The sequence below is a fragment of the Aquila chrysaetos genome, chromosome 1 (genome assembly GCF_900496995.4).
Source record: "Aquila chrysaetos chrysaetos chromosome 1, bAquChr1.4, whole genome shotgun sequence".
NCBI lineage: Eukaryota > Metazoa > Chordata > Aves > Accipitriformes > Accipitridae > Aquila > Aquila chrysaetos.
This window is the reverse complement of record NC_044004.1, coordinates 71357900-71646257: the sequence shown is the minus strand read 5'-3', so window position 1 is coordinate 71646257 and position 288358 is coordinate 71357900. Positions and strand designations below refer to the sequence as shown.

General features: G+C 42.2%; 5 protein-coding genes and 1 long non-coding RNA gene across 14 annotated transcripts; 2 read left to right on the top strand and 4 right to left on the bottom strand.

Annotated features, from left to right (window-relative positions):
• Positions 1-128789: 128789 nt before the first annotated feature.
• LOC115347004 lies at positions 128790-133032 on the bottom strand. 2 transcript variants are annotated; one of them, XR_003925343.2, is made up of 3 exons: positions 132990-133032; positions 131490-132381; positions 128790-130482 (listed from the first exon to the last, which is right to left on the bottom strand). It is a non-coding gene; the product is annotated as an uncharacterized LOC115347004 (long non-coding RNA). The 2 variants fall into 2 exon arrangements; XR_003925345.2 differs by lacking the exon at positions 132990-133032 and having other exon boundaries at positions 131490-131808; positions 131920-132969.
• A 263-nt stretch (positions 133033-133295) lies between these two features.
• NOCT (nocturnin) lies at positions 133296-142165 on the top strand. Its single transcript, XM_030007428.2, has 3 exons — positions 133296-133618; positions 139082-139351; positions 140448-142165. The coding sequence occupies exons 1-3, from the start codon at positions 133426-133428 to the stop codon at positions 141281-141283; spliced, it is 1299 nt and encodes a 432-aa protein (XP_029863288.1). The 5' UTR covers positions 133296-133425; the 3' UTR covers positions 141284-142165.
• A 7199-nt stretch (positions 142166-149364) lies between these two features.
• ELF2 (E74 like ETS transcription factor 2) lies at positions 149365-196447 on the bottom strand. Of its 5 annotated transcripts, none has more exons than XM_030007381.1 (9): positions 196259-196447; positions 188120-188315; positions 186962-187127; positions 160000-160113; positions 158815-158988; positions 156668-156754; positions 152264-152456; positions 151516-151869; positions 149365-151083 (listed from the first exon to the last, which is right to left on the bottom strand). In XM_030007381.1, the coding sequence occupies exons 2-9, from the start codon at positions 188189-188191 to the stop codon at positions 150456-150458; spliced, it is 1788 nt and encodes a 595-aa protein (XP_029863241.1). In that variant the 5' UTR covers positions 188192-188315; positions 196259-196447; the 3' UTR covers positions 149365-150455. The 5 variants fall into 5 exon arrangements, with proteins under 5 accessions (XP_029863241.1, XP_029863253.1, XP_029863261.1 ...); XM_030007393.1 differs by having other exon boundaries at positions 158815-158952; XM_030007401.1 differs by lacking the exons at positions 186962-187127; positions 188120-188315; positions 196259-196447 and adding an exon at positions 167286-167432.
• Positions 196448-206398: 9951 nt separating this feature from the next.
• LOC115351772 (mitochondria localized glutamic acid rich protein) lies at positions 206399-233912 on the bottom strand. Of its 3 annotated transcripts, none has more exons than XM_030038982.2 (7): positions 233698-233912; positions 231797-231900; positions 230635-230737; positions 225872-226105; positions 211329-211505; positions 210584-210632; positions 206399-207958 (listed from the first exon to the last, which is right to left on the bottom strand). In XM_030038982.2, exons 1-6 carry the CDS (start codon positions 233780-233782, stop codon positions 210586-210588), a joined length of 750 nt encoding a protein of 249 aa, XP_029894842.1. In that variant the 5' UTR covers positions 233783-233912; the 3' UTR covers positions 206399-207958; positions 210584-210585. The 3 variants fall into 3 exon arrangements, with proteins under 3 accessions (XP_029894842.1, XP_029895027.1, XP_029895114.1); XM_030039167.2 differs by having other exon boundaries at positions 211347-211505; positions 233698-233911; XM_030039254.2 differs by lacking the exon at positions 211329-211505 and having other exon boundaries at positions 233698-233910.
• A 2527-nt stretch (positions 233913-236439) lies between these two features.
• NDUFC1 (NADH:ubiquinone oxidoreductase subunit C1) lies at positions 236440-238354 on the bottom strand. The gene is made up of 3 exons (XM_030008339.1): positions 238220-238354; positions 237383-237486; positions 236440-236523 (listed from the first exon to the last, which is right to left on the bottom strand). Exons 1-3 carry the CDS (start codon positions 238278-238280, stop codon positions 236440-236442), a joined length of 249 nt encoding a protein of 82 aa, XP_029864199.1. The 5' UTR covers positions 238281-238354.
• Positions 238355-238753: 399 nt separating this feature from the next.
• On the top strand, positions 238754-280407 carry NAA15 (N-alpha-acetyltransferase 15, NatA auxiliary subunit). Of its 2 annotated transcripts, XM_030008305.2 has the most exons (21): positions 238754-239300; positions 252840-252924; positions 253835-253939; positions 254666-254823; positions 257406-257540; positions 257711-257864; positions 260238-260357; positions 261024-261119; positions 261256-261362; positions 261790-261862; positions 263683-263852; positions 264539-264691; positions 266905-267033; positions 269453-269666; positions 270839-271032; positions 271338-271373; positions 273207-273315; positions 273896-273994; positions 274719-274862; positions 275959-276056; positions 278958-280407. In XM_030008305.2, the coding sequence occupies exons 1-21, from the start codon at positions 239247-239249 to the stop codon at positions 279156-279158; spliced, it is 2634 nt and encodes an 877-aa protein (XP_029864165.1). In that variant the 5' UTR covers positions 238754-239246; the 3' UTR covers positions 279159-280407. The 2 variants fall into 2 exon arrangements, with proteins under 2 accessions (XP_029864165.1, XP_029864175.1); XM_030008315.2 differs by lacking the exon at positions 271338-271373 and having other exon boundaries at positions 238760-239300.
• Positions 280408-288358: the final 7951 nt, after the last annotated feature.

The window sequence follows — 288358 nt, the reverse complement described above, 5'->3', positions numbered from 1 at the left end:
ATGAAAGCCTAAACAACAGGAGAACCCTAAGTGATGTTAACGACAACATGTTCACTCTCTCTTGCAAAAGAGGTGATATTCATTACTGCTTTTGATCTGTGGGGTAGACTTGGAGAAGACTCTGCATTAGCAAGCATGAGAACAGATGGGCGAGAAAAAGAAATTGTTGCTGCCTAAATTTTATACTGGCTCTGTCCTCAACACAGTTTATAACAACCCCTGAAGTTGCCCTACAGTGAAGAATCTGCCCAATTTTCCAAGTGCAGAAAAAAATTAGAAACAGGGCTCCACTTCATGCAAACAAGAGAATTTGCTCTTTTCCTTCTGCCCACTTATTTTATGCAGCAATCTGCTCTATTACCATTTTAATAGTAATCAAACACCACCATTTTTTTTTCCCCTGAGAAACAGAACAAACGAAGTCTGGCTCCTGATTCATCTGTATTCTCGGACCCTTGCCCCTCTTTTTTACCATTTCCATACTCTCTTCAGCTCTCTTCTGACATTTCCACCAGAGTGAGACAACTATGAAGCTGCCCATGGACTGGCCAGGCTATGAATTCTCTCTACCTCAGCAGTAGTGCTAACGTACATCCCTTTACTCCCCCCGTTGCAAATTTTGACATTAAACTAAAAAAATTAAGATACTTACTCTTTTCTAATTAGGTTGCAATTGGCCACCATTCAAAATTTATGAGGGGAACGGAGGAAACTTACAAACTTCACCATCATATAAAGTCTCACTTCCCAGGGAAACCTGCCTAAAAATACTTACATATAATACCTTAGATTCATGTACCAGTGTGGACATCGGTTGCTGTTTCTCAACCAAAATGAGGCTAGACAACAGAAAGAGACTCTGATCAAAATGTAAAGGGTATACACACGCTCAGTGTCAGTGATATCAAATCAAGGATGAATCCAAAGAGAAGGACAGCAAGATCAACAGGAAAAAGAAAAAAATCTAGTGGGCAGAGTACAAAGATTATCTTCTGCTTTCAAAGTAGACTTGAAAAATTTCAGCAAAGAAGTCATATCAGACAGTACATTAGAGTTAACAGAAATCTGTTGGATTTCTCCAACGCTAACCACAACTCAAGATCTGGTTTAGATGGTTCATCAACAATCACTTTGATGAGCAGCACAAGTCCAAATCTTAGCAGTAGAATAGCAAGAAGGTCATCCATAACCTTTGTACTGAGGTTTTACACACTTATCAGTCTGATCCTTCAAATCAGTTCCCAGTCGCCTGTAAGACGTAGAGTTTAACATACAGCTAATTAAAACATATAACAGCCTTGAAATATCTTGATAATCCATTGCGGGGGCGGGGAGCAGACCACCTTGTTTTTCTGCAGAAAACAAAACAGGCTTAATTCACAAATCAACCCAAAGAAATCATTTACACGGTCCTCATTTTTCCTATTCTACCTAAAAAAAATTGTCTGAGACTTAAAAATACTTCAGGTATTACATGTTTTGCTTATAATTTACTGTCACACGTACACAGACTTAACTTTACATCTGTGAAGGTGGTAATTTAAGAGGACTACTTGTTTGAATAAAGCTAAGCACAGCCATTAAAAAAAAGTTTTGTGCCTCATGACTTATCTCATGCTTTATGTTGCTCTGGAAGATGTTAAAAGGCTTTGTCTTTTGTGCTAATCCTTAATTACGAGACTCTGCCTTCAGTTGTATAACTACTATGCATGCACATTTACATCAGGATTCTAGTGCACCACTGAGATCAGCTTAGACACATAGCATGGAACAAGAATAGCACCATTGTAGGCTTGAACATGGATATTTTCTTATTAAAACCCAGTTCCCCTCTGCCATAGTTAAGATTTCTTTTTGCTACCATCAATAATCCATCACAGAAATCCAAGATATGTGTGTTTGTTTTGAAAGTGCTTACTGATACCCACTTGTTGTCCAGCTTTACCCCCACCACAAGCTCCAGGACTCTACTTAGAAGAGCTCTGACCGCCATATTCCCTTTGAAAATAAAGGCAGTCACAGACTACAAACACATACAGTAGTCTCAGAGGAAGGTATTGCTACAAATATATTACTGCTAGGTGGAAATCCACCGTCTTCCTGTCAAGTAATCTAAATGTGTTCAGAGTCACTCCACTACAATCATAATAAATACCAGTGGTCCAACCAACAACAGAATAGTATTCTCCAGACATTTTTCTCAATAAAACCCAGCAAAAAAAACCCATGCTGTATCATGAGAAGCAATGAGAAACAAAATTTAAATATATGTTTTGGTTTTTTTTTTTTAAATCTCATTTTTACTCCAGAGTCCAGGTAATGACTGTAACTAATTCAAAATATGTCTTAGAAAAAGTAATGATAAATTTATAAAAAATAAATCATGGTTGCCACCATTCTAGTTGGTGCCTCCTTTGAAATAGTGCTAAACAGGTAGAGCTGCATTACAAACTGATAATGAGGGCAGGAGCAAGATACAATCAGCAGGAGTCTTATGTTTGTAGGACCACATATCTACATTATAACTGTGCCACCAGTAAAATTTGCACCAGTTGCCAGTACAGTGCAAGCCACACATGTGCAGAGGGCTAACTGCTGGAGTACCTAGCAGCCACATGGCAAGCTGGGCACTCCAGATTGTGCCCTGATACACAACTTCAACTTTGGTTTGACCACAAGACAGACAGTTTCAAGTGTACCAGTGGTGTGCTCAAGTGCCTGCCACACCACAAATTCAGACCAAAAAGAACACTAAACCAGTAAAGTGAGCAACACTCATTGAAACCTGCATAAATAAGCAAAAAATAATCCTACTAAAATCTTGGACTCTGTCGAAAATGGGCAGGACTGCCAATTGCTTTTAAAATCAGTTAGGTTATAGAACAACCCAATCCAAAAATTAACCAAAGAAGTCAGAATAAAATTCTGTGAATCCATGGACTTCCTGTTGTATGAAAACAATGCTATTCCCCAGCAGAGACAGCAAACACCCTAAATGCAAGATATTGATGGTCCCTGTTGTCTTTTCTTTCTGCTGTCTTTCTAGCTTATGGGACCACGTTTTCCTTCTCTCTGGTACTGCATGGTTTAAGTGTACCCACTGATGGGACCCCATGGAAAGCAATGGAAAGAATTTTGCTCCTTATGCTTTGGGAGAGAAAAAAAGGAAGTCCAAGTTTCTGCCCTTTCGGAAAAGCGCTATCTTCTCTTCAACATCATCTGTTTGTAAAGCCTCCTTTGAGAATCCTAAAAGCTTACCGAGTCCTTCAAGGAACAAAACAGTGACTCTATTTTGCTGGGATTCAGAGGCCTGACTTCAAGAAAGGTAGGTATTTTGAAATTGAACTGAGGACATTTATCTTTATCACAAATAATATATATAAATATATAATCCTCTTTTTCATTCTGTTCTGCTGCTTTTAATTTAATGGAGAAAATTAAGCAGTAATTTCAGCTAGGTCCTGCTGTTCTATTCAAATCTATTTTCATCGTATTATCACTTCCAGCAGTGATAGAAAAACTAATGATTTTTTTAAAGGCAGTGTTGTATTTAAATATTTCAAAACTATTGGTTTGTTTGTGTCAATGAGAAGGAAACATATTGACTGGAAGCTGCAGCTAATGCTGCCTTTTATAAATCTCCTGTCAGGCAAAGAATGGCTCTCCATAGATTCCAATATGATGTAGAGCTCTAAAGCAAACACTCCTGTTGCCAAGAGGCTCAAAGGGAACTGCCACCACAATATCGTGGTCTGAATAGCGGGATTTTAGTTTATCTTCCCCACCATAGAAGCTAAGCAAAAAGAGGAGATGGCTCAGAATGCTTCAAGTAGAAAGTTGATTGATTTACTGAAATGCCAAAACCTCCAGATAAGCAAAACCACTATGCTGAAGTTTAAAGGCAATTTCATTAGATGACAGCACAGCAGAGACAATGTGTTTGAAGCCTGCTCTTACCGGCACTCGGTCTCTTACTTCAATGCAGAATCACACACACGTAGGCACATGTTGCATGGGAATTTACAAGTTATACAACATTCTGGCTTCAGTGTCTGTGAAGTCTACAAGTACACTTGCAGTTCTCTGGTGCAAAAACAGTATAAGGACCACAGCTACAATAGAAAATGTAAACGTAAGAAAAAGATGCATTAGCATGATCTAAGCATTCCTAACTGCATAGTAGGAGAAGCAAAGAAATAAATCAGCAACACACAATAACCTACCTAATTTAATCTCTTATTATGATTTGTTCAGACTAACTTCTGTGAGTTTTAGCCCTATTTGCACAAGTTCAGCAAGTACTTTGGGAACTATACATCATAGCATACTTCACAATTGTTTTCGAATATTCCAACTTACAAGTCATTGGGGCATCAAGTCTTTCAAGAACCAGCAGAAACAGGTTAGAGAAAGTGCTGCCCTATGGCCAAGAAGAGTCTTGTTGCTTAAAAAAAAATGTTTTTATAGGGTTTATGCAACCATGGAGACTGCAGTAGTTTAGGTTTCTGCCATCACTTGCAAGATATGATACTGCTAAGATGCCCTGGCCAAGTATATTCTGCAAGATGTAGTGCTGCTTGTCACAAGGAAAAACTGCTCATCTCACATGGTTAAAATCAAATCAGGATTGAAGTAGTTTATTGATTTATTAATGACACCTAATTAACCAGCAATCAGTGAACTAAACATTCAGGATCAGTATCAGCAACACAAAGGACAAACCACAGCACCGGACTATTTCAAAATCTTAGTAAGTACAAGCAAGTTTCTATCTACCCTTCTACAACTAAATCCTAACAACTCCGTACCCCTATACGCAGAGATGTGCGGGTGCATACTTGCTCCGGTGAGCATGGCTCCCCCTCCCACGGGACGCCCAGCCTTGCCTGTCCCACACTGCTCCCCACAGCAGCAGATGATTTTAGGCTTTCCTGCCACACACGGTGGGTAGGCACTCATATGCCTCAGCCCAACAGCTGCTGCCATCTGGGCCATTTTGCCCGGGATGAGCCACGAGAAGTACCCATGCTACTTTGTCTGCATTTCACAGGTTGAAGAGTTTGAGTTTTAACGTTCTGACCTTAATTCATCAGAAAAAGTAGTCTCCTGGGATTTCAGGCCACTGGGACCAGCAAAGCCTCCCTCTCTACCCACAGGAGGGTGCTGCAAAGCAGGGTTCCCCAGTGCCCCAAAACATGCGGGCTCTGGTCAGTGCTCCCTCTGGGAGAAAGGCCTCCAGCCCCTCTCCACCTGATACTTTCCCCTGTGTCTAAAATAGCCAGGTTCACAAAGCAGCATTTTTGGGGTCCATCAGTGTGAGTCTTCTCCAGACATCTATTTTCATAAAATTCATGAGAACTGTCTTAGTTTGCAATTGCAACTGTGTGGACAGGTAGGGCTGTAACTGGTCACGGGCTTAACAGTGACAAATATGCACATGCGCACACATAGTATGACACCACAAGGTTGGTTCCTGAGCAAACCATTTAAACACTAGAAGAAATAGCACATCTTGAGATTATAAAGGCTCAGTCAGGAAGGACATCGCTTTTGTAATAAGCAGGAACACTGCAGCAAGAGTTACACCCCAGGTAGTCTCCCCACTGATCATGCAGCAGAGCACCATCTCCCAAGGACCCATCACAAAGATGCAATACAGAGCTAAAGCTTGGAACTGAGCTCTGATAGAAGTGTTAGTACCAGGCACCTCCTAAGAGATATCATTTTGCAAAGCAAACGGGAAATAGGATTTGGAAAACATTGCAATCGCTTTAAGAACTACTAGGCAGTAAACCTGCAGTTGTTCTTCGTGAAGATTTCCCCATGCTATTGCTCTTACTCATACAAGCACCTGCAAATATACATACTCCCTGCACAAAATATTTATTACTAAAAATCCTGCAATCTAATAAGTGGTTTTTTTATGGAGTTTATTCACAGTGAACTAATGGATTCGACAAATGAAATTCTGTTCATAGCTCTCCAGGAGCAATTGTTTTGATTACAAATTAAAGCAATTTGGTCACTTTCTATTCCCTAGGGTCCTTTCCTATGCCATCTTCAAAATACATTTTTTAAATGCATCTTACAACTCTGGTGAATGCTTCTATTTCCTGTGCCAAAACCCCACAGGAAGCAAAGGAATAATTATTAAAATAAATCCTTGTCTGAATTTTTAATTAATAACACGCTCTGTTTGTTCCCTTTGTTTTATTGACAAATACTTCAAGCATATTCATTAAGAGGTTCAACGAATTTTGTAACAGATATATTACACACATCTGCCGTTCCCTGAGGAGATACCTCCTACTAGTCACACAGAATCCTGATCTCTGGTTTATGTGCCACCAACCATCTTGTTTGCTGAGCAGGCTGACATGGAGAGAGGACTTATGTCCAATTTAAGTTGCAGAAAGTCAGAAATCCCCAGGAACTAAAGAGTTTCCTTCCAGAAAATCTCTACACCATCTGAGCTCAAAGTATAACATAGCAAAACAGACCCAGAAATCAAACAAGGTTTAGGTTTTAAAGAAGCATCGTGTTTTAAAAAGGGCATGCCACTCAAGTAATAAGCTGGTTTCTGGTTAAAGTTTTCAGAATATCTGCTCAGCTGCTGGACACTTTCTGAAGAAGATTAAAATAAACCTTCATCCTCTGCTACAGGCTCTGGTTACCAGTTTCTGATTTATTATCCATTTATTTGGAGCAGAGGAATTGCCTCTAGTCCTCTTATTCTCATCCCAGCTGCCTATCCTCTCTATATATGTGGATGGCAGAAATGGCTCCATGTTCCTTCAGATGGGGCAATCTTTTTAACCTTGATGGGTTTAAGTGACAGGAGGGAAGCACTGGTGCAGCAGAGAACAGTTTCTTTCTTGCCTTTATTGCTTTCCAGGAGTGTAAATCTACCAATGTCTAACCTAGTTTCCCCAACTTCTCGTTCACAAAAACCTCATATTCGGTTTCAGATCACACTTTGACCTGGCAAAAAGAAACACATGCTACTGCTGACAATCCATCCTGCTTATTATCTATGCAAACAAAAATTCATTTTTCAATTAAGTTTTGTGTGGGCAGAGCTGTACACCCCAATATAACCTGCCTTCTTGCATCCACAGTGCAAAAACATTTAGTTCTTTGAAGTGGAGCAAATAATAGTAAAATGTTTCACTCAAGGGTTTTTGGAAGTAGAAAATAAGTGTAATAAAATAGAGGAAACCTCTAAAAGCCTGTAGCCCTAAAACACCAGTGTAGCTTTCAGTGTAGTCCCCTGGCCTAAGAGTTGCAAGGAAGCAGCTACTCTGATAGCTGGCATCGACAGTAGAAAGAGCAAGCAAGGTTCCCTCCTCAGGAAGGGAGGAGAGCTTGTCCTGTGTGTTTGTTATCTACCTTTGGAGATGCGTCTCTTCATTAAAAACGCATTTAAGGTTGTGATCCTTGTTACAGAGCACAAGAACAGAACTGTACATAATTTCTCTGAAGTGAGGCACCTTCCTGAGGAAAACCTGTTCCCGGCGGCCTTGCACCAGCACATGTCTCGCAAGAGGAGAAACGGGAAGTGCGCTGCTGTTTTGCAGAGACAGGAATTTCGGTAGCCCCAGCTATCCACCAAGTGCCCTCTTCCCCCATCCCAATGGCGGAAGGGAAGCAGGGAAGCTGGCACCTCGGCCAGAGATGGGTGGTGGTCAAGTTCAGGGTTCCCACCAGAGCTGCAGAACACAGCAATGGAGCTGAGGGTGTCCGTGTAAGGATCTCCCTTTTCTACCACCCAGGTGGCTGAAAGGAAAGAGCTGGAAGAGCAGCACCATTGGACTGCAGCATTGCAGGCTTCACTCCTGGGCTTGGAGGCAGCAGGGTAAGGGCACAGAGGCTATCTCACAGTTGGAGGTAGCAACGCAACACAACCAAGCACTGAAGCATCCTTCAGAGTAGCCGAGCAAAAGTTACCCTTAGCATCTGGAGGTGGACTTGCCAGATGCATCTGGGATTTCACTATCAACTGGTAATAAGCAGCAAGTGAAGCTAATCAGGAAGGTGGGAAAGTGGTATGTCAAAAGGCACAACACAGCCTTTTCTGCATGGGATAACACAAGCATCATGCTGTGACCAAATTAATGATCTGTGTCCATTCATAGTCCAGGAGTCAATTCCCATCTGCCTGGTAAATGCCATGTCAGCATGCCCAAAGCGCACGCGGGCCACTAGACATCCGACCCAGAGCAACCCTGGAGTTACAGGAAGAGGGAGAAGGTGTTACTTACTGTTGCCAATGTAGCACTGCTTTATTGCTGTTAACTCCGTGTGGATTTGCCTCTGCAAGAACATTCTGTTTGCCTTCCCACAGCATCAGTACTCATGAGAAAAGGATATTTGCTTAGAGTTTTAGGGGATTAACGGCATGAACAAGGTCTCCAAGTAGACGCCAACCAGTAGGCTTTGAGAGGAGCCCTGGAGGTATCTGAACCTTGCAATTGCTTCCAACACTATCTAATGGGAATTTTACCAGCGTGACAGACTGCTTATTGTCCCAGCAACCTGATTCAGGTTGAGAATAATACTTCTCCTTATACTTCAGCGTGTGTGCTTTATATTTGCGCTTGTGTCCATTGTAAAGGGATAATTTTAGGTACTAGTTGCCGATAGCTGGTCAATATCTCACTTGAGAAAATGCTGTATTCATTTGCAAAATAATTCTGCCTTGCATACTGGACTGAGATCCTGAGAAAAACTGCAATATGTTGAAGCAATACACTAAGTCCTGTAATGAAGTACATTTTTCGAAACCTTAGGTCACATACTATCAATAAGCATTGCCATTTAGCTAAAGATGCCATTTCTCTGGAAGTTAGATAAAATGCGATCAATAAGATCACTGCGGCAATAATATCCCTTGTGCTGATGAAATGAGAAAGTTTATTTTAAAGGTAAGTTGTAAATAGAAAACCAATTATTAAGCAGAGAAACCAAATTTTGCTTTGTTGGACTGATATAACCCTGCAGCCATCAACATACAGCCCAAGCTTGATGAATGAACAATGCCATGCAGCCAAGATGCAATAAATATTACTAATACAGTGTCACAGAAATTGGATTGCTTCACTCCCCTCTCGTTCCTGACTCACAAACTGCCAGCAAATCTCTAGATTGCTTCTGTCTAAGTTATGAAGGCAGCAAGGAACCAATAAAACCCTGCATACAGCACTACTGATATTTCATGAGATGGTAGGGGATAGCCTCCAAGGTTCAAACTCTGCATCATAAAAGTGGTCAGGAAAGGGAAAAACAGTTTGAGTTAGGTGTGATCAGCTGGGAGGTACAACCATAGAATGACATGCAGGCAGACAACTATTCAGCAAAACAAAACAACAAAAATCAGCTCTTATCACCAGAGAGGAGCAAGGTGTGCCCTAACAGGGGTGTAACCACACAAAGTGTTTCAAACAATCTCCCATGCATCCCTTAACCTGACACAACAGCGACTACAGCAGCATGCGTTTCCCCTACTTAACACCAGTTAATTATTAAGTGGTACCTAAACCAACATTTTGAAATACAGGTTGCAAAGCTGCACAAATAAGTTATTACAAAAGAACACTATGTGTTGTTATTGTTACCTAAAAACAAGGGTTATAGGTCACCGTCATGTATCATCAAGTGGAAGGAGCTACAGCACAAGGACCAGACCAAGTGGCCGGACAGTCCACAGGCAAGAGAATAAGCAGCGTCCTCAGGAAAACAAGAAAGTAAGCTAGGCTCACCAGGCAGTCTGCTAAAGCAAAGCAGCATCACTTGCAATGAATTACACATCTGAAAGTGCTGCACACTATTAAAACGTCTGCCTGACAGATACCCTGCAGGCCAACCAAAGTCCACAGGAAGTTTTCTGTGACTTCAGTACAATCTGCCTCTAATTCTCACCGGGTTTAGAAGAATGGGTTTTGTCCTTTCAATGCAACCTTGGAATAGACTTGGAGTAGTAGAAAAGAGGTCTTATTTAAGGCTTGAGTCAAATCACAAGAAAACTAGTTGTCAGAGGAGGAAGACATCTACCAAAGAAGAGAAGAGACATTGAAACAGATAAACATACAGCATTTTTATATAGCTCTTATAAAGCAGACCTTGATCCCTTTTCAATGCTTCTAGACTCTTCTGGAATTCGAGTGAATAAACAATTACAACAACTGCCAAAGCCTTCAGTAAATCACAGGACTATCGATCATAACAAGTGTAGTCCGTCAGTTAAAACTGACATGAGACATACAAAAGCCACAAGGATAAACCGTCACTCCAAGAAATAAATTTTAATCCCTCTTCCTATTCAAACAGGGGGCAGGAAGGTTAGGTACAAGAAGTCACATAAATTAAACACAGGAGGGTGGGAAAGGCAACAAAATCACTACCTTCCTGGCCTCAAAAGCTAAAGGCAGCACTATGATTATATAATTAAACTGTCTCACCTTGTGCAGTCAAGCTAAATTTCAACAGCAGCGATTAATCTTCATGTGGTCTTTTATACCCTGCCCTATCTGTACTTTCAGCCAAAGTAAAACATTTCCTCATGTTGCCTTTTTCTTTCTAGAAGGTATAAATATATGAGGAAAGAATAACTTCTCATTTAAATTAAATCAATGCCATTTACAAGGTTGCTATTCAAACATAAAGGCTTGTCCTTGTGAGAGTTTTCACACATATTTGTGGAGCTTAATGCAGGATGAGAAATAGTTTGCTCTTCCTGAAAAAAGAATTGAAAATTTCAAAAGATTTCCTGTATCATGTCTGGACAAGTCTTAACCTCTGGAATTTTTTTCCATAAAGAAACAAAAAGCAGGCGCAAAGCAGGAGACTATCAACGGGCCAGAGCTTAAGGTCTCATCTGTCATGTAGGATACCAGGCCCCAGGCCCCTTGCTGAACTGGGTGGACCATGGTCTCCAACGTTGGTCTCAGCCAAGATGATATTTTCTTTCTTTCTCATATGTTATTTCCAGCCTAAGAAACTTGTCCCAGTCTAAGACATTCTGAAAAAAAAAACTTTGGCTTTCTAGACTTAAAGTCTTTTTGAAAAAAATCTGTTCTGTCAAGTTCCTGCCTGACTCTGGCTAAGCTACAGGAACTGATGCTCCATAAACACAACATGCTGGACAACATACAGACAGACCATCACAAACCCCAAGGGCTTGTTCCACTACCATTCCCACCGCACCAAGGAGTCCTGCATTGCACTCCTGCATGTGTTAGGCAAACAAGACATTGACATGAGATGGCCTCAGGCAAACCATGGCTTCAAAATCACATAATAGGGGAAGGGTATCACACAGGAAGGGAACTGTACTGAACCTCAGCTGCAATACCAATGTAAACTTTATGCAAAAGTAGGTTTGAGTATCAATATTTGGACCTGACTCTGGATTACAAATACTTTGATCACCTCTTCGTGAAGTGCCACAGATTCATGACACCTAAGCCCACTTACAAAAAGTCTGAGAACATCTTTTGGACCATGGATGGTACTAACAAAGTCAATAACAAAGAACTTGCAGAAAAAGGTTGCACGCATACTGCACCAGCCAGCAGCAGCCTGCTGGAACGCAGGGCAGACCACTCCAAGTTACCATGCTCTCACCTATCTAACCTGGCATTGAGGCTGCGTGTTTGCTTTCCCTGGCTGAAGATACAATTCAGATTTGAATGAGATGAGGTCAGCTAAGAGTGGCAGCAACAGAAAAGATGGAAGAAAGAAACAGAAAGAAAGAAAAGAAGGGCTTTCAACCTCCTCCTCCTCCCTGCAGCCTTGAACCATTGCTTATACAGCTCTCATCAGGCATAGCCGGACTTACAGTGTTCTTAGGCTGCTCGTTTTAAGAGGCAACTTGCAGGCAAAGCATTCTTCCAATTTAATCTTTTAACAGTTGCTTTAAATGAATACTCCAGGTGGCTGTTTAGAAACAGAAAATGTGAGGAGGTGGATAAGCAAGGAATAACAGGAGATCATGGGGAAGAAGGGGAAAAAATACTTCCATTTCAGGAAGTTATTAATTGTCCAGTATAGCATATCCTGGAATATCTCAATGCTTTAGTACTATAGTTTACACACTCTGACAGGGAGTACACAATGTAAAAAAAAAAAAAAAAAAAAAAAACAAAAACAAAAACAAAACAAACAAACTAAACAAAAAAACCAATCACACTTTTCTTTTTTTTTTTTCTTTGTTTTTTTTTCATTTCCCCCCCTCTCCATCATGACAAGTATTCTGTTTCTTTTGCTTTTTTCCTTGGGTTTTTCTCTCTCATTCGTTTTGTCCCTGTACCCCTGCCCCCCACACATACTTTTTTTATTTTATTTTACTCACTTTTTCATTTTTTCTGTTAATGAAGGAGTAAAGAGCAAGCCTCCTCTCATTCAAAGTGCAATGCTGCCCTCCAGAGCTGTCAGGAAGAAAATTACTTCAGGAAGCATGAAACCATCTCAGGGTAAACTGCAGTCGTTCAGATGAGATTGCTGAATCTAGTCTCATATTTATTCTCTGGATTGAAAACCAGTCTGCACGGACATGTTATCTGGCTTAGCCTGGTTTACTGACAATCATTTTGCCAGCGCATCCACATATACAATCTGTGCACTGACTGCAAAGCAAACAAGAGACTTTTCTCCTGTGTAAGATTGTGGAAAAATTCCAACTAATAAATTAAGTCATTATTTCTTAAAGTCACTCAAAATAAGGATTGATCTTATAACTTTTCAAATCCTGATTGGAAGGCTCATTCAGAAGATATTTACTGAGAAGCCAAGCTCCAGAAGAATCAGTGTTTGGGTCTGACAGGAATTCAGCTATCAAGGAAGAAAAAAAAAAAAAGTATTTGATTTTAGATTGTTCTTTAATCTTAGTCCTGGGAATAGATGTTTCTACTGACACTCCTGAAAATGATGGTGCTGGTGCTATATCATAGCATATCAGGCATCTGTTTTCTACAAGGGACAAAATTTTAGCTATAATTGGAGAAGATGATTTATAATGAGAAAAAAGCATGACTGGAACAATATTGTTAAAGTTCTGCCTGGAAAAGCTGCCTTGTTTATCACCTGCAAAACCATAATGTACAACTTGCGAAGAGCTTTCATTTTCTGTAACACCAGGTTCCAAGTCAGCAATTTTCACTAACTTAAAAGATGCATCACCACAAAAAGCAGACCTCCCTCTTCTTTTTATTAATATCAATTCCTAATAGCTTCCAGGAGGTAAAAAGCAGCAGCAACAACAAATAACATGATTTCCAAACTGTTTTCTCTCACCTCTGAAGTCTGATGAAAAAAAGTCTAGAGAGGAGCTTAAACATTAATATACAGACGTGGATTTCAACCCCCTGCAGAAAAGTCTGAGCGCAACGGTACACGTCCATTATGTCTTAGAAGGCTACATCAAAATTCACTGTTGGGATTTATCTGAACTCTTGCAAAGCTCAGGACTATTCCAGTGCAGGAAGACAAGAAGACAGCAAGGGGAGGGCTGGTTCAGGGCTACCACCTAGGGAAAGAAAGAAGAAAGCCCTAAAAATTTCATACGGCTTGTTCATATTTATTTTTCATTCTGGCTGAATAGGGTAAAATAGCTGCCTTCCTCTTCATGAGATCACCAAGCTCATCGTTTAGTTCTCTCATCAATGTGCAGATGTTCTTAACTCCTCCTCACTCAAGCTGCGATGGGTCAGACCCTTGCTAGGATACATCAGCTCACTTCAGCAGAAACACGCCAGGGTTATGACAGATGGGAATATGGCCCCGTTTATTTTGCCAAAGAAAGCTGCAATGCCGAGCAAGCACAGCTCCCTAATGTTTTGAACTGAATGCATCTAGGCCATTTTTGCCATTCCCAGCACAAGCGTTCAACCCTTTCGAACATACAGCTCTTCAGAGACAGGGACCAGAGAGGCAGGCAGGAAGCCTCAGAGGTCAAACATCACGACACAAGGATGCTGTGTCACAGCAGAGATCTTAAGGGGCGATTTGAGCTTCCCTGAAGCGGACGCCCTAGAAACAAGCCCAAGGCCAGATTTACAGGTTGAGCCCAACATAAGCATTTTATGATTCACACATTTACAGCTGAATTTAAATGCTGAGCAGGGCAAGTGAGAAGCATGGGAACTGCCCCAGCTCACCGGGCGCAGGAAGAGGAGGAGAGACCTTCCTCCACCCAGCAGTGTGCCAGCGGGCTAAGCGTGGTGCTGGGAGCAGTCCCCTTCCAATAGCTGCACTGCCTGGTGACCTGGGGTTAATTGCTCTGCACTTTGCAGCTCCATTTTCCAATCTTCAAAAACTGAGAAAAATGCTTATTAATACTTATACGGTCTCTGCAATGTGCTGAGATGATCTCTGAAAGAAAACCATTAAATAAGGAGACCTGGAAGACAAACAGGAAGAACTGCAGGATGTGTCTTGATTGTTGATCATCTGTTGAAGAACGCAGTTTCTGCTAAATTTTAATTCAGATACCAATTTGCCAATCGCTAAGGGTTTGCTACACCATAATTTACCTCCCCCATGCCATTCAGTCACTTACCCTTCATGTCATAGACTAGATATTTCATCCCATGCATCTGCATACTTTTTAGGTGCTATAACCAATTACGATCTAGAAATACATGCAATCAATTTTAATGCAGAGATTTTAATTAACATTACAGGAGTATATTTTACCCACAGCTTTGGGCAATGGGACAAATCTGACGGCTCTGAGTATCTTTTTATAACTCTAACACTAAAGTTTGGACACCACCATTTTTTCCCCATCACACTTTTTTCCATTTTTACTTAATTTAGATTTTTTGCTTAGTTAGTACAATTTTTCATATCTCTCTTGCCCCATTTCAGGCATTTGTTAGCTATAAAACCTTAAAAGAAATACTGCGTGGCTAAATTTGCTTGCTGTAAAACCACAAATCATGAACATACACCAAGGGTATCATACTTAGTGTAGAGGGACAAGAATTCAATTAAAGTATTTGCCATATTCCAACCTAGACTCCACTGAGAACAACAGTTGGAGTTGAAAAATAGATGACAGCTTTTTTAATTATTATTATCTGTTTTAAAGACCAATTTTCCAGATTGTCTCCAGATGGTGGAATTTTAAAGCCAATTTACCTATTCCCTTCACTGAGAGTTTTGCAGTGGTTTTCTTCAGAAAGCTCTAGTATTTGTAAAATTATAAACTGCTTCCAATAGGAATAATCCAGTCAAAAGAAATACTTGTTTATTTAAATTGGTATTACATTAGATGATTATGGTCCAATCTTGTAACCCTCTCTGCATTAATGGATTCTGAAGTGTTGCTAGCAGTGCTTGGGCCTCATCCAGTTCTCTTTGTGGCTCTTCATTTCACATAAAAAATTAGCAGTGATTTTGCTGGCCTTTTTTATATGAGAACTTATTTATTTATTTCTTATTAAATAAAATAAATGCCAATTTTCCTTACAAAGTTTCAGTAGTACCCTAAAGCCATCCAGAGAAGGAATATCTATGTGAAAAGCCCATATTTCAAAAATAAAGCCGTGGCTAGTCTTTAAAAACATCTCTTCTATGAGACACATCCAGCTTTCCAAGAACCCATTGAGTTGCACCTTGTGGTCCCTCAGCTGATGCTTTGGTGAGTTCCCCAGAATATAATCAAAGTGCAAATAGGTGAAGAGCTGGGATCTACAGTTAGAAAATCTAAATTGTCTGGAGAATGATACACCAACTGAATAGCAAGACATCTATCAGTACAGAGTTTCCTCTTCCTTAGCAGCATGGTACAGGTTACCCTTAGCGATCTTTAGGCAAATGAATACCCCCACAGCTCTTTAAAACCCAAAGTGCCTGAAGCTCCAGAATCCACAGTTGCACCACAGTTTTCTGGAAACTTCTGGCAATTTCAAGAACCTACAGGCACCAATGCCATACACGACTAGGAAGACACAAGGATACTCTTTCAGAGAGTATTTACAGGGAGCGAGCAGGTGAAACTGCAGATCTGTATGAGAAATAGCTAACAGGATCAGAAGATCCCAGGACCACCAGGGCTGAAAGGCATGGCCAGGTGTTCCCAGTCCCAGCCCTGCCACGAGCAGGTTTGGTCATTCAGTACAACGGCCAGCCATGCTCTGACCATCTCCATGGATGGAGGTTGCCCAGGCTTCTGGACCCACCCCTGCCACTACTGAGCCACCTTGGCAGGGGTGAGGATTCCTTCCTCACATCCAGTCACAGTCTCCCTTGCTGCAGCGTGTGACCACTGCCTCTTGTCCTTCCACCCTGCACTCAGAGAGAGAGCCTGGCCCCCTCTTGCCTATAAACCCCCATTGGGTAGTGGAGGACTGCACTGAGATTCTCCCCAGGGCTTTGGGCCAAGCACAGTTGGGTCCCACAGACTGGGAGCAGCACCAGGGCCATGGCTTACCCCAGCTCACGAAGTAAGCACATACTGCAGCCAGAAAAAAGCGTGGAGGCAGAAGAGACCGTGACAACAGCTTTGCACTGATGGTTCACATTTGTCCAGTGTTATGATATTCATCTCTTGTAGCAGAGCAGCAATAGCAGACAACTGGCACCTCCAGAAATAACGTTGGTAAGCATACCTGAAGGACCACCACAGAGGAGAAGTTACCAAGGACAAAAATAGTGCAACACAAGGACAATTAGACACCTTCACAATGATTAAAAGTGACAAACGTGGTAGGAGGTAATGAAGTGGAGTTAACCGTTAACAAATTTCTCCTTCCTTCTCAAAGCCTTGGTAAACCAGCAGTGGCTGGGGCAGGTGACCGTTTGCCTTTGCAAGGCGTGGCAAATACAGAATGAGAAAGACAACATAAGAGAGCAGAGGTGGCAGCCTGAAATGATGTGGGATCAGTATGTGTTACAAAACATAAACCTTTGTATTGCCAGGGTTTCAAGATTCAGCGTTTCTAGCATCCATAAATTACAGCAACACAGAGAGTCAGAAGCCAAGCAGGGTTGTGAGGGGGGAAACAAAGCGTGGCCCCAACAGAAGCAACGTGACATGCAGCAGCAAAGGGGATCCTTTTTGCCCAGGCATTTCCTGCTGAAGAAACAAAACAAAATGAAACACCTTGGCTTAGAAAGGCACCACCTCATCCTGCCCCTGATAAAATCCTACCAATGCACAAGCACAGCCTTTTGATCGGAAATACAAAAAATGTTTCTGAGAATTAATGTAGCCTATTTGGAAGCCTTCTTGTCTAAGGAAACTTTTGTTTGCAACACTTTAATTTTATTTTACCAGGGGAGATGCTTAAGCTGAAGCAGGTCTCTAAGGATGGGCACAGGGAAAAAAATGGGGCTGGGTGAGAGAGAGCGAAATGAATAGGAGGCAATACTACAAACAAATCATCCATCTTTTTGGCTCTGTTCTGCCAGCAGCAATAATGCAATGCAAAAGCCTTATGTCCTGTACAACCTGCCAAGTACAAAATCAGCACAGCACATCCTCTCTGTCACTGAGATGCAGGAAGAGATAAATTTCTTGAATCTATCTGAACAATAAGTAGATGATGTAGTGTCAATCCCATTAGGAGTAAGAGAATGAAATCATTCAGAGTCATCTCTCATGAGTTGCCAAAGCCAAATGGGGGTGGGGGTATTACTTTTCTTTCTCTTTAAAAATAAAGTGCATTCTTCATGAATGTGATAGAAAGGGAAAAAGGAAAAAAAGTGTCTTATACTGAAGGCCTGTTGATCATTAGCAACCTGAGGCCAGCCCAAATCTGCTGGCCTTGGAACAAAAATGGTTTAGCAGATCCTTGTCCTGGCTTGAACTGAGTGTATGACACCAGGGTTTGAGACAAACAGCACAGGTTGTCTCCATGAAAGAGGAGAAACACTAACTCAGAGGCAGAAGGCTGGCACAGAGAAGTTAGAAGATTATAGTAACAGAAAAACAGATTAGAAGCAAAACCCCTCTTGCACTACATGAGCTTGTCTATCCCCCGAGAACATAAAAGAAAATATTCTATACCACATTTGGGGGTGCAACAGCTTAAGTATCTCATCTAAAATAGTATCCCTAAATTGTATCAGCGATTTCCTAATGCTCACTGCAGCCCTGCATGCCCTGCTGCTGCAGCTGGCACCACTGCAGAGTGCTAAACTCCTGTACCTTTCCACTTTTCTCCTTTCAAAGGCTGTTATCACACCCCCAGCTGCTCAGAGCCCAGAGCTGTGCCAGGAACTGGTGCTCATTCTCAGTCAGTCCCTTCATGCAACTCGTGGTGGCATTTCATCAGGGACCGCATCAGCCCTCCTCAGCAGAAACAAGTGCTGCCCTCATACCACCAGATCCTGCAAGTCTGTGGGTGGAAACGGGCAGAGAAGGGGGACATAAGCAGGGCTCTCAGAGCAGGTACAATCTGAATAAAATCCAGTTTAAGTGCCAGGTGTTCAGAACAGTGCTCAAGACACTCAAAAAATATCTCTTTTTTTTTTTTTTTTCCCCTCCTTTTAATTAAAAAAGAAAAGAGCCCATCTTTTTTCAAAATCCTTCCCCTTATCTGGAGAAAAACTTCAGACCAAGGGAAGATACATTTTAAAAAAAAATTTAAAAAATATTATCACCCCTATCATCCAAGGGAAAGCCATTAGGAGTTTCAATTAGCAAGTGTTGTTTCACTACAAGCAGGAGTTCCTTATAACAGAAAGATGATTATTTATCTAAATACCGTAAAAGCACCCTCCTCTGTAGAAATAATTGCCTATGACCAAAGTAATTGGCTCAGATACAAAAGATTTCCACTACATGCAGCACAGAGATTGTGGCAGCTGGTAGCATCAGCAGAATCAATACACATGTGATAAATAGACAACATTTAAGAAGAAGCCCTCCCTGATCTACCCACGTGGGTTGAACATCTCTAATTCCACACACCTGGCATGCATCTGCCCCACCTCGGAGGAGCACGGGGATAAACACAACCCCTGGACCCATACCCTCCAGCTTGGCCCTGCAGAGGCAGGAGGTGGAGAAGTGCAGGTGCAAAGAAACAAACCACGTGTCTGTCCGCAGCGCTCCAGGTCTGTGTAGGTGAGGCCTGGGATTTGGGCATCCATGCAAAGAAACGGACAGCGTTACATGGTACCAAAGCTATCCACAGCTTTATTCCCCTTTGTTCCCTCTCTCCACCTATCTTATCTCCACTTATGTTGAGGGTTTAAGCAAGGTTTTGGTTTGCATCAGCTCTCTTAGACAGAACCATATACAACATACTTTTTTCCTTTTTTTTGTCTTGAAGGCTTGAGCCAAAGCCAGTTGAAGTCAATTGAAAGACAACCAATGACTTGAATAGGTTTTGGCTCCAGCCCTAAATGCACACCACATGCCAGACGTGATGACTGGTTCTATATCTGTCTCTAGGAAGCACTTAAAAATTGAAATGAGGAAAGGGAAAAAGAGAGCAAGTTTGTGTATATCGCACACTGTATGTTCAATTGGCTTCAATAAATTTCAGAAGCAGCACACATGCTGGGAGTTGTTTTCAATCAATAAATAACACAGAGGTTGAATTGTTCACCTGTCACCTCATTACTGCCCCCCAGCAGAGGTGGAATTATCTTTTAGCCTCAAGGTTACTTGCAAACTAAAAGTTACATTTACAGAAACATCTATTTGCCAGCCTTTTTTTTTTTTTTCCTTTATTTCCATTATAGGCAGCAGCAGTATTTGACACCCACAAGGACCCTTCTCAGCAAGACATTATATATCACTCCATGGAAATACATAAATGACAAATTATCCCTGATAGCATTGTGTCTCTGCTGACCTGCTCACGGTTTAAAGGCAGCTGGCAATTAAATGCCATGGCTACAGACCTGTTAAAGGCTTAGACAGAATTGTATTTATATTAAGCAAAGGGAATTGTACCTAATGGTATTTTGTAGATGTATTTCTCAAAAGAATTTTAGTAGTATTCATTCTTTCACTTCTCTTATCGAAATTATCTCTCCATCTCTCGTGTATTATTGCTTAACAAGCTGAATTCTGACTTGCATTGGCAATTGCCTGGTCTAAAGCAAGAATGTTACTTCCCTCCCCCACTGCCCTCATCCAAGTAATTTGCCAGGGACTGAGAAAGTAGAAAGATACCACTTGCCCCAAATCTACAAAAGCTAAAAATTTGTTAGCAAAAACGTGCCAGGGAGCATTACAAAGGGCTGGGGGCTGGATTGATCCGACGGAAGATAAAGCAGCTGGCAGAAACTGGGGTTTTTTTCTTTTTTTTTAGTGCGGGTACTTATTTTAACTATTGGGGGTCTTGATTATTTTATTAACTGCAATAGCATTGCCTTCCCCTGGGAGCAGGCATATAGCCTAGCCACTATTCAGTAGTCCTAAGCACAGGACTTAGACTAGATCATCTCACCCTTGACTCTCTAGGAAGAGCTGTGGGCAACGCACTACAGCAGACAACTATTACTCTGCTAACACCTTTGTGGGTGAACCAGGTGGGATGGAAGATAAATGCATCGCGCACTGTGGTACATGTATGTCTCAAGTTCAGTGCTTTGGTACGTCCCCAAGGCAGAGGCAGGTGGGGAGTAAATGTACCAAGGGACACTTCTGATCAAAGACAACCTTATGCATGACAGTAATTGCCCAAACCTCCCAGCTGAGCAGGAATGAGAAGGGAGACCTGTTGCAGTTGGAGGAAACGACTGATAAACACAAATGAGGAGTACAGCAGCAGCAGCCAGAGGAAGAATGGAAAGTCCGTGTTTTAAAAGTTGGGAGTGAATTTGAAGGCACATTAACTCTACAGTTTGATCTGCCACACATGCATGCCATAAGCTGAGAACTTTTTGAACTAGTTTTATCATAGCTGGACTGTTCCTTGTGTTCTAGTCCTGATATTTTGATGTCTCAGGAAATGAAAGGTCAACGCTCAAATTAGCCATGCCACAAAGCTTCTCTCTCTTCATCTTCCACAAAGCCCTCCTAACTTAATACAACCTGTCCTTGTTTCAGCTGTTCAGCTATAGCAAAGTAACCCTATGAGAACAATTAGGCCTATAGAAATAATAAAACTTTCAAGTTTTCTAGCATAACCAGGCTTAGGCTGGCAATACCCATCTCAAAGTGAGGATGCATTACAATTCAGACCCAGAATAGAACAGCTTGATGGAGCTATAATTCTCTGTGCACACATCATTAATAAGCCTTGGCCATTTAATTAATAACCTTATGATTTGCAGTAAACCCAGTATCATAAAGATATATTTAATCTTCCATCCACTTAAAAGAAGGCCCCTTCCACATCAGATGAAGATAACACAACCACATCCTCAGCTCTTAGCGTTCCTAGACTTTTCCCTTAACGCTCAAATGAGAGACATGAGTAACGGAGTTTTCAAATGCATTCAGTGCCAGAAAAATCTCTGCTCCTATCCCAGTCAATAGGAATTTTCCAACTGTTTTGACGAGAAGCAAAATGAAACAATTTTGTGCACTTTGAAAAAAATCTAGTTCTATATGTATGGGGGTTTTGTTGGTTTGGGGTTGGTTTTTTGTGTGTGTGTTTTTCAAGTCCAAATATAATTGGAGTTATAATGTATAACAAATTTTAAAAGAGAACATAATTCATATGTCACATAATTCATTAATGTAATTCACAGGGACCTCAGTGGCTACAGCCTGCTGTTTTATGATCAGTATTCCTACCACGCTTATCAATTAAATACAGTGATAAACTTCACAAGTCAGACAGTTTTTTCATATCATGTGTTGGAAAAGAAAAAGTATTTGATTTTGTATGATAAAGTATCATTATTAATCATGTTTATTGAACCAGTGCCTGCAACCAACTGAGACACAAGCTAGGTCCTCCTCCTATATGTGCACTGGACTAAAACTAACCCTCCCTTAGACAAGGAAGTCCCCATCTCCACATTGCTTTTGCTAAAAACTATCAAGATCTCAGCGCGGCATGGCAATGTTAGTCGAGTCAACTGCGCTTTTCATACTAACAGAGAACTGAAATGTGCCTGGCGTTAAGAAAGCTGCAGATCTGACAGCCCACTGACTCAAAGGAAGATAAGACCATGCAAAATCTTTAGTAGTCAGGGAAAACCCAGCAGAGAAAGCTAGAGAAATGCTAAGATATCCTTATGTTACAGATGCAACATCACAAGACAGTAAAGAATTTGTCAGAGAAATAATTGAGGCATCCAGAGAAACCTGGTCAGGACAAGGAGTGGAACCCAAGAACTAAACTCTTTTAGGAAGGAAATGGCACTGAGGAACCAAGGGGTTTGCAATTGGTGAGGAGATGAACTGAGGACCAAGATGCCTTAAGAGACTGAGAAAGGGATTGAAGTAGATTAGGACAATGGGAGAAAGACACAGATTTGGGCAGACCATGAATATTAAAGGAAAAGGAAAATCTGGTAAGTAGACCAAGGAGCATTTTCTGAGTAGTACATAAAGTGTCTCCTAAAAGAAAATGAAAATTCAAACACCAAAATCACCTAGGCCTTTTTGAAATGTCACTATTTAATTTCAGAAGGGTTATTGTGACCCAAAAGTTTAAGTTTTTTAGTCATTAATCAGGACAAAGTTTGGGAAATTAAGGGTATATTATCATATCTATAGCTTGCCCTAGGAAGGGATCTACAAAGAATCTGTGGGTTAAGAATTTCACATGAAAGCTGTGCATCTGGTTTCCTTTATATCTCCCTTCTGCAAGGAGGATGTAGTTATTTACACCTTTTGGACCCCATCCAAAACAGAATGAACACCTATAGGGATATCCTTTTATATGGTACCGGGAGACAACTGAATTCAGTTCCAACATCTTTAGAAAGAGACAGGACATGCGTAATCTGTGGTTGTCAATAAGCAGATCAGCAAGGAAAAGAAACGCTATAGTTGAAGACTAAAAGAGTTTGCAGAGAGGTCCCAATAATTTAAAGCCTGAAACTGTTTGTTTTACTGTCTGGCACATACTGTGTTGGTTGAAAGCAGTCACTTTAAGCACTGCTTGGAAAGATTAGCTTCGTTTGTACCATGAGATAGAGGGGAAAAGTCCATGTGGGACTGAATCTTTGTAAACTAAAAACGGTATATCAACAGCTGGAACTGAGTGGCTTTCATGTGAATTAGGAAGAAAAACCATAAAAACAGCTTTGGGAAGAAAGACTAATGATGCGAAAGCAGATCTTATGGAACGCTGATATGAATGGTAGCCAAATACAAATCATTCATCAGTTGACCCTCTTTTTAGTCCATTTCAAACAAGAAAAAATATCTGTGAACATACAGTACTACAAAGTTTATATATATATATTAAAAATTTGTCTGTACATGCATGCACGTGTATAGGACGTTCATGCTGCTGCCTTAAAAGCCACCACGTAAAAGCAAGGGAGACTATAGCAGAAAGATCACAAGAGCACCACTTCACCACTTATGATTATCACACAGGAGATGCTTTCTTGCTGCTGTTTTGCAAGGACGTTCCATTTTATTCACATACTTTCCATCTTAATTGTTCAGCAATAAAAAGCAAATGGTTCTACTGTATTTTACTACCAGGATTCTAGTGTCAAAATGTCTCTTAACTGAGCCTAGAGATATTTCTCTCTCACAAACCTTATTCAATCTGTTTTTCCCGTGTAAGATAGGTGGGTGGCAATTGTGTCTCTTCTATAGAAGAATATTCTATGTTATTAACCGCTTTTCCATTAGAGGAAGGCACGTCAAAGTCATGCACTCTCTCTAAATGAATAGTGTGTATGTGCAAAGTACACATCTCTTATACTGTCCATTAGCTTAGAGTATTGCACTTACAGTTATAATAGTCTATTTTTCCTTCTTCCATGGGTAATGGTGCATGGAATGAATGTCTGAATCTTGAAATGGCACTATAGACTACTAATCTTTAAAAAAGTTTCCAGCAGCAAGAAAGGCACAGGAGAGCAATTGTTTGCAGTGTCTTCCTGATGGGGAGGAAGCCTGTCAGCTCAGTTTCACTGCAAGTCAAAAGACTTAAGTTACAGCTTTAAAACAAAACAAACAAACCAAAAAACCCTTAAAGGATGGCGGGGGGGTGGGGGGACACACCACACCACCACACAGAAATCAGTCTTCAAGGCAAAATGCAAAGCTTACTTATCAGCTTATCAGAGAAAGACTTCTAGGAACCTTTTATTTTGTTTACTATGTTGCTGCTTAAGATTCTTGGTCCAGGACTCTGTGCCCTAGATAGTCGATTACAGTCCTACACTTATGTGTACCCTGTATTCAATCTACTACTGAACTGCTCTCTTACCCCCTCAGATTTGCTCAACTTTTCCCTGTACAGTAGCAAAAATTTCAAATAATTGCCAGGAGCTGCCTTTCAGTTTCAGTACACTCTGTTATAAGCTGAAAAAAGTACATGACAAAGCCTGTGAATTAGTTAGACCTGCAGGTATCACCACCTTCGAGCATCCTGCTATTGTTTGACTTTTACCATGTTAGTATCTGAGATGTATTGCACTTAAATTAATTCTAGATGCCTTTCTAGATTAATCTTAGACTCCTTGATGCAATATTAAAGTCCTGAATGGCCTACTGTCAAAGTGACATGTCTTATACCAAATAGAAGCATTGCAAATTAAGATGATGATTACAAGTCAAGACTGTACTTGTCATGAGCACAAACAGTGGGAGATAAGAACACAATGCCAGAAAAGGCAACTGGGATGCAAGCAGCTCTCTAAAAAGTCCCCCCCCCCCCCCTTCTTAATATTGTGGGTTTAGGAAAAGATTAACAGCACCTGAAAAATGAAGCTTTATTTCCACAGAGTATACACACCATCTACACACAGAAGTCATGCTTTATCTCCTACTGTCTTTCCAATAAACTTCTCTCCTTGATACCTAGAAGCAGGACAGTGACAGCAACTTCATGTCCATTCAGTCCCTTGCCGGTGTGCCCCCTTTGACCCTAATGGTAGCAGCTATTTCCTGCAGTCCAGGCACTTACTCAAAAACAAACTGTGAAGCTGGTGCTTGGGAAAGCCTCTAAAAAGCAGTTCTTTAACAACAAATCCTCCCGGATAGTTTCCTAGAGTTAAAAATATGGGCAGCTGACCATTCAAGTTACCAGGATGCAAAAATAAGATAAACCTGAGGCAGGGGGGCCAGCAGCACTATGAACAAGCTCTCCCAAGACCGTACAAGGGTCCAACACTCACCGCCTCCTGTAGATCCTTCTCACACATGAAGGCACAAACACAACCTTGTGATCACCAGCAGGCTGCAACTAACATGGTTCCAAGCCTGTTAAATGCAGGCCATTAGCACGCTCCTTCCTACAACGGCCGAGAGCACCCACGTGTCACCATAGTGGCGTAACATGGACTTGACTGGCTCTGGCAGCCATAATGCGAGATGAGGAGCAGTGCTAAGTGTGCTTGACAGATGTAGAGCAAATACCTCTTTATGTGATCCGAGTGACTTACCAACTACTGCCATTCTTTCAGCCAGAGTCAGGGCTCCGTGTAATTAATTAAATGAATGACTGTCCTGGTTTCAGCTGGGATAGAGTTAACTGTCTTCCTAGTAGCTGGTACGGTGCTATGTTTTGAGTTCAGTATGAGAAGAATGTTGATAACACTGATGTTTTCAGTTGTTGCTAAGTAGTGTTTAGACTAAAGTCAAGGATTTTTCAGCTTCTCATGCCCAGCCAGCGAGAAAGCTGGAGGGGCACAAGAAGTTGGCACAGGACAGAGCCAGAGCACCTGACCCAAACTGGCCAAAGGGGTATTCCATACCATGGGACGTCCCATCTAGTATAGGAACTGGGAAGGGGGGCGGGGAATCGCCGCTGGGGCACTAGCTGGGTATCAGTCGGCAGGTGGTGAGCAATTGCACTGCGCATCATTTGTACATTCCAATCCTTTCATTATTGCTGTTGTCATTTTATTAGTGTTATCATTATCATTATTAGTTTCTTCTTTTCTGTTCTATTAAACCGTTCTTAGCTCAACCCACGGGTTTTGCTTCTTTTCCCGATTTTCTTCTCCATCCCACTGGGTGGGGGGGTGTGAATGAGTGGCTGCGTGGTGCCTAGCTGCTGGCTGGGGTTAAACCACGACAACAACACACAGTTATGGAAGTGCAGGGACCAGCCAGCACAGCTACTGAATTGTCTGCAATAGCAAAACAACTGGAGAGATGGAAGCAGAAGACAGAGACCAGTAAAGTCAAGTGGTTGCTAACTGTCATACAGTATTTGTATAGAACAGGACAAGAAAAGAGCATTTAATGTTATGTTGACATATGTTGTCCTAAAGGACAACTTTACAAAATGGATTTCATCCACACAAGCTATAATCAAGTGAGATGACATACAGCCACGATACAAGTGAAGATCAGTTAATTCCACCTACTTGTTCAGTTTACAGTATGAAATACAATGTTATGTCAAGAAAAATATGGGCAATCCCTCAAAACCCCTTGGCAGACACTCTAACACAGAAGCTTCTGCCCTGAAAAATGCAGTGACAAAGGGCTGCACCCTTTTGAAAATAAAATTGTCACAAGCACATATAAAGGCATTTTGTCAGAAATCATCTGAAAGAAAGGAATGATATACTGTCTGTTACACCACTGGTGATAATTATTCTGCAAAATTGGGTTTTTTCCCCAGCTTTTCTGGCTGTAAAGGGCATCTGTTGCCCTCATCCTTGAAAGATGGGCCTTAACAACCAGGAACCTGCACAACTCTGCACTGCCCAAACCCCCAGCATAACCTAACACAGAGCTCCCAGCACATGGTTAACTGTGACTCCTCACCTGAGGGCAATAAGCCTGTCTAGCATCAGCTAGAAGATTTCAACCATTACAAATAACAAACAGGTCTGTGAAATATGGGCTGTTCCCCGATATCTCAGGAAGAGGAAAACAAGACATTATGAAACTTCTGATTGAGTCATATTTTTTTTCCTCGTCTTTGACGCGTCTACAACAGGCAGGGCACATTAAAAGTACGAAGATACAAGAAGGAACAATAAAAAGAAACCACTTTGCAAGGTTATTCTAGTAAGGCGATTTGAACAAATCTTGATTTTAAGGTTCTTCTTCAGAAAGCTACAGAGTTCCATTTTTCTGTAGGAAATTGCCCTTTTAGGGAAGGTGTGGCAAAGCCATCTGCTGCTTTATTGCAATGGGTTTTAGCATGGTGGAGCAGGGAAACTGTACTGATCACAGAAACAGGCTGTTCAGCCAGAAAGTGGTGCCTGCCAGACCCCACAGAATCTTAGCCCGCGTGCACTGAAATCACAGGCTCTGCTTGCCATTTTATGGGTAAGTATTTATTGTATTTATTGGGCTGGACCAAGTTCAGCTCCTACAGGAGGAATATGACAGATTTCATCTGTTTGACAGCCAAGTCTAATTGTATTTTCTGTACGAAATGACCAAAGACAAAAGTGCACATGTCTAGGTACTCCAGTGATGTGCCATATGGAGGTTTAGATAAAGGTTTTGTTGGTTGTTAGAGCTCCCCATAATAACTGGGCATGGCCTGCATCCTGAGTAACTGGAGCAGAGAGGACAGATCTGAAGGCTCTTCTGGAACAGAGAATTAAGGTATCGTGTTATTTTTCCATTAAAAGAAAACAAGGTCTCACGCATTTAACTTTTCAGCAGAACGCACATTTATCCTGCTTCTTATCAGAAAGCTATACATGCACCTACATCTAAAACATTTGATTGTAAATATGTAACCATCAATATAAAAAATTCTGACATGATAATACCCCTTTCATTATTTGGACCACCAAGTACAGTGGAAAGAGAAGTTAAAATTGATCAGACATCAACACTGCTAGTAGACACATCAGTCACCAAACAGTAAATACTTAACTGGTGGAATTCAGTTAAAATAAACAAAATCCCATCCAGTCTATCCATATGGAAAGCAGCAATCCAAACAATTCAAAAGCTTTGGATACCTTTTCCTGCATGTGATGTACTCCGTCACATCACAAAAACAAAGCAAGGGACGATATGCCTGAAACAAAAATCTCCAAACACTAGTCCAACATCATGCTCTTAGCAGCTATAACCACTTGAATCCTACACACACACACACGCACACCACCCTGTTATTCTTCTTTTTTTCTTAACTTGGTAACCTAATTTTCTTCCCCTACCCTCTTGGCCTTCTGTTGAAAAATAAGCATCATCTTAGACAGTTAGACCTCTTTAAAACAGAATAATTAAGTTCTCTTTCCTCAAAGCTTCATCCTTCCCCCCAAAAGTCCCACTTTGACATGCTTAATTTAGGAAAATAATTTTTATATCCACCATAATCTGGAAATGCCACATTACTAAGGTAACACAAGCTATACTGCAAGTAGCCCTCCTCGGCCCAGCAACATGTCCGTAGAGTCCTACTGATGTGTCATTTCTAAATAGCTGACTGAAATTAAAGAAATCTTTGTGCTTCAAATGCAAACTTCTGTTTAGTAAAAGAGCTATTAGGAGAATATAAACTTTCAACATTGATGCTGTTAAATGAACAAACTAAGGTTTTCAGTACATCATCCTCATTATAGTCATTGTTAAAAGAATGGTCTAATTTGTATAATATAACATAACATTAGCCATGGAGTCTTTGCAATGAAAACAAGTAACCAGTTTTATTTTCCAATATATTTTGTGAATAGTAATGTGTTCTAACACAATGGCCTCTTACACTTTCTCCTTGTTGGTGTCCTTCATTGCAATGGTGAAACTGCAAACGGATGTGGAGAAAGGCGGCAATGAAAGATTCCCACACAGTCTAGAGTGCTGTAGCTGTGTCTGTAATTCAAACAGTATATGGAGTCTTCAAACAGTCCTACCCAGTTAGTGGGACCAGGTCATAATGGCAACAGAAAAGGACATGGCTGTAGCCTACCATTATAAGCTTCCCAGGAAAGCCCTATTCCAACATTTATTGCTGACATGGCAAGAGGGATGTTAACATTAGAAGTGCCTCTATTAACATCAAATTCATGTCCCTCCAACCAGCCTCCCCTGACCTCTCCCAACAAGACTTAACGATGCTCTTACATTTTTGAAAAAGAAGAGCAGATAACCAAGGAGTATTTATCTAGTGATGCAGCAAGGATTGCTCAATACAAAATGATGACTCTTAGAGTCCACACAATCAGATTTCTACTAACATTCAAGACATTATTGTAATGTGCTTTTTAGATACCTTGATTGTTTTGACTTTCTTGCTGAAACAGAAGCACAAAAAAAAAGTATCTCTGATTTTTCCAGCTAATAAAAAGCCAAACTTCTTTCTACAAGCCTTTCTTCACTTCAGACAACCAAAGCTACAAGAGCACTGTATGTACTTGATTATAAAAGGCACTACCCAGATTTAAAAGGCTTCCAGTAGTAATTCATTCATCTTAGAATTACAATATCCTGCAATCCTAAAAGCGCAGTTTTGTTTACAATGTAAGTGGATGGATTCAGTCCAGTATATCCAATATGCCCATATGAAACAAAAAAAACAAAAAAACCAAACAAACAAAAAAGGTAAAAAACCCAACATGTACACATTGGACTCTCTGCTTGTAACTACAGGTAACCGCCAGATAAGCACTAGGACCACCCTATGTTGCAATTAGTTACTTACAAGTTACGGAGCACAACCAACGAGCATTCTCTGATATATCCTGCAAATAATGGCTATGACTGTTATGGAAGAACATGAAAGCAAATCCCTAATGTGCTTATACTGATGGCTGACCTGAGGTAGATCCCTGCGTAGAGAAAAGTCTGTCAGCATGGAGCGTCACCTGAACTACCCATCTAAGATCCAAAGGTAATGGCTGGAGTCTCAAAAACCTTCTAAGGACAGTATTCAAAGAAATAAGATACAGTCTCTTGTTTAAAAAAAAAAAAGTCTGAAGAATTTAGATTTGTTTTAATTAAAAATAAAATTAAAGTCTATGTTTTTAGAAGCCAATAATTTGCTTCAAATACACCAAAGTGGGGTTTTTTGTGAAGTAACTCTCAGTTTCTGCATAAGTATTCACGATTAAATAATTCCAAAAACATACAGCACTTGTTTTACAAATCACAAGTCCAGATGCTCTGTCACAGTGAAACCGGATTCCTTATTTATCACTCAGCAGAGAGAGTCCGTGGACCGTACATCATTTCAATGGTCAAAGTAATGCCCAGCTCCTTCAAGTCAAACTCTTGTGAAAAAGCAGCAATTCAGGCCTGTTGTTTAGGCAGGAATCTACTCACCAAATGGGCATCCAGGGAATGACGCACCCTGACTGAAGCTGACCCCAAAATACCTTGCCAGTGACACGTTTTACTTCTTATCTTTGCTTCTCAGCAGCAGACCAAGTTCTTCTGCATTTTTACAAATAGCCATAAATTTTTCAGTTCATGAACAAAAGCACTCTGCTTCCATTTGGTTTCCATTCCTCTTTGTTTGGCATTTGGATGGCAGAAAAAGGAGACATATCTCTATCAGCAGCATACACTGTGTTTTCCAGAAACTGTGCACAAATCCTGAGGGACAGCAATAAAAATGGTCTGTAAGTACCTTGGATGAGTTTTCAAAGTACATGCAGGATTTTTAGCCGCATGATTCCCATCTATCTTAACTGCTTCATTGCTGCTTCACAGAACAGGCACATCACGTCAAATGTGTCCTCGGAGCTTGCCGGCATACACATCACCACATGCCATCATTTTTCAATCATGGATGCTCCTGTGTTCTGCCACAGTGCAGACGCCTCCACTTAGGCTGTGGAGAGCAAACAATCCAGTTATTGTAAGACCTAGCTAAAGCTCTGAGCTGCATATTGCCTTCTCCTACCAGCCTTCCTCATGCTGAGTGGTATTGTGCTTCAATAATAGTCCAGCTGATTTCTGTGAAACTATTACTCCACATGAGTGAGAACAGCAGCTTTATAACTTTTCACATAAACAGCATCAGGCCAGAAATAGCTGGGCTCCTTGTACCTGGGAAAAATTAGGAGAATACACCACTCCTTCCCGAGTGTTTTGTTAACATTGTTATCAAATAGGAATTAGGGAGAAAATTAAAAAAAATAAATTTAAAAAAAAATCAATTTGCTTCTAAATATTAAATACTGGTATATCTGATTAAAAAAAAACTGGCCAAATCTAACTAAGAAAAGGCCCAACTCAACAAGGGGATGCATGGGAATTGTCCTAGTTTCAGCTGGGATAGAGTTAATTGCCTTCCTAGTAGCTGGTACAGTACTATGTTTTTGAGTTAGGTATGAGAATGTTGATAACACTGATGTTTTCAGTTGTTGCTAAGTAGTGTTTAGACTAAGTCAAGGATTTTTCAGCTTCTGATGCCCAGCCAGCAAGAAGGCTGGAGGGGCACAAGAAGTTGGGAGGGGACACAGCCAGGACAGCTGACCCAAACTGGCCAAAGGGATATTCCATACCATGTGATGTCACGCCCAGTATATAAACTGGGGGGAGTCGGGGGGGATATCACCGCTCAGAGACTAACTGGGCATCGATTGGCGGGTGGTGAGCAATTGCATTGTGCATCATTTGTATATTCCAATCCTTTTATTATTACTATTGTCATTTTATTAGTGTTATCATTATCATTATTAGTTTCTTCTTTTGTATTAAACTGTTCTTACCTCAACCCACGAGTTTTACTTCTTTTCCTGATTTTCTCCCCCATCCCACTGGGGGGGGGGGGGGGGGGGGGGGGCGAGTGATCGGCTGTGTGGTGCTTAGTTGCTGGCTGGGGTTAAACCACGACAGGAATATACCTGCACGCACAAGATAATGATCTTACCTAGGCAGAATAGACTTTCACAAGTGCTTGCTGCAAAACCTACACTATGATCACCCTAAATTCAGGCAGTGAGGAGCTGCTCTTTTGGAGCACCGTCATCCACCTCTCCTCGCAGAGTCACCAGGCAGGCACAAATGCATCACTGCATGCGGGGGACAGCAGCCACCCAGCTTTTTGGTAAGCAAAGGCTGCCCAGAGTCCTCCACTCTGGCTCCACAACAAAAAAGCCAACCTGCCTGAAACCAGGCAGTATACAGAGGATATGGAGCTTGCTAAACCCTAGCAGATAAATCTTGCAAATGGATGTAATGGGAGATTATTCCAAATGCTAAGATAAGACTTCCTCAGAGATTTAGCACATCTCTGGTGGGACACAGACAAGCTCCCCACACAGTTAACAGGAAACTGAGTTTAAAATATGCAGGAAGCTCCTGTGTTGCACCACACACCTTGTTGTTTTTCCTCAGGAGCGCTCTCAATTTGAGCAAATACAATTTCATTAAAACAAAAAAAAAAGATATCTCTAGCATCCATAAACACTTGACAGTCATGTTCAGTATAAACTTTATTTTATTCCAAGCAAAAATCACAAAGAAATTAGCTGTCCAATTCTCTCCTTGCAGCAGCCTTTAACTTCAGCGCTCACATCAAAGCTTTCACCTTTGTTCTGAAAGATGTCGGGATTCTCCTCAGAGCAGTTTCACAATGGTCTTTAAATCAGGCAGAAAGGTCAACCCAGAACAACACAAAGCTTTACTATCCTCAAGTCTATGCACACTAAATTATTAGCGATTTTGTGACAGAGTAAATGTTGTGTTTAGTGGGAAGGATAATAAAACAGGTTAGCTGCACAGTACTCTTAAGGATCTAATCTCTTTTCAATTAGGAAAATCATCGCCTTTTTTTAAACTACCAAAAATTGCCGAATGTTTGGTTTGGGTCCACTTTAGTCTTCCATCCAGCAATCAAAAATTAATCTGCTAATTTCATTTGTCAGAGGTAACGATCCCAGGCTAGTCTCTATGGGACAACATCCACACCAGTGAAACAGTCAAACCACCTTCCAACAGCCTTCATGGTTGTCTCAGCAAAGGCCATAAAACATAAAGAGTACTATTAGCTTGTCATCCAGATTAGATATATAAATACACTTGGGATGCAGATGATTAAGTCAAATGTATCTAACAAAGTACCTCAGTTACAGTCAGTTTAAGACTTTTCTTTCACAGTAAATTCATTTCAATAAAACAAAGAGATTCCAGAAATTAATTCAGTTATGAATTCAGTGATGATTTTTTAAATAGAGAAAAAACTTATTTGCAAACTTTGGAAACATTTAAATAACCATAGCATGTATATTCCCAAGTAATTCACTTAGTTAAGAACATATTTCATCACACACTTGTGATGCTTCCTGTTCCAGTGTTATATCTCATCATGAAAGATAATAAAACCTCCCCAGCAGAAGGGCTAATAACAGCATCACTTCCCAAACATATTCTTCTCCATTTTCCTAATCTTCAGTTGACATTTGTCGTAAGCTCACCCACGTTAGACAGAGGCTATAGACACCCTTCCTCCTGGGGCCAAGACACTCTCAGATCAGCCCACAAAACTGTTTTCACCACCTAGAGTCAAAATGTTATTCATCATCTTTAAAATAAGCCAGCGTTTATTCTTTCCATTCAGTCCAGCATGGATAAGTCCCTTCAGCAAAGGAAAATTGCTTTCATCACTGTGTTAGCCAGTCCTGCTGCAAGAATGCAATATTTTTAAAGGGCTTTTTCTCAGGAGAAAATGCCATAAGATAAATATATCTCTAACTAATCCATTTCTAGCTCTTACTCTAAGATTAAGGAATTAGAGACTGCTACAGCTGCTGTCCTTATCACATTAATTACTGTAAATTGGCTGTCATCTCAAAAAAGAAAATCCACTTCCAGGGAGTGCCTAGTTCCATGCTTCAAACACCAGGCAAAGAGCATATTGAATATATCACTGTAATGCAATGCTCAACAAACAAAGGATGTTACACAAGCGATTGGTCTCAACACTGCTATTCTTAGCCTGTCCACACTCCAGTTGCAGAACTGTAGATCTAACTCCACAGACTGTTCATGCTTGATTTCCAACTAGCACAAATTACTTCCAACCCCAGCATTTAGGGGAGGGGGGGAAAAAAAAAAAAAAAAAAAAAAAGGCACACTTTGTATGAGAGACATGAAAAGCACTAACATGCCAAAACTGAATCAAAAATACAGAAGTTTACTATATTTGGGCGTGGAATTATGCCTTATCCTCCTAAATATGATTACTCTTCAGAAATGTAGCAAAATTAAAATTTATAAGCAATGCTAATATTTATCACAACATTGTGACAGCACTTCAGATGCCTTCTATAAAGTCAAGGTGCTGTGGTTTTGCCCTAGTAAGATGAGGGCCAACAGTGTTCATCTTTGAAATGCTTTTACATGCTTGCTCAGTGAGATTCTTTCTGAAGAGTTCGATATATATAAAAACACACCGAAATGTTATTTCCAATAATTCAAATGCAATTTGGGGTTATTTCAAACTATTAAGTCCTCCCATCAACAGCTGCTAAAAAGCTGGCCACCTCCTCTGTTGATGATATCTACAGGACAGTGCTGTGAGGGGGTTTAACAGCATCATGAGTGCTAAGAAAACCCACAAACCCTTTCTTCCGAGTGTCATGGGATGCACACATGCATGTTTGTCTCTGATGCACAAGCAGTACAATAGTTTCTCAGCAGGAACAGAAATCCAGGCATGAAAGAGAATCTACATATTTTGATACTTATGCATTGGCAGAGAAGCAGCAAACGAATATTAAAGGAATCCCTTAATTCATACTTTCATATAAGCTAAAACAAATATGAAGAATCTTCTCCTGGTTTTGCTTTTCTATTCAGTCCTTTACAGGCACATTATTTTCAAAATAAATTCTTAAATGCCAATGTAGAAACCAAATTATGATAGAAACTGAATACAATGTTCTGCAAGTTGTATACTTTGTAGAGCTTAACATTAAAACCTTTCAAAAACTACGCTTTATAGAAAGTCATAGGGGATTCTTCTGGAACTACCACTGAAGAACTTGAGAAACAAGCACAGATTCAACTTTTAACTTTGATACTGTCATCTTCTTACAAACAAGAAGTTGCCTCAGAGTTTCAAACTTTTGAGATTCAAATTACTGTAATAACACGCTGGAAAAACTAGGCTTTGGGAGCACATATTTTTCAAAAACCACTTTAGCACAGTAGCTAAAGTGAGTGTCTTTAATGTGATCATTAACACCTGTAAATAGGACTATTTCCAATTTTAAAAAAAAAAAAAAAAAAAAAAGGGTAGAGAAATTTAGAAGAAACATGGTGGAAAAGTAGTAAGCATTCATCTAAGGGAGAGATTCGACTCAACCAAACAAGGTAAAAGGGTAAAAGTTCTGATTTTCATTTGATGTCTGAATCACAACCTGCTATATGGTTGGCAGTACAACTGAAGTCCAAAATACCATTCAGATATAGAATTACCAGATAAAGAAATTTCATTCAGACTGATAATACTCATGCACTGGGTGACTCTTCTGGGCTTCAACACTATTATCTTTCATATCCCCTCCACACTACCTTCCCCTCCCTGTAGCCCCTGTACAGATTCATTACACAGCCTGCAGCTGGCATTGCCAAAGCCAAGATGTGAATACAAAGAGAATTTCCTAATAAGAGCTAATGCAAGCTCTGATACAGGACAGAAATACTGTCCTCCCTGTGACCTTTCGCCTTCTGCAGCCCAAAAAGGAAAAGTCACACAGCGACTGTCCTCAGGCTAAACCAGCCAAGATACTTTTGACAGTCCAAGCAATTGTCAGCTCTCATTTCAAAAACTGAATTTCAAGAAAGATGGATTCAGCTTTTATGAGAGATGTCATTCTATTGAAACTACATTTATTTTTGGAGGAGCCATAAACTGACGGAGCGAAATCTTAACTGCATTAACTTTTTAAGATACTTTCGAACAACTGCATTTCATGGAATAGCTACAAAACCCAGACGTAGTGCTTATATATCATCTCCTGAAAAGAAATCCATTGTGACATGTTTTATTGAACATAACCCAATAATAAACCCAGACTCTCCAGACTGTACCCTGGACGCACGGCTGTATTGGTGCAGGATTCCCACTGCACTATCAGATTAGGATCTGGAATGACACATTCAATTGCCTAAATTATGTGGTGGCTGCTTGTGGAGATTAGGGGACTGCTGGTCTTATTTTTCGTAAAACCACTAAATGTTTAGCCTACTCTTTCCAGCGAGTCTCACAAAAGACATTCTACAGTGCCACTAGCTAAAAGGAAGCGGCTGTTGTATAAACCACTTCATGGTTTAAACAGTTTAAATACAGCATGCCATTCTCCAGAGTACGGAAATTTGTTATCCTACCCATAGATTATGTGGTGGCAGCAGCCTTGAGAAGTGTTCTTCGGTGACCCTTATTTATTCTGAGCCCAAGGAGCTTCTCAGGTATCATCCAATGAAGTAAAAAAAAAAATCTCTCAACGTCAATCAATCTTGGCCCACGTGCACTTTTTCACTCATGCATCTTAACTCTAAAGTGATTGGTCTTTACCCTCTGGAGTCCGGCTGAATGATACAGCAGCTTTCTCAGCTGCGATATTAACATTTCAAGTCAAGCCCCAATCCACTTCTCCATCTGAGAGACAAGATAGGAGACCTTAGGCCTGTAAGCACTCCAGGGAAGTTTACTTTGATTCTCAAAATCTCTAGTGTTTTAAAGTTCGGAAGTCTTTTAGTAACCAAGATGCCTCAAGTTTAAATTCCTCCCCTAGAACACAGAAATACACTGTTGAGATTTCTAATCCACACAGCCATTCCGGTTTTGGTAGGATGCTGAAACCCTACTAGTTTTTGGAAGCACCCCAGCAAGCATGCAAGCACGTTCAGATAACACATACTACTGTACCAAACCTGACCAACAAAATTCCACTTCATACACATTACAGTTAAGGCTGCCTACATACTCAGCAGCTCACGCAGCAAAGCAAATTCTTCCATAGACCAATTAGGCTGCATATCGACTGGCCATGGGTCAAACCTGTGGACATAAGCCTCAAGACTGGTAGCTTCCTTTTATCTCTTTTTCTGGGCAGCTGCAGCAATCTCTGGCAGCAGCTGAAGCAAAAAAAAGCAAGGGTTTGGGTCAGTCTTAGATGCAGAGCCACATGACCTGGTAACCCTTCTAGCCAACAGCAGCAGCTGCAAGTAAGATGTTGCTCACTTGAGTGGGTCAGAGTTTCACCACGGAACAAATCACAACAAAAATAGACAGTTTTTAGACTACTATTTTTCCATGGATCATTGGAATCTATTTTTTGGCATGGTGGTTTTAAAGAGGTTTCACTTATGTTATTTCAAGAGGAAATTTTTATCTTGAACTGGTTCCTAAATACCAGCATGTTCTAGAAATAGATACACCATCTTTATACTACTCCCATTTTTTCAGGATATTGAATGCAACTGAAAGATGCCTTCTTTTTACACAAACACAGAGATACATCATTTGCTTGTTCAGCTTTCACTCTAGCTTTTCAAAATCCTTTCAATATTGAAGGAGATATCCAGCTATCCAGAAGAAAAATCAAATCAACTTTTCCACTGTGTAATCTCTACAAAGTTGAAGGAGTTATGAAAAGTTAAAGGTAGTGAGAAATATAAGAAACAAAAGGTAAGAACCCTTGGCATTTGCTTTATTTCCCTTAGAAAAGAAAAAGAACCATGTTTAGTTTCTCTCCCCTTTCTTTTCTACCAGTTACACTTTTATTTTCCAAATTTTCAACCAGTAAGGGGCAAAGCTGTAAAACTAACACTCTGAAAATAAAAAACTCAAATTGAAAATTCGGGGGGGGGGGGGGGGGGGGAACAACCCACCCCACACAACTTTATACAGTATTGGACAGACAAAAAAAAAAAAAAAAAAAGTGTTTTTCTGTTTTAAATCATGTGAAAGAGAGACAACTCAAATAGTCAACAGAGCCACATGGCTCATTAGTTGTTTAGCTGTAATTCTTTATAATGTTCTTTGGACCAGAAAGACAACTTGGCCATACTCAGAGATAGCTTTAGAAGAGAGGAAAAAAGAAAAAAAAAGTAGTAGTTACTACTGGATGGCCATGGCAGTGCAGCGCTATAGGTAACCTGGAAGAGGAACGGCATAACAAACACATTCTGAAAAATTCTAGTACTGAAATTCAGATTACAAAAAGTAATCTTACTATTACAACACTTTAAAACTACAGCATTCAGTATTCAAATGCCATTTTAAAATCACAGTTTGGCTGTATAGGAAATTATACAGCCAGGAAATTATACTTCCAGTTAGAAGTCTAATGTTAAAAATCCACACCGGTAAAGAAACTTTTTGAAGGAACTAATAGATATGAGAAAATAAAGTATTATTTAACACAGTTCTTAGCCTTGCCATACCATTCTCCCTTAAGTCATTAAAAAAGCATACAGCAAGAAGTCATCTAGCTGGGTCTTACTTGTATGATTTGACTTCTGCTTACCTGTTAAAAATGTGCATATGCATCCCTCCACCCAACAACCGCATGCCTTTTGTTCCAGTAAAGACACAAGTGCCCTCTACCATAGTGTCCAAAATGCTGCTTTGACTTGGAAACTGGTTCACAACGAGCAGCGTTGCCCTCTTCCTCTCTAGCTCCACAAATGCCACAGAGACCTACAGCTGAGCTCCCATTAAGCCACAGCATCTTCACTACAGCATCTTGCCTCTTGTGGCTACGTGCAGAAATAGATTTCTGTGCTTTATTTTAAATTATTGCAGCTGTACCCTAGCCAAGGGTCTGAGGGCAGGTGCTTGAGCTAGACCCCATCAGCTTAGAGAGGACGGTGAAGCCGTGGTGTGCGCTCCTCAGGATCCCAGGGTCAGTGGCCAGGGAGCAGACCCTCTGCAGGCCCTTGTCCGGAGTGGTTTTATGGAGTCCCACCAGGACTGGAGTCTGACATGAGGAAGGAAAACTTCCTCACCATGTTTCGTATAGGGCAGGAAACCTCTTAAGAGGGGAAAAGGTAGGCTCAAACAGCTCTTGTTTCTGTAACACTCCTGGCACCTGGAAGTCTGGATAAATATCCCATTACACACTGGAGAACCACACATAAGTAAAAATAAAATGATACACTGCTGGCAGGAAACAGCTTTACCTGGGTTTAAACTCTGTCTGACACCCAAGTTAAAACATATTAGACAGATTCTGGCTTTACCATAGTCAGTGGAAAAGCTCCCATGAATGTGAAAAGGGACAGGATTAAATTAATGTTATTCACTCCAATCGCTGATGTCTACAGAGGCAAAGACAAACTCTTCTATAAAACAAAGGGATAAGTTTTACATTATTCTGTAAAACACAACCATAGCTGTAGATGCTGAATAAATAAGAACTAGCTTCAAATATAATCCATACTCTTATTTATTTATATCTTAATGAAAAATTCTCTTTTTGAGCTAAAGTGTTCCATACTTGCTCTCAGCTATAAGGTGATTTTATTTTTTTTCTGGAATTCTTTGACACATAGATATCAAAGCACTGTGAATAATAGAAATAAACAAAGAGAGAACCATCTTTAAAATACAAGTGTATGAGGATATTTTACAAGTGAAGTGAATCTACTTATAACATATAAAGGAACCGAAAGATAGCATTGACTAATGTCTTATTTCCCAGATCCCTAAGCTATTGTATCTCATCCTGAGATTAGCCCAAAGCAAACAGATATACACTTAAAAAATATAACTTTTTTCTCAACATAAGCAATCCGTGAAGAAAAAAAAATTAACCATAAAAATACAAAATCTAAAAACTATAAAAAGTAAAGTGGGAAGAGGGCTGGACCCCAAATGACTGACTTGTAACTGCAGTGCCCAGTCTCTGCCTAAGAAAGTCAGATTTTTCAGAAGGGTTATTCTGCCCTTGACATCCCCAGCCTATCCCAAATTTTGACAGCACCCAATGTATCTCCATCCTACTCTGCCAAAAAAACCCAAAGACATTAGAGCTTGTGACATAGCATCTCTGGACCAGGCAGTGTAGAAACAATTAATAACCACCATAGACATGGCTCCTGTGCTAGGACTACCTCCCTGACTGCTGGCAGCACTGCACTGCTACGGGGCCACCAGATCATCCAGATCCCCAACCACGGGAGGAAGCAGGACAGCATGGGTCACTTGGGCCAGCATCACCCAGCACTAGGGATGTCCTGCACCCCCAACCCAGTCCATCCCCACCCCATCAGTGGGGAACCTACTGTGCTGTGGCCATATCCCACCCTTAGGCATCACCAGAAAGTCACCTTTTTCCAGACTCTTCCCTGCAGTAAGCACCAGGTGGCACTTGCTCATGGGAATACTTTGGTACCTGGTCACCAGGCAAGGAAAGTCAGGTACACAGCTTTTCACACCCAGGGCTTAAGGACCAGAGGGAGGCACTATTAATATCATACACATATCCCATGCTGTGGCAGTGAAGAGTTGTTGTGTAGACCTGGTTTGATTACATCATTAAAACAGCCTACTTTATCTCTCAAAAGACCTTATAGTGACCTTCTTCCCCCTTCTTTCACTTTGAAAGCAAGAATAAAATCACCTCAATTTCCTTATTACAGTCTCAGTGAGCCCAGCAGGCTGTACATGAAGAGTTTCACAATGCCACCCACACCTTGGTGTTCAGAAACAAGGAGAGTTACAGTATAATTGTGGTGTGGTGCATGTATTTCTTTGTCAGGTTTTTGGACTGCACCACCATCTCTGCAGATATGCCAGAGAGAACAGGAGCCAAAACCAAACATACAAGTCTCCATTCCCTCTCCAGAAAAGGCACTGAAGCTTTCCTATTCTAATCAAGACAAATCTTTCATATGATAATTAAAATACACCTCCTATTCAAGGAGACAATGACAAAGGTTGAAACAATCAGCTGAGGAAAGCAAACAGCACTAACTTCCATCCTCCCCCACTAACAGTAAACACCAAGTTTTTCTGAAAAAGAAAAAAAAAGGGCGTCAAAGCTGAAAGGCAGAAAACAAAGTAGACACTCAAATTAAAAATTATTTAAATTGAATTTTAGATGAAGAATGCTCAGAAGCTGGCCTGTTTAAGACAAACCTCAAGTTTTCTGCATGGCTGGAATCACATTAGCAGAGGAATGATAGCCTTATGTATTCACTAATCTATTACCGTCAAGTTAGAAATGGAATATTGCATTAGCATGCAAAAGGATGCAAGCCAGCACTACAGGGGAAACCAGCATTTCTGTAGTAAGCACCACAGAATGGCAGTGCAGGTTTGTATAAATAATAAGTCAAAAGGAAAAAAGCAAGCTTGCACTGTTTTGAGGCTTATGTGCCTTGATTATAATATTGATATTACATTCATTTTAATGTGTCGGCTGTTCCAAATAGCCTACCAAAGGCCAATGTTTTACTTTGTTGTGATGGGATCCTCTCCTTCCCTCTCTCCCATTCCATGCCCACCCCCAAAAACCCAACACAAAATCACCCACCAAAAGACTGAAAGAATTAAAGCTCCGATGTCCTGAAATCTTTCATCCACTGATGACTGCCAACATTCAGATTAAATTTAAAGGGTTTACTGCAGCTCTCAGTCTTAGCTATATAATTTACAAAAGCCCACTCAGAGTCGCTCCAATCTAATTTGCAGTTCAGCAGTGATTATCATTTGCTGACTGCACCTACACGAAGTTTTTCTTTTGAAGATCAGAAAAAAAAAAAATTAAACTTTTGACACCAACGGCTTTCCTCTAGGAAATGCTTCAAGAGACGTTACTAGCAGGTAGCCTGGCATGCCACTTACAGCCTGATGCAAGCTTTGTTCCTACCTGTTGTCATCATCTTTAACAGAAATGAGCCAAGTCACAACCCATGATCCAGTCCCTGAAAATCCAGGGGAGTCTGGACTGTAAATTTCATTGCTCTGGTCTAAACTGATCTTCAGTACTTCTTCCTGAAGAACTTTTTTCTTCATTCTCAGAGGATATTAGCAGAGATGCTGACTACTGCGTCATACAGGCTATGCATGTTCAAGTCTTACACTCCCCTCTAGTAAGCTTATATCTTCCAGCAAAGTCCCTAGAAATATTCATGTAGTTCCTGGCTTTTCTGCCTTTTGAGGTCAAAATTCTGCTGACTTGGGCAGGAGCCATGCCTATATTGTTTTTAACAAAGGAAGGGAACAAATGATTTGGTTAAAAAGAGGGTTCAAACCATGACATCTACCTATAATAAAAAGAGTTGCTCAAAGGAAAAAGACCTTGCCTGAAGCTACTCAGACTGCTGATTTACTTCTCTGACAAGGTTCGTGGAAGGCCGCGCACTGTTCCAGGCTGGACCCTTGAAGAAAGCTGTGCAAAAGGCACCTGGGTGCATTGCTGGGCAACATTTCAACCACATGTATTGTGGTCCTGAAAAGTGCAGGCTTGAGGCGACTGAGACTACCGATTATTTTAACACCAAATTTGGCAAGTCATTTTGGCTGAAAATGTGGTTTGCGTTTAAAACTTTTCATTTTTACATCATCCAAATGCTTGGAAACATTTCATTTCAAAATGCACTGAAGTGTAAATACTTAAAAACAAAAACATTTCTGAAATGGAAGAGTTCCCAAAGACAACATTTGATCCAAAAACATCTTCCCCCCTTCAGCTTTTCATTTTCTTCAGCAAAAAGTCAATTTTTCACTGGTCCACCTGGGAATCTGAGGGAGAATTAGGAAAAATGAGAGAGGGGAGATAGCGACAAACCCTCAGGCCCCGAGGCATCCGGACTGCTAGGTCCCATGTCATTGAAGGCAAAAGACGAAATAAAGAGCTAGCCAGTATTGCAGCACCTCAAGCAAGAGAAACTGAAGAGTACACAGGTCCCAAGGCACAGGACCCAGATAAACAGCCTGCTGAGTGTCCAAGCAGAAAATCTGCTTTGCTGTTAGGTTCCAATAACTTCATGTCCTCTCGCTACCAGGTTAAATCACTCCTACTTTTGTATAAGGACGACAAAAGCAGAGATCCTCAACACGTCACCTAATTATAGACTCAGATACCCCTAAATATTAGGCCTAACATGCAACTGCCAGAGATGCAAGAAAACAGGCGGTTCTCTGTTCAAAAGCCACTTAGCCAGCTGTCAGAAGGCAATAAGTCAGTACCTCGGATTCGTGCAACCCACTGACTTGAAGGCAAAAACTTGACAGATTTATGCAATAACATATTTTTTTTAATAATTTGAAACCTGAAACACTTTCAAACAACATAGTTTGAGGGCTTAAAAAACAGACAAAAGTTATTCAATTTTACCATACTTTAATACATGAGAGGAGATTATATTGATTATTAATTACAATGAGATATGAAAGGAAAAAAAAATCAGTATACACATCTTCAGTGATCACCCTCTCCTTACAATGTCCCTTTCAGCTGAAAATCTGGTCAGCTACATTCAGTCTTGCCCAAAGGGGGAACGGGTATTAGTGTAGCCAAAATCAGCTATTTTAATAAATCTAGTTGTATTTGCCTCCTCGTGCAGACATTTTTATGCTGGAATAGGATTGTTGACAAAAGGCAATTTTCTAGTACCGCTGTGCTGGAATAACTTGTAAAACTTGCCCATTCAAATAGACAATCTGTGAGAACCTGTTCAGTAAGGAGATAATTTTATACTGCACATCACTACTTCAATGGGAGCAGAAAGGAAATGTAATAGAGTAACATCAGACACTTTAGCCCCAGTTCTCCAATCCACTTCAATTTCTTCTCCCTTATGACTTTTCAAGAACTATGGTAAAAGGGTTATTTATCTGTTCTCTCTGCAACTTTGCAAGAGTTAAGTTTGAATTGCCATCTCCATGTGGACATTGCTGGCTATTAAGATGTGCATACCCTACAGGGGTGTAATTAAGGAAGCATTAAGATGTTTTCACCAAAGGACAGTTCATTCGTTGCAGCTGCACTCTTTTTTTCAGCAGGTTAACTACTTGGCAGCCCTTGCATGTCCTAGAGTCAATCTGCATCTGAAGGATGGAGGTGAGTGGGCAGGACCAGGCAGTTCATCTTCTCATCTCTCATTTATCACCACATCACTAAGCAGTGCTGCTGACCTTCCTCACCGTGGAAACAGGGACTACACACTGCTGGTGCCAGTGGGACAAGACAGAAACAAATTCCCTTCGAAATAATCTACCTAATAAATTATATAAATTATTTATGGCACGAGGATACCCAAATAGTCCAAATATGTTAAAAGCAAGATGTTATTTCATTTACTCCTCTGCTCGTCTCCGCCCCTCCCACTAAATGGTTAAAGTGCTGGTAATTGTGCAGCCAGCCATAGTTATGTGTAGTTACAAACAAAATTATTTCACTTTGTCTTCAGCTTGAAACAACAGTCACTTTAGAAGGGAACGCTGGCTCCCGAATGGAAAATGTCACATTCTGACCTGACATAAGGGTCATCACAGTTCAAAACTCTTCTGCGTGACAATCTATAGCTTACAATGGCAATGACATCATAGGCATCACGCTTATACATCTCTGCCATGTTCCTAAAGCAGCAACTGGAGGCCATTAGGAGGAGGCAACAATGAAGGACAGTTTTCCATTAAAGGAATGCACCATAAAAAGTTCAAAGAGAAAAAGATGGTTCAATATCCAGTCCCCTGCAATCAGCGTGTGCCCTGCGCAAGGGTGGCATGTCCCCTTTTCACTCAACCCCACTTCCTGCACAGGGCAGCCAACAGCTCAAACGATGCTCAGCAGAGGAGCAGAAGGGAAGAAAAACATCAGTAGCAGAAAACACCGTGGCTCAGTCTCTCTGGGGATAGGAATCACTGCAGGGGACAATTGCAGCCGTTAAGGAAGTAGCAACACAATTGGCTTTGTCCACTGCAGAAGCTCCCAAGAGGACTTAAACGCCCTTGTATACCTGGAGGGAGACCGTTGTTACCATCACAGATGCTGGCTATGGCTACTGTTCATCGCTGACCACTGCTGAAACCCAAGGTGACATCCCAGTCAGCATTAATAAAACTATCATTCAGCACCAGCAGCCTCATAAACTGAAGCAGAGGAGGCTGGACAATGTCAAGTCAGCTGTGAGGGAGAGCAGCAACCACTCATCTCTGATGCCGTAATTCCACGAGTCTTCTCATTTAGGTTTTGGGACGTGATACAAAAGCAGCATTTGTTTCTCTCCTGTTTCCTCCTGTTTTCCCCATGCACCCAAACTCTTCCTCCTCCATTTTTTACCGATTACCAGTAATGGCAAACTACTCCCATTTCCTTTGAGGGAAGCACAGAGCCCCTTCCTGGGTTCTTCTGCACAGCCCAAGCTGTATGCAGAGCAATCTCTTGGAAATAACTGCACAGCAGCTACGGGAGAGCATAAAAGATTAATCAGGTACAGGATGGAGCTGTATATACAATTTGGTATTTAAAGTGCTTCTGCATTAAGAATCAGATAAATCCTGAGCAGGAGAATGAACTTCTCGAGCAAGTTTAAATGTGCTTAGATCCATGATTGATAGGTATGAGTGACTGCTTCATACTCTAGGGTGACCCTATTCATGCTCTCTCCTCTGACAACAATTCCAGAATAAATTGCCCTGACTGACAAAGACATAATAAAAAACATTATTCTGGAAACCCACTCACTTAACCCATACCTCTGACTGTGCTCCAGTTAAATTACCAGGCAGGTCAATCCAGTAGTGATTAATTTTGGTGACTTAATCATTTTTATTTTAAGGAAGCAATAGTTGTGATGCATAATGATGAAACCATTTTGATTTTAAGGTGTCTATCATCTGAAAAATGACTTTAAAAAAACATCAAAAAAAATTAACTCTTCCTTCATTGTCATTCAATGACTCCTGAAATACTTTCAGGAACACTTTTTGGATGAGTAGAGATTTTGTTAGGAGCAAACATCTGAGAAGATCAAAGCGGGTAATGGCAGAAGGTGATTTTAAAACAAAAAATGCCAGTTCTGAACTCATTATGTAGGATCAAATTCATTGTTGCTTCTTTAGCACTTTTCTTGCCTATAGTTCAGTCAAGTCTGAACCCCAAATGCAAATAGCATACCCCAAAAACAGTTTTATATACAAGACAATTCACAACAACCAAGTTAAAACAAAGGGAAGGGGCAGATAGAAAGGGAACAGATTACAAATCTGAAGCATGAGCTGTTCTTTTCAATCAAGAACTGGTATCACGAGTCAAATTTGCTTCTTCTTGCTTCTGACCTTAACAGGAATAAAAGTTATCTTAGTGGAACCTTGTTAGCAATTTGGCTGAGGTTTCAGAAAATTGGAGGAGACAGCCTAGTACATTCTTAGCTGTGCTGGATTCAGAGAGTATCAAAATACTCTTTAAAAGAGAGAGAGAGAGAGAGAGAGAGAGAGAGAGAGAGAGACTTGTTCTTTATCCCTCAGGTAAGCAGCAATGACCCAGTCAGTATTCTGTGAGAAAGCAGCTGTACTGAGCAAGGAGTCTATTTACATATTCACCATTATTACCTTAATAGCACTTTAAAGAAATTGGGCAAACCAAATTTAATACGTAGTGAGGATTGCTGTTAGCACGGTTAACTGAGATAGCAACTACTCTTTGCTGCTGTTAGGGAAGAAAGCCAAAGAGAGAGGAAGAAATGCAGTGCTCCAAGTAACCAAAAGGGCACACAGGGCTGCGATTGCCCCTGCCTCCCAGTACTTGCAATAACGCTTCCGTGACTTTCTCTAAAACTGCCACATCTGACTGCTATACAGGCTGGAAATAAGCAGATGTGATTCAACACACTTTAAAAAATAATCATCAAGCAAGTTCACCAGTGTAAAAGGTCTGTGAAAGAATTAAACACAGGATACGCAGACATACTGCCTGCCAACAAAGCACAGTTTACTTCACTTCTGAGCAAATGAAGTGGTAAAGCAGAAATCATGGCATTTTCGTGTAAATTGAAGACAAGAAGCTAAGGATTGAAATGCAGTCCATGAAGGCTGCAGCGTGAAAAAGCACAGCTGGAAATGCAGCTTCTAGCACAGGCAGAGGCAGCTCTCTTCAGAGCGCTAAGCAGGAGGGTGAGCTCTTGCAGAAAGCCAACGCTAGCAAAGGGGCCTGGGAGGAAGGAAGGGCAGAGGCAGGCAGGGCCACCCCATGCTGCTGCTCCACAAGAAGGTGTCATCTCTGATCATCTCTTCTGCCCACTTAACAAAACTCAGCGCTAGGCAGGAAAGATGCCATACCATCTGGCTACAGTGCGCCAGCACTTCAGTTCTTGCCTTTCGTAGGTAATAAAGTAACTGCTAAACAGCAACATTCCTGACTATTTAAATATCTGTCTCTTCAGATATCTAAATTACTACATCTCAGAGCTAATGTCCAGTCTATTCTTATTCATAACAATCCCCAGACATTGATTATGCAGCCTTACTGGCTCTGAACTGTCCAAGAAGTCAAGGGGAAAAAAAAACATTTTCCCCATAGTCCAGTGCACCAACCAGAAATCAGAAAAAGCATATTTTCCCACAGTCCAGCGTACCCACATTACAACACTATGTTATAGCACAGCCTGAAATGGATGACAAAATTCGCTCCTTTTGCCGAATAGAATTATCTCTAGATATCAGGCAGATATTATGCATAAATATTTACAAAGTTCTCAGTCTTTTATTAAGCCATCAGGGACTAGCCTTAGATAATATAAACATCAATAGATAATGAAAAGCTAGTAATCACCTCCACCAGTTGTTACTTGTTTTCTTTACATCAAAACCTTGTGTACCATTTGCTTCAGGAGCGTGAAAGCCTTAAATTAAGGTGTGCTACTAAGGAATAAGCTTCCTTGTATTTTCCTTCGATTGGCATCCTAGAAGAGATCCCTATTTGGGTCTAATCTTATGACCCTGGCTCTTAGCAAACTTAATTCATTTAAGATGTTAACTGCGCTTTAATCTCTTGGAAAGCGTCCACACTCAAGCTACCAGCTAACTAAATCACTTTCAACAAGAACCTGGTTAAATTGGCACATGTTCAGCATGCAAGGTAGATTGAACACGTCAGTACACAAGGCCTGCAAGTTGTTGCCATTATTGTTTACTCGCCTTTTGAGTCCTTTCCTCGGCAATCCCTTCTCACCCCCAGAAAAACATGAACTGCAAGGAGTAAATGTAACTTGGGGCAGAACCACTCTTGCTGGGACTGATCCTGTGAGGTGCTGAGCTGCTGCAGCTCTCACTGAAGCCACTCAAGGAAGAGAGACCCATCAGAGGTCTCTCCAGTTACATGCTGCAAGTGGCAGAGCAGCGAGCAAAGTGGAATGCTGGGCTGGGTACAGCACCAGACCCAGGCTCCTTAGAAATTGAGCTGGATATGCTTCTAGGGTACAGCGGACACTGTGAGAAACAAGTTGTTTCTATAATTCTCCTTTACATATGGATAAACTGTTGTGTTTGGGGTTTTTTCCTGGCTGTGTTACAAATGCTAAATGGTGTATAATACAGATGATAAAGCTCTGAGCAGACTACACAGATTGTTTGCCAAATATCACACCTTATGGACTGGCCGCATTAGTGCAGCAAGGAAGGAAAGGAGAGCGCTGGCAAGGCATGAATAATATATGCTGTATACTCAATTCTGTAATTGCACTTAAACTATTTGTTTTCCCTATTACCAATGGAAATAAGCAACATAAAATTGTAGGGTTTAGTAAGTGCATATTTTGTTTCACATGGAGGAATATTAAGTCATGGGCACAGTAAGAGTATTAACGAGGCTTGCATTTCTAGGTGTTGTACAGGCATGAAAGGTTAACAGTTATTGGCAACACTACCGAATTACACTGACAGGTGAATAGTTAACAACTAGCCAGATACTTCACCACATTGCAGGCAGGCAGTATGTACAAAGAGCAAAGAACACCAAATTTAAGTACGGCCCTTCCTTCATTAGAAGACTACTGTAGAGGGACAGTAAGTAGCCTTATGGTGCTCCTCATTCTCTCTTTTCTCATCCTTGCAGCTGAGTGTCCCTTCTTTATCCATAGGGGCCAAGGCTAGCAACTGATGTAAACCAAACATTCCTCTGTAATGAGCTGGGAAATAAAAAAAGTCAGTGTCAAATTTAGAAACACAAAAGTAATATTGCTGGCAAAACTAGTTCAGCCACCATGTGCACTCTTGCATGGGATAGATGGTCACTTCAGGAGAGCCAAGCAGCAGAGTCAGAGACTGTCATCTGTCAAATCCCTGCTGCAATTGCTGAGAAGGTGGCAAGCATGTCACGAACAACAGAGAGGATTTCAGGAAGAAAACATAGCTTCCTTGTCATAAGAAATGAGAAGGGGAGCCTTCATCCTGGCATTTCATAGCTGCTACTGTACCAGTGCCACCCTGCCACTTGTGCCCTTTGGGCTTGTCCCTCCCACCCCAGCACTTGCAGGGCCTGCAACGTCTGGTCTCCCAACAGGGATGGGGATGCCACATGCTCCAGTAGCCAAGGGAGAGGCAACCGCCTTGGTAACCCTTTCCTCTGCTCACCTCCCAGAGCCTGTGCCAAGTACCTGAGAAAAGAGACTCCCATGGGCGGCTGTAGCACGTAGCCTGGACGTGCAGCTGGTGGCGGTGGGACCCCATCCCTGCAGCCGGGGACCCAGAGAGCATCCCCAAGCATCCACATGAGGAAGCTGCCTCTGCAGTTCCGTAACCCGTATGCAGGACAGAGACATGCTCACTCGGTGTCTGCCAGCTGCTGCCAGCCCACAGGCACCCAAATCTTCCGAGGTTTGGGCTGCAAAGCCACGGAGAGGTCACCAGGTTTTTAAGACTTGCAGCATGGCCCAAACAAGCAGAATTTGGAGGGGGGAAACACCACACCACCACAAAAAAAAACCCCTCATTCACATATATGAGGGCAGACCCCCTGCAAAAAGCTGTATCAGATCTGCCCTGAAGGGCTGGGGGAAGGAGAGGCCAGGCCTCTAAAGACAAAAGGTCACTAGGATTATTTCCTGAAGTAAAGACATTTTCTCTGCTTTTTCTCCTCAAAAACACCAAACAAAAAACCCCACAACACTGAAAGTTCCTCTAAACAAATGAAAAAACACAAGAGCTGGAGGCAGTCACCCAGCATGGAAAATGAGCTCAAATCCTGGAAAGTTATCAAACGGAACAGAAAATAGTCTTATAATGGGAAACGTCAGGCAACCCTAGTAAAAAGTGAAGCTTCCAGTCCCACCTGTAATCACCACCACTGCACTCTTAATAGGTTATCTACAATTATACACAGATGGTGAGAGATGGTGCAATCTTCTGCTGATGCTTGTGGTTATATATTTGTTTAACAAAATGCTCAGGCAAATTAAGGGCACTCCTGGAGATTTCTCCTTTATCTCTTAAAGATCACCTTACACATCAGAGGGTGAGACTTAGCAGCCGTAACAGATAGTGTAGAGACAAACTCTTAAGACAGATAACTTCTGGTTTATGTTAGAATTTTATTTTACCTATTGTTCTAGCATATTCTGAAAGATAAGGATAACATTTATTTTATAAAGTCTATTTCACATAAGTCCCTTTTACTGCAAATGACAAATAGATTTTCTAAGAATTCTGTTTTGGACAAAACACAAAGGAAAAACAAAATCATCTTATGCACAACCAGGGCATGATGAGAGAACATTTTGAAATAAGTTTGGTATAAATGGAATTTTACTTCTGAAAAACAAATTTAGTAAGACATCTTAGAAAAGCCCTTTTGTGTTTTTAAAATAAATTGCATTGTGCTCAGAATGCTTCAAGGAGGTGTTTGAGTTTAAATCCGTACTTCACCAGAGTTGATATTCAAATATTAAGTTAAAGCGACTCCACTTTTCACAGTAAAGCCTTATTTAATTCCCCATAAAATTTGCACAAAAATAATTTCTTTTATAATAATTCTAAAATGTTTCCTTCTTCCGATACCAAAGAACATAATTTACACAGAGAAATTACTTGTAGAAGTTCTTTATTACCTCTACATTGTTTTTTTCTGTTTAAACATGAAAACTTTCATTTGCTTCTTAGACATTTAAAGGTGGCTTAATTTCTTGAAGACCGATTTGCAAATATTTTTTCTGTTTTCTATTCATGAGAGGAGACAGCTAACAAGGCAAACGCACAAAGACGCTCAAGGAAGGAAAGATCAGAGGAGCACGTTTTGAATACTGTTAAACCCTAACAAAGGTGTGGCTTCCTTCTTAGTTAAATAGCCGGGGGGGGGGGGAAATAAAATGTTTTTCTAGACTAAGCAAGCAAGTGGACTCTTTGCACATGCCTCACCTTATCACCACTTTTTCTGGTCTTTCTGCAAGCAAACCACTAATTAGCATGCTCAGAGAGAGAACAAAGAACCACAAACCTGAGCTGAGAAGCAGCCACTTTTGAATTCAGCACTGTTCTTTAATCATCGCCAGCAAAATGAAGTTAGCTTGAGCAAAGGCAAGTAACTATGCTCATTATGAAAAAAATTACATTTATTCTGATATTAAAGCATTATCCTTGCAGTTTAAGATAAAAACAGCTGTTTCTGCTAAACACTGTAAAGCTTACGCTACATAGTCCTGGAAATGAGAACACACACACAGGATGAACAGACAAATTTGAAGAAAACTTAGGATGCTTAGTATTAGTTCATTTACTAGTCTTACAACTGGTCTTAGAATGGAGTAACTTCTGTGGAGCAATCAACTCTGATTTCATACAACTTGGGTAAGCTCAGTCCCTTTTATCTGCTGGAGTTAGTGCAAATATATGTGGCAGAATGCCTTTAATCTCAAAATTATTTTATCCATTCAGAAACAGTTTAGTTAAGCAGGGTAAGAGAAAAAAAGTTCACAATCAGTTGCAGGAATATTTTGTCCCCTTTGATTGCAAATTCATACTCAAAACTGCCACCTTTGAAGTCCATGTATTAACCATTACTGGGTTTGGTTTTATGGTTTTCACTGAAATTGTAATGCTTTCTTTTTTGATTCCCCAAGACACAGCAAGACACCCAGGCAACTGGTATCTTATCTCTCAACAGACATCCTAGAAACAATATTTGGCTGGTATTTTCTTGTGCTTCTACAGACAATACAATTTTTAATACTTTTAAAAAAATATATATATTCAATAAATTTTAAATATGTCTTTGCAATCTTCGTACCTCACAACCCAAACATTATTGCAATAATTACATCACCTAAAGACCAGGAGAGTCAATTTTGAGGAGCAGTCACAAACAGCACTGTGTACAGTCGCTCTAACAGAGTTAATACCATGGCTCAGAGCAGAGGAGCCATAGGTCTGCAGCCCTTGAAGAGAGACTTGCACAAAGGAAAAGGGCTATCAGGCACTTAATCTGACAATATTTGCTAAACCAAAAGCCTCAGTCAGAGCCATGATAGCAGCAATCTGGATATGTTGAAGTTGTGGTAACTCTGAATAAAATTAACATAAGCAGAAAAACAGATGCCTCCTCTCAGATCATCAGCTGTACAGTCACATATCCTTACAGTAACGTGTCATATCTTTTTGTCTCATTTCCATTGATGGCATAATACCAATCTGATTGTTGCAGCCAAAAACCTCTTCCTGACAAAAACTTTCTTCCGTATCTAAAGGGAAATAGTTTGCTTCATCTAGCTTAAAGTTTAATTACGCACCCTCTGGGACTTTTTCTGATCTGAAATGCAATGCCTTCTAGGCAACCCCAAGCATGCAAGTACTAAATAGCCCTGTCAGCCAGGAACAGCAGTCAGCCTGAGCTATAAGGAAAAACATTGTGCAGAAATGTCTAGGCTCAGGTTGGAGGGCTGCAGAAGAGTCATCGAGATTGTAAGTACAAAAAGGTGAGGGGAATGCTTGCACTAATTAGTGAATAAGAGACCTGAATGGGCAAAAAGAGATAAAGGAGCCCATCCTCTGCTCTCCTGGGACACATGCAGACTAATGATCAGCATGACACCAGCAATCTTTGTACCAAATTTCTTCAGATTATTATGCAGAATGAAGGGGACAAAGGAGATTCAGACCCAAGTTTATAAAAAAAAAAAAAAGTTTTCTGCAAAGATTGCATCTGTAATGCTATTTTAACGGTGGTTAACCAGGACTATGCACTCACTACAGGTCAATTTGCTGGCTTAGACTTCGCTAATCACACTTTCCATAGAGGACTGCCAAAAAAAGTTGAATCCCTTCAGTAGACTATTAATCCACCTGTTACACTACCTCCTGGAGACCCATTCCCAGCACCTTTTGTCAGCAATAGTTCAGGTCCCCAATGTCAGAAAGGTTTTTAATTCATTAGTCATCTCTATTATGAAAACTTTAACTGAAAACTTCGTCTTTGGGAATTGAGGTCACAGCCATATGCAAAACTTTCTCTATTATAAAAGTGGTATTTCTGGATAACTAAACATGTAGAGAAACAGTACAAAAGTAAATTGGTATTATCTCCGAAGGAAGTTGAAAATATTAAAAACAGAGGCAAACAGCACCATTTATCCAGCCACAGGTCAATTTTCTTTGCTTAGTTTGTGATAAAACAAGCCTCATCTTCCTTGTATTTTCACTTTGGGTTTCTTCACGCACATTAAATATTATAAGTCAAAAAACCCAATCCTTTCCTTACCAGTGAAAACAAGCTTCTTCATGGCTACTTTACAGGGATTAAAATAGGACAGCACAAGGTGAAGAAGAGTTGTGCAAAACTTGCTGACCGCATTTTGACCTAATTCTCTGAATTCCTGATTTTGAAGGGACTACACCACTGTTTAAACTCCCAGAGGCACAGATATCAAACTTCAGAAAACAAACCTCATCAAACGTTAAACACTTCAGACTGCACAAGATTAAGAAGTGGGATTCTGGTATAAATCCTTCTTATGTTCAGGATCACTAATGCCAGCAGAGGGTTTGCTCTTAGAATTAAGAAAGGCGAAACTACTAGGCAAATACAGTGCAGCAAAATCATTTTTAATTATTACTTAGGAAGAGCAGGCTTCTGATGAGCAGTCTTCCTTCTTGCCTGCGAGCTCAAAGGAACAGTTCAGTTTGAAAAGTAAGAAGAAACCTTCTGACGATTTTCTTCTCACACACCTCATCAATGCCAAGACCTTTTGTACCTACACAAATATATATATTTATTTTTTTTTTTTATCAAAACTGCAACTAACCCAGTCGTGAAGCTCAAAGCATCAGAAAGAAAGCACAAAGTCTGTATAAGAAGAAACAAAGCGTGACCCCTCTCCCTGAACACCTGCTGAACTGAAAAACCTGTCCTCTCAGAGACAGTGGGCACTAGGGCAGCTGGAAAACAGGACATGGCAAAGCTATACATATTTAAAAAAAAAAAAAAAAAAAAAAGAAAATGGAGATTCCACCCATGCATTACCAGGAACCTCCTCTCTGGTGAAGAACCAGTTGCTAATCTGAGTTTCAAACGAAGGGGTTGAGCCCACATTCCATTTATGCTTGATTTATGCCCCTTTCCTGTAGCCTATTCTTCAAATGTAGTAACTCCTTATTGCTGACTTCGTGGGGGAAGACTCCTTGAAGGGCTTAATTTCTTTCCCAGAAGTCACACTGAATGTAAGCAGAGCAACAGCTACTCTAACAGCAAGTGAGAAGACTCCTCTACAAGAACAAACACGTTTCCCCTCATTTACTACACTTCCTCCTATATCACATACAACAGTAACAAATTATCATATTCAGTTCAGCATTGGCCAACCTTGACAGTGACCCCCTAGAAAGACAAAGGATAAATTAGTTGAATGTACTCTGAATAAAGAAAATCATTCAAACAGAAAAAACTGGACCTACACAGGTGAGGGTTTCATGCAAAACCCACTGAAGTTGATGGAGAGTGTCCCACAGACCTCATTTGGCCCTGGGCTTCAGCTCTAAATGTCTGCATGGGAAAATGAGCACTTTCATAATTATTTGAAGTCACATTACAATTGGAAGATGCCTCAGTGAGCACTCCCAAGGCAAGTGGCTTATCACCACCCCAACATGCCTGCTGGGGGACCAACACAGAGCCAGCCAAGGAAGAGGAGGCCTGAAGGGTTTTCATAAGCACAGAAGTCTCTCACAACTGAGGAATAAAATTGAACCAATGCTATTCTGAAGCCTCTTCTCCTTTTAGCTCTGGCAACTTCAACCGTCACATAAGATTTCAAATCACACTGCTCATACTATGTGGTGTAGAAATGCAAGTGTGACCTTGAGCATGCAATATTTCTTTCACACACTGTTGATTGCATCAAACAAACCAACCAACAGTCCTCCTCCCCCCAGCAGAGCCACTGCCAGAACATTCAGACCTGTTCAGGGTACTAACAAATAGCTCAATGCTACGGAAGTTGAACCCTATTTGGGTGCACGACAAAAAAACAGTTATAAAGTAATTGCTGAACTTTAGCTTTAAACTCAAATTGTAGTGTGGAGAAATAAAAACAATAAATATATAAAAAAAAAATAAAAGCATCTTCTTACCAAATACAAACAACTCTTTCAAGTGATTATAAATATAATCGGTGAATTGTGAAGACCATAAATACTCCCCAGGGTTCTGGGACTATCATAATAAACCACAGGCGCAAAATTCCTGTGGGATATGATGTCACCATTGCCATGAAATGTATTGATAGTCCAGTTCACTGTGTTCCCATATTTATGTTTCTATAATACATGGTTGCAACCACAAATTTTAATGGAAAAACAGTTTTATTTAGCAGAGAAATATAACTTGGAAGTCAAGGTCTTGAAGCCTGGCACTTCTAAATTGTGTACCTCAAATTCCACATTATCCAGAAAGGTTTGGCAATACACCAATACAACATGTATTGCCACAAGGTCTTGCTGACAGCATACGAAGCCCTTGATAGTTAGCCCAGGAGTGCCTAAGTGACAAGATGCCTAGGCCAGCATGGCTGAGACCACCTTTGTTTATTCTTCTTTAGTGTCCTAAATTTCCCTCTGAACCTTGCAGAAGGCAGGACCTATCCATACCCCTCAGTCAACGTCTTTACAGTTTACTGCAATAGAACAGCACCTCCTTAACCTGCTTTGCTTCTCTTCAATTGTTCATAGTTCCCCAGACCCTTTGTTTTGCCCATTTCCTTTTTTCTTGTGATTGTTGTTAGAGTGGTTGATGTTCTGGGCCACTGAGTCTAGTTTTATTTCTATCATGTTTGGAACATACAGATGACTAGCTGTCAGCACTTTAAAACACAGTACCGGGAAACAGGAAAGCTGCACTGACTTTATTTAGGCAATAATTTAGGGGCAGTTCCTCTTTATAATGGAATAATCAACTTTAGGGACAAAAACTCAGAAGCATGGTGCTTAACAGTGGAGGATACAGCTATCACCTTGTACGCATAGAGCACCCTAAGATCATGACATTGAAACATGCTTTGTCTCAGCCTTTTCCCATCTCTCCTCTTCTACTGAATGTGCTCCCCTACCACCATGAGGATGGTTTGGTTGGTTTTTTTTTAATAACCAGTATTTTTATAACTGTCCTCTCTTCCTTCCCCATTCTCTCCACAAGCAATACTTTGCTTTTTCTTATTAAACTATTCAAAAACACTGAACCGGGACAGCCAGAGATACTACTCCAAAATGCTGCATGGAGGATCCAAAAGGCCTAGGTTGCAGCAGAGTAGAGAGCTAGTACAAATCCTGCTGCTGTCTTACATATTGGTTTTGTGGTTAGACCTCAGTCACAGATACTCAAGCCACCACCTTTCATTATTCAGCTGCCACTGCCACATTTAAGAATCCAGCCTGTTCCCTCTACTGGACCATCATATAAGTACAGATTAAGTTAATCCACCTTCTGTGCCTCTGGTGAAAACCAATGTGAGGAAGGAGGATCAATGCATACTGTAACATTAAAAAAGAAGACGACAGAAAGGCAATGAGGAAAAGGTTTGACACACATGGCTACTCTACACCAACAAGGTTTTGCTGGCACACATGCATTGTCAAAAGCATGCAAGCCAGCACAGAGCTTGTACAGTCATGAGGCGGTTTGTTGACAATGGAGCTTTACCGTGCCCTAAAGGCCAAAGGCTATAACAGGGCACATTTTTGCCCACCTGAAATCTTTTGCACGTTGGCTGTAACATCTGGTTACAGACATCAAATTCTGCTGTTTCACAAACCAGCCCCTCAGCACTCATGGCAATATTTTGTCATGGAGCCCAATTCTTCCCTGACATAGCACCAGGGCACCACTAACAATGAGAGCAGCAGGGGTTTAGCATCACCCGCCCTGACCCCTTTCTCTGCTGGCTTTAAAGCCACAATAGCCAAAATGACTGTTCTCTTGCTGCACAACAGCACCTACAGGAAGCACAAGCACAACATTACTGGGGTAAGAGAGGGGAGATTTCTTACGAAGGCCACAAAGACAGTCAACACCTACAAGAATTGCCTCCTTCAGCTAAGCCTGGTTTTAGCAGACGTACTTCTGAGGAGTGGTGAGTTTCAGCCACATAATCAGAAAAATTAATTATAGCAGAAATACCATCTATGCAACTATCATTTATGATCTACAGCTGTTTCTTCAGCTTCAGACAGACAGAAATTACAGATCCCAGAAAATGTAAATAAATCTATTACCACTTCGATGACATGTACTTCAGCTGTTACCATTTATTCCTATTTTGTAGATCTTTAGTATACTGTTTATCAAAAGGAATTGCTTCTAGTTACTTATGTTTTAAGGGCTGCTCTATCATAATTGTTTTTTCACAGCTGATCCCCTGTAAACTTTTATCCAGCCTTCTCACTTCCCTTTCACCACCATAGCCAATCTTACATACTAATTAAACACAGGGTATGCCAATTAAATTAAATTGCAGTTTGTTTTCTTAATAAGATAGTCTTTTTTTGTTGTTTACTTGCTTGCTTATTACTTGATAAAGAGACTATAAAGTTGCATGACCTTCAACACCATCAGCTCTACCTTCTGCAGTAGCAGAAACAGACTGCCTTTTCCCACTTCCAGTCCACATACCATAAACATCAAATCCAGATCAGTAACAAGTTGCTGGCAACTGACAGCTTGGTGCTTCTGTTTTGTGCCTCTGTTTCTAGCTCTAGGCTCTGTTGCAATAAAGAGGAGAAAAGATTCTGGTTTCCTCCCTCTCGTCTAGCCTCAGAGCAGTTCATCCCTGATTCACAGTTCCTTGTCCTCGCCTTTCTCTTGGTTTAAATTCTATGCATAGCTGATCTCAGCATTAGAGAGCAAGTTTGAGGAAATAAGAAGTCTAAAATGGAGTACAGCCTCTTTATAGAGTAAAATTTCCAATTGCTGGGAAAGCAACCGAAATTTTTATTTTCTGAGGTACACAACTTGAGGGACAAGTATACTAGCTGACCCATAAAATCAAACTGGTTTTGAACGCTGTACAGCTAAGGCACTTCTCAGCTGTGGATCTCCCATGCCCTTCAAAGATTGCCTCTTGCTATATACTGAAGATGTTGCTTCCATGTTCTCCATGGAGCTGCATGGTTGGGAGAGCTGTTTTCCAGACCTTGCTCCCAGCCAGAGCCAGACTCATCTTCAAGTCACAAGACAAGGCCCACGTGCACATCCAGATCTCTCCCTGTGAGAGCTCTTTTTTTTTTTTTTTTTTTTTTTTTTTAACAGCCATATTCTGACATCTGATTCTACTGTATTCATTGTGACTTGATTTACATTGCTTGACACATTCTGTGAACATCTCCAGGGCCAAGCATGTTGAATAAAACAAATACATGTATTTCTTAATAGTTCTGTAGCAATTAATCCAATTATTCATACCAAAAAAAGACATGTTCATGTGGCAAATGGAACTGAGGGTACATATTGCAGTTAGAATGTTGCACCCATGGATTACAAGATTTTTATAGCATCATAACTGCAAATTAGTATTTTTTCCTCTGCTTCTGATCAGTTAATTGAATGGGATATCTATTATAGCAGTCTATTATGACTGTATCATTTGTCTTAACGGCTTCAGTGTCCTTGTCTAAAGCTCCATCACTGTACACCAGACAGAACTGTTCATTTAACAAAGTGATCACAGAAGCTGCTAACTAGGAATCAGAGTTCTTCACTGTGAGACCCAATATTGCTCTCCAACATTCTTTCTCAATCTACTCTTTTTTTTTTTCTTGACTCTCAGGCCCTCATTTGTCCCAAAATTTCTCTGACATTCATTTTTCCTCACTTTAACTCATGACTTTTTACGCAGTGATTCTCATTGACAGACTTCCACTGTGCCATAGAAAATTCCTGAAGAAGTTATCGTGCCAGTAATAAATACATCTGTAGACAAAAAAAGGGTCCTAAATTATAACATTGGGTCCACATACTCTCTACTTTTAAAGCCAAGCCCAAAAGTGCCTGAATGTTGCAAGTGGTTCTTCAGTTGATCAAAATTCCCATTCTACATGTTGTTAAATCTTACATTCTCACCAGCTGACTACTGAAGTTTATGTACAATCAGAGTTAGTAAATTTAAATGACTGTGAATGATTTTACCTCAAGGAAACAGGTCAGGTTCTGGAGGAAGTCTGGTCAGCAATGTGCCCTTCCCTGAACCAAAACATCCTTCCACCACTCAGGAATGGGTGATGACTTGTCCCTAGAGGTGCCGCTCCTAAAAGAAACATGAAGGAGAAGTTGCAGATAGCTGTGACAGGTATAACCTCATAACAGTTTTCACATTAATTTAGCCTGCTCAGACTCCATGGCTCCAATGGTCTTTGTGCCACTTTACTGGGCTAGTGGGCTAGATCATTGTTAACCCTTTGGCCTGAGAACCTAGCTCACATTGCAAGACTTGTCAGGTTGTTTCTTAGCCTGCAAGGTGGAACTGTATTCACTCAAGTACTCTTTGCTGCAATCTCATTTGTCTACAGTCCCACACAGTAGATGTCAATGACAAACCTCTGAGGTGGATGAGACTGGGGTGTGCAGACACAGCTAAAGAGGACCAGTTCCTTCCTCCCACCCCTGCTCTGAGTTTGCAACAACTCCCGGAGAAACCCCTCATCTAGTGGATATTATGGTGAGGTTTTATAACATCCCTGTTGCTAGAAAGCACCGTGTTACCCCCTTGGTTTTTGAGCTGGCCCAATTAATTTCCCATCTGAAAGTGAAACCTTCTCCCGCACTACCAGCTCTCAGCCATGTCAGCTCACCCCTGGGCTGCACAGGCACAAGGAAGTGGAAACCAGCAGGGGACAGGACCGCACACACACACACACTCTCACATTAGCTGACATTTCCATCCAACTCTTTCTTTTTTTCCCCTTTCTTCAACCTGACCATCAACCTGCATCCGAGGCATCCCTTGCCCCTTGGACCATCACCAAGGGAGAGCTTGCTGCTTCCTCCAGTCCCCTGGAAACAAAGGGGTTCAAGACTCCCATCACCTTCAGCAAAACCTACAACTGCCTGTTGATCAAAGACCCTTTCCATGGCAGCTGTTAACTCCTCTCCAAATAGCTTTATTATTTTATTCACGCAGTAGCACTACTGTTAAGCAGTTCATGGTTCACCCTGGAGGGGACTATTTTCCAATGGTGATTTCTATAGCATGGTGCTATACAAATAAAGATCATTGTCATCTCAGGAAACTCTTCTCAGGCTGCGACAAACATTTTGCCATGGGATAGCCTTGAAAAACTGTTTGGGCAGCCAACACTGATTGTAACCCAGGCTACCAAAATAGGGAAAAGGCCTTGCACAACCTCTGGCTGTTTTATTCTGTCACCTAAAGCTGCATTTAATCAGTATTATTTCCAGGATTTACTAAGCTTTTGCTGCCTCAAGAGAGCTTAGGACTCAGAAGAAAACTTGGCTACTTAGAAAAAAATGTTCAGCGTATTATGTAAAGCTATTCTTAGCACACACATGTAATTTCTAAGAAACATAAATCAAAGTAAGTGTTTTAAAGTACTTAGTAAGAAAAATGGTAATCCAATAGGAAGTTTCTATCCTGCTAGTCTAAAGCATGTAAGTTCACATTAAACTGTGCATACTCTCAATAGGAATCTGATGTCCTGAGGAATCAAGGACAAGTCTAGATCTTGTGTGCAAAAAAAATCACGTAACAGGGGTATGCTCAGATTGTCATGCCTAAGTACGTTTGTCCTCCTGAACAAAGTGGTTATCGTCACTGAGTCAACAGCACAGTAGGCTCATCTCCAGGGAACAGCCTATACGGGTGAAGTGGTAGTACAAACAGGTTAGAGGATGACGGTGCCCCTTCACAGCTTCAGCTGCCAGAGGACAAAGCATACCTGGCTAGGCATTGCATGCAAGTCTTTAAGAAGAAAACTGAAGAAGGAAAATATCAAGAAAGAATTATGAAGGCAAATGTTGCCTTAAAAGTTTAGTACAGACTGACTTCCTTTCATGAATTCCTCCTTTCTTGATTTCTTTATGTATAGATAGCTAGATGTCTTCTGTCACAAGAGACTGACAGGCGAGCAGGCACCCATCTGAGCAGACTGCTCATCTATTCTTATTCTAAAAATCTAAAGCTCTTAACATGATCTCATATACAAGGGCTATCAATACTAGGCTCTCACTGCTGACAAATGCCTTCTCCTTTGTCCCCTTGGTACCATATTAACAGGTTATTTTTATCTTGAGGGCAGACTCATTTACTGTCATGAAGTCCACACAGCCAGTGGCAAATTGCACCGTCTGTCTAGACCACAAAAGGCAAGGCATCATACTTGCTGGGCCAATTACATGAGATGAATGGAGCTTGAATGCCCAGACCAGACCAGAAGATAGAGAGGCTATCTGATTAAACAAACCATTAAGGATGAACCACATTTTAAAATGCCCCCCACTCGCACCTTTTTAGCTTCTCACTGCAATTGCAATTTTTTATTTGGAAGCTGGGAAAAGACCAGGTTGTGGCCCTAGGCAGCCACAGTAGATGTATATTATGGGGAGTACGCTTAGGGTGACAGTTATAAACACACTGTCTCCAGAAAAACACTTCATTTACAAAACAGATTCGGCAGCTCGGTTTGTTTGCAATGCAGAGCACTCCTCCCAAACCCCCACATGGCCCTGTGAGTCTTGATTACTTCTTTGATGCCAGCCCTTCCATAGAGACCTCTGAAATGGAAGTGATGAATGAGGTCCTGTCAGGCTCCATTCCCTGGGTGGCCTTGAATCCATCCAGTTATCTGTTACACTGCCAGCCGTGACAGTGATGAACACAACGCGGGCAGCTGACAACACCCTTATTCATTACAAAAAGAAGAAAGGGGAGAGATGGAAAGAGGTATGTTTGCCATCCTTCAATGCTTCACTCATCTACACTACCTTCAGAAGACCTGCTTGGGGAGGAGATGATGAAGTCTGTTTATACAATTATGTGTAACAGGAGGTCCAACATCCCTCAGCTCCATCCACTAAGGCTGAGCATCAAACTGCCCAGATGCTGGCATTTCTTTTTCTTTTATTTCTTTAATTAAGTTGTCTGCAGTTCACATTTACTGCAGACATGCATTCTGATGGGTCTGTCACAAGCACAATGGCCACAGAGCAGCCTGATGACACTTCTATTTTCATGTGTCAGGGACATGGTGTCTCTGCTAACCAAAGAAGTAGCTCACAAAAGGATGAAAGCTAGGAAGAACTGCTAGCCTGGTTTGTTGCAATTATGGCAGATTACAGAGCAGCCTCGTTTTCTCCATAATCCTAACATGGGAGCAAAGGTCCCTGCATGTGAATTGCTCCTCTGGGTATTCTCTCTCATTTTGCCTCCGGCAGGTTGTCTGAACCACTCAGTGCCCTGCTTTTTGGCTTGTGTTATCAGGACTGACCCATATGAGCTCACAAACAAGTTTCTTCATTAATGGAGGCTGACAATGTGATGTATATCACTTTCTAGAGCCATCACGCTCTTCTGAAGCTACAGATCAAGCAAGACATACAAACAAAACATTCAGACGTACAACACACAGAGCTTGTCATCTTTCACCCAGATGGATACTGCCTCACCTCACTCTTTCCTTGCTTAGTCCTCGAATTAAAAGTCAGTTACACATGTCTGAATTTACACCTTAAAACAAAATGCACACCACAGCACTCATATTCCAGAGACACAAGATCTCACCCATAAGGCAGGCTGAAAAATTTCTGTCTAAACCACTACGAAAGAAAACCAGGGATTTTTGCTTTTAAACCAGAAGTCTTTTTCCATAGCATCTTTTAATTTTCCACCACTAACACATATAAAACCCAAAACATAGAAGTGTGTCCCCCACATATGCCACTTCAATGTTTTATTTAAAAAAGATCAACCTAGTTATTTCCTGTCCTCATCATGACTCAGATTTCCCAAGCACTCTCTCACATACTGTACCACAGACAGCTTATATGACACTGGAAAAGGAGGCATTGCAAAATAATTCCAGAACAAATATCATTTCAAACAAATGCTTACACTTCGGTTTTGCTCAGAGCTCACAATTTTCATAGGAAGTTTAAATGAAATGGTTTTGTTTATTTTCATTTTCCCAGAAGGGAGAACTTTCATAATGTTGGATTTATCCGACTGATACTAACCACTTAAATGTAGGCATTTACTTTTAATCAGCTACCCGGGCTCTGTCTATAGTCACTGGAAAGAAACATCTCCAAAAGCAAATTACATCTTAGAAACCATTTTATCTTAGAAACCTGTCTTCAGATGGACCAATCCCTTCAGGTGTTTTTCTCTTGTCATTTACTATTGAGGGACTGACAATATCTGCTGTAGACTAGACACCTAAGTTTGGTTAATAGTAAGTGAGATGTCAAAGTAATGAGTAACATACTGAAGCGACCTTTCCTTTGCTGTCTCGCATCTAGGTACTAAAACTAGAGCTGACCAAAAAAAAAAAAAAAAAAAAGATGCTTTATTTCAGGAAGCAACTGCTCCTTCGTTTACAGAAGGTATTACAGTTCTTGAAAATACTATTTAAAACCAGAATATTTCTTGCATAGAAAGCAACCACTCTGTTTCTCCTTTGGTTGTAGGACAGCCCTTCAGGCAAATGTAGTGGAAGAAATACAATACAGCAAGTACAGTTGACAAGAGATTTTTGCAGAGGCAATGCAAAAGATCCAGTGGCAAGATAATCTGTACAGTTGTAGTTTTAATTTCATTTCTTTTAATTATTTTGCCTATTTAATACACCAACATATACTTTGGCTCTAATCATCTCACAAATAGAAACCTAACCCACAGAAAGCTGAGCCTATAAATTAGCGGTTACTTATGTATATCTCAATACCTCCCTCTGCTGAGCTTCCACAAGCCACTCAGTGAAACCTAATGACCTTGGCAAAACCTAAATCTAATACAAAACTCAACTTCTATTCAAATAGATTGGTGTTTAAATATTTATGAAGACACACGCTTTCATAAATCCTGGGGTCTTACAGGTTCAGCCCTCCATGCTGACACAACTGTTGTAACACCCCCTAAGGAAGAGCTGCCTCTCCAGTATGCAGCTCCCAAGCTGTACAAGCCTGGGACAGATTTGTCCTACAGATTGCATGATCCACTCCTGTGCCCACAGCAAGGATCCATTTTCTGCACAGATTTAAAAACCTCTCATTTAAAGTGTGGGACAAGGAAGAAAGCGAAAATCCACAAGATCTGTGCTGCTGAGAACATAGTACAGAGGATGTTCACCACTGGATTAACCTCTGGTAGACACTGCTCCACTGAGGACACCGAGTAAGCCTTGTTTATGGCAGTGGTAAATTTGGTGCTTAGACTTTAAGTGAAAGGAGTGCAAATAGTAGAAAGCCTGCCTCTTATCTCAAGTTGGAAGACGCAGGAGAAATGCCTTTGCCTGCTGCTGAGATACCGTATGAGGTCCATGGTACAATTTAGAGGCAAATTAATCCAGGGTAATTCTGTTCTCTCAGCCTTAAAGATGCACTCAATCAATTAATATTTATATCTGTATTACCTGGATGCATTACTGAAGAAAAAGAACATTGTAAAAAGAGTCATCTTTAAAACAACTAAATCTTTAACTACTGAAGGAAGCGTGCTTCAAAGTTACTGAACTTGCCTGGCCAGCAAGAAACAAACAGCAGAAATGCAACAAAACAGGAGAAATAACTGACTAATACAGGCTTTTATAAATGCCAGAACCATAAATACATGTTAGGTGCTAGCAATGTCAAAAATCATATCCAGTCCTGACACTGGACATCTTGAAAATGAGTAACAGTTTTTTGGAAGTCTCCCCATGGAGCCAAATGCACACACGTCTCACAATCTCTTCTGCCCAAATCCTAGACAAAAACCTATCATTTAGCAGATGCTGATGGACGTACAGATGGAGAGAGAGCAGCAATTGCATCAGGAGACACAAAATTATGTGCCTTACAGACCGGTGGCACAGAGAAGAAGAGGAAGACAATAAAGCCTTTACCCTGCCCGTAAGTCTGCCCAACCCTCCCCCATAAACCCATCTCCAATGGGTGGATATAGTGGTAAGCCTGGACCAACACCACAACCTAGTACCATCAGACAAGCACAGAAAACAGGACTGGACAGAGCACTCAATGGTGCAGGGCACCCAGCGCACTCCCTCCCCAGGGCAGCAAGCATAGTTCTCATGCTACTCTCGACAGAGTTAACCAGTGAAAGTCATTTACTGATCTCCCACAGCTTATCACCCAAAATAATCTGCAAAAATGTGGCAAGGAACTGTATTTATTTTCTGTTCCAATATAAGCACAGCATACGGCACTGCCATTCAAGAGTTCCCAGAAATGCCTGCAGTTACCTTCCGTGGCTTATTGTTTTTAAGCAAGAAATCACACTTGTCTAATTGTTGGTGTCTGGGATCTTGCAAATATCAAAAACATACACCACCTAAATTTTATCCTAAATGATCTTTTCATAACACAACCGTTACATTTAGCTAAAGCTACTAAAATGTAGTGTATGGTGTAGTGCACACGTATTAAGCTCAAATGACCTTTTTTTGCAGGGACCTAAAATGAAGAACTCGGAATTAAGACCCTCTTGTATCAGTCCTTTTCTCTTCATCCTACTTAATGCAGGAAATATATACTGTCAGCACCCTGAGGCAGACAAAAAGGAACACTAATCAAGCCCCAGCACCTTTTCTCCTTTATCCCACTTCAGCAAAGGAAGCCTGCGCCAGACCCACTGCTTTCACACTACAGGGGTTTCTGTCAGTCAGAGTCATAGGGCTGGAAGGGACCACAGACAGTCATCAATTCCAGCCTCCTGCCCCAAGGAAGGCTCCACTGTACCTGTGTTACTGCCCACAGATGCATCTCAAAAGTATTCCTAGAGGCCTCCAGCAAGGAAGAGTCCATGACACCCAAACAATATTTTCCAGTGGTTTACCATCATTGCCTTTGGGAAAGCTTTCTGAATATTTTATCCAAATTTGCCCCGCTGCAATTTAAGCCCATTTTTGTCCTATGCTTGGTTTTGATAAGCAGACAATTTTCTTCCTCTCTGCCTATCTGGAAGCTATTGCCCTCAGTCTTCTCTTCTCTAGACCAAACAAGCCCAATCAGCCCAACCTCAGCGCTTCCTCCTGTACCATGGAGGGTCCAGGCACCCCTCTTGCTTCACTTGGTTCACCTCTTTCTGAAGGCATAGCGACAGGCCAAGTAACCATGATAGTGTTCATTCTGACTTTCAGGTTTGAACCAAAACCAGACTTAAACCTACTCTTCTGCTCATTTTGATGTCAAATCTGTTATAAGCTTAAGCTCTTTCACGTTGAAACACTGGTAGAGCAAGCCTACCACGTATTTTTATACTGCTACAACAGAATCCATGTGGTCTGAAGGACCACTCTGACAAGGAAAACAGAGGAAGCTAAATAAACAGTTTCCAACAAAAAATGAAGTAGTCTCAACTTTTAAAGAACTACAAAACCTGGCAACTTCTTCATAGATAATTTATTTTGGGCTCTACAGGAAACGTTTGTGCAATGCCAATCCACAGAGAGCTGCATTTCCTAAACTTGTGGCTAACTCAATCCCTGGTGTAACTCCTGGATTTACACCAGAGATTAATTTTACTCTAGAATTTAAGGATGGATGGATGGTTCCTTCAGCATCAAAAAAAAAATTCTCACTTCACAGCTCAGAGCTAGTTTTTGAACTTCTTGCCTTTGGCTGAAAATAGCCACTGAAGTTTAACTAATCTGGACCCATTTCCATTGCCTTTCTATCCGCTAGTGACAAATAAACTTCTTCATTTGCAAGTTCTCTGTAAAGCGTAGACTGATGGACAAGAATGAACTGTCAGTGTCACTACTGGAGCAAAAGAATCCATCAATCCTGCTAGGACTCTTTTATTCAAGTTAATCAAAAGCATGGTAACATCTTAAACTCCAAGAATCTGACTCAGAAGCTTCCAGAGCTTCCTAAAAATTATTCTGATCAATGGCCCAGATTAATCAAAGAACGGAGAAAGATTCACAGCTTGCCGCTCAATTACAAGGGTGATTCATTTCTAAGGTACAAGGCCTTAAAATGGAAATAACCCAAGCAAAGGAAAGGAGCAAATCAAAGCTCTTGGAAGAGCCCTACCAGTGCAGAAGCAGGGTAAAGACAAGAGTTATTTTTACTCACTTCTAACTCCCACCCCATAAAAATTGAATGCAACTCAAACAGAGGGAGAAGTGTTTAAATGAAGACCTAGGCTTGTAGCACCTCCTGACAGAAGTATAAGGTAACTCAAATTACTGTGGTGTCCTGCAGTACCAGCCATCCCACCATCCCTCGATGCAAGGGCAGACAGTAACACAGAAGCACCGGCACGCTTTTGCACAGTACAGCTGAGCCCCTAGAAAGCACAGCCTGGCTGCCTGGGCTGCATGGAGCTCCTTACACTTCTTTGACTTTTCAAAGATTACATACAGGGTTTGAGGGCCTGCTTCATCAGCCAGGCAATGATCTGCCTTTGTTGCTGAGCTTGCTAGGCTTTCAAAGTTGAGCGTTCTTTAAAAAACTTCTCAGAAAGGTAAGATATGGAGACTGAAAGGAAACTCTAAGCTGGTGTCCTGCTTTTCGCTCCTCTTCCATTCCCTGGAGCTCTTCTGTCAGAGACTGTATGTGTCTCCATTTGTCTTCAATCCTGTTTCTCTGCTGCTTCTGATTGCCACTTACACACGCAGAGGTCTCTCTTAGGCTAACTAGTGGGGTCCTGCTGAGGAAAATCTTTTACTTTAAAAAAAAAAAAAAAGAAAACCAGTGTCAGAACAAAGCACTTGTTTAACTTGAAGCCCAAAGTGCCTTTCTTTTCTCATACTGTATGTGCTATTGTTAACTTTTATCAGAGGAACAGATATTTCAGGAATCACTTCAGAGTTACCACCACAATGATTGATGACCGGTCAAAAGAAACATCCAGAAAGCAATAAGCCGTAAAAAGGGGAATGCACTGAGCCTGGTTCAGGATTGCCTAGCTGTGCCTTTCAAATTTCTTTCATCACATCTGTGACTGTAAGCACTGCAGGGTAAGAACAGGCAAGGACTTTGTGGAATATTTGGAGGTGCTGATAGGTAATCTGTATTGCCATTGGTACCAACCTGAGGATAAAAGATTTAAAGAAATGGAAACACAAGGACTTGGGGGTTTTGTGAAAGAAAAAAAGAGCAGGAACAGTGAGATTTATGTAAACCCATGGGGAGTGCACTGGAAATCTCTTTGATGAAAGATTGAGATTGCTTTGAAAGAGACTTTATTGAAGAAAAAAGTGAGTGTTGTGTACAGGGAGAGAGGTTAGCTGGGTCACTTATCAGTCTGTCCTGATTTTCCCCGTTCTTTCCCTGAAATTGTGCACATGCCATACGAGTCTCTCATACCCCAAACCTTGCTCTGATGTGAAACATCACACAGAAGGAGAAACTTTTTGGAATTTGATTACTTGTGCTGCTGTTAGTGTCAAAGCCCAAGGCAGTTTATGTATGGGAGATGGGGGGAGGAGGGGAAGACCACAGCACAAAAGAGACTTAGCTTACATGGGGAGCATGTGCACAAACATGCCTCAAAACAAAAGCCTATGCTGTCAATGGGATGCTGGTACTTACAGAGCCAAGACTCAGCCCAATACCGGCTGAGAAATTGCATGCTACCTACCTATATATTCCTTCCATGATCTCAATACAGGTGGGTTTTTTGTACCCCAGGCTTCATCCTGGTTTGGATGCAGTAGGAACCTTTTTCGTTCTGAACTAGAAGATACAGAATTGAGTTCTGACTAGGAATGCCTGCCAGTGAGGGTGGCTGACCAGCTGCTATGTGCCATTGGTTCCCATTACGGCCAACGAACAGCCATAATCCAATTCAAGTGACCAGCATCTTTTGGAAGAAAGGACACGCTATGTAAATGTAAGCCCTCAGTGTTATCTTTGGTAAGCTAGTCCCTTTTGGGGACCCCTTTTGGGTTTGCAGGAAAAGATTAAGAATATTTTCTCTAACATACGCCACTATGGCTTTAAGAACACAGGCCAAACTCTTAGAAGTTTTTACAACTTTTAGAAGTACAGAAAAGCAGAGAAACATATACCATCAGCTATGAAAGTAATAATGAAACTTTGATACTGTAAGCCAGGCACGGCTGAATTTGGGTATTTAACACATACATCCCCCAAGACTTTAATTCTTGTCTTTTTTTGTGTACACTTCATGCAGAAAGACAAAGAACTTAGTGTTTCTTATATTTTCTCACTGCAGATCTGTGTACTGTTTATAAGAAGCAGGTACACTTCTTTGCCCTGGTTCTCTTCCCTTTATGCTATTGTTTGTGCCGAAAGACACAGTAACCTGCAACGCTGGCTTTCAGCAATTTTGAGGCTCTTCTACCACACGCACCAACTTCCTGAGATAGCAAGCAAGCATCTCAAATCAAGCATTGTAGAATCTAGAAAAACTTTACACCACTATCAAAACTTAAAGCTGTCTGGCTTTTGAAGGTAATTTGACCCGTTTGCTGCACTCTAGTCATTACTAGGCTCATCCAAAAAGAATCACCTAAGTTTCCACCCTGCCTACTCCACTGAATCTCTCACTAAATTTGCAGGGATTATTTTCAACATAAATACATTGCAAAAGAGAGCATAGGTTGAGGTCACATCATTCTGTGATAAGCATGGGAACCCATTTCTACAAACGTGTTATATGCAGAGATGAATACGGACATCTGCAGATCCCACTCAGAAATCAGTAGTCTTTCAGCCAAACTTGATCATTCTACTAAAAAAAAATGCAAGTAAAGCAATTGATCCTTATGACAAAACAAGACAACCCAGCTGTCATGAGGATGGCTGTAGGGATATGAACTTCACCTGGATTTAGGTTTTACTACTTTAATAGTTAGGTTGGTAGAGTGTGCCAGCACAAATCCACTTGCATACAACTCAGCATGAGATAATTTTTCCCCTGTATAGCTGAGGACTGCTTGTGTTCATTATTTGGCCTGTATGCACACAATGTTATGGTTAAAAAGAAAGAAAACCTTCCTCACCAAGACTGACTGAAAAGCGCTGATAGGAGGTTTGGTTTAGCTTCTCTTTATTTGGCAATATCTCTCTACTGACAAATCAGAACACCTTCTCCCTGTCATTTGCTATCAGGGTCTCCATCGACCTACCTCTAACAACTATAGTCCCAACTTACCAGCAGGCTACACAGCACAAGAGGAAATCTCAGAAGGTTCTCCCTCACTACCAGACTTCTCATTAAATACAGTACATTTACATTTTCTTCTTACTGCACTATTAAAACCGATACGAGAAACTTCCTGTTCTTAGCAATTTCTCTGATACACCTACAACAATGTCAAACATGATGTAACACCACCTTAAAGCAAGTGTCAATCATGAATGTAATCCTGGGACTGCTGAATTCAGCAGCAGAAGTCAGTAGAAGCAAATCTAGTCAAATCCTTTCACACCGTTTTCAGTGGAATTGGCCTCTTGCTGCTATGAGGAGACCAGGGTTCTGTGAGAAGCATGGCCACCAGTATCCATTCAGGACAGCAGGAGCCTGTGGTACAGCACATAAAGCGCCAAGTGATGCAGAAAACAAGTCAGCAGGATTTACCCCACTTGTTAAGGAGAATAGCTCTCCAGTACAAAGATGCTGCTTTTAAGTGGAGGTATCTCTGTGAGGTACCATACCGTACTTTTGAAGCACACCAAAAGTTATTCATGGCAAAAAGCAGAGCCCACGTGGTATTCGGATGAATACCTCTCTCACAGCAAAGCCTTCATTCATACAACTGACTACATTGCCTGAGACGGGGCAAAAAACCTCACAGAAGTCATGTGCTAAAAGATAGCAGACTGAGGAAGGACAGATGCAGGTTAAGTAACATGTTGGCCATGCTGCTGCTCCTGCACACCTCTGCACAGGGCAGCAGCACTGCCTACCAGTGCATGGAGAAGAGCCAGCCTCCATCACCTGCTCTCTCAGCAGCGAGGAAAGGAAAGAAAAAAAAAAAAGTGCAAGTTACACTAGGAGAGGGACAACCCTCTCCATTCAATGGGTGCAAATCAACCACCGCTCCTGTATAGGAATCCGTGTCTTGCAATGAACCTGCCCAGGAGAATGGCTGAAGAACAACAATCCAGCCCTCACAGTATTATGCAAAGAGACACCAAAGGATAGTTTGACCACAGATACTTATATGTAAAATAAAAACAGTGCCTTAGAGAGCCTCATTTTTGTTTGCAAGTCATAGTCATCAAACAACACTCATTTTTCACAAAGATGCGTCTCTGCCTAACTCACTGGGAGGAGGCGAGACTGATTAGCATCGGGATGAAACAGGTTGGCTCAAAATCCCAACCACCCTTTGGTGGGGGCCTCTGAGGACTTCAAGCAGGGTTTGGAGATGAGAGTGAGAGAAGCTTAAAAGGACACTCTGAAGACCCAGAACTGCATGTGATCAAAAACAAACTTTGTTTAGAAATTCCTCCTGATCCTCAAAAATCTCTCAGTCATCCAAAACAGAGCTCACAATGCAAAATGATCTGCTTGATGCTCACCAGTCCCCGGGTTTTCTAAAAGTTGCAGGCATATCAAGATAAACAGTGTGGTAACTTGCATTCACATCATGCATTTATGCTACTCTAGTTTGAATGGCCTATTATAAATATGCTAAATTGTACTCTGAGAGTACATTTCTGAAAACACACACAAAACCCAAGTAACTGGGATCTGAGGTTGCCCCTTAAGATAAGAGACAAACAAATATGCTTCTGCAAACAAAGGTCCAAGTACAGTAGTTCATTCTCAGCAGCATTACTCTGCATACCCTTACATTCTCTGTACAGCTGTGCCCGTATCTGCATCAGCTCATTTCAAGTCCTTTTTCCAGCTGACTCTTGCCTTCTTGTCTAAGACCATCCATATAAAGCAGAAGACAACCCTCTTCACTGGACACACTATCTGGAGGCTTTTCTGCACAGCCACACAATTCCTCTACCCCATTCCCCCAAAGACAAACAACAGAAAAGGCAAATCAGTCCAAGAGACAATTTTAAAACCAAACAGCTTGGAAATTATTTCACTGTTAGACTTAGGTATGAAGGTCACTTTTATATCACCTTTAATGCTTGCAAGACAAAAAAATGAAAGGTTTCAGAGGTTGTGAGTGCCTGCAACTGTCCCTAATCTGTAACGTGTAACACTTGTGCTCACTCTCTCTGCAAGACTAGAGATGAGCTACCATATGTAAGTGAGGCTGGGTAATAAATCCATTAGCAACACATCTACCTTTGAGAGGACATTGTTCCTTATATTTCCAGCTTGTATTAATACATCTCTCTTGCTCAGTTCACATAGTTCTTTCACAGAGAGCTATCATTAGCTTTTCAAGAGACACAAAATAGAAGGGCATGCCTTTGAACTTGGATCAGTTCAGCGATATAAGGCATTATCCAGTAATAATCCAGGTTTTTCTGAAACCTCAAGGGATCCAACAACTACTATTACATGCAGCTGCTCAGCAGAGAATACCAGGCAACATTTACACCTTAACAAATTATTATGTGAATTTTCCATATTCTGCATGATTCTCCACTGAGTCACATTCTTTTTAAAAATTGCAGCTTTCCAGTTACAAACAAGTTTTGATTACACCAGCCAATACCACTAAAGTAATACCTACCAAAGAAAACACAGACAGACTAGCAAAAGCACCTCACAAGAGCTACCAAAGCATGGTTCCAAGTTGTGTCCTGGATTCACGCTACTAGCTGCTGCCACCGAACCCAGCAACAAGCCAAAATGATTCCCTGCTTTCCGATACAAACCACTAACATGCCTTCACCATAAGGGGTTAATGGGTCACCCAAGCTCAGGCAGGCAATGACTGAATAGGCATGAGCAAATTTAGGTCAGCTGGATGTGGTCCTTAAGGCTGCTATTACAGTCGTTGCAGAGGACAAGCCACTGAAAAAAGCTCTTGGTGTATCTCACAGCAGGCGGATAGCCTTCAGCTGTGGGAGGCATTAACATCTAGCCATTGAAGGCAGTGGAGCCATAACAATTTACAGAGCTCTGCCCACAGGCCTGGGGCTTCTTGCAGGGTTATGTCCCAGACCTTATTTTTTTTTTTTTAAGGTCCATTACTGCTTAGTAACGAAAAGCAAGGGTAAATGAGTTATATTAATATGAAAACATTAAAGTGATAACATATGCAGATAACAAGTGCTGATTTGAATTATACAGTTATGTGTACAACAAATGAAATTTTTTTGTATGTATTGATCAGCATACTTAAGAAATGCTTAGAAAAATACTGAAATGTGAAACAGAATAAGTCTTAAAAGACACATCAGCAGATGCAATTCCTCAGAGCTTCCCTAAGTATGAAGTTTCTAGATACCTCCTTCAACTACGTGTTTTAAGATAAATAGATACTTTGCTTTTTTGCAATAAAAAAGGATTGTTCTTGCAGCTTGATTTCTGTTGAAGTAAACCTGCAAGATTCTTTAGTAATTTCACTGCCACCGATCAGGAAAAGGCACATTAAGGTTAACAAGAGTTATGCTCACTGATCTTAATCTAAACTAAGAGTCAACAAGACAGATCTACATATTCGCAGAAGGATTTAGTTGTAAATAGGAGCTTCATTGCTAAAACAAATTAGACTTAGCTCAAATACCTGCAGCATCTCTTTTCTTTACTAGTCAGGTTGGAAAGGTGCTCAGAAAAGACATGAATTTGTACTCACTTTGTCAAAAGTCCTCTTTTCTGCTTCACAGCCTACCTACCGATAAAATCCTCTGTAACTTGCTGGCTTACAAAAAAAAAAAAAAAATCTTAGACTGAGTTTGTGCCATCCATCCTTCTTCTGATATGCAAATTCAAAGTGGTACAAGTTTGTGGCCCCCTGCCAAAAAAGTATCCTAGTAGACTCCCAGGAATCTGATGGTAGAGCATGCCATTGCAAAGATTTAAATTAATGCACCTCAAGGAAATTACTGTGCTTTCCCTGGAAGCTACAAGTCTCAGCTAAAGGCAGCTATTTATAACAGGCATGTTTCCAACATGATTATGTACAGGGGATCATGTTAAAATAAAACCCAAGATTTTTTTTTTTTTAATCAGGCTGGGAATCTCTACCTTTAGGCTTACCTGTTTTATTTCCTTTTTGCAATGAACTAAGAGCACACAAGGTCAAATACTGCTTCTCAGGAGTAAATGGTTGCTAAGCTCGACCTGATCATTTATGGTTGTGACCACACCTGGAAGCTGTTACCCAGACTGGGCTCTCTTCAACTTCTTTTTTCCTTGCAGTAAGTTTTTCGTTTTTTTTTTTTTTTAACTTATCATCTATATAAAGCTTTGAAAAAAAAATTAAAACTGTTGGTTTAAAAGGACTAAACTGCATTACTAATGCAGAAGTGTAGCTTAACTTGAACAACCTACACATCTGAAAATAGAGTTTCTGGTATTCAAAGAACTTTTTTTTTTTTTTAAATAGGAAAGTAGGAATTCTATAGTGGATTAAATTTCATTCTCATTTCCTTATGGGATGTGCTTACTCTGAACTAGAAACTGGGATTCATCTGATCGGATTTAAACATCTGTATCTGACTTGGTTGTCAAGGCTCCTTTAATCATCAATGAAAATTAAAGTGGCACTTCTAGGGCACAATTAATCTCATACTAAAGCAGGCTTCTGAAGAAAGGTAAAGAACACCTACTTCTCTTGGGAAAGGCAAGCTGACTAACTCAAATGTAGACAGTTGCCTTGTACACGCATAAAGCTAATAAAATTAATTCCACCCAGATATGATCTGTGGTGTACAAAGCATTGCTTACCAACTGTAATAAAAAAGCCCACAGTGTGGAACAGCTGTTGTATGCTGTTTGTCCACAATAGTTATTCAGGTCTATTCTAAATAAAAATGGGAGTCATTACTTTATGCATTAAATCGTCTGTTCTCCCTACTCTGGGTAAATTGAAGCTCTTCTTATATTTTAGAAGAGGGAAGACGCCTAGGTGAATAACCCAAGGAGAAGAGAGCAGGCATACAGTGTCCTAATAGCTGATCTCAGGAACTTTGTTTCAAGAAAAACAGCATGCGGTTGGTGCCCTGTGGATGGTCATGCTCTGGCACTGGGTGGCTTCTGGTACTTCTGAGTCTCAGTATGCTCAGAACACTTCCCAGGCTTCCAAGAGTAAATCCAGAGGAAATCATTTTGGTGTGAGGATGTGAAATTATTAGCTCAGTGAGGTTACCACCAGCCAGCAGCTGGACAGTGTTTCCAAAGGGTACACCACAGAAGGTGAATCACAGATGTGCTGCTCTATCTACTGCTCAGGAAAGCTTTCCTCAGTTTGGCATTCCTTTTGTACTAATAGAAACTATAGACTGAGACAAGTATTTTATACTCCTTTTTATGTGAATTTTATTTGGGAGGTTGGGAGAGGAGATAATGTGAGCTGTATGCCAAAGATTATGCAGCTGCAACATAAAAACTTGACGTTTTCAGACGCTAGTCAGAAGAATCCCAAGGAAAGAATTGTGGGACTGACAACAAGAGGGAAGTGTGAGAGGTAGAATGCATGATAAGAATTTGAGGAAAAACATGATTTAGTAGAAAACAATGCTGCACAGTTAGTATGGGCTTTAAGGAGAAATTGTGGAGCCAAGTAATGTTCATACTGCATTTGTTCACCCACAGTATTTTAGAGTTTTGTATCAACATGATACTGTCAGAGTGCCTTAGAGATAAAAGAGAATAAAACCAGTGAGTTTCCTGCATCATAATGTCTGTGCTTTTTGGCAAATTAATTTTTGAAGATATTTTACATAGATACTACCTTTTTCTTCTACTCCTACAACTATAAGCTTATTCTGCATGTGCGCTCTTTTTGCAATGCCTTACAAGAAGTATAAATACAGAGGTAGCAAAAATGGAAGCACTACCTTCACACCTTCTCAACAAGGAGAAAGATATTTTTGACTGATATCCAAAAGGCTGTGCTACCACACACCCCAGAATTGAGCTCAAATCACATCTGCATTGCTTCATAATGTTATATCTACATGTCAACATCATGTTCTCGCTATGGGGAAAGTGTTTGTTTTTTCCTCTGTAACAATAAAAGAACTTTCTTCCTAATTCATTCTGGAGATTTGAGTATTACAAGAAGGGGATGCTGTTCTCTGTGGCTGGCTGCGAGACGCACAGGGACTCTCCACATTATGCTATGAGTACAGGGGTCACTTGCATTACTTACAGTGTCTGTAGTTTACACTTTTCAATTAGGAGGTAATCAGCATGCCATTATGAGTAAAAATTGTTGGAATGACCTTTGGACTGTTTTTTATCTGGTGAATCCCCAGGGGCAGCTTGACTGAAGGAATGACAGGAGAATGAGCTGAGCTAGACTCACGATAAATAAGAACAATTATCACACTTATTATCTGATAAATAATGTATCATGATTTGCCATTAATCCATCACAAAACACCTACTTCAGGAAAAAGCCTGCAGCCTGACTTCCTTTTATGCATCCCCGCTTAGTGTCAGATATTTGTGCTAAAGGAACATAAAAGGTGTGTTTACTCAGAAGCAGAGAGCATCCTCTGCATCCTTGATCATTTCAATCAGGGAGGATGAATTATGGCCCTCATAGAAGCAACAAATTGATTCTTCTGACTCACTGCTGCATGTTTAAGTATCAGAGACCCATCACAGGAAAAGGTACTAAACACTCTGACCCTCTAGCTCAGAAAAGACTTCAAAGCACTTCACACATTACAGAGATTATTCTCCTTTTTTCATGGATAAGTGCACTAAAATACAGGACAGGCAGGCTAATTTTTTTCCAAATGCAGTGCCTGAATAGCAGAACCTGGACTCGCAAGCAGGGTAGCCTGCCCTGGGATTTCTCCAGGGACTCCCATATTTGCTGCTCCCCAGGTCGTGGGTCCTCACCCCTGCCACCAGGACAGATAAGGATATTATTTTGCACACTAACACATATTAAGGAAATCAGCACTGATACCCATTTCCCATTAGCCACTTCCCCACAATCAGCTGAGTTGTAATTGCTGCAGGGATCAGGGGCACTGGGCTATAAAAGATAATCCCTGTTTCTGTCTAATTTTATTCTGTCTGCATTTGTGAATGAAGCTCTTTGCTTTCTAGCATCTGAGATGGACCCCTACACAAAATGTTCAGACTTTTGAGTGAAGCGTCACCATTCATATTAGACACACAACCTTAATGGAAGCAGCTTGACTAAAATCACAGAAATCGGTACCAAAGCCAGCACAAAACCAGATTGTACATTCCTGTCCCTGTTACAGTTATCTGGCGTACAGAGGTCCCTTTGCCTGAATGAAGTCAGTGTCTGAAGATTAAGCCCAAAGTAAGAACTCACCAGCTAAATAATACTGTCCTCTGGCAAAAAATAATACCAACTGAACACAAATTTACTAATCAGTACTCAGCAAATGCTGAAACTATACATAATCCATTAAATACATTTTAAAGTTGGGAAGGAAAGACAAAACATTTTCCTGCTATGGGTTTTCATTACAGCAACTCCAACAAGCAAAAATACATTCTAGCCACTGATATACAGTAAACAACCTGGCTTTTTGAAAATTCACTACCTTTTTCCCAGGATATTTAATTTATTGATTTGATGCCATTTTTAAAGGATATGGTTTTCTTTTTTTGTTACTATTAATAATTTTTTTCCTTTCAACTTATTTCTGCTTTTATAACCTTCAACCCTAGTCCCCATTATAGTTCTAGATTTGAAAGCTAATATTTAACAGCTGTGCATATTTGCTCAAGCATTTAAAAAGTCTTGCAGACAGCTGTTCCTAATTTTTTTCAGTATTTTCTTCATACATTTCATAGCATTTCTTTTCTATCTTCACATTTCCTTGTGTGCTCCTGATCCTCCAAAAACCATACTTCACCTCCACACCATAAACAATGAAGCCCTAAGTAAATCCCTAAGTAGTCAAACTAATGGGGGGAGGAGAATAATTTTCACGTAATATCACTAGTGGAGAGAAAAAACTGTTTTCCATTCCAAAACACAGAACTATTTGGCTGTTTCAACTACTGTATTTTCAAGTCTAACCCAGAACTCAGCAATATCTCTTTAAAAGGGTATTTGAACACAGGCTTTTAGGAAATATGCACTTTCAGGTAACTTGCACAAAATCAGAGGCAGAATGGGATCAGAGTGAGAAGGGGAATACTGAGGGGAAGGCAGCAGGCTACTAGAGGAAAGGACCAGAAAAAAGGAGGCTACCGGCAGAGGAAGGGTCTTAAGGGAAATTTTACCTTAAATTTTACTCTTCCATGATCTAGACACAAAAAGCCCTCACAGCAGTTAACCTGCAAAGTGGAGCTTTCTGATTAATTAGGGATACCCCCCCCCCCCAAAAAAAAAAAAAGCTTCATTTTTATTTCTGAAAAGGTAGTTCAAAAAATATCAAATGCTTTACAATGACACTGTCACTTTTCCTGCAGGTGTCCAGCTGTATCTCCTCAATGGTCCAAGTCTTGAAGGCTTCATGGCCAAACATACATAATCTTAAGGACAAAAATTAATTTTTTAGACCTTTTACTCCTTTGCTGAGCTCTTAGCTTCTTAGATATCAATTTTTTTGGAGGATTAGCTTGCTCTTAACTGTTTTTCACCAATAATCTGGCTCAACTGGAGTTTTTATTTAATGAGCTGTATTAATCATTAATCAAGTTTCCTAAAGCTCCATTTTACTGAAGGAATGACATCTTTATAGACTATTCTTGCCACATTTTTTATACACCAGTTACAGTTACACCAAATGGGTAAACACATTTTGAGGGAGTGAGATAATCTTAGCAATATGTCCAAGATAGCCACTTAAGTATGTTTCCCCTTTAAGTACCTGCTTTCATGTCCACATTCCTGCTTCTGTGTTCAGCACTCCTAAAGTTTCAGATTATGGATTTTTCTGGGACTACCCTGTGCCTAAGCATGATATTTCTGGCTTTTACATTTGAGCAAAGCTTATTCAGCTACTCGAGGAAAATACTTCCATTATTCTTCTTTACTAATGTATCATCAATGCTAAAGGTTGAAAATAGGAATCTGGAAATAATTGGAAATTTCTGTGGAGAAACCTGAATCTGGTTGTCCTTAAAATACATACAGCTTTATGATATTCCTATTACTGCATTCAGCCTCCGTTTTCATCAGCCTCCTCCACATTTTGTGCATCAGACCTTCCCCTTTGCAGGGAAGGCTCCAGAGAGCACAGCTGCATGGTGGGGGCATTTAACTACCAAACCATGACAGAGGCACTAGCGTAAAACCTTGTGGTGACAAATAAAGACAATAGACCACTATGCCTAAGACTGTTGGGGTAATTCTGTTTTCTAAAATTTCCTGGAATATTCCCATAGTAAAATAGATATCAAATACATTTTGGGTCAGACTGAGAACACTATCTCATCTTTGAGTAGAAAGACCAGGTAGAGGTGAGGCAATTTTGCCCATATACTGACTAATGAAGGAAGATAATCAGGAATTTGAAGGCAGACAGTACTGCCAAAGATGAGCAGGCCCTGGCTGAGAAAGGCATTTCTCCTGTTGCTCCTTACTTGTAGTGCTATTATTCTCACATTAAAATCCAGCAGGGGAAAATACTGAAGCAGAATGAAGCAGACATTGCTAAAAGGCAAAGGGCAGGGGGAAAGAAGGTTTACTAAGAAAACATGGTCTGGTAGAACACTAAAAACTGAGCAGCTCTTACTTAGGGCACTCTGTGTCTCCAGGGAAGTGCTGTGCATGGCAGCTCCAACTGTCATTAATGGGGTTCAGCTGCAGCTGGACTCATGGGATCTGACAGTGCACAGCATCTCAAGAAATTTCCAGCACCCAAGTAGTCAAGCTGGGAAGTAAAGTAACAGAGAGTGTGGAAAGCTAATATTTTCAGTCTTACATGCCTATGCACACACACACAAAAAAAAAAAACCATGACAACACCACAAATTAAAGGCTAAAGATGATTTACATAAAACAAAGAACTGATAAGATGATTGAGAGGAGGAAAAAAATAAAGTGTATAAAATCATGAAGCAGGTGCTAGAAGGATCCCACAGTTTTTAAAGATCTAATAGAAGGAATAGCTAGTGGCAATGACTTCCTAAAAATCTTTGAGAATAGGCCCAGTCTCAAAGGGCTGCAGTGAAGGAAGTAAACTGCCTGTCTTTAGGAAGGAAAACTCAACAACTGAAAAGACCAGAAATTAGAAACTCACATTTCAGTCATTGACAGATGTGCAATCGCAGCAAATTTGAAGTGTGTTGGGAGAAAACAGATCTAACAACCTGGACAGAAAAAAATGTAGGAAATGTTGGGTAGTGGGAGGTAGGAGGAAGTAACACTGCCCAAACACTGTTCCCTTGCCATCATGATCACATCATTTGTATTACTATAAGTATCCTCTATCATTCATTAAGCTAGAAAATATTTTTTAAACACCAAGAGCAAAAATTATAGCCCTCTATCTCCTTGTCATTCTGCCTATACTCAGCAAGCCATTGGACACAATGGGATTATTTAATGATTTCAGTTTTTATTTGCAATGTTGGACATGCCACACCACTTCCATTTTTATCCTCTTCAAAATTAATGACGCAGGACAGCTGGCAATGCAATGAGCTGCTGAGCCAGCAGAGGGAGCAAAGAACCATGGGTCATTCTCTCAGATCCTCTAGTGTTAATTTGAAGTTTAATTCCAATTAAAATATTAACTGGAGAACAACAACAACAACAACAAAAACCAAAGAAATTCACATTTTAAAAAAATCTACAAAACTATAGATTAGATTAGACTGCATTTTATCCTGTCTTACGATGGACTGAGAATTAGAACAAAAGCTAAAATTGCAACCATTTTCCTAAGACCAGGACTTTCAGCACCTCTCTGCTTCAGTTTGGACTTGTAAAATGGGAGACATAACACTTTTTTGCTTCATAATATTTGTGTTGGTAAAAATATGTTCAGATTGTCAAGGGCTCAGGTGTTAACAGGCTGGGGAACCATAGATGTTCCTTACTGCAGCTGGATGTGACCCTCCAGACTGCAACCACTGAAGTAACAAAACAGGATTTGGTCTGATATGTCAGCCTGGTGCTCCTGACATCATCTGCTCAGCAACACCATAAGCTCTAGCTCTTCCAGTAGCTTTAGGCAGAATTCATTATCGCTCTCTTATGCTGGCTTGGCCAGTATGAAATGACTGCAAAATATCTGTAAGGTCTGGGTTTTGGTCTTTCAAAGGTGGCTCCTGGCAGGAAACCTGAGACTTGTTGCCAGGTCAAGAACAGGAATCGGGAATATGCCAGGATGAGGAGATGCAGCTATAGGTACCCCAGTGCCCTGGCTGCGCCCCAGCTCTGGTTCTGTGCCACCAGTATCAAGTGAGGTATCATTTAGGAGATCAGAAAGAGCTACCTTGGCAACACAGGAACAGGAGAGGGACAAATTGCCTCACCAAGACCTTTGCAACTGGCTGTGCAAGAGCACAGGCATGGACTAGGGTAGCTATGGCTTCTCCAGCATCTGAGCAGTTCTGCTGAGCTGCTAGCATCAGGGTTTGAATCACTGTCGCTAGCACACTCATACTCGCAGGCCTAAGCTGATAGACAAGAAATTAAACCTGAAAGGATCCTTCTGCTGATGCTCATTTTCGTCAGCTTGCATTTCATTAAATGTCATTCATTTGCATAGTGTGGCACCGCATTACTATACTTATCCAGCCATTAATTGCAGAACTGGTGACTAACAGCAAGGCAGCCAGCTGTCCTCTCTGCCTGCCTAGAAAACTCCAGCACCCACATAGGCGGAGGGAGCTGTAACCAGAAGGAGCAGCAGCCAGAAGCTGTGGTAGTCTCCAAGTAAGACAGAGTCTTGGTACACAGTGACTCTAAGTGGGGTTTTGGATCTAGAAGCACTACAGGTGACAACTCTGCAGCCAATTGCTCTCTTGGTCTCACTTCCTTTTTCTTCTCTAGTGTCTTTTAATCTGCCTGTCAGCCAACTTGCTTTGCGTTTAGCAAAACATTTGAAACAGGAGCGGCTCAGCCTACAAAGTCTGAAAAGCAGCTGCCCAAGCACCGCAGCTTTCAAAAAAAGGGGATGTGAAACTTGCAAACAACGTTTAATAAATCTCTGTATTATTTTAACCAATACTTAAGGCCAAACAGAATAGATGTCAAGTGTGAGATGCAGTGTATTTGTGGACCGTTGTTTATAAAACTCAGTCACTCTGAGCAGCTCCCAGATTGCTGCTGCAGCCTTGAGGTTACAGACTGCTATTTTTCTGTGACAGCTTAACAAATCTGCAAAGCAACTGAAGGAGCAGGGCAGCTGCAGCTCTGCCCCTTGTCCCATCATGGTCCACCTCGCGCCTGCCTGTGCAGGTGCCACTGCGGGGTGCCTGGGGCCACACTAGGAGCACAGCTGCCCCCGCCATGCCTTGTGGCTGTGCGTAGCGCGACTGCACTGGAGGTCACTGTGGCTGGAGATGAAGAAGGGGCTCCTCTGAGTATCATCTGTCATTCGTGTTGTCACTAGAGAATTAGGAAGATCAGCTCTATCAAAGACCCCTCTGACATCCTGGAAACAGCTTAATGCACTCCATCAATTCTGCGAGAGACTTGTGTCAAACAAAATTCAAAGGCTGAGAGCACACACAGGTTAAGATGAAGCCAGAAGCTTTCCACCAGCCGGCAGGGTCCACACACCACACCACCTCCCTGGAAGCCGAAGGTAAAGAGATAAGCATGGGACCTAATGCAGCTGCATGCACAGACACACCCTTGTTCTCACCCACGCACACACACCATGATTTGTTCTCATTTCAATGTAAATAATACCTATGTGTGACAGTAAAACTAATTCCAGGCATGCAAAGACTGCACTGCTGCCTTCCGCTTTGCAAAAGGAATACAGCTCTGCAAGAGCAGGAGGCACCAGAGGCCCTTCTCTTCACCCTATACCTCACCCACCTGGGGTAAGCAAACAATGTAGATAAGAGCCTGAGATTAACAAGCAACAAACTCTTGTACCAGCACGCTTATTTTCCATTCTTTGGCCTCAAGAGGTACATTTCAGGCCTATTTGGTCCTCTAATGAAACCAATGTTGTATTGGCCCTAATTGCTACTTTCCATAGTTAAGTGTTTTACAGACAAACATAACTGTTATGCCTGCACTATTATCGGCTTGCATCTGACTTACAAGTATAAGCCCAATCCTACCATCACTGGAAACCTCAGAGTCAATACTCTAGTCTCTCCCCATTTTTAATAACTCCCTCATCACTGTAAGTATCTACTGCCTTCCAGAAGTATATTAAATGATAAAACAAACTCATCTCATTTTCATTCCAACTAGAAACTGATGCATGGGATTTTAATTATTGATTCATTGTTGGTTTGTTGGGTTTATATTTTAAAACACACTGCTCTGTGCATGCTTGTTATTGAAAACGAGCTCTGCCTACACAGAGCAGCTGCAGGATCACACACTGTGGGAAACCTCTCGCATGGCGTTTGATGTACTGTGCCACAAATCTCTTGCTTCCGATTTAGCACCTTTCTTTGGATTCATGTAAGTTGTTCTTTGTTGGTACTGTTGTCATTTTTAGGAAATTAAGAATCAAAACAAAGACTAAAAATTATTCAAAAGAATTTAGAGCAGAAAATCGTTTTGTTTTAGAACATATGGCAATCACAAAAGGAGCTTTAATTACGAGGAACTGAAGAAAAAGAAGGGCTGATCTTTCAAAACGAGACATCAGTGATGAACTTCAAGATCAGACATTTCAAAGACTTCAACCACTTTAAAGTCACGTCCCAAATTTATGTGCCAAAGGTTTCATACCCTCATCATTGCAAAAAGCTAGGGCTAGACCCTCAGCTAGTGTCAGTTGGTGAATGCAGACTGAATTCAGTGTAACCATACAGGTTTACACAAACTGATAGTCTCGTTCTTAGATTTGTATGCTTGTACAAGCTGTAATTCTTCATCCAAATCAATAGGCTGTAGAGTTTATTTTCATTAGGATTAGTTTTCATGTAAGAGTTCATATGGTGACATGTACATGTTACATCCCAAAGAATATGCACAGCTGCATTAACAACCTCGATTGTTCCCCTAGGTTTAAAGATCATTTTTGAGGGCTTGGCCATATATATTTCCAAGACCCTGCAATGTCAAGTATAAGAAAAATGGAAAAAGTAATTTTATACCTACAAAAAAGGAGAGAGGAAAGTGCTCATAACTCTCACCATAAGCAATGATTAATCTAATCTTTTAACCAGCCACCTCTGTCTTACTAATACACAAGGGAATTACCACTGTACCTGCCACAACCTAACGCCAGGATTTGGAAGACCCGCTAGCAAGCTGAATCAGCAGATGCAATCATCTATCTCGCCAAAAAATGATTCAACTGAAAGCCCCCCTAGTTACAGCAGCACAGAACTCTGCAAGTAAATTAGTCAGCTCAGGGCTCCATATTGCTGCAGCTAGCCTGTTTCCAGCATCTAAGCTGCTGAAGTGTGATGTGTTTATACCGCATGAAGGAGTAACCTTGCCCTCAGATGTGCCCTCGCGCAGTTTCTCTTTGACTTCAACTTTGTAGTAAGGGAGAGTGGTTTATTGCTGCCTCACACTACCTTCTGTGGCCAGTAAGGAAAGGAGTCTTTACTCTTCTCTTTACTCCAATGTCCTCTCACATTTCTCACCCATCCGCTCTGGAGAAGAAAGGCACCTAGCATATTTGAATCAATGCCCCATAGCGACTGCTTCCTACCGCAGGTATGTGGTCCAAGGCATAATGTCATCCTTAAAGGTTATGCCCATCCCGTTCACTTTCTTTAAGAGAAAAAAAACACTTTTAATGTTTTTCTCCCAAGAGGGAAAATGACCTTTCATTGCAGAAAAACATACTAGCTGCACCATTAATGCTGAGGAGTCAAGTCCTTGCTGCTTTGATTGAAGAGCTGTGTGAATAGCCAGCCTCCTCTCACTGCTGTAAAGCTAGAATGCCGCATTTTGTGCTGCTTACACCAGTTGCTGTCAGTTGCACTTAATGCAAAGTGTACATATGCCAGTTACTGTACATTGTAAGATTTCCTTTTATTTAATAGAAAGACCCCTTTCCACCCAAAAGTCATGATATTTAATGTGCCACACCAAGGAATGCCAGACATGGTCTGGTATCAATGGTTTCAATATTACATATGTACCTATAGCTCTAGTAGGCATATGTTAGAGAACATCTTTTAACAACCTATGATATACTATCATTATTAAAGTACCTCATCACCTTGTTTATGACACTCAATTTAACTGATATACTTGATTATTACTTAAGTTGCTCCGTGTAGAGATGTTCTTCCTACTTCAGATACAAAAGATAAGTGTTTGGCCAATTAAGCCATTTGAATAGATAAGTATCCTCGATCGTCTTCGCTCACATACTTGCAGATCTTCATTCCTAAAATAAAGCTCTGACTATACGGGGGTGGGGAGGAATACTGTGTTTCTCTATTTCTTGCCCTTTTGCGACAGAAAACGCACACTTTGGAATAATGAATAATCCTTTTTATGGTGATGACTAGTTGTAAAAAGAAACCAATACCATAGATTACTGTAGGGGATGTACAGGCTGTGCCTCCATTTAGCTTTGGTTTAACGTATTAAACTTCTGAACGTTACCCAGAGTATACAGACTACTTTACAAACATTAATATCCAGGACATTAATGGCAGGTTATTAATCATACAACCTACCTGCTTTTTTGAAGACATGTATCTGGGTATCACAGATGATGCCTGAAGAAACCCAGGCACTCATGGAGTGTCTCAGGACCAGAGGTTCTTGCAGACTGGAGTTACCCACTGCTGTTGCACATCTGCTTCCAGTTCAGTAACGGCAGGGACGAGTACTGGTCTGTAGAGTAGCACCTGTAGAACAACACCTGTAAGTTATATTTCATACATATTTCTACTAGTTGCTCTCTATATAATTGCCAAGGTTATAAAACCTCTTTGTTCAGTATTCCTTTGCTGTAATACTACATAACAGTACTAGTAGATACTTTTCTCCCTAAAATGCCCCAGGTGCAGCGTATTACTACTTCTTCAAGTGGGAAGGGACTGTATGGTCTTCCACGCATTCACCAGGATGTATTTGAAAGCCATTGCCCTGCACGGTGGAATAAGACTGACTTTTCCATGTCTTGGTAAGCTCACACATAAGTGCCTGTTTTCAGCAAGGCTCGCTCCCCCGTGATTACTGCCCCCCGGCAATCTGCAGAGATGAGCACAGCCTTTGAAAGTGGCGGTAAACCAAGGCACAAACCCAGTGCGATATGAGGGAATCATAAAAAAAAAAAAAAAATCAGTATGAATAACTTCATGTTATTCAACTTTAATAACTTTCAGGATGTTTTTCAGTTAAAGATGGTCAAATGAACAGCTAAGCTGGCATTTGAAATTCAGGGGGCAACTCGTGTTGCTCGGGTCTAGTATTCAGATGTTTATAATTGTAAGTCAGTCGTACTTAGTCTCTCACGGAGACGTGGCCTTTCCTGCCCTGTTTCAAAGACAAGCCAAGTGTGAGTGTATCTGCCTGCAATGCTGAGCCCAGCCCCACTGCCTTCCACCAGCCAAACACCCCAGCTCCCACCGCGGCCTTGCCTGCTCAAGAACGGCAGCCGCTAGGAATATTTTAGTGATAGCTTATTGTCTGAAGTTCATTTCAACAGAAAAATGCCTGGAAACATCCTCGGTGTACCCCAGCCTTGCGTTTTCTTTGCCAAAAAGAGCTGTTCCTCCGCGCGCTGCCAGAGGAGGAAGGCCAGGCCAGGCCAGGCCGCTCCTCCGGCCCTGCCACAAGGCCCCTGCCCCCAGACCCCATCTTTTCGGAGGAAGAGCCCACCTTTTCTCAACCCTCTCCCACGCACCAGACACCATCACGCAGCAGGCAGGCCCGGCCCAGCCCTGCAGGGCCAGACCCAGCGTCCCCAAGAGCCTCAGGGCCCCCCGGGCCGGCCCGAAATGGGGCCCTGGGGAGGGCAGGGGAGGCCGAGGTGGGGCTGGCCTGGCCAGGGCAGGCTGTAAAACGCTGCAGCCCCGCTCTTACAATATTACGTGTGCAGGTGCATGAAATGGTGCTTCACAGGCCTACGGGTAGCTACCTACCCTGGCTGCCTCTGTTTTTTAAAAAAAATACGCTGTCTGATGTGCCCTCACTTGCAAGCTGGTGGTGGGTAGTTAAATGGGACAATTACCGAGTGAGGGGTGCATAATTAACAAACGGTCACCATGGTCGTTTGGAAATCTGTGACCAAAGACGGAAGAGGTGCCTGAACCACTGAAATAAATGGTTTGTCCAGCTCATTATCCGATCAGCGATGGTTTGGGTGTTCTTGGGTGCCCTATCAAGACTATAATCAGTGCCACTTACATTACGTCTTTTGTAGTGCATTGTTACAAATGCTAATTTATGCCTAGAAAGTAATAGCTTCATTTCTTACCTCATGGAGAAGCAGATGAGTGAAAGCATACTTCTGCAGAGCAGAGGAGATTATCGGGGGCTCAATGACTATTGGCTTTTGCATTTGCCAAAACACATCCCGCGACTCTGCTAGGATGCTTTAGGAGAAAACAAGGACATTCAGATCCTAATACAAAGCAGACAAAACAGGGCTGGTGGGGAGAGGGAGGAGGGAATCGTATTGAGCAGCCATCTCCGCTCATCCCTACAGCACGAACGGGAGCACTGCTACCTAGTTCATCTCAAGCAAAAGGCATTTCAAAGGCAGGAAATAAAAAACGAAATGAATTCAGAGAAATCCTCGCGTGCAACCCACTGCCTGCGATGCAGCTTTCATCTGACGGCAGCCCACGGGGAGAGGAAAGAAAGAACTGCAAATTCAAATGGGTGCCTCTTGCACTGCAGTCCCATCCTGTTCAAAGGCGGCCTCGGTCGCTGCTGCTGCCAGCACAGCTGCGGAGAAGTCAAATCCTGCTCTGACTTCTTCCCCCTCATGGAGGCAGCAAGGGTTTTCGTCGGGAATGGGGGAAAAGAGAGCTTCTACTCACTCCAATGAGTCTTACACTGATGCAACAGGTGAATATTTGGTGCGTTGCTTTCGCAACTGGTCAGCCATCCTTACTAGAGACCAAAAGAAAATGTATTTTAGGCTGTCAGTGGCAGAGGTTTCATTGGGTTTTCTGCCAAGAAGGGTCCTGACAGTCTGAGCACTATTCCAGCTACACAATGCATTTCTGAAAGCCTTAAATAAAAGAAAGATGTTGCTGCAAATAGCATGGGGAACTCTTACTCTCCAAGCGTGTATTTTTTGTAGCAGAATCCCAGTCCCTTGCTAGCAGTCCTGCTAATAAGAAAAAACACGTTCTTAATTTGAAGCTAGTCACACTCAGAATTTGGTGAAGGAGGAATATTACCCAAATGGAGAACAGAAAGGAGCCCCAAACAGCCCATCCTCTCCCCACCAGGCCAGACAGGGGTAGCACATGCAGCACAAGCTCCCTTCCCATCAGGAGGCAAGGTGATGCTGTTTGAGCCAGACTTATTCAGCAATAAGGCAAAACTTTTACTGGCTGGATCTTATCCCTCCCAAAGAAACAATAAATGAGGGAAAAAAGGAAAATGGCAGCTGTGATAGACAGTCCTATCTGTACCCAAGCACAAACCACACAAGAACATCTGGGGCAGAAGAACTTTGCCTTGCTTCCAGAGAAAAAGACAGCAGAAGACAGCAAAATCAGAAAAGGGAGAGCAATTTTAATAGCAGGGATCAGCATTGGCATCTAGTATCCCCACTGTGATAAAGGAGACAACCTTTCCCTGAGAAATTTAAAGTCCAGGCTGTAGACATTTTCATCTGCCACTTTAAAAAAATACTTTTATACTGCATGTCAGTATTTTTTGCTCTCTCCCTGTCATGTACAATTGCAACACCAATGGAAAGAGCCCCTGCCTCCATCTTGGATTCATACAAGTGACATTTCTCCTCAACTATTTTTATATAGCTACTGCCAGTCATATCAACTTTAAAATCTCATTTTAGTCAGGACAGCCTTGAAAATGCTGCCTGACTTCTGTGGAAGTATCTGCAAGTATTTTTATTTATTCTTATTTCCATGATGATTTTATTTATTTATTTATTTATTTTTACAATTTCTCTTTTCTGTAATCTGTCTGGCAATCCCATAAAGCAAGCAGAGAGCAAAGAAGCAAGCCCTAGAAGCTACAAAGTGTGGAATAATATCTAAATATCTCAATTTAAAAAGCACTTTTCCTCTAAATGTCCTTCAAGCTTTAGATTTACCTTCTGGAGAGCTTGATCTATTTTTAGTTCACAGGGTCAGGGGACCTTTCTTTGCCAATTGCTAGATGGTCAACAGTTCAAAAGTTATTGACCAACTAGGAGAGCAATAGCACAAAACTGGTCTAGGTCTCATGACCCTGTCTCAGCCAAATGGATTGTTTCTGAGAAGCCCTGAGGATAATAAATTATATAGCCAAATAGACACATTAAAACTCTGTGGCTGCAAAGAAGACCAGAAAGTGCTGTGGTGATGATAGGCCACATTTTAACTCTATAATGAGCATAGGTCAGATAGTGGCTTTTAATTTACTTGGAATGCAGTTGTTTGCATGTTAAGACCTCAGTTCCTCCACCAGGCAATGGAAGCTAAATACATGACTCTGAAATCTCTTCACAGTTTAATCCCAGTGAACTCCCCTCACACCATTTACCTCTCTTACAATTAATTTTGGGACAATGTCAGGCAAATAAACATACAAACAAAAACAAGGCAGGCACCACTGCAGCTGTTCTGTGGCAATACAAACCTCCGTCAAAGAGAAAGGAGAACAAAAGGGAAGGTTTATTAAGGGATTAACAAAGTAAGCCACCCTAATTTTTTAGTAAATCGTCTATGAAGCTTATATACAGCCACAAGAAGGAAAGAAGAAACTGATAACGGAGTGCACAATGAAGAGTTTCTTGCGTTGTAAAACCAAGACTTGAGTACTGGTGCACAAGTGTAACGGGGTGTGTTAGCTCTTCAGAGCCAGGCAGTTCACCCCTACTCCACGATGGGTGAACGGGATGGCAGTTGAGGAAAAGCTATCGGCTTGGCAGAAAGGGTACAGGATGTGCTGCCGTGGCCTCGGATGGCACTTTGCCAGGGGAATGCTACAAAATGTCATTTCCTAATCCTTACAGTAGCCTAATTAACTCTGCAAAGCTTTCCAGAATAGACAGAAGAAGAAAAGCAGAATGCTTTAATGACCCATTAACCCATTGATGTGGGTTTATATTTTAACCGAGCTTTAGGCATACAGACAGAAGCAAAGAAGCTTTGTTGTTGGCCCAGCCCAGCCTTTGCCAGAAGGGGTCAAGTTCATTTTTCAGACTTTGAAGCGGGTCCATTGAGAAGGTCTGAGATAGCATAAAAAGGAATAAAAACAAAATTAAAAGAGAAGAAAACCCTTCAAGATTCAGTTATGAAAAAGCCATGGCCTTTTTGATTTCTCTGAAGTTACAAAGCATCCCTTAATGTTCTTCAGTCCCTCCCTTCATGCAGCTCGGGGTGGCTGTACCTGTGTCACCACTGTAGTGGGACACACCACCTGGAAGAGGCCACTACAATTCTTTTTTTTTTTATTTCTTTTCGTGGACTGACAGCATCTCCCTTCGAGGAGCAGAGTCCTATGAACCATTTGAGATCGCTGACACAAATTCATGCTGCATCCATAATGCCAGGCAGCTGCAAGTGATCCTAAAATCCACTTAGTTCACACATACAAAAAAATTTGGATTATTAGCTTAAATATAGCTTTCCAGGTTAAGGCACATTAAATGCCAGGCTAAAGAGTTTTATATTGACAGTGACAGCAGGATCTTAGTCTCTAGGGCTGGGTGTAGGAGTTTGGCAGCTCAAGACAGTCAGACAGATGTCTTCCCCTTCCCTGCCTTTAGTCATCCAAGTGCCTCTGCTAGTTTGTTATTCTAGGCAGCTGTCTATTTTACTGGTATGACAAGGCTTGTCAAGGCAAGTCAAGCAACTTAGATGCATACTTTATCCATTTTCTCCAGGAATGGTTTTGTTCTAACACATACAAAGACAGTTTGCTTTATCAAATCAGGAAAAAAAATAATCCTAGACATTGGGGAAAATACACACAGGATATCCTACAGAGCCTGTGTGGCAGAGAGCAAACACTACATCCCAAATTTGTCTTTTGGTGCAGCGAAATAATAACCAGAAACTCTGAAGCTCCAAGGCATATTTGGATTTCAGCTTCAACATATGGACCTACATAAGGTCACTAAAGCAAGCATCTCAACAGAAAATGCCTCTCCTGCAGCTTTTCTGCATGCAGTTGACATATGGTTTTTTGATAGGGCATGTTTTCTCTCATTATTATGAACAGCACAAGGACTATCTGTTACTTGTAGAGTAGCTGTAACTCAGGTGATTTCAGTGGAGACAGAGCATATAAGCCATGGTAACAAGTCCAGAGCTGCCTGTTACTCTCATCGGCCCTATCCCCTCCGTATAGACATAAGCAGCAACGAATCTGTCATCAGTATTTACTCATCCCCCCTCATCCTCATACCTCAACACCTCACAATCTTTAATGCACTTGCCTTTACACTTTCTGAGGCAGTTTTGATGGTTTTATCTCAGAGGTGAGGACTCAAGGAGAGGGATGCACACCGGCTTGGTCTCTCTCTCCCTTTACCTCAAGTTCCCCATTTATAAGCTAGAGACAAAATCGCTTACGAAACGCGTAGCAGATCAGGGAATCAAAGCCGCTTCCCAAGCACAGCGGCCAGGGGTGTCCCCCGGCTCCACGTCCAAACCCCATCGCAGGAGGGGCAGCTTCTGCCCCGGCCCATGGCCAGGCACGAGCACCGAGCGCCGCGCACCAAGCGTTTCTGCTGCTCAGAGGCAGGAGGGACTCAGGCTTCGCAGCACGTTTCACCACAGATCCATCTCAGGCGGTACTGTTATTAACTGTTAATTACCTACAGCATGCCTGATGCTGTGCAAAGGGGGTGGCTGTTGAAAGGAAGCTGACTTCACACAGCGAGTTGATATGGTTTTCGTCCTTTACCATCTCCCTCTCTTGCTTCTTTGTCTTTTCAGTCAATCAGAATTCTTTAAAACTCCACATGAAAAGGAAATAACCAGCCCCAGCTCATTCCACCTCCTAACACAAACTGTAAATAACATATTCCCAGTCATTCGTATTCTGTGACTTGAACTTTATGCTGAAGGGGTTTATGTGTGTTAGCACTGGAAACATATCTCTAAGGCAGGCTGTGCTCAGTAGTTAATAGTTATGTGCTGCATACCTGGGCTGAGGAATCATTATACCCCCTGTGAGCACTTCAGTATTTATATATAATGATCTCATTACCAGGCAGCTATTCCAATTTTATCTAGACTTTAATATTTCTTGAAGCAAAAAAGCATACAAAGGGGGTTCAAAATGCCAACTCAATCAAACTCCATATTGATGGACAATTACTCAGCTGCAGGTCAGCATAAATAGAAAAAGAAAAAGGATTATCCTCCACCTAGACTAAGCTGTCTTACCTTGCTTCGCTGCCTCAGTCTGTACCTAGGATTGGCACAGACTGCTTCCCAAACGTGGTACCTAACTGATTCAGTGAAGTTTCCACCAGAGTTGTGCAAATGCAGCATTGCTGCTTCAGAGGATATTGTGCAAAGATTTTCCTTCAATTTCCATCCACATGGTTCTCATGTCCCTCTTCTTCTACCCTCAGAGTTTCACCCCAAGTCCTTGTCTGCATAAACTTAAACTCTCATCATTGCTTCCACACCAGGCAACTGAGCTGGTCTGCAACAGGAGACATGCTGAAAATACTCAGAGGACGGAGGATGTGTATTTCTCTCCTGTACCCAAAAGTTCTTTTTCTACACACCAAGATTCTGGTCTTTATTCTGCTCTTTGTTAAACCAATGGCATTATTTCGGATTTCCCTCAGAGAAGCAAAAATACCTGATATTCCCAGAGGATCCTCCAGCAGTCAGCCTTGTCAGGGTCTTTACATTTCCAATCTAACCTTAGACACGTCTCTTACCATACTAATTAAGTTAATGTGTCATTTGCATGCTCCACACGAATTTCCCACATGGAGCAGGCCCTTTTTTTCCCTCACATTATTGTATCGGTCATAAGGACTGGCTGACTCCTTGCAACATTTTTCACTATTTTGTCTTCCTTTTGCTCTCGTTGCTTGTTCCAGAGCCTGAGATGAAGATTGCAACACGAGCACGTCGTGGTATGAAACAGATTCATTCTAGTGCTGCAAATTGTAATGAGAAGAGGGCAGGGAATTAATCCTGTCTCGTCATGACAATCTCGAGATTGGAATCGCACAGTCTTCCTCAGACCTGGGTACTGCAGCATCCATCATCCTCACCCCAGCAATACCTATTGGACGGCAGAGAGAAAATGCTTGTGCTGTGCTCCCAGCACGTATGACAGTAAAAATAAAATACAACTGGCTGCTGGTTACAAATCCCAAAATATTACTTTCTTACCTAAAATATTACGTAAAACCCATTTGTTTTAAAAACTATCTCAGAAAGAAAGAATGCCCTACTGACCAAAATTTGTTGCTGTCCAATCCTGTTACATGAACTGTGGCTTCAGTTCGCTGAGCCCCAGACATACGGTCTTTTGCTGTAAGGAAACTCAGTAGATTTTCTTTCAAGTGGTTAATGACATATGTGAAGTGAGTACGCATGAGTGTATTTTTCTTGTCTGGTAGGTTCTTGGCTTGTTTATCTGCTTGAGTTTCTTTTAGAGGAACTTCAATCAGGAAACAGTGAGTATCCTTAATAGATTTTGGTTTCCCCAGTCTTCAGTTTCTAAGCCCTGCTGTGTCTCCAGCGATGGTTGTCTCCCATCTCTGTAACCATACCCGATGGCAATGTGCAACTGTCTCAGCCACGGCAGAAAGGGCTCTGCCTTGCCTTCTCCCTTGCCCACTGCCAGAAAGTGGGTGTCTACCGAGGACTGCCCATCCTCATGGTTACTGGCTGTGACCAGCCCTTACGAAAAGATTCAATACGCTTTGACTTCTCTTTCTCTTGCAGTCCTGGTAAACCCCAATGCCAGGCTTGGTTACAATCTGAGCTGGGGGGAAACACTCAGCACAAGTAAAGGAAAATGTTTATTGTTTATTTAGGCATCTGGAAAAGGAAAAGAAGGGAAAAAAAAGAAAGTAAATCAACTGGTCCTTATACAAAAACTGACAAAAGTTAAGCAAGAACTGGTAAAATGGCAGCCAGGGGAAAACGACATGTAGAAATCATAACATGACAATTTAGCAACTGCAAATACATTCTTGTGCCCTTAGCTTAGAGAAGCAGGCTCTCCTGTCACAGCCTCTCTGCTTACATTCAACTAACAAAGTAACATCCCAAATCAAAAGCATCATCCCCATTCTTATCATGTCATCACTTTCATTAGGACAGCTGGATCTTTCAGGCAGAGCTGAAAATCCTACATGTGATTCAGGGAATCCCAGGGAAGTTGATTACCAAATCTCCCCATTCTACCCAAATGTTGTAAAATATATGATGCCTTTCTGAAGCGATATGAGGAGCTGCCATTATTCTCCAGCACCAGCCGGTGGCGCAGGGCTGCTCATCGGCTCCACACACAGACAGGGGAAAAAGCATGGTAACACACCAAAGGGGAGGTTCAGACCAAGGCTGTCGGAAAGGTATTCCTAACTCATAAAGATAATCCCACACACAGTCATCATGCTAATGGCTGATAATGTAGACTGGAATTAGACTGGAAGTGGTTAAAAAGTTTGTGTGCCAGTACTGAGCAGGCCGGGCTTGCATTTTCAGCTCCACTGTACAGTCATATAATTGTATTGCTTTAGCTGTTTGTGTTTTATTATTTGTTCCTATAACAATGGCTTAGTTATTCCCTGGGAAATAAGACTGGTCTGTCAGACTACATGACCAGATTTCTGCTCATTTCCATTAGGGGCTTGTGCACTACAAAAACATAATAATCATAGCCTCCCCCTGATGACTGTTCTCCAGCATCACACAGAAGAGGGCTGGCTGACCACCTACAAATCTTAGAAACTGCACTTACATTTACAGTAAGCTCACATTCTGTAACAAGTAGTCATAAATACTCCTATCAGAGTATTTATTGCAGCTGCAAAATCTCTACACAAATTGGTAACAACTCAGCTGTCTCCTCTTGTATGTTGTTATCCATTAGTTTTCACTCCTAATGACTAAAGTCTTATATTGCATGTCAGATGATTGTGATACACCCTGTAATGCATCAGGCAAAATACTAAATGCAACTTTCTGGCACCACCAGTAACGTAAAAGGCGATACTGTAATGTATTATAATAATCTGTCCAGTTTGCTATAACCCACAATTAATTTTATTCACTTGTGCATTTTTTCTTTCAGAGATAGATTTATTTTCAGCTAAGTTCAAAGGCTGGAAGAGGGAAATTAAGTGGTTTCATCTTTCATTAGAGATACAGCGATGCAGTCTATATCTTCGCATTCCTTGTATAGTTTATGCCAATGCAAAATACAGGTTTGATACAAGCAAAGTGATTGCTACAGGTATTGGCCGTCATTAGATAAGAATGCTAATGAAGATGCAGTGGCACCACCTAGCAACTGGAGCATGTGTACAAGGTTGCTGCAGGGCTTATCCTCCAGTTGCACACTGCATACTAAAACCTGCTCTGCACAATTTCATTAGAGAGGTTATGGCTGGCAGAATTAAATCTATGTTATACCCACCTGTACTGTAATCACACCTTTGCTTGCTGCATAAATATACCTTTCAAATGTGCCTATTTAAAGGCAATAAATATGACTTTTGCAAGGCAATGCAGATTGCCTCCTCCCCACCCTTGCTCAGCTTAAAGATATTGCATAGCCCTTGCCTTCTTTTGAGACAATATTTGAAATGTCATCTACTTCTTGCTTTCAGAACAAGAAAGCATTGCTAAGGGCAAAGGCCTTTGCTTTACAGCGTATGAATTTATCTTTTTCTTATTTCCTAATCCTATTATCTATATCCGCTTTATCTGTTAAACCCAAACTCAGCTGTATTCTAGCTCCATTAAAACCATCCAGCAGTGTATCTTCAGCAATCAGAAGCTCACTTCCTAATGCTACTTTTTGGGTAACGCACTCCAAACTGCCCTTTATGTTCTCTTTTCTTCAGAAGCCTTTGCTACTGTTCAGGATCACTTTATGATATGAGCACTCTTCTTTGAATCTGTCACCCGAAAGCACTTTCCAAGTGCCTGCATTCATTAACTGAGGGAAATAAGTTGTGCTTGAAACAGTGGAGCCTTCTTAAGTGAATCCCTATGCTTTTTGAAAGAACAGACTTCTTAAAAAGATAAGATCTGGTGCAGCAAATCTATACACTCTCCACTAACGATTTACTTAACATTAGTTAAGGCAGCAGTCTGGTGATCCTAGTGAAAACAGGGTCGCACTGTAAATAATATGCATAATAGCACTACCCATTAAAGTTGCAATTTGATTTTTCTCTGGGTATCAAACACATGTATTATTAGTCTATGCAGCAGCATCAAGCAATAAGGAAAGCATGTCACATGGCAAAACTCGCTCTAAGGCAATCAGCTGTCTCCACCGGCATTCAGTTTTGCTGTATTTCAGGAGCATTGCTCTCACATTGATATTTGGACTCCTTGGTATATGTATATCCATCGGAGCATACAACAGAATAGAATACTCTTCTGTTTCCCCTTTCTCACCCTTGTCTTTCCTACCTCACTCACACCTGTTTACAGAGGGGTTTATCCTACAGTCCTAGCATTCATGGAGGTTGTTCCAGCACTAAGTTCACGCCAGTTTGGTTTTGGTTTTTTTTTTTCCCCAGGAAATATATGTCCAAGACCTGGGCAGCTTTAACTGGAATGTTTGAAAACAACCTAAGTCAGTAGAAAAGTTATGATCCTTCTGACCTGACTATTCATTGCACCCATTACAACGTCAATATGTGACTTTACAGGGGTAGACAGTCAGTCTGTCTCAGGGAAGATTCTGTATCCTTAACTTAAGCCGAAAGCAGCCTTCTCATTATGTTTTGATAGCCCAAAGCCACAGGAAATAGAGAGCAGGCTGGGCATTTCTGCACTTTGTTAAAGTGAAAGGACAATCAACATCAGGAACATTAGTGGTGGCAGAACACAAGATTGCTCAGCAGTGTATGAAAAGAAAACTAGTCATCTGAATTGAATTTTCAACTGGGGCCTAAGAGGCCAAATTTAGTCATCCACCTAAAATTATCACACAAGTCAATATTCCCTACTTCCCTTTGCAAGAGAAAGAAACTGATTCTCTATTTTTCAGTCAAGCAGGTGGCCTTGAGGCAGCTAACCAGCTGGCTGATAGCTAAATACCTTTGCCAAGACAAAAGCTAGTAGCATGATTGATTATCTTCCTATTGTACTGGAAGTGGACCCTCCTTGCTGGTCAGGCTCACAAGCTCCTGCTCTGCTAGCACACGGCAAAACCCTTCTGAGAGCTGGTAGAGGCAGTCCCGAATGCCAGCCTCTGCCCGGCCTTTGCGTTAGCTACCTACTAGGTCAACTTACTGATGAGGCAGCAATAAAAATGCTTGAATTTTAAATTTCCTTTTAGAGACGCCAAAGATATACCAGTAATAGCAACAGGGCATTGCATCCCAGACCTGACCCGTGGTGGGTATGCCACAGTGACATTTGGGACTGGAAAAGCATCGAGGGGGCATACCTGTCTGGGGCTGCAGAGCCTCCTGCAGTGCTGGAGCACCACCAAGCTTAGCACAGCTGCAGAAAAACTCCCGACAAGCTGGATAAACACTTCAGCTGTGCAAGCTAAGCTCCACACTGCCGTGGCCGCATAGCTAGTAGCACCCAGGCTAATATTCAGTTTACAGACAGCCCAGAGCCTGTCTACACTACCTTGCAGTCATACTTTTGATTACTTCATTCCCTGCAGTGCCTGCTAAGATCAACCATAGTTTTACGTGCTCCTGGGAGAAGGAAAATTCATGAGTCCCATCACACCTCCTCCTTCTCCTTAGATCACATCCTGACCTTCTTGCATAAAAAATAGCCTTCTGGTTAGTCTGCAGCTAGCCTGTCACCAACACGCACTCACCTGATGTAAGGTTTTGCTGGGTAGTACAGCTGTGATCACACGCACACAAGGAAACTATGGGGTGGGACAGAAGTACAGTCCCAGGCAAAGCCTGCAAGTTCCTGTCAGTCCTTTAGTAATTAAATGGGAACGCAGCCTGCAAGCCTGATGTGACCTGCTGGTCCTGGGGTGGATATGGCAGTGTGGCATGCAGCCCTGGAGAAACAGGGCCATACAATTGAGTGACATTAACTCCACCGTTCAGGTGCCATTCCCTTCCACTTCTGGGGCCGCAGACTCTGAGGGAAGGACAGGAGACAGGTCTTGGGGTTCCTGTGTCCAGCCCTAGCACGGAGAAGCTTCCTGGCCATTTTATTCATGCCTCTGTTTTCATGCGTGTGAAATGGCTATGGCAAAAATAAGACATGACATAGACATTAAGAGAAGAAATCAAGTGTAAAATGAAGAACTCTACGGTTGCAGGCTTGTTTCTCATTATCTCCCTGTCAATCCCCTCTTCGCATCCCAGCCTGCTTTTAATCGCGCTGTCTGTGGAGCTCCATCACTGTTCCCATCCCTTTCCCTCTGCGGGCAGGAATCACAGCGCCGTCTGTGTATGAGGATAACATCAAACGTTTCTGAACATTTCTGGAGGCAGGAGAAGCTCTGCAGACTCCAGTGCAGCTGACACAGGCAAAGGGCATCCATAAATTACAGGAGCATTGTCTGGGCCTGAGGGCAGGTGGATTTGAGGTAAAACATACAGAAATAGCCAGAAAGTAGAAAGGAAAAGGAATTATTCTTTCTATAAGAGATTTTCCAGCTGTACTTCAGATGACATTTTAACTGGGAGGCACATGAAGGGAAAATGTTTAAAATATAGATTGCTTCAGCTGTGAGGGGGTTTCCACCCTAGCCAATGCAAACCTTTAGGGGAAAAAACACAGGTTTTGTTACAGGTCTGTGTTACAAATGTGCAAGTCAGGAGGTTTACCTCACTGTGTCAGTTTATGAAGACTGAATATTTTATGCGGGGGGGGGGAGAAGAGGGAGAGACCCAATTCAGCAGCTATAGATACATGTCTGATTAGGTGTATAATTTCCACTCCAAAATCAACCATGAGCCTGTTCATGAGCTAATCCACTGCCCACATCACTGTTTGCAGGATTGGGCCCTACAACAACATAAAAGCCAAGGAATGGACAGGAGATGAATTGCAAAAACAGCTTTCACAGAGCACAAAATGCCTCAGGTTGATAGCTGAGAATGCACTGCAGTCTCTAGAGACAAATTCTCTCATACCAGCTCTCTTACTGTGTCACAGAAACATTGTTTGCTTGGTTTTAGGTTTTAGATGAAGGCAAGAAAAAGAAATACTTCAGTGAAACTATGTGCCATTCATGGAAGGAGTTCGCTATAACTGCCATGTTATTTTTTGTATTACAAGGGGAACCAGCAAAGTATGTTGGGAATATTGGAAATAACACAAAGGGAACCAAACATTTACAGTGTAAATAATTATGTTGTTTCTTGTGCATATCTCTGCGCCACAGCTGTATGCTTTAGCTTTGCCTGAGGACACACTACAAGCCTGTACCCAGAGGTGCAAGGCTTGATTCTGCACAGTGCAGGGAGTTGTCATCATTGGGATTACTGAGATGTCAAGCAAATGCCTACAAACTTTGCAGAACAGAGGACAGAAAATTGGACGGCCTGCAAGAGAGAGCCTCTAGCGGGTAGGAACTAGAAAAGTAGTTTACATCTGTCTGGCCTTAGACACTCAGGAGTTGCAGTCTTTAAACCAGCTGAAATCTTCCAGTCCCTGTCTGCCCTTCCCCTCTAGACAATACACCCAAGTGTGGCCCTTGTATTTGGTGTAACTCCATGGTGAACCGGAGCTGGGTACAGGTTCAGCTGAAAAACCCAGAGGGGAAAAAAAAAAACCAAACAAAAAACCACAGTATTTCAGCTTCCTGAATCCAGTTCACTGTGCAGCTGCAAAAGCAGCTCTGCCACACTACAGAAGGGGCAAAGCAGAAGCTGGGATTTCGTCTGCTGATGCTGCTCCCAAATTATGGTCCGAGCAGCCTCAGTGCGAATTTGCAGGACTCAGACTCCCAGAGATGATCTTACCCACTGGTAGCAGAAAAAATAAAATGCAAGCCTTGTTTCAAGGTAACTTCAGTATTTTCCTTCTGTTCTGCATAACCGAAGATGAAACAGCTGTCCGTGGTGGGAACCGAATGACTCATTTATCACTGCAGATGCAATGAATGACATCCTCCAGTGCCATTTTGACAGGTCAGTAGCACCTAGCACCACTGAGAAAACCCAGCTCCATGCACAAGCGGCGTAGCTAGAAATACATATACTGACGGTAACATTGCTTTCATCAGTAGTTGCAAATGCATTTGGTAAATACAGTCAAATTCACTAAATTTCACTAAGCACTAACTAGGTTGAGATCCCTAAGTGGGTTTAAAGGTAACTGTAAGTGCTGAAAGGACTGAAAGGGTTGACAGGATTTGCCTCAGTTCTGAGAGGGCTACAGCAAATATTCACCAAGAAAAAAATGCTAATATTCAAGGATTTGCATTTCATCAAAACAATTTTTTTTTGAGCTTGAAAAAGAACATCCTGAGATCCCTTTCATTCACTTGGATTCCTCTTCTGAGCACAAATCCAATTAAATTTCAAATTGCAAAATACATTTCTAATCTATCTCAGATATTTGACTTCTAACAAAAATTAGGACACTTGTGTGTTTGTGATGAAACCTGCCATCCCATGAAACTCATATTTTCTATATTCCTCAGTCTCTCTGGATACAAAAAAACCCCACCAACAGTATAAAGTATTGTGAAAACTAAAATGTATCCGAGTCAAATGGAACCGTGAAGGTTTTTTCCTTGGCAGTCAGAGGGCTGTGAAGTGCTTTGTGTTCTCTGTGTGTACAGTTTACTGAATAACAGCACTGGAATTGCGTACCTAACTATATGATCAGTGAAAAAGGGGATCAAGAAAGACCAACATGCAAGAATGATGCAAATCTTGGGCAACCGATAATGCTCTATGGCATATACCTTGTGGCGCACTAGCTATTCACAGAAGCTGTGCCCATCTCACTTTTGCTTGTGTGAAGAGCACCCTGAAATACTACAAAATAAATTTTTCATGATGTATCCCTTCCCAACCACCTTCTGCTACAAGGTCAAAGACCTGACCAAGGGCTTCTGAAAAGGAGCATTCCTGCACTCCTTGCTTCCCTCCCAGTTCCAGCACATTGGAAGATTTTCGAAGTGTCTAAAAAGAACGGAAATTATTTTCCAGAACATCACAAATGGTTTGGGGACAAATTGCATGTCAAGCTCAAAAAAAAAAAAAAATTGTGAAAGCTTCTGTCAATCATAAAGTCAGGTAGCAGGAAAGTAATGTTATACAATACTTATTGGCCTGCAGGCAGAGTGGGTAGGTGTTATCCACAGAGTACAGTATCTCCAATTATAGGAAGGGGTAAAAGACATGCTAGGAACAGAGGGAAAAGCAGGGGAAATCTGAAGGACTCTTTGAGGTTGACACAGTACTTCAGGCTTATGTTCTTACACAAGGCTGCAGGAAAGGCTGAGCCAGCCCTGGGCTCCCGGGGAGCTGGGAGCCCGATGCCCAGGCTACAGTGTGAGACCACCTCTGGCAGCACCACCATGCCCATGCACCCCAGCTGCCAGCCCTGCTCCTACCCATCCACCCAAACCCACGGCTTGCTGCCCCTCGGGAGGGAGGTGCTGCTCTGGCCCAGGCCGGGGACTGAGCCAGGATGACAAAAGAAACTTACAAAAAATTCCTGCCGGGAAGTCTCCGAGGGGAGCTTGTCGTTGGGTCAATGTAACAAAAAGGGTGGCATTGAGGGACCGTCTCGGCCCTACATTAGCATCACAGAAAGGCTAGAGAGGGGCAGGATGGGAGAAGAAAAAAGCAAAGAGGATATAAAGTTTAATTTCTCTCCCTTTCTATCTGTGAATATGACAGTACAAAGTCAAGGCTAAGGCTTCCAAGATTACCATTCTAAAGGCAAACTAAGTTATATCCATATCTTCAAGATACAGCATTGTTTGGGAGCAACTGAGGGTAGGACTCGGCCCTGGATTCTGAACATGTGCTGTTACAATACAGAAACCCTAATAAGATAGACACAGAATTTCAAAACCAGATAACTAGAACCTCTCTGGGCCATAAGACAGTTCCTACCCCAGAGCTTATCATTAGCCAAAGTCAGCTTAAAAAATTACATTGGATCTTGAAAAGACATTCAGGAAAGGTACATCAATAAAATAAGAATTGCTCACACATAAATCTCCCTTGAACCTTCTCCTAGTACTACTTAATCCTAAAATGTCTGCATTTTGAGCAAGCCCTGGTAAACTCTTGGTAAAAAAAGAAGATGGAGGGGTCTCACTCCATATATGTCTCATCCATACGACTCTTTCACAGAAAAGAATCCACCAAGTGTTACAGAAACCTGGAGGAACTCAGGATACATATACAACTGTAAGGTAGGAAAAATCAAGTACTCCCACAAAGTGAAGAAAAGGAAATAAAATTAAAATTATCCCAGCCTCAACATTCCTACTTATAAACCCCAGCCTTCAAAACACTCCAAAATCCTGGCAATGCAGCTACACTTTCAACCTAGCTGAAATCAAGAGGTTTGCATTAATCCAGAGCGGTCCGAGTGAGGAGACAGTTAGAGGCCTTCATAGAAAAAAACCCCAAACCTCTAGGTAGTGGGGTTTTGCATACAGTTCATTTATAGATGACAAAAAAAATAATAATGCAAATCGGTACTAGATGGGGCAAAATCTTGATACTGTTGAAGTCACCACCCGATTTCCAGTAGGAAAAGCGATGGCTCTACTCCAGTCAAAGGCAGCACTTCTACCAAGTCAGTGCCATCAGGAAGATAATTTTGGCTTTGGTCCACAGTCAAACCATTCTCTTGTGGAGCTGCACCTGGGGCCACTTGCGGCCCCGTGCCACGTTGGGCCTGAGCATGCCCACGAAGGTCAGAGACAATTGAGAAGCTCTTAGCACAGCTTCTCAGAAGCTCATCTCAGGCAGAACCTGAAAAGCCACAAGAACAACGCGTTAGAGGAGCAACAGTCACTCCTGGAGCATTCTGCAGACGCTCAGCTTTCACTCAGTGCTAAAAGACAGCAGGCCAGTAAGTCCCAGAGTATCTCCCAAGCTCCCAGTATAGGGGAGAAGAATACTTCCACATCACAAATCCATCTTCCCCAATTAGCCCCCATCTTCTCTCCTTACCCAAACTCTACAAGAAAAGTGTTGCTGGTTTGCATGGGACTGGAGCATAGCCACCTACAGACCCCACGATGCCAGCCACTTGGCATTTCTGGGCTGATTAAAAGCAGGAGGTGTGAGGAATGCCATGAAACAGCCTGTTCTCATGAGATCCTCATCTTTGTATTTCAGATCTAAGGCAGCACATGCTGATAACAAGGAACACTCCTGGGTAGCTGTGCAAGCCAAGCCTCTTCTAGCTTTCTGTCATTGCGGTTGTCCATTAATATGATTCAAACGGTGACTGCCTTTGCATATATTCCCTCACCAACTTCATCAACGGCATCTCACAGAACCGGCTTAAAGAATCCAAAATTGCCTCCTGCACTGCAGCTCCCAAATCCCAAATTATAACCAATGCTTTTAGAAAGGCTGTTTTCAAGCAAATCATGTATAGCATAGCACCATTCCCCTATAAGATGAAAGGAGGAAATGTCGCTAATGGCTTTTCACCTATTTTTCATTACTGTTGCTGAGAAGAATGTGCTAAAAGTAATACCAGTGATAAGAACAGGCTGAAGTGTGGGTGTGTGGCAGGTATAAGTCTGCTTTTCTTCACCTTCATGAACATCAGTAATTCTTTCCATATCACATTATTATCAAGGGAGCATATAATGTCACCATGTGGCAGAAAAGAATTTCTGTTTCTCTTCCCACCCATTTTTTACATCCAAATTCCTACCTGATAGCTACTGATGATGACAAAACAAGGCAAAATCAAGTTTCAATTTCCTCCTTAACTGTTTTCCCATAACGAAGCAGATCTCTGCAAAATGCTTTTCTGCATCTGGCCACTCTGTCTCAGTGGATCAGCATGAATACATTTTTGACAAGGGTAACACTCATTTTTAGGCAAGGAATAACCCTCTATACCCAGTCTGCCAAAACTGTGGCTTATCCATTTTCACTCCCTCGTACTAGCAACCCTGCATATCCCTGCAACCATCACATAGATGTCTTGGTCAGTGCACATTAAAGGCTCAGCTTGCCCGTTTCTTTCAACGAAAATTAAACAGTGGGAATATGCTAGATGCGAAAAGAAAAAGAACTAGAAAAGGGGAAAGAAAAGGGCCTTCTCTATTGAAAATGAAACTTTATATCTCGGGGAACAATACAGCGCGTACTCTGTAGGATGCATTATGAACCCCTTATTGCATGCGGGATTTACGATCAAGGTCTCCTACAAGGATCCCTAAGCGACAAACAATTTGAGTTAAAGAAATCCTCACGCAACGCCCTTTGCAAAAGCCTTTACTGCCATCTAATGGCACTTTTCGAGAAAGCCAGCACAGCTCCGGTTTTGAGCAAGGTTTTGGAAAGTGCCACAGCCTCATCAGGCATTCACAGCACCTTTCTAACACACTGCCCCAGTGTCCTTCAGCAGCAGCGCCGGGGACACCGCTCAAACCACAGCTGCTGCAAGGTGATTAACTACCTTCATACTTGCTCTTTAATGCACTCCATGCATTAATCCCGGCTTTGCAACGGTTCAAAAAAAAAAAAAAAAAAGCACAAACCGTAGATTTCTACTTGAAAGGGCTTTGTCCTGAGAACAAACCCCCGTGAGCGGCAGATAGCCGTGCCTCTCGCTAAACTCACAGGAGGCACCGACTGCCCACCTGAGCACTGGGCAGCACTGGGCCACGCTGGCATGGAGCAGCACCTCCTGAGGGGGACGGGGCACCCACCCCTACGGTGACAAGAGGCAAGGGACCCACTCTGATTAAGCATCTAGCGAACGATGGAGAAAAAAAGCGGCTGTGAAGACGGACTGAACTATGAAGGAACACAGGTCTGGACCAGCTCCCACCGAGCGCTGCCCAAAGGCAAAAAAACATCAATTAGCTAGGAAAGATTTGTGGTGCTGGCAAGATTGTGGGGAGCACAACTGAACGCAAGAGCCCTGAACGAGCAAGTAAATGCTCAAAAAAAGAAAAAGAAGGTGTATGGAACACGAAATTATGTTGTGCTCACAACTGTTTTCTTTCCATTTTCAAGATCTCAAATGAATGACCTAAACAAACCCAGGAAAAAAAAAATAAATGCCATCACTGCCTCATTAGTATCATCTTGAAATGTCCAGGTAGCATTAAATTGTTTTCTCAGGTAAAATCCCATCAGTTTGCAGAGTCACAGATACAAGGGAGAAAAGGATGTATCTTAGAACGATATAATCATATAAACACATCAACATAAACAAGAAAGAAACAGGTAAGTTTAAACTATTTCACTTTGAAAATAAAAATCACTAATGGAAGGAAGGTACTCGAAAATCAGCTCCCAGTTTGTATCTGTTTCTAGGATAGATATGAGTACAATACTTTGTCCTTCCCTTGTCTGTCTGCTACCATGGTGTTCATTAGTATGTAATTAAGAAGTTTCTGTAAGGTGCACATCCATGGCATCCCCTAAGGATCTCAAAGCATTTTTCAGACCTTCGGCTACTCTTGGACAGCAGGCACCTTGCCACAGCACAGCAGAGAACCCAAATTTCCATTCCCATTGCAACTTTTTATGGTCATTTTCTCAGTTCAGAAGTTATCAGTGACCTATGTTATCACTGAATGTGCTGGTGAATTAAGAGAATTTCTCTTTAATGTATTTACACCCCTCTGACAACTCGGGCCTCACAAAGAGTTCCGCAAGAGAAGCTGTGTTTGAACAAATTTTCATGGAAATTTCACTTTGTGCTTATCACCGGAATATGTTTTGTCTTCCAATTAAAATACTTTCAGGGCAATTTGTGTCCAGTAACTGGATGAATTCCTAAGGCCTATCAGATGAAAGGTGCAGCAGCTCTTTGTTAGCACATCTTGTAATATTATAGACATAACTACCAATAAAACCCCGAATACCCATATTTTTCAGGCCAAGTGATTCGAAAAGGAAGCCTACAGTTCAGTTGCACAAATAAAAGTTAATTTGTTTAAATTTCAAACTTACACACATGTATTTGCCCAGGTTCTTCTGAGCGCTTCCCTTATCATGGCCATAGGCAGCTACAGAAAAAACATATTACATCCTCTTTAAAGAAACAAAATCAGAGCAAAGAAAATAAAGTCTTAGGATGAGGAAGCATATGGAACCTTTATGATATGCCACATAGGATATCAAAAACTGAACCACATTGTTAGTGCTGATACTACTTTCTCAGTTTTCAAGAAAGAGTTGCCCCATTTTTTGGAGGGAGCAGGTCAGCCTAACGAACACAAAGTGCGTTACTTCAACCACTTATAATGATTCAGTCATTTCTGGATGTGAACACATACACACAAACATGCATGCATGCACACACACATATCCTGAATTCTCAGCACAGGAGCTGAGATGAACATAAATAAGTGTGGATATAAACACAGGTTATGAACCTGTGGATGTGAAATCTGATGCCAACATGGTATTGCCTTGAGTTGCCTCGTTGATAAATGTACTGGAAAGACTAGCATACCTTTCAAGGACAGCATGCTCTGTGATCAATTGGCTGGATTTTCTTGAAACCTTTAATATACCATGCAGTAAAGGGATAATAAAATAATCTCTCTGCATTTTCAGTACCTAGCAGGAATTTGCGCTACACACAAATACATCCTGAGTGATCCAAGACAAATGTGCTGTAATGACAGAAGCATTGCTGAGCCTCTCTAGTACAAGCCCCCACGAAAAAGCATTTCCAGTCTGAAAAACAAAAGGCAGAGAAAGAGGAAGAGTTTAAGATTCCTGATCCCAGTTCTTGCAGTAGCTAATCTCAGGCTCCAGCCTGTGCTCTTTCCTCTTCAAAGACTGCAGTATAACATTTTCCTTCAGCTCTGCATATTCCCTATATTGTATCTACAGGGAAATATGTCCACTTAGCCATATTCCACCTGTTTATTCAAGTATTATTTCAACATTCCTTTCCCTCTCATCTCACAATATCACCTATGAGAATTGTTACGTAGCCTTTTGCACTTTTTTTAATGTTTGAGGAGATTGCTATAGATAGCCTTCAGCCAGATAACCTTGCTGTCATTATTTTTCCGGGGATGCTGGGATCACCTAGATCCTCTTAAATATTCTTCACAATGTCCCAATGGACAGCAATGGAGTATTTTCAGCTCATGGATCCTTTCTTTAGAATAATCTACCTAGGCAGCAATAGCTGTATTCAGTCTGAGCAAAAATGCCTTTTTTTTTTTTTTTTCACTAGGTCTTCCATTTAGTTATAGAGGCATAACATGTCTCTTGGTTGTATCTGAATTCAAAATAAGTGGCCTTTAATGTATTTAACAATACTGCTTTAAAATGGCCTAGGAAAGCTTTGCAGCGGAATTTGTTGCCTGGGAAGATAAGAGCGGGGAGAATAATTTGTGATTTTATGGCTGGAGCGCTGTATTAAGAGGTCTTCTCAGCTATTTTTTAGCAAATAAAAATATTCGGCTACTCACCACTTTTCTCCTCCAGGGAATCTCAGAGTCCTCCGCACTGGTTCCAGCCGAGGAACGTGCAAGGGATGTTATAAACAACCATTTACATAACTCTGCCGGCGCTAATATCATCAGTGACGCTGGCTGAGAAAGTCCACCTGACTGCACCAGGGCAGGAGGACACGCGGAGACTCCCATCCACTCTCATTCTGGCTACAACACCAAACATCCTCTGCCACTGGGCAGCCCAGGGATTGGTACCTGCTGCCTTAATGCCGTTTTCCTCCTTCTGTTTTCCAGGGAATAACTCAGTGCTTACAGTATCCCTTCCCCTTAGTTGCAGCAGACAGCATCTAATTGCCACATGTCATCATCCTGCCTGGCTCCACATCCAAAATCCCAGGTCAAAGCTGATTTTGTTATATTTTATCCCAAAGACAAATGTTTCTTTTCCTGGTGAGTGCTACGCTTTAACAAGTAAATTCTTATCCTAGGAGTACAGTGTGAATTGCAAGACCAAAAAAAAGGAAGCTTCATGAAGCTTTCTTTCAAAAGTTAATGCCTGAGCTTATGTGGAGAGCTGAAGGAAGAGAAGGGAAGGGAAGGGAAGGAAAGGAAAGGAGAGAAAGAGATGCACACTAGCACTCCCTGGACTGTCAAGTAGGATGCATGCTTCACTAAGTAGTCATGTGGCACTTTTCACCTTTCTAAGCAAGGATGCTTTTAAAGCCTCTATATCTGTCAGTCCTTGCTAACTCACGCACCCAAATGTGACACTGAATCTAGTATCTTCTGCCCATCTGCTGTATGGCACTGGCTGTAACTTCAGCAGCTGCGTGCCTCCTGGTAATAGCCTACCTATCATTTTCCCAGGCAAAAGGATTCTGTTACTAGAAAACGTGATAAACAAATTTCCTAGAGAAAAAAGACTTCTGTAGAGTTTCTCCACTCCGATTGCTTTACTTGAAGCTGAGGCTTGCTATTCATGCTGTTCCTTCAAAGCTCACTGTATTTTGATAAAGGACATCAGTGGCTGCAAACCCTTTCATCAAAGAGGCATTGACTATTTAATTTTACAGTTGTGGCTCTTTTCCACAAGGAATACGGAGAATTCATTAGTAATCACACATCAGAGAGTGCATCCACCTACATGTTCCTCTCCTTTGGCAATTGTATAATTACACAATCATCTCTTATCAAAGAAACTTTTCCCTTTAACTTCTACACAATAATTGCCCGTGGCTTCGCTTCCCTTTATCTCCCATGAAGAGAGGGAAACGCTAAAAAACACTTGTGTCGAGGGTTGCTCTGGTTTCCTTTAAACAGCAAAACACAGGGCATGTGCAGAGAGAAATGTTAATCTACTCCCAAAACCACAGAAAGTAAAACTCAACAAAAAAAATCTTCCAGTCGGCAAGTGACAACCACGCGCTACATGGGCGAGAAGGAGCGGGACCCTCAAGCTGTCGCTGTTCTGTCTCTCTATATCGCTCCTTCTCTCGCTTTTTTAATTCCTTGTTGGCATTTTGTTATTAGTCCCCACACAGTAAACAACGGGTTGCAAATTCTGACAAAATGAACTGCTGAAAGGATTATTCATCCCTCCGCGAGATTGCTCTGTGAGCTGAGAGCTACATGCTCTGCATTCTGTGACTAAGATACAGTCCCATGTGTTTTCCCAGTTCAATCAAGTGTGCGAAGAACTGTCACAATAGTCCTTGATGCCAAGAAAATAAAATTTAGGGTAGAATGGGAAACCTGAGTTGCATTTTAATGGCATTTCGTTTGCACCTGTTTTCTCTACTCTTTGTTTATTTTATTCTTTTTTTAATCTTTATTGACAATTCATTAAAGCCTTATCATCCTTCCCAACAGCAAAAGAAAAGGGAGTTGCTATTGTACCTGTCTGCATAATTGTTACTGAAGTGTTGTCAAATTCTTAGAAGTGGCTATATATCTTTCATGTCACGCCACTGGGACTGATACAAAAACATTTCCAGGCTTCTGCTGGGTTTGGGGTTTGGGGTTTTTTTCTTGCCTTTAGAAGAAGACGTAAAAAGAACAAATAAGTCAAAATGATAAATTATGACAGAAAAAAAAATCAACATTTGAATTGCTTGATAATAGAGAGAGCATGGGGCTTGAGGGAAGATTAGAGCAGCATCAGGCAAGAACAGAACTGAAAGTTATTTAAAAGTGATAGAAACCCTCTAGGATCTGCAATCCCACCATTGTTTCCCTTTGGAAAAGCAGTTTTCAGAAGCTCCAATTAACCTTAATTGAATTCTGCCTTAGCAATATCTAGAATTTTAATTGACTGGGAAGGTGATCATAAATCTCTGTTCAAAATACAGCTTGGCCATTAGCAATTCCCAGAATGGCCCAAAAAAGTATCACAGGGAAGGACTTGTCTATTCTGCAGGTAAGGCTGCCTCTAGACTATAAAACAAACATTCAGAAGGGAAAATCTCAGTAGCAAAAGCCAGTCCTGCGAGTAGTCATTTTCTCAAGCGCTGATAGCTATGAGTAAGAACCAGTGACTCCTGCAGCCAACGTATTCATGTACGTACCATCCACAGCATCCTTAAAGATTGTTTAGTCCACCTCTCGCTTGCCTTCCTCTGCTCTTACATTTGGCTCTAGTGCTGGGTGTTTAGCTTCCACTTTAAAGGTAATCGCATCCTTGCTTCTCTGGTGCTGGCCTCCATTACTTACATGCTTGTCTCTCACATATTCTGCTTGTTCACTTTTAGGTCAGGTTACTTTCAATCTGGCTGATATTCAGCTGTTCTGGAGATCTGGTGTTTGCAAATAAAACTCTGCAAGGTCGCTGCACTCATGGTATTGAATTGCAATGGCTTTCAAGTGCCTAATTCCTTTTTAAAACCTGCCCTTGATCACCTTGCCTTAGCCCAAACTTTTGGTCTCGGAGAGATCTCACAAACGTCTTAGCCCTCAGCCACCAAAAGACGCCTGCTAGCCGTCCTGCACCACTACGACACGTGGAAAGGAGCTATTTTGCCACTGCTAAGTACACATTTCTTGACCCTGAACTGACAGTCCAACTGCAGAGGGACAAAAGAGCTGACTACCCACACCACAGACTTCTGACAGGACAGTGATTTGGTAAGGGTGGAGGGCTTTGATCCTTGGTGGATACAGATACAGCCTGTGCAAGGACTCTGGTGTCTCTGTCTCAGGTTTCCTAAACAAAAATACGGCACTCACTGTTTTGTGCTATGCAAGCCTGCTGCATGGAAAACACAGCTAACACAATGTAGGTGCTATACAGTCAAATTGCTTAAGCACAGCGGCCATTTACAGATGCCTGGGAAGAGAAGGCAGCCTCGTCTGTTCCCCCCATTAACCCACACAGGGCAAGAGCTATGCTAGGAAGAAAATACCTTGTGTATGTATCTTTATGGACACACTAGCACAACAGCATTTTTCGTGATAAGGAGGCAGAGAGTATCTCTGTGTCCGCAGCGATGTGTCCCACCGCTATGAACTCAACACATGCTGAAGGTCCCACGAAAAGGGCGCATTCAACCCCTCTCCTTGCACCTACACCGGCCTCTCCCAGCCCAGCACGGAGGCACAGCCAGAGCTCAGCCCACGGCAAGGCGGTTTTAAAGAGGGCCGTGAGTTTAGTCTCATTTGAAGACCTACCAAGCGGGTAGGTCTTACAGTGCTCACGATCATCAAAGCACTTCGTAGCACGGCCGTTAACCCTCACAACACCCCTGGCCAGCAGGCAATTACTGCTATCGCAATTATTGCAGACGAATGAGCTAATAGAGAGTGAGGCTGGGGAGAAAGGGAGCAAACACGGGCACAAACACTCAGATATTCACACCTGCGCATCAGGACCTGCCGGCTATTTCTAGGTCCTAGTAAGGTCAGCAGGTGGTAGAAGTCCTCAGCACCTCTGAAAAGTCAAAGGTGCTCAGTTAGAAGTAAAAGGGAGGCCTCAATGACGTCGTTAGTGCTACGGTAATCAGAAGGACAAACAAAAGCTCCTGAGGTATTTTTCTTCACTGCAGGATATAAATCCTATTTACGTTAGCAGGAATTTATGTCATGCAGGAAAAAGATAGGACCTTAGGTTCTAGTTCTGCACGCAGGCGGCATCTCCTCTCTCCTTCTCTTCCACATCTTTTTCCTTTCTCAAAATAAAAGCAGCAAGAATAGCGACTCGCTACTGTTTCTGTAGCCACAGATTGGATTTAGACAGGAATGACTGATTAAAAGTTGTGAATTAGGGTGATTTTGCTGACTCTGTGAAATTGCCAGTAGAGGAGGCAGGGCAGCTGAGTGACAGAGCTGGAAAACACATTAGAGTGAAGTTAAGATTGCAAGCAGCTGTATTGAGCAGAGAGGCCAGTAAAGAAAAGAAACAAGATTGTGATCATATTAAGAAGTTTTAATAGACTGAAAGAGCTAGACACAAAGGAAAATCAGGCATCAGAAGTAAAACCTGCTTCAAGATCAAAAGGGAGCAAAGAAGAGACAGAAGGGAGCTAAGCGACTCGAGTTATCTCACCTCGGCGAGAAGCTGTCCAGCCACCCAGCTGGGACTCAGGCAGGGCTCAGAGAGAGGTGGAAACAAAATGCCAACAGCGTGGAGAAAGACGGTTTACAGACCGAAGTACAAGACGTTGTATGGATAAGCCCAAGGCTGAGCGCACGGTATATATGCAGTACAGCAGCATCAAGATTCATTAAAGCAAAGTTCATCTTGGGAAAAGCAGAACTGCTACACTGATCAGTGAGCAAGAGACAGGAATAATTTTCAAGTCCTCCATGTGATTACTTCACCTTACAGCAGAGGGTTTTCCCTTAAAGAAAGGTGATTTTGTAAACTGCTGGCAATGGTAACTCCACGCGTCTTGCAAACATTTTCCAAATAAATTTTCAAAATAAAATACAGTAGACACCTTCAGAGCATCACAACTACACACAGAAAGAGACTTCATTTGAAAATACCATCATCATGTGCAAGTGCACAGGATTCACAAGAGAACAGAGCTATGCGACACAACTTGGATCTTTTATTACACATAGGAAGGTTAGGGCAGGAGCCACCACAGCCGATTTGGAATTTATCACCTGCCTTCATAGGGGATGCTTCCTAAAACGACTGTAATGGAAGCCCAGCCAGCTAGTTTACATCAGATATTCAACTCAGTAAAGACAGGTCCAGAGGAAAGCTCACACATGCTCGCAGATCTAAATTAAAACCCATTATAAAGGCAACAGTTCAGTTCAAAACCAAATGGATTTATAACGAAAATTAATAAATAATACTTGTCTCGTACAGTCTTTCTCATGATGGCACTGTCACAGTACCAGACAATGGAAGCAACAGTATTTATTCCAGTTTTTAAATGGGAAATTTGAGGCAAGGAGTGATTTGTCCTGTGCCACTTCCCAGGTCAGTAACTAAGCTGAAATCGGACCCAAGCGATCTCAGTCAGCAGCACATGCCAGTCAGGAGCCACACTGCCTCCCAGACGCTAAGGGAGATGCTCTGCAGTAGATAATTAACCTCACAAATCCACACCGAGCTTTAGTTTTCCCTTTCCAAAAAGAGGAGGGAAGACTCAGGATGGCCATTCAGTGGAAAGCTCCCTTTCTTCAAATGACTGAATTGGAGGGAGAAGAATTTGGCATGCCATAGCAAGATCTTTGTGTCAAGGCTGCATGTAACGGAGCCTAGTATACTGTGGTTGGGAGCAAAGATTTAACAGCCTATATCCGAGGTGGTTGCGTAAAACAGCGCATTACAGTGGAAGCTGAATGCACTCTGGAAACAGTCAAATGAGTTACAGTCCATACCTAGAGGATGCTCCAAACTGACAGTTTAGAAAGTGCCTTTAAAGGTGTCGGTAGAAGTGGAGGGTGACACTCATGAGAGGTAGTTTGATGTTGCATGGAGCCCTTGGCCCCAGAGCATCTGCAATTTCCCTACATATTGATTTTATGGTGTTTTTCCACTTGTCTGAAGCCCGAGTGCCTTGCAAAGGACTCCGTCTTCTCTCCGGGGCTCATCAAGAACAGGAGGAAAGCGTGCCTTCGCCAAGACCACAGGACGGTGCTGACAGCAGAGACCTCTGCCCGGGTATCCCACTCCAGCCATCTCCATCCCTCTTCGGCCTCACGAAGCCGTCAGTTAAGTCAGCCACAGGCGAAGGAGGCAGGCAACAAGCAGGCTGAGCATGTCGCCGGGACATGCCCAAGGAGCGGGCAAGCCCTCGAGGGGTCAAGTCCTCCCCAAGCTCAGCACCACCGCATCCGCGCTGCCCGGTGCCCGCGCTGCTGAGCTCGGAGGAGTCGCAAAAGCCTCCTCCCAGACTGAAGTGACAGGCGTCTACACCTAGGAGCAACCGGAGGACCAAGAGGAATTCTGCAGCAGGCACTGTACCCGCACGCATCAGATACCCACCTGCCTGTATTTCATCCCAAAACCCAGGGAAGTGGCAACTGAGCCGGAGGTCTGCTCAGGCAGTTCCACAGCTGACTGGCACTGTCAGCCCACAGACCTCCGCCCCCGCTGGCTGCCAGCTCAGGTCCCAGTGGGAGCTCCCACTTCAGAAGAATAACTGATGTGGAGGGCTTTTCTCATGTTAGCTCAGCGACCGGTTTCTGCAGCCGGGGAGGGGGCAGCGGGAAAAGCAGCCTGCCCCAGTGCCTGCCTCCTCCACCAGTACAGGGGCCGGGGTGCCCATGGTGGGGACCAGGCATCACGCAGGAGGGAGGGCAGCAGTAAAACAGTGCAGCCTGCCGGAGTTAAGTGGCTTTTCTGACTTTAACGCTCTGCAAGGGCGGCCTAGGAAGGAAAAGCAATTTTCCGGTCGTGTTTCTTTGTGTTGCGTAAAAGGGTGCCAAGGATGTTCTCGAGCTTCTTTCATACCGGCCAATTTCTCCCCAGTGTTTCAATGTATTTTTGCCTACCCCATTTTTCTTAGAAGGATTTATGGAAAAGTGGTGGAAGGGAAGGATTATTATTTTAGCTACTCCTACTGAAAACCGAGTGGTTGTAACTAAGAGCACGTAGCGTATATCAGGTGTTTTGTGTATTTTCCTCACCCCTTCCCTAACTCCCAGTGACAAGGAGAAGAGCTGTCTCCGCACACCCCGGCTGCTTCTTTGAGAACTGAGACATTTCTGTTGCCTCCAGGGAAATAGAGTGAAGAGCAAACTTCATACCCCTGGTATTTCTGATTTTACAAAGACAGAAGGACATTTGCAAGCTTTTCTCGTGTGTCACAAGGGAGCAGAAAGGATTAAAAACACGGACCTGTTTTCTCCTCCTGTTACTTTTAAGAGTCTCTCAGCCCTCGAACCTATTTATGTGCAGGACAAGCCAAGGCACACACGGGCAGCCCAACCTGCCACGCGTTAAAGGACATTTTGGAGGTATGGGCCTGTTGGACGAGTGATCCGGGCAAGTGACCTGACAGTGACAGCACGGGGGGTGTCATGGGCTTCGGACAAGCATGGGAGGGAAGGACAGAGGACCAAAAAAACCAGTCAGTCCCACTTTCTCTCCCCATCCCACAGGCCTGCTGGCACACAGAGCCCAGCCCTCCCTCTCCGGGCAGCATCGCCTTCCAAAACATCCAGACCCCAGCCAAGAGAGCCTTCACATATGACTACATTTTCTACAGTATCTTTCATAAAGCAGGTTATTATTTTTCTGGCACCTCACTCATGAGCTACTGAGCAATGGGCAGGTTTTCCTCTTTGCTGGTAACAGCTGTACATTTATGACACAGGCATATCGATTGCATCTCCATAGCACCCAAATTCAGTTCTTCTAATAGAAGTTTTGTCGTTGTTGTTTTTTTCCCCAGCATACCAAGAATGTCTCTTTTAAAATATATCTAGCTTGCTTGGTATCATGGATGGTCTATTTCTCCGGCAGTAAAATATCCACTCTGTCATCAGGTTCCGAGTTGAAATCAATCCAGAAATACAATGTTAGTTCAATAATGACCCACTTCAGCAGAATAAATCATTGCTTACCTCACCGCAAGCGCAGCTCGCACTGCACCCAGTCACCTATTTGGAACCCATTACTCCCTATAATCAACAGCGCAGCTGTTTGGGGGGCTGCTCTCTTCCCTTCCTACACGGGAATACGCATGATCTCACCCGCTCCCTTTTAAGCGCCTGTGGATATTTGATGCTCAGCTACAAGGGTCGCATAATGGAGGCAATGCATCTTCAGTGAAGAAAAATGACAGTCAGAATAAGAAGACTAAACCAATTCATCACTTAATGCAAAGCATTATTGTGCTGCAACCAGAGCATCGCGCCGGGATTGATTACAAACAAGATGACACCTCCCTATGGACTGTCTGCTATATTATTATAAATAAATACCCATTCATTTTGGAGTCTGTATTACTGCAGAGGATAGATTATACCTCAGGTACACAGTAAATATCCCATTGAGTACAATGTCCCTTCCTCGCCAACAAATGAGTTTTGTCTCACATAATACAGTTTCGTAAACAAGATAAGGGAACAGAGAAACACCAAGAGACGGAGATCTGCAAAAAGCTCAACTGATATTAAGGAGCTATTTCCATGAAGGACATGCTAAAAATTCAGTGGCTTACTGTTAGAGGGGAGTCGAAGGGGGGAGGCAGCTGCAGAAGACTCGTCCTTGCTCCTGAAAGGGAGCAAGCCCTAAAAAGCTTCCCGAGTCCTCCAGACGTCACCGAGACAAAAGCAAACCCTGCTGGTTTCAAACATCTAGCAGCTCGCGCTAACCAGCTCTAATCAGGCATGCCGCAGCATTCAGAAAAATAAAATAAGAGCAGTTTCAAAGGCTGCGTACTGAAAAGTGAGCAGCCTGGGAAAAATCTGGCTTGTCTTTATCTCCTTCCCCCTTCTGCCCGCTGAGCCGTCGTGTCTGGGTGCCGGCAGAGCAATCCCTGCCCAGCACAGCCCAGGCACCTCCTGCTCCCCTCAGCCACCGCTCGGGCCAGATGCGGATGCTCCTGCTCAAATATTGGGCCACGGCTTGGCAAGCACAAGAAGAGCCGGTTAAAGGAATACCGTGACAAATACGCATTATTTATTGACCATTTCTCTTATTTACCCTAGGGGTTTTAAGCACTCTGCACCCAGGAGACAGTATTTTAAGCCAAGAGCAAAAGCATCGCCATCAGCACTGCTCTCAGTGCCTGCGCTTGGGTCAGAGCAAGGCTACGCCTGCAGCCCCGCGGCTTCAGCAGTTCTCTGCTCACGTACTTTCGCTGCAAAAAAGAAATACCTTCTTTCCTCCTCCGTGCTACTCGGTCGGCCTCCAATGGTTTGCGAGGTCTGAGGCTTATTTGTGCAGCGCTCTGCCAGCCTCACACGGATTGTGACAGCCCCTGAAAGTCCAGTGAAGAGGGGAAAAAAAATAATAATAGCTTTTATCAGTCTTCCACACGTCGGGGAAGGGGTGACACCCATGCTGGGCCACCCACAGATGTGGGCTTGGGGGGGAAACGTCACCTCCACGATTCACAAGGAGATCGGCAAGACTGGAAGCGTTGCACGCAAGTGCGGTGATCGCACCCCTTCGCCTTCCAGGCAACCCGGTGCCAGGGAGTTTGGTGGGCAAGGGGGAGACTCCTCTGAAACAATTAAAGCTTCTCACTTCACAGGCATTTATTCTGTCTTCGAGGGACCGGGAAGCTCAATGTTTGCTCGCATTTTGGCTACCAAAGCCCAGCTGAGCCTGTGGGTGGGCTTTAAGAGTACAAAGAACTGGATGAAAAGCCACGACAGGAGTGCTGGAGCAGGAGCACGGTGCTGGTGGGGTCCCTCACCCCTGCTCAGCAGCGAGAGCAGCAGGCAGCCCTGCGTGGGGGCAAGGGAAGGGCATGCCGGCGCTCGCCGGCCGATGCCGTTTGTCCCTCTGCACCTCTTCGCTCTCCTCTTATTCACGGCTGGTGGCATGACATCTACCGGCTCCTTCCAAAAGGCCTCAAGACGCTGGCACCAGAGGTGGGGGAGTATTGCCATTAGAAAGCTGCAAGAAATAAATAAAATACATTGGCCACAAATGGTCAAGCTGTGGGGTTGGGGTTTTCCCCTCATTTTTCTTCTCACTGACCGGATTGCCAGACAGATCTACGGAAGGCAGCTCAGAAAAGATCCTTGCCCAGCTCTAGCGTTTTGCACTACCCTTGATGCTCACGCCTTTCATCTTTCCTTTCTCCAAACTGAACAAGTGAAAACCTTCGAGATGCTTTTGGGTTTGGATATGTCAAAAAGAGAAAAATCCTCAACCTTCCCACACCCTCTACAAAACAAATAAGAATTGTCCCATTTCACAGATATGGAGACTGAAAAAACAGCCAACAGGCTGGAGCCTGATAGAACTGAAGAAGTCGCGGAAAAGCAAGGAAATCATCCAGATTTGAGGCTGCCAAAGCCCGTGCCTTGCTGTCATTCCCCAGGGAAGCCTCACACATGCAGGAGAACAGCTTTGAAAAGCAACAGTATTGTTTGCTAATGTTGGTAGCAGAATATAAAGCAGAAACAAAAGCAGTATTTTTCTTCCCCTCTCCATCCTCTCCTTTTTATATTTCCTGTCGCTTTACCAGCAGAGAAACACTTCCCTATGCAGGCACAGAAAAAGTGAAGATAATCAGGCAATTTTCCATCTCCAATCAAAATGGCAACTTTCCCTTTGATTATAAATTCCAAATAAAATGAATATTGTTCCGTTTCCTTTGAATGTTTTACAAAAAGCAATTGCCGGGTTTCAGTCGTGTCTGCTGGCTTCCTCCCTACACATTATTTTCACTCCAGGCCTTTCCAGGCATGTTTCGTAAAAGCATTAACTGATATTCATCCGACACGGAGCTGCTCTTTCCATTTCTCTTTCAGTTTAACAGAACCCTACAGACCATGGTGAGGACGATTTCAAGCCATCGTGCTGTTTCATATACCCTTGGTCTCTTCTTTCTGTCCAAGAGAAGCCTGTTATGGAAAGATGAGGCATAAAACCCGGCACCGGCAGGCACCCTTCATCTCCCCCTTCACATGGGGCGCATCCTTCCAGCCCGCAGCCGGTATCTGGGGCTCCGCTGTGCCCTTACCAAGATTAAAGAGGAAAGAGGAGGCGAGTTCAGAGGTTGCATGGCTCATTGCACTACTGCGAAAAGTCCCCCTGCAGCTCTTTTACGCTAATGAAAGCGGAATAGGAAAATTTTGCTAAGTAGCTAATATGAGAAGAGAGACAAGTTGTAGTAAAGCACAATAAGAGTGCTTTGTGTCCCTACGTGCACCTCGGAAACAGCCCCAAAGTTTGCATTAGATCAAGGATTTTGCTTGCATCCTAGTAAACAAAAAAATAAGAGAGCCACTGCACTTCATCGCTACGTCTGCAAGCATCGTACCGAGGGATTCGGTACCTGTCCCCCGCTCCACCAAGGGGGGAGCAGAGCTGCTGAAGAAATCAATTATATCAGACACGCAAGGGGACGTAATTCAAGCACACAGGTCCCATCCAAGGCCTCGCTGAATGGGTAGGACCGCTTGTTAGATCTGCACCTGGGTGGCAGTGTTGACTATTTCCAAATTTCACAGTATTCAAGTGCCAGGAGATCAAAGGGAGCTCGATGAGACCAGCTCACCCCCTTCCTACACGTGTTAGCCAAGTCACAAGAAAACAGCGAGCAACGCGCCACAAATGCCCTCTGCTCTGCGCCCGGGGCTGATGCACGGCACAGCGGGACGGTGGCAGAAACGGTCCGGGGCCAGATAAGGAGAGATGTGACGCCCAGGTGAGACCTGAGAAGAGGGACCGGGTAGCCCACTCACCTCTTTCTCATGAGCATCTCTCCCTGTTGCCGGTCACCCTGCGTTCCTGCAGGTCACCAAGTTGAGTCACCCTCACGGAGTGAAAACACCTGGGTTTTTACATTACCTTTGCATGAGGCTATCAGTGTAATGCACAAGGGTGTGTGCGCGTGTCATCCCTTAGCGGGTGGGGACGAAAAAATAAAAAAGGCCACACGGTAAAATAAAGGCAGATCTGGCACGGCAGTGTGTTTATACGCTCCACTGCCTGCCAAACCGAAAAGAAGCAATATTCCCAGTGTGGCAAAGCCCAGCTCTCAACGCTCTCTTCCAAGTTAAAATCTTTAAGGAAGCAAATTCTGTAATTTCAAGGACATCTGTGATGCTAAACCCACACGAGAATGTAAATAAAAAGTAGCAAAAGCCAGATTTGCCTTGTTATCAGCTCTGCCTAAAGCACTATTTATTAGTGTCATAACTAGCTGGCTGAAGCATCCTTAGAATTGACTAAAAACCTGGATGAAAAGGAGGAGGAAGAATGGCATTACGCCACACAGGAAATGTTTATTCTTTCCAGCTAAGACACCACAAACACAGAGGCTAACATAGCCAGCAAAAACCACCCATCGCACACACTCTTATTTCTTTGTAGTCTATTCATCCTGTCAGGGTAATTAAAGGGTTAATTAAAACTCTCCACAACTCAGAAAGCTTTTTTTTAAAAAGGAACTCCAGGTGAAAATTGTTCCTTCATTGCAGTCAGTGGACTTTTTCTTCCTTACTATTATTTTCAGTCTGTGCCCTGAGAGAAAGAAGATTAAAGCACACTCAATCCTACCACCTGCACTTTGCAAAGGCGAGGACAGATGAAGGCGAGATGGCCACCAGCCTCCCATGCCTTGCTTAGAAAGGGCTCTCACAGTCTTCATTTTCCCAAGCAGCGCTGAATATCTCTGCTTGCAAACTGTAGGGGGATAAAGAAGAGAAAAACCTTCTTATTTTGGATGTAATTGAAAATATGGTTTCCAGTCACTTACACACCCTCTCCAAATAGCTTGCCTTTTTTTTTTCATAATTTAATCATCCATTCCGCTGGCTTCTGAAATTCTCTGTACAGACAGTGACATCTAGTGAAGGAAAACTGAACTTGTGCAGACATTGGGCTGCACCTGCAAGAGTCGAGATGGGGATTTGGAAATGCTGGAAGGGAGATCGCCAAGGGTCACTTGCAAACAAGGCTGAATTACAGCCCAGCAGAAACTCGTTTATTCACCTAGCAACAAAAATCGAGTGCTTGCAAGGCACTGCATTTCACCTGCCTGGGGGAAAAAAAAAATAAAATAAAATTTGAAAGCAAGGCTGAGTTCATAGGACATTTCTGATTGCTGGAGGGGCTGCCAAGCACCGGCTGAAGCCCACCGACGCGTGGAAGGAGGCAGTGGTAGATCCCGTCCTTATAATTATACCTGCAACAGGTACATCTGCAGCTGCTGCGCTACCAAAACGCTGGGAGGCAACCCCAGCCTTTGCACCCCGGACAACGTAATGAAACTTCTGTCCCCATGATTGCAATTACTGGAGCTAATTTTGTGGGGGAAGCAGCCTGGGATAACTTGATCGGCTGTTGTGGAGTGACGAGAACTTGAATGTTTCTCATTGCTGCTATTAAAAAGGCACGTCCCTCTCTACCCCGCAGCCACACGAGTCTTCCCGAGCACCCGCCTTGAATCCTTGCATGCAAATAGCTCTTAATGAGCCCCATGTCTTTTCTCACGTTGGAAGAAGTATTTCTCTGACAGCAGAGGCATATACATTTGGGACTAAGCAGAACGGTTCAGCTGTGAGCTGGGTAACAGGCAACGGTGCTCGGGGGGACTCAGGGGGAGAGTTCAAGTGCTCAGCATCGCAATTAGCCTGAACATTGAGAACGGCTCTGCCCTACCTCCTCCACCAGGATTTTCCTCCCGAGCCTGACAATTTAGTGATGGAAACAAAAAACAGATCCCATCTCTGCTGCAGGTGCCCCTCACGCAGCCGTAAAGGTCCAGGAGAGGAGAGAGCAGGCTCCCAAAGCCGGAGAGAGCTCTGGGGTACGGACGGCGTGCCGACTGCCCACCTGGGAGCCCACTGCCTTCAAACCGCGGCCAAGGTGGTGGACACCAAAAGAAAAAAACAAACCAGTTGGCAAATTCACCTGGAGCAGATACCCGGGCTGTCACCAACGCGAGGAGGTGCTCTTACACATCCTATGATCTCTTAGCATTTGGGGGAATGAAAGGGGATAAGTTTGCAGCCATGGAAGAAAGGCACCAGGAATGGGGAGGGGGTTACTGCAAGGAGAGAAACTCTAAAAAGAAGAGGGAGACGAATCAAAAGAGAAAGAAACTAGCTAAGGGACAGGAACGGCAGCGCTTCTGAGCACAGGCATGGCTGCTCTTGTGGCAGTGCAAAATAAAGCAGAAGATACTACAGCGATCATGAGGGCAATCGATAAAATGTACCCGCTATCTCTGACGTCTGTGCAAACAGCCCGGTGAGCACCGCTGGGAGTCACAGGTGCCGGGAGGTGCTGCTGGCACATCTCTCTGATTCAACGAGAAGCCCACCCAATTCCCAGGCTGAGCCCAGGATCCCTGTGCTGGATGAAGGCAGCCCCCAGCACACTTGGGAAGAGCGGGCAGCACTGCACTTGTCTCAAAGCAACCCGACAGCCGGACAGTAGTCGGAAAATGCATCAAATAGAAACTGCAGCAAACGCTATTTGAAAAAGAAATAGCCCCAGGGTCCCAGCACCCCCCACCCCGTCACCCAGACCCCCGGGGTCCCAGCACCCCCCCACCTGCAGCTAAGGCAACGTCACCTCTCCCTGCAAGCGGCCTCAGCGGGGCATTGCCACATCATCAGAGCAAAGACATGCTTTTTTTTTTTTTAATTTTATTTTTAATTAAAAATAAGCTGCTGCGGAGTTCACCATCTAGATATCTCAGTGGAAGGTGCTGAAGGACTTGGACACAATTTGCTGGAAAAGGCACAGTGCTTACTAACCAAGGCGTTTTGGAAAAGCCCCTGCTCTGCCATACACCTACGCATGCAGCTGTGGAACCAGCCCAGCTGTGCTGAGCTCCCCAAGCCAGCTCGGGCCCCGCCACCACGCAGTTAAAGCGACACGGGGCTCATGCTCACATGCTGAAAGCTACAAAAACCGCATACAAAACTCATCCCATGACCTAAAGCCATCAGACACATGAGCTTGTTGTTTTTCCCTTCAAAACAGCCTCGGGCTATGTTTATTTTTCAGTCAAACCCCACTGTTTTCCAGACGAGGAAATATGTGCAGAGCCTGCCTGAGTTTTCACAAGTGGGGCCAGCTCTGCCCTTTGCCTAACACCTCACCTGGAGATGCAGCAGCATTTCATTTATCCTACTTGTCTCAGAAAATAGAAAAGGAGCTGGCCGCCTTCACTCTCAGCCGTTTAAATTAAGATGATAGCATAGGTGGTAAGGTTTCCTTCAAGAGGAGAGAGACCATTGCAACTTAGAGTGGTACAACCATGTCGTTTCATGAGTACAATCAAATGGCAATTTCCTACATCTACCAGAAAAGTCAGTACTGCAATTGCAGAAAGTTTGGGGACGACGTGAAGTTGGCTGTGCCTACCAACAGCAGCCAGACAGGGGTTTGGTCAGTGGTGGTTTATGGGTTTTTCTTCCTGTATATGTCTGCCCCATACTATACAAAGAATAACTGCTGCCAGGAGTGCTAAATCCTGACCTCAGGCCAGGATGCTGCCCTTTGACAGTGCCCTAAAACCCCCAAGCTGGAACGAAAATCAGACCTTTACTTCGCTAGACTTTGGATCTTGAATGGCACCGCAGGAGGGATGCTCAGTTTGGTCACAGACAGTGAAACAGCCAGCCTTTCCCCTCCAGGATACGCATTCAAGCCTCGCTGAAGTCACTAATGATCAACCACCCCGGCTTCGCTGCGCTCGCAAGCACATTTTTCGGTCCACAGGTTTGCTCTGTGCCGGGCTGCCTCCGAGTCACCCTCCAGTCCTCTCCCCCATAAGCTTCAGTGACCAGGGCTTGTGGTCCACCTCATGGGGGAATTCGCTGCTGTCCTGGACCCAGCTCAGTGGAGGAGAAACAGATTTAGCCTTGAAGAAGGTTCCATTTTCTCAAGGTGAAAGGGTGAAGGGGTTTTCACAGGGCAGTCTCTGCTCCCATGTGAAGGACAAGTTGTTCAAAACTGCCCCACAGCCTGAAATCACCCCCAAGTTCTCATCTCCCCCCCCCCCCCCCTTTTTAAATACCACATTCTTGGATCTATTGCATGACTCTTTCCCTGCCCTCTCCTTGTCAGCCACCGAGTGCATCACTAGTTCATATCGAGAAGCCGAGGCTGAAATGTCACATAAACACACACCTTCAGCAGGAGCTCATGAGAATCCCAGGCAACTCACCAACACTTCCACCAAGTAGTAAAGAGGTAATAAAACCAGTATCATTTCAGACTATTTGCCGCCTCGGAGCACCTCTCTGGCTTCAGCCAGCTCCGTAAGTCACACGCTGCGCGCTCCATGCCTTACCCCCAGGATCCGGAGATGGAGGTGGCATCAGCTCCGAAAGCCAGGTCTGAGCTGCGGCGACAGACCAAACCCCAGGGTGGTAAAGCACTGAAACGAACAGGCTAAAGAGGAGTCAGGGCAGATTGACGTACGGCAACGGAGGGATTCAGTATTTCCCCTGAAGACAGCCGTGCCAGGCAGAGCGATGCTTTCACGCTGCAGGGATCAGCATCCGACCGTGCCTTTCTCTGTAAATTGTCTACTGGACTTAGAGCTACTGCAAGTCTATTGCTGAAAGCCTGCATCAATCCCCTAATATATCTGGGATACAGAGGCAAAATTAGAATTTCTTTCAAAGAAAGAAACTAGAATATAATGAATTCAGAAAGCCTAGCTGCTCTCTGAGGAAAACACCAGCAGTTTCACCCAAACTCCAGCATGTACCTGCAGAGGGAAGAGTACTTTTCTACGTCTCAGAAAGCTGCCCTGGAAGGACAAAAATCTACTCATAATTAGATCTATGTTTGATGCATTACAAGTAGGCAATTCACAGAGGAATTTGCTATTGAATACATAGAACATTTTTGCAGGGTGCAAAATCTATTCTAGGCACAGCCCAGGTGGCATTTGCCACGACTTGTCTGCATTACCTCGGCAGAACAACCCCTCCGGCACGCAGCTGGTGAGAGGAGACAGTCCAGCCAGCTGCTTGGGAAGCTGCCAGCTACCAACCCTTGCCTTCACGGCTGGGGATTAGCAAAACCTCGAGCTTTGCCAGCTCACCTGCCCCAGCCCAGGGCAGCGGGGCCAGGGGCTGCTCAGCTACGTGCAACGCGGTGCCCAGGGCGGCTGCAGAAAGAGCGCGAAGCCCAAAACCCCTTCAGATGCCTAAAAGGGAGCCTCCGATTTGGCACGTCCACCGGCACCAAGACCTTCCCAGCCCGAATTTCGGGCTCCCTGACTCCTGCCGAGGCCGGTCAGAGCCGAGCAAAGCTGGGGAGACCCGGAGGGCAAAGCACCCCAGAGCCTCGCCGGCCGGGTTACAAAAGTCATCATCGGGGGGGGGGGCACGCCGGTACAGGGGCACTTGCACAACCAGCCGGGACCAGTGACGTGAGGCAGAGCTGGATGCCAGCCAGGGCTGGACGCCGGCCGGGCGGTGGGAGCTGCCTGCAGCCCTGCCTCCGGTGCAGCCCAACCACCGCGCCACGGCCGAGCACACCCCCGGGGGGAAAGTCCAGCCCCGGGCTTGGTTGCCGGCTCCACAGCTCCAGCCCCTCTTCCATTACAAATTTACCGGCTGGAAACTGATGACTGGCAAGTTTATTTACCGAGACGCCAAGGTACCATGAAACCAGGGTAATACAGCGTGAAAAACAGAAGTTGCATTTATTTTCTAAGATGAACATTAACACCATTTTACGTGAGGAGCGCGGTGCCCAGGCAACGATCCTCAGCATCGCCACGTCAAAGACAACAGTTCTCCGTCAGTGCCCATCACTTTGCTTTTCAAGAGGAGCCCAGACAGCAGCAACGTAGCTTAGTACATCAATATCCCGTGTGCGATTTGCAGAGCAGCTTCCAAAATACAGTTACTCAGATCGGAAAACTCTGGGACTCCCATTTGTAACTGTTTAGATCGGGCAGGATATAAGTATTGCACCCCTACCACTGGAAAAACAGCTGAACCTGCTCAAATGGGACTGGAAACAGGACACTGGATGATCTCAAGGGCTTCAACAGTCAGGTGGTGAGATGGTCAGGTCCCCAGGTGAGCCCTATTACGCTTCACCTCTCAGTCTCAAACCTGCTAATGAGCAACACAATCTGCACAAGCAACACACATGCTGAGACAGCCCGTGCCCAGGTTTGTGGCAGGCCACACAGCAGTCGGTCAGCAGAGATGCTCACCTTTAAAGCCGGGCAGATATTCTCTACCCCAGACCACAGCTGCCCAGTGCATAAGGGCAGGAGCACGGCAAGTTCCTTCATCGCCCCTTAGCAACGCCAGGGTGAAGTTCTGTAACAAAAAACTGTACAAAACCAGAGTTAAAGCTCTCTGGCATGGCCCTTCTCCCTCTTCCCCTCTCCTCAGCTCAGGCTCACCATCCCAGCAAGCTGGAATTTCAGCCCCTGCTTGGAGTTTATTTTCTTGACACAGGAATCAAATACATCATTTTGCAATCTGCTGAAAGGGGGAAGAAGAGCAGATCCCAGCCAGACCTCCCGGAGAGGAGAGGAAGAAAGCCCTCTACACAGCCTGTCCCCAAAAACTGTGCTTCCTCTGACACAATGGAAGACACTAAACCAATCTGAGCTCACGCTCCTCCCAAGAGAGATCTATTTGCACCTTGAAGGGGAAGAGAAGAAGGAAGGAAAAATGACGCTCACACCAAGAAGACTCTCCTTACCTTGACGTAAGATACCCTCACTCCCAAAACAGTCACTGGGAAGGAGGCTGAATCTTCTGCCCCTTGGAGCACGTGGCAAAGAGCAGGGTTTGCGGACCACCTCCGGACGGGCAGCAGGGAGGGCCCGGGCACCAGCTGCAATGAATAGTGCTAATGGGCAGCCCCAGCCTAAACTCCTCCTGCCTCTAAATGCCTGTGTGCCGGGAAGTGCGTGACCACCGGGAGCTCCACAGGGCCAGCGCCTCCACTGATTTGGGCTCTGGAAAAGCATCGATCAATGCTGTGCAAGTCCCAGGCTCTTCATGGCGCTCACTCTTACCTGCCTCCCATTTGCCCCGTGCTCTCGGTAAGGGCAGGTGAACCGCTCCTGCACCACTAAGGGCTCCAGTACCTGCCAGTGGGTCAGGGGGACACGGCAGCCCTACCACTCCTTGCAGAGCCTGGCCTTTCTGGAGTCCTCCAAAAACGGTGTCACCATCTGATAGCTGTTCAGAAGCTACCACCAAAACGCTGACAGCCACACTGATGTCCTAAATGGACAATGTGCCCATTTCTGTCTGTCAGAAGACAGACTAAAGGTTGAATGGAAATAATTTCCCCCGTGCGCTAAATGGAAATGAGTTGTCCTCCCCTTCCTCAGACGCTGGCAAGCACGAGAGCACAAGTGGCTGCAGTGGCTCTAAGGAGAGCTATTCACACACCAATTCCCTTCAACGTCACTAGCATTATAAAAGGAAATTAATATGACTTTGCCCCAAGAAGCTAGGTCGCAGGTCTTCGGAGCATAAATAATTATTCAAAAAATTATTAAGTGTCTGAAAATAGATTCAGAGAGTTACTGAGCAAGTCAAGCCAAAGGCTGGCTGCCGCATGTAGAAGTCTTGGAAATTTTGATTCAACAGGCAGACACCTCTTAGGCAGATGCCTACTTCTAAATATGAAGAACTCTATTTAATCATCTGCGCTGCAGTGTATGTTCGTATCTGAGATGAAGTGACATGCATGTTTATTTAACGAGATGTCAGAATTGTCACTATCATTCCTTCTCTCCTCCTTAGCTGCGTGGAAGACTTTACCATCTGCTGCCCAGACTTACTGCTACTCATTTCTCAGTGAGACGGATATTGGGTTAAAGTGGCAAAGCTCCGCTTTGAGACGCTTTAGTCACTGAAACGCTTGAGAAATCAGAGCTGAGTGCTTTGGAAAGCTATCTCAGCTATCTATGGCAACGCTGCCTGTTTTAAACATCCATCCTCCGCCCGCTGCTACCTCAGGTGAACCCGTTTCGGGGCAGCCTCCCTCAAACCTACCGAGATCCCCATGTCTGCCACTAAGTCCTGGCTCCCAGCTTCTTCCCAGGTGCCCAAAACCGAGGTGAAGCACAGAGGGGAGAGCAGCTGAACACTTCCAGCCCCACTGCTTGGGCAGGGAGGATGCCCCACAGCAGGGCGATGACGGGGAGCCTGGGACATGGTTTTTGGAGGACTCTAGAAAGGGCTCCTGGGGATGTGGCAGGGCAAAGGGGCATCCCAGGGGTGCAAGGCGTCCCATGGGAAAGCAGCCAGCAGCCACCAACCCAGGCGATGGCTTCGCTCGTGGCAGAAATAAGGTGCTGGGATGCATGTGCACTATGAAGTTAGAAACCACCACGCTCGCAGCCATCCATGCTGCGCAGAGGCAAACCGCCACAGGTTTTTTCCTGTTAATCCACTGTGATATTTCAGTGACTACTGTCCATCCCCCCCAGGACTGTATTTTCCTGAAAACCCTGGCAGTGTTAGGGCAGCAGTACCAAACACAGCACAAGCGATTTCCTGACATAGGGATGACTGGTTGGGAGGAGCTGCCTGACCAAGGAGGTGGAAGGATCATTATCCCAAGGAAGGTTGTGGAAATCACTGGTTTTACTACATGCTAGAAAAACGTTAGTCCTATGCATATTTTTTAATAAGTAACATAGTTCCACTGGGCCTGGGATTTCCACAGCACTGGAAAAGGATTAACGGTCTGTCCACTAAGCAGGATGTTTGAAACATCAGCATCTCCAGGGCAACAAGTCAAAAAGTTAAGGAAAAAACATTTCTCACAGTCTATGCAGACTCTGGCCTGGACCCCTTCTCTCGCCTTGCTCACTGTTCCCAGCTAGTGGAAACATCAGCCAGACATGCGTAAGATAGCTGAGATTGCTTTCCAAAGAAACTTCTCTTTTTTTCTCTAAGTCACGTGGACCTAAAATTAATTGCATCTTTTGTGTATTTTCAGACGGATTTTATTTTCCACGACAGGCTATCAGGACTTTTGAATCACCCCAAGAGACACCAAGCAAACACTGATTCATATTTTGGAGCTAAACCACCATTCTTCCCAAATCCCGGGGACAAAGCAGTAGGTGTGGAAAACAGCATTGTGCATCATCAGTAACTTTAGTTTCTTTCAAAAACACCTTCGTTATTGTCGTGCTGGCTTGGTCACACATGGCATAGGAAAGCCAACACCCTAAACAGCACAGAAAAGCACATTCAGTACAGTGGGGAGCAGGAAACCTCTCCTTCCTCCTCCTCGCAGATCACATGAGGAGGTGGTTTGGCCTAAACCCAGCTACTTGAGTCATCAGAGTAATAAACCGAGTAACATATCACACCTCCCAGTCATTAGCTACTTAACGACCGCCAAGAACTCTGGGCAGCGAGCAGCTCCGTGAAACGTGCTGGAGCAGGAGCTGGGGAGTGGCGGCAGGGAAGACGAGCAGCCAGCTCTGGGGGCAAAGGGTTTTCCCATGGGGCAGGAGAAGCAGGACGAAGAGCCATCAGGCTAAGATGCACCTGAATGTCAGCGACCGCCCGACAGGAGCAGAGGACAGTGAGCTCAGAGTCGGACCCAGCTGCCTCGCCTCCTGAGCAGGACCACAAAGTCAGCCAGCAGCTTCCCTGTCACCAAGTCTGTAATCTGCCAGCGGTGTCGTGGCAGATAATGCAACACAACCTGGGTTACCGATCCCTAAGGCCAGTGCTGTTATATATTTTCTTCGCCAAATCCCGCCAGAAATGGCGGGGCCATTAGGCTAGCTCATGGATTACTTGGATCACCAACCACTCTTTCCTTTCCCAAGTGTCTGGTCTTCTAGAAAGGAGAAAAAAAAAAAAAAAGCTGGTTACAGATCATCACACACAAGCATGGAAACAAACTCCTAGTCACAAGTTTGCCCTTCTGATAAGGGTGTCCAGACTTGAGAGCAGACAAGCCCAGTCAGGTGCCGAGTCTGGTTAGCCAGGAACCAGGGCTCACAGTTTTGCATGGCAATCAAGCCTCTGTCTCTACCATGCAGATATAAAGCAGAGAGGATATGAATCAGAGCTGAGAGATCTGAAAGGAGTGGTCAGTGTGTCCGAAGGCAGAGAAAGCCAAGCTCCAGCCCTTCCCTCCACGGCTCTCTGGCTGCATCTCCCCTGTGCTCCCAGCACTGGCCAATCTCTGTCGAGGGCAGGCAGCACGAATGCTTCATTTTACAGAAAACAAAACTGAAGAAGTCAGAGGGGTACTAATTACCTACCTTAAAACGTTTAATTAACTTTCTCACTCTTTAGTTATCTTTATTTAAAATCATTTAATCATGAAAGTACCAAACATTTTGCTTATGGAGGGGTAGAGCCTAGCCACAGCCAGGTGTAAGTTTAAGCACCCAGCTCTAGGACCCACCTTTGAAACTGCAGCAGCTCTATACACGTTCCAACTTACTCTCTTTAATAGAGGAGCAGTGTAGAGAGAAAAACACTGTCAGTAGAGGGCTTGTGAGACTACCACCATCTATGCTTTGATAATCAAAAAAGGAAACAAGGAACAAAGATAGATAGATAAAATTACAGTTGAGAATAATAGATTAGCACAAGCCTTCAGGGATGAAATCAGGATGGCTCATAACTGAAATCAGTCAGAGCCAGGAGGGTTCGAAGCATTAATGGTACAAGGCATCAAAAACAGCTCTAGAAATGAGAGGGAGACAGAGAAAAGCCTTAAGTGGGGAAGCAAAGCAAGTAGAGGATGGGCAGAAAGAAAGCTAACAGCTACCCCCATCATCCCAGAAAGCTCTAGAAATTCTCCCAAGACATCTCTGAACCCCTAGCGAGTACCTTCCAAAATCCAGGCAAAAAGAGTGGTCCCAGGCGACAGAAGAAAGACAAACGATGCACCTGCCTTCAAAAGGGGAGGAAAGAGTTACTGCAGGGACCCTTGCGCCACAAAAATCCAAACCGTCCCGGCAGCGATGCGGATGCTGTAGGGAAGGACCTGGCAAATACAAAGGTCTGTGACTGCAATGGAGAGTAACACGGCACGGCCGCAGAAGAGACAAGGGCAAATTTGTGGTGGGTGAGCACCGGGAGGACTGTGCATAGGACATGGTGGGGAAGCGCAGCATCTCGCTTCTGGGCTGGGGCAGGCAAGGAGAGGCTTGAGGAGAAAGCAGTAAGAAAAAGAGGTTTATAAGACATGATCTGAAGGAATTAAGTTTCTTTTTTCCAGGGGAAAAAAAAAAAGAAAAGAAGAAAAAAAAAGAAATACCAAGAGGCCCATGACAAACGGTCTTCAAGTAGATTAAAAGGTTGCTATAACAAGGGCAGTGACCAACCGCTCTTCATGTCTCCCAGAGCCAAGACAAGATGCAATCCCCTTCCAGCGCTGGGGAAAGCAGGGTACGCTGTTACGCTTAGGAAAGCTAAGCACCTATGTTGTCCTAGAAAGTTAGAGCTCTCATCACATCAGAGCACCAACCCACTGGAAAAGAGGAAACCCCACCTTTCTGATGACACCTGGCCATTGTTTCCAGCCCCAGAAGGCCAGTTTAGTCCCCAGAGCCGCGAAAAATCCCTTTTCTGTGTATCCTGAGGTGCGCCTGCATGCGTGCCCACCAACAAAAGCAGCCGCACCTTTCCGGGAGCTCTGAGGGGTTGTGAAATTTCCTTCGCTGGCAGCTTAAAAAGAGGGTGCACATCCCCCATAAAGGCAGCCTGCAAATAATTCATCCTGAATGGCGCAAAGAAAAAAAAAAAAAAAAAAAGGCAAAGTTAAGATCCTCTCCAAAACTCGACTTCTGCTCGGCGGTGGAGCCCGGCCTGTGTTTCTCCCTGCCCGTAACCTCCCTGAGCCCTGCGGGCAGGGAGCTGGAAAAAAACCCACCCGAGAGCCGAGAGCCGTACTGAGACGCCTAAAACGCAGGGATGAGCTGCCGTGCTCTGCTCCCACTCCTCCCGGGGAGGGAAAACCCGAGGGAAACCGGGGAGGGGGCGAGCAGGGCAGGTTTTTAAGCGGAGCCGGGCCTAAGGCCGCGCTGCAGCAGCATCTCCCACGGAAGGCCTCCCCATCCGCCACGAGTGGCCTCTGGGACCCCCCCCCCCGCGCTTCCCGCTTCGGGGCCCAGACCCCCGTTATAAGGGGTCCCTCCCCCGCCGAGCGCCCGGGACACGGCGCGGAGGGAGGGGTGCGTGGGGGTCCGCGCTGAGGGGAGCGGGTCCCGCGCTGATACACGCGTGGGAGAACACCGCTCCACACCCCACCCCCACCGCTGAACCGGCCAGAGCGACCGCCGGTGGAGGGGGGGGGGGAGAAGGGAGGGAGGTCACGGGGCCGCCAACCCCCACGCCGTGACGCCCGTGGGAACGCCACACCGCCCCTCTGACGTCACCAGTGGAAAACCTCCGCCGGGCGAGACCACTCCAGCTGCGGCGGAGGGGGGTGGGGGGGGGGAGAGGATGCGCGGCCCCTCCCGGCGCAGCGCGGCCCCCACCCTCGGGCAGCGGCAGGCGCGGAGCGACCGGCGGCAGACGCGGCCCCGCCGGTCCCCGCGGTGCGAACTGGGTGCGGGCGGCGGTGCACCGCGGTGCGGCCGTTCCTCCTCCTCCTCCTTCCCCCCCCCTCCCCGGGGGTGCGGGTGGTAGGTGCCGGATGTACCGGCTGCGCGGGGCGCCGCCGCCGCCGCCTCTATAAGCGCCGCCGCGGGGCGGGTGCGGGAGCCGCTGCTCGACCCGTCCCGACCTGTCCCGTCCCGCTCCGCTCCGCCCCGCCGGGAGCATGTACCAGAGCCCTGCGCGCTGCCTCTGCTCGGCGCTGCCCGCCCTCTGCTGCGCCCCCGCCTCGGCCTCCCTCCTGCCGCCGCGGCCCCGCGCAACCCTCCACCAGCCGCCGCCTCCCCCCCTCGGTCCCGCCGCCCCGCGGGCGGCAGCGGCGGGCGGCCCGCCCGTCCCGGGGGCTCCGCCCCGCACAGGTGGGTACCGGGGAAGGGGGGGGGGGGGTGTGGGGCCGCCGGGCTGCCGCAGTCGGAAGAGAAACCGGCCGGGTTCTCACCCCCGGATCGTCCCCGTAGCTGTACCGGTTCCTCGGCGAACCGCCGCGCCGTGCCCCGCGCGGGGAACCGAGCCTTCCGTTCGGCGGCGGCGGCCCCGTGGCTTTCGCTCACGGAGCGGGAGCAAGGGACACCGACCCACCCGTGCCGCCGTGGGACACACACACACACACGCACACGCAGGCCGGTGGCTTGGAGTGAGTGAACCCACGTACTCGCGGGGTGACTCTTGCCCTGCCCGAACGGGCCGGGGTCTTTACCCGCTGTCGGGAGCGCGCTGCCGCCACGGCGAGCTGAGCCGTTCCCCGCTCGTCCAAGGGTTGCGGTTTGCGTGGGATGGCCTCCACTCGCGGCGGGGTTTTGGTTTTTTTTTCTTCTGCTGCAGGCAGCGCGTGGGAATGAGCCCAGGTTACCCTCAGGCAGGCAAAGCCGTCAGCCTCCCGCTCGCCCGTAACGTTAAGTGATTACGCCCCGCTCTTCGTTCCCAAAATGAGACTTGGGAAAACGTTCGAGGTCCCGCGTGTCCCTGGGTGCACGCTCTGCCCGGAGCCCGTGCGAGGACCTGCGGCGAGGCTTGGAGCGGTGACGTGCCCGCCGGGTCTCTGCCGTTCGGATTCAGCCTTAAGCCGCATCAGTTGATGAGCAGCTTGCCTCTGCCCGTGGAGGAGAGGATCCCGGTGAAAGCTGGGGCGGCATCCACCTTTTCTCCGGGCTGCTGCTGGTGGGAGAGGTGAAATGTCCGACACCCCTTATGCAATATCTGGGGCTGTACTACTTACATGGCGTGCAGGAGATCCACTTTTCCCTACTGTCCTCAGCTGGGGTTGGGGTGAAGTGTGTTCATTCCCTGTTGGTGCTGTTACAGGAGGCTAGGCTGGGGCAGGGTGCTTCCATTCCTCCCATTGAAGCCAGGCCAGGATGCCAAACGGCAGGATCGAAGCTTCACGGAGCTATGGGGAAGAGGAGCGTATGTGCGTGCGAGCTGGCAAAGTCGTGCTCATGATTAGAGCACTCATGAGAAAAAGGGTTTCCAGAGCTTGTGCCAAGTGCTGATTCTGTGTATAACTTGAGGAAGGATTTGAGGTTCCCTCCTCTTTTTGGTGTTGCCTGTTGACTAGGCAGCATCCCCCTTGCTGTGATGTCTTGGGACCCTCATACGAGGATTCAGACTCCCTTCTGCGTAAGACTCGCCTAGTTGCCAAAATCAGGACTCAAACTCCAAGCAGCAGCAACCACCGCTTTGAACGCGGGTGGCACAGGGCTGCAATCCCATGGCTGGCCCGAACAAGGCTATACACGTAGTATGATACCCTGTAGCATAGGATTTGTCACATGGGGATGACGTCTGTGAAGTTTCACCTAGAATTGGGGTTGCAGGGAGGGCGTCTCTGGCTGCTACCGGCCTCCTCAGCTGTGGAGGGTGATGCAACTACAGACCAGGCTGCAGGTGTGGCGGAGCCGTTCCCCTGGCAGTGAAATCCCTGCAGTGAACGAGGTGGGGGCTCTCAGCCAAAAGCAGTGCTGGGAGGGAGGAGATGAAAGGATGGGAAACCAGAATGCTGTTCACCTTACCCAAAACGTAAGGGCCCTGGTTCCGAAACCCCTCTGCAGCCCCCTGGTCTGCCTGCATGCTGCAGCCCTCATCTTTGAGGCAAAGTGCTTAAACTCAATTCTGTGACTGCTCGTTGCCTGAGGTCCTAGAAGTTCATATCTTCTGTGCTATTGCTGGATGACACAGGAAACCTTGAACTTTGAACCCTGTTCTTCTGAAGTTTAATGAACAGTTTAAATTCTTCCCCTGCCCTTACTGTGCTGAGGCACCACCCTTGCTGAGAGGAAGGCTTTTTATTTTAAACACCTTGAATAGTAATTGCTGAGCTGGCGTTCCCTATTGCAACATCGCACAGAGAGAATCGCTTCCATGTTCACCGCCCACCGCTAAAGTGCAAGCTCAGGAGTCCGCTTGTTCCTCTGCATACACCAGCACCACGGTGCCACAGTGCCAGCAGCAGACATTAACCCAGCAAGTAACAGGTCATTTAACTTGAACTGTAAGGATCTCAGAACGGTGACCTTGTACTTGCCTCACTGCCACAGACATGTTAAGCATTGCAAAAATAACAAATGGATTTTGTGTTTGGAGTTTCAATGCGCAGGCTGCCGGTCTGGCCCCTGTTCTGCGGAACAATTCAGTCTGTGCTGTGACTGTTTCAGCACTTTGGGGACAAAGAACTTGTGCAGTTCATCAGTCATCTTAAGCTGGAGTCTTCCTGCAGGAGTCCCCGCTTCAGCCAAGGACTCCCAAGCCACCTACAACAGGCCTGAAAGCATTTGATTTACAGCCCAGGCCCTCTTTCACCCAGCCTGCCCTGGGCTGTCAAAAGAAGATGGAAGCTTTTTCTCCTTCCTGAAACATTACTGACTTGAAAAGCTGTCGGGTCTGTGCTGCAGCTGGGCTGTAGCACGTCCTGTGCAGGTTAGGCTATGCCTGACTCCCCACAAAGAGCTGGCTACCCCGTGACCCCAGGGATGACGAGGTTCAGACAATACTCTGGCTTTGTTTGCAGCTTGGCAGGTGCGTGACTGAACTTAGACTTCATCCTGCTGTAACAGATGTGAGCCGCTCAGAGCTTTAGGGTAGACTTTTGGCTCCAGATGCGTTGTGCCTGGCTTGTCCTTTTCAACATCCTCCCTCTGATTCAGGTCAAGCGATGAGCGGGCTGGGCCCTTGCTTGCTAATGGCTTCGTGGAGCAGAGCAACTCCCCGTGATTCCTTTGGAGAGCCCTGCCTGAGGCGTGTTCATCTGTGGCACTGCCTTCGTGTGGACTTCCCACCGCCTGGCTCGTGCTGTGCCAGGAGGGAAGGGCAGGGGTGTGCGGGGCGTAGGGCTCGTGGCTGTACGCGGCTGCGGACGGCATCCCTGCGGTACCAGAAAGCACTGTGTACTTCTCTCCAGTTGCAGCACTTAACTACGGGTGGTACCTACCCCAAAAACAGGCGAGGAGCTCCCTGTGGAGCTTTCATTAAAAGCTCCGTCGATTTCTTTGGGTTTCTGCATGGCTGCCTTGGCAGCTCTGGTAGCACGTAAGCTGGACCCTTTTGCAACCAGTTACAGAGCGTGCTTTCGTTCCCGGCCCCCGTCCCTTCGCAGCCGTGTCAGGGTCCTGCTTTGCTCACTATTAAATGGCATTTCTTCTACTTCAGCAGCATTTGGCTTCTTGACAAGAATTGTAAACTAAGAGAGACTGCAGAAACTGAAATGCTTTAAACACAGTTCCCCTAGAAAGACATTCATGCTTGTGAGCCCAAGCTCACATCTCAGTTTGAGGAACTCCTGGTACTTTAACTAAAAGGATGCAGATGGGGAGAGATGTCCTACGTCCAATTTAAATTCCCAATTTATGACTTCCTTAGAACTGTTCCAAGGCACTATTCTACTGGATTACACATACAAAACATACCATAAACCAAGTATTTTTTTAGTGTCTTTAAAAGTACCCCTTTTCCTAAAGACAAGGACATGAAACTTCTGCTGCAGGGTCTTTCTTTTCTCTTTTACTCCTCCTAAGTATGTTTATTGAACTGTTAGGGCTTCCATCTTCCTGCCTTCCCCTCTAGCCAGGTCTGTCACTATTGTAAGTCTGTCACCAGCGCTTAGGATTGGTAATGCTGTAGTTCAGGCTAGCAAAGGCTGAACATCCAAGTGTGTTGGGTAGCGCTCCAAATCTGCCACAAGATGTGAGTGCGAGATGACGAGTCACTTCTGTTTTTAAGTAACTCAAAGGTACAAATAAGCTTACTTAAAAACTGCTGTGGGCCAACGGCAATGCAACGCTGAAGTTCTTTTGCTCAAGATTACCTTTGCAAAATGCATTCAGAGTAAATAAGTTACAATGACGGACAGCAACGGAACTCTGTCAGCGTTGCCTCTTGTGCAAGTTGCTGTGGTGCAAGCGCTGCCGCCCATGCTTGAAGGGAAACCAAGTGTCCAGGCATGCTATTTGGGCAGAGCACTGAGAAGTACCCCCCGGGCGTTGTGGCAAGGGTCAGAGCAAAACCCTCCCCCTGAGGAAGGGTTGGAAGAGGTCTTGGGGCATGCACGGCTGTGCCAAGGACTCGCTACGGAGATGTGTAGGAATATCATCAACTCTGGGCAAACTCCTTCACGGCTACCCTGAAGCTCGTCCCTTAACGCTGACAGCCTGCGGTGTTTTTGCAGTAAGCGAGCCTCAGGGCACTTAGAGCTGCACGGTGGTACTGGCTGTGCTCTTGTGAAGTGGGAGAAGGAGGTGTTTTACAGCACGCTAGTCACCAGGGCTGCTGTCTGAAAGGGATGGCTCTGCCGCTTCACCCCTGCTAAGGGAAGAGGGCTGCAGCCACCTCCTGCGCATAAGCCAAAGGGCAAAATAGGGAGAGGGGGACAACACCTTCCCCCCGTGGCAGCTGTGACCCCGTGTGGGATGGGGGGACCTCCCTGCAGGAGACGCGGGGCTGGGCTGGGGGGCTAACTGCTAGCAAGCATTGAGAGGTAGAGGTGGGGGACAGCTGCTTATTTGCAGGAGGTGTGCTTAAGATGGCGAAAGGAGCAGGAGGTCACTGGGGAGGACCGCAGGGCGTGCTGGAAGGTGCCAAGCTGGGGCACAGCGCGAAGGAGCGAGGAGCCAAAGGGAGAAAGGAGAGCGAAAGGAATGAGCGTAGGGGCATGAAGGGGAGCTGGAGAGACCCCCTTCTCCTCTCCGCATCCCAAGGTCTAAGCCAGCAGAAGCACCTGGCTGCTCCGTGCTCATGAAAACATTGCTGCTTTGGGGTCAAATGAAGCTGTGATCAGAGATTCCTATTAAATATTAACCTGAGGGAGTGGGTCACCCCGCTTGCCGCTCTGCAGGCAGGAGGCCCGCAGCCCAGAGGCATCCCAAATAGGCGCAGGGTACCGGGCTGTGCAGAGTGCCGTCTCCGGTGGAGACGAGTGCTGCATGTGAAATGAGGAGCAGGCAGTATTTGTCTACCTGCTGGCCTCTCTCCTCTGTGAGGAGGGCAAAAGTACGCTCTATTCTGTTTCCTACAGCACGTGCAGAAGTTAATCTTAGCCCTGCTATTTTGGATGAAAGACTCCTTTCTTCCTGGAGTAGACAACTGCACGATGTCTTAAACCAGACCGTTTGCACGCTGCAGAGGTTAGCAGCCCCTGGTAATAAGCAAAACACAATGAGACTGTGGACAGAACTAACCCTATCTCTGCATCCTTCTTCTTTTATCTCAGATTCAGGAACAGGCTCCTGCATAAACCACAAATTGCTGGCACTGTAACAAGGTTATCTGCGAGGCACCTAAGTGGTGAGAAGAGTCACGGTGGACATCTCTTAATACCTTTTTTTCCTTTCCAGTGTGTTCCATGGGAAACAGCACCAGTCGGCTCTACAGCGCGCTCGCCAAGACGCTGAGCGGCAGTGCAGTGTCCCAGCACCAGGACTGCCTGGAGCAGCCAGACTCGGCACGGCTGGATCCTATAGACCCCAAGGATTTGCTGGAGGAATGTCAGATCGTTCTGCAGAAGCGGCCACCCCGGTTTCAGAGGGACTTTGTGGACCTGAAGAAAAACGCTGCCAGCAACCACCGCCCCATTCGGGTCATGCAGTGGAACATCCTTGCCCAAGGTAGGCGCTGCCTCTATGCTCAAGGTGTGACCTTGAGATCAAATGCAGCAATGAAAACCTTTAAATGCAGAAGTGTCTACGTAGTTAGGCGTGCCTGGGACTGGCAGAGCAAAGGGACAGAGGTGAATTATGTGAGGCGCAACTGACTGAGGGCCGGGGTGGGAGGGGAGATTTTGAGCACTTGAAATAGTGGCTTGCCTTCCGTTCTATAGGAAAGGAAAAAAGGTCTCTCCTTGCAACTGTGATGCCAAGGGTAGCTCTGAACGCCTGTCTTAACACAGTATATTCAAAAAGCTGTGACCCATCACTTTTAGATAGTTGTTAGCCCCCAGAAAAGACTCATCCTTCCCTAAGTTTTATTCCTTGTAAAGCTTCTCTACAGTTTTCCAATTACTTTATCGGTGAACTATTCAGGGATTCATATCTGTTATGGCAATTCTTAATTCTTCAGAATAATTTTAACTGATTTTTTTTTTTTCCTCAGACCCCTAAAGTCAAGGCTGTAAATTGACTTATGCAACAGTCTCATCTTAAAACCTTTTGGGGTGCGAAATCCCCCATGTAGGGACTGCCTTAACGTTCTGCAGTTAAGTCACTCCTATCCCACTGTGTTTTTTTCTTCGGCTTAAGCTGTGGCAGCCACATGTGGAGGCACTTGCCACAGCGTAGTGACTTTTGGGAAGAGAGGGAAGAAGTCTTTAATCTAACTTGTATCTGTAAAGGGAACTTAATTTTTTTGGAGAGACTTCAGTGTTTTGAGAAGGGGTTCTCACACCCATTGGCAAGCCTGGCACCCTTAAAGTCAGCAGCTGTTCCTGAAAAACCCCTCACCTGCATGTGAACTGACGTACACGCATTTTACGGGGAAAGCAAAAGTGTGGCAAAAGCCTCATGCCGCTTCCCGTTACAAGCCCTTGCGCTGTGACAGACTGCCCGTTCTCGTGCGGGGCTGCAGGCAGCCACTGGCTGCTGCAAGGTGGCAGCTGGCTCCCGAGAGCAGAGCCTGGCCTCTGCAAAACCTGGAGGAAGACAGCTCGTTTCAGCTATCGGTAACTTTTTTTTTTTTCCCCCCACCTCCCCTCCCCGCTAATTTCAGCTCTCGGAGAAGGCAAAGACAACTTTGTTCAGTGCCCCATGGAAGCTCTGAAATGGGAAGAGAGGAAGTGCCTCATCCTGGAGGAAATCCTTGCCTACAAGCCTGACATCTTGTGCCTGCAAGAAGTCGACCACTACTTTGACACATTTGAGCCACTCCTCAGCCGACTCGGCTACCAGTGTACTTTCTTCCCGAAGCCGTGGTCCCCGTGCCTAGACGTGGAGCAGAACAACGGGCCGGATGGCTGCGCCTTGTTTTTCCTCAAAGACCGTTTCGAGCTCATCAACAGCGCTAACATTCGGCTAACCGCCATGAAGCTGAAGACCAACCAAGTGGCCATAGCTCAGACGCTGAAGTGCAACGAAACTGGAAGGCTGTTCTGCATTGCCGTCACTCACCTGAAAGCCCGTACCGGCTGGGAGAGGTTTCGGTCCGCACAAGGCTGCGATCTTCTCCAGAACTTGAAGAGTATTACCCAAGGTGCAAAGATCCCTCTGATCATCTGCGGAGACTTCAACGCGGAGCCTACCGAGGAGGTCTACAGAGAGTTTTCCAACTCCAGCCTCAACTTAAACAGCGCATACAAGCTGCTGAGCCCCGACGGGCAGTCAGAGCCCCCATACACCACCTGGAAGATCCGGCCCTCAGGAGAGTGCCGGCACACGCTGGATTATATCTGGTATTCCCAGCACGCCTTGAATGTGAACTCAGCCCTGGGCTTGCTGACTGAAGAGCAAATTGGGCCCAACAGGCTGCCATCTTTCAATTACCCTTCTGATCACCTGTCTCTGGTGTGTGACTTTAGTTTTAATCAAGACCCCGACAGACTGCTGTGATGTGTTGGAATGCCACCTGGTATTGCAGTGTCTTAACTCACCACTATTTTATTTTAGAGAGAACTTTTGAAGCTGGAAGCCATTGAAGGATGAGGAAATACTGTTGACTAAACATTATTTTGGGCACTTGTTTGGAGTTACACTTGCCGTTCAGCGCTTGTTAATCTGGAGCCTCCAAGGGAGGAAGAAAGGAGTCAGTGTTCTCGTCGTGGTGTTCTTGCCATGTTGAGGTTTGAACACCGGAAGGCAAATGAGCTTTATCCTTTCACTAACCCCTGTGTTTAAGGATTTAATCCTCTAATGAATGGGGAGGCCTTAGTATTTAAATCAAAACACTTGTGTTTGTAAAACAACTTGCCCTGACAGCATGCTAATTTTATTTATTTCATGTTAAGCTTGTGCAAGTACCAAAGGGAACGAGGCTTAACTATTTAGTGAGATTCTCTTAAATCTTTTTCTGTTGCAATACAAAGGAAGTTTAATGCAGTTTAGACATGAACAAATCTAAGCTCATACTCGTGTTGTCTTCTCATTTTTACATGACTTGAGATGATGATTTCATTAAAAGTGAATGGATAAGAGCCCAGTGTAAGGAAGGCACTCTGCAGTAAGAGCAGGTAAGGAAATAGAGGCTAATTACTCTCTGTCATAATAGTAATATCCTCACTTTTCCAGATGAATGTGCATGTGTCCGTTACACGAGTACAGCCTATAGGTATGTATACACAGTGACTGTTCCCTTGTCTCTTCTGTGCTTCCCTCCAGAGGACACACCTAACTAGGGAGTATTTCCTCCTCTGCTTCAAGTATTACTTTTCTAAACGGTTTAAATTTGTAGTCTTGTCAATTCTGCTGCTTCAGTAAAGGGCCAATCTTCTTGTTGAAAGACTTTCTTTTATTTATCTTCAGAATCTAAAGCTACACTGGAACCTGTTAGAAGATAAAATTTATTTATTGAGAGAAGTTGGTGATCCTGCATCTGACTTGAAATCATACAGCAACAGTGTTCAGGAGCCTCTTTCTATGGCCCTGGGGAACTCAGGCTAAGCACCTAGGTTACAACAGAGCTGTGTTAGTATAGTAACTCTTGTGCATGGAGTGGTGCTCATTGGTATGACATAGGTATTGCGTATATGGATTGTAAACATGCCACTATGCTGGAAAATGAGGTAGGGAGAGAGGAGGGAAGAGAGACAACAGTTGGAGCTGGGCTGACATTTAGATAGTTGGGAAAGATGAGGCAGAGCAAATAAAGCAGTACTTCCATGTAAAGTAAGGCCCGTAGTAACTCTGAAATGTTCCAGGTGTTTATTAATAAAAGTCTTTGGGAAAAAAAAAAAAAAAGTAATGTCTCTGCTGCTATCTTCTTCATTTCCCTATCATAAATAGGTGATCTGTCTCAACTAGTGACTGTTTGAGCTTCAAGTTAGTGGTGATGCTACCCATTCCAGACCTCTTTCCCCTGACCCCGCAGTCCTGATCTTACAAGGTGGCACAGCTGCTTTGCTTTCAGGGCAAGTGCTCTTTCTCAGACTTGAGATGCCCAAATTCCACAGCAAGTCTGCAGGGAAAGGAGTTACCTTTAGCGATGTTAACCTGCTTTCTCCCCTAGCTAAAGATAAGGCCTAGACCCTGTATTACTGTAAACATTACTCTTTCCGACAGTTGTGTGGAGCTACAAACCTCGCCGGTACTGCAAAGCAGGGTGCAAGTATTCCTCCCCGACAGCTGCTAAGTATGCCTAGCAGAGCTGGCTCCTCACAACAGGCAGCTGTATTTGTCACTTTCTTTTAAAACATCATTTGAAGAGCAAGAAATGCCACAGGTGTGTGCTTTACACAGCCCACAAATTATCATACTTGCATTACTGGTAAGTGAAATACAGAGTGTGGTAACTGCAAGTCCCAAATTCCCACACAAACACAGTCCCTTTCAGGCACACGGAGTGCTGTGTTGCACAGGCATTAACACGCTCTGCACGTGTTCCTGACCCTTGCAGGATGAGGGCGATGATCTGCTTCCAGAGGAGCTGAGGCCCTAGCTCTAACCAGCCTGGGATGCAGGACTCCTCTAGCAAGTGTGGATTTGAAATTCCCCGGACAGAAAGGATTTTACAACCACCAAGAAGCCTGACTTCTTTGGTGAATACTCTTACCAGGCAGATGTCACATAGCAACCACTGCCGGCCAGGGCCTCCTTCAGCTGAAATTTCAGAAAGAGCAAATTGTGTCCCTGGAAGCCAGAAGGGGTGGCTCCTTTGGCGGAGATTCTGGGCCAGAGATGAGACACTCCTAAAAGCAGACCTTTGAGCATCCCTGCCGTAAGCATTTCATACCGGCTAGACTGAAACAGCTTCCTTTTTGTGGTGCTGGCTGCCCTCAATGGCTCTCTGAGGGGGTGAGATGCAACGCTTCTTCTTTAGGGTTATCTTCTCTTAGGATCTTCCCTCAAATGGTCTTTGCCAGAAGGACAAATAATAATACAATTGCCTATTAATGGAGGTAGCTAGTCATCCGTAGTTAAACACTTTCAAAAGCAACACCACAATGTAGACCTGTAAGATGGTACCTTTAGTAAGTCAAATCATACTGCAGAAAGTCACACCAGAAGCTGGAGTGTACATTCAGACCCTTCTGGCAGTTTCTAGAAGAAACTACACTTGCGGTAGAAAGCTGTGACTTGAGAGCAAGGATAATACTGTACTCAGATTGGTATTTAAAAAAAACAAAACAAAACAAAACCAACCCAAACAAAAACCAACCAACCAAAAAACCCACCACCAACAGAAAGCCCTTAATTTCCATTTTACTTTCGCATAAGCAGCTCCATTTTTCTAAGGACAGCCAAGAGTGTCCATCAATGTGGTACTGTTTCACCACAGCCAGGGCACAGAGCCATAGCACCAATTATGGTAGGCTTTGTTTACCAGCAGGAGCTAAGCTATCACTGCAGCTACAAAACACCCACCCCATCACTCTCACAGGGTGATGATATTTGGTGTATCTGGACGATTCCTATGCCATTTTACTCAGACCCTTGCTTTCAACGCTAACTTTCCTACAAAAGAAACCAAACTGTGGCAAAACAGCATGATTTGTATGATATTGCCCATCACTGCAGAGCTCTTCTGAAGTGGAAAGGGCTGGGATTCTTTTTTCACCCTGGACATGTGACAGTAGATGTTCACTGCTTCATGTCCTTAAAGGGTAATTTTTAAGGCAAGGGGAGGGTGGAATAACTGTGAAAAGGCTGGGGCCTCTCCCCATCATAATTCTTAATATCATTCTCAGAAAGAAAATCACACATCCCTGCTACAGCACAACAGTGAACCCTTTCTGCTATATTTTAATAAAAGGTAGACAAGACACAGAAATGAACTGGTAACTTCCCAGTCAGCTTCATCCTTTTATTCCAGTACTTGCTATAAAGTATTTTTTGTGGACTCTTTTGGAAAACTTAAGTGAAATATTGCTCTTGCTTTGTTTTATTCAGCAAGAGGCAGGCCTGCAGCACTGAAATGCTTTTGCGTGCTATAAATATCAGTACAGTAAATATTTTTCATAGGAAGAAGCAGGAAGGTTTTAAATTTTTTTTCCTATGTAGCAGTATGACTCTTACAGTAAAAATGTCTTCAAAGCTCTTCTTGTGGCTGTCTGCCTTATAAGCACACCATGGCTAAAAAAAGTCTCAACAGATCCCTTGCTCTAATCTTGAATAAAAGCCGCATTAGCTTTAACAGCGACAGTTTTCCCTCACCCTCAAGCTAGCTGAAGGAAGAAATGACCCACTTACTTAATTTGCTGCAAGGCAGAAGCTGTTGCAAGCTTATTAAAATACTATCTCTCTTGGAGAACAATTAGATCAGAAGTAGATAGTGTCACTTGGATCTTCTTCACTTAATAAGCTTAATACCTGCTATTTGAACTGTCTCTACGAGGCAGAAATTGAATTTAGCTTGTTTTGGCTGTGAGAATCTTCATGCGTAACTGAGATCCCTGCTGCACGTGTCACGGCGAGTAGGAACTGAGGCTTCAGGCACCTCTCTACTTTCTCATCAACTCTTGACTGCCCCTGGCTCACTGCTCCTTCCTTCATCAGCTCAGATATAATGCTCCGAAGTCCTAAAGTTGATGAAATCAATTAGCAGAGGATCCCAAGAGCTCAGCATTCCCTGCAGGACACTTTACCTGGATCACTTGAGTTGTGTCAAGGCACAGAAGCCTTTGCTAACCAAGATGGACTTTGTCCAAGAGAGAGAGAGTAACAAAAACAGTGGTCTCCGGGATGGGATTCCCCTTCCAACTTTTCTTGCCACAACCCAGAGATTTTGATATTCAGATCTTTATACCGAGTAGCAACTCACAGTTAGACTTTTTTCCTGTGGATTACACAGCATTACCCTGTCCGTCCTATAACTTACAATAGTAGTTATTTGAAAAATAAAAATGTTTGTACTTGTATCTGTAAAATCAGTAATACCACGGCTGTGTATGTCTCAACGCCTTCTGTGTAAAGCATGCTCACTTCACACTAGCGTTTCATTCCACTCACACATTTAGAAAAGTTACTACTTGCCAAGGATGAGTTAAGCCTGGAGTCTTCTATGTGAGCCACCAGCTTCAGATGTAAAAGGTGGTCCCGCTTTCACACATGGACAAGATAACTGGTTTTTCAACGGGATTGCAAAAGTCTGGGAGTACAGCTAGATACTAACTTCTTCAGTGGTTTAGCATCCCTTTGTCCTTTTCGGATGTTACAAACCTAACCAAAGCTCCCTCGTCCTGAGGTCACATCCTCCAACACAACCAGTAAAAACATTTCTTGCCCACGTAGTAATTAATAATGTTAGCATAAAGCAGCATGCTGAAGAGCAAGCTTGCACAGACCTAGAGAATGATCTGAGACTTTCAGTTACAGGTGGGAATCTTGCCCCTCTGACACTTAGCTGCAGCAATCCCCAGGGAGAGGCTGCCTCTTGCAAGAAGCATGGCTTGTTACCTAGATTACAAACCACCTCTGAAGAACAACCAGATCGCAGAACAACTCGGAGGAACCACGTGCACACAAAGCAATGCCAAAGAGCTGTGCTTAAGCAGATACGCCAAAATCCCTACCTGTGACAAAAAGCCTGTCTGTACTTCTAGCTAGCAGCTAAATTAAAAAACAGGAGTACAAAGGCATACAGGGAAAGGTCAGCAAAAAGGGTCTTCACTCTCTGAAGCCGGGTTAAGTACCCTTTCCATTTCAGTTACAGCGCATCCTCCCACAGCTTGAGATTCTCGCAGCACTCAGCGAAGTTCTGATAAATGTCCTCTGGCAGCCGGTAGCTGTGTGCCGCTCACCAGGTGGCCAGGGGAGAGAGCCAAAGGACCATCGCCAGTTCTGTGGCAAGATGCAGCACTGACAGGAAAAGCAACATCTCAGAACACGGCTGCAAGCTGCCGATCTCACCAGTAGCAGAGATGTGCACCTTCGTTCCTTTCATTTTTGCCATTACATGGTGAAGTCTTGGCTCTAACTTGAGAGGAGGTCATCAGCTGGAGATCCTTATCTATTTCCAGGAAGACAGTTTGTCCCCATTTGATTTCCAATGTATCTAAATTAGGTGTCAGAAAGATCTTAACTACGAATACTCCAGAGACAGACGTTTTACACTCTTAGATACAGCATCTCTCTTTCATACACCATCAAGTAACAGCCATTTAGAAAAGGATTTCTTACAGAAAAGACTTACAAACGTGGGTTTAAAAATGCTATTACTTTTCTCTTGTCTTCTAGCTCCAATTTGTTCTACCTGCCTCTCTTCACACTGTTCCATTTCCCTTTACCCAGATCAGTGCGCCTCAGACTACCAGATTAGTCAACCCATTGCCCAGCTTCCCCCTACTTCCTTCTGCCCTACCTCTTTCTTGACAACATAAATCCTCTTCCTTCTCCTACATTTTCTCCTGTGAAGGTGTCTTTGTCCTCTACCCCAGGCCAGAAACACAGCTCACCTGTAAGAACCTTTGGTTCTTTGCATTAACTGCTGGTGGAAGGGATTGCTGCCTTCTACACCACACTTTTTTACCTGCTTCAGCTTGTTCATTCATTTGTTCTTAAACTCCGCTTCCCCGCTTACAGTATGAAAAAGAATCCCCTTTTCAGAAGACTTTCAAAGTTCCCCACATGCTGGCCTGGCCGTATAGGGCTATTCCCACATTTCTTACCAGTTGAAGGGAAGAATGGGGCTTACTGCTAGAACTCTAGAGCTAACTCATTTTTCAGTATTAGAAGTTAAAGGGAAAAAATACACTCCAATGTAAGTATGTAATTCTGGTCTCTCTCATCGTTACTGAAGACCTCAGTTCAAGAGTTCTGTTAAAACTGCTGCTCCAGGCATGAAGTACTTAGATGGTCATTCAGACTTAAATTATTTCAAGATTACCCGAGTTCCTGCTCTGAAGACTTTCCAGGGCATCTCACTAGGAACTGGGGGTGCCACTGGGCACCTGGCTACCCACAAGCTGATGTGCTTCTTCTCCAGTAACTGCTGCAGTGCCTGTGTGGTCCCCATGAAAACAGGGTAAGCCACCCTGCATCTATTTTAAGCCAAACTGTTGCACGTGGACTGCAACTATGGAGCAATTTGTGTACTGTGTGTTCTCACCCGAGCTTTACCCTGTAGTGATGTATCATGATACCCATAACTTCAGTGCAATTATAAATGGAAAACCTATTTAGATACTTACTTCATTCAAAAAAAACCATCTACGTAAAGTCATGTTATGTGTGCTGAAGCCAAAATATTAACAGTTGGAAATGTCAATGGCAACAACATCAAAAGGACCAGCAGTCTAACTTGGTATTTCTCTTTTTTCATAGTTTCTACCTACTGGTACTTCCTACTTGCCTTTATGAGGTTGTTAGACAGATTAGCAGACTAGAGTAGCCAAGATTGCTCATTTCTATCTTTCCTTTGCAGTGCTGCCTTTGGAAATTAAGGTGCAGCTGGAGGAATAGTTAGGTAGTTGTGCTGGTTTTGGCTGGGATAGAGTTAATTTTCTTCATACTAGCTGGTATGAGGCTGTATTTTGGATTTGTGCTGAAAACAATGTTGATAACACAGGGATGTTTCCGTTACTGCTGAGCAGTGCTTACACAGAGCCAAGGGCTTTTCTGCTCCTCACCCCACCCCACCAGCCAGTGGCTGGTGGGGGGCACAAGGAGTTGGGAGGGGACACAGCCAGGACAGCTGACCCCAACTGACCAGAGGGATATTCCAGACCATATGACGTCATGCTCAGCATAGAAACCTGGGGGGAAGAAGAAAGAAGAGGGGGGAACACATTCAGAGTGATGGCGTTTGTGTTCCCAAGTAAGCGTTAGGCGTGATGGAGCCCTGCTTTCCTGGAGATGGCTGAACACCCGCCTGCCGATGGGAAGTGGTGAATGAATTCCTTGCTTTGCTTTGCTTGCATGCACGGCTTTTGCTTTACCTATCAAACTGTCTTTATGTCAACCTCCAAGTTTTCTCACTTTTACCCTTCTGATTCTCTCCCCCATCCCACTGTGAGGGAAGCGAGTGAGCAGCTGTGTGATGCTTAGTTGCCAGCTGAGGTTAAACCACGACAGCTGTTCACAGAACTCTGGAAGTTTCTGATTCTCAGAGTGATTTAAGCAAACCCTGTCTTCTTTGCATTAAAACAACTGGGAGCGCACACAAAGTTACCACCTGTCAGCTGGAGGGCGGTAACTTCTTAAGCTACTCAAGTTATTCCACAGGCACTCAGGTGATCAGCCACAATACAAGAACACTGCATATGCTCACCGCCCTGAAAAAGCGTTAAGAGAACTAGACCCCTGTCAGAAGTTACCTCACCAACTACCGCAAGCTTCTCAGATACTTCAATGAAAAATATTTCAGTACACTGTGTGGGAGAGTTGGTCAGCTGTTCAGAGTACCAGAGTAGTGAGGAGTTCCAAACTTCCACACTGTATCAGCTATCTTAGGCTGAATGCCTGGAAGATTTCAAATAAGCAGAAAAGAAGGTTAGTAAGTTGAAAGGAAAAGGTAAAAATAAAAAGCAGACCAAACACCATTAAATTTCATTTCTATATTTCAGTAAAACCTACTTGAATACACTTTGAAACAAGAGTACAACAAAATAGAATATACTTCAAATGTTGAATATACAAACTATTATAGTTCATTCTGAACACTGGTACTTCCCTCTTAACTTCAACTAAAAAAAATTTACAGGTTTTAGAACTACCTGACAAAAGCTCATGCTGGGCGTGACCTTTCAAGTGACAGAGTAGAGCTGAAACTGAAATGTATGCGCAGATGTCAAGGCTAAGTGAGAGACACAGGCATGTTACAGCAGAAGGCAGAAAGCCTGCTGCTATTTTGTCCACAATTAAGAAATTTAGACAGACTTTTAACTACCATACAAAATATGTTACATGTAATTCTATAACAATACTGTGCTAGGTACAAGATTTTTAAAAAATTTGTTTTAATAAAAAAGCTTTACACAAACAAGCCATTAGCTTATTTCAAGAAAGATAACTGAAAATCAGTCTAAGGCTTTCATTTTGAATCTGCTTAAGCTGTATGATACAAAAATCCCTCTAGGTCTCTGTCTTCTTTTAGAAGCTCTTTAATCTTCTCCTTTATTTCACATTCTACAATACCTAGTAGCAGAGTTTTTCACATAGCACCAGTTGAGTACTGTGGGCACACAGTAGTAATTGCTGGTATGCATATAAAATGCATCAAATTTGCCATCTGTAACAATGAGACTTTCCTCTCCCCCAAAAAACTAAAAACCAAGGCAAACCTCTCACACAGCTCTCTTTTAGTGTTCCAGGTCTTAGTGTAACTTGGTAACGGGTAACGTAGTGAACTGTTTGGTCCCTTTTCAGTCCCTCTATCTTTCCTTCTCCGTAGGTTCAGCTGTTTCCCAACTGGAAGAGGCAGTTTTTGTCAGCATATCAATGTGGTTCAATTCCCACTGAAACACGGGAAAATAATTTTTTTTTCCAGTAAGTCTTCAACATATGCATGTTTATTAACATTCCAAAACTCTCCTTTTCGACTTGGTGATCGCATCCACTTCCCTCCCCCAATTATGTCAGTATATTCAAAACCGTAACAGTCTAGAAGTCCATGCTGGAAGCAACCCATTCTTCATTTCTCGCACGTTATGATTCCTTCTGTTTTCATTGTTACAGGAAGGGCAATAGCTGAGGGTGTGCTAACTACTACAACATGGGTCACAGTCTTGCTTCCATCTGCCGGCTTCTCTTCTTTTACCAGCTGCAGTGTTTTCACTTCACGTTCCTGTTTTAAAGCCGCTGTGTCTGATTTAACTTCTGGACTTTTTATAACTGCACTAATCACCCTGGGAGGAGTCTGGCCAGATGCCTGCTGAGCAGGCACCGATAGTCTCATTACTGGTGTCCCATGAGCTATAGACACGGGGGTTAGTGCTCTAACAGCCAACGGGGTTCCCACGATGTTAATACTTCCTGACCCAGACAGGCCTGTTTTTGTTTGTAACTGACACTGCGTAAGTTGCGTGGCAGGGATAGTAATGATTTTGGCAGGCTGCATTGTGATTTTGTCTCCGTTTTCAGCAGAGGTTGGCATCACAGTAGGGATTGTCTGGATTACTACCTTTGGAGTTGTTGCTGTTGTTGGACTTGTGTTGGTTATCAACGGTGACCCTGCATTTACTGACTGCACTGCCACGGTTGAGATTTTCTGTCCCAGAGAGGTCATTACAACAGGCACTTGCATTGCCACACGTACAGTCCTGCAAAATAAAGATAGATGTGTGTGTTTAAGCCAAAACCCAGGGCACCATTAGAGATGACAACAGGGACAGACACATCTAGGACGTACAGCTTTTTAATTGGTTCTTTAAAAAAACCAACCAAACAAAAAACCCACAACCTATTGCACATCTAGCAATAGGAACTTTGGAAATTTAGAGCATTTGTATCTCTTTTTTCCCCTCCCTCTCTCTACAAAATTTTAAAATATGCATGAGAGCAAGCATATTGACAGTTGGCTCCCATCTCATGAACTAGACTTACGTAGTATTCTATCATGTTACATTGCTGCTTGCAAATCAGAAACGATTTCCAACATTTAAAACATAAAACAAAAAACTAAAAGACAGCTTCCTAACCAAAAAATTGTTTGTAATTAGCAAATGGCAAGCCCAAGCCACATTAATACAGACCTGGGAGCTGTCGTTGCTGGGACAGTAGTAGTGGTAGTTGAGGGACGAGATGACGATGTATCATGCGCTGGTGAGGCAATATTCACAACTCTGGTGACTGCTTTTTCTGTTCTGGTACAGGTTAACTGAGAGGAATTTTTTCCTCCGCGTGCAGAGGTTGCTGCTTTTAAAAGGTTTTCTGCAGATAAAGACACTCTTTCCAATGACTTTTCATCTGTAGGCATTGACAAATCTTCATTGCAGGGCTCGCTTTTGTCATCATCTATGACAACTATATTTTTTGGCATCTCCTTAAACTGATATACAAGCCTCTGTCCCTCAACTTTTGCAAGGATTCCTCTTTGATAGTAATATCTGCAAGAAAAGTACAATTAAGTAGTAACCAACATAGTGACAGGTTTTAAAGAAAACCTCATTCTATGCTAACAAGAAAATCTGAAGTAACCACAGTAAAACCTACAATGTGAGACGGTATGGAAAGAAGCTGGCAGAGCATACTGGCAAAGTATCTGAAGGATCTAGATGAGAAAAAAATCTGACCTTTTAAACAGATACTTGAGGAATTAAATGCAAATTAACCAGTAACATAAAAAGCAACAGGAACTGCAAGACTGATACTTTTTAAACAGCTAAGTCAGCAAGAGGGAAAAGCTTTTAAAATTTCGGAACTGTTATATTTCTATTGGCAAAATTAAGAATCAGATTTAAAATTATAGTAGACAACTTAAGGATATAAAAGAGTGTTTACCTCAGAGCTCTTCCCATAGTCTCGTAGTTCATGTCAGGTTTGTTTTTGTGTTTTCCCCATAGTCTGGAGACAGCTTTCGAGTCCACAAGTTTAAAGATTCCCTTCTCTCGCTGAGTCCATTTAATATATCGAGGACAAGTATTTTTGTCCTGGAGAAGGTCCAGAAGAAACTCCCACAAGTACGTTGTATTTCCTATAATCAGAAAGCATTTAAATATTAGAAACCCACTTTTAAAGATAACAGAAAGTTCTCCACATACAGGTAACTCTGAATGACCTGCATTACAAGCAAATGTTACACGGTGGATGGTATCTAATGTAACCTGCACATATTCATTCATTCTGTTTAGTAAAGCTTCCATAAATATTTACATTCTGAAAGGAGCTAATCCAAGTGATCTGCTGTATAGCACAGGAGCCTGTTCAATCCAGTGCCTATTCTCAGTTCTTGAAGCGTGGGAGGATGTTCCAAGTCACTACAACCTACATCTGTTCAGCAGAGGCAGGATGAGAGCTCAGAATTTTCTTCTCGTATTTGTTCAAACGGGGAATGGAAATGCCAGCGCATTTCATGACACCGAAGGACAAGAGCATATAAATAAGTAATTTTTAAAAGTCATACAACCTTCAATATCAAACCACCTCAACTGTGGTTAAGTTTGTAATATAACCTCCTGTCCAGGACCTGGGGCTCTCACACCAATTAGTGACAGCCCCATGTTATGACCCTTTCCAAATACATGTTGCAGAGTGACCAACGTCCTTCTAGGTGCAAAGCCAGTCCAACTTCTTGCTACAAGTATTCATATGGCAGGAATCCTGTGTACCTTTCTGTGATTAGGGGGATACAGAATGAAGTCAGGCTACAGAAGAATTTTAATGTACTTCTCGGGTATTCAAGAGGTGTACCATTTCCACCGGAGAAACCCCAAAACAGGGTTTATGACAGTGACTATTAGGATGACATAAAACGTAACATGGGGGTTGTCTGCACTCTGACTATACCATTTGCACCTAGGAAAAGGGGAAGAGAAGCAGAATAAAAAAAAATAGATCACATTCCAATTTGTACAGCTGGAGAAGACTCAAGTTATCTGAGAAGGGAGAAGAGCTACAAGAGTAACAATCTCAGAACGTTAATCCCAATTCTTTACTTGATCACGCTTCCCGGGGGTGACATGGGCCAAATAAAAATATATTAAAAAATGTTTTTTGTGAAAAAGGGTCATTAATTCCTGAGATTTAGTGGCCCAGCATAGTAGTTGTTATGCCATGCTGGAGACAATTAAAATACATTAAGGCAGGTTGAAGACCACTGTTGCAGACTCCAAGAAGTTAGCTATCTTTGTAAAACCTCAAAGGGTAAAAAAAAATTATCGTTTCCATCTTCTGGAAGACCACCTCATAGACAGAGAATAAGTGTATTTTACCACGTGCTCCAATAAACAGCAAGTACTGACTCAAGAGCTACCAAAATCCAGATTCTACTGGGTGTCAGAGACATCTGAATAGGACCTATATGAGGAAGGAGTCAACAAGAGAACTCAGGAATCCTGAAACCATCCTAGATTTTAGGGAATTAATCCCTTTTTCTTCCCCTTAGCTCCTCAGAAATAGAACTTCTGGGTCCACCACCAAATGCTGTAGGTCTGCAAGAGATGCTTTGCAAAAAATAAGTGGGCTTCAGTAGTAGGAGGTAAACAGGAACTTCAAGAGAAATCATTTCTGAAAGTGCCTAATTTTTCTGCAGCAACAGTGCTGCTGATTCAGCAGCTTTCTTCTTTTCCCTCATACTGTATACTGACTTAAATAACAACTTTTTTCCACAGGAGGACTATGCAATACCTATACTACTCAGAAGCCATCTACTATTGCCAGTAAGACCCAGCGATACTTCAGGTGGGCTGCTGTGTCAGCTATAACTGCAGTGCATTTAACATAAAAAGCTTATTTTAGAAACGTTTAATACAATTTTGAACCATTTTTAAACCCTTTCTCCTTAGAACCAGACTTTACCAATACTATGAATCCAAGCTTACAGAATCCTGAGGAAGAAAAAGACATGGTTGTATTATCTGAACAGCTTTACGTTCGTGCCGCTCTTAAGCACCCATAAGTCCGGCCTGGTAGACAAACGTGTACTGCACCTTGCTAGGAAGACAGAAGCCTTATTTAAGAGCATACAGCTCTCATCTCCACTCCTGAAAGGTCTCACGCTAACCAGTACTGAGCAGCCACTGAGCTAGACATTATTATTACCTATCTTAACTTCAATACAGAGTAGATTTTGCACAATGAAAGAAATTTTTGTGGCTAGCCAATTATTATAGCTGCCAGCTACTTAAGAATGTTACCTGTCATCTCAAAATTAATGGCCAGAAAGTATGTGAATGATACAAGGCATTATGTGTATCAATGAACTGCCGCATTGGTACCAGCATCTATGTGGAGAGGCTCAAAGCCAGTTTTGCTCCCTTCAACTGCCTACACTTTAAAAAGAGCATTTATGCAAACAAAAAACAAAATATGAGAAGAGAAACCATGCCTAAACTGCCAATCCACTATCTGAGGAGAAAAAAATACTATCTCAATTTAAGAAAAAGTATTAATAAGACTCCAGTTCCTCCTGTATAATAAACTGAAGGGCACAATTAAATCAGATTTACAGCTGCTTCACTTTGCACCAGAAAGCATCAGGAATGCACAAAGGAAGGAGTACCTACATGGACAACAAGCGATCCCCTTTCCAGCTGTGCACAACCAGCTGTCCTCCTCCTCCATGACTTAACTGCTGACAGTACTGAGTTCTAGGAATAATTCCTGGTTTTCCAAAATCACGCTGCATGTAAAATAGCCTATATTTGCGAGTAATTTTTAAAAATAAATAACAAAAAATAAATCCAGTAACAAAATATTTTGCAGGAAATCAAGTTAGCCTACATTAAGAAAAAAAAATGTATTTTATGCCAGTTGTAGTGTAAAATATGGAATGACATACCTTGTGAGAACAAGAAACATAAGTAGATCATTATGAGGGTCCACAGAAATAAAAAAAAAAAAAACAAAAACCAAAAAAAACCCACAAAAACCAAAGCAGTACCACCTCCCCCTTCATAAAAAAAAATGCAGCTATAGAGTGAAATCACCACCACAGACAAAAACTAGAAGAAACAGAAATACAGGCCTCCTTTCTCAAAGTTATTTATGCAGCAAACTAGGAACTGGGACACTTTATGAGTACTATTCAGATAATGGAAAGCTGTAATAGTGAAATCAGAATTAGAAATAAAGCTAAGTCAGCTTTAAGAATACTCAAAAAAAGGAAAATTAAACAAGATGTACTTTTAAGTACAGCAGATGCAAAATCTGTATCTTCATCGAGGTCCACTGCTACACCCAAATCCAAAGACAGCAACAGTGGCCACCACAGGGAAGTTTAATTACTGTTTGCGCTGGTTTTCCTGAGCTAACATCTGCACAACCTCAGTCCCATTCTTCCTTGCCCTGCTGACAAAAGTGACGACTCAGGAGCTGTACCCAGATAAGGAATTATGTAAACAGCAGAGATCTTGCTTTCAAACAAATCCCATAATAATAGTGGAGCTGACCACTGCACTCTTTCAGCTAGTATGCTGCCACTGAAAGTCACTAAACTTTGTTTCTCCTAGCCATAGCAACATCTCCAAACAACTTTCAGTGCAGTAAGTGGGGAAGCAGTCGACATTTTTCACCTCTAACCAGGGAAGAGCCGATACACCGTATGCCAACTCAAACGTAACCTGCGAGCAAGTGCTCTCGACTGTCTCCCTCCTGGGTGAATAGCAGGGCCTTGGAGTCCAAGAAAGGACCCGCTATTTATCAGGAGAAACATTAGGGAAGTATGACTCTCCTGCACAAAATCCCTCACTCAACCAGTAGAGAAACATATCAACATTTTTTTCCCCTTAAGGCAAACTGAATCTATTAGTCAAGCAACATATTCCACTGAAGTTTGTGAATCAACTAAGAAAACATATTTTCAACCATCACCATTACAAACACCCATAAGCTGCTTCTATTTGAAAACAAGCCTTTCAGCAGCGGCTTAACAAATTATGTCTCTAGCAGTAAGTTAACACACAACACAAAAGACAGCAGGAGTCAATAAACATACAGCAAAACAAACGAAAAACCAGAAAGCCTATTAACTGCAGAGTGTATTACAGGGCACTTCTAGAGCAGTTCCACACATCCTTGTGTTAGATCTTGCACAAACATATTTGCAGACACGGAATCAAATTAAAACAGTAATGAAGTCAGTACAAACTCATCCACCAAATTTTTCAAGATCTATATATTTCCTGTGACAGACATGATACATATACACTGCAAAATTTTAAAGACTTGATAAATGGAAAAATATACCTTTGCCTTCTCTAGCTTTCTTCTTTATACCTAGTTCTGGAGACCCATCAGATATAGCCGATTGTTGAGTCTTGGGTTTACGGCCAGCTGCAAGTAAAACATGGGGGAAATATTATTAATCACATGCAGAATAGAAGTATTTTATAGTTTGTCTTTGTTGAAAGAAGCAGTTCGTGGTTTTTTTTTTAGCCCTGCCATGTCCTTGCTACAGGTATGGATGAACTTCAATTCTTAGATTACTACTACTGCACATCCAGTTTAATTCATCATTTGGTTGCTTATTTCACAGGCAGATTTAACTCAATTTCAGACAAGTTAACGGCAGGTGAGGTAAGCACCATATGTATAAAGTAAAACTTAATTTATTTGCGTTCTTTTAATCCAGTGTCTGTTTTACTCTGAAACGTATTATTTCTTCTCCTGCTCTGTTTTTGGTATTCTAGTACGGGTACTAATCAAAGCATCAGTTTTCCTAAGAAGTTTTACTACTGAAATCGTGAACATTCATTTCCACCTTGTACCCGTCCGTTCAAAGCTATAGACAAAAGCTTCCACTCAGAGTGCGAGTGTGCCGCATGGGATTCACATAGGGCAGAGCATTAAGACGGCTACAAACGGCACCCGCAGCCTGAGCGATGCAGGACAGCTCTGGGTGGTGCTGGAAGCCGCAGCCCCCATCTGCCTGCTGCCCACGTGTGGGGCTGCCCTGCGCCCCGGGTCACTGCGGGCTAGCAGGGCTACCATGTGCCTCCTCCTACCCTCCGCCTGCCCCTGCGAGGAGGCTTAGGAGGGGACTCCTCAGCAGGCAGCAGGCTTAAAGCTGCCTGTGTTCTTGTGCCAGGGAAATCCTCCCCCAGTAAGACCTGTGGCTTCTTCACCCTTTCATGCTTCAGTGACCTTTTTACTCAAGGTAAACAGGCCCAAGTAGGGAAAAGGATCACACCCCATGGCAGCAGGCTGTAAACAGTCCATGCTTCTGCCTCCAGTTAAAGGCAAGCAGCAACGATTAACCCTCCTACCTCAGGCACAAGAGCATTGATTTTTGCTGATGAACTATGTTCTTCATTAAACACTGAATTTCAAAAGGCATTAATTATGAAGACCAAAGTTATGGCTCTGTAACTATGGCTCTGTAACTATGGCTGAATGACCTTACGCACTTAAAAGCAGGGATCTGGACTCTATAATAGGGAAAAAATATTTACAAAATAACCTTCCTAAAATTTCAGAACTTCCTGAGCACAGCAATCTGCCCAGTAATGACCATTCAAACAGACAGCGGAATATAAAGAAAAAGTTTAAATCCAGTGTACAACTACAGCTAAGGAAGAGCTTTAATCATAATTTTCTTGCTTATGTAATTTACAGTAGAGTTACAGTTATCTGTTATGTGTGTGTGTTTTTACTAAATCTAAAACTCATAGACCTTAGATTTGTATCACTTTATCATTACATTGCATTTTTTCTTCCCCTCTAAATTACAAGTCAATATTCCCTCTTAGCAGGTCTGGAAGCTCTAATAAAACAACATTCCTATAGTTCTGTGAATTGTACTGATGCCTGTAACAAAACTATTAGACCAGAGAGAAACCTCACCAGGTGCCACCCTCCCATTTGGTAGCTGAACGCTTAGAGCTCAAACACTGTTCTGAATAGTTTCTCTTCTAAGACACACCAATCGGACAAATAAGATACTTCTCTCACAAGGAAGATCTTGTACCGATTTTGTAAACTGATTTATGGTTTTGTAAGTTAGTGTTTACCCTGCCATTTCATTGGAAGAACCCCGAGTCTACCCACTCTCCAAATATATCCATATTTCAGACACCAATGGCTACCCACACAAGTCCTCTTGGAATCTTTCTCTACCCTTCCTCCACTTCATCAACTGTGCTTAATAAACACACCAACAAAGATACCATTTTCCTTTATGGCTTGGCGAAGCCCATTCTCTTGCTACTTTTTTTCTTTTTTCTTGTTCCAGACTCATTTTCTATGAACTCGCATTTCAGACTCCAATCAGTCTGATTACATGAGCAGAGAAATCAGATCATCTAGCCCATCTCCACCAGTATCAACTACACCATCTGCACCAGTGCACATCAGAAATAAATTCTGTGATTGCTCCTACAAAAAGCCATACATACCTTTTTTCTTTTTCATTGGTTCATGGATATCAGGGGAAGTTGGAACAGGAGATGCATCCATTGGTTCAGATTCCTCTGTTGATACCTCCACCACAGTTTCTGTGATCACATCGGGTCTCATGGCCGCATGGATAAATTCTGGGGTTGACACACAAGGAGGGACAAAAACTTCCACTATGAGGGAAGGGAAAAAAAAAAAAAAAAAAAAAAAAAGCACTATCTGATTAAGTTTCTACCTGGTTATTTTAATGCATCTTACATAAAATTATTTTAAACAAAGCATATGCAATAATATAACAAGATTCTGCTCCAACAACCTGTCACCTAGAAAATCAATCCAATTTCCAAAAACATGCATACTTGCCAGTATTGTTAGGCATAAGACAAGTATCACACTAATAATATTCTTTAGAACTAAACTCAACTTTAAATGAAACAAATTACAGCTTAATCTTTTGATCCTTATTCCAATCTCCATTTCCTATTTTGTAGCTTTTGGGTTTCAGTTTGACCATTATTTCTTCCAACATATATTAAATAACTTCAGAAGGAACATGAAGTTAAAGTAATCAACAAGTTATGTTTTTTCAAACTGATAGCACTTTGCAACACAGTGTATTCAGATATTCTTTCTAAAATACAAAGACAGATAAAAATACTTTTCCCTTAAAGTAACTCTTTATTTTAGCAATTTAAAATGTCAAATTCACAGAACCACAGAGTGGTTGACGTTAGAAGTGACCTTGGGAGGGCACCTGGTCCAACCCCCTGCTCAAGTAAGGCCACCTAGAACCAGTTGCCCAGGACCGTGTCCAGACAGCTTTTAAATATCTCCAAGGAAGGAGACTCCACAGCCTCTCTGGGCAACCTGTGCCAGTGCTCCATCACCCACACAGTGAAAAAGTATTTCCTGATGTTCAAACAGAAAAGTTCATTCTAAATGTGTAGCTACTCAAGGATCTCTACCCAACAGCCTCTCTCAAATAAATGATTTAATCTACAAGTACGCTTATTACAGGGTGGGGAAATCCCATAAAAATGCGAACCATCAGTAGTTTTGAAATAAGCAAGCAAATGTTTTAAACAGCATACAGTTCTCCACAGAAGCAGATTTCCCAATTTGCTTGTTTTTCTAATTAGCGGAAGGAGAAACAGCTCACAGAGCAGAAACTGTGGCTGACATACCAGGACTCCTGGCATCTCTCAGGCAGGTAGGAGACTCCATATGAAGCAAGGCCTCTGCAGCTTCAATTGTCTTATCCGTACAGTGCACATTACTTCCATGAACCGATGCTTCCACTGTAGAAGGATAAAAAAAATTAATGAGAACAGATCACTTATAAAAGTCCACGTGTATCACTGTACAACTGCACTACTCCATCTTAAACATGAAAATCCTAAAATTGTCTGGTGTCTTCACACCTTTTATACCTTCCTGGCAACAGAAATGTTTAGAGAAGACACAAGACAAGCAGAACCAACACTGTTGCTTCTTAGATTAGATTTCTGGTTCACAACCAAGCTCCTCATTTCTATGAGGTGATCAAGAGCTTACAGAAGCAGACTTCTGGGATTTGTCTTCTGCCTTCAAGTTAACCAGAACAAACCAGATTGTAATGAGGATGGTTACAAACCAACACAGCAGAGCAGGGAAATAGTACCATCTCCAGCCATTAACCCATTAAAAACTAAAGGTCACCTCTCTTAAGATTTTCAGTCTATTTGGGTAAATATGTATATATAAAAATACAAGATTAGTTTGCAAAACAGGTATATCCAGTTTCATTTTCTGGAATTAAAAATATCTGTGAGTTGGGTTTAGCAGGCTTGGTTGTTAAAAAACAAAACACAAAGCATAACGAACAGTGTGCAGGGGTGTTTTTTTTAAGCAATAACTAAGGGAAGAAGGCAAAAATATCTCTTTTTTCCAAGTTCTGAAAGTTTACAAAACCTAAGTAATTAATAAAAAATAATTTAAAGTAACTTCAAGAGAGCACATTTAAGTTTGATACAGCGCAGACTGCACCAACTTGAACACAGCAGCAACACAAAAAAAAACCCAAACAACCAAACTCAACTTATCAATTAAAACTACAATCCTATTCACAGCTAACGCTATATTCCTCACCCTTGCAAAGGTTTTTGAAAGCAATGACTGCGGAAACACCTGTTGCACATCGTCCACACTCTCGCTAAGGTACGCCGGCTCTCTCCGGTTGCTCTTTCCATTTATGGCCATCTGCTCAAAGCTGAACCGCTCCAGCGAGGCAGCCGGCAGCCCAGGAAATCTATCTTTAGCGTTAAGTAGGGTCACCTATCTCCAGCGTCAGAGAACTAAAGAGGATTCGGTAGTAATTCTCTATGAGAACTTCAAGGCACCTATCCTGTGACTGAAAATGTCTAAGAAACAACTTGAGGTTCGTTTAGTGGAAAGCAGGGAAAATGCTGCCAGCATTGCTTCCAACTTAAGAAAACACTAGATACAAACAGATTCATGAGGGCACACGTGGAGAAAAAACCTTCCAGCATACTGCAGTTTATTTAAACACAAGCAGCAGACTAAACGTGTAGACCAGAAGCTGAACGTGAACAAGATCTGGAAGACGCACAAATGCAAAATCCTGGGCGACTGAAATGTCTGGCTGAACCAGCCCGGCTGCCCACCCGCTGGCTGGCTGCTGTGATTCCCACCACAGCCCTCTCCTGGGATGCTATTTAGAGGGCTTTATCTTTTGGAATAGTAGATGCCTGATAAAGCTGACATTCCACCGAGGCTTCACCCCAGGCTAGGAACAATAAAAACCTACCTAAGAGCACCGGAAAATCACGCTAAAGGAAAGGGTCTCTATTGCACACTCTGTCCCTTGGGGTAAGCAGTGGCAATCAGCAAGAGTTTTGCACAGTGAGACCTTTCCCCAGCTGCAGGTCCTGGATGCTCCCCATGCCCAGGGAAGCTGCTGTTTCTTTCCCAAGCAGCAGTTTGGGGGTGTCCCGAGTCGGAGGCTAAACACCTGCACTGAAACTGAGTAGCCCTGCAGGAAAACCGCTACCTAAACATTTTTCTTTCTAAAGAGAAGCTTCAGTTGCACACAAATTGATGACTAAGTTTCCCCTCATCTACCAGATAAAACTTTCCACTGGTTGTCAGAATACAGGAACAATATTCAGCTAGTCATTATAAATGTATCAATTCTACACCAATACTGATATTAGAAAGTCCAAATCAGCATTTAATGTATTATTATTCTAAAGCACAAAAAAAGATTTAAAGCAGGTCAGCAAAGCTTTTCCACCAACGCCTCTGCCTCCTCTACAGCAAAGACCTGTACAATTTTTCATTTCTGTTTCTGCTGGTTACCATTTTTGGGGCAACTAGTTAGCTCGCTTCTGTGCGGATATCAGGTTCAGTATAGAAAGGACTTTTATAAAGAAACTCAAACAACAGTTGCCAAATTTCAATTTTAAGAGAGTACTGAATTAGTTTACTGAAGTCACCTACTCCTAAATGCTTAAAAGCGTACAATATTCTCCTGCTTTTGTATGCAAAGTATTTCCTATAGGGAACAGTTTAGATGCTGCACCACAAGTAAGAGGTACTTAGCAGAGAGCAGGAACAAGGCAAAAAAGATAGCTGAAAACCATCTTTGTACTTTTCCAGTATTATGGCATTCTGCTGAGGGGCCAGAGTGGAGGGAACAGAGACAAAACTCCCCCAGCATTAGGGACTATGGCTGCAATGTCATAACAGCAGAGCGAAGGAGCAAAGGAGCCGCCCAACCTCTGCCCTAAGTAACCCTTCCATTTCCAATAAAAATAGCACTATCTACTCCTCAAAAACCTCTGACATTTGAAAATACACACTTCGCAAATGTTTTTCCAACATGAGTTACTTAGCACTCCGCTAAAATTGCCACCTAAAAAACATCAAGCAAAAAATAGTAACACTTCTGGCTTTGGCTGGAACAAGACACATGCTATCTGTCTGTCATGACAGTTAACAAACTCACCTAACATTGCCAAAAAGACATCTATTGAAATACTTACTAAAATGAGTGCCTGAAGTCTTCTCAGCTAGCTACATTCTCCTTTAGCCAGCCCATGGTTTTAGCCTCAGAAGCATTTGTCTACCCAGTGAGAATTAGGAGTTTTCAGTTGTGCTCAGGCAACGTTATTGTGCCAACACATTTGAGGAAGTGCAGATTGTATATCTCAACACAAATTTTACATAAGATGTCTTTCTGCCAGACTAGAAAATGTCTAATAGAAGATAGCAAGCCGGAGTGCTCAGTGAGGAGACATGATGAAAAATACAGCTAGAAAAGATATCCCAAAAGATGAAGTGGGGGAACAGGTTCTCTCAGAGAGGGGACGGGACAAGGAAAAACCAGGCGGCTGTTCTTGCAGATGACTAGGATCAAGTATCATCAACTAAACTACACTTGTATCACAACACTTGGTAGCACTTCTCACAACAAAGACGGGGAAAAAGCAAGCCAAAGGAGTAGGATTCCACAATTTAAAAAAAAAAAAAAAAAAAAAAACAAACCAAAACAAACCCAACTTCAGTCAAAACCCATCACCACAGAAAATCACTGGCAGTTATTTTCTATGCAGTACCTTTCAGGGTCCTATAGCTTGTGCCATACAAACATACACATCACAGCAACCTTAATCTTCTCTCAGTACATCCAAGGTTGTGATGCACAAGCCCAGTATCACAGCAGGCAGAAAAATTTCTAACGAAAGAATGACATGTATGACCTGTTTCTTTAAAAATGCCAGATTCACAGATTTTCTATTATACTGTGCACATATGCTTGAGTAAACAACTCAAGATGTAGCTCTGTTTCCTTATATACTCATTGCAGGAAGAGTATCACTTGCCCAAATGAAGCAAAGGAGTTTACACGGATGGAAGTAAGTTTTCCAGACTCTAGTAAATGAGTAACATGAGAACTGCCGTTTACTGATCTAGAACACATCAGAGCTAACACCACCACTTATCCTTCATTCTTTTAAACCAAATCTCATCTTACTGCTTTTATGATGAAGTCTGATTCCTTGGCACTTTATTTTAAAATACTTCATTAAAAACGTTTCTGGTCCATTTTCAGGGGAAAAAAAAAAATCCTCTTAGAAAAGAAAATAATTTCAATTTTTAAAATGTAAACAGTTAACTAGGCTAGTTTATGTCTGTCTTCACAGTTGACCTAATGTCTTCTAGCTCCACTTTCTAAACAAATAGCATGTACAGTAGATTATTCAGGGCTCTCAACAGCTGTTACAAAATACCAAACTTGGTAATTAAGTCTGACAGGGCTGTACTTTAGCTTTACAGAAGAGAATACTGGCAACATATCCATTTTGTAACAATGCCCCCAGTTTTAACATAAAACAAGAGTAACAAAATGAATTAAAGCAAGTGATGAGAGGAAAAAAAATGGAAATTTTCAAATGGTACTTTTTGAAACTGCGATACAGCTCCCCCTTCTTTATCTGAAGGTCTATCAATGTCTGCATTTACAAGGTCAACACTTAACTGTAGCACCTGATTTACAATAGGTTATCCTTTAATACTATCAGGCAACCAGAGCAATACTTTAATGAAGAATTCACAATTCCAAGCATGGAACTCAGTCAAGAGTGACTACTCATACGCTAACAGGCCTCATTAAAGTTTATTGGCATTCACATGCTTGTTTTATCTCAGCACTTAAAAGACCATAGTAAACAGCAGTAGAAGGTAGTAACGGTGCTTAAGCCACATTTTTAATTAAAAACAGCTGAATTGCCCATGTAGGTAATACCCAGAAATCTTTCTGTATGCAACACTTGACTGGAAAAGAAAGCATTTTCAGTTTACTGCTTGTTTTACGGCAGACATTTGTTCAGAAACTGAAGAACCATTCCTTGGGTTTTTTAGCATTTCCCTAAGCCTGTCTCTGTTCCTTCAGAAGACTTTCAGCTGCATACAATTTGAGGATGATACATAACCCACTGCGTACCAGCAATCAATAACAAAGAGTAGAGCAATCATCTCAAAACATTTGGTTCCCTGTAAGCCATACGTTATTTCTCTCAATATTGGGCTGATATTAGCTACAAAGCCAAAACATTATCTTTGTAAAGTCATTTAGGAGTTGCTCTTACAACAAGCAATTAAGATAACCTTAAGCAGTAACAATTCTGGTCCAGCTTTCTTCCCACAGTTATCAAACACTCTGAAGTTTTGTCAACGCCGAGGCCAGCAGCCACAGGAAAAGGCAAGGCATAATTAATATAATCCCTTAGGATAAAGGATTCCTCTCTTAAATCCACGTGATACCATCTACATACATAAATAAGTAAACAGAAGTGGTATCCTGATAGCATGATGATGGGAATACTAGACGTGCGCAGGTATCTGTATCCCTCACTGCAATGCAAATATTAAAAAAAAAAAAAAAAAAAAAGTGAAGCTGGTTGCGCTAAGGACATCAGAAAGAGCAATGCAAAGGTCATTTGTTATTTATCTAGGGGTTGGCTCACACGCAATCTAGTTACAGTGACTTAAGAAGCTGCTGACACAATAATCAATTACTTCAACGTTTTCTATTCATCGACAATCAAAAGTAAAAAACAACTGAAAACTCCTGCAGCAGTGAGCCCAGCAAAAATCGGAGATGTATTCTACTGGCAAAGCGAAGCTGTCTTCTCCGTCGTATGCAACAGAGTGTCTAAACGCTTACAACATGCTCCACTTTCTCTGTTCTGCTGCAGAACAGAGATTCTTTGCTGCTTTGTTGTGGGGGTTTTTTGTGTGTGTGTGTGTTTGAGGTTTGCTTCTCCCCCCCCCTCCACAAAACCCTGGGTATTTTCCCATATTAAATAAAATAAACTCTTATGAAGATTAGGCGACTCGCCCCCCTTTTTAAAGGGGTACCTTAATACATTGGTAAATGACAGAGCATCTACCTTTAGCACACGTTCATGTTTGTACAAACGTACTGCCACGTCAACGGAAAACCACTATTAAGGTATACTTTCAATTAGTTTGCGTCCAGGCGCTAACTGCACAACCAGTTACCTGTAAGACTATACACACCATACTGCTGTGCGCGATTTCGAAGGACTACTTTAAAAAGTTAAGCTCCACGTTGTAAAGACAAAAATGAAATCGCAGCTGGTACGACTTCCGTGCAGAACAGAAGGTTTGACGTTGTGTGTGTGTTTTTGAGCAGCATAACCTCACCCCTGTTTTCTCCAGGTCTGTAACGACACTTAAAGACAAACCCCGGGATCACCGGAGTGCCCTGCTGTCAGAAACGGCAGACTTAAAAAAAAACAAAACAAAAAACCAAAAACAAACCAAAGGAGGCCAAACCGTCCCCGGTTCTCAACACGTCCGCGACAACGTGCCAGAGCTCGGGTAAACGGCCTCTGTCCCGGCAGCGGCCGGGGCCGCCCGGGGCGGGGGGGAGCGGCTCCCAGATCCGACGGTGCGGCAGAGCGGCACCGCGGGGCTGCCCGGAGAGACCCGGCCTCGGTCGCACCTTTCCCGCCTCCGCCGGCAGCGCGGGGTCGGGTCGGGGCGGCCACGTGCGGCCCGGCGGCAGCGGCGGCGACCCCACTTCCGTGTTTACACTCCGCTTCCCTCCAATTCCGTGCGCGCCCCGTCAGCGCCGCGGGGAGCCGCAACTCCGGCGCCCGCCGCGCGCCCATTGGCGGCCGCCGCGCCCCGCCCCGCCCCGCCGCCCTCCGGCCGCCAAACGGCGGCGGCCCCCATTGGCGCGCGGCGGCCGCCACTCCTCCCGCGCTCGGGGGGCCCCGGGGGAACGCGCCGCTTCCGCTACGCAGCGCGCGTGGGGGAGGGGGGCGCTGCCCCCCGCGCCGCTTCTTCCCCCCCACCCCCCCGCGCCCCCCCGCCCCGCACACGTGGGCCGCGGGCGCCTCCTCCCGCCCCGCCGCCAGCGGAGAGTTTAAAAGGGCACGGGGGGAAGGCGCGGGGGGGGGGGGACGGGACGGACACGACACGAACACCGACACGACGGAGGCACCGGGCCGCGGCCCTGCGCGCGGCGGCGCTCGGCCTGCCCGCTCAGACTGCGTGGCGGCGGCGGGAGGGGAGGGCCGGGCCGGGGGAGGCGGGAGGACAACAATCTCGCACACTTCCTGGTTCTCGCCCCGGCCGCGCAAACCCCGCAAAACTCCTCCGCCCCGCCCCGCCGCAACTTCCGCCCCGCTGGCGGCGGTAGCGGGGCCGCCCGCGCCGGGGGCAGTTGCCACCGACCGCCGCCGCCGGCCGCCCGCCGGCCCGGCCGCTACCAAGGTGATCACTTCCTGATTGCCCTCCATGGCTTCCCCGCCCGCCACCGGAGAGCGGCGTGCGCCGCGGCTTTCCCCTCCACCCACCCACCACCACCGCCGCCGCCGCCGCCCCTCGCCGCCCCCTTCCCCCCCCGCCTCGCTCCCGCCGGCGCGGTGCAGCTTACCGGCCCGGATGAGGAGGTCGAGCTGGTTCGTGGGCCCCTCATGCAGGGACGTCGCCATGTTTACGCTGCCGGAGCGGCTTCACATTGACCGGCGGGCGGGCGCGCGCCGGGCACGCGCGGGGGGGAGCGGGGAGGGGAAGGCGGCGGCGGCGGGGCGCGCTCCCGCGGGGCGGCGGACAAGGGCGGGCGGCGCGGGCACCGCCACGGCGCGGCGGCGGTCGGCGGCGGGAGCGCTTCCTGCGGGGCGGCGCGGCGCACGCGATCCTTCCGCCGCCGGCCTCAGACAGGAAGTGCCGCGCCGGCACTCGCCGCCGCCGCCGCAGCGCGGGGCCGCCCGCGGGGGGGGGGGTGAAAGCCGCCGGGGCCCCGCTGTCCCGGCTCCTCGGACGGCCCGAGCGGCGAGCGGAGCCGGGGGCAGCCGCAGCCGCCCAGGCAAGGGCGGGCGCGGAGCCGAGCGCAGTCCGGCCCCGTCCGTCCCGCCAGGCGGTCGCCCCGGCACAGCCCCCGGCCGGGGCCGCCGCCTTCCCCGTGCCCCTCTACCTGCCGCGGTGACGCTCCCCGGCCGCTACAGCCCGGACCCCCCCGCGTATCAAAACAGCCCCTTTTCAGGGCAGCGTTTCTCTCGGCACCAGCCCGATGGTCCTCACCGAGGCACCCGCCAGCACGTTAACAAGTTTTCTCCTTGGCAAAGTCCTGGGCTACCTACTATACTAATATCTGGCCAGAAAACTTCAGTCTTCCTTGACTGCAACCCACCTTGTCTCCTTGGCAGTAGCAGGGCTTACTCCAAGAGAACTTTAGATGCCTTTTCTGGTTAGCCAGAGGCCCCATCCTTCATCGTATCTAGCCTCTGAGCAGATTTGGGGGGGGGAGGTTGCACTGCTTTCTTAATTTAAAAAAAAAAAAAAAAAAAAAAAAACAAAACCACCACCACTGTTTAGGGTTGTGTCCTCTCCCTTCTGAAGAACCAACCACCTGCTTTAGTAACACCATGGCCTTCCCTATGCAGAAGCAACAACCACGAGAACACGTTCTCCAAACTTCCAGTTGAGTCCCTGTGCTGCTTATTCTCAGGGTAACGCTTCAGAGCCACATGCAAAGAGCAGCTATGCCAAGAGAAGCAAAGTATGCCCTACCCAGAGCAGTGCACGGAGATCAGGCGTCGGAAGTCCTTCATTAACGCCACACGCACCTGACTAGGTCTATATTATTAAGCCATTATTAGAAGTATCGTGCAACCACTTACTGCCCTGAGAGACTTCCCTGTATGCAACAGCTTCACAGCTCCAATAGAAAAATGTCACAGGCAGCAGCTGCATTGATCTGACAATAAGGAATCTCTCTCCCCCTCTCAAGTTTTAGTAGTCCTAGGATCTAGATCACAAGCAAGAAGTTAGAAGCGTATTTCCCCAGCACAGAAATCACAAAATAGTATCCAGCATAAACCACCTCCAACTGGCAAATTCAGTACCTCAAACTTTTGACAGATCATACTCCTACTGCAACTCTCAAGGCTTTTTAGGAATACAATTTAATCACCATATTTATATACACAAATAAAAATTCAGGTGTTTTGCAGACTTCACTCATCTATTCGTGGCTATAAGGAATCAAGTTTTTTCATCGCCTCATCAGATAATGAGCAAGACCTGCAAGCGAGATCGTTCATTCTCACATTCAAGCCATGATATCTAAGGGTAGCTCTGTGCTAAAGTTTTGCCAGCCGAGCTCTTTCCGGCCAGAAGCATGGACAAAAAAGGCACTCTCTAGCCAGCTGTGACGGCAAAAAGCTCTCATGCAGATACAGCTCTGCCAACAGCAGAGTGCTCCTGTCAGCTTATGTTATTCAGAGAGGTGGAATAGCAGTGTTAACAAGAATTCCTTCTGTCAGCATATTTCCACTAGGGGACTCTGCTGTATTCTCCAGCAGGAATTTTTCTAGTGGAGACAAGCCCAAGGACAAGTAAAGGCATTTTAAGTAGGCACACACTTAAATGTGCAACAAAACTTCACAGCCCTTCATTAAAACATCCTCAAATTGAAGTGGAAACCTCATGCGGTGTAGTTTAGCAACACCATAGATTCAGCTTACATACCGAGTACTGAAATAACTGCGTACTCGCATCACTTTGTCCCTGCGTACCTACTGTTGTTAAAAACCGTAATTTTCCCACACTTCTCCTCAAGCAGTTGGGTCTGCAGCAATAAAACACAGTTAAAAATAGCTTGTCAGTTTAGATCCAGATCAGAAGGTGCACAAAGACACTAAATACCTTTGAAGATGCAGACCTGTGTCAACAGGAGTTCACACTTGCATACTCTGGAAAAGATGCATTCATAGTTTTTTGCCTTACTGTTTGTTACGTAATTCAGTGAGGATTGTTTACCGATTGCAACTTCCAGTCACAAACTGAAGCATTTGACTCATATCCAAGTTGTTCCCTCTGTCCCCTACGGGTAGAATGAAGTTTTGCCTAAGATATGTGGACTCCTTGAATAAGTGCATTCAAGTAATGTGCGTGTGTAATTTTTGACAAACACCATGTGTCCGAAATAAATTAAAAAAGAGTATACAATGTCAAGCTCTTGGTTTAATACCAGTTTTCTAAGCAGCATTTATTTACTACTGTGAGCACAGACTTGGCACAGTGTTTGCCAATTTACACGAAATGGACTCGAACAGCTGCACGCATTATTCTGATCCTTCACTCTCTCCGATGGTACATAGAGAGTATCACTGGATGCCCAAAGGATTCCAGTCAGTTGAAAAAAGTCCAAGCCCATGCACTTTCAAGATTATAATGTAGGCAGCTACAATAAATCTACAAAGTGATCATTTTGACCTGGGCCCAACTTACTTATACAACTGTAGTAGTATTAAAGCATAACACTGTCTTCAGGAGGAATGCGATTTTCCCCAGAAGTTCTGCAGTTCCATCTGTTAAACTATATGATTTCCAGTATTTTATGCTGAATGCTAATTGATTTGCCATGCTAATAAAATCTTACTATTTCAGGGGAAAAAAGTAAATAGGGAAAAAAGTAAGCATGCACTTAACTTTGTAATCTCTCTTAAAGCCTCCTTTCTAGGCAGAAGGCTAACAGAGAGGCCTACAAAATCTACTCAGAGAGTGGTGGGTGGCCCAATGAGGTGTCCTAGTTTCAGCTGGGATAGAGTTAACTGTCTTCCTAGTAGCTGGTACGGTGCTATGTTTTGAGTTCAGTATGAGAAGAATGTTGATAACACTGATGTTTTCAGTTGCTGCTAGTAGTGTTTAGACTAATGTCAAGGATTTTTCAGCTTCTCATGCCCAGCCAGCGAGAAAGCTGGAGGGGCACAAGAAGTTGGCACAGGACACAGCCAGGGCACCTGACCCCAAACTGGCCACAGGGTATTCCATACCATATGACGTCCCATCTAGTATAGGAACTGGGAAGTGGGGGCGGGGGAATCGCCGCTCGGGGGACTAGCTGGGTGCCGGTCGGCGGGTGGTGAGCAATTGCACTGCGCATCATTTGTACATTCCAATCCTTTCATTATTGCTGTTGTCATTTTATTAGTGTTATCATTATCATTATCCGTTTCTTCTTTTCTGTTCTATTAAACTGTTCTATCTCAACCCGTGGGTTTTGCTTCTTTTTCCCGATTTTCTCCCCCATCCCACTGGGTGGGGGGGGAGTGAGTGAGCGGCTGCGTGGTGCTTAGTTGCTGGCTGGGGTTAAACCACGACAGTCCATTTTGGCGCCCAACGTGGGGCACGAAGGGTTGAGATAACGACAAACCTGACCAGAGCTCGTTAAAAACAAATTTGTTATAAGCATTCATTATATTGGTCTTATAGTCGCTGGTCATTATGTTGATTTATGTGTTCTTAGAGTTGTTGCTCTGGTTTTTAAAGTTCTGTTATGCATCACCTCGCTTGCTGTATGTAGTCCCTCTTCTCCTGCTTATCATCCGTGGGAGGTGGATTAAGGTTTTTGCTTTGATGTATTGTATAACACTGGTTTATGGTATGATAAAGTCATCAGTTGTGGAATTAATCCGGTATTTGCACTCAGCATTGTCACCTTATACTGCGGGAGCCATCTGTGGGAAACTATTAATAATTATACCATTTACCTTTCCTCCTTGGAAACCAGTCTATGAGTGGGATACCTTTTTTCCCCTCTCCTTTCTCCTTCAGTCCAGTTACAATGGTGTTTGGGAATTTTGAAAATTTGAATACTCTTGGGATGTTGATACCAGCACGGTCCTAGCCCTACTGCTGGGAATTAGCATGCTTCTGAATGTGGTTCAGCTCTTGTTTAAGGTTAAACAACTATTTAAGAAGATCACCCAGAGGTCTGCCCCGAGGCTGGATAATTATGAGTGGCAGGGTGTGTGGGGTAGTATGGGCAAGTACCTAGAAAAGTGGGCACCTCCAGCGTTTTGGAAATTCACCCCTGAACAAATGCAGAATCCAGAAGAACTAGTAAAATATTTGGAAAAGGTATGCTGTCACCCCCGGCAGCTCCAGAGAGATACAAATCACTGCAACGTGCTGGGGCCTGGCCCATGCCTATCGAGCCCTGTTCGACACAACTCAGCACCCCCAAGGGGAAGAGAAGGTCTCTGGACCCTAACAACAAAGCAATGAGCACTGCGGTCACCCAAACCCGGCAATGGGCGCTGCGGCCCCTCCAGCCCCGGCGACGAGCATTGCGGCCACCCAGACCTTGGTGACAGGTACCGTGACCCCTCCAGCCCTGGCAATGAGAACTGTGGCTACCCAAACCTCAGCAACAGGCACTGCAGCCCCTCCAGCCGCAGCAACGAGCACAGCAGCTACCCAAACCCTGGCAACAGGCACTGCGGTCCCTCCAGCCCCAGCGACGAGCACTGCTGCTACCCAAACCTTGGCGACAGACGCTGCTACCCAAACCTTGGCGACAGACGCTGCGGATATCCAAAACCCGGCGAGTGATACTGCAACTGAACCAGCGGATCAACCTGCACCAGTATCAGTTGCCCCCGTACAGAAAAAGAAATATAAAAATCAGCTCGCTTAGCAAAGGATGAAGGTGAACCAGGGCCATCACGGGAACAGGAGGAAGAGGCAGAACCAGAGGTAATAACCCGGGTCCCTATCCTTGAGTGAGCTGCGAGATATGCGAAAAGATTTTGGCCGCCGTATAGGTGAGCATATTATCACCTGGCTTCTCCGATGGCTGGGACAATGGGGCTAATAGCTTGGAATTAGAAGGTAGGGAAGCCAGCAGCTTGGATCGCTTGCCAGGGAAGGTGGCATTGACAAGGCATTGGAAGAGGAACACAAGCCTCAGCCTCTGGAGGCGACTCTTGTCAAGTGTGAAGGAAAGGTACCCCTTTAAGGAAGATGTTATATGTCAATCAAGCAAGTGGACCACCATGGAAAAAGGTATCCACTATCTGAGGGAATTAGCTGTGCTAGAGACGATTCATCATGACCCGGACAACCCACAATTACCCAAAGATCCAGACGAAGTCCAATGCACACGACCCATGGGCGGAAAATTTGTACGGAGCGCACCATCGTCCTATGCCAACTCACTGGCAATAATGACCTGGAAAGACGAAGAGGCACCGACAGTGGATGAAGTGGCTCGCCAACTACCGTCAATACGAAGAAAATCTCTCCTCCTCCCTACAAGCCTGCATTTCGGCTGTGGAGAAGCTGTCCGAGGATTTCCAACAATTCAAAGAGGATATGTCCTATTGCCCACCTGTAAGGACCAATGTCTCAGCTATTAGGAGTGAGCGCTCCTCTGCCCAAGAGAGAGAATATAGAAGGTACACACCGCGAGGTGCCCTGTGGTTTTACCTATGTGATCATGGATGAGGACATGAGGGAAATGGGATGGAAAACCTACCTCGGTCCTAAATGCACGGGTACGTGAGCTGCGAGGAAAAAACCACCACAAAAAGGGGATTCTACTAGGAAAAATGCCGCTCCAGTTTCCAAACAGAGCAGAAGGGCTGATCTTATTTCTGATCCTCTTGAAGGGACTTCTGAGCCAATTTTACGAGAAGTGAATACCGGATACTCTGGCCAGATTAGAGTAGAGGGCCCTGCCTCCAGCCAGGTGGAGGAAAGGGATAACCGGGTCTATTGGACTGTGTGGATTCGATGGCCTGGCACGTTTAGACCCACAGGAGTATAAGGCTCTAGTAGACACCGGCGCACAGGCACTCTAATGCCATCAAGTTATAAAGGGGCAGAACCCATTTGTATTTCTGGTGTGACAGGGGGATCCAAGAGTTAACTGTATTGGAAGCTGAATAGACCTAACTGGGAATGAATGGCAGAAACACCCCATTGTGACTGGTCCGGAGGCTCCGTGTATCCTTGGCATAGACTATCTCAGGAGAGGGTAATTTTAAGACCCGAAGGGTGGTATCGATGGGCTTTTGGTATAGCTGCCTTGGAGACGGAGGAGATTGAACAGCTGTCTACCCTGCCTGGTCTCTCTCAAGAGCCTTCGATTGTGGGGTTGCTGAGGGTTGAAGAACAACAAGTGCCAATTGCTACCACGACGGTGCACCGGCGGCAATATCGCACCAACCGAGACTCTCTGATTCCCATCCACAAGTTGATTCGCCAACTGGAGAGCCAAGGATGTCATCAGCAAACTCGCTCACCCTTTAATAGTCCCATATGGCCAGTGCGAAAGTCTAATGGGGAGTGGAGACTAACAGTTGACTATCGTGGCCTGAATGAAGTTACGCCACCGCTGAGTGCTGCCCGTTCCAGATATGCTAGAACTTCAATACGAACTAGAGTCAAAGGCAGCCAAGTGGTATGCTACAATTGACATTGCTAATGCGTTTTTTCTCAATCCCTCTGGCAGCAGAGTGTCGGTCCACCAGTTTGCCTTTACTTGGAGGGTGTCCAGTACACTTGGAATCGATTGCCCCAGGGGTGGAAACACAGCCCCACCATTTGCCATGGACTAATTCCAGGCTGCACTGGAAAAAGGTGAAGCTCCGGAACACCCTGCAATACATTGCTGACATCATTGTATGGGCAAACACGGCAGAAGAAGAAGTCTTGAGAAAAGGTAAAGAAGAGTAATCAAATCCTTCTGAAAGCCGGTTTTTGCCATAAAAGAAAGTAAGGTCAAGGGACCTGCACAGGAGATCACAGTTTTTAGGAATAAAATGGCAAGATGGACGTCGTCAGATCCCAATGGATGTGATCAACAAAATAGCAGCTATGTCCCACCGACTAAGATAAAAAGGAAACACAGGCTTCTTAGGTGTTGTGGGTTTTGGAGAATGCATATTCCAAATTACAGTCTGATTGTAAGTCCTCTCTACCAAGTGAACCGAAGAAGAATGATTTTAAATGGGGGCCTGAGCAACGACAAGCTTTTGACAAATTAAGCGGGAGATTGTTCATCGCAGTAGCTCTTGGGCCAGTCCGGGCAGGAAAAGATGTTATAAATGTGCTCTACACTGCAGCTGGGGGAGAATGGCCCTACCTGGAGCCTCTGGCAGAAAGCACCTGGGGAACCCGAGGTCGACCCCTGGGGTTTTGGATTCGGGGATACAGAGGATCCGAGGCTCGCTATACTCCAACTGAAAAAGAGATATTGGCAGCATATGAAGGAGTTCGAGCTGCCTCAGAAGTGGTTTGGTACTGAAACACAGCTCCTCTTAGCACCCCGACTGCCAGTGTTGGGCTGGATGTTCAAAGGGAGGGTCTCCTCTACACATCACGCGACTGATGCCACGTGGAGTAAGTGGATTGCACTGATCACACAACGGGCTCGCATAGGAAACCCCAGTCGCCCAGGAATTTTTAGAAGTGATCACGGGACTGGCCAGAAGGCAAGATTTTGGAATGTCACCAGAGGAGGAGGTAACGCGTGCTGAAGAAGCCCCCGCTGTATAAATAAACTGCCAGAAAATGAGAAGGCAATATGCCTCTGTTCACTGATGGGTCCTGTCGCATTGTGGGAAAGCATCGGAGGTGGAAGGCTGCTGTATGGAGTCCTACACGACAAGTCGCAGAAACTGCTGAAGGAGAAGGTGAATCGAGTCAGTTTTGCAGAGGTGAAAGCCATCCAGCTAGCGTTAGACATTGCTGAAAGAGAAAAGTGGCCAGTGCTCTATCTCTATACTGACTCATGGATGGTGGCAAATGCCCTGTGGGGTGGTTGGTTACAGCAGTGGAAGCAGGCAACTGGCAGCGCAGAGGTAAACCCATTTGGGCTGCCGCACTGTGGCAAGATATCGCATCCCGGCTAGAAGAATCTGGTTGTAAAGTACGTCATGTAGATGCTCACGTACCCAAGAGTCGGGCCACTGAAGAACATCAAAATAACCAACAGGTGGATCAGGCTGCCAAGATTGAAGTGGCTCAGGTGGACTTGGACTGGCAACATAAGGGTGAGCTATTTAATGGCTCGATGGGCCCATGATGCTTCAGGCCATCAGGGAAGAGATGCAACATATAGATGGGCTCGTGACCGAGGGGGTGGACTTGAGGCATGGACACTATTGCACAGGTTATCCATGAATGTGAAACATGTGCTGCAATTAAGGCAAGGCCAAACGGTTAAAACCCCCTGTGGTATGGAGGACGATGGCTGGAAATATAAATTTGGGGAAGCCCTGGCAGATTGACTATATCACACTTCCAACAAACTCGCCAAGGCAAGCGCTATGTGCTCACAATGGTGGAAACAACCACCGGATGGCTGGAAAACATATTCTGTACCCCATGCCACTGCCCGGAAACACTATCCTGGGCCGTTGAAAAGCAGGTCTTGTGGCGACATGGCACCCCAGAGAGAATTGAGTCAGACAACGGGACTCATTTCCGAAACAACCTCATAGACACCTGGCCAAGAGCATGGCATTGAGTGGGGTGTATCACATCCCCTATCATGCACCAGCCTCTGGGAAAATTGAGCGATACAATGGACTGTTAAAGACTACATTGAGAGCAATGGGGGGTGGAACTTTCAAACATTGGGATACACATTTAGCAAAAGCCACCTGGTTAGTCAACACCAGAGGATCTGCTCAATCGGGGTGGCCCTGCCCAGTCAGAATTTTACGTACTGTAGAAGGGGATAAAGTCCCTGTAGTGCACACAAAAAATATGTTAGGGAAGACAGTCTGGTTACTCCTGCCTCAGGCAAAGGTAAACCCATTCGTGGGATTGCTTTTGCTCAAGGGCCTGGGTGCACTTGGTGGGTGATGCGAAAAAGATGGGGAAGTCCGATGTGTGCCTCAAGGGGATTTAATTTTAGGTGAGAATAGCCAGAATTAAACTGTATGATACTAGTTGCTATATAACCTGCTACTGTATGTTATCATTACTATAATTGTTATATGCTATATCCATAGTACTATAGTAAGAATCACTTAGATCAAGCAAGAAAAACTGTGATAAAACTGAGCGAAGCGCAGTAGTGATGGAACCAGAAACTGACTCCAGCATGCAACAATCCAACAGTGCAACACCATCCTCCTGCTGCGTCCAATGTCAACTGCTCGTCACACTGCACTGAAGCCCAACTCTGCTCTACCGACTGAGAGGACTTTGCACCATCCCTCCTGCCCAGAAAGACTGGTATATGACGGATGGAGCCCAGAGTCAGGAAACTAAATGAACTCAATGAACATTTAATGAACATAACACATAAACTAAAGGGATGATATCTCTGTGTATGTATACATATATAATATATCATTGTTCATATGTCTCAAAGTGATAGATAAGGTGTTGATGATTGACCAGGATGTAACTAAAGGTATGGGAACTGAGCATGACGTCAATGGTATAGAATAAGGGGTGGATACTGTCCTAGTTTCAGCTGGGATAGAGTTAACTGTCTTCCTAGTAGCTGGTACGGTGCTATGTTTTGAGTTCAGTATGAGAAGAATGTTGATAACACTGATGTTTTCAGTTGCTGCTAGTAGTGTTTAGACTAATGTCAAGGATTTTTCAGCTTCTCATGCCCAGCCAGCGAGAAAGCTGGAGGGGCACAAGAAGTTGGCACAGGACACAGCCAGGGCACCTGACCCAAACTGGCCAACAGGGTATTCCATACCATATGACGTCCCATCTAGTATAGGAACTGGGAAGTGGGGGCGGGGAATCGCCGCTCGGGGGACTAGCTGGGTGCCGGTCGGCGGGTGGTGAGCAATTGCACTGCGCATCATTTGTACATTCCAATCCTTTCATTATTGCTGTTGTCATTTTATTAGTGTTATCATTATCATTATCCGTTTCTTCTTTTCTGTTCTATTAAACTGTTCTTATCTCAACCCGTGGGTTTTGCTTCTTTTTCCCGATTTTCTCCCCCATCCCACTGGGTGGGGGGGGAGTGAGTGAGCGGCTGCGTGGTGCTTAGTTGCTGGCTGGGGTTAAACCACGACATGAGGCAAGAAGTATTTACTGTAAAGTAACAGGACCACATGGAATTGCAGATTAACCTATGTTTCTCTGGCATGAAAAAAGTAGATAAAAAACATATAGAAACAGATCCCCAAACAGCATCATTCTTTGTCAGACAGAAAGGTATCTATTAGCCTACTACCTTCTTTTCTTTTTTTTTTTTTCTGTTAGAGTGTACAGAGACTAAGCTCTCTTGCAATTTTTTAAACCACAAGCTCAGCTATCAAGATAGCCAAGTAGACCTACATGCTCATCACATGCTACATCTACCAACTACCACAAAAACAAACCAAAAAGAAGTCAACATGTTCCAATATGCAGGAAAGCTACCATTCAAAAATAGGCTTATGACGCACAGGAACATAGTAAGCGTAAGTCTTAAGTAATTTCAAGACAACAACAAGGAATCGTTATTTTAGCTGACAGCACCTCCACCCCTGTGCATGCACTTCAGAGTCTTTGGTAGATAAGGAACTTGGACAACAGGAACACCCAAGTGAATTGTATCCCCCTACTTGTACAAACACAGGAGTAAAATCTCTATCAACTCATGCTTTCTTGTTAAGGGATATGGACAATTTTGTTCACATTAAAGGAAATAAGCTTCACTTCTTTGCAGTATACACCAGTTAAACTTCATCCTGATTATTTCAAAAAAGTGAAAGTCAACTCAAGAGAAGCGGCTGGATGTGATTAATTGCATGCAAGATGGTGGATGTAGAAATTCAAAATATGAAAAACTGGAAGGCTTCAGTAGATCTGCAGAAGTGGATGGGAGTGGGATCATCAATTAACTTAACCATTTCCTTGAACAGTCCTCAAAACTAATACAGCATTCAGTGGCTGTAGAGGAATTGTCAGTCTCCTCTCTCGTAGTCTCCTATGCAAAGTTGCCTTTCCCACAATTCTTACAAGTATGTTGAAAACATTCTCCAGTAATAGGCTGTAGTTTCTCTTGGAAAACTATTTTACAAGCTTTGTAACTTGAAACACTAGAAATACAACCTTCCAATGGCACCTTTTTTCCTTCACTGACAGCAAATGATGAACCAGAAAGAAAAAAACCGCATATTTAATTACTTTTAGCCACAGAGGGTTCCGGTTGTATTCTAGTATGACCAAGCTACCCTGAGAAAAGGCAATTATCCTAAAGCAGTTACTTATTCTTACAGAGGTGATTTGTTTGACTTCATTTAAGTAAACAGTCAAGGGTAGATGGCAATCTGTCTGAGGGTAGTATTTGCAGTCTACATGAGAAATTGCAAACGATAATAGAGGAACAATACCGAAATGCCAACCAAGCTAAAAAGCTTCCAAGCAACTTCAGAAGTCCAGGCATGTCCTGTCCCAAGTGCCGAAACCGCCTACAAATCTTAAGTAGTTACAGAAAGGTCAGTTTTGCCCAGGATCCTGAAGAAATTCACATCTAATAATTACAGAAGTAGTTGCTGTCCTCAACAGCAGGCTATCAAACTGTTGATAATTATTACTGCATTGCAAGGGTAATGATAAAAAGAAACATTTTTAACAGTTGGATTCCAGAAAGATGCAAGAAGATGCAGCAGTCCTTTATCAGCACATCAGCATAATCATTACCATCCACTGTGGATTCCACGGTAGAAAATTCCGAAAGTACAGCAAAATAATCACAAAGTGTCCCTGCAGGAACCAGGGAAATACTGAGGAAAGGGTTCAGTGACCATGCCAAGCTTATCTTCTTGACTACACTATATGAAGTCTAATAATACCAAAGCCAAGAGTCTGTCACAATCTGCACCTTCGAGTGGACTCAGGATCCTGGTGACGCTATTCATACAGCAATTAGTGATTCCACACAAAAAAGCCCATGTATTCTCAGGATTTGGTACTACCTTTGACAAACAGAAAAGGAGTTACTCAAAATAGCAATTCTCTACGTTCCAGCATTATTACTTATGAATGTGGAATAAGAAAAACTTGGCTGTCTCAAAAAAACAAAAAAAACCAAAACAAAACAAAAAAACCCAACCAACTGATATATGCACTTCCCTGCCTTATAACGAAATTCTTTAATTTCAGGGCAGTCTAACAGACAATTATAAATCAGGTATTTGCATAGCACATCACATGATTTTACAAAATTTACAGTATTTGAGATTGGCAATAGGCTGGCATATGAACTATGCCACTATCAAGGAATTTCTCTGTTCAAGACCTAGCATTTACAACTCCTTAAGACATCTCTGATAACAACAAATGTCTATTCTATAAAGATTAAGTGTCGTGCTCAAACACATATGGCTTTACTGTGATCCTAGAATTTGTTGTCAACTACAATCTCCCTTTTAACATGCAGATCACCTTTAAAAATTATTACCGTCAAGTTTGTCACCATATTTTCGATCAATAAAGTTCACTGACTCCTGTGCACTCATACCACAATGGTTTTGGCATGCCATATTGCATTCTAATATCAAGATACAAGCCACAGAATTTTTCGGCTTACATTAGTAAAATGCTGTGACTGAGTTTTCATAGTAACATCCTGCAATTTCTCACTCCCAGTTGCAACTGGAGTTGGGAGTTTAAAGGAGAGTGCATCTGTACGTCTGAAGTCCAACCCATAGTGCCCCACACTAGCAAGCCATTCAATTAGCCTCACATCAGCCTCAGAAAATAAAAATTATGCCTGAAATGTGCAGTTATTAGTGTTTATTACAAAATATTTAGTCTTGCAGTGTTCCTTCAGTATGAATGGAGCACTGAACACAGCAAGGCAGAAACCTGAAATCTAGAAAGAACTGGACACCACAACCAGGCTGTTACTGTTACATAAAAATATTACCATTCATACAGCACCTGCACAGCTCTTTTCATTAATTTCTCAGAAAAGGAAACACCAGCAAAGATGACATAAAATTTAAGCTGCAGTTGAATTTTGTTTCTGAATTAAGAATGTTATTGAGAACAGATGTATATCCCCTTGGCGTAACTGCTCCAAGTGCTATACATACAATAGCACATGCAATGGGAGGGGGGACATTTTGTTTCACTGTCATCAATATTTAACTAGCAAAAATGCAATGGATTTCCTGGAAAAGCAAGAACTCACATTGATATAGCAGCAGCATGGTGTCAAAAATAAAATTAGCTCACATTCAAAGGATAAATTCTTAACCCATGAATGTGTTAGAGATATAATTCTTACAGTAGAGCAAGTACTACATGCAAAGTTTTATCTTGCTTTTATCTAGCTAGCTAATGGGCTTCATCTTAGCTCTTTGATGAAGGCAGTACCAACTTAAGCTGAGAGTTTAATCAAGTTGTTAGAATGTCCAAACTCTTGTCTGTAGTCAGCAGAGTCTTCTAAAGCAAACTGCTCTCCACTTTTAAAATTCTCATCAAGCTGTGAGTGTACGGAAATGAAGTTCAATTAGTAGGATATGTAAGCACTACCAAAACATACACCAGATGTTCCTGTTAACTCATTTTTTCTAAGAGGCACTTTAATCAAATAATATCTGGACAGAATGAATGATAACATTGTTTTGTTTATACCTTACGTACACATGCCATAATCAAAGGTAAGATTCTAATGAGATCTAATACTGAGGTCTTGGTACATGATATTTAACAACTGATGAAAACTCATCTGAAATAAACAAGAGTTCACAGGCTCAAATTCACATAAAAGAAGTCAGAAGGAAGCAGTTTTAATCACAATGGGAGAAGACATATAGAGGCAGAAAGAAGAACAGGTAATAACTAAAGACTTTACATAGATATACAAAGCTGGTTTCCACAGTGATAACAGTGTAAGTAGCAACCTGAAATTTCCCCTGTAAAAGAAGATTTGCCTTAAAGTAGGTATTTTATTCATGCATTTGTTTAAATTAGGGGAGGAGTTAAGCCTAAACTTACTGTTTATTCAACTTCCTCCCTCCTTAAGGATGGCTATCAATTTACATGGTAGTTTCAACTGAACTTCCTGGTGGAAAAAAAATTAAGATATTATAGACAAACGTACCATCATTGTTGTCTTTGTAGGTCAATATTTTTCCATCAGATCATAATCCTGGAGGGGCTCATTTTCAGATCCCCATTTTTTCATGCAGATCTTCTACCCCCCTGTGGCGATAACATTTTTAGAATTAAAACAGACTTTCAACTTGCACCACAGGGAGGATTTCTGATGGAACATCAAATTAAAAAATACGGTAACAGTCCACAAGTTGAATGATACCTCAACTTCTCAAAAGCAGTAGTTTTGTTTCCTCTTTAACCTTAAAGTTGTGAGAAAAAGTCCCAAACCTGTACTTGCCTCTTTGATGATTAATAAAAATTAAGCGGAAAAATACTATTGATATGAGAAGTTAGATTCACTCAATCAATTAAATCAGGGACTATACTGGCACTATGATTTTGGTATACCTCTCATAAGGATCAAGCTTTACTGTACTTACGGCAATATTTGCTTAATAGCTGCCTACTGTTCAACAAGATTTGTAAACAACAAGCAACACTGATTTTGCAAATTCATCATAAGTGAGGTAACAGAGAAGGAAAGTAGTACCACTGCAGGCATGAGCTCAGTAGGAAGGGAGTTCAGAAAGTACTAACCAATTTTAATGACAATGTTACCAATAACTTGGCATTTTTAAAACAGCATTATCCTACCTAAATACTCATCTAATGCCTTATTTGACTAAAAGGCTAGGCATCGTCCATGTATAAGATCTGCAGATCACAACTGTGGTACCTTCAGCACCGTAGATATGGTAAATCCAAAGATTAGATTGCCCCACTAACACACATACACATCCACATTACGGGTCCTGTGTGGTGACAGACAAACAGAACCATAACAACTGTCAATTTCAGACTGACTGCTTCTTTAAAGACAGCAACTTCTGCTGTTATGTAAACTACAGAGGTTTTGCTGAATAAAAACTAAAACTGAATTGCTAATTACTTTAAGGACAGATAACTACTCAGGAAATGGAAGCCAATAAAATTTGGATGTTATTAAAAAATTGTTAAGAAGGATGTATTGTTTATGATCAAACACTTTCACTGTTGCAGACTCAGTCCCCAAAAGTCTAAAGGTACTGCTCCTAAGAAAGATATCATAGGAAAAGAAATTTAAACACTATGTCAATCTAAAGCTTATACTTTCCCTGTCAAACATCACAAAAGGCACTCACTACTTCCACTGAGAATGTCATAAGGTCACCTGAAAAGATGAAAATTCCTGTGTTTTGTTTTTTCTAGAAAACTGCTTTGTCAAGACTTTTTTCTATTCCAAGCAGACAGGCAGTTTTGTCTGGAATAGGACAAAAAAAGGCAACTTGAACCATTAAGTCTTTCTTGTTTGTTAAAAGACTCTTGGGGTTTACTTTTTTAGTTAATGGATTAATTTTATAGTTAAAGGATTAATTATAATTAATTGTCCTTGATTAACGAATCAAGATACATTAGTGGGAAACAGGCTGGAAGGAGTCTGACAGGCAAAAAAACCCATACTCCACTAGAATTAACTAAAAATTCATCAGTATTCATAGATATGATCATTTATAATCATTATATAGCATATTTTATTTGAATTGTGGTTTCATGAATGCAAGAAGTTTTTTTAATACAAAACCACATTACAGGTCCTGATTCTGCCCTTGGATCAGCACTGACAGTCCTTACAGTCCACACAGCGTCAAACCCAATCACAAAATAGCAAACCACAAATAGAACCATTTTATGCACAGCACAAATCATCTCTTTAGTGTCCTAAGTAAATTTTACCACATCAGCTACCGCACTACATTTATCCCAAAGGGTGCTGATTCCTATCTCTGAAGGCTAGAATAATGCTACATTTTACTAAATTACACAGCTTTAGATTAACTGCAAAGTAGCTTGAGGCTCTTGGAATATGTATGTTGAAATGTTGCAAAGCATGTAAATCAGGAGTTATTGGAATTGCCAATGGACTGTCACAAGGAGGGAGGGGAAAAAAAAAAAAATCAGGCCCATAGCCAACAGTAGAAATACTGACAACTGGGTGCATATTATGTTATGTGGATACGTATCATATCAAATACTGCCAAGACTTAAGATGGGTTTTTAGTATTTACCATGCTGTCCGTAGAGTTTAGAACCACAAAAGCTATTAAGTCTACTCATTCTTGATGCAACAACCATGCATTTATCAAATAAAGTGGTTTTTTTGCAGCAATTAATTCTGACATTTATGAAGTAAAATAAATTGAGACTAATTTAGCAACAATGGATTTTTCTTCTAAGATGCTCATAAATTAAACTATTGTACCTATCTAAATTTGAATCATTAGCATAATAAAGGTATGTACTTCACAAAATTAGCATCTTAAAATGCTCCTGAAATACACATTTATACCTTGTTTACTTGCTTCTGCCTTAGCCTGCTTTCTCGTTAACATTTACTATGGCACCTTTTACCACCTCTCCAACATCAAACCGATTCCTACCCACAGCCCAAATCTCTTCCCTTTCCCTAGAAAAATATAAATCAAAAAACACACTCAGATTCACACTCCTGCAATTCATTGCTAGTAATGGCACATTACCAAAACGAAGGTTTCTTGGGGCCTTTATGCTTTCTCTCCCATTTAACCTCTCTGTATGAGCAATGCATTCAGAAAGACTCATGGCTGTACCAAAACATGTCAAGTCAAAACACATGCCCCACAAGACTGCCTCCCTCAGACCAGTCTAAACCAAGCACTTCTTTCATCAACACTAGATGCAAGTTCTGTGCAAAAACCATTACTTGCTTACTTACTGTCATGTACAATTACACCATGAAAACTGCCCTGGATTAATGGTGTATATGCTATACAAATAATAATGAAAAGTTGGAGTACGGAAACAGGGGAGATTACCTCTCTTCCCAAGGACCTTTTGGAATCACAAATGATAATATTCATTAATAGTTTTTAAAATCTTCATTAGATTGTAATTTCTCCTCTACCCTACTGTAAATTGGCTTCTTAGTACACATCATCTTTAATTTTTATATCAGAACTATTAAAACAGTTTTAAATATTTGAACTGATTTTAATATTTTATGTCATTATACTAAATTTTTAAGCATATATTAACATCAAAGTTATTGTGAAATTAAAAAAAAAAAACAAAAAAAAAAACCCAAAAAAAACACCACCAAACTATCTGCAGTCAAGACACATCGCTTAACATCTCCAGCCACAAACTCACCAAATCATCATATCAACTGCCCTATAAATTTTAAGACTGTACTTTCAAATATCAAGATTTGGAAGCAGCCACATGTCTCTTTCTTTGAACAGTAGCTTAAAAAAAAAAGAAAAAGAAAAAGATTCCTACAGAAGAGTTACAAGTTTTTAATTGTCATTTCCACCAATTTATTGTGGCCAGAAAGTGATACTTAAAAACATACAGAGTTCATTTGCAGTCGCTCTTTATCATAAAAGAGCTGTTCTGTTAACCATTAACCTACCAAAATCTTACAAGAAACAGCAAATGTAATGTTTAAAAAAACACCACTTCTGAATGCAAAAGCCTTCAAAGTATAAGCTCTTAGAGGTTTTTGAATACAAGTTTAATAAATTAAACTCAGCTTCTTGGGAATAACACCCTCACTTCTCACTTACCTTAAACGTAAAAGTTTTATTACCATAGACAAAAAAAAACAAAAACAAAAACAAAAAACAACCCAAAACCAAAAACAACCGCCCTTATTTCATATTCTTTCTTTCAAATTTCTTTCAAAACAAATTCAACACAAATTTGTTGAACTTGTCATTAGCATATTTAATTCAAAACACATTTGAGTAAACTGGAATTGCAAGTATTCTCCCAAAACCTGAACCATTAGTTTGTGCACATCTTACAAAGTTGATGCATGTCATTTTTGATGCAGTACTACAGCAGATGAACATCCAGATTCAGAAAGATGTATGAGCAATTGCATCCACCGTTTATGGAGAAATTTGCACTGAAACCTACCTAATCTGATGGGAACGCACACATATTTACTGGGCTGCAAAGGTAAGCAACTGAGAGAAGAGTCTCACAGCTTTGTTTTGCTTGCCTGACATCATGAATTCAAACTCCAACTCTAAATTAGGCAGCCCAAGAGTAGGAATGTACGCTATCCATGTTCCAGTCAAGTGGTCTCACCAGTTCAGTATGGAGTGCCCAAGATGACCTGTCCCCCCTTTGGTTGCACTTCTATGTACTGCCTACCCCAGCACACACCCGGCCCTTGGCTGAGCCATGTCAGCGTGCTAATCCAGCAGAAAGTTAACCCAGCAAAAATACGGAACAGTTCAGGGTTTCCCTGCTATTTTTTCTTGCAAAATTAGCATACTGCAATGGCTAAAAAAGGTTCGACAGGTATGAGAAGTAGCACAAGAAAGCAAGCAGCAGGGACAAGAGAACTGCAGCACAGCAGCGGCCTGGCAGTCAGATTAATTAGGCTCCCACAGGAGCACAACTTTTGTTTTTTCAGACAGTTTAAACAGACTTTGGTCCCCCAGCGAAAGTTCAAAGCTCCTGACCACGTTCTTTGGAGCACGGTGTACGGAAAGATACATGCTTATCGCTAAACAGGTCAGCTGCTTTAATGCCAAAGCTCTACTTCTTTCTTAATTCGTAACTCATTCTTTTACCATACAGCTGAGTTAATTTCAATCTATAATGCTTTCTGCCCGTAAAAAGACAGTCCAACTCCAGTCCCCCCAGCCACGCACTCCTGCCACCAAACCAGCAATAAAACCACTCTTGGACCAAAAAGATAGGATAACAAGGGACAGAGGATAGAGCTCATGGGAAGGGGAAAGAGTTGGAAGATAGGGTAAATAGAGCCGCACACTCCATATTGCCAGCTGCCCTGCAGTTATTTGGCTCAGACACACTATGAAACTAAATTCTAACCAGCTTCCTGGCTCAGCTGATTTTTAAAAACTCCAAGTTTAGTCGTCTAGTTAACCCCCGGCATTAACAAAGACATAAATTAAGATCTGCCTACTTACGAGGGTACATGGTGTTACAATGCAGCACCCTGAACCGAAGGTGACATTTTTACCTGCCAAGCCCCAACTTTGTCACCACTGAAGCTAAGTAAAACTAAGTTTAAAGTGAAGAGATGTGAACCCAGGTCAGATCTCCATCCTGTGGGTAAATACAAAATCACATTCCTCAGGGACTTCTAAAAGAAAATCTCACGGAAAAAAAATATTATAGTAAGTCTACCTGTTTCCACAGTTTCAGTTTCAATTTCTTGTTCCTCTGCTACATCTTGCATCAGGTAAGTCTCGTCATCATAAACCAGGACCTGAGCAGCGTAACCCTGTTCTAGTCTGGCACTAGGAACTGGCTCCACAATCACTGCTGGGAATTCAGAGACTGGCTCATTTTCCTATAGAAACGAAAAAAAAAACAAAACACAAAAACCAAACACGCTCTAAATACTGCACTGTTGAACTCTACATTAAAATGTTCCTCTTATGCTCTTACATGTTTTATGGAATAATGACAATAATTTTAAAGATTTTTAAAAGGAAAGTTTCTTCTAAAGCAAGAGATTAAAAAAAAATAAAAGCCAGCTTATCATCCACCAAAGGGACCCTCCTGAATCTCAAAGATATTTTCCTGGCTTTAAGCACTTAAAATGTAAAGCATCAGACAGCTTTAAGATATTGAAAAAGAGCAAGCTTTCTAATGAAGACATTCAGCTGTGGGAAGTGTTTCTTCTCCCTCTGCTCCACGAAATTTAATCAAGGCTTTGCGTGTATACTGCAACATACCTACATCTGACCTGTATCTTATGAACACTCATGTTTTCGATTAACTACATAAGCTATCACAAAAGAAATGGCTACTTCAAAGCCCATATGCCTATCTCTACTTATTTAAGGATCAAAATGTCTGTAACAGCACATGTAATCTGTTTAAGTGTTGCAGACATGGAACCCTGCCAGATTCAATTTACTACAAGCTACAGGATAGTAGAAAATATTTATTTGTTGACAAGAATGCAAAATACGAGCAAATGCATCGCGTTGGCTAACTCTGAAAAAGGCCCTTGTATTCTTCTGCTTATCTCATTCAACACGTCAAGACACATCTGAGATCTTTACTTTAGAAGAGATGCTTAGATTAGAATTTAATATTGTAAACCCAGTCTACAGTTGTACTGCAGACTTCAAAACTTACTGCTTCCACTTCTCTCTGATAATAAAATCTTCTAATAAAAGGTATTTGAAAAATGGACTGCTCTCTTTCTCCTCACACAACAGTCTCTAATCCATTTCACTTGCTTTCACAGCAAGTTTACAGTGAATTTTTCTTTGAAATTAAGATAAAAGGTGTAAAGTTTGTTAGCAAATAAATGCTATTTATTTTTCTAACCTTTTGATTTTTTATTCCATTGCTGTCAAAATCCAGGCCAGGGCCTCCGGTGTCAATCACTGCTGACGTCATGGTGCATCCCCCGAAGACACTTTGAAAGCCGTTATCTATCCTGAAGACAGTAATGCTGATAGCCTGAGGTTATCCAAGGCTTAAATTCACAATCCACTTCTGTTAAACAGCTAGGCAGAGGCAGCTGAAACACAAAATAATTTTAAATAAGTTATTCACATAGTTTATATGCAAAAATCTTCCAACACTTATGAAAGCGATTGCATGCTACATGTCTACATCAAAAGAATGAACACAACAGATGCGATAGAATGTGCTGACCTTGGTAAAGTTAACACTGAGCACTGCCATACAACATAAGTTTCACACTAACTTTTAATACCAAGATAACAATTTCAGTTTGATTCTTTGCAATTTGTTAAATTTCACACAGTTCTAAAAACAAATAATATCCTTAGATATATTCCATTGGCCAAAATCATGAATTTCTCACTGAGGTCAAATATCAACTAGTTTTTTGAGACATACACACGTTTGAGTTAGTGTGACTTTCCTAAAGTTAGTGTTTTCCTATTAATTTAGGAGATTTTTTTTAAATTACATTTTCTTCTTTGTTCTACTAGCTTCATAGTCATTTCATAAAGCTATAGTTTCATAAAGTTTTCTAACGCTTTCAAACATACTGCTTTTTAAAGCAACGCATATATAATACACACCTCAAAAATACATACCTAATTTCTAATCTACAGTTTTCTTTGAAATAAAAAGTATTGTAGCAGTGCCTCTTTTTTTCCTATAGAAGAAATTCTTAAAGAGTCCAAAAAAAAGTAGTTCCACATCATAATGCTTTAATTTGGGTATACCATGGGCTCATTGAACTTACAAAGATATATAACCTCCATCTTGGTGAATTTCTCTAAAACTAGATTAACAGCAGTGCTTTGTTTCTAAACAACTGCTATTTATTTATTCTGAATAAATATTATTACTCATATCCTGTCTTTGGAAGAGACAAAAAATCTGTGTTCATAAACCTTGGGCTGTGAGGAGCAGTTTACTACTTCAAGATGCAAACTAAGAAGTTTGGCTTCTTAGTTGTACAACAGAAAGCACATATTCCACGTGAGACATAAGAACCCAATCTGATATCAATTACCCTCGCAAGTAACTCCACTGAGATCAATGCTTTATAACAGAAGCCAGAATTTAGCCCAACATTTTTAATAAAATCCATCCATTTAGAAAGCTAGCACAGTCACTGAGGTCTGCAAGAAAACAGGATCTTCCAACACATACTGAAGAAAAAAAATTATAATTAATACTCCAATGGGTAAACTCAGTAAGTATTGCTTTTCAGTAGCAGACAGACAGATTAAACTAAATTAAGTTTGCACATATAGGGAAAAGCTAGCTCAGATTCATGTAGAGTAACTGGGCTTCTTATAGGCATGGAAATCTTTGTTAAGTTATAGCTTAGGTATACTAGTAAAAATTACCATTACTGATCTCCCCAACTGGATGTCTACTAAGCAAGAAAGTCAACAAAAAAATACTATGCAAAAACTGTTTAAAAACTTTCATTTATCAAGGTATTAAGGATCCTTCAGCATGCCATAAAAATACGCTCAGAAAGGCATCATTTATGTTGCCATACCAACTTAGCACAAAGAGTCACTAGCTACAACAGTGGATGGCAGGTCACTACAAAAACACACCAAACAAACAGCAACAAAAAAACCAACATACCAAACAAAAAACCCCAGACACAACAGAATAAGATATTCGTATTTTTCACCCTTACATACAAAAAGGAGAATAAATTCTAATAGCAGCTTTCTAGGTAATTAATCCTCATGAAACAAAACTCAAGAACAGGAGATCATCTTAAATCACTGTCATAGTAGCAGCAGAATAAGCACAAGATATATTCCAAAAGAAAGGAAAAAAATATATGCAGTTTAGGAAAAAAAAAGGCATTTTTTGCTTACATAGGCAGTCAACTTGACATGAGAAAGCATGATTCATACCTAAAAATATTTCATTTGTACTAGCACAGAAAAAACCCCACAGTAATACTTTATTTTCCCTTGTTTCATTTGTAAAGCTAGCACCACTTTTTGATTATCAGTATTTTCCTTGATGAAAAAGAAAGCAATGACCTCCTCTGCTCCCCCGAAGTAGACTCAAGCTGGAAAGTCTTTAACAAGCATCCTCAGAGCCATATACACCTGTCACCCTCCAGGCTTTTAGCACAAAAAGCCTACTCCCTACCTGCATATCAATTACCACATTATTTCAAAAGTCTAAATTCAGAAATATGTAAAGTAGAAAAACAGCTATTTATGAATACACTAAAATAATCAAATCAGGAGGAAAAATTTAAAAATCACTTCTGCTGTAAAAAGACTTTTTCCCCTTCTACAGTTTTCCATCTACAGCCATACTAGAAATCCTGCCAAGCAATCATAACCCAAAAGCGAAGTCCAAAGAATGGAAATTATATTTTAATTTGGAAGCAGAGTCTCCAACCAATGTCAAACATCAGCATTATTCCTGCAACTCAGACTTGTATCTATGTAAGAACATACAGCGCTTCACATAGTACCTTTGCATAGCTTAAGCGTGTCACAAAGCTAATCTGGTTCTCACGCAGTATATTAATGCAAATAAACAATCATATACTAGGACCATGTGTACTGTATATTCATATCTTATGTACTATAATCCCGCACAGGTGGCCAAACAGCTGCCAAATTGTAGCAACTGAAAACACTTAATACTGTGTACTAGATCAGGTTATGTCAAAAACCTGCTATCTCTCCGTCTCCCTAGTTACAAGAAGTTTAGATTACTTTTGCGCTGATTTATCTCTACATGAATTACCAATTACCTACAGAAGTGAAGATAGGGCAATGCAGGAACATAAATTAGAATCCTCATTTTCCAGTTCCAGCAGAAATTCATAATAAGAACCTTACAGGGGAAAATATGCAGAAGAATGAGTGAGATGCTAAATCTCAGCATTCATAAGAAGGACAGTATCTTTAGACTGAATGCACAGAACAGTCCAAGCAAGGAACAAATGAAAGATCCAGCGTCTTTACATAACAGGATTTGAACTTCATACCAAGAGTCTTGCTATTCAGCAACCTTTTCAAAAACCTGACAGGGTGGGGAAAAAGGCAAGCCCACTGGCCAGCAAGTGAGAAGTTAAAACGAGTTTCAGTTCAGCCTGGTTTAGAAGTGTTAAGTTAAAACAAATGCACAAACACACCCCACACACTTAAGTGTATGTTAGATCCCTGCAGCCGCACCCCTTTTTGAATGAACCAGCTAACCGTTTGCCCTCTTCCCTTTACCTAAGCAGTATATCCTTGTGGAAGCCTTTTCGCTTCTCCCTCAAATTTCAGTAGAATACTGAATCTATTTCCCATCCTCTCACTAGCAAGTCACAACTGATTTGACTTCTGTAAAAGGAAAAGACTGCCTAGCCACTTTCAGAAATCAGTCCCAAAATTCACATTTCCCATGGCTAACTGAGACAAAAAGGCCAAAAGACAGTTAGACTCAGATTCTTAAAGTAAGAGATGATTCAGGTTTCTAAAAGACCAGGTTATCCCTGGTGCTACAATCAGCCCGCACAGAAGCTGGTTCAAAGTATGACTATTTTTGAATTACAGAACAACATGCAGAAATATTAAAAAAAAACAAAAAACCTCACCACACAAAACACCAACACCAAAACCAAACAACAACAACAAAGCCCACGCCAAAAAACCACACACTACAAATTTAATTCCTCTCTGGACAGGTGCTTACAACAAAGCAAAATACAGAATGACACTGGGGGGGGGGGCGCAAATCTAACATTTCCAAAAGAGGTGACCAAATCATTTTGTTACAGATCTGACATCTACTCCTGTTCTTCCTGGCCATGGAAAATGCAGAGAGGAACTAGTTCTGAAACATTCGGAATATCCCTTACAACCGGGAAAAGAGCTTTGCTGCATCATCCGTTATTTTTATACGTATCTCATGGGAAAACAAAAACAAGCCTAGGTGCTTCCACCCTCAGAAAAAACAAAACCAAAAATCCGAATCTTGAAGCCAAATTCTTTGCCTCCACAGCAAGAAGTTTCTAACTGTTTACCACTACAAAAGACACAACAAAGACTCAAGTTTTTGATAGCTTTCACTGGTCAAGAAGATCATTTACATCTTCAGAGGCTACAGGGCACACTTATGATAAAGGCTGCAAAATACCAAACAGTTTATTCACATATTTAATAGTACATTTATATGGCCTACATTATGTATCCAAATGTCTGCCTACAAGAAATCCAAACAGTCCTCTTATGTTTTCAGCAGCTACCAGAGAAGCTTAAAAACATTGCAAATCACAACTGCGATGAACGCATAAGTAGTCTCACAAAACCCGGAATCTTAAGCCAATCCCCCTGTGCATAACCACCTATCAAGTTAATAGAGAAGCAAACATGCAGCTCAACAGAATTAAAAGTAATAATTGAAAAAACAGTGTGGAAAGGATGGCAGAGTGTCACCGCTACTAGGCCAGACTCAAAGTTATTTAGGACTGGCTTCAGAACAAAAATCTAAATATAAATCTGCAAGTAGTTTTAGTACACTTTTATTGAAATTATAAAACAAACAAACAAACAAAAATATCAATGCTTGAAAAAAAGATGCACACACTCGTACCCACACATGAAAACAAGACAAACATGCAGAAGACTGGGCAGCAGCGACCAGAGGCAGCTGCTCCCGCTGCACTCAGAAGAAACATAAGAGAACTTGGAACAATGTCCCCCTTTTATTCAGCTGGCATCCCAAATCCTGAGGAGAGATTTATGCGGGTACCTGCACAGATGCAACCGCAAGAGCAAGACTGCAGCCAGCAGTAGCATCACACACAACTTTTTGCAAAAAGGCCTTCCTTTGGTTTAATCAAAAAAAAAAAAGTTAAGGAAGTCGGCTTGAAAATGAAATTAGTTATTCGTACAGAAATACACCGGCCAAGATCACTGCAGAATCCCATTAACTGTAACAAGGCTTCCAAGGGTACAAAGGCGGTCTTTCATAGGCAGCACCTCAAACATACCAGTAAATGTCACTATCACTCCAGTACATATAAACCACAGCGCACGCTGTAAAAATTTTTTTATGTTGACTGAAAGTTCTTTTAAGATATTTTCCCAGATAATTTCTACTGCTCTGGCTAACTGATTCACACTGACATTTGTAGAAGAAATGGTGAATTAACTTTTTTTTTCTTTTGAAACTCAGAACAAGTAAAAACTGAAAAATTAAGTTACTGCGAAAGCTGACAGTGAAAAAAAAATTAAACTTGCAAATAGCTAAAGAATCAGGGGGTATGCTTAAAAAGAGGATACAAAGTAAATCTTTGAATCTACAACATCAGGGGAATAAAACAGACAATCCATGCGATTTGTAGCACCTTATAAATCACACCGATCACTAAAATTTACAGAAAAGGAAATCAAAATGAGGAATCATCAAAGCAAGTAGTCGTGGCCACATCATACTTCAGACGTTTCCATACAACAAGGCAATAATTTTATTGCTGAATGCACAGAAATTATTACATTGGATCAAATTAATGATGTACCAAATCCAGTAAGAAACTAGAGGAACTCCTTCCATGCATATTTAGTTTGATAATCTGACCATCCAAAGTTTGCTCTGAAACCTCAACAGCTAAAGCTGATGAGCCCCCAAACATGTAAGCTTATAATGACTTAAAAACTATTAACGTTCTGCAAAAAGCTTTGTGGCTTCAGCAGGCTTCTTCTGGACCTTCCCGTATTTCATCCTATTAGCAGGCTCTCTTCCCACTGCTCTCTATTTAAAGGTCCCCTGAAACCTTCTCTTCCCTCTGTCAGAAGTCCCATACACATACCCCTACTTTGTACCAGCACTTTCTTTACAGTGTGACAACCGCTGGTCCTTAACATCCATTTCCATTCCCCCACAAGCCAGAGTAGGGAGCAATTATTCATCGTTTTACATAATAAAAGAGCAGAGACAGACAAAATTAAATGGTGAGGATGCGGTTTGAAAAAAAAAAAAAAAAAAAAAAAAAAACAAACACCAAAAAACCCGACACACACACACACAAAAGGAAGTAGTGCACACAAACTGTATAATTAATTTTCATAGGATATTCTAGAGGCCACAAGAGTAAGTTGTAAGATTTAAGTTCGACAGCTTTACAGAGGTAAAGCCGCCGACTGGCTTACGGGACTATTAAACACAAAGACGCACATAGTCTGAAGTTTAGGGACCTTCTGAACCAGGTATTACCGAAACCTGAGAGATGGAAAGAGTATGTCACTGAAGGTAGCATACAAAATAACCATCCTGTTCCCAGAACTTTTCCTAAAGCAACTGATCGTGTTCACTGTCAGAGGTGGAGTGAGGGGAGAAGGAGGAAGAGGATCTTGGATCAGACCCATTACATACAGTTTTGTAGACTTGTATTTAATTTCTTTTAAGATTCTTGAAATAAAGTCTTGTGGTAACAGTCACTGACCCAGATCTCTCCTGCAGTACGCAATGTAATAGATGGCTTCATGACATCCCCTCTCAAACAATGCTGTGGGGTTTTCAACTTACCCTAATAACAGACATTTCTATAAAGTGATCTGAAACTCTTACATTCTCCAAGCTTTCCCCAAATCACCAATATTCACACACTTCTGCCATATTTCAAAGTTATAGCACAAAACATGCAAACATGCTACTTCTACATGTTTTTAGGCCACAGAAGCATCTGAATTGCTCTGAAATGTTATTATTAGAGCGCTGTTTTTATGAGTCTCGAGAATTCTCTAATGCTTACACTCCTACGTCCCTGGGCTCAACTTCATTTCATGCTATTTGTCTCGACTAACCAGGAAGCTCTCAAAGTCTGACGCACATATACGCTAATCAGAAAGTGGCAAAAAGCTTTACTATTAAATCGCAACAAAGCTGAATAATTATCAGCACACAGAAGACAGACAACTTCAAAGCACGACAAGACATGAACTCAGCGGACGGAGAACCCTCCTCACAAATCGACTCGTTTTAAACTGACAGTCCGTAATGTTTAGCCGTCTTTGCTAAAGAAGTTAAATGGTTAAAAAAAAGTCACAAGGAACATGACAGTGACTGGCCATAAGGGAGGGAACACCCAGAACTGAATTATTTAAGGGGTGGGGGGGGGAACAGACATGACAGAACACATCCAAAAAGGTAAGAGATAAACACGAACACCAGAGCTAAGCCGGTACAACATTATAGAGGCACGGTCAGGTATAACTAAAAATACGCCTGACTTCAGCTATTTACCCCGGGTGCAACCAGAGCAGGGCGCAGAGCGATTTTAGGGAAGAGGGGAGGCTGCAGGCCCGGCGGGTCTACCCCACCGCCAACACCGGAGGAGCGAGCACGCATGACAGCGACTGACCAGCACGCCCGGGCTGCCATGTTCTCCCCGACGCCCTGTGTAAACAAGGCGCTGCCCCCGCGGGGCTGCCCCGGCCGCCTCACCCGCTCCCGCCACCGCCCCGGCCCGGTCCGGTCCGGTCGGGTCGGATCCGGGAGGGACTGCGGGGCCCGGCCCGGCAGGCCGCGGCCGCCCCGGGGCCGTGTTTACACTGACAGCCGCCGGGAACCGCCCGCCGCCCCCAACGCCCCCTCCGCCGGCGGGGCGGCAGCCCGGGCGCGGAGCCCCGTGGGGCTGGCGGGGGGGGGAGCCGGCGGCGGAGGCGGGGAGGGGGGGGAATGGCCCCGGCCCAACGGCCGCCGCCCCGCCGCGCCCATCCCCGCGCCCCACGCGAAACCGAAAGTGCAGCTGAGGGGGTGGGGGGGAGGGGAGGGTACCGCCGGAGCGACCCCCGGCCCCGCCAGCTCGGGTCACACCCGACACATCTCGGCGGCCGCCCCCGGGTCGGCTCGGGCCGGTCCCGCGGTCCCCTGGCTGGGCGGGCGGCCGCCCGCTCGCCCCCTCTCTCCCTCCGCCGGCCGCCTGTCAGCGCCCGTGCCTCCCTCCCGCCCGCCCGGCCGCCGCCGCAGCAGCAGCACCAGCCGGCGCCGCGCCCTTACCGTGCCCGTGCGCCCGGAGGCCGCGTCCGTCGCCCGCTTGGGCCGGGAGCAGGAGACGGTGGGCGCCGCCCGGGCAGAGCCACAGCTAGAGCCAGAGCCAGGGCCGCCCCGCGGCGGGAGGGGCGGGCGCAGCGGCGCAACCTGCCCGGCCCCGGCCCCGGCCCCCCCCCGCCGCTGCCGCCGCCGCCGCGCCGCCCGCCTCTGCACATGCTCGCGCCGCCCGGGCGCGCGGGGGCGCTGCGGGCATGCGCGGCAGCCCCGCGCCTGCGCAGGGGCCGGCGGGAGCCGTTGCCCTGGCCCGGGCGCGAGGCTCCGCTGAGGGAGCGGCCGTTGGCGGGCGGCGGGGCTGGGAGACTTCGCGATGGCCTCCTTCCTTCCCCCCCTTCCCCAGGGGTGGTTCGGGTCTTCGTCTTGAGAGCGGAAGGGAGTCAGCGTACGGGGCGCAGAGAGCGAGGCTGAGGGGAAAACCCGCCACAGACGAGGTTGTCGGTGACCCTCAGCCACTGCCCTGCGTCAGAAAGGCCACTTGGCCTGCTTTCGAAAAATCCCTCCCAACGTTTGGGTACGGCCCCAGAGGGGTAATTATTTCCGGCGATTGATTTTGGTACCTAAGACAATGAGCTGTCCGTGTGCCTGAGCCGCTGCCGAGCCTCAGGCGTACGGAACCGATTTCAGCCAGTGACTCGTAGGGGCAATGCTGAAATGTCAGATTCAAGTTTTCTTCAGTCACAGCCATCTCTTGTAGAGCGCATAGCTTTTGAAATTAGCCAAATCCGTAATTTGTTATTCCCTTGTCAATATGACATATATCATTGTCATAGAGTCTGCTCACAAATCAAGACTGTCTTGATCTAGGCTGGTCTGAGAGGTTTTGGACAGAATTGGTCTTCTTTACAAATAGTGGGCTTTAACCATTATACACACCCTTCTTTGCGCTTCACAGTAATAAACAGAAGAGCTTTAGCTGAATAGGAGGCATTACATTTTCATGACAGAAAAAAAAAAAAACACATTGCCCAAGGAGACTTTGGACATTGCAAAGCCACTTGCTCGAAAGGAGCTCTAGGCTGAAGGTTTTCTCTTCGGACTGATTTGGGCCCCCTTGTGCCTGTACATTGTAAAAGTCTGACATACGCCTTTTCAACAGGAGCCCTCTGAGGACCCGAGCAGCAATACACAGATGGTGCACAACCGCACGCACATGCTCCTCACCTTCAGCAGTGTGCAAAAGCTCTTCTCTGCTACATCTCAATTTCCATCTCACCTTCCGTGTCTACTGCTCCCTTGGCACACCTGTTCGCCTCCTCCTCCACCGAGTCTGATTTCCAGTCCTCAAGTTTCTGCCTTAGGCACATTACCACCCACTGCTCTACAGGTCTGGCTCCATTCCTTATGCATTTGAACTGGGTATTTCTTTCCTCTGCATCTTCAGGGCATCAGCTTCCCTTCCTAAGGAAATAAGATCTTTCGGAGACCTTTAGGCTCGAGAGTCTGACTGACTTTTATAGGTTACGTACAAATAGCAGTTTTCCGGGATATATAACGTGGGCAGTTATTTTCCCCAGGGATGGCACAAACATCTCCCTGGCAATAAAGGTAGCCCTAAAAGTATCAGGCCTGTGCCCTGAAGCATGGAAATGTTGGAGATTCTTTCCTTCCAACAATGTATCAGGCAATATTAATAATAGATGGTGCTACCAGCAGTGGCCACTAGCAAGGTGTAAACTTAAACTTAGCTGTTACTTTGTAATAAGGCACACATCATGACAAAATTGAGGTCTTACCATATGCTAAGCCTGCCGGACACTTAATAAGGCATACACTTGGATGCCATCAATTACACAATTTGCTACTAGTTTAACATTAAGCAATATGAAATTTCAGTTGTCAGTCTGCTCTTTAAAAGATGAGACATCACTTTTAGATCTTTTGTTTATCTTTAAAAGGAAGCATCAGACTACATGGGGAAAAAATTATCATTTATTAATAATATAGCTGACATCCACGTTGCTGCTAGAAATTATAGAAGTGTTCAGTGTTTGCATATTAGAAAATGTAATTATTTTAATGTTCTAACATACAAGCGCACAAATTGTATCAACAAAGGTGTAAAGTTAAAATATCATTGACAGTGGATTGATGGAAGTCCACATTTCATAGGCTTTGGGTTTAGGTCAGAGATAGCAGCTGACAATATAAAATAAAAGAAAGAAAAGAGCAAGTCAAGAAAAGGGTAGGATATTGGGAAGAAAACATTAAAGGGTCCCTGGCAAAAACTGCCTTGTTATAGACTGGAAATAAGTCTAGCTGGGTGGGAGTTTTAGCCCTCAATACCAATTCTTTTGCAGCCTGGCAGACCTAAGTGCTGTCAGCTTCATCTTTACTGCTTAATTACTCCTGATTTGACATGCTCGCTCTTTTAGGGTGGTGGGTTTTGGTTTTTCTTCTTCTTCTTCTTCTTTCCATGGGTCCAAGTTAAAATTCAGAAAAAAAAAAGAAAACCTCTTGCCATGATCCTTTTCACAGAGAAAAAGAGCGGAGCGGACAGCTTCTTTCAAAACATAGGCCCACTGTCAGCTGAACAAAAGCCACGTAAACCAAAGCTGCTTTGTACAACTTGGTAGCTCCTTCATAGAGTCACTGGGCATGAGGCAGCCACATGGCCACCACTTAGGGGTGCTCTAAAGATAGACTTGAAGTGGTCCCTTCTGTAATGCTGATGGTCATTTTTCTGCCACCTGGCCTATGCAGTCCTCTGTTTATTCAGTTTTTCTCCACTCTCTGTTTGGATGCCACAGGACCACTGTTTCTGCATCCCTTAATCTAGTTTATTTATGCAACTTCCACTTCTCACTTTTTCTTCCAACAAGCTGAACTGTGCAGCCATTTTCAGTGGAAGCTCAGCAGCACTTCTCTGGGAGGGAGTCATGACAAGTGCTCTCTGAGTGTAGAGACCTGTGCTTCTCTGCAGAGAAAAACAGCACTGGTTTGAGATAATCACAATGGCATCTTCATTTCTTTCTCTGGCACTGCTTCTTTTTGTTTGTTTTGTTTTTTTAAAGAAACTAGATTAACTCTTAAGAGAAATACAATTTTCCATAGGAAGAACAGCTCTTTTTGCTTTACCTTAAGCCAGTTGGAAAGCTATGCTGAAAAATTTTAAACTTAAAATGAAAAAAAGCAGGGCCACCAAGGGGTTTGGATCAGTTCAGCTGAATTACTAGATAAATTATAAGTGATGCAGCTATAAAAAAAAAAAAAAAAAAGAAGAGCAAAAAAGAATAGTAGCCCTTTTCACCCACTCATGAGGTAGACCTGCAGTCAATTCAAAACTGCTATTGCTGGGATACTGCTGTGCAATAACATGGGGTCAGCAGTTCAACAGATGCTTCTCTGCCCCTTTTGCATATTGAAAGCTGTGGTCCACGTTGCTTTTTAAACGTTGGTCCTCAAAAGACTGTAGCCTATCTAATTCTATATGCTGAGCGTACTGCCTTTGGTTGTTCAGATGAAAGGGGAAAGTTACACTGATTCAGACTCAGAAGTATGACCCAGAAGAAATGACCAAGAAATGACCCAGAAGAAATAAGGGAGTGAGGGTCCCACGACCCTTCTGTCAGTCAGTCCATTCTGTAAATCATTATTAATGAAGTAGCAGTAACTCTACAGGTGTAATTAGGGGTTTTTCCTTCCTAGAATTGACTTGCAGAATATACAGACTATTTTCTGAAAACTCTAGAAATAGACCAACAGTAAAAACTACTGATAATTTCTAAAATAAAAATGTCAATGTTTTGAGTTTTTTTGTTTGGGGATTTTTTGTTTTGTTTTGACATGAACTTTTAATAGACCCCATATTGTGCTTATAGTGTCATAGAAAAGCATCCCACTTTTACTGTGCAGCGCTCCAACATCACTAAATTAAGCTATGTTTTAGCCTAAGGAAACATGCTTTATTGAGACCTAGCTCTCTTTGTCCATCCATCTCTCTGTCATTCCTTTCCTTTTGATATTATTTGCCAATTTCAGCTCGATTTTATAAAAAGGTAGAGATCTTAAAAGATAAGTTCCTACAAGTTTCAAGAATGCAAGTATCAGAGCCGACGAGACCAACACCAGTGTGTGTCTCCACCAGAAAGCAGCTATTTTTTATGCTGACCCACAGCAGCCAGTTGATATACTGATATGCATATAGCTGTGTACCAGCTACAGCAATGCTATTTCTTAGCTGACTTGCTTTCTCCCCCACTAAAAAAGAAGGCATTTGAGGTATATGGAGATGTAGTGGAAAACTGGTGGCACTATGGGATTAGAAGACATGAGGAAGGCCTGATGGGCCAGGAGCAAAGGGATCACATGGACCACAGAGGATACAGCTGGGATTGCAGAGATAAAGATGACAAGAGAACTTCTACGTAGACCACAAATCTGTGGTAAAGCAAGCATTACAGTAGAGCTTGCTTTCTATATAGCTATGGGAAACATGAAGCTGTGGGACACGCATTAGAAGTGCTTAAAAGGCATCCTAATGGAAGCCCTGCTTGGTCTCAGATACATACCATGTTACCATTTAATTGTAAACCTCTAAACTCAGCATTTTCAAGGAAGTTCTAAGCATACAATTATCCAATATAAAGATAGTCTGTAGAAATCAAACCCGAAATCCAATCCCTATGCTTGCTGAAATTAACAGTTGGATTCTGGGATATTCACTGTCAGCCTGCTACAAGGGATGTTACTGGCTGCTGTTTTACATATTTCTGCCAGCAGGAAGGAAATTCCTGATGGGCTGTTTAGGATGGATGTTTTGTTGTACACACTTGTCCCAAAAGTGATCACTTCACTAGCACAACTCTGAAACATTTGAATGGTCTTGCTTTTATATAAGATGATGTCTAAGACCCTACCAAGCCCTTATAGGAAAAAAAGTATTACATTGTGAGCCAAGAGCTCAAAGATTATTGCTGGTGGAAAAATATCACTCTGAATGGTAAGAAGCAGAAGTAGTCTGGACAGCATCCTATCCTTGAGTTGCTGTACCCCAGTGCAGAGCAGACACAAAAGTCAGGAGACCAGTTCCTCATCTATCCTGCCAATGGGGTTTTTTTTTGCAGTGGACCAAGTTGGACAGATCCAAAACAGAGAAGGCTATTTTGACACACTACCGATAACTGGAACAGATTTTTAGTACCAGGCCAAGGCAACTGCAGGTAATAACACTGCAAATGCTGAGTCCAGAAAGGGTCATTGATTATCTGTTTTGTATATGACAAAGTGACAAATGTTTCCCCAAGTCCTGTCATACTTTGTACAAAAGGTACAAAAATATGACAGAGAAGTAGTGGAGGATAGCACCAGTGCTCTAAATCCCTGCCACTGCAAGGTGCTGGTCAAACAGCCAGTCAATCCTAGAAAGCAAGTAATCAGTATTCACACTTTACTGGGCAGGAGCACCCCGTCCCCTGCAGCCATTCCTGCCTGCAGGGCAGGGGGAATACGCCTCCCTGGCCCCAGACTGGCGATCAGGTTAACTTGGCATGCACAAGCAAGGCTCAGCAGCTTTTGGAGTTATTTTTGCAAGGATATGGGACCTAATTTGAAGTCTATAGATCTGATGATTCTTCTATTTCTATTGCCAAGAATAAATACCAGATAAATAAAAGTTCCATCTGTGAAGAATTCCAGATCTGACAGCTTTAAGGCAAAGTTTCAGACTTCTTGTTGCCCCCGAACGCAAAGTTTCTGTGCTATGAAGACACATATCTAGTGTTAGCTTAACTCAAACTTACTTAAACTTCCTATCTACTCCTTGATTTTATTCATGCTGTAGGCTACTAAAGCAGCTTATATTTTACAGTAAGGTCCTTTAAACTGCATGTCTAATCCTAATCTTTTCTGAATTCATTCTATCTCCCTTATAATGTCCCCTTATTGGCATACAAGTTAGAAGAAAATAAAATAAAACCTCAAACCAAAAAACACAGACCCTCCTTTCTTTAAAACTACAATTCTACTTTGGTTGTAAAGAAGGTAAGCACAAGAAGCTTGTGATCCTCAGCATTGCAGGGGTTGCAACGCCACTAATCATGTGGGAGTTATGCAATTAAAGCAGGGGAGCAACGCAATCCTGAAACAAGCCTGTTTCAGGCAGGATTTTACCCTTGAGTAAATTTGTGTTGCTTTTAAGAAAGAAGGAATTGCATGGATATAAAGGAAGAAAGTCTGTAGCAGTTTGTTGCTTTATGTTAGATATACTTTAAAATACAGCAGTTGCAATATTTTAGAAAAAAGAATCTAAGAATAAGTGTGAAAGAGCACTTTACCTAATTTTCACTCAAAAAATACATGGGATGTCTGTGGCATGTTGATTTTCTTAATTTCGATGTAGCAGAAAACAGAATGCTCACAAGGGACCCTTCTGATACCAGAAAATCCTTTGGAAACTGTGGTGTTTTGTGAGAAGAAATTTCTTAGGCAGACTATCTAGTCTTGTTTTCAACTCTTTTGCTTTAAAGAAAAATGAAAAAAATGTCCTCAAAGACAAATTTATCTTTCATAGCATATTATTTCAGCATTGGAAACTACTTTTCATTTAGGAAGATCCAAGCTCTGCAATTAGTAAATGTCTTCATGTGGACAGTGCCCAAGTGAGGATCTCTCAGAACTGGTATAGAAGACAACATTCTGAGAAGAGACATGTTGAAAGCAAACAGGCAGGGGGTGGAAATCAAGCCATTAAGGTTTTTCTCATAAAGTAACAACTTCAAACACTTCAAAGTCCTTCTCTCTTTGTTTATAACCAGGACCGAATACTTTGTGTAACCTCCTTCTACTGCTGATACTTGTAATAAGTGAAAAGGGGCAAGGCTGCAGTGATTTTGATTTTATAGAACTTCATTAATCATTTAAATGGAAACAAAGACATTCACATCCAACCTCATTGTGTTCCCATTGGCAAGAACTGTCAAGCCTTGAACAGTTACTCTAGGTTTGGCTCTTCTGGTATTACCACAGCCTCAGCACCAAATGCTTTGCATTGGAAATCAGTCACTTACTACAACAGTGGAATGAAAAGGATCTGTATGATTTGGATTTTCTCCAAACCACAATTAAACTTAAAAAAAAAAAATCAAGCCAATTTTCTCCAGTGAAAAAAAGCATACATTATTCATTTCCTCCTGTACAGTTCAGCTCCAGGTTTTGGGGATGCAGGATTCTTTCTCCGTTCTAGGTTTTAGTAATCATACTGCTTTTGATTTAGTGCCCTCTTCTGCTGGATAATGTGAGTGCATGTTGCCCAATGGTTAATTATTCTCAATTAGCCCTCACTGGAGAATGACATTTCCCAGTAACTACTGAGAAAGAAGACAGCCTTATGAGGAAGAAAGAAGCTGGGGGGGTGGGGGGGGGGTGGGGGGGGGGGGTGTGGAAATCACATTATGGGGAGGTGATCAATGAATCTCCACAGGCCTCAGTAATTTAATTTAATTACAGAGAGGGAGAGGGAAAGAGAAAGAGGAAGTATGATCTTGATACATATTACTGTCTCTCCTCTTTCACTTACTCTCTATATTTTCCCCTTTAATTTAATTAGTTTGCATACTGCAGTCAATGCTGAACTGAGAAGACAAACTACAGGCAGCCAAAATTCCCGAGATGAAGCATAGAAACTATAGCAATGTATAACACTTTTTCTAGGGCACAAGCAGAGCTCACACATATATCTTTTGAAAGATGATTAAGTCATGAAGGTTTAAAATAAGGAAAACTCTTTGTCACTACAGAAGCAAGATTTTTAGGTAATTAAGAGACATGGAATCCACACATGCAGCTGATACAAATAATCAACAGACCACATGAAGAAGTCTTATATTCTATGGAAGCTTCCCATTTGTTTGTTATACGAACAAACTGTTGAACATCAATCGCAAACAGCCTTTCAGAGCTTGCCAAAGCCATCATCTGAGTTTGGTAAAATGTGAAGAAGAAGTGGAGAACGTTCGCAGATAGCTAAACCACTAAGGAAATCATGCCATTCCAAAAACCTGTTCAATTACCTGTAGTTCAAGCAAATGGCAGGAACAACTCCAGCACAGAAACCTCCAGTTTTAGCCCGTCTTCCCATCCCAATAAAGTTGGAGGAGGCAACATCTCCCACAGCATCCCAAATAAAGGAGTAAAGACAAGAATGCAGGAGAATCCAGTTACCCGCAATGACATTTGATACCTGTCGCTCTGGGATGGACTCTCTTTTCACCATCCTGCACACCTTCCATCTTCTGCAGCAGGTGAGTAGGGCAAGAGGAAAGCATACAACCAAGAAATACCTTTCCTAAGAGCAGAACTGTCTGTGGGGAACAGGGACAGCACTCCATGGAAATGAGCTAATCCATGGGTGGCAGACCAAGTGACACTAGCTCCTATGTCCTTTCACACAGAATGCCTTCTGTCCCTGTGTGTCTTCCCCCACCCCATACGTGCCTGTGCCCTCTAAGCTCTCCTCCTGCAGCACTGCTGGCTCAGTCTTTCACCCCCTAACTACCAGCAGAGAGGAAACAGCATCTGCAGTAGCTGATTATAGCCACCAAAGTGCTCCTCAGCTGCATCCTATATGTGCATTCACTCATCTGCTGGCAAACACAACAAAAGAAGCTACTGATCTCTTCAGTCATCACTCAGCTGGTGGGAATTTTGTGTCCTTCCCACCTCTCTGGTAAAACAAAAGTTGGAGTTGGCTAGTTGGCTCAAAATTTATGAGGGAGAAGAAATGGAGAGAGACCAACAGGTGGGAAAAAAGCACAGCCTCAGTTCTTGGCTTGGTTTGGGTTTGTTGGGGTTTTGGATTTTTTTTTCCCAGAAAAACAGATAAAAAATAGTATTTTATCACATCATCAGAGCTTGCCAAGCAGGCATAAGAAATCTTAGTTAAAGTATTTCACTTTCAGACTTTCCAAATTTTGAGTACCACCTTGCAGTTTGAATGATCTTTTTAAGTAATTGTTTTATGTTTTTAAGAGGCAAATGAAAATAAAATTTAAATTCTATATTGGCAAGCACGGGCAAAGAATAAAATTGAAACTGTTAGATGGACTTCATCTATCTCCAGCATTTCAGCTATGTGAATTGGCTGCTAGCAGCCACAGGCTGTCATCCTTCACATGAACTAGCACTAGAGGGAGGTGAAACACTTTGCCAGCTGGTTTCACAGATACTTGCTGACTGCAGAGGAACAATTTGCAGTTTGGACAAATTTAGGAATCTCAAGTTTTACTCTGAGCTTTGAAGGGTATTGTCAAGAACAAACCTTTCCCCCCATCTCCTTCAGTCTTGCACTATGTCTGCTCTGCTTTCTGCTCTGGTCATGTTCTCCTTAATGAGCCCTTTCACCATTTTCTATGGTTCATCACAGCCTTTGCGTAGCAACTCAAAAATTCACTTTTCTGCAGGTAAGGGACAGAAAAATATTAACCTATGTGGTAATTAGACTCCATACTAGCATGACTGATAAAAGTGATCAATGATGGCCAGGGACCACTTAAACCAGTAAGACAATTTCTGATTAAGCAACAAGGCATTCTGCATGCAGTTATTAGCTATTTATTTTGAAGAGCAGCCCTCTGCAAATTGCAAAATCTCTCTGTTGTTAATCTGGGATAAACAAGTGCTGAAGCAGACCATCCTGTGCTACATATCATCACAGCTAGAGTTTATATATATATATTCCTAGTTCCTTTGGCTTTCAAGAGTATTGCCCTTTTTTTTAATTAAAAAAAGAAGAAAAAAAAAGAGGATCTCTGACACGAAGCGTATATACAGGCTATCCTGGGACTCTTACATTTTTTTTAAACTGGAAGGACAAAAAGCTTTGGAAAGGGCACCATAGGTTGTGCTTCAATTCTTCAGGCACCTGTTCCCAAGGGCTAATATATTTTGCCATGTACCAGAGCAGTTCCAGAGATAAAGGGACATTCAGCAAAGCCTACAATTTCAGAAACCCTACTGCCAGCTGCAGAAATTAGAAACAGCTTCTTTCTCTAGGAATTAGTGAAAATGAAGAAACAGAACATTTAAGAGTATACATCCATCACAGGATGTTTAATCTACCAGATAAATAAAGATAGACTCTCATCCAACAAAACATCAGTCTAAGACTTTTATTCCAGTAGCTTTGTCTACAAAAATTGCTTTTAATCACAGTGGCTTTATCCTTTAAGCAGAAGGCTGTGGTGTGGCTTCTTGAAGCTCAGGAGCCTGATTTTGCCTCTGCATTATTCCAGTTATTCCTAAGCTGGTACAGGGGCAATAGGCTATATTTTTGCTGGAACACTGTTAAGATTTGCTTTATGGTGGGGGAAGGAGCGTGTGTTGCTTTGTGCCATGGGTAGGAAAATCATAATGCTGTAATTTCCCTTTCAACATTTTTCCAAAGTTCTGCTTGAAGATAAAGCAGTCAGATACACCTTAAAACTCACACTTTCTATTTAAATTGTGTATAATGTATCTTATTTGGCCCTGGTTTAGCATTATCGCCATTCTGTGATGGCTGTAATGGGTCTCAGCAAAAATTTTGTAGTAGGTGCACACTCGTGCACATGCCCATAGCACAGTGGAGGGTTAGGAGAACAGTGTCATACAAACCCATTATTCATTATAGATTTTTTCATTATTAAGATAATACTAACAAGACAAGATTATTTAGCTATTCTGTTCTTTATTAGTCCCTAAGAATCCTTGTCCATTTGAACACCTGTGGCATAGCCTTCCATGGGGATTTTGCTGGCCATCTGCAAGCGCTCGGAGAGGAGCTTTACCATAGCCTAAATTGCTCATGATTTGCACAAGAGCGTTCTCTCAAACCTCCGTGTTGTTACACCACCGCTGCATGCCACTGCTAAGACAGAACAACACAGAAAGGCTACAGCAAGCTGAATAAGGTTTGGTAGGAGCCACCACTTCAATGATGACAACTTTAACCAGTGTTATTTTGATTTTCATGCTATAAAGTACCTATTGCCAATGCTTGCAAACGGGTTTTGTTCTCAGAGCAGGAGTCTTAAAAATGTTTACTCCTGGATATTATTGTGCAAGGAAGGGTAGCTTCTAAAATGTTTATGCAGAAGGAAAATTAGATCTTGTACATCCAAGTGTCCTATGCTTACAATTGCAAATCCAAACTTGGGAGCAAACAAGGTTATCTTCCCCATGACCCAATTTAAAAATACTAACAAGTAATTTTTATGAGATTTCAACTTAGTTAAAACTTTTTACTTACATTCTAGCATGGAATGTTACAATGGTATAATTATGCACCACAGTTTGGACCAAAAGTAAGAAATCAATGTACATAACAAGACAGCAAAGACCTAAAACAAGTTCACTTCACATGGTTTCTGTTAAGTCTACTGCTTCTCTTAGCACGTGTATTTATTACATGCTGGGTGGTGCTTTGACAGTTGTTACTGGATGCTACTTTCTAAAGCAGAGATGTTAATCACAGAAGCGTCTCTCTGACCAACTTAAATCGTATCAGGTTGTCTGTTACAGCAATGAATACTGGTCCTAATGAGCAGTGTGTGGTATGACAAACTGCACAATTTCTTTTATGTCTCCAAGGAAGAGTATGAGGTTTCACACAGGAATCAGCTGGTTGATTGCCACAAATTTTTCCATTAAACTTTTCAAAAGCTTCAGCACTGCTTACTGGGAAAAAGAAAAAAGAATCTAGTTTAGAGGAAGCAACAATAAACAATGTTTAGCAACAGACTCGATTCATCAGGTCTTTGTCTTTGCAAACATTCAAAGCACACTGTAAATTTGACTGCAGGTTATCAGTTAAGTGAATTACAGCATATAAACACTACCGCTGCGTAAATCATGCTTATCTGATGGCTTGTGAAAACTTGCTCTGCTACCACCAACAAAGCCCAATTTCAAGGAATCCCTCACCTTCAGCCATGTTGCTCAGGTATAAATGAGTTCCCCTGCTTGCTGGACACATTCCACTAAGCCTTACTTCTAGCAACAGTTACTTGCTTAACTTTAAGCACGAGGTAAACCAATTGTGTTTGCTGACATTACTGATACAAGTAGCTTCATAGCAGTGTGAATTCAGGGGCAACAGCCACACACAGTAGAACTGCTGTACTCTGAAAAGAGAGGGGAACAATAGTATATTCTTACTCAGGCATGCTCTCAGCATCAATTCAAGGCTTCATCTGAGGATTTCATCCATTACTACTACTTCTATCCCTTCACCAAATAATTAGTATTTTTTTAAAAAGTGAACTGGATACTAATTTAATTCTCACATCAACATTGTTTCGATTTTTTTTTTTGCTTTTAATTCCCCCCAAAATATGATTTGTTTTAATGCAAACTGAAAGTTAAGGTCTGTACCCTAAAGTGCTCACAATCAAAACACACACACACACACACACACACACAAAATTAGTTCTTTCCTAACTGGGAATGCATCATTGCTCTTGACTTGTAAATTGGAAAAAGTCAGCCTGGCTTTCAATCCAGCCGCAATCTTCCAGCACTAAGTAGTAAAGTGTTTTATAAACATGGCTTTTTTTTTTTCCCCAACAAGATTGAATTGGAAGGTAGTAAGAGATACTTTTTGTAATCTTGTGATGCTATATTTATAAAAAGACTTTTTTTGTCAAAAACAGCGAAAGCAGTTTAAGCAGAATTCAGTGGACATGTATTCTGGTAGCAGATTCATCTATTTTTCACCTATTTTCAATTTGTTCCATCAGAGGTGCTTCCTACAGCTTGCCTTTCCTCCCACTCCCACACCTTTCAGTTACTATCTCTGCCTTCATTAATTGAATTGGATATATTTGGTATTTGTTGTCTAAATCAAAAATCTAGAATAACAACACAAAAATTTTTAGGGTTGCAAGATGTTTACAGGGAAAAATAGAGATTCCTAACTCTATTGCTTTCCCCATATCACTGCATTTATGTGTCTCAGAGTGGAGAGAATTTCTTGGCAACTTATTTTTCTGATGTGATATCCTCAGGTGCCCTTAGCTTTCACTCTGAGCAAAAATAACAGCTTTGAGAGGCACACTTTTGCAACTTTTCTGCACATCTCATCCATTCATTAAATATCTGTTCCCCTTCACACCATTATTCCTAGTAAAACACAAAAATTCTATCTGGTAGAGGAACATAACTTACACTAGCATTTTGTAAATTACTTTATAATTGTGGTGTTGGCTTTGCTTTAATTTTTTTTTCTTAGTTTTGAATGCTAAAACAACATGGAAAAAGACCATGCAGTTTAAGAACAGTATTTACTTTTTATCACAAAAAGATAAGAGGCATTACCTCATTTTATATTGCAGTGGATGATGGAATAAGCAAACATGCATTTGCAAAGGACTCAGATTATAATGATAAGGTTGTGTATTTAGAACACACGTTTTGAGGATGCAATGAAAAATAACTTTCTTTGCTCTGTTTCCTTCTCCTCTTGCATTGGTGCTCCAAGAAATTAGTGTATGAATTGTTAACTAGCAGCAAAAATAATTTTGAGAATTCCTGACCTGGGAGGTTTATTTGCTCAACTTTCAGTTGTTTCTATTCTAGTTAGTATCTTTTCTACCAAGATTCATGTTCATATTTCAGCCAAACTTTATTCCCTCAGGTTTCTACCACCATCTTACAGTCCATTTTGGAAAGTGGAGTTACAGGGAATAGCAAAATAGTAAGAATACTGTGGACAAAGTATTTTATTCTATAAAGTAGTAAAGCCAACTGTGCAGGATACTAGCAAAATAGTAAGACTATTATATTCAGTATTTTTCATTAGCACAAACTAAGAGTGCAGGAAGACTAATTGTGAAAAAATGTCTTTAAAAAAAAAAACAAAACAGTCCAGAAGCTTACAACTTCACCATGTTTACACTGAGGATAACAAGAGAGGAGTTCACTTGTATAGGGCAATAATCCAGAAGTCCAATATCTATATAATTTAAACCAATGTCCAAAGAACACTTTTTGCCTAGAAAAAAGCTACAACTATTGGGTCTTTATCCAGTTTGCATGGGACTAAGATAAAACCATAAATAAATACCCACCGTGACAACTGATACAGAAAAGTTTTGCTCCCTAGCCTGTAAAAGATGCCAGCAGTCGTTCCCAAACAATAAGAAATACTTCAGTTAAGTTCTTTTTTGCAGCGTACTTGTTGGGAGCAGAAATACAAATTCACCATCAGAGTGCATGTGCAGACTTAGCACATGCTGCAATTGCCACTGAGAAAAAAATAAAGGTGAGGAGCGGGAAACCACATGCTGCAATTGTACCGTGTACCTTTAGGGTTCCTTAGCAACTTCTTCAGGTGTCTTCTCCTCCACAGAAACTGAAAATGGAGACAAAACACGAATGAGAAACATTGGAAACAACTTATTCGATGACAAATAGTCAAGTAAGTTGTTTCCTTTAGTCCAAAGGATCCTTTGGACTAAAGTGATACAATTTACAGTTGTATTAGGTATACAGAGGTTTTTCCTTTTAGCTTTTTAATTCTAATTGCAAAAGAGCTGAGAGGCCAAACTTCTACGTTCCTTTAAAAATCTCCACAGTGATGATTTTAACACACATTTTTCTTGCATTCAGTTATAACATTCAACTTCAATAGCAATATAAGATTGCTTATAGCTGCATTGAAACACTGCAGGGTTTATAAATATCACATGTTCTATATTTTTCTTTACAGCAATATAATTTGAAAGATAGAATTTTCTTAAATTAAGTCAGATGTTAAAAAAGTGTGTTACATCCCATGCAGCACAAGGGAGAATTTCTTGTTCTTAATGAACTTTACATCTAGCCACTTAGCAGGGCACTGAGCTCAAAAGACCCCCGCGATCCAACTTAGCAATACCTGTTTCTACTGCATGGCATGTAATTTCAAAATTAAATTTTCTGCTAACACCATGATGCCAAACACAGTCATCGCTAGCAGCCACATTGCATCATTTGAGTTCTGCATGCTCTTTCAGCTAGTTCAGTGCAAACAGCCATTAGTGCTTTTCAGAGACCAAACATTTCAGACCCAGCTGTACTCTTGCACCTTCTGAAGTTTCCCCCGACTCCTCAGCATCAACGTCCTGGCTCTTTGAGGATCTGTCAGAAATCTCTTCAGCTGCTGAGGCTACTCCTTCCTTGACACTGTCTAGGTTTTCCTCATGGGCAGAAGAAGCTGCAACATCCAAGACTTCACTCACAGTTTCTATGAATCAAATTAGAGAGAGAATTGTCTTCCCATTCACCAGCCTAAATGAGGGCGAGCAGTCAAGGCTCACAAAGCATAAAGTACCTGCCTAACATACATGTTTGAAGTAACTGAAGACAACAGGATCTATCAGATGATTACATTTTATCATGCAAATAAAAGTTTGCAAGTGGAATTCCAGGGAAAGTCTGACTTTTCCCAGCCCTGCAGCAGAAAACGATAAACATGAGCAATTTTCATGTCTTTAGACAAAGGTCAGTATTCTCTAACATGTATATTCTCTTGCAGATACCCTCATTTTATTTTCTGATTTCTGTCAAACCATTCACAATGTGTAAGATACTAATGGTAAAGCTTCCATGGAAATAATCCTAGTCTGATCAACACCATAGGACATTACACATACACTCCCCATAACCTTGCAAAGATGTCATGGGTAGTTTTAATGTAGAAATATCCTAACATCAGGCTGAAGGTTCAGGCTGTGATTCCAGTGTAGCATGATTGCCAACTAGCCATTTTTAAATACTCCTTAAGGATAAAGCAATCTATCTGTATAAAAGTTGGTAACAGGTAATGTGTCTACATACAGACACGCTCTGCAGGGAGACTGAACACATCATCCAGCAGTTACAGGTTAAATTTTACTTGAGTAAATTCTGTCTTACCATGTTCTTCCAACCTTACTGTTGGAGGTCTCCATCATCACACACCTTAACTGCTTGGCAGGATAAGGTTTGCAGGGACTTTGTTGTTACAAATTGCGTCCTATACTAAGCTACATGTACATTAAATACAGCTAACTAAACAGCTCCATTAGAAGTTCAATAAATGCAGCAAATACGAGTTTTGCAGAGCTAGCATCACACGCCTTTTTCCAAACATCAGCTTGCAGCTATTTAAATACAGCATGTTCTGAACATCAACTATTTCACTTTATTTTGCAGAATACTGACTGAATTTTGAAGAAGCAACAAGGAAAAAAATTCAGGAATTGCTACCTTTGTCTTTAGAGGGAACAGGCATGCAATAAAAAGAGTACATTTGAAATTCAGAACATTAGATATTTTATAACTAGCATCACTTGATGTAATGCAATATATTTGCTATGGTAACAAGCTGCTGGGTTCGAGTTTGTAACATCAAACATTCAGTTTATATTACCAAAAACTTGCTCTCTGGCTTATAGTATTTCATCTGGCTAATTTTTGTTTATTTCTTGTGATGTTTTAGTGTTTTCATTTCTTTTGCACTAAGACGAGTTGATCAGTAAGCAAGTAGAGGGAGCAACATGGACTTTCCTGCTTTTTAATAAAACCTTATTTCCTTTGAATGGGAATCATGCTTATTTGTCACCTACAGGAATACCTGCCTTGAAAACAAACATTAACACTTACACCACTTGTACTGAACGATTTGTCTCTGGTCTGAAGTATTCTTTATGGCTATCAGAAAGGCAGGCTACTGCAACAAAATATGGATTCCTCCCAATGTGTCCATCCAGGTCTCTGCAGAGTAGCTGTCACTCCCTAAAATACAAAGGGCCTTGCTGCGACAGGCATCGCCTTTTTGAAAACCGACATCTGTACGTATGTGTAATTGTCCTTGGTTACTGCAGAAAACTCCAGCTGGTACTTTTATTCAAGTAGCATTCACACCCATTCCTTGACCTTCCTGGTGCCACAGCTGAAGTCCTCTTTTTGAGAGGAGAAAGCTGGCGGTCCAAGCGCACTTGCTCACGGCAGCACCAGACACGGCGGCTTGCACCGGATCATTATACATGCCTTAAGACATTATCTCCAGCAAAGATTCAGACTGGCCTATGAAGATCATTTTGGCATAATTTCTTTGGCCTACTGCAACTAGAGCAAGCTATCTAAGTGTCTTTTGGTGCTTTGAGCACCATGAAAATAAAAACCAATCTACAACCACGAAGGCTATTTTGAGCATTAATCTGACGTACCAAAACAAATCTCGGTGTATTTTCTGGTGGTTTGTACACGGCTCAGTCTTGGAACAAACGCTCTGTACCCCACTCACGAGGGTCAACGCGTTTTTCTCTGTCCCAGGGAATTGCTGTGATCCCAGGGCAAGAGCAGATGAATGACGACCCGGCAAGCTGAGAACGAGTCCCCTGCCTCTTTCAGAATGGGGACTGCCACATGGCTCCTTCTCTGCGGGGAGCATCAGGCGTACTGCCAGAGTCCCTCGCATCCTCTCCTACCGATTAGCTGGTAGCACAAAGCATTACAAAGTTTAGGAACTTCTCCTTTTTGTTTCCCTGGATGTTAAATTTACCTCAGTGCTATTCCCCGCCCCCCCCCCCCTTCTTTTTAAAAATCTGCATGCATTTCATATTTTTTCAGTCCAGCTTAATCTCTCACAGTTGTTCCATGTAAAATCCTGCAGTAACACCCTATTTCATAAAAGAGATTTTAATCTATGACTGGTACAATGATGACTCATTTTCCATAATCCTTAGAAGAAGGATTTTACTTTTCTGTCTGTTGAATTATTGCAAAGTTGTTAATAAGTCTGTCGTGAAACTCTACAGCAATTAATAGATGTAATTGAAATTGCTTATAACTTTTGTTAGTTCGAACACTAAAATATTTAAGCTTCTTTATTTTTTCAAAATAGAGTTGTAGAGGAATTACAGCTTCTTAACTGGTTCTGTGTCATTTTCTGAACGATGACCAGTTTGAAATTCTGAAGTCCCCATATTTCCTTGTGCAGCGACGACTGCAACCCATTGTTGTCCATTTACGCCAGCTTTCTTACAATTTCTACAGGCTTTAACTGAACAAAATTAATCTGCATTGTGCAACTGCTTCTCTGCAATGAAGACACAGGGTAAGTGCTGTTCATATTATGTTTTCCGCTGAATGCCCAGCTGGTTTATTAACAATATTACACAATACTGCTTCAGGTCCTTAACATCTTTAACAAAACACCCACTTGCAGTGTTCCAGTCAAATTCATCTCAGTCAAATGATGATTCACCCTGATCCATACAATTTAAAATCTGCCAAAAATCGGAATGTTCTTGATTTTTTTAGTTTCTTCTTATAGTCACAAAAGTGGGGTTGTTTGGTTTTTTTCTTAATTCTGTAGTGGGGGAAGAAACCCCCACATCCTTCATCAACAGCACTGGAGTTAAATAATTTCATAATTTTACCATTTCATTGAGTGTTTGGTGTGCCATGTGTGTCCCCCCTCCCATCTTAGTAGGTAATGTTACTCTACAGAAGCTATACACTTCACTGTTTCATACAAGGTATTATACTGGCAGCAAAATCTCAGTCTTTGTGTATAATATTAGCCATTTTTTCCTGAAAAATTTATATTTATTTTTCTTATGCCCTGGGATAAGTAGCTAAGTCCCAGTATCAGCGGCTACAGTTTTCTTCAATTTTGCTAGGCATTTGTATATACTATTGCACTTACAGATGTGAGTTAGGAGCTTAACTTTCTGGTGATTTCAACAAAAGATAATATAAAAGAACTTCAAGCCTCAGAGAAATCAAACTAATCATGTTTACTAACTGTAGGCAAGTGGTTAGGCTTTGCATATTGCATCAACAGCTGTTCTGAAAGCATTCAAAGGGATTTTAACATACCAAGGATTTTGAGGACAAACATCCTCAGGCTAGTTAGACCCCCGACATATTTCTACTACGCAACCATCAGTACATAACTCTACATCTTTGTAATATCCATTGCTCACGTGTAACACTGAACCCTAACAAAAATATCGCCTGCTTCTGCCCAGGATAGCTATATGTATGTACTCTCAAGTGGTCTTTAGCTCCTGTGCTTTATGAGATAAACCATTTTGAGAAGAAATGCATCCTTCCAAATTGCACATGCAGGAACAGAACATGACTGGGCAAGCACCAGCAGCACATTACATATGCATCAAGCACAATACCAAACCATTTATGTTATGAAAACACATCTGTTTTGAGTAAATACAGAAAAGGAAATTGATTTTACAGACAAAAGGAAATTAGGTTTTTGGTTTCAAATTTTTTTTTTTTTTTTTATAAGGCAGCAGCATTAGGAAGCTCCTGTAGCTTATTAGGACAATATCCAACATCTAGTTCCACCTAGAAATATAATTTTTAGGAAACTATCCCTATCATCTCGGGGTGGGGGAAAGCTGCTTCCTGTATAAAGTAGTTATTCCTGCAGTCTTTAAGGACACATATTTTACTCTTACAAGTGCTACAGTTGCAGCACTGAGAGCACAAAACTCTACATTTCTGTGCACTCACAGTAGAACAGAAAACAGTCCAAATCCAGGGCGCTTCTGCATCCTCATGATGGTCAACTGAATTGTCTGAATATTACTGAGCTCAGCATTCCCCCAGCAGAACAGAGAAAGCACGATAAGCAGGGACTTGCATGCCCTGTGTGACTGTTTGCTCCAGCTAATAATAAAAAATAAACCACACACACACACAGATTGACTTTCTCCTGCTAATAATAAAAAACCCAACACAAAACCCCACGCACGTGGATTGACTTTCCAAACTCAGATCCTACCGCTTGCATAGCCTCTTCCCCCAAAGCTTTCAAGCATTTAAAACAAGCTTTCCAACTTTCCTAGGGGAGTTTTTATGCAGAATCAGCCTGGATTTTTGTCTGGGATGCAAAGCTCTAGTCCGAAATTAAACCAGCTCGCACTGGCAGTCATGTCCTACCACCTGGGAAACAATATGCTATAGGATGATCTTGAAGCAGGAGGTGAAAGGGAGGTATGGAGAGAATTGATTTGGCACAGATGATGATAAGTGGAATCTGAAATCTGCCAAGAACTTGGTTCTTGCAAGAATTTTTGTAGAAGATACTGTTTCTGATAGCATTTCTACAGGGCATATATTGTTCTACAGGGCATTAGCCTTCAGTGTTCATAAAGCTGGATTTTCCAACCTGTGCTCCATACCACATACCATGCGTGAAAGCTAATAAAGCAAACTTCCAATTGTCCAATACGTATGTATTATTTCGTACGTCAGCTTTCATTGACCACAATTCCTGAAGAAAGCAATAGGGTATGTGAGATCAAGGAGAAGAAGAAACAAATAGGCGACTTCTTTACTTATTCTACACGTCTACAGTCATGTCAGCATAGCCAAGAAGAGTAAGGAGACAGGTCGAGAGTGAGAAGTTGTGCTCTGCCATCTAAACAAGCCTGTACTTCCCTGGGAGCAAGGTACCTTCCCTTTGTTAGAACACTGAGGTTTCTTTAGTGCTAATTTAAGCTACTGCTTTAAAGCTTAGAGCAGCCCTTCAAACAAATCAATCATGTTAATGTGAGGATTAGGTCTTCACACTTACCCTGAAGTAGCAGCCAGTTTGCAACTAATTGTTAAGAAAACAAACAAATGAAACTTACTTTACATATAGAAAGAAATTAAAGGAAAAGAACTGTTTTCCTCATGCAGGTGAAGCACCTTCCCTTGTGAAAGCAATACATCTTTCTCTTAACATGTAAAAATAGAGGAAGCTGTCTCTCGTAGAGCAGCATTAAAAGAAGGAGAAGTCCAAATTTTTAAAAAAGCGTGGGGGCACTCTTGGAATTCAGAATTTCACTCCTACAGCAAAAGTTTCACCACCCTTGGCCAGGCAACTCAGCACTACTGCAAACACTCTCCTTGTTCAGAGTGCTTTTGACTTGAAACTTTATTATTATTTTTAATATCTGTTGATACCAATTTATAGATGACTGATACAAATAGCCTGTAGGCATAGTTAAACTAAATTGTATATTATATTTTTAAATCTTATTGGACCTTAAGCTTTTACCTTGTATTTTTAAGTGGCTTTGAAAGTGTTTTCCTCATTTACGATACATATGGAGAAGATAGCTGCTCCAGATTTTAAAATTAAAGCTACATTCAATTTTTTCCTTGCTTGGGGAGATGTGGGGATTTCAAGCCCCCCCAGGATGGAAGTTTCATAACAAGATAACCACAGCCTTCTCAGGAGTACAGCCTGTATTTTTCCCCCCAGTTTTGCATTTCTCTACTAATATATTTAAAACCATCATATTTTGATTCTAATCCTAATCCTTTGATTCGTTTTAAAAGTGATATTTCCAGTTAGAAACAACAACAAAAAAATCTGAACAGGCACCGGCTTCCTGCAATTTTTAAAGATACTTAAAAATACACTTTTCTGAGTGAAGCATTTCACTTAAAGCAGTATCCTTCATATCATCAATTATTTTTTTTTAAGCAGTCAAGATGAGGCTGATATCTGTAATGCAGAACGTCAGGTTCAGTTACTTAAAAAAAATATTCTTTGCAGAAGAATTTGGCTTTATAAAGCTAAAATAATACAAGTTAGCCAGCATAATACAAATGGAATCTGCCTGGAGCACATGAACCAAAGCTGGAGTACAAAACAAGGCTTTGAGATTTCAAGCTGCCTATAACACAACCAATGCCACACAGTAATTCCAAAGGGAAAAAAAGAAGTCTAATTTAATTGTGAAAACAGAAACAATATTTCATTTACAGTCTTTTAGAGAACCACTCATACTAGAATGTGATGCTTCTGTTTACATAAAGCTTCTCCTCAGTAAGGTCCACCGAGGGTCTCAGGGTGTCCCCTGAAATGTTAGGATAGGCAGAGCAAAAAATTCCCCATTCCTTTTCATAGTTTTAAAGACCCGCTAATTGAAAACTGACAGTGGAGTAGAACTCACTTTTTAAAAGTCAAATTCTGCCATGACTGAAAAGTAATTCAAGAATGTATTTGAGAGAGACTGCAAAACAGAGCACAAGAGGTGGGGGTACCTGCCTCCCTCAGATCTAATCCAGGGGAGAACACAGCAGTAGCAGTATGAAACTGTGATTCGCTTTAAGATCAACTTAACACATTTTGGTCCCATCATCAGCTTTAAAGAAAACGGAAAAGAAGTTCGTTCATCCATGGCTTTTGTTCTAAATCCTGAGGTGGTGGTGACAGCTAAGGTCCCCTTCCTTCCTTCCTTCCTTTCTTCCATCAGAAGCCACCTGCCACCCCAGCTACGGCTGACATGGGTTCAGCACCTCCTCCCTCTGCTTACAGGGGCTCAAACCACCATCAGCCACATCAGTAATAAGAAGAGGGGGAGATAATAATCACAGAGTCAGCCTGGGACAAAATAAGCAAAACTGTGCATATGTCGTATAAAGTGAGCAAGTGCTTCAGGTCTCATTGGCCAGGAAGACACAGGGAGCTCAGCACGGAGGGCTGATGTTCCCCACCAGGAGCATCCCAAGCACCAGGAACGTCACTCAGGACTACTTGAAATGCTCTCTCTCTGCTCACTGGCATTTTATTCAGTGACCATTTAAGATTATAACAAGCTAGAGTAAGTTATCCACCTCTTCGAAAAGGAAAAACATTAAACACTTAAACATGGGGCTTAAAAAGGAAGAAACCTACTGGATGGTTAACCACAGACCAATGCCTCTCTCCGACACCGTGAATTCAGCACTTGACCTTCAGACAGGAAAAAATAAACCTCTCAGCTCTGTGTGCTAAATCGAATCAGGGAACTAACAATTATTTAGAAAAGCACTGATTATTTCTCAGTCCGATCAGTTCCTTGAACACACAGGACGGAACTAGTGGCTGGCAACTGCCGAAGCCCACGTTGCTCTTAAGAAATTGTTTGTGGAACTGCCCTGGCCCGACCGTGCTGTTGTTTGGACATGGCACGAAGGCAGCCTCAGCCTCCCCTACCTAGCAATACCTCGCCAGAGCCCACAGGCGTTAGGAGTTGTCTCCCTTTGGCATTTCAGCTATTCCGTAAGTTAAACCTGAACCAGAGGCTCAGAGCCCAAGGCCTGAACAAAGGCAGGCTGGGATTTCTAATAATCCTGCTGCTATAAAAATATGACAGCTTTTTCTTTTTGCAAGCCATCCATAAGTAATCCAGCTAAAAATCCATGAGGTCCAGCTGAGAGCCTAAACCATGGCATTATGAAGCACATTTTTAAGGAAAAAAAAAATTTACTCACTCCATACAGCAAGAAAAGAAACAACTTCATTCACAGGTTGTTTGTGCCTAATGTAGGTCACTAGTTCCTAAGAAAAGCCTCATTAGTTCATACTAATGACCAGAAGGCTCACTTCAAGAGAGCTTATTCTAAAATGGATGATTAAAAAAAGATTCAGAGAGCCTGTAATGGTCAGAATAAAAGCATAACAGTTCATACCACGTTAATCCAGAATAGTTTATAATACCTCATATCATTTCAAGTATATCATTTTATATTCTGTAACAAGGATTTGTAGCAAAGAGAAGCAATTCATATTGTGGTTTGTTGGTTGGTTGGCTGGTTGTTTTAAACATCTAGCCACTGACTGGAACAGATTGTGAGAAAAAACTAGTGCAAGTTAACATAAACAGCATGTATGAAAATGCACTAATAATTTGATGTATGAAATCCTTCTGAAGTCGTAAAAAAACTTTTAATTAAAGTTAGGCATTTTCTTTAACACTCTTCATACAAAGTAATGCACCAAGTTTTACCCACTTACATTGTTTTCAAAGGAGCAACCAAAGTTCAGCATGTTGATTTTAGAAAAGGATGTTTCTCTCTGCCATGAGAAATGCTGCCCAAAAATCAATATAAAAATCCCCATCATTACCATTCTGGTTTGAACTGCCACCACAGGAGAACAGAAAGGAGTCCCTTTTGCCATTTTCTCTAAAGTAGGACACTAATAGTATTCCTCTGCATGCCTTATTTACAGAAAATGTTCAAATAACACAGGTAATACTACTTAAAGGTAAAGTAAATGCTAACAGTTTGTGTTGACCAAAGTGAGTGCTTGCTTTCCAATTTAAATAAAGTTATTTTAGGATTCTTTTTAAGTCTTGACAATGAGCTATAAATATTGTATTAGTAAAAAGCAGTAAGTCCATTTTCTCCTTAATAGTGACAATCCTTTAGGCATTATTCACTTCATGTCCTTTTACCAGCTTTAATCTTTTTTTGAGAAGCTACTTGTCCCCTTGTTCTACAATAGACAAATAGGAAGACAGTTATTTTATGTAGTTCTCCCCCACTTATTTGTTTGCACTCTTAGCTGGGAAGTTCTAGGGTTTTTTCCATTTTACTGGAATTTTCCTCCCCAGCCCAGTACATGCTGTAAAATTCTCTTTTCAGCTAAGCTGATCAAAACCGAACGGTCTCTCCATTTACCAACTTTTGTTCTTCAGATGCTCACAACTTTTAAAGAAGTCTTTTCTAAATATTGTTCACATTCTTCCTACAGAGATTTTCCAGTTATGCTATGACGACTCATCTGCAAGCTCAGTTTTATGAAGAAAAAACAGAAGGAAGAGAGAAGAGACTAGTGGCCAGTGTATGGCAATCAGAGATGCAAGAGAAATGCAGCAGCCCAAGGGCCAGATAAAGAAAGTGATAAATGTGAAGCAGAAATACCCAACAGAAGGTCCACAAATATGGATACTTCCCCAGTAGGATAACATTCACATAATTCAACTTTCTAGAGCCTAATTTAGCTAGCTTGGTCTACCACAATAATTGAAGAGAAAAAAATCCTCTAAAAGTAGGTTCAGAATAGAAAACCTTTATTACAGTTGGTAATTAAGCACCGGTTTCATCAGATGATGTGAATACTCTCCCTGATTCCACCTGTCTTCTGTTACACCAATTTACACCTGGAGATCCATTTCATGCCATGACATTATACATATGAAAATGGTAGATAATAGGCCTGTTATGAGATGCTTCTGATCTATACCAGTGAGGTTGAGAAGAGAGAAAAAAAAAAAAGTGTAGTTATTTTCACAAGGTCCAACTGTAAACAAGTGGTATAATCATAAGGGATAAGGTCTGTCCAGCCTTACCCATACTGCATCTTACCCCAGCACCTAAGGTTGTAAAGAGCTGCAGGCTGCACAGCTTTTCCTCCTTCCTCCATCTCACACAAACAAATGCCTAGAAGGATGTGTTTGTTCTGCTGAGCAACATCATTCTGAAAGCCTCTGAATAAGTATGCACAATTACAAATTACTCTGAGGACTTTTCAGCAATCTTCAAAATACTCCCAGTGTCAGAGCATTTGAATACACACCCAGAGTTTGGTAACTTACCAAGCAAAAACAAAGTACACTGATCACGTCGGGTGTTTTTGTCTGCTTGGCATCATTGTGCGATCAGGTCAGCAAAAGTCCTGTCCAGAAAGCAGTAACTCCTGTCCAGTGCAGCCTGTATTTGTTTCTCTAGGCTGCAGACAACTGGCATTGTAATGCCATTTGAAGCTTGACATGGAAAACACTGGCACATTCACACACTAATCCTCCCCAAACCTAGTTACTCACTCAAATGGTGTTTGAAATAACAGAGAAGAGACCATGTCCTTCAATACTTAAAAAATTAGGAAAGAACCTATGCTACAGAAGTCAGGAGTCCAAGAAAGCATGGTTTTGGCGTAATTGCTTTTGCTATTCCAGTTGATAATGCCAAAATCTCAAGCCTCAGTCCTAGAGTTGGAGAAAAGTTTATAGTGGCAATCCAAAAACTAAAAGTCACAGATGTAACAATGCTGCCTAATCCAAACAGCAGCTTGCCAATCTGTACATTTTATAGCATTTGCTCTATCTGAAGAAAAATTGATCTAAATTTATGGTCCCCAGACACGGAGTACACTAGAAGGAGAACAGCAGAAAACTTACCAGCATCTGGCAGTAACCAAGAGTGACAGCGCAACAGATCAAGCAATAAAAAGGTACAGAAAACTAGAATTTAGAGGAAGCTAAAACCTTGGGAACAGACTAACATGGCACAGTACTTTTTCTGGCAACAGTATTTCACTGAATTCCAGATACCAGTAGTGGGTTGTAAATTGCTTAAATTGAGGCAAGGAAAAAATTCCAGCCAGGTACAATTGTAATTAACTTTCTAAAATTGAAAATACCCTGATTAAGTACCTACCTCCAAAGTTGGGGGATTTTTTGGTTTGGTTTGAGGTTTTTTGCACATCTGTGTATAATCACACATTCTTGTTATCTGTATACATACATATGTATGTATACTGGAGCTGGAGACAAACATCCATTGGCACCTTGCACTTCCAAAGACATTACAAAAAGCCTTACACATTAAAAGAAACAACTGCATTTGAAAAAGCAGAGGTTTACTGATAACCATAAAAATACTTGCACCTTCATCTGCAGAAGTAACATCAAGCTATCAACAAAAGTAATAGAAGTCATTTAAATAAGTGTTCTTTTTCAAAGTAAGCCTGCATTTCCCTGGGCAGTTCTGAAAGAAAAATTCTTCCCTATCTCAGTAAAAATGGAGATATGCTTTTTTTCCCTCTAAATGGAGAGAACACAAATGATAAAAATGGTTAAATACAAAACTGTAAGGTATTTCCAGATGGATTTTAATCATACAATTATTTTTTTTAAAACACAAATAGCTGTTGACTGCAGGTAAACCCTGAACAAAGGGGTACATAGAGAGCAGAGAACTTTTGACTCAAAGTACCATCTTCTTATATTTTAAGTATTATGCTGACGGAAACCAGCTTTTACATAGCTTAAAGGAAAGGGATACTGGTTTAAGCCTGTGCGTGTAAGACCACGTGCTGCTTGCTAAACCCCTCAGGCAGTCAAGGGCCAGAGGCTCCCCATCAATTCCTCAGAGACCCAAGGGAAGAACCGCTTCATTCAGGGGTCCTGCTCTTCTCCTGCAGATGGGGCCGGGAGGAGCGGAGCAGCCGAACGCCAAGGTTACCTGCGGCAGGAGCCTCTGCAGCCTCCCAGGGCAGGACCCGGGTTACACAGCGGTCACAGCAACTTAGCCCCCGTGGGGGAACCTCACGTGAACTGCTTATGAGATCCACAGGGTTCACCCTTGACTCAGGCACACCCATTACGAACAGTGATTTACAACAGTCTTCACTGGTGACCAGTGGCACAAGACAACTGTTCTCAGAAGCAAGTTTTAACACCCCAGAAACGCCAAAGAGATCAGGCAACGCTACACCGGGGAGAATACTCCCTTGCTTTAGAAACTAGAACTGACTGCGGGGAAGTACAACTTCTGCTGCTTTATATGAAATGCTTTAGCTAATATGTGATATCCCAATTAGTGGTTGGAAGGAAGATGGCTGATATAACATGCAGAAGTTCTCAACAGTTTTATATCCTGCAGGTTCGTTTCCGCCTGCTTTACCACACAGCAAAGAATAACCACTGCAGCAAGATTTGACAGAGGACACCTGAAATGACCCTCAGAATCCCTTATAAATTTCAAGGTAACAAAAGTGTTGTTCTAGTGCTGTTTTCTTCAGTAAGTGGCCAGAAAAAACAGATCTAAGAAATCGGTGATTTCTAAATAGCACATCCACTTCCAGTCAACACCAGCAGTAACTAACAGTTACAAGACATATTTCCTCTTATAAAATAGTGACCACTAACTACATGAAGTCACCATGTCTAGAATTAGATCCTCAGACTTAATCCACTTATGCACAACATTTCTCAGGGAAGATCCTAGCTGCTTCCTCTTCAATAGAGCAGTAGGAATATTTACCATACAAAAGACCCCACCCTATCCAACAATTACCAAATATTCCTAGATCAGCATTATGAAAGGAAAGTTCAACCACTTCTGGACACAAGCAAGTGCCCGCTCCTTAAAGGGGTATGTTGCAAGTGCTCGGTAGACCAACAGAGGTAAACGCTGCAAGACATTTTAAAACATCTTATATCTCTTAACAGCTCTAATTCATTAACTTTAACATATAGCAGACTACTTTTCTAAATGAAATGGTCTAAATATTCCATAGGAATGGAAATTTTTAAGGCTCTAGGTATTTTAACTACTACCTTATAAGTATTTTTAATATGTAAACAGTAATAGTCACTACAAATATACCTGTACTTTTTATTAGTTATATTACTTTTAGCAGATTGAATCAAGTATTGGTTTAAAATATTATTTGCAATGGATTGTTTTGCAGACAAGCACAGGAGCTGTTCACACGTGAATTAAAACCCCATTCTTACCTAGCCCTTTCACAAAAGTCAGCCACTTGAAGTGCCACACCATTTCTCAAGTTCATTTGTTAAAAAGGCAATTAAAATGACATCCGTTCCTCACTGCAGTCACCAAGGAAAAAGGCGAAAACAATTCTGGAATCTGTTAATACCTTTCAAGGTACTGTGATAACCTCCCATGGACTAGCAGTCAAAATGCTGTTAATCTCAGTTTGACCTGTGTTTTAGATATATCCTCTCAAGCGGATGTTTGTATTCTCCAAGTAACTCAAACATAGGTGTGCAGTAGGTAATGTTTAAGTCAAGCTGAAAACTGCTTCAGTGGTTTTCATGTTTACTACAGCCACACTGAAGTCTTCCCTTCCAAAGCAGGAATTAGAATTAAGTTTCTCTTTCATGACAGGCTGGCAAGTTTTGTTGTTGGTGGTGGTGTGTTTGGTTTTTAACTGAAGATACCAGATGCAAATGTTTACTGCTTTCCTATCGACTGAGAAATTGCCATTGCTTTATGTGTGTTCCTTCCAACTTTAGCTGAAGAAATCAAGAGGTAAGAGGATAAGCCATTGCTCTATCCTCACAGGTTAGTAGAAAAAAAAAAAAGTTCTAAAAAAATCAAGTTAAATTAGTCTTGTACTTTGTGCAATTTATGGATAGGTTTGCATTTGTATTATTGTGATTTTTTTAAAAGCACAGTAAACCATCTTAAACGCCCTGACAGTTCAAAATACTGAATATGTAGCTACTAATCGATTTAAGTGTTCAATACCAATTTGATGTTTTATTGCATTTTGAAATTTTTAGCCTATTATATCCTTAAAACTGAGATCATGACAACATTTTGGTTGCTACGCAAGGTTTTGTTGACATTACATTGAAAGAACAGCTATAATTATTTAGTGTATTTAGTGTATTAAGTATTTAGGAATGGCCAGTGAAATAAAAGTGTTCAGATTCCTTAACAAACCCTTAAGAACCAGGTCACTGAAACAACTGTTTAACTGATCATATTACATGCCCACCTTAATATAAGATCTTAAAGAAGAGAAATAGAATGGGGTAGTAAATAAACTTTTCATTCTACTAGTTTTAGACAGTAACTCTGGTGCCCCAGGCAGCATGCTTTTAGAGACACTGATTTAATGAACTTAATTACCTTATGTTCATGATAGGTCAAGGTAACACCTGAATTAGTTTTCACGGTGGGACAAACTCCATTAGGAATACTGACATTTGTTCTTAATGTTCTGTAGTAAGAGGCAGAGTTTTAGAACCCACAACACACACACACACACACACACAAAAACCGCATTCATAAGTTAACCTTGCACTGCAGCAGCTTCTGAATTAGCAGCAACTTCCAAATTAGCAGCAGCTTCCTGCTGTGCTTCCTCGACAGCAGGGGACGCATCTGGAGCTGGTAAGTCATTCTCCCCTCCAGTTTCTGGGGATACCCCAGCATTCTTATCCTGTGCTGCAGGTCCAGCAGCAGCTACTGCATCAGCCTCTTCCGTGACTGTCTCTGCTTCAGTGACTTCAGCCGTCTCTTCTTCATCACCTTTTAAGGATTTATTTAATACAATAAAGACAGTAAAGCACATGCATGCAACACAAATTTGCAAACTACTTTTTACCATCCTCCTCATTTAAATTTAAAATGGGAAGCTAAGCTTTGGGATCAGAATTTACAAACAAAGTCAAGGAATCAACAATTAATCCCCCCATATTGTCTAATGTGGCACCAAAAAAGATGTTTACAAGATGAGAAAACCATATTCTTAATTACCGAGTTTGATAATTGCTTCAGTGTAGTAAGAAAAGAAACTGTGGCTTAAAGCAAGTGACTGCAAGAGGTGCGAGTGCAGGGAAGGATAAAAAAGGACCCCACCAAGTGTTGCTCCAAACCCACTCTGCTGAAAGGGCCAGTGATAATGCACTCATGGGTGTCAGAGGGAGCAGGATTCTTACCCTGTTCGTAGCCAGCAGTGGAATTACCACACTGGGAATAAGACATTTGCTACCATGCTTAGAAGCTCTTATGGAGTGTATTATGCATCAGGTTCACAGCTTAGAAGCACTGCAGGCCAAGACGTGCCTTCAGTTTGCACAAGCCTATTTTCAAGGTGGCTAACTTGGCTGGCAATAGCTACAATAATGCCGAGCCCAACAAGTTTTCAGATGGGTTTTGTGCCATCTCTTAGGTCTGCGCTGCCACAGGTACTCTGCTATGCCTGCTTGCCCTGCTTTCTTTGAAGCTGTATTGAATGCACTGTGACCCCTGCAAGAGCCACAGCACTCAAGTAAGAAAGGTAAGGTCTGCGGGGCAGAATAAAACAGGGGACCCTTACTGAAAGTAGGTGTATGCAAGTGAGAAAACAACTGGCTAATTTTAAGCAGTCAGCATTCACTTTACTAGAGATATGACCAGTTATGACTGACCGTTTTCTTTTTACAAGCCCCAGCTGCCTTTTAAAGACTTGTCTACGCTGCTGTGGGTCAGACTCTTTAGAATCTGAAAAACCCAGTGTTTCCCAATCATGCATTACTTCAAACTTAGCTAAGACAAGTAATTAAAAACTAACAGCACAAAGCAACAAAGATGCACACTCACCATGCAAACATGCACTAAGATCCCATTAACAAAAGAAAGTTATATACCAAGTGTTCATTGCAAGTTTACTGCTAGAACCAACTTGCCATGTGAAAAAACAGAACTGGAAATAAAGTTTGTAATACAGTGTAAACTAAGTGAGAATAGAAAAGAAAGGACAGCGCTTAAAGAGACATAGTCAGAATTTATTTTATTCTTTTATATCTGTTTAAAAACTAAATCAGATCAATTTTAATTCTTGGTTTTCTTATGCTAGTGCAAGCCTATCTTTCTGTGTTCAGGTTTAAACACAAGTCTATTCGTTGCTCAGTAAAAATCAAAGCTTTGTATTGTGAACCTGATCATGTCCCTTTAAGAGAATGCTGTATTTCAAAAAAAACCTAAATTGATTACACAAAGAACAGACTAACAGCCAAGCTCAACATTCAGTACACTTTATTGGACAGTCAAATATAGAGTGCATTCATTCAGAACAGCCAGCTTCTCAATCTCAGAACTCCCTCTACAAAGCAAGATTCAGTAATAAGCTCAATATGGTTTGGCCTTGCAAACATAGGTAGTTCTTTTAAAGTCTCACAAGTGTGGAGTTTTACAATAGAAGGTATAAAGTCATTCCAAGGTAGGCTGCAAGGTACGCAATGGTGAACGACTGTCCTTTGTTTGTATTTAACTTCCTCGGGTTTGGAAACAGATTTCCCTTGTATTTTAGTCTGGAAAGTGTAAAAGCAGAGGATAGATTAGAAAGGTTGAATCAGCTTGCATCAAGTTAAAAAGAAAAGTCATTGCTAAAAAAGAAGGAAATCAGGAACAAGTTTAAAGGAGACACATGCAAATGGAAGACAAAACTCAGTATTTGCTAAATAAGCAAGTAGAATGTTCTGCAAGGCAAACATCACTTTACAGTTCAAATGATGTCCCAGATTTCCTAATGCTACTTTGACTCAGGCTTCTGCCAGGGGCTTTTTTAAATCCCTCCCTAAATTTGAAAGTAGCTTTCAGTTAAGAAGAGCTACAGAAAATTTGCTACTAGAACTTTTCTTAAATGTCTGGTATCATTAATTAAAATACCATTAAATATCACTTCAACCCTTTAGTAAACAAACAAGCCTAGAAGAGCATTTGATTGTTTCTCTTGTTTTGACAGCCTCGTTTGCTACATGCAGCTCTCTAGAGTAGACATTTTGGGTTTGGGCACAAGGGGAGAATTTTCCTTGGGATGAGAAACCACAAAAATCATTCATATCAGGAGAATCTCTCTCTGATCAGCTGCTCCCCAGTATTAATTCTTCCAGCTAGGAAGTCCTTCTCTTACCACAGGACATGTAGCAAATATGCCATAAACATGCTGTTTGGCATGCTGCTTTTCCATCCACCACTTCATATTGTTACCAGCACTGTTTTATAGTTCATTTTATGTGACCCTAGGAAGTATTAGATTACTTTGAGAACAGATTATCGGCAATGCTTACTGTGAAAAAGTGTAAGGACTAACTGAATCTAAAGAATGTGTCGGGAAAGAAGCTGCAGTGGCACTTCTGGGAAAAGCAGTACTACAGTAACACTCTGTGACAAGATACACACAAAAATATGGCTACGCAGGGAACAGGAAAAAAGGGGAGGAAGAGAGACGTTAATTCTTTTGAGAAAGCACACAGAGGATTCCATAGGAAAAGCAAGAACAGAAACCTCTTTTGGGAAGATACAGTTGGGAATGAAGAAGGATTTTAAAAAGAGCTGATTCAACAGTTGTTTTGTATTGTGAATTGGAATTAGCTACTCAGAAGTCCAATTAAAAACTCTGGGTTGAGCATTTACTCAGAAGTCCAATATTGAAAATAATATAGGAGACAAGTTTCAGCTGTGTTCACTGTACGGCCTTAGAAATGTTTTGCACTTCTTACTATCAATAATAAGGGAGGCAGCAATCATCTGCCATTGGTTGTCACATTCATGGAAGTTACTAAGCAGCACAAGGCATCAGATTATGGGATGTCTGGAGAGCACCAAGTACTCTTGCCCCAGTCTCGGGCAACACAGGTATAGCCTTCAGCGGCTCAACAGCACCACTGACTCTGCGGGTATCCCACTCAAACATTTTGGCAGGCTAGGGTTAAAACTCAGTACCTTGCAGAAGTGAACCTTAAGAGAAAAGAGGGAATATACTGGCATCATTTTGAGTGCCCTGGAAGGTTTGCTTGATGCTTTCACATCTACCATGTTCTTCTGACTATGTTAGAATGTAACGAGCATAACCCTCATTTCTTCCCTCAATGACTAGGTCACTAGAAGAAAATACCTACTTTGGTCCTGGTCAGATTTTTTATTTTAGGGACAAGGAAGGATTGCATTAAAATTGTGGCCAAATTCTCAGCATTTAAAGAATTAAGTTTAAAAACTGTATTGCTTCCAGCTGTGTAAAAGAAAGGAAATTAACGTCTTTTGTCATTTTAAATCTTAAAAGTTCTAAAACTAAAAGATGTGTTGTGGAACTTCAAGACTAACAACTTCAAAAGAAATAATTTTAGAGGCAGACAATTCAAAGCATGTTCTCACGCTGAAAACAAAATTTAAACTCAGCATACTTTATTCAAACCTATACTTTGTGTGCATGCAAATATATTAAATCAATTCTCTAGATGTCGGCATCAGAAAAAATAAGGAAGAGCTTCAAGTGCTATGGCTTCATCAATTCATTTATTTTTTAAACAACAACTAAATAAAAATATAAAGATCCTTAAGAAGCAATTTTTTCAAATTGCTTTTCCTAGCAAGGCCATGCGTGCCAAAGTTCTATCTTTTATATTAATGCCGCCGTAATGCTAATTGATGTAGACAGAGACAACATTCCATTACAAGTATTTGAACTAACATGGTCTAATTATTTAAGCATGAAGAGCTAAGTAAGGATTTGCCATACATTTAGGTGGTGTCTGTTTTTCATTTAATCCTAAATTAAAAAGGACAAAGTCAAAATTGTGGGACAAGAAATGGGTCCAATTTACAATATTTTTTAAAAACGTAGGTTTTTTCCTATTGAACTGCGTTCCCTGCTGGCACGTGGCCTGGAGCCAAACTGTTGACTGAGAAAAAGATATTATCTCCTTCCCCCCCAACAAACAAAAGAACAAAACTGATTTTGACAGCATTATGCATTTAGTCAAGTTTCATTAAGCTTCCAGTAAATCAAATGCAAATACCCAATATAAAATTAATGGTTCACACATCAACTCTTTCCATCCAAAGAGACTCCTGCAGGTTGATGACAGGCCAGATTCACTGCCTGAACATTAAGTCCAGTCCCAAAATTTGTGCAGAAGTAGCTTTGTAACAGAACACTGCACAACCACCTTTGTCTTTACTCCCACTCACAGAGCTCAGACAAGGACTTGGACAGCTTTAAGGCCTGGTTAGACAATCTAGAAATCTGTTCCAGATCCTCATGTACCCGAAGAACAAGAAAGAAGAGCTCAACTCACCCTTGCTTGACCAAGGTTTGTCTTTCCGCCCCTCAGCTCTCTCCTGAAGAATATTCAAATGTTCAATATACTTGCTGCGGGATGAACTGACTATTCTGTAGGCCTGAAAGGAAATTATACCTAAACTTACTGTTATATCCCTACAAAGTTACCAAACAAGAAGAGGGGAGAGGGAAAGAAGAGTTTTTAAGCAAGTGCTACTGCTCATCTTAAAAGGCATATCAAATTATGCTAAGCAAGGTTAAAAAAAAATTTACCAAAAAAAAAATCTATTTTGCTATACTAACATATTTATACGTTTCTTATTTCTCAGTGGAATACAATATACCATGTGGCTTTCAAAGTGCTGCAGTGTTTTGGGAATTGAACACAGTATTTTAAAAGACAATTACAGACAGATTATTTTTTAAAAAAACTATGGTCAAAAGGTGACAGCAAGAAAATTTGTTATTCCTCCAGATACGCAATCACACAAGTTTGATATTGTGAACAAGTAGAAGCTACTTACCATTCAAGAGGATTATTTTGTGGGAGAGGGAAACATGTACCTCTCTGGGATGTGCTAGTCAGTATCTCACTATCTCAAATCTTGAGGGGGGGTGGAAGGAAGCTATGAAATGGAGGCTTTAGGGATGTGAAGCAGAGTCTGATATATTTAGATCCAAGGAAGAGAATGATCACTGAAAAGCTTGACAAAAGTAGATGTTTACAAAACATCTTAAGTAACTACTACTCTTATCTTTCTCTGTGCCCCAACTAGCAAGGTTCATAATATTGCCCTTGCGGCTTCAGACAGCTTACTTCACATCTGTCTTTCCCGCTTTGAGATATTCTTAATGTTTGTGGTTGACAAGAAGAGGCAAGGGATGAGAGGCAGGTGCCTTGCTCCATCTTTGGACATGTTCATTTCACATAAAGTATGTTTTCCACTAAGAATGACAACAGCACTAGATACCTAAGTAACACTAAAATGGGCAAGCAACAGGCATCCAATTTCACTAGTTCTCTTGAACTGATTCTTAAGTTAGACTGTATTTAATTATACGCTACGACACCCACATTCTATTGACGGTTTGCATCTTGACCATGTTCTTTAACCCAGAACACACCTTATACCACGCCAACTTGGAAAGCACAAACAGCTCCATTCCCAAACACTTACATAAAATAAACCACCAAAAGCAGCAACACCAGCAAGGAGGTAGTAAATCATGGTCTCTCCAGAAGAGCCAGGAACACTCCCAGATGACATCTGGCGAAGAGGTGCTATAAAAACCATTATTGAAATTGATGTAAAGTGCTGCTAAAATACGATCACAAAATAGAATGACAGAATCTGAACTTCGTATAGGAAAGGATGATTTTAAAAGGTGTAATAAAACAGAGAGGTACAGCCTAGCAATGTTTAGGACAACTGAGTAACACAGGGCGTGGTGCCTAACTGAACAAGGTGCGTGGCTGAGCTCTTCCTAAGAGTGTAAGATTTTCTGTGAACTACACTGTCTGCCTACCAGCTTCCAAGCACTGGATGCAGTCTATATAGACTAAGGAACATTAAAAAAAAAAAAGGGGAACATAAAAGAGTTCTGCCTAAGGTATGTAAAAGAATCAATCTGTCCTTATTCAGTCTTGCTGCAGTCATGATCAGCAGACGTAACAAATCCTCTTCAGTTTAATAACAGAGCACTTTAAGAAAAAGCCTTTTCCTTTGAATTCACATTCTTTCATTCTCAAATAGACTGCTGACATTTAAATACATGCCCATAACCTCAAGTATTGACCAACAGGGCAGACAGGCAGGATTACAGTTTTATCCCCGATTGAGTACATGTTCACTATAATAGCAGTGTTAGCCATTTATTTTTGTTCACCGTTTCTGTAGTTTTGATGCTTGCTATAGCCTTGGATTCTTCTGTATATCTCAGAAGGAGACTCACAAAAAACACACATAATTCTGTTCATCAACAAAGCTTTCAGCTAGATTTCGTGACTTCATCCCAGATGAGTAGCACAGGCGAGAAACGCCTTATTGAAAGGGTGCTCATTAAACATAAAATGGCTCTGAGCATTGCAATCAGTAGCTGCAAAAATAGTCTCAACCTCAAAATATTGCCACCGTGTGCCAGATTATGTTTTAGCATCATCTGTCTCATGACACGCTTTCCAGACTCCTCTTCAATAGTCAGGCATCCTAATGGATCTTCTCACATTTATATATACGTTCTGTAGCAGTTTCACACGAATACTTTCTTCTCAAAGGCTGCACGTTATAGGTAGGAGAGTGCCCAGCCAGCCTGCACTCACCCAACACGGCCTGAAGAGTTGTTTTTTTTTTTTGCTCCTGGTTACACAATTCCTGATGCACCAAAAGCCATGGCTGCAACACACCACACCAGGCTGATTCACGCTCCCTCCCGGTGCTACCAGACCGCTGAGGAAACCGCTGCTTTGACTATCCACCTAAGGGCGTTTTTTTACCACACATACCCCCCCCCCCTTTTTTTTTTTTTTTTTTTTTTTTTTTTTTTTTTTTTTTTCTGGGGGGTGGAAGTGAAGACAACGGCGGCCCCCTCGCTGCGGGAGCGCGGTTACACCTGCCCGCCACCGAGCCTGCTGCCATGGAACGGGGCCGGGCGGGGTGCCACGGCCACCACCTCAGCCGCTTCTCCCAAGGGCGAGCCGCCTAGCGGAGCACGATCCCGCCCCGCGGGGGCAGGGGCTCCCCGCCGGAACGCGGCGGGGCTTTCAAGGCAGCCGGCCAGCCGGTTCCCAGCGGCGGCGGGGACGACGGAGCAGCCCTCCCCGGCTCCCGCCCCGGTCTCCTCACACCGCGGCCGCGCGCCCTCACAGACCGCGCCAACGGCCGCGCCGCGCGCCCGCCGCACCTGCTCCCCCCGCCCCCGGCCCGCGACCTTCGCGCGTCCCCCCCCCGCCCCCGCCGCGGAGAGGCGGCGGCGCGTCACCGTCACCCGTCCCCGTCCCGTCCCTCCCCGCGCGTCCGTCCCACCGTCCCGTTGACCTCTACCCGGCCGCGGGTCGAGCTCCGAGGCGGCCCCCGCGTACCACGCTGCTTGAGGCGGCTCGCAGCAGAGGGAGCCCTGCTGAGGCGAGAGGCCAGCGCCTGCGAGGCGGCCCTGCAGAGATACATGGTGGTGGCGGCGGCGGCGGGAGCCGAGCGGGCACCTCGGGGCTGCCTGACAGCGCGGGGCTGCGGCCGCGGCAGAAGACACCGATCGCCACCTCCGCCCCCGCGCGGAGGGGCGGGGCCCCGTCGGGGAGGGGCGGGGCCGGCGCCAGCCCCGCCCCGGCGCACCTGGGCGCCGGCCGCTGGCGGCAGCGGGGAGGGCGGCCCAGGCGGCGGCGGAGGCCGCGGCGGCAGGCTCGGACGCTCCTTGCCGGAACGCAGCGGGGAAGGCTGCCGCGCCGGGTACCGCCGCCGAACCGTCAGCTGGGACATTCCGTCCTCCAACAGACTGCGGCGGAAGGAATTACCGAGAACCCGACAGACCCAGAATATGAGGAAAGACAGGGACTGCGCTTACAGGCGGCGGGGGGAAAGATGGTGAGGAGCGCACCACTGTTTAACTAAAACAGAAAGTTCTCCCAGAGCGTTCCTTTCCCAACAACGCCTGGGAAAAGATCTGGAGAAATGAAGTAAAATCACAGCAAAGGGCACTCGGGTTAAACGCCAGGAGAGGGGACTTAAACATTGAGAAAGCAAATCACCACTGTTAAAAGTTGCGGGCCTCTCGGGGTCAGAGCTGTGCAGCTGCCCTTCTCCTCCCCCCATCGTTAGACAGTTGCCCGCTGTTACTTGTCCCTTCTCTATACATAGCTTTGGTGTTCCATCAATGATTATTTAATGCCATATGCTGCCAACTGTCATTATCCCCTTTCTCCGTCCTTTGTCCTTGACTGACCTTGATGCACGAAGAGAAGGCGAAGGCATAAGCGCTCAGAAGGCAGTGCGCGCGCTGCAGACCAATGTCGGCCACGCAGTCTTACCACTGAGGTTACAGGCACCTTTCAGGCAGCGAGCAATTCCGAAAGCGCAGCCAGGGGAAGGCCAGCCTCTCCTCCTCCATGACACAGGCAGCTGCCCTGGGCAAGGCACCGCACAGGCTCCCCCTCTACCGCCCTGAACAAACACGGCAGAACTGGCACTATCCCCTCAGAGCTGCACGAGAGAAAAGCAGTGGTGCCCCGTAGAACCTACGTAATAGCCGCTGAGGAAGGGACAGACTCATGAGCTGCAGGTCAGTTAAGCAGTCTCCAAGATGCAAGACAGAGTTTTAGTCCTCGCTTTCTGAAAATACAGAATACATTTGAACTTTGCACGCAGTAGCAAAAGCAAAGCAAGCTTCCTGGCAAGGAAAAATAATAAAGACCCACACAAAATTTAGAGGTTGGCCACCTCTGATTTTTGTCGTCTCTGACAAAGCTCCATGTCAGCGCTAGGCAAAGAAAAAAAATTAAAAAAAAAAAATTAATCCACAAAGGACTGAAGAACAGCAGCAGCACCCAAGGCACTAGATCAAGCTTGCAAACATATGTGTAACTTTAATTATGGCATCTTTAAGTCACTACGTCAAGCTCTGAAAGTCTACCCGGTCAAGACTGAGTCAAAAGCTGCTTCTTTGATGTGTGAAGTAGCAAATGCACATTTTGGCATTTGTACAGATTAGTTTTATTAGGTTTCCCATAAATCCCATTCTTGTATTTGCTTATTGCTTATTTTATAAATTTAACAATGAAAATGATAGCAGGGGAAGAGTACACTTCTGGAATATTTGCCAAACTGCCTCTGAACTGGTGTCATTTTGTAATATACCTTCCAGAATAACAAAGAGAGTTTTGAAATTAACATTGATAAACTATGAAACAGGAATGCCACATAAAACAATTTCAAGACCAGCAGAACGATATAAGCAGCAAGAACAGTCTTCATCAGTTTCTTCCAGACCTTACAATATATTTCATAATTCTGCACATGAAATGTATGAACATATAAGTATTTAGATACTTTGTACTTCTGTTGTACTCATTTATTTGTAGGACAACTGGTGATCATGTTACTTCTTACTGAGCATACTGTCAACCTAAGAAAGAGAAGGAAAAAAAAAAATCTTAGCAACAAGAAAAATAGATGGTTAGAAACATCTCAAAGCATACTATATTTTTAGCTGGAGAGGAATATTTATGGGAAAATAACGACAGCACTACAGGTTTTTCAGTAGCTAGTATAAGCAATTCTGTCATGTGGCATATTAATTGCTGAGGCCATAATCCCCAATAGACATTTTAGCTGGCAGAAACACAATTATGTTTTTTACATTGAAAAGGACAATGACCACATAAAATTTGCACTATAATGCAAGTCTATGGGCATTGACTTTTTAATCATTCCTATGTGTAATATACAGGTGAAACTGAGAAAAATGTTTCCCGCTGTAAACCTGTTAAAATAAGAAGAGAGGCAAAGATAAGCTATTTTTAGTGACCTTGATCTCCCTGCCACTAAAGCACTTGTAAGGTATTCTCTTTGCGACCTAAATTTATTATAGACACTGTAAGAGATGTGTTATTTTCCAAGTTTGCATGTCCAAGACAGAAAGCTGCCAATGAAATTGCACACAAATGAATATATAGATCAGTCAGGAATGAGTTAGAGTAATAGCAAAAGCTAAGATGTAAAGTATTAAGGGAAGAAGGCAAGTCAGTCCAATATCTTGATTTCTAACAGAAGTCAAAGATCTGCAGAATTTGTGTTCAGCTGAGTGAAAAGCATCTGTATGTACATACTTACTATGAACATCCTGTACACTTATGTTGTTTCTCTTGTTTTCTTCTTTCGTATTCCATTACGTCTTCATTATGCTGCTTGAAAAGCTATAAAATAGCAGTATATGATAAACAGCTATACAACGCACAGCTGCAACCAGAGAACAAAGATTTCTACAGAATATGAAATTCCTATTATCGGAATGCAAACCAATACATAAGTGGGACAATAGAGAGTAAATTATCAAATGTCCAGTGAGGCATTTTGTCCACACCTTTTTCATTTTCTGCTGGCTGATGGGGGGGGGGGGGGGGGGGGGGGGGGGGGGGCTGTCCTACTGTCAATCAATCCACCACCACTCCAAAAATGGGGGAAGCCCCAAAGGGAATCCACCCCACCCTGAAGAGTGTTGTCACATGGGAGTGCTCCTTGACCTGCACATTTCTTCATGAGAGCTACTACACTCTGCTTGCTTTATCAACATCAAGCCTGTGAGTTCTGTGAAACAGGGAACATCTTACATCTGCATTTTGCTCAGGAAAAGGGGGTCTTAATCAATTGACTAGAGCTGAAAAACAAGAAGAGAATCCATCTGTAGTCTGATAAACACAACATTATTTAGGCACATCTCTAGGGTTTGTTTTTTTGTTTTTTTGTTTTTTTTTTTAAGATCCATTGGGGAAAACAATGTTAAAGCCTTAAAACAACAGTCTTGAAGAATTAATTCTTCTGTTGTGGCTGTTTTAAGTTTGCAACAGAGAGAAGCTTAATAAGTTGTTCATTTTTATAAAGAAAAGCGCAAGATAGATTTGGGAAAAAATAAGTAATCCACATATCATGCTTCAGTCTCGACAGCTGCTACAACCATCCATTACCCCAATCTGCTAAGTAGGTTGTAGTCATTGCCTTCAGATCACTATGGTTTGGGAATAGTTAAGTTCAACAAAACCAAACGAAAACACTTACAAGAGCCCACAAGGCAGCAGTGGTGCTAAAAGCCAAGCCAACTCCAAACCAGTTCGGTTGGTCATAATTACGTCTTTTTGCAACAAATGCAGAACGAGTAAAAGCTAAAAAGGCAGAAGGTTACAAACGTGTTAACGTTTTTCAGGTTTAGACTACCAAGTCAGTTACTGACACTCATAAAATCGGGGGGGAAAAAAAACCCCAAAACCAAACCACAACAACAAAACACCCAAACAGATCAAATTATCACGTATAAATGGTCCCCATAACACACTCCCTGATCCGAGGGAAAGGAGAGAGGGGATGTGGCCCTGCCAACAGTTGAAAGAAGTGCCTTTCCCCGGCCACAAAAACCCATACCCTACCCCATTTTTTGCTTGCACCGCCTCTTACTGTCCCCTGCAGAAAGCTCCCACCCCCCGGCACTGCCTTCCCGAGGGGGACCGGCACCACAGCTGCAGCGAGGAACGGCGGGTCCTCCCCCCAGCCTGGAAGCAGCACCGACTTAATACCGAAAAAAACCCGCAAAACCTAATTGGTTTGTATAAAAAAAATAACAAGAGGGACATTGCCACTACAGCTTGTTTTAATTCCAGGCACGAAGCGAGGAACGCTCCAGCTAACGGGGACGACACCGGGCCCTCCGCCCGCAGGCAGCCGAGCTCCCACGGCGTTCGGTCCAGCGAACAGGCCGCGGGGCACCGTCGCGGCCCGCTAACGCACCACGCTCTCGGCGCAGAGGACGACAGACTCCCACTCGCCTGAACCCCAACGGGCTCCCCGCCACCCCGAGCTCACGGCGAGCCAGGCCCCGCTCCGCCCCCACCGCCGTCTCACCGAGCCTCGGCGCTCCCGCCACCAACCGCAACCTCTCCCCCGCCCTCAGCGCCGCCGCCATCTTGTCGGATCGACCCGGCTCCGCCCACGGGGAGGGGGAGGAGCCTCCACGCGCCCCGCCTCTCCCCCCCGCCCCCCCCAGCGCCGCGAGCGGACGCGCTCCCCCGCACGAGGCCCGGCGGGCCGGCAGCCTGCTGCGCAACGCCACGCCCCGCCCCGCCCTTAACCGCGTCTGCTGACGGTAGAGAGCGGCAGCCGGAGCGGGTTGACCTGTCCTCCCCGCGCCTGGAACCGGCTCCGCGAGACCGGGCGGGCGTGGGCAGGGCGACGCCTGACCAGCCCCCGCCCCTTTCTGCCGTACGCCCGCGCGCGCGGAGAAGGCGCTGCCCCACCCCCCCCCCCTCCTCAGGGCTAATCCGTGACGGCGCTGCGCGGGCGACAGCCTGACGTACAAGCACGGGGTTACGGGCAGGGACACGCAGGGCCTGACTCAGCGGGCGGGACGGGGCGGGCCGGGCCGGGGACGGGCCATCCCCGGCTCGGCTCGGCTCGGCACGGCCCGGCACACCTGGCGGGGGGGCGGGGCCGGCGCGGGGTCGCGGCGCATGCGCGGGGCCCGCCGTGACCCGGCTGGGGAAGCCCTCCGCGGTGGCCATTTTGGCGGCGCTTCTCTCCGGCCTGCTCAGTTACCACGTGAGCCGCCGCCCGGGGCTCGGCTCGGCGCGGCGCGGGGCTTGCCCGGCGCGCAGACGGCGGCCGGGAGGGGCCGGGCCGTCGGCCGGCGAGAGCGCGGCCGTTTGAAGGAGGGAGGGAGGGCCGGCGGGGGTGGGTGGGTGGTGAGGCGGCGGTAGCAGCGGTGGCAGCCAGGCTCCGGCGGGGAGGCTCCCGGCAGCGGCGAGCGAGCAGCGGGGACGGGACGCAGCCCACCCGTCCGCCCCCCCCCCCCCCCCCACCCACCCACCCACCTCCCTCCCTCCCCGGAGCCCCTTCGGCGGCGCCGGAGCCAGCGGCGGGAGCGGCGGGGAGGATGCCGTCGGTGAGCCTGCCGCCCAAGGAGAACGCGCTCTTCAAGCGCATCCTGGTGAGTGGCGGGGCGGGAGGCCCGGGCAGGTGGAAGGCGGCGGTCCCCGTCCCCCCCCCCCGCCCCCCCGCCTTGCCCCGGCTCGTTCACCGGGCTGGCGGTGGAGCGGAGCCTCGGCGCCGTCCCGCGGGCCCGGCGCCACCGCCCCGGCCCTTGGCGGCGGCCCGGCCGCCGGCTCCTTCCTGCCGGGGCAGGCCGGGCCGGGGGGAGCCTGTCACCCGCGGCCCGTCCCGCCCGGGCGTGGGGCCGGAGGAGCGCCGGGGGGCGGTGGTGGGGGTGTGCAGCCGCCTCTCTCGCCCACCCGAGCCGCTGCCCGCCGGCGGGCAGAGCCGCGGGGCCGGGGCCGAGGGGCTGCCCCGTGCCCCAGCGCTGGCCGCGGCGAGGCACTCCAGCGGCTCCGTGGAAGTACCCCCGCGGCCGCTTCACTCGTCGGGTTGCTGTCTGCGGCCGCTCTGCCCAGAGCTTTTCTTTTTTTTTTTCCTTGGCTTTTTTTTTTTTTTTTAATAACTCAGATCTTTGCCGTAGGCAGTGACCAGATTTGTTGGTCGGTGGGGAAGATGGCTTTCACAGGAGGAAGCGGAGAAGGATGAAGGTTTTGAAGTCTTTCCGAAGTTTGATTTACAGCTAACTCTTGTTCGAGTTTGACGATCGATTTTTCCGGGTGGCAGCCGGCGTGTGGATGAAAGAAAGTGCAGTGGAATTTAGGCAATAAACCTCATTTTCAGAATGAGATTAAGATAGCGTGCAGTCCAAATACCACCAAAGCGTGCACAGTTCAGTTGCGTTTTAAGGAACTTGTTTCAGCTTTGGTGCGGTGTTGCAGGAACCTTGTGTTCCTAAGGACTTGGGGTGAATTGAGAACTACAGATTCACGTTAGTGAGCAACTTCAGTGGATTTATTTAAAAGACTCTGTTATCTGGGTCAAGCACTATATTGCTTTCTCTCAAAAAAAGTCAGTTTTGTCTAAAAATCTTATGTCTTGTTTCAAAGAGGCTTAGACTGCTCTCTTGGATCCTTCCAGAGATCAGAAGCAAGATGAGTACTGTAGTCATCTTGGAGTAACAGCACTCTTACGGCTCTGTAAACTTCTGCCACTTAGAGTGGGGGGGATGAGTGTAGCCTTCTGTCACTTCTCTTTTCAAAATATTTTGTGAAAATGAAATAAATCTGTAGAACTAGAAATCCCTGTGTACAGGCATCTCATCGTGAGATGTGCAGCTTCAGTTGGGGTTAAAAAGTAGATACAGTGAACTGTAAAGCTTACTTCTAGTTTGAAAGATTCAGTCCTCCTTGGGAGTTGGTATGGCCTTGTACCAAGTGTGTAATTTTTGGTGTGTTATGAGCTGGGAAAGTAGTAGCCTTGTTGCTCACTCACCCATATTCCTTTGCATTGAGGATGGCTTGTGTGGTTACAAGACAAAGTGAATCGAGGAGCCTGTCTGTGTTTAAAACTGACTGGTTTGGGGTTTTGTTGGTTTTATTTTTTTGTTTTGTTTTGGTTTTTTTTTCCCCTGAGCTTGGTGCATGGCTGGCTGAGTATTTCTGTGGAGGGCAGGAACCAAGGGAAGAGTAAGAGTTTCTTTGGAGAAAAAGCTGGCTCAGTGCCTGTGAGTTGGATAAAGCTTCGCAATTTGGTTCAGGTCAGAAAAAAGAAAGGTGTGCTCCGGTCCAAGCAGATTTCTATAGACTGAAGGAATTTTAATTTTGTCCTTTTTTTAACTTTAATAAAAATACAAGAGTTTCAGGTACTGGGTAGGCTAAAAGTTTTTCTGGCATTTTGATGTTTTCCTGTATCTTGCAGGGATGAGCCTGTGACCGTGTAGTCTAGTATTAAGACTGCCCTGTGATTAGGTGCCTTTGTAGCACGTGGTGAACAGAAAAGGCTTGAAGCTGGTTTTCATCACTCTGAAAATTTGGCTAATGAACTACTTGTCTGCCTTGTTATGGATAATGGCCCTACTTTGTGAAGTTTTGATTAAGTGTTTGACTTGAATTAGTGAGGCGTCTTTTAGGAAGTCCCATTTATCAGTGCAAGTCCAAAGGAACATTACTTCCCTACTCCTGTGCCTTTACTCCACCTCTCTCTTCCTGCAGCCTCTCTTTGGTCTTTGCCTTCTTTTCAGGAGACTGTAACCCTTCATTATGCTGTATCCTCTGCCGCCTCTTCCTTTGGCCCATGGGTGGCTGAACAGCAGCAAGAGTAGCTTGAGTCTGCCTGGGCAGTGGGCTCCCTGACAGGACCTCTGAGCCCCCGGCCAGCTAGCGAGGTGGTCTGATTGTCTGGCCCTGGTTCGGCACATGCTGTCTCCTGGCCCGGGCAGACCACGGAGTTGTTCCATTGAGCGTGCCTGGATGAGATTTTTTTTTCAGCAGATGCTTTGGGAAGCAGCCCAAGTGGTATTGAAAGGATGCATTACCCTTCAAATAGATAATTATTGGTACACAGGCTGTTCACAGAAATATAAAATCATTCACATTCTGATTTTCATGGAGGTAGTAAACACAAGAGTTAAGTAGGTAACAGCCTTGTATTTTTGTAAGTGAAGCATAAAATGAAAAAAAGCAAACTGATTTTGTGTGTAGGTTCCTGAGGACTCATTTCTTTGCCATTTTTAAGAAGTATGCCTGTAACACAAATGTTAAATGTTAAGGTCTACACCAAGCTGCCCAGCTTTCCATAGCGAAAGGCAATAACTAGCTTTCAGAGTTTGGGGGTTTTTTGTTTGTTTTGTAGTAAACATCTTACATGATCAGTAAGTTTCTTTTGCATGTGGATTTGCTTGCAAACCAGCATTTCCACTTAACTGGCAAATTCTGAGTTCAGAAGCATGTGCACTTTGCCTTTGCGTGTTGCAACACACTTAACTAGACTAACCTCTTCTAGTCACTTTACAGGTATGTGGAGGTTCTAATAGAAACATTTTTCCATTTGAAAGGCATTTTACAGTTTAGTGTTCCTGTAGTACAAAGGGAAAGCGATCTGCATGATTAGTTTGAATAAAAAAAAAAAAATCCACAGGATTATCGATCGCCATTCTGCTTAAACTTGCACTTCCATTAAAAAGAAAGTTTCTAGCTTATATTGTTTTTATAGTTTTAACTATTTGCTGTTAAGCCTGCAGGTAGATATTCCTGTTCTTCTGCTCAAAGTTTCTGTGGAATTTAGATGAAAAGTGGATTTCTACATTTTTCCCTTTTTGTTTTTGATCCATTTGAACATTTAAAATTAATTGAGTCCATATAATTCTTTTGGACACACGTAATCTCTAGGCAGACCAGATATTACTCAAGAAGAATTCAGGTGGAGGCAGAGGGAAGGGTAGAATAGCAAACGCAGGAGTCAAAGGAATGGAGAAGCTGACTTTTTGGTACCCAGAAGGCTGAATGCCCTATGAAGTAATGGAAAAAGCAGTTTACTCCATTTTTGCCCCCTCTTGTTACTAGCAAGTATAAAACTAGTAGTTGTAGGAAGTAGGAATGACTGGGGTTTTTTTTTGTTTGTTTGTTTTTTTAATTTTTTATTAAATATAACTGATGAACGTTCCTGGCATTTTGCCAAATTATTCAGCCACTGTATTTGATCAGGTATGGTTCATCAAATATATTCAGTTTTATTTCACAAATCCCAAAGACAATATTCAATTAACTTTTGTTTGGACGTAGAAGTTAAATATATTGAAAATGTATTGAAGAAATACTAAATACAAATCTACTGGAGGTGCCATATATTATGTGGAAGAGTTTTTCAGTTCCTTTAAGCAGCAGAGGATAAACTTCTTGGAGTCATGATGTTCTGGCAGAGTAAGATGATGCAAATACTTCTCACTATTGCTAGTGGGCTTAGCCTCTAGCTGAATACAGTTTGAGCGGGGAGAAGTCTCAAGCATTTAAGAAGTGAAACATCATTGTATTTTATGATGCAAACAAACAATTCAAGTGAGGAACTAAGTGTGTTCAGGCCTTGTTTAAATAGTTTTACTGATTTGTAACTCTAGTACATACTGTAGAAGTAGCATACTGAAGCAGCAAGGTGCCATGCTGGTCTGGGCTTGTGTGTATTATGTTGTATGCAGGTCAGAGTTTCTCAGTTTGTTCAGGACTGGTGATTATCGGTGGTCTTCATGATGTCTGGAGAGCCATACATCTTCAATCTCTGTATCAGTTACCTTATGTGCTAGGCAGGCTTGATTAGGCATGGCCAGAACCTGTGTCCCCCAGTGGGTTATTACAGTAACCAAGGTGTCTGCTGCAAGAGAGGGGGGGTTTGAATTTCACCTTTAGTTAGCCGTTTCTGTGGTGATGCTACCGTGCTTGATGGTATTTGTCTTTGAGCTGGTCGTCTTCCTTTCCATGCTGGCTTTGACAAGTGTTCTACTAAAAGATACAGGAACTTCCTAATGATAAGAAAGCCTATTGAACAGCGTCTCTGCAATGTCTCTGCTGTAAATATGCCAAGTTCTTCCTGCTGGGCTGTCTTCCTATTTCTTCATTCCAGAATCTGCTCCCTGTCCCTCCACTTTCAAACTAGACAGACCTGTGCTTCTCCTTCACTAACACTTTCACCAGCACCAGTCCTTTAAAAATACTGTTCTGTCTTGTAGAAGTTCAGGTGCTGACTTCAAGGTCGCTGAGGTGGCAGACTTGAAAATCTCTTCTTAAGTGATCTTGATTCAAGATTAAAGACCAATTTCCAGAATTTCACTTTTATCAGTAACCAAATAAATTAGCACATTTTGCATGCAATCATGGTTGCATTTGCATGACACTACAGTAATCAAGTATGCTCACCACTGGAGTTTCACCACATACTATCTCATCTGAAACATGCAATTGCTAACAAGGCTTTTCCAATGTCTTGGCTGTTGAGATGTCAATCGCTTGTTTTTCCTTTGCCAGAAGGAATACCCCGCTTGGCTTTGCCAAAAGTAATAGGAAAAATTATGTCTTGGTTGAAACATTGGAATGGAAGTAAAGAACAGACCTGCTGCTTTAAGCAGAGTCACTGTTCTTGTTTTTCAGAAATATTTCTCAAACTTGCTAAAGAAATTAATTACTGTTTGAGACTCCAGGATACCATTAAGGAATCACTTGAGCAATACTGCTGTTACTAAAGCCTGTTCACCGAATTAGGCCATTTGTTGTTATTGGGGCTGTCAGAAATTGTAGAAACAGGATTCCCTGCTGTAAGTTTCTGAGGAGCAGTATAATTTTGTTCCTTACTTGTTTCAGTTATGAAAATAAAAGACTTATTAATAGAAACACATCCTAATTTCTTCATGGTAGTAAGATCATAGCCGGTCTTGTGTTGTTACAGCTACAGGTACTCTTAGCTGAACCCAAAGTGTTTTTTGTAATGATCCGAAACTAATCTTACTTGGGGCAATGGAATTAATCCAGTTTATGTGGTACTACCCTTTATTTCGGTTAGAATTTGATCAAGTTGTGTTCGTTCCTGTTTTTCCAAGGTTTTCTTAATGAGTTTTTGCTGATTGCAATTTCTGGGCATCTCAAGTTTAAATCTCTCGTCCACAGTAGCACTGTGTCAATGCAACAAGAGTGGTGATAAGGAGTTACGTCTTTTCCGATTTTGCTGATAGGGGATTTAGAGAAAATGAACAATTATTCATTGCCACCCTTAAAACTGAGGTCAATGAGACTTGTTTCAAGGATTTCCGTTTGCTTCTATGATACCACACAATCAAGTTAGCATACCTTGTAATGTTGTAGAACAACCTTTCTTACCTTACTAGCCACGTTTAACTATTTCACAATGCCTCAGTGCTACGAGAGAACATCTCATATATCTTGGAGATAAGGGTGAAAAGTACTCTGGACATAATACATGAGTAGAAAATGTCAGTAGCCTCACCATGTGTTTTGGGCTATGTTGCGAGATACAGCTGAGTTGAAATGTTCGTATAAGTCCAGAACAACCTGTTGTGTGGGCTCCTTTAGACCTTTTCATGCCATATCTTGGAGTTTGAACTGATTTACTTAGTTGTTTCAAATGATCATTCAAAACCAAATATATCCTGTGCATACCAGATCTTTTGTGAGGTCCAGTCAGCTTCATGCGAAATTCAGAGGTGAAGCCTGAACGTAGGGGTTCCAGGGTAATGGACAGAAGTCAGCTGATCTCAGTTGACATGGCCAAATTAATGGTAATTCCCCCCAAGAAGGAAAGATTAAAGTAAGCAAGTAGTGGCCAGTAGAACTGATGCTGAATAACAAATTTTTCAGAAAGATTCTTGCTTCAGTGAGTGAGAATTTCTAGTTTTACTTCTAGAAGAGCTGTAACTATTTGTCAGCAGCTGTTTCCAGCCAGATTTTGTCAAATACAGGAATGAGGCCAATTCAAAAGCATAGACATAGCATAGATTTTTTTTTTTTTTTCTGCCTCAGTATTAAATGAAAAGGTACACATATTTCTTATCTTTTTCCTAAGTAATTTCAGTTTGAACTTGTTCTGTTCCTCTGGTTAAATTCTACCAAGCAATGCTAGTAATGAAGGTATCGGTCTCTTCCAAAAAGTAAGGCAAACTGTGCAGGAGGATTTCTTTCTCTTCAATTAGGCAATTGCAGAAGCTGTTTCTTACACAGAAGTTCTGTTCATTAACACCACAGAGCAATGGGAGAGGATGATTGGTTTTGAATTGACAGCAAAAAATCATGCAAGTTTGCCCCAGAGTTTTTCAGCATTAACGTATCTGTAAGGTTTGTGTGGGTTTTTTCAGTCCTTGAGTTTAAACATCTTGTATTTGTCGTGAAACTGAATCAGCGTGGTGGAAGCTTTTGCCTAGAGCTGTTGAGCTGTTTGATACGGTTAGTGCTCAAAAGACCCACTAATTCACGGTGAGTAGTTGCTCCTAATGCTTCCAGCTTTCAGAATCTTCTTTACTACATTTAGCTTGAATTAGTGCACCTTAGTGACTTGACCTGATCTAGTCTAGCTGTAGAGAGAGTAACTGTGCTGGAAAACAGCCTTGAGCTGCGCAGTGCCTGGACTTACCATCTTTTAAGTTGGTGCATCTGAACTGTGCTAAAGAAATAGATAGCAGAGTGTCTGAGTGGCAGACATGCATATCATGCATTGTAAGTGCACACCTTCGCTAATGCTAAGGCCAAGTATGCTGACACTTTCTGCTGCCAAAGGTCTTACGGCATTGTAGTTGCCAACATTGCTACGTGATGCCACAAGTGTACCTGTTCATGGCTGCTAGGGGGAGAAACTGTGGAGTCTGCTAAGGAGCACATTGCTGTAGTTGAAAGGATTTGTCCACCTTGGTTCTGCTCAAGCCTCACAAACCCTCAGGGAAGAGGATAGCAGAGTGTCGAATCCCTGAATTGTTCTGGCAGAGCAGCCCCGTTCTCCATTGTAATTTCTCCTGGGACTTTCAGATGCAAGTAAAAAATTTGCCTGTGCCCATGTGTAGATCAGTTGTCCTATCAGGTAACTCTTGTATATGATGGGGCATAGTCTGCGATATATTGCCTCTTATGATGACACAGGCTACGTAACCTGCTGACGAAGAGAGGCTGAGTACAGTGGACTAGCAATGAGAAATTAAGTTTGCATCTCTGCTTTCTCTTGGGGCTGAATCCAATTTTGGTACTCGTTTGGTGAAGAAAATCATATTCTTTGGCTAGGCCATCATAGCATTGACTAAATGAGGATGCTGGCTTTAATGGAGTTACGGTCAGTGAGAAGTGATTTCCTGCGGGATTTTTGGTGGTGGTTTTAGGGTTTTTGTGGGTTTTGTTTTGTTTTGTGGTTTTTTTTTTTTAGAGTATTTGAGTTTGCATTTGTTTTAATACAATTAATTGGCAGACATGGGAGTTTAAAACATTAGTGTTAAGTTGGAGTTAAAATTGTGACCTGGGAAAATATGTAACCTTAGAAGAGAAAACAGTTAAAAGTTCTTCATATTGTTTTTTGCAAAATTCTGTCTTTTTAGTAGAAATTGCATGCTATTGTTAATGTTCCAGTTCAAAGGGCATAACAATTGGGAATGTGATCCCATCCCACACACCTGGGTCTGGTATATCGTTTTTACTCTCCCCCCACTCTTTCATATAACCAGCTGTGCTGGTCCAAATAAGAATAAAAAGAAAGCAATCAATAACACCCCAGTGCTCCCATTTGTGAGCTTGGGGAGCAAATGGTACCTTCTTTGCTTTGGTACTTATTCTTGAGGAAAAACCTCTAGTTTTGCATGCTTCCAGGTAAGAAGACAAAAGGTAGCTTCTCCTGTATGTTGTTCTCCTATGACTATCTTCAGCTTGCTCATGAGACACTTGGGTCTGCTTCTCACCTGCTTAATCAGCTGCAAAATCCAGCCTGGATGGACTCTTATGAGACTTTTTTTTTACTACTGCGAAGTGGTTTTGAAATACTTTTGAATCGGCTAGATTGGACATACGCATCTTCTTAAGTGCCCCTGCTAGAAAGGCAGTTTTCTGCTTTCTCTGTTGTGATTTAGGTGATTTTTTGCTTGGGTTAAGTTGAGTCATACCTAGTGGCAGTGTAAATTCACTGTGCTGTGAAGCTTCTAGTAAGACCTGTGGTAACTCCTGGCATTATACTGAGTTAAACCTGTTGTTAACTATTGATGTTACTGAACATACAGGACACTTTAATCTGCAGTGTAGTGATTATAAAATGTCTTACAAATAGCAAATTTAAGTTGGGATGGCTATTAAATTATTTACTTTGGTTATTAAATGCTTGCAGGACATGAAGACTGCTTTGTGATAAAGAGGATTTGCACTTCTGGAAGTGCATATGTGCAAAATATTTCATGTGTAATGGTAGAATCTGGTCTGCCATATGCTGTGTGTTTGATGCTGAGATACATACCTGCATGTCAAAATGCTGCACTTGACTATTATCCTTGCATTTTAGTTGGAAACATATGTACTTGACCATTAAAATGTCTATTTTGAGAGGGAAGGAATATGTCAGAGGCAAAATGTGCTGCGTGCTTACAGGTAGCAAAGAACTAGAGAGCCTACTTCTGTACCTTTCAAACTTACAGCTGTAAAATTTCTAAAATGCACTTATGAAAATGTATTTGCTTATACGATATATAAAGAAAACAATGCTGAATTAAGTTTGGACATGGGTCATCTCTGTGCTATTGTCAGCAGACCTTAGGAGTCCAACTATAATCAGTAGCATGGCCCATGTGTATAACCTCGTGCGTAACCAGAGCAGTTGCTTTAGAATCCAAGTCAGTCTTATTTGCTAGCTGTAGGTTTGATAACAAGGTTTAGAAAGTAGATACACTAGGGAGGGAAGATTCAAAACTGGAAAACTGGGGTGAGGGAGGGAACAAACTCCATGTAGCTGTTAGCTGTCCAGACGTAGGTAAGCTGTAAACAGTTAAGTCTTTTCACCTTTCTTGATGGCAGCCATCGAGGAAGAAATGCGGAGGAAATAATTCACACTTGGCATGCTAAGCCAAAGACTGATTCTGCACAGATGCCCTAATACAGCTCAGGGATCCGAAGGCCAGAACATGAGCCCTCCTTCCACCTTAGACTTGGGATTCTAGAGAATATGGGCTGCTTTGTTCATTATAATTTCACCGTCAGTCTCTCTCGTAATCACCATGCATTCAGATCCATTGAATAAATGCTTGATGGTATGGGAGTGGTGCAGATACAAATTCTCTCCTACCTGCTATGGTCTTGCATGATTTTGAAGGAGTCATACTCTGTCTGCCTCATCTTATTAATTCTTTGTAGAATTGTATTAAAGCAGGTGCTATTTCCTTGCTATAAATATAGAAAATGAGTTAAAGGTTATAAAAAGAATCTTTTGTGTGTTTGGAGTAGGCTGTAATTCTGGCCACAGCATGTATAGAAAAGCTTGTTAGATATCTTAAAAGATCTAGTAACTTATTAAAGGAAAAAGCTTTGAAGGGCAGCAAATGTGTAATAGAGGTTCTGTGCTGATGGGGAGTCAGATTCTTTTCTTTTAAAGCATTAGCCTTAACCTTACTTCTTAGAAGTTTAGCTTTTATGTTTTCTCATTGCATGATGTCACAAGCTGTAGCTGGAACACTTGTCTGTCAAGCATCACAAGCAGGCTCTGACTGCTGGCTTTGGAAATGTATATATGCAGGAGTTTAGCTTAGAGGAGGCAACTGTGCTCTTTTAGCAGTCTCTGTAACAGAGATGTATGTTACTTCTGCAGAACAGCTGTCCCAATGTAAGGGTTGGAGGCCTGGGAATGACTACTACAAACTATTTATCTGGGAGGAAACAAACTACCCAGACGAAGAAAATTTCTGCTTCTAGCAAGCCTGTATCTTTATGTCCCAAGAATACTTGAGATGTCACCATTCCTGCTTCTGTGATTTTTTTTTTTTTTTTTTTAATTATTACTACTGGTTCTTTTTTCTCCTCTTGCTCAGAAACTACTGACTCCCTTAGGGATTTTCTCTCCCATGCTCTGTATTACTCACGCTCATCTTTCCTTGTGTTATTCTTTTTGTTCTTCCTTTCCCCTTTTCAATATTTACTATCTCCTTTTTCTTAAATGATTTTTCTTTCATGTTTCTGTTCCTTGAAGCCACAGATTCACCAGGGTTTCTACCAGCCATGGTGGCATATGCTGCATTCCTGACTTCCTTCTCTCTCTCTCTCTCTCTCTCTCTCTCTCTCTCACCTTTGGAGAAGGACATAGGTGTATGCATGGCTTCAAGTAGTGGAGTCTCAGTGATGCTGTTGGACCCGCTTTGATGGAATAATCTTCCTTTCTGAAGAAGGACAAAACATGAACTCAATTTCATTTGTTCCCTTCCTTCCACTGTCAAAACATACAATGTGTACATGGAATACATACATAGAATAAGAAAACCCATAAAATGACACAATTTGAAATGTTTCCATTAACAGAATGAAATAGGCTTGACATATTAACATGAAAGGTTGGAGAAGTTGTATATAGCAAATCAGTCCAACTTGTCTTGATCTAGAAACACCTGAAAATGGAGGCCTATGATACTTCGCTGGGGGATATATGCAGCTATGGCTAGTTCCTCATTTGGTACTTCAGGTGATAAAAGTACATGATCAGTTCCTGATAATTTATTGGTCCTATCCAGTGTTCTCTGGGTCGATGGGAACCTTTCTGTAGATGTAAGTGGATATAAACTCGTAAATTTTTCCTCCCTGCAGCCTAAAGGGAGGATTTATTACAATTCTCAGTGAGTTTACTCTGTTACACAAAATACCTTGCATCTTAAGTTCTGTGTTACTCCGAGAAAAATCTATGTGCAAATATTTCCTGTCTGTAGCATATATACCATCTTGGCTGACTTTCCTTAAACCTCAAGGTGAAAGACTGGTTGTTAGAGTATGTAAAATGGAACTGTTCAGAGATAAGATTTCATGTTCATAGCCAGCATCTGAGCAGCTGTACTTAAAGGCAAATTGCGAAACCCCAAAGTACCCTTTCTGCTTGTGACAGTGCGTTAGTTACACTGCAGACGTGTTCTTAAGTTCCTGTGGCTGCACCACTTCTGTGACAGGTTTTGCTGCTCTCACACCCACCTAGGTGGGACCAAATGGCAGTTCTGCTTTCAGGGAGGAGGCCTGGGCGGTAACTTATGTGAGTGATGATTTCAATCAAAAAAAAAAAAAAAAAAAAGGCTTGATCCTGTTGTGTTGTCACCTGTAAGCTCTCTGTCAGCTCTGACCAGTGGCTGATTAAAGTGACTCAGCCAGCTACTTGAAAGCAGGTAGTGACTAAAAGGTGTAAATAATAACCAGTCAAGTTTAATAAAAAAGAAAAAAAGATGCCTATACAGATTTCCTCTTACCTAACCCTTGATCTTCCTTTGCTAGGTGGTTGCCCTGCTAACTTTTCCTGTCCTTAGTGATGGAGTGAGTTGTCTTTTAGAGGTGTTCAAAGTCAGGGTTGGACAGGGCTTTGAGCAACCTGATGTAGTGAAAGCCATGGGCAGGGACATTGGACTAGATGATCTTTCAAGGTCCCTTCCAATCCAAACCATTCTGTCATTCTTTTGTTGACATGTTCCTCTCTGAGTCCATCTTGCTTTGGATGCTCTCTCTGAGCATCTTCCTTCTCCTCCTCCTCTTTCCTTTCCCATGATTCCCTTTCTCCAAAGGGTGGTGACAGGATAAGGGGGAGCAAGGTCCTTGGTTTGTGATGCCTCTTGGTCTTCAGCCTTGATATTTCAGCTGTATGTCTTCAGTACCTAGAAAATAATACATCCACTTACTGGTGTACCAGTGTTGCAAAAGCAACGTAAAGCAGAGAAGTTGAGATACATACACCATTTTCTTTTTTAAGCTTTTCCATAACATTGGTGTAACTTCTAAAGTTTTATTTTTAGAACTTTGTGCTTGATGGGAGGACCTGTTGGGCCTGCCCCTCCTAACTTTTTTTGATGGGAGTGCTTAGAGGACTAATGGTGTCCATACGTGCTTATGAGTGCTCTTGTGTAGTTAATTTGGAGCAGTGTGAGGAAAGGTGGAATCCTGAACAACAACTTATTTAGGAGGACTTGAACGCTGTCAGCTGTACCCACTTTTACACTCCTGTCAGCCATCCTGCCACCAGAACTGGTCAACTAGAGTTAGTGAGATCCTGTTATGAGCGACTTCCTAGTTACCGTAGGATTTGGGTCTGTGCTCAAGCAATGTGTGTTTCTTTACTCTTATACTCAAGTCAGGCCATTGGTATTACAGTAAAATGAAACCGAAGAAATTCCTAGCGTTTGCTTAAGTGATTTAAAGTGAGTGAATTGGTGTTTACAACATTACGTCTTCCTCCTTTGGCTTCTATTTAAAGATGAGCACGGGGAGTGGATTGACAGAAGTAAAATGCTAAAACTGGTTTTAGAAGTTCATGCTGTGTGCCATTTTGCATTGCAGTCACCTTGCATAATGAAATGAGACTCAAACACAAGGAAATTGTTAGATTTGGATTTAATAAAACTGTAGAGGAATGTTTTAATTTCCAGTATGGCAAGATAATGTTAGCATATACCAGTTTTGAAAGTTTGGATGTATATGAGATATATGTGGTATTCAAATTGATTGCAAGACATTGCTTTCAGAGATAGTTTAAGCCAAGTTCCAGTGATTTAATTTTCTTTCCTGCCTGTATGGTTGTTGGAGGTTGTCTCATGGTGTTTCTGTGAAAGAGAATTGAGGCAAAGTGAGTTGAATGCTTACCAAGATGCGTTATGACATAAGGTTTGCCTTTATGTTAAAGGAAGGTTGAATCTCTGTAGGCACTTATGCTTCCTGTGGTAACTTATCTGAGAAATTGCTGTATGATAATGTGTCTTCAATTATACATTTAAATTTATGTTCTTACTAACATACACTTTTTTCTGGTGATGGAAAGACTTTTTAATCACAGGAAGCTCATTAAATAGGGTTCATTAAAATATTAGTACATTTTCTAAAAGCACTAGCTGCACTGATGCTTAATTTCAGGGGTGCAGAAATAGTTTAACTCTAAATTTTTTGAATAAATGTACTCTGTTCTTCTTCAACAGAGGTGTTATGAACATAAGCAGTATAGAAATGGGCTGAAGTTCTGTAAACAGATCCTTTCTAACCCAAAGTTTGCAGAACATGGAGGTAAGTTTTCAAATGGCATGTGCTCTCTTTTTCCCCTATACTTTAGGATAGAGTAGTAATTTGTAAGTTTGATATTTATAGCACTTCATTGTTAACCTTTTGCCCATAAAGCAGTAAGACCGTCCAGAAACCTGCACCATGTTAAGTACTTATTGTTGGTAAGATTTGTAATTTTAAAGACGGGTCTTACCAGTAGTCACAGCTTGCCAGTCTTTATCTTTATGCTGCAAGTCTAATATTCATTATAGCACGGTGCAGGTTTCTTAATACACGTATGTATTGCTTAAATCACTTTTCAGGGGAAATTGTTATCCCTACTTCATGTAGAAGTGAAAGACAAAAGGAAGGGATTGAATATTGTTCAGCACTGTGGTCTGCTACTTCTTTTGAAGGACTAGTCTTATTGTAAAAGAAGAAGGTGTTTGTACCTTGCTGTATTTTCAATCAGCTCTTAATACTGAGTTGAGAGTTTCTTTCTGCTGTCCAGAAATGTGTTTGTTTTTTCTTTGCCACTAGTTTGGCATGGGTGGATGCGTGGAAGTCTCAGTGTTGTGAATAAATACTTGAGTAGTTACAATGCTCCTTTACTTAAAAAAAAAAAAAAAAAAATCTCTCCAAAATGTTTGTAGAGCAGACAGTTTTTAGCGCCTTTAAAATAAAATGCTGCTTTACTTTTTGGTGGAAGTAATGCATAGAGTTTATTGTCATGCATGATATACTTAAGTGAATAATCTGCCAGTATAGTTTTCCATGTGAAAAAAGAATGCAAAATCTTGATGCTGATAAATGAGTCTAAATTTGTATTTATACTATATTTCGAGTTGCTATATTAAGCTTAAAAACCTATGAAAATGAATAACTGGTACTTATTTAATCTTTTCTTTTTTTTTTTTTTTTTTTTTTTTTTTAGAAACCTTGGCAATGAAAGGACTAACATTAAACTGTCTAGGGAAGAAAGAGGAAGCTTATGAACTTGTGCGTAGAGGCCTAAGGAATGACTTAAAGAGTCATGTCTGTATCCTTTTTGAAATAGGGCTTTTGCTTATGAATGAAAAAGGTTTATTTCTACAACTACTCAATTTATAGAATAGCAGCAAAAGCCAGTACCATTAGACTTCAAACTGGAAGTTCAGAATTTTAAATTTTGTTTCTAATACATAAGAATATTTTGTTTAAGCTCTCCAAAGGGCAGATGCTTTGCAGCTATCTTTGCAGTCACACTTATCTCAAATATTATTCTGGCTTGCGTTTTATTTTTTTTTTATCATCAAACTGCAATTCTAAATATATGCTGGGCTGAACTAGGCATTTAAGCATGTGATTTGCTTTAAAAACATTAGTAGTTGCCATTACATTGATAAGGACTTGTCATATACTTAGAATCCAGGAAGTGCAAGCACTTCAGTTGTCTAATATAAGCCCTTACTCAAAAATGTGTTTGAGTAAGCCTGATAGTTTTTTCAGAGATCCTATTACTTTATTTCCTCCCCCAGTACATGAAAAATACAGTTTACAGCATGTTATATGAACCCTATGTATGTAACCGGCAAAAAGTTCTCTGTCTTCAGTTTGCAAGCAGTTTCTTTGTACAGCTGAGGAAAAGAGTTGTAATGATGGTAATAATGTTACTGTCCATTTATAAAATGACTTAAGAGCTTTTTACCAACTGTTCTGTCACTGCCGTGTTGGATCTCTTTTCTCCGTGTTCAAATTCAGTAGAATCCTTAACAGAGTTTTCCAGGTTGGCATGTCTATGGCCTCCTTCAGAGGTCAGACAAGAAGTATGACGAAGCTATCAAATGCTATAGAAATGCACTGAAATGGGACAAAGACAATCTTCAAATCTTGAGAGATCTTTCTCTGCTACAGATTCAAATGAGGGATCTTGAAGGTTACAGGGTAAGTATACATACTGCATTTATTATCAACTTCTAGGGAACTGCAGCAAAGGTGGCAAATTGTTTGATGACACTTTTAAAAAAATACACAGAGTTAGATCCAGAGTGTTAAAACTATGTACTACTGAATACTTTGTGAAGGTAAAAGCAGACGTGCTACTGAGCAATTTCTATGAAGTATACTGATTTAATGGCATATTAAATGATTCTTTTTCAGCTCAGTGCAGAATTGTTTGTTTGTTTTTAATGCTGTATAATCCAGCAATGGACAATGCCCGGTCTTTTTGTTGTTTTCTTGGAAGGATCCCTGCAGGTAAAAGGCAATGTGTTCAGAAGATGACTGTTATTCAGGCAAAGGAGTTTCTATTTTTCAGTAACTTTTTACCATATATCTCTCCTCCTTTAAATCAGTGGCCGCCAGTTTTCTCTTGGCAGTTGGGTAGTGGTACAAAGCAAGCAGTATGCTGCATGAAACATAACATTTTGCTTCCCAACCAACCTGGGCATTAATGACCGCTCCTTTGGGTCCAAATATTTCCTTACGTTTCCTCTGAGCTGAAAGATCGTGGATCAGAACTCTTGAATATTCCTCTTCTTTCTTGATTTAATACTCAAAATGTTTAGACTACTATCTTGTTTTCTTCTGTTTATTTTGTAGTAAAGCTGAACGCAGTTTGGTAACTTAGATTGGAATCCTCTTTCTGCCTGTTACTGCACACCCAGTTACTTGCTGCCTTGTGTCAGTTGTCTGTATTTGCCATGTGAGATGTTGTTTCACAGTAATGAACCATTACGAGGTGGTAGTGTCATGGCTGTGATACTTCTATAAAGAAGAATACAAACTTTCTATTGTCTTCTCTACAAATGCTACTCCTAATGTAGTTAGATTATTTTTTTTTTTTCCCCATCATCTTGAATTGCGAGCTGATGTCTAGCTTGCCAGTACCTTTATTTTTTAAAGTAGCAGCTTCTGTTCAGTATACACATCGCAGAGATGTGTATGTGGTTCAGGGTAAGTCATAGTTGCTGCCCATGATCAATGTGTGGCTCACTTAGGGTTAGGCAGAACAATGACTACAGAAGACTTGTTTGTTTCTTACTGAGCTATCCAGGGAAAGATGACAATGGTTACCCTAAGTATTTATAATTCAAACAATAATTAATTGGAAAAAAGAAAAAAAAAACTTAGTTCCTCCTAAGTTACAGGTTTTGTGCCTGGAAACTTGTCCATGATTCAGCTGATGTAGACTGGTGTAATAAGGTATTCCTTTTCACTGGGGGGGGGATAAAAAAAAATCTTTGAGATTTTTACTTGAGAGACCTTGGATAATATTTTATGTCAGGTTTTCATCTTTTCAATTTTCCTTGCACCTTGAAAGTTGTGGTTGTTAAAACACATTAGCTGGTCTCTTCATAGATTATTTCCTTTTCAAATTAGGGTAATGTTAGTACGCTAAGAACAAGTTTTGTTCTCAGAGCTGTGTGGAACCATCAGCTAACATAGGTCTTCAGTGAACGTATTTCCAAGTTAGGACATTTCTTAATCATTGTTTTTTTCATATTAGTGATCTAGAAATTTGACTTCTTTCTTGCTGAGACAAGATATCCAAAACTGAGCATAGGTGCCAAAATTCATTTGCAGATGTGTGTTCTCTTGGCCTCTAGATAAAGGTGAATACAAATGTATAATTGCTAAATATACAAGGAACACGTGGTTATAGAATGCATTAAGGATTAAATGTTAACATGCTTAGAAGCCAGTAATTCATGACTGATTATATGCTAGTTTCTAAAGAATGTGAATTTACTCTCAAAAGTGGGAATAATGTTGTGGGGTTTTTTTTTTTTCCTTCACTTTAACTTCCACCTTCTCCTACTTTATAAAATTTTGAGTGATCTTCATTCTAGTCAAACTGCTATAACTAGTTTTAGTTCTTTGTTAACCTCTACTTCTGACTGGGCTTTTTCAGTAGGTAGTAACTTCTTTCCTTTATTTTAAATTACTTGAAGATGCCTTTCAGGAGTCTGTAACAAAACAAGTAACAAGTTTTCCCTCAGATTAAAACAGCATGATACCAAGCAAATCTGTTGCATCTTCCAGCTGTAATTATCTTCTTGCTGAAGAATAAGGATGCACTTGCATGACCTATTTTGCCTAACAACGCTTGTAATTATTTAATACATATGTACTTCCAAGGTGAATTTGAAACACCAGTATATAGTAAATGTTCTTGCAACTCAAACCAAAGTATCCGTAATTGCATTCTGTTCATAAGTGGTAAGACAGGAAAAGCACATGTGTCATACATTAACAAAGTTAGTGTGACTCATCAGTATTCATTTGGACATGATGTGTTATTTTGTGGTTGGTTTTTTTTTTTTTTTTATTCTGTCAAGACCGTCGTAGTGTTTTAACATTTATTCTTTCTTTTGGTTAAAAAAAACCCAAACAACTTTGCATATAGAAAACTGATTTTTAGTGGCATTCCTTAAATATCAGCATACTGAAGACAGAGTGTTGCCTAATGGATTCTACAGAGCATCAGAATAAAGTCAGGAAAATTAGTAGCTACTTTTTTGCAGGAAACAAGATACCAATTGCTTCAGCTCCGACCTGCACAGCGAGCATCATGGATTGGTTATGCTATTGCTTATCATCTGCTGGAAGACTATGAAATGGCAGCAAAAATTTTAGAGGAATTTAGGAAGACACAGCAGGTAAGAGGAAGACATGAAATTGCTGTATGGATTGCTGCTTAAGTCAAAAATAAAACACTGCTTGCTTTCGTGATGTGAAAACTTTATGCAGTTTCTTTAGTCAAATGAATTAAATCACAAATACATTCTAGAAGGCTGAACTTTCTCATGTGTCTTGCTTTCCTATGTAGACATCACCTGATAAAGTGGACTATGAGTACAGTGAACTGCTGCTATATCAAAATCAAGTCCTCCGGGAGGCAGGACTATATAAAGAAGCCTTGGAGCATCTTTGTACCTATGAAAAGCAGATCTGTGATAAACTGGCTGTCGAAGAAACTAAAGGTAACTGCTTTTTTTGAAGATACACTTAAACGCATAGTATACGATGGAATGCCTGTACTGTCAGCTTTTCCCATCTTTTGGAACTTCATCTTTGATTTGTTTTTAGATTAATTTATTTAATTCTGCTGTGGTAGCAGACTACCTGTCTTGCGGCTGTTTGGTCCCCATCATACTCTTCTCCCAGGTTGATAAGACATCAACAGAGTACAGACATACTGTTCTGAAACTTTCAAGCTAATGAGCATTTCACACAGATGATCCTGAATTGATGTCCTGAAATTCTGTTTGGGTAGTGTACCCACACATGTGCTATAATAGCTTTGATAGTGGTCTTGACAGGGAGACCGCTTGCTGAAAGGGCAGAATCATCTTCGGCAAAGTAGAAGGCTTTTAATTATACTCAGTCACTCTTACAGTGTATGGAAATAGGCTGTTTAGCTGGGCAACCCAATGTAGGCTTCTGTGACTGTATTATTACAATCCTAGTATATAATATTATAACAGAGCAATATAATACTATATCTTATATTCCATAGCTGGAATTGCAGAGTGATAGAGGTTCGTTCTTACAGCTCTATTAACAGGTGCACTTTTTAAAAGCATGCTTTGTTCCTCTTCTGCTTGCTGTTTGTACAGTCCTTGTGTGAAACTTCTAATCTATTGAAGGTATTGTTTGTTCATGGCCCACATTGGAATCTATTCAGATTGAAGCAAAGAGAAAAAAATCTTTTTACTCTATAATATTATTCATGTAGATGTTGTAGCTAGCTCCCTATTCCTGCTAACAGTAATTTCACTGTCTTGTAAAAAGAACCTAGGAATTGAGTAGTGACGGTATTACGGAAGGTGTGTGGTACTTCCTCAAAGATGATGATTGCAGACAACTCTCCACAGTTGCTGAATACATTATTTGGTTTGCATATAAATGGAAATAGATGTAGAGATTACACTCTCACAAACCATTTTTAAGACGTAGTAGCGGGAGTTTTGGTTTTGGGGGGTGGGGGTGGTTTTTTATGACTTAGGTTTTATCTGAAAGATCTTTTGACATACTATGTGTTCTTAAGTTTTTGGTGAAGGTCTGAGGCTGGTACTGAAATAGGATTTTCAAATAGGATTTCACAAAAAAACCCACCAAAAACCAAAACAAAACACAAAACCTTCTAGCAAGCTACCAGAAAAAAAGCATGGAAATGCGCTACAGTCTGTGTGCTTTCAGCAGGGTACAACTGATTAATTTTTTGGGGCACAGCTCCTGTTCTGTTGTTAGGTCTACTTCAGCTGCGGTGCGTACTACAGAAAAGCCTGCTAATAAATGAGTGTTGTCTACGGATTTTAAGTGTATGTGCAAAAGCCATTGTGGATGAAGTACAACTGAAACTGAAAATAGTATTGGCATTTGCCACCATTAGATAAAAATTATAACTTTCACCCCAGAGAAAGAATTTAGGTTTATTTTCCAGATTCTGTCATTCTCAGTGAGTGAACCATTGGTGTTTTGCCTGGCATTAGATACTGCATGTAGTCCTCAAGTTATCCTATCTGTGGGAAGCAGCTTCTCTTGACAAAATTATGTGTCAGTTGCATGACATAGGGAAGAAGAGAGGTAATGCTGACTCCTATTTTCCTCTTGAAACTGGATGAGAAAATCTTACCTTAATCTAGAATGACACTGTATCACCTCTGGTGTGTAATCTTTTAGTGCCTAACATTTGCCAATAGCAAAGCTTTGTAAAGTATGGTTTCCCATTGTGAAAAGGGAAATTGACTTTTGTTGCAACTCCAGCATTAGCAAAGATCCTCTAAACAGTTGTTAGATCTAGACTTTACTTTTAACAATTGCATCTTATAATGAAATATCATTAAAAGGAAACTTGCTTGCAGAATCTTGAGAATTCATTAATCAGATCAATGGCTTGATTTAAAAAATTGAAGTTAGTTTTATGAAATACCAGACTGAAGAACCATTCTTTTATTTGCAGCTCTGCAGTTTCAATTTGGTTTTCAAGATGCTATATACATGAAATACCGTGTACTGCTTTTAATTGCCTTCTGTAGTAAAAACTGCGCTTAAAGTAACCAGTCACTTCAGTAAGTGAGAAAAAAACATGTGCATCTTGTTTTTAACATTAAATTTTCAAGTAAGTTTCAAGAGTTACTGGCTGAGTTGTAGAATTGTATTGTAATTGTAGCTATTATCAAATTAAAAGCCTACCTGTCAGCTAGTTTGTGATGGCACTGTGATCATTTTTTCTAAGAAATTAGAATCTACATGGAGTTAAGGATTATCTAATCTTTTGCTGTAGAGTGATTAATATTACACTGCTTCAGTATCTTGTTACCTTAATTTAAAACTTCTTGGATTTCATACAGGAGAACTCCTGCTTCAGCTTGGCAGACTTGAAGAAGCAGTTGAAGTCTATAAAGGACTGCAAGAAAGAAATCCCGAAAACTGGGCCTACTACAAAGGCCTAGAAAAGGCACTTAAACCAGGTAATGTTTTGATATGTTGTAGTAAAGAAGTTGTTTCTGCACATTTGGAATTTTTATATGGATAAAAAACCTGTATTGCTTTAAATTATAAAACTATTTTTTAGTTTTTAGTCATAGTGTGTACATATTGTCATAATGTTTCTTTAAGAAAGGCTGGAAGTATTTCTTGTATTGTTATCCTGTCTTACTTAAAAGCAAAACAACACAAATATGCAGTAGTCTTTGTGTGCCGTTGAAAGAAGAGAGTTATTTCTTAAAAGACAGTTTTAATTTAGTTTTTTTCTTTTACTGTCTCTGTTATCTTATATCTTATGTTGTAGGTAATACAGGTTTTGGAAAAACAGACATGATTCTCCTGAATGGTTTTCTTTGTTGGGAAGATCTTAGCATAGTGATAAGGCGGGAACTGTTTTTTAAGATGAGAGATAAGCAGTTAGTCTTCCACTGCTGGAAGAGGAATTTACAGATACTGAATACCTGAAATCATTTAGTACAGCAGGTTTAAAAAGAATAAAATGGAAATTAATGTTATTTAGGAAGTATATAGCTATTAGTTGCTATATATACTGATTCTTTTTTTAACCAGATATAAATCACTTCCCTCTCCCCACCTTTCCCTTCTTCCTAAAAAGGAAGGAAAAAGTAAACTGTAAAATTCTGTTCCAGCTAATATGATGGAGAGGTTAAAAATCTATGAAGAGGCCTGGACTAAATACCCAAGGGGACTAGTTCCAAGAAGATTACCATTAAACTTTTTGTCGGGTAAGTGCATTTTTGCTGAGCAGGTAGTGATCAACACTCGTGTTTCTTAGATACTAATGTTTTAACAGCATAAACAGTCTGCAATTGACAAGTAATGTGTGGTAAAACAAAATCAACAGGTCTTTTTCCTCTCAAGGTGAAAAGTTTAAGGAATGTCTGGACAAGTTTCTAAGGATGAATTTCAGCAAAGGTTGCCCACCAGTCTTCAATACCTTGAGGTCATTATATAAAGACAAGGAGAAGGTAGGTTTTTCCCCCCACTTTTTACATGTTCTACCTTGTAGCTGGGATGCATTAAAGAGATGAAGGAAAATTTTTTTTCTTCAGTGCACACACTATCAGCACTGTTGTATATTATGGCCTAGTGTATCTAGAAAAAAATCAAGTACAAGCATACATAGCCTTGTGCCAAGTTAGTAAATGTAGAAAACTAAGGTTTAGTATTTATAAGCTGTATAAGTGTTAACTGAGGGAAGCTTGGTCTTAATTTGTTAAAAAGAGAGGTGAGATTGAGTGCATTCCCATATGTATTGTAATTCTGGATATTGTACAATTCTTTTACCAAAAATAACTAGTTTGGGTAACACCAAGTAGTTCAAATTGAAACAAAAATATCATCTTACCCACAGATTTTTTTTTTTTTTTTTTTTGTCTTGTCTTGCATGTGTAGGTGGCAATCATAGAAGAGCTCGTGATAGGTTATGAAACCTCTCTAAGAAGCTGCAGGTTATTTAACCCAAATGGTGAGTGCTAAGACTGTCATACTTCATGGAAGTAGTGCCTGGTGTAAGCATTATATGACCATTCAGAGGCAGGGAATCTGGGGAGTGAAGAAATTGAGATGATGGGGTTTTTTGCTTTTTTTTCCCCTAACACAGAACTGAACAATAGCCATCCTTATAATGGATTTAAGCTGTCAAATATAAAGTCTGTATTCAAAGTCTAGTCACTTGTTCTAAAAATTTTTCATGGATCCATGAATTTGGTCGTATCTTTGCAGTTTTGAGTTCAAGTATTCTATTTTCAAGACTTGTGTTTATCATTGTCCAGGAAACTGAAATTTGAAAGCAATGTTAAATCTTTAATTACAGAAATGTCAAACAAAAAGGAATAGATACTGATAGCACAGTCTTCAGGGGGATGGAGTTTTGGAGCTTTTGGTGGGGGCTGGGTTTTGTGTTCTTGGGGGTTTTGTTTAAGTTTAAAAATGTTTTCCAGGTTTTGACTGACAACTGTTTTCTTGTGAGGTATGGTTCCACATGTATTGAATCCAGGCTTCATTGTTTCCTCTCTGGTAGCTTTATGATGTTTTTTCAGTCATTTGCCCAATGGCTTCGTAACAGAAAATCTCCAAGAAAAAAAACTTTTCTGCATAGAGTATCAACAATGTCAATACCTTGAAATTTTGGTAGATGGATTAGAATGGTATAATAATCAAGATAGCATGAATGACAATATACGTTAAAACTTTACAAGATAATCCTAATTATTAAAGATATTTTTATTAAAGTTATAACCAGTTATTTCCCTGTTTTGCAGAAACATTAATGCAATACTTCATTACGAAATTGTCACCTAAGTTGCCCGTTACAGTTTTCCCTTGAATTTAGTGCTATAGGCTACAATATGGCCACTTAATACCCGTTTAAATTTGTCCAAGCTTTTCAAATGCATCTGTGCTTTTCTGGTTTAAGGAAACAGCTTACTGTTATTTCAGTTCAATTCAATATTTGCTTTGATATTAAATTTCATTCAAATAAACAATTTTCTGCTACCTTAAAATGAACAAATGCATATAATTGCATGGTGAAGTTATATCATAAACTGAAGAACCAGAATCTTTTGGTAGCACTAGAGCCCCCTCTGCCTCCCCTCCCTTTTTTTCTCCCCTGGAAGGTGCTATGCTTCACAGTCAGAATTGAGTAGTGAACTTAAGTTCGAAGACTTCAGTAGTAGTTTGGAATTCAAGCAGAGCCCTCTAACTTTCAAAACTGAATTGTGTATAGGATCGTTTTCTGGGATACATTTAGGTTAACAGTGATGATAAATTTGTCAAAGGTGGAGACAGAAAATCTTTTTAAAGCTAGGGTTTGGAACAGACAGCCAGTTTTGTTTAAAAATTCTCAAGTCTATGGACTGAAAACATGTAAATGCTGAATGTACTGATATCCTTTACATTGTTACTGTGTTTAGCAGGACTCTTTGCTATACCCTTTATCTAAAACAGTTTTAAATAAGAACTCTACATCATGCACTGCAGTCTTGCACATCTGGCTGCCCTGATTAAGGGACTAGTTGGAACAAAATGCAACTCCCTTCTGACCCACTAACTTGCTTTTCCTTTCCCTTAAAACCACAGTATGAGAAGGGAACAGTATATGCTCAGGTCTTGTCAAACCATAGACTTAGAAGTTAATGGACTTACCTGGACCCAGGTGTTTGGAAGCACTCCCAGGTCTGGTATGACAGCCTGATACAGAGGTAGAATTATATGTATAGCACTCTGCTTCTGGCATGTTAATAAACTGAACAAAAAAACCTCACCCAATTTTTCTCCCTCCAGATGACGGTAAAGAAGAACCTCCAACCACTTTACTCTGGGTCCAGTATTATTTGGCTCAACATTATGATAAAATTGGACAGCCATCCCTGGCTCTAGAATATATAAATGCTGCTATAGAAAGTACTCCCACTTTGATAGAACTCTTCCTTGTGAAGGCAAAAATCTATAAGGTAAGTTTGGCTTACTCTTAGTGACCAGAGGTTATTCATTTGTTATGATGGAAGACTTTTATACATGCTTATACTTTCCTATAATGTTTTTGATATGAACATTGAAGTGTTAAAGCTTGTATTAAGCATGACACATGGAGAATCCATGGAAAATTACTTAGTGAGTTTTAGTGGGTTTCTAGATAAGGGTGTTGTTTGGCTACTTGGGTTTTTTACTGCATATGAATAAGGCCCTATGAAGGTTTTTAAGTCAATAAAGGACAAATATACTGCAAAATGTGAATTCTCAGTTACAGTTACATTTTTTATATTAAAAATCATACTAAAAAATTTAGTTTATGTTTTAAATGTCTTCCACCAGTTCTTACCCCCTGTTTTTTTAACAACTAGTAAAAAACTAAAAAAAAATTTCTCAACTACACTGTGATATTGTATCAGAATGGGATTATCCAAAGTGTTCTTTAAGCATTTTCAGGAAAAACATCTAGTGCCAGAAGACCTATAATTCCATAATAAGGGAAAGTAATTTTTCTGCTTTTTTTTCTTTAAAGATCTGTTGCCATCCTGCAGAAAGCTATTTATTAAAAAAAGTCTAAAAAAATTAACTAATTATATTAAACAGTGAGTAGATAAAACATGCATGTTTTATAATTACTGAATCTAACTTGAATTTCTATCTCTTTAAGCATGCTGGAAATATTAAAGAAGCTGCAAGGTGGATGGATGAGGCTCAGGCTTTGGACACAGCAGACAGATTTATCAACTCCAAATGTGCAAAATATATGTTGAAAGCAAACTCCATTAAAGAAGCAGAAGAAATGTGTTCTAAGTTTACGAGGGTTTGTTGCATTTAACTATAGCTCTTTTGAATAATGTGGGCCTAATCCCTTGTGGAATAACTTTGTGTGTTAACTTTCTACTCACCTTTACTATAATCTTCAAGTTCTGTTTCAGAGCAACTATGATTGCTTGCTTCACTAATGGTAGTCAGTATCAGGGTTCAAATTAATCTTGGATAAGCATGATTCCATAGTATTAAGTGAAAACTCTAAAGCTTGGATTTGATCATTTTTGCCAGATAGGAAAAACACAGCATGCCTGTTTTAGCGCTAACTTCTCAGAAAACTATTTTTTCAGAGCAGACTTTGCGTTTAACGTTGATTCTATAGGATCCTTGAAAGATCTGATAAAGTTGCCCATGTCTCTTAGTTTTCTGTAACGGTAGTAAGTTAGAGAATTCAGACTTCTCTTGGAACAAAATTTCTGTGTGGCTACTAAGTGGGAGGGTTTGTGAGATGTCTTCCTTTTGTGAACAAGCTTTCATCCCTATGGCCATGTTTAACAGTGATGAAAGGAAGCTGCATACTGTATCTTTTTCTTTTTTTCTTTTTTCTTTTTTTTTTCTTTTTTAAGCTTACCCATCACCAGTTAGCTGGGAGAAAACGTTTGGATTATGCAGATTGCTTAATTTCATGCAGCAGTTTTTGTCCCTGCAGTAACCCATTGTGATAGGTTTGATCGTCTCATAGGTTAGGTAACTTTTTTTAATTGACTTCTCTTGCTGTTATTCTTTCATAACTGAAAGTCAAAACAGCTCAATGTAGTCTTTCCAGAATATTTGGCAAATTACAGTTTTAGAATACTGGCAATATCATTTATGTGTTGTCAGCAGGAGGCAGGCAACAAGCTGTTGAGAACTACCTGGGGAAGTAAAGCCTTTTTTGTTTGTTTGTCCCGGTTTTCTCTCCTCTCTTGAAGAGCAGGGGAAACTTGGAGTAAGGTAGGTTGAATGGCGTGGGGTGGGTATTTATAAAAGGAAAGCTGAAGGTTTTTTGTGAAGTGGAGGCTGTGTGCAAGCAAACACAGAGGGAGGGAAAGTTCTGTTCTATATAAGCTCAGTAGCCTTATGTGGAGTTTTTGATGCAAAACTGCTATGAATCTAGGTTAATTGACCTCTCTCAATGCCTTAAGCAGCTTTAAGATGATGCCAAAAAAGCAAGCATACCAGTTGCCCAAAAATGAACTTTAAAAATATTCGCTGATGTTGCTCTGTGTAATCTCTTTCATCTCCTTTTGATCTTATGTCTAGTGCTCAAATACAACCTTCTTAATTAAAAAACAATAATTAAAGTAGACCTAAATTAAGCATAATGAAAATGGAACTAACAATTTTTCTGATTTTTAGCTGCCTAAATCAGACTGGTTTGAAGACTGCCTTTCTCTCTCATTTGGGGTATTCTCCTTACCCTTCCATTTGAATATTATGTCATTTTCCCAGCTTTGGCTCTTTGCTGATTTTTTTAATAGCCTGGTTTTTCCAAGATCAGAGTAAAGTCAGAATAGCTGCATCCACCCCAAGTAGCTGACTTTGACATTAAGCTTGAAAGGCATATGATTAAGTCTTACAGATCTATGCAAGTATATATAAAACCAGATTTGAAATACAACCGCAATCTGCTGCTTTGAATCAGAAAGTGTCAAAGCTACCAAAATTCCTTTTGCTTTGCCACTGCTCTCTAGTAATGATCACATAACAAATAACCTATTACTACTGCCAGTTACTATGCTTAGCTCAGTCAGCAGGTCTCTGGAAGACACAGATGGCATTTTTAGTTTTAAAAAATAAATAAATAAGTCCTGCAGGTGTCAGTGTCATGCCACATGCTAGAACTTTTCTGCTGTTTTTCTTCAGGCTGCAATGTGTTACTTGTGCATACTATTAAAAACAATGAATGAATGTCTCTACTGTCTTAAAGATGAGGAACTGTCACAGTTAAATGGTCACTACCTGGCTATTCATTAAGTGTTTCTGACTTCCAATAAGTGGAACATAGAGGATTTTTTTTTTTTTATTAATGAACAAAGCAAGTCCATCTTAACTGTGGCGTTTCTGAGTTTCAGGACTCCAGTTTTGAAATCTAGCATTCTTTTGATAGCCTCTTTATTTCTCCTTTTAGTTAGAACCAGATAAAAGAAATGGCAGTTAACAAATTGAATGAGACCTTTTGGTTTTTTGTTTTGTTTTTTTAAATAATGCTGTTTTTGCTTTTAGGAAGGAACCTCGGCAGTAGAGAACTTAAATGAAATGCAGTGTATGTGGTTTCAGACAGAATGTGCGCAAGCTTACAAAGCAATGAACAAATTTGGAGAAGCACTTAAGAAATGCCATGAAATTGAGAGAGTACGTATCTAGTTAAACTGCCTAGGTTGGAAAACACTAGCTTAAGTTTACTGTATTAACATGTTTCCTTTTTGAGCAGTAAGAGTATACTTCATGTAGCTTCAGGAGAGATTTTGTTTCATGTTGGCTACTGGTGAGTTGACTAAATTACATTTCCTCCTAAAAATGCTATTGTAAACTGTGTATTATAAAGAAATTCCATAAAGTCATTTGAAGATCCAAGAAAGAACAGAAAACTCTCAGAAATAATTTTATTTTTGGCAGAGTACATAAAAACAGGTATTTGGGTACAAACCAAGAGTATGTGTACCTTAAGTCCAAAAAGAACTTGGCTAAGCTGACAAGCCCAGCACTAAAGGAAGGATGTCACCTTGGTTATTGTTAAGCCACTGTATTTTAGAGGGAGAGAATAAATGTAAAAACCTATCAAAAATATTAACTATCTTCTCCTTTAAAAAAAAATAATATTAAGCTACAGTTTAAAAGAAGCTATTAGAAATATAAAGACTTCTTAAAGTAGAAATTGTATCCAAAAAGGGGGGTTACTTGCACATTAAATGCAGATCCATAGTAAGGCAAACAAAAAAATTTGAATGCACAACTTCTAAAAAAAATAAGTATGGGTGTGGGTTTTTTATTTTTTGAGCGCATTAGGGTCTAGAAAAAAGACTGGACAGCTGAGTGTGTAAATGCAGTGCTCAAAGAGGAGAACTTTAGTAGGAAGCTATGCTTCTTTGCAAATAGAGGCTTAAGGATATTTCAACACTGATGCTTTTCTGCAGAGGGGACTAGTCTGTGGAATATTCTCAGATTAGAACAAATCAAAGGGATTCGCCAGGACCATATTCTGTTCACACAAATCTTTTAAATAAATTTGTGTGAAATCCTTTTAAAAGAATTTGTGTAAGAAACTACTAGTTTTGTAAGTTGCCTTGGGTAGCAGAAAAGGTCAGCAAATGGAAGAGCTGACTTAGGCCATCCTAAAAAACATTTGTAAGGAATTAAGTCACTATGTTTAATTTTTTTATTGGATTAATTGATTGAAGGTGTAGTAAAGATCAGAATTAAGATAGACAAATATGTTGTATTCAGAAACCATCAACAAAGCATTTGTTGGAAAAAGCAGTGCCTCTTAAATCTTTTAGAGGTGCCAGTTGTGCTTAAGGCAGTCTAGTTGATAAAATCTGTTCTGGATTTCAGAAACACTTTTGATGTCATCCTTCACATCGTGAAGGATCTAAACTGTCTCAGAAAAAGAAGGGAAGTTGATCTCATGGATTTAATAGCTGGTTCATGACTGGGAAAACAGAGTAGGAGCAAATAATCAGCTTTTAAAGAAAAGGAGTTTATCATGGAGATTACCAAGGCATCTGTCTAGGGTCTCCATTGTTTGATCTATCAATAAATGATCGCAGAAGGGGAGTGAATAGTGCAAGGACACCACTTGCACTGTCTCAATTTAAATGATAAACTGGGGCACGAAACGCAATGTTCAACAGTGTAGGTGGTGAAGGAGGACAAGAAGAATTCTTTGCCTGTGCATAAGTAGTAAAAGGTCTTACATGAATTATTGCTGCTCAGGAAAGAAATCCTGGAATCATTATAGGCAGTGCTGCAAAAACTTCTGTGTTGGTGTGCAGCAGCAGTCAAAAGGATAGTGGTGGGAATTAAGTGACTAGAGAAGTAATAATTTTCTTCCGTTATATAAATCTGTTGTACTGTTTACATCTGAATATCACACCTCCTTAAAAATGTGCTAGTAAAATATGTGCCATGGAGTAACTTCGACATGAAGAGATTGCAGTTAGCTTGCCACGCTTAGTATTTTATCCTCAGCTTTGACAAGCAGCGACTGAGTTTAGCATGAAGTTGTATGAGAACATAAGTACATGGAGAAGTTGAAGAGGGGAGTGACTTTTCACTGCTTCTCAAACAAAAACAAGGGTGTCAGGTGACAGTGAGGAAAGCAGATCTTGAACAAAAGGAAGTACTTTCTCACACCATGTGCAATTTCAGTGTGGAATTGGTTGCCACAGTACTTAATGGAAGTCAAAATTATACTTTTGACTGAAAAAATTAGAGGAGTTCATAGAAGAAAAATTCTTCAAGTGCTGTTTCAATACAATGAATGTAGAGCCTTTGTCCCTTAAACTGCAAATTGTCAGAGGGTAGTTACTATTAAAAGATTGTGAAATGGGTGTATTTTGGTTCTGACCTAAGATACCTTCTGTTCTTTTCACCACAACTTTATTTTTGGAGGGTTTTGTTAACTCGCATTTCTAAAATCTAAAAGTTAGGGTGTATTTGTCAAACAGCAGGTTTTTACTAAATTATTCCTTTGGGGAGAGTGTATTAAAAAGTCAAGGTTAGTATCTGATTGCTAATACTTGCTAAATAACGTTATGTTATGTTGTGTTAGCATTTTGTAGAAATCACGGATGACCAGTTTGACTTTCACACTTACTGTATGAGGAAGATTACCCTTAGGTCTTATGTGGACTTGTTAAAACTAGAAGATGTACTTCGACAGCATCCATTCTACTTCAAAGCAGCACGAATTGCCATAGAGATCTATTTGAAACTTCATGATAATCCCTTAACAGATGAGAATAAAGAGCATGAAGCTGATACAGGTATTCAACCCTTAGGATTTATTAAATATGCAGTTTCGCTAATTAGTGGATATTTTACAAAGATCCAGCATTCTTAGAGTTGTCAACTGTAGTAGCCAAAAATAAGAGTTTTGTCACAACTCAAAGTAGGCAAATTGTAACTTGGCCTGCATGTAAAAGTAGATGTTCTACTGACAGTTAAACTAATACGTGTTTTTATTTCGGTTATTGTGAAACAATGATGGCTTTTATTGTGATGGTTGTAATTCTTAAGTAAAAACATATTTGTGTTATGAAATGGCTGAGAAAACATGGAATTCTCATGGTTATTGGTCCATGAAATAACAGATTGAAGCAGGTGTGCTTGGTGGTAGCTTTTTCTAAGCATTTTATCAGTATGCAAAAATTTGACTAGGTAGCAACTTAAATTTTATCACCTCTTGCTTCTGATGTAAAAATAATTTTTAAATCAATTCCCTCCCCCCCATCTCTGATTGGAGAGTAACTTAAGTGATTATGGCTTGGGGCACCTCAAGTGGTATGAATAGAGGCTATTGAATCCTTCAAGAGGAATTTGTCAAGTTCTAATATTTCTCATTTCAGTTCATTTATGTGGCTTCAGGTTCACATTAAGACAAGTAGAAGTGTAATAGAATTTTTTAGCCACTTTCTGATGTATTTTAAATTAATTCTCCATGCTTTAATTGGAGGGAAGAGAGGATCTGAATATGAATCAAATGTAAGATGTCTCTAGGGCATTAAAAGCAAAGCTGGAACTGACTATGCCAAAGTGCAACTATTTCACCTTCTTTTTGTTAGAGCATTTAATTACTACGTTAAACATAACTTGTGTTGTGTAATGCCGAAGGAATAAATCAATGTGTATTGGTGTGCACTTTTACTCCTGGCACTGGATTTGTGGAGTCATGTAGTAATTACTTTGTCCCGCCTTCAGCATGTTATACTATTGTTCTAATTCCCATTGCCCTGGTTTCACAATGGAATTTGTGAATTATGAAGCAGCAGTGTAGACTGTACAATAATCTATCGATACTAACTAAGCTTTTACAAAGGTAACAGTAGCATTACTAGTTACTAGATACGGTTTAAAGAAGATGATGGTGTCTGACAACTGATTGAGACTGTTAATATTAGACATCAACATTGTCTGGTTTTGCCCTTTGCGTGTGTAGCGAATATGTCTGACAAGGAGCTAAAGAAGCTACGAAATAAACAGAGAAGAGCACAAAAGAAAGCACAGCTGGAGGAGGAGAAGAAGAATGCTGAGAAAGAGAAACAACAAAGGAATCAGAAAAAGAAGAAAGATGATGATGATGAAGAAATCGGAGGACCGAAAGAAGAACTTATCCCTGAGAAATTGGCAAAGGTGCTTACTAATGTAATAATAAAGTCATAGAAATTTCTAGAGAAGTTACAGTGAGCACACATATAATTTGAAAGCCATTCAGATAACGTGGGGGTTTTTTTGTATGGCTTCTCTTCACAGGCGGCACTTTAAAAATAATTCTTTTCTAGGAATAGCTTGTTGGATATACTGTCAGTAATGTGGTGAAATCACAGCTTTTGTGCCTAGCTTTCAAAGGCAGCGATTGAACTAATAGACATTTGCTACAGGTGGAATTATCTTCATGTGTGTATTGCACTAACTTGTTGATTATACCCTATTTCTAGTTGATCGGATGGAAGTCTTTCTATTCTGTATGTAAGGTGATTATCATTCACTCTTTATGTCCCATAATATTTTTTTATTTATTAAGCATAGACAACCTGTGAAACAGGAGACATTGAAACACTGAATGCTTTAACAGCATTTGTTTGCTTTTGTTTTGAAGGGGGGAGGGGGAGGATAAAGAAGCTGTTTGGAAATAGGGGTAGACTAGACTGTGATGGATTTTGAGATCTGGATTAGGAACTGTAGAGATATATAAAGGGCAGGTGACCCAGACGACTATTCTTGTGCTAAAAGTTGTACCTGTAAGGAGCAGGAAAACACTTGAAAAATGTGGGAAAAGATAATGAAAAAAAAATATAGAGAGACTGGGAAAATTAATTTATAGTAATAGTAGTATAGTATCCGAGTACTGCTAGATATGGTATTTGGTATTTTCACATTACACATAAAATTAGTATTATTGGTTCTGGAGGGCATGATATTTGAAAGCTGAGACAGTGAACTTCACTCTGTAGCCAGGAAGCAAGTGACTTAAAAAACTTGACTAGTCATTTAAGAATATTGTTTGTATTCCTATTGTTTAGCTCACTGATTGCAAGAATCAGCACTTGTAATTGCAGTGCTAGTTAAGGTTGAAAAGGTCACAATGGCATGTATTGAAACTGAGTTGTGGAGTAGAGGGATGTCATGGGATATCCCAGGAAAATCTAGGCAGTCCCCAAGGTTATAGGGAATAGTTGCAGCTGTATAATGTATTCCTTTGGCAAATCTTCCCTAATTATATTCCAAATTTAATATCAGAATCATGATATAGACAATTCCAAATTCAGTTAGTTCCTAGTGCCTGAAGACCATTTCTGACATAGCTGGTCACTTGCAAACAGCTTTCCTGAAACAGTTGCCCCTAGGCTTCTTTGGATATTTTGCTTTGGCCTTAAAGGCATGGCTTTGTAATCTGTTTTATTATAGGTTCCAAATAGTTTAAGTGCACGATTGTGACTGATGAATGCAAACTCATAACAGCACATATAAATGATGCAGTTTTTTAATGAAAACCGCTGTAGTATATGGTCAGCAGGAACTCCATAAGGTGTCCATCATTGTCCTCAACTCAGTTTTTTGCAATGAAGCTTATTGCTTCAACATTACTAAATTGTTATTGGTAGACAACATTTAAATTTTGTATCTGATCCTTAGAGCGTAGCTTATGTTCATAAAAATGTAAACATCAAGGACAACAGACAGTTCTTGTTTGAATTCTCTTAACCTCTAGATGCAAGAGATCCGTCTGCAAAGAATCCTTGGACAGAATTAATTTGTGTTAAAGCTGTCCATTTACTGGATTACGCTAGTGAAGACCAGGAGACGATGATCAATATCTAGTTAGTTCAGGCTTGCTGTTAGTATCTTGGCTGGGAATGTCGCCATTGACCTGGCAGCTTTCAGGAACCTGTCTGAAGCTCGCATGAACCAACTCTGTCATGGGCATAAAGTAGTTTTTTACCAACATCTCAGGCCCGTGTGTGTAGATTGGCATGGGGAGCCATACTGCCCATTACAATGCTGCAGGTTGAGCTGCAGCTGTGTTTACTACTGATGTATGATAGAACGCAAAGACTTGTATCTCTATAGGAAAATATGATTTGTAACTGTCACAAAGCAATTTTTTAGACTTGTCAGTCTGTGTTTAGACCCTAATATTGAGTGAAAGATGCAAAATGTGTAACAGAAGAGGTTCTAAGCATCTCCTTATGCATTGCCTTATGAGAGTAACTCACTGATGTGACTCAGAAATAGCTAATTCTGTTGTAGAGTTACTAGGTTTAAACTTTGTGTCTTAGTTGTGTGTCACTTCCTTGAATCTGTAGGTTGAAGCACCTTTGGAAGAAGCCATTAAATTTTTAACACCCCTGAAGAATTTAGTGAAGAACAAAATAGAGACGCATCTTTTTGCCTTCGAGATTTATTTTCGAAAAGGTAGGTGAGACAACTAATGAAAGAAAGCAGTTTGTGGTTCATAAAGATGTATATTAGAATTTAAGCAAAAATTATTGATGAGATGGGAAGAGTCAGTCCCTTTTGACACACACAACTTTTCATTGGACTAACACCCAAGCCACGAGCAGTCTGTGAAAAACCAAAGTTTGAACATTCGGTGATTATCCACTTTCTTTGCTGTGTTTAAATGTATAAGCAATGAGACTGTAGTTAATTCTTGCTTGTATTTGCCCTAGTTATTTGTAGTACAGAACTACACACTGTAAAGAATTGATTTACAGTTGCTAATGAGAACTGGTTTTTTGAAACACTTGACTTTTGAATTCTTGTATTGGTTAAATATTATGCTTTAAGAACTTTTTATGTTCATATTTACTTATTAGTTTAAAAGGCTTAATTCACTGGTTAAATAAACACATTAGAAAAAATGGCTGTTGCAGTACGCTCAGCTTTAGTTTCTTCTGATCATTCTAATTTCAAACACTTAATACTCCTGCAACATAATGCAGTGAGTTCCAATAACAGGTTTTTGAACATTTGTCAACACTTTCTTTTCCAGAGAAGTTCCTTCTAATGCTTCAGTCTGTGAAGAGAGCCTTTGCTATTGATTCCAGTCATCCTTGGCTTCATGAGTGTATGATTCATCTCTTCAGCAGTGGTATGTATCAGTTTGATGTGACTTCATCTGTACATTCCAGTTGATGCCTAAGATTTTTTTAGTTTATACACTGTTAGCACAATTAATTCAAAATATTTAATACACGTATTAGCTTTTTAAACAACTGGTTCATGCTAAATTAAGTATGTTTATTATGACTGCAGCTGGATTTAGTAATTATTCCAATAACTATTAGTAAGTCTTTTTAAGACTGTGAGTAGTATGGTGAGCCCCTGAAAGAGTGAGTGAGTGAAGAAATGGGAACTACAGAGTGAGGCATCTGGCTTTTCTGCAGGCAGCCTGTGTCGGCATGCTAGGAGAAGTCGTAGAATTCTGTCCTTTTTGTTAGAAGGTTAGAAGGATTCTCTCCCTTCCCTTGCCCCAAAGGTCATCCTTCCTGTTGATGGCTACAGAGTAGGTACATTTAAGAACAGACTTGTATGACTTCAGTGTTTGAGCCTAATAGGTTTTAATCAGTAAGGGGGAGAGTGTATTGGAGTAAAAAGGCTTTGGCTTCTTTTAAGCATCAGAAAACTTGTCACAGTTAAGCTTTTTTTCAACCAGATCCAGTTACTTACCTTTTTGAATTTCATGCATCTTCCTTTGAGATTTTCAATGATGTTAATAATGTAAACATGACAAATATTAAAATAAATGCATAAAGTAGATTTTACTGGGATTACCTGTGCTTACCTCAATTAACTTCTTTTTTCCAATTCAACAGTATCTGAAAGTAAGGATCTGCCCGATGCAGTTAGAACAGTGTTAAACCAAGAAATGAATCGGCTTTTTGGAGCAACTAATCCAAAGAACTTCAATGAAGCTTTCCTTAAAAAGAACTATGACTCACTACCACATAGGTTATCAGGTATTTTGCCTTTATTCTTTTTCTGCCCTGCTCCTGTAATTTCTGTGCTTATCTAGCAGTGCCATCTCAGTATCGGCACCAGTGATGTAAAAAAATCACTCTTTCTAATCAGGAATTCTTTTCTTCTCTCGGTTTGTGTTTTTGTGACAACATAACTACCGGGTTGTCTGTGGTTTTCTTTAATTTTTTCTGTATTGCTAAAATACAGATTTTTGGACCTCTCTGCCCTGTTTTCATTTCTGATGCATGCTGAATGTATCATAAGACTGTAACTGTATTTAATGCATCTGTGAAATAGCTCATATGAGCTATGGTACGTGAAGTAGTATTTCCGAGTTGCAAAGGGGTTTTGATACATGTATTTGAAGAGACTGACTGCTGAGATAAATGTGCCGAGTGCTCAGCAAGCCAGGTAATGCGCAGAGCTATTGGTATGCCTAACAAGAGGATCTTAGATGGTGCTGGTTGCCTCTTACAAAAGGCTATCGGTGTCAATAGTGACCACGTATTACAGCGGGTACCACATGAGGAACAGGGTGTAAACCATGCAGGGGAGCAGCATTATTGTTGTGGCTCAGTCTGGGCTCAGACCTGACCACAAAAAGCAGTGAGTTTCTCTTGCATCTTTTCTGGCATCAAGTCGCTTCAACTATATCCGTGCCGTGGGACTCGGAACTGTGTCCTGGTTGAGTCCTGACACCGTATTATAAGAGCTCTGTGTGCACATCTCTTCTGTGCCCCAGTTTCTGTGTGAAGGACATACGAGCAGTGGTGCTGGAGGGAACTGTGGTGTGTTGCAGCAGGTCTGATTTGTTATCTTCACTACCTGGGATTCTACAGTACACTGCAAAATGCTGCTACCCTGCAGTATAGACAATGCCTATTTGTTTTAATGCTTTGTCTACCATTGAATAGTTGACTTAAAGCTACCCTTCTACTTGCTCAGGTGTCAAGTTTTAATGCTCCAAGTGGTTCCGTTTTGAACTACTACTGTAGAGTTCAGTACCCCCTCTTAGCTGTCTTATCTCTTTTATGTTTGTATATAGACATTTTTGGTCATCCACTGGGTGATGAAAGCTTATTTTTCTTCCTGTAGCTGCCAAAATGATGTACTATTTAGATCCTTCCAGTCAGAAAAGGGCAGTGGAGCTGGCAATGACCCTGGATGAATCCCTCATTAACAGAAATCTTCAGGTAACAGATATTTATAAATTGTAAACAACTTCTGGTATATCTATGGAAGCTTTATGCAAATTAGGAGGTAAGAGGAAGCTGACATGACTGTTGTGCCTTATGGTAAGGAGGTTGGGTTGTCATGTGAGAGAAAGGGGTATTGGGTTCATCTGAACCAAAATGTTTAATGTCCTTTTTGCACATTTAAATTAATTTAGTTTTCTCATCATATGAAAATAGCTAGCTAGCAGCAGAAACCATGTGATTGCCACAGGTAATGGGAAAGCTTATTAAACACAAGAGAATTCACATGGCAAAAGATGCTAAAGCTCCCCAATAAGAAAAGATTGTAGCCTGTCCAAGCTTTAGCTGTTACACAGGCAACATTCATAGGAAAAAGATTGACTTAAGAGTAGCTCAAACTCTGTGAAGGCTTTCAATATTCATCCCCCTGCAAGCCATGTGAATTACCTTAGTTTTAATAAAAGGTGCATATGCATCTTTTGGCCTTAGTATGTAGTTAAGTAAAAAGCTTATAAAATTTTGAAACTCTGCTCCATTCTGGTGGTCATGGAATAATGTCCCTGTGCCACTGCCTCCATGCCCCTTTCCCTGCTCCTCCACCTTCATCAGGGAAGGCTCTCAGTTCTGACTTGCAATTCAAAGTATTCGAGAGAAGATAATTTTTTTTTTTTTTAGTATCTTTTCTTATGTTTCTTATAAAGAATTAATAAACATGTTTTTTTCTTCCTATGACCACACGCTGGCAGAACCTTACCTGACAAAGCAGAGAATTAATAAAATGTCCTTTCTTTTTTGTAGTCTTTTCTAAACTATTTCTGTATCCCAGTCAAATCATCATCTTTGGCATCACTGTGAGTGTGTCCAGCACATTTAATTAAGTATTCGAGAGATTCCTTGGCAGGCTGTGCAAACTTCAGGACATTTTGTCTCTCTCAGTTCCCCTGGCACTTAATTTCTTTATTGTGCTCTTTATGTCTGGGGACTCAAGAATTTTGTAGATCTAGTGCAAGTAAAATTGGTGAACTTTCTAGTAAAATTATTCTTTTGTGGGCAAAAATCAGCATTTTCCAAAACACATCCCTTTGGATATATACTGGGTTCAACAGAACTTTAATTGTGAAGGATTTTAAATTCACCGTTAAATTTTTGGACAAAACAAAGGGGAAAAAGAGATAGGAAAAGACAATTTGTCATGATTTATGAACTTGCTTAGGATGTTAAAGATTCACATCCTTTTTCTAGCTGTGATCTGGTTATGGGACACAAACTCATGTCTTTTATATCCTAAGTACATATTTAGCAGTTTTCATAAACTGTTTTCTTGTTTGGGGTTTTTTTTTTTCTGTGTTACTGTTTGAGCAGTCTCAAAGAGCTTAAGATAGATTATCAATAGGTTTAGAAAACAAAAATTGAATTGCCTTCAACATCATTCTTTTTGCCTCATAGCTGTGGTTTTTGCCTGAGAGTAGGATTCTGGGAATTGAACTGGGGAAAGATTACAATGTAACCAAAAATGCTTGATTGTTTTAGAGGTGTTAACTTGGTAGGACTACGAGAAGCACTTACTGACTCAGCAGTGTATAAAGGTGATATACACAGCATTGTGATAAAACTGAAGAAGTTCAATTTAAGCATTCTTGGTGCCAACATGAAGTAAGAGTTGGAGTTCTACTGAACTTTTAGATGGGAAATTGGAAGTGCCCTAAAACAATGAGAATCTGAAGGAGTCTAGGCATTCATTGAAAGGCATTCTCATGTGCAAAGAGATCCAATTTATTACATTTCATTTTAGTAAAGACCAGCTGTCTCAGGGCACATTTGCAGGCATAAATCTCGATATATTTGACCTTCTGTGGATGCCAGTGTCGCAAAGAGCAAATGTGAGGAAAAGGGGTTGTTGAAGAGAACTTCATAACCCCATAGTAGGAGGACACAGCAGTTAATCTCAATACACAGAACAAATAAAAGCTATAGTAAATGTCAGAGGAGTGGAAAAAGACTAGCTCACTATGCTAATGCTAGCATACACGACATGGACTGATGTTAAATGCTGCCGGGCTTTAGTGAAGCTCAGTAGGTTGGTTTCCTGTGTTTGGAATGCAAGTTGGGGGGAAAAAAAAAACAACAGGAAATCTCCTTTTTCTCTTCTAAATCATGAACAAAAATGGGTATGAAACTGCAGATATATCTGAAGGATGTGATAATATCTGGGTAATTTGGTTTGATTCACTAGTTACAGACACACTTCAGTAAGTCACATATCCTTAAATGTACATATCCTTAAATGTAAAAATGGTTTTTTTTCCCCTACTAGAAATGTCACATCTAATTATGATTATTCAGCTGATGCTATTTTTACATGTTAATTATATTCCACAATTCTTCCAATTTTATCTGAAAGCATATTCACAGAAGTCATTATTGGGAAATTTAGTATATATTTTGGATTCATTGTTTTTATTTGTGGACACTGAAATTCAAATGCATGTTATGTATTTCTGAAATGTTCAGTGTATCCTAAGATGGGGGCAGCAGGGTGCAGGCATCACAAACCCAAAAAACACATTTAGTTGCAAGTAAGCCTGGTTCTTGGTTGCCAACTAGTAGGGATCGATTTTTTTTTTTTAGGAAAGTAAGGAACGGGACAAATGAGTATTCTCATTTTCAGTCAAGATTTCTAGCTGTTTTTTAAATACCTTTTTAAACTGCATTATTTTGAATCAGACTACACTGGTATTTCATGCTGTGTCTAGTTAAAAAAATGTCATTTGGTATTGATAGAAACCTGAAAACAATACTTGGAGTTTGTTTGCTTTGTAGTATTGTATTTCTGGTTTGTGAGTGTTCAGATGAATGTCTAAGAAACCATAACACTTCTTTATTTTTCTCTTTAATTAGACTTGTATGGAGGTATTAGAAGCTTTATGTGACGGTAGCCTTGGAGACTGTAAAGAAGCATCTGAAACTTACAGAGCAAATTGTCATAAGCTTTTCCCTTATGCTTTGGCTTTCATGCCCCCTGGCTATGAAGAGGATATGAAGATCACAGTTAATGGAGATAGTTCTGCAGAACCTGAAGAACTGGCCAATGAAATATGAACAACTTTATTGGAAAAAAATTACATTGGACCATATCTGGTGTATAATATTTTTGTCACGCACCTGCTGAATTGTTCTAACTTACACAGAGAACAGAAGGAAAAAAAAAAATGTTGCCTTCAAATAGTTTTACTTTTTTTTATCCTGCTGACAAAGTATATATATAAAATATCTAACATATTACTGGATATAGGTTGTTCGGTTTCTTAAAAATTAAAAGCTGCTAAAATTGAAGAAAAAAAACCCTTCTCCTTACCTACCTACCCATGTTTTTAAACTAATTTATATGAAATCTGGAGGTGTATAGCCCTCAGAGCAGGTGTGTGGCAGAAATATTACTTTAAATTTGTCTTGTGAGATTACTGTTATCTCAGACAGCAAAAATGCTGTTTTAGCACTGGATTCTTTCACTGAGCACAAAGAGTTGATGGGGCTTTAGCATCCGACTGATTTTGATACGGGGATGATTCTGTCCATAGGAAGTATGCAATGTGAATCAGAATATACAGAGAAACTTGCAACATACGTGTTATGTTGTGGATGCTGGGACATACAGATATCAAGCAGAATTAAGAAACATAGTGTGTTCAATAAGCTTGTTGTGTCTCTGAAATTCACTGTACACGATCAGTTTGGTGTTCTTGCACCACAGTTTTTAACTGAAGGAACCAGTTAAAACTATTTCTCTCTTTGAATTAAACTTGGGGGTTGGGGTGGGGAGAATCAACATTGCTGTTCTTGAGATGAACCTATCGGCGTAGGTTGGCCAAACTTTTTAAAACTGTAATGCAAGAACCAAATAAAATTATGCACTGTGATGTGGCACCAACTAATTAGAAAGATAGCATGCATTTTTCACATAGAGTGAAAACAAAATGAGAACATACTATGGCTTGAAGTTGCAAAGAGGAGAACTCCTGACTACCATTTTGACTGATCAAGAGACTAATAGTTTAAAACCTCAGCAGGCCTTGTTCACGTTATGCAGAAAAAAAAAAAGTGCTGCAGTTTAGATACCTCTGGAACTTTTCCACAGTGTCACAGGTTTGTAATACTTGAAGCCCTACATTTCTAAGAATATATTTCTTGCTCAGTTGTTTAAGGCAAGCCCAAGACTTTGTAACTTTTAAGGGGCCCAAGATTTTTTTTCAATAACAGACCAGCTTCTTATTCCTGCAGTTACAGATGTAATTTCCTTTGTCAAACATAAGGTACCAAATATAATGCAATAAAACGTTTTGAAAAACAATTGTGTGAATATTTAAACCAATCTCTGTTGTACTTTGAAAATGAATGGGTTCACTAGAGTGCAGCTCAGGGTTGGCTTACTGTGCTGTCCAGTTATGCTAATAATGTCACTGCTGATGGGTGGTTGTTGAGTATAAAGCGCAAATGCATTATATGTAAATACTGAATGTCTGGGAAGTCCTATAACACAGAATGCTTTACTACTTGGCTTTTAAGTTCCACCAGTGTTATGTTGAATTTTATTTTCCAAGTCAAGCTTCCGTCTACAAGTCTACTGTGTTAATAATATAGATAAGTGCTCAATTTTTTTTTTTTTTTATAGGCTCATCATATAAAACAGAGCAGAAAATAAACTACAGCTTATAAAGTGAGTGCCTTCTTTGCTGCAGGAGTTCAGTTACAGAGTATCTGTTGTGTGGATACACAGCCTTCCTCTTCCACTTTATGGAATTCAGTGATTGACACATACAGTTAAGAAATCCAGGAAGACTTATTGGGGTTTGTAGTTTTCTAACTGTCAGAAGAACAGGTTTTTGTTTCTTGTATATTCAGCACCACTTTCTTTTCATGGTTAGGCTATCCTTGTGTATGTTTGCAGTGTAGTTCATGTTGGAAATGTAAATTGTATTGCTATATTTGTATATTTAATCTGCTGGGCTTTTAGGGACTAGAATACCTGTAGAGCCTTTAATTGACTCTGGTATTTATGTCTAGATCTCAGTCTTTTCTGCAGCCTGAGATACTTGGACTGCATGTCTTCTGCAACTACTGAAGATGGTTCAATCTTGCCTACACTAAGCTATGAGCTTTTGGCCTTGCCTCTGAGTATTGCTGCCGTTTTCTTGGCTTCTGATGCTTAGCTGGAGGCAGATGAGTGCTCACTCTTTTTAACAGATTGTGAATTGCATCAAGCAATTTTTTTTTTTTTTTTAATTCTGTTTTTTGGGTGCTGCCTATAAATGGGATTATTTCCTTTTTCACTGCCTGTTTTTGTGTTGAAATAGATGAACTAAAAGCAAGAAATTACTTGTTATCTTTCATTATGCAAGTGGGAAAGGATATTTCTGTGGGCCTTCCAGAAGCCTCCATCTACACATCTATTGCGATTTCCCCAAAGATACTTCTTCATGACCTTGCTGAAAGGCATCCATAGTGCTTCAGAGATGATGCTTTTGGATGAAAAAGGTTCCTCATCCTCTTCCAGAAGACTGCAGTCCCAGGAAATGAAACTAAGTCAAGAGTTTACCTGAAGAAGAAGGTTCTTTAATTGGCAAAGAAATTGCTATTCCTTCCATCTTCGCATCTCTCCTGTTAGATGCAATGCTAACTTCTGAGGAAGAGTTTTTAAGAGCTGGAAATGAAGTTACAATCCAATGCAATGAGAGTCTTGCGAAGTAGTAGCACAGAGTGCCACGCTACAGTGAAAACTTTACTTTGCACGTTGAGATCCAAAACGGTAATCATTGGTGCTTGGCTGCCAATGCAGGTGAGCAGGGATTGCAGTCATGGTCAGAGTGACCTAGAATGTTGGCTTATTAATGCCATGATTTGGTCTTCATGATTTTCACTGGAAAAAGATGTTTTCACTATCAGTGGAGCCGCTGGTGATGACATACGCTGTGGATATCTTTCCTGGGGGGAAAAAAAAGTTCAAACAACAGATTTTCCCTAGATAGAGACTGTAGATGGTGCAAATGCACATTGCGTGAAGCAGTGCCAGAGTTAGAAGTGGACTTAAATTGTAAGTAACTGAAAGTGATTGTTTGCCCCAAGATGATAGGTGAGGTACTCGCTTTTTCCATTTGGAGACCAGGGCGTTCAGATACATGGTATGTGTGAACAAACAGGTAAAATAGTCTCAAAATGATCTCTTCAGTAACTCACTTTATGTCTTTGCATCTTAAATGCCTTAAAAGCCTCTATATTCTTCTACAGTTACAGTTTTTTTCAGTAGAGGTCTTAATACTTCCATGTTCACAGGGGAGGAATCATGTCCTGATGTGTGGTGTGTCACCGAGAACACAGAAGGAAGTTTGTTGCTCAGTTTTTCTCCTAGTGTAAGGAGAAAATTCCAAGTTTCCCAGGGAGCTCTCTAGGGCTAGAGGAGGTAGGTGTAATTAATCTATGAAATCTTCCTTTAGTGTTTGCTTTGGTTTGTTTTTCCAGGTCTGGAGGTGCTCCAGCTGTACAGTAGACCCTGGAAGTTGTGTAGCACCTTACTCTTTGGCCAGATTGAATTGTCAGTGTCTTCATAGAAAGAAAACACTGATGAGACTAGGGTGAGATCAGTATCACGTGAGCAAGTTCAAATAAGAAAACTTAAGGTCTTTGTCTAACAGGATGCCTTTGAGGGTTCGAGCAATGGTGCCATCGTTCCTGCAGGGCTAGCACCCCATACACCATGGTTGTGCTTTGAACGTGTGCCACTAATGCTAACAAAACCACTTGATAGGATAATCCAGCGCAATATACCTGAATTAAAATGATTTTATTTTTCCCTTTTCATGATCGCTTTAAATGTTTCTCTTAAGTGTTCTGTATTGGGTAGCTAGCTAGCTTTGAAATCTTTCCCCCTAAGAAAGTTTGCTCTAAAAATGCAGTTTGTACCTAAGTGGTAATGTAAAATAGCTCAAACTATGTGGAAGTAAGTTACACTTGTCTGATGATGTACTGCTTTGGAATTCTGTGGAGGAAAATGATGCAAATGTAGTATAATTAGATCAGTAAGGAATCGAGCAGTCTATAAGCTCATTAATGAAAGTTAAAAGTTCTAGATGGAAGAAAGCAGTTGCTGAGCTTGTGGAAAGGCTCTTGCTTCCAGGAGCGTTCGAGTTGTGAACTGTTCTTGGATGTGGTAAGGAGCAAAGGGCGTATTCTTTTACAAAACTCGTGGTCATGTTGTCATGATCACGTTTCCTGAAAATTAAAGCTGCAGTCTACGAACACCAGTTTTAATGCCTGTTTTGGGCAGAGACTTTTCTTCCCAAGAGCAATACAGTCCGCAGTGAGAATGGCAAGGAGCAACTGATAGAGCAGCTTGGCAAAAGCAGACTGAAGCGAGTTATAAGGAGGTGGTGTAATAGAAATTCCATTTTAGATTAAGTATAAAATAGCTTTTTTATTACTAGAAAGATTACTGAAGCTGTAAATACTATAAATGCAGTCTTCCCATGCCAAGGAAGCTGTAAGTGTGTATTACTTTTAGAGTGGTACAAGCAAATAGTAGTATGTTCACAAAGATTCTAGCTTTGTATGTTGGTCTTCAAGTAAATCGTGGCAGAAAACTCGGAGGACAAAGATTGTCCAGTTTACAAGGGACCATATCAAACGGTTTGTAAAAATATTGCGAGAGAAATATTACTAGAAAATCCAAAGCATCTTAGAATAGTTTTCCTAAGATGTTTGTTGTTTTAACTGAAAATGTTACATCTGCTAACTGTTCATAACAAAAGACAAAAAGTACTTTTACAAAATATTTCTGCCTGGCACTGCCCATTCAATATCTACCTCTACTAGTCCTAGTCTAGTTCAGCTACTGCATAATTTTAGCCATTTAGCATTTAACAGATGAAAGTGTCATTTACCTGGTTGGTGAACCAATGTATGATGATGGATAACGTTTAGTTTTTAACTGTAATGCAATAAACCACAAATTTAGTGAAAGTCCTGTTGTTGGTTCAGTGCAGCAGCATATTTATTGCTTCATTGCTGATCCGTTCAGAAAATCTTAATTATAATCTCCACCAAGTTACTTGCAATTGTACTGGGATTTGCTTTCCCTTCCAGCCTTCCTAACTGGTTAATAATGTTGTACTGTGTTTTTACGCTCTTCTCTGGTGGTAGCAAATATCAAAACTGGCAGGAAGTCAATCAATGAATAAAAATGCTGAGTTCTGTTTGTAAATGAGTACTAGTGTTTCCTTGTAGGGTTCAGCATCCTCCTTAGATGCCTACCAGCTTTGTAATAAATGATCTCTTGACTAGTTCCCTTAATTCCCCATTGTCTCCTCCCATGCTGACGGGTTGTAAATTGGGGTGTGGATCTCACAAAAGGGAGAAAGGTCAGTAGGGAAAGGCTGTGGCTCCCTTTGGAGTCGGGCTGGAAAAGAACCACCTTGGCAGGGAGCTGGCTTTCCTACCCTACAAGCTAATTGTATGTACATACGAAAAGATCCTTTGCTCTTTCAGGCTGCAAAGGGCCAACGTGGGGATTTGGGAAATACTCTTACTGAAGGATTGAATAAAAGGGGTTTGAGAGGCAAGCTGAATGAAGAAGCATTTGCCATTTTCCTCAGATCTGCTTTGGGGGCGGGGGGGGGGGGGGGATAATAAATCTCGGTAGCCACCTCTTCCCCACCCATAAGCCCACAAAGCTTTCCTGACCCAGCATCCCTGGATGTCTTGTGGTTTTAATCAGTCAGCAGACAAAATAATAGAATAATGCTGACAAATTGGAGCAAATGTAACTAGCTAGCAGCTAATAACCTATAGTGTGTTGTGAACTTGACAGTTAGAATTACCTGGAAAAAATGGTTTAACTACTGTGTCTAATGAGTAACAGTTCTGATTAACACTGTCTACAGAGAGCACAAAGGGCTCCAGCAACTTGCAGGTTCTATATTTTGTTATAAATGCTGGGGCGGGGGGGTGACGGTGGGGGTGCTGGTGAGATACTGAAGTGATTACAGCAATATCCTCGTATTCACCCCTTTGGAAGTGAAAGGGGAGCTTGTTGCAGTAAGGGTTGGTTTGCACAGATCGTACCCTACTAAAAAAAGAGCATCCCCTAAACAATAGCATCCCTTCCTTATCAATGTCCTCAGTAATTTCATTTTTCTTTTGTGAGAGGGGAGGAGCATTAATGCTGAGTAGCAGCCTGCCTTGAACTTTTATTATTTTCAAACTTCACCCTTCCAATTCTGGGAACAGTACCTCATGATTGTCTACAAGAGGACTTAAAAGCGGAGAAGATTTATGAGGAGCCAAGGTAGTCTATAGCAGTTCATATGTTATTTTATCTGCATAAATCTGTCAGGACTGACTTTTCATCAGTACCCCTCCATTCCATCAGGTATAAAGGATCTTTCTACCTTGTCATTATGCTTCTGGAAACTGTTCTGAAGGTCCCACGTGCAGAAAGACAACACTTCTCTGCGGTCACTCTGTCCCTCAAAACACTGAAGGGATGCCTGCTAATTGCCTAGCGAGTCCCCTTCCTGCAGCCATCAAACCTCAGATGCTACTGGAGGTGAATACTGTTCTAAAACCAAAGAAAAACCACCCGGTTGACTCACTGTACAGTTGGCAAAGCAATGTCAGCGTTCTGTGTTCTTTAATTATCTTTTTGATCATATGTACAAAAGTAATGTTCTCATTTGGATTGCGTGACTTCTGTAATGCCTAAAGCAGAAGCAGGGGAAGGGGGAATCCTGCTTGGTCTGTGGCTTAGCTGTGCTGTAGATGAAGCAGTCAGCAGTACTCCAAAACTGGACTTGGCTGCTACTTTATTCCCATCTTGCCTTCGTGCAGCTAACCCAAGGGATGTGCAAATACTCTTTTTGTAGGGGAAAGTAAAGGGTGAGCAAAGATGGGGCTGTTGAGTGGTTCATGCAGTAAGACTGGTGTTTCCATGGTAAGTAAGTGCAAGTCATGGGTTCGTGAGGGCTTTTTCAGGACCTTGCAGTGTCTGGCATTTTCTCCTGAACTTCTTCAAACCAAGAGCCATCGCTCCATTCTTCTAAGAGCCCCACAGAGATGTCCGGTCAGCCCCTGAGAGCAGGAACAGCGCTGTTTTGCTGAATAGACTTTGTACAAATTTATCACAAAAATATGAAAGTTAAAACCAGACACTCCTCATAACGTACTAAGCTGCTTTTATTAATTATCTGCTAATTTTTCTTGCAGTTGTCTTTCATCTACAAGCATTTTTATAAAGTTCTAGGAAAATGTTGGCTTCTGGGCAGCTGATCCACTCAGGTTGCTGGAGATCTGCCTCCTGGGGATGATGCCCTTGACGGAGGTGAGCTGGAATCGCTGCACAAGGCAGTACGTGTGGGTAAGGGAAAACCTCCACCAGCAGAGAGCACAAAAGGGTGTGAGACACTGGTTTTCAGACAAAAATAAGAATAATTTGAGACTGTACCAAATCTTCTGGCTTGGTTGCATTGAAAAGGACAACCGGGAGTGAAGCTGTCCTGCCTTTTATAAATTATTGACAGGTACACAAATGGCATGTATGCTACGTGAATAATGTATGGTGACCTAAATTTACCCTTACACAGAACCCCGAAAGAGAAGGGAATGGAGGAAAAGCCTTGCACTGCAGCTAGGTTAAAACTGAGGAAGCAAAGTGATCTGAGTGCAGGGCTGCGAGTCCTACGTCCAGAGGCACGGGCTGTTGCTGAATGTTAAGAAAGGGGCAAAAGAAAGACTGATGCCACTGGAATAAATACAAGCAGGAACTCTGAATACAGAAAGAAACTTAAAAATCTGATAGCAGAAGGGACATCTTAGCAAACCACTGGGAACATAAGGCTTTTGCCTCTTTTGTATGTTAATGATATTATCAGATGCATGGACTCCACCTATTTTGGCTTTTTTTTGCTTTTTCTATATACGTTATAAATTATTCTTTCTAGTGAGATCACAGTATTTTCCATAGCACAAATACAGTATAGTATTCTCTTTCTAATATCCTTTCATATGTAGCCCTCTTAAAAAGCAGATTTGTGTGGCTGACACCTTGAAGACTGCCGTTCTTACAGAGGAGATGTCCTTGGAACAGTACTTCAGTGCAGCTGCGGAACCATCTTACTGGTAAAGAACCAGGTTAGTCATCACAGTCTGCTGAGTCTTTCCAGCCTCTGCACAGAAACCAACAACCAAAGCTAGTTGCAATGTTTTGGGGTTTTTGGGGGGAGGAGGGGAGCAGAGAAATGGTTTGCTGTTTGTAAAGGTGATGTTGATTTTATTGGAACCCTCAAACTTATTTGTGCTGAAAACAAAACTGATGTTGCTGATGTAAGTCGGATTTTACCAAAAGGGACTGAAGTGGGGAGAGTTCACAGTTTTGTTCATAGGTGGGATTTTTTTCTTCAATGTTTTCATTAAAACGGGAGTAGGACTATGCCCTTATGTCCTGGTTTCAGCTGGGATAGAGTTAATTGGCCTCCTAGTAGCTGGTACGGTGCTATGTGTTGAGTTCAGTATGAGAAGAATGTTGATAACGCTGATGTTTTCAGTTGTTGCTAAGTAGTATTTAGTCTAAAGTTAAGGATTTTTCAGCTTCTCATGCCCAGCCAGCAAGAAAGCTGGAGGGGCACAAGAAGTTGGCACAGGACACAGCCAGGGCAGCTGACCCAAACTGGCCAAGGGGGTATTCCATACCATGTGACGTCCCATCTAGTATAGGAACTGGGAAGTGGGGGCCGGGAATCGCCGCTGGGGGACTAGCTGGGTGTCGGTCAGCGGGTGGTGAGCAATTGCACTGCGCATCATTTGTGCATTCCAATCCTTTCATTATTGCTGTTGTCATTTTATTAGTGTTATCATTATTAGTTTCTTCTTTTCTGTTCTATTAAACTGTTCTTATCTCAACCCGTGGGTTTTACTTCTTTTCCCGATTTTCTCCCCCATCCCACTGGGTGGGGGGGAAGTGAGTGAGTGGCTGCGTGGTGCTTAGTTGCTGGCTGGGGTTAAACCACAACACCTTGATAACAAATGAGAGCCTGGGAAAAGAAGGAAGCAAGCTTATTCTTGCAGAAATAAGTAACAAAACCACACTCTGATATCATACTATTTGAAGATAAACCTGTTGCAAGAAAATAAAATGCACAATATATCCTCACGTCAAAGTCCTGGGGCTCAAGGGCTTCAACCTGGAGCTTACACATGCAGGCAAATCATTGGCAGAGCACAGTACAACTGGATTTTTTTGCTGCCCGGGAATGATT

Coding starts and splice junctions, on each gene's coding strand:
- NOCT (XM_030007428.2), top strand. CDS start 133,426: ATGTACCAGAGCCCTGCGCGCTGCCTCTGCTCGGCGCTGCCCGCCCTC. Junction 133,619..139,081: donor GGGGGCTCCGCCCCGCACAG/GTGGGTACCGGG, acceptor TTTCCTTTCCAG/TGTGTTCCATGGGAAACAGC. Junction 139,352..140,447: donor GTGGAACATCCTTGCCCAAG/GTAGGCGCTGCC, acceptor CGCTAATTTCAG/CTCTCGGAGAAGGCAAAGAC.
- ELF2 (XM_030007381.1), bottom strand. CDS start 188,191: ATGACGTCAGCAGTGATTGACACCGGAGGCCCTGGCCTGGATTTTGAC. Junction 152,457..156,667: donor GAAAGCTAGAGAAGGCAAAG/GTATATTTTTCC, acceptor TTCTGATTATAG/GAAATACAACGTACTTGTGG. Junction 151,084..151,515: donor CCAGCAACGACAGCTCCCAG/GTCTGTATTAAT, acceptor TTTATTTTGCAG/GACTGTACGTGTGGCAATGC.
- LOC115351772 (XM_030038982.2), bottom strand. CDS start 233,782: ATGTATCTCTGCAGGGCCGCCTCGCAGGCGCTGGCCTCTCGCCTCAGC. Junction 231,901..233,697: donor GAGCCGCCTCAAGCAGCGTG/GTACGCGGGGGC, acceptor TGGTTTTTATAG/CACCTCTTCGCCAGATGTCA. Junction 226,106..230,634: donor CAAACCTTGGTCAAGCAAGG/GTGAGTTGAGCT, acceptor AATCCTTAAAAG/GTGATGAAGAAGAGACGGCT.
- NDUFC1 (XM_030008339.1), bottom strand. CDS start 238,280: ATGGCGGCGGCGCTGAGGGCGGGGGAGAGGTTGCGGTTGGTGGCGGGA. Junction 237,487..238,219: donor GGCGGGAGCGCCGAGGCTCG/GTGAGACGGCGG, acceptor CTGCCTTTTTAG/CTTTTACTCGTTCTGCATTT. Junction 236,524..237,382: donor CTGCTGCCTTGTGGGCTCTT/GTAAGTGTTTTC, acceptor GCTATTTTATAG/CTTTTCAAGCAGCATAATGA.
- NAA15 (XM_030008305.2), top strand. CDS start 239,247: ATGCCGTCGGTGAGCCTGCCGCCCAAGGAGAACGCGCTCTTCAAGCGC. Junction 260,358..261,023: donor AGAAAAGGCACTTAAACCAG/GTAATGTTTTGA, acceptor ATTCTGTTCCAG/CTAATATGATGGAGAGGTTA. Junction 261,120..261,255: donor ACCATTAAACTTTTTGTCGG/GTAAGTGCATTT, acceptor TTTCCTCTCAAG/GTGAAAAGTTTAAGGAATGT.